The 263,539-nt window shown below is 43.4% G+C and overlaps 2 protein-coding genes and 1 long non-coding RNA gene across 7 annotated transcripts; 2 read left to right on the top strand and 1 right to left on the bottom strand.

The window, feature by feature from the left end:
- The first annotated feature begins 2,882 nt into the window (after positions 1-2,882).
- Positions 2,883-109,187, top strand: dhx35 (DEAH-box helicase 35). Of its 2 annotated transcripts, XM_073062035.1 has the most exons (22): positions 2,883-2,953; positions 11,923-12,056; positions 18,522-18,614; positions 24,387-24,464; positions 29,455-29,559; positions 32,078-32,139; positions 34,326-34,395; positions 42,203-42,262; positions 44,351-44,463; positions 45,949-46,045; positions 60,331-60,489; positions 68,988-69,198; positions 74,432-74,556; positions 80,106-80,160; positions 83,745-83,840; positions 86,794-86,888; positions 91,207-91,284; positions 93,216-93,345; positions 96,814-96,895; positions 106,823-106,894; positions 106,999-107,110; positions 108,356-109,187. In XM_073062035.1, exons 1-22 carry the CDS (start codon positions 2,914-2,916, stop codon positions 108,392-108,394), a joined length of 2,106 nt encoding a protein of 701 aa, XP_072918136.1. In that variant the 5' UTR covers positions 2,883-2,913; the 3' UTR covers positions 108,395-109,187. The 2 variants fall into 2 exon arrangements, with proteins under 2 accessions (XP_072918136.1, XP_072918137.1); XM_073062036.1 differs by lacking the exon at positions 106,999-107,110.
- Positions 109,188-129,408: 20,221 nt separating this feature from the next.
- Positions 129,409-132,587, bottom strand: LOC140736170 (uncharacterized). Its single transcript, XR_012100902.1, has 2 exons — positions 132,025-132,587; positions 129,409-131,336 (listed from the first exon to the last, which is right to left on the bottom strand). It is a non-coding gene; the product is annotated as an uncharacterized lncRNA (long non-coding RNA).
- Positions 132,588-132,966: 379 nt separating this feature from the next.
- zhx3b (zinc fingers and homeoboxes 3b) lies at positions 132,967-260,773 on the top strand. Of its 4 annotated transcripts, XM_073062031.1 has the most exons (5): positions 133,205-133,887; positions 185,725-185,788; positions 205,966-206,054; positions 252,833-255,694; positions 259,636-260,773. In XM_073062031.1, the coding sequence occupies exons 4-5, from the start codon at positions 252,982-252,984 to the stop codon at positions 259,644-259,646; spliced, it is 2,724 nt and encodes a 907-aa protein (XP_072918132.1). In that variant the 5' UTR covers positions 133,205-133,887; positions 185,725-185,788; positions 205,966-206,054; positions 252,833-252,981; the 3' UTR covers positions 259,647-260,773. The 4 variants fall into 4 exon arrangements, with proteins under 4 accessions (XP_072918133.1, XP_072918132.1, XP_072918131.1 ...); XM_073062032.1 differs by lacking the exons at positions 133,205-133,887; positions 205,966-206,054 and adding an exon at positions 132,967-133,054; XM_073062030.1 differs by lacking the exon at positions 205,966-206,054.
- Positions 260,774-263,539: the final 2,766 nt, after the last annotated feature.

Raw genomic sequence — 263,539 nt, 5'->3', positions numbered from 1 at the left:
TTTAATAACCTATTTTATAGTCACAGAAAACTACAGGACTGAAACAACCCTTCGGCCCATCTAGTCTGTGCCAAACCATTTAAACTGCTTAGTCCCATCAACCTGCATAGTCAGCCTTAACCCTCCCATCCATATACCTGTCCGAGCTTCTCTTCAATGTTGAAATCAAAATTTCACCCTCCACTTGCACTGACAGTTCATTCCACACTCTCACCACCTTCTGAGTGAAAAGTTTCCCTTCATGTTCTTTGTAAATATTTCACCTTTCACCCTTAACCTATGACCTCCAGTTGTGGAGTCCCCCAACCTCAGTGGAAAATGTCTGCTTACATTCACCCTATCTGTATTCCTCTATCAAATCTCCCCTCAATTTTCTACATTCCAGGGAATAAAGTTCTAACCTATTCAATCTTCCATTAGATTTGGATTTATTTATTGGATGTACAGTGAAATGTGTCATTCGTGTTAACAAGGAACATACCTAGACATGTATTGGGAGCAGCCTGCAAGAATTGCCACACATTCCAATGCCAACCTAGCATGCCGACAATGTTCAGCAGAACAACACAGCAGCAACAACAATAAACCAAGACAAGACCAACGGTAGTTTCACGCTTGAACCCACATCTTTGGAATTGAGGCAGCAACTCCACATGCTGCTCAGCAATGAGATTTAACTGTCAGCATAAATCCTCTAGGTATTTCAGGTGGCACAGTAGTGTGACACTTAGTGCACCAGCGACCGGCGTTTGTGATGCTACACCAGTGAACAGGGTTCAGTTCCCGCTGCTGTCTCTAAGGGGTTTGTACGTTTTCCCCATGACGGCATCCACATTAGAGCAAAGAGTACAATAGAATCAATGAAAGACTGCACACACAGACTGATAAACAGCCAATGTGCAGATAGATAGATAAATAAATAAATGATACAGAAAACAGGAGTTGTAGAGTCCTTGAAAATGAGGTATAGGTTGTGGAGTCCTGACAAAGGATCTCGGCCCGAAATGTTGACCGTACATCTTCCTATAGATGCTGCCTGGCCTGCTGCGTTCCACCAGCATTTTGCGTGTGCTGCTTGAATTTCCAGCCTCTGCAGATTTCCTCCTGGTTGTGGAATCCATTCACTATTGAGGAAAGTGAAGATATCCACCCTTGTTCATGGTTGAAGGGTAATAACTGTTCCTGAACCTGATGGTATGGGATCTAAGGCTCTTGTATCTCCCTCCTGATGGAAGCAATAAGAGAGCATGGCCTGGATGGTGGGGGTCCTCGATGATGGATGCTGATTTTTCTTTTGTGTGGTAGTGCTCATAGTAGATGTACTCGATGGTGGGGAGGACTTTACCCGTGACGGACTGGGCCGATTCCACCACTTTTAATAGACTTTTCTGTTCTTGGACATATTGGTGTTTCCATAGCAGGCCGTCATGCAGCCAGTGCTGAGTTCCTCCAGCATTTTGTGTGTGTTGCTTGGATTTCCAGCATCCGCAGATTTTCTCTCGTTTCTGATAGGATACTTCTCTGTTTGCTAGCATGAAATTAATACCATCAGGTAACAAAATCCATCAATGGATGTGGAGTAGAAGTGAGTGTGAAGATAGGCCATGGTCAACCATTTTATCATTAAACAGTTGAACATGTTTGAAGGCTAAAAGATCAAGTCCAGTCTCAGTGTTTGATTTCTTCACTTGGGTCTCAATCACAGTCACAAAGAGTTTTTGCCTTTCAAGGATGTTCACATATTATGTAATCTCCTAATTACATCTGGAATGGATTTCACCATTGGACTTGGGGAATTTCCAGCTAGATTAATATTATAAAGGATATTTGAAAAAGAAGTAGGACATACCAGAGATGTAAATTTCTTCAATCACCATTCACATTAAGAAAATTATGTTATTACTTCAATTATTAACAATAATGAATCTCAACTTACTCTAGTTTTTACTCATTTTCTGAATGTCAACTATATCTTCCAGAACCTTCCATCATTCTGTTTAGGCTGATACAATAGAGATGATATCCTTTTGGATGGTAAGCCTACTAAAAGTGGATACGGACCAGACCATCACAGGAACCCCCACCCCCCCCACCACCATTCAGCATGTCTATGAGCACTGCCGTAACAAAAGCAATACCTTTTTAAATGGAGGGTTACGGGATAGGTAGGAAGAAAGGGTTAAATTGATTTTGGACTAGGTTTATGTAATTCAGCATAACATTGTTGGCCAAAGGACCCATATTGCGCTGTAGTGTTCTATGTTAGAACCCCCACATTTAAGTTGTACATATGACTTACTTTTATAAGTCACAATAAATAAAGTAAAATAAAAATGTGTTTGTGGACCATTCTGAAATCAGGTGGCAAAGGGGAAGAAGCTGTTCCTAAAACATGGGCCTTCAGGCTCATGTACTTCCTCCCTAACCATAGTAATGAGAAGAAGGCATATCGTGGGTGACGGGGGTGGGGGTCTTTAATGATGGGTGCTGCCTTCTTGGGGTGCACCAGCCTTTGGAAGATGTCCTCGATGGTGGGGAGGCTAGTGCTGTGATGGAGTTGGTTAATCTTAGGCATGCTGGGACAACTCAGTAGGTTAGGCTGCATCTATAGAGGGAAAAGAAGACATGATATTTTGGACTGACTCCTTCACCAAACGCTCTACCTCACCTGCTTAGTTACCCCTGCATTTTAATGTGCGTTTAACTTAAATAGTGGCTTAGACATTTTGTGCTAAAGTCTCTGGGCAATCATTAATCTTGTTGTTTTTAAAATGTCACGCTGAAAGAAAAATAATTTCCATAATCAGTGCTGCAGAACTGAACTTGCAGGGGACAAGCTGGGAGAGGAGCGTTCCCGCCCACGATGACGCGTCAGTGATTGACAGCGGTTCCTTGTTAACCTTTCACATCAAGATGGCGGCGCCCATGTCAGCTCCGAAGTTTTGGAAACCAGGTAAAATAAAAAGCGGTCCGAGGGATGGGGGGAGTAAAGCGCAAGTGGGAGCTGGGCGGGAGGAGGGAATTCTGGCTGGGTTGCTGGTTCTCTGCACGGAGCGGAGGGTTTGCAAAGCAGGACGTGTTGAAGTGTAATTGCAGCAAGGGCAGAAGGTGCAGGGAGGGCGCAGGGGGCGAGGTCCTGATGGAGGCGTGAGAGGGTGTAGGGGAAGGAGGATGAGAGTGTAAGGAAGAGGGAGCGCGGGAAAGGGCGTAGGGAAGAGAGGTCGAAGGGGGAGAGAGTGCTGAGGTAGAAGGTGTAGGGAAGGGGAGAGAAGATGGACCGGGGGACGGGAGGAGGTGAGGGTGAAAGGGGAGAGGAAGCAGGGACCTAGAGCGGAGGGTTGTGGGGGAGGAGGAGAGAGGGGAGAATGGAGGGAGAGGGAGCTCAATGAGACAGGAGGGGAGAGAGAAAAGTACAGGGGAAGAGGGAAGGGGTGAGGAAGCAGGGAGAAATGGAAGAGTGCAGGGAAGATGGGCAGAGGGAGCAGTGAGAAAGGGGGAGGGGAGAGGGAGCAGGGGAGGGAGAAGTTGCAGGGTGCATTGAGAGAGAGTGCAGGGGGAGTATGAACTGGGGAGTGGATATGGAGGAGAGGGCATGGGGGATGGGCTGGGGAGAAGATGGAAGGGAGGGATAGAGACACTGACTTGGCCTTTACTGGTGGTGTTCCAGCTCCTTCAAACACTCTTTACTGGTGTGAAACACATATGGGCAACTTATGTCTCTGAATTGAGCATCTGACTCTCTTGAATGCAGTGAAAGGCATCTGTAAGGATGCATTGGCACTGAGAGGAAAATTTGTGTGTCAGCCAGCCGGTCAGATGGAAATAACTCCTTGGTTTCCATTTCACATTATCATAGCAACCAAACTGTGCACTAGATGATCCCATAACATGACTCAATAACATACCTCATTATTCCTCCTACACACTATTTACTTATTTTGTGACTTACAGTAATTTTTATGTCTGGCATGGCATTGTTAGCACAAAACAACAAATTTCACACTGTACACTCAGTGCCACTTTATTAGGTACAGGAGTGGAACCTGTGGTGGCCTTGTACTGTAACCCATCCATTTCAAGGCTGGACATGTTCAGAGATGTTCTTCTGCACACCACTGTTGTAATGGGTGGTTATTTGAGTTACCGTCACCTTCCTGTCAGCTTGAACTGGTTTGGACACTCTCCTCAGTCCTCTCTCATTAACAAAGTGTTTTCACCCACAGAACTGCCACTCTCTGGATTTTTTTTGTGTTTTCTCACACCATTCTGTGTAAACGTGAGAGACTTCTATGTGTGAAAATCTCAAGAGATCAGTTCCTGAGATAGTCAAACCACCCCATCTGGCAACAATAATCATTCAATGGTCAAAGTCACTTAGATCACATTCTTTCTCCATTCTGATGTTTGGTCTGAACAGTGAATGAACCTCTTAACCATGGCTGCCTTTAATCATTGAATTGTTGCCATGTGATTGGCTGATTAGATATTTGCATCAATGAGGAGACATAGCTAGTAAAGTGGCCACTGAGTGTATATCAGGAACAATAAGCCTGATCATGATGACTTAATGCAAAATACTGTGGTTGTTGGCAATGCTCAGTGCCTCTGGAAGTTGTTTAACATTTCAGGTAACTGAATTTCTGTCAAAATTGGGAAAAGTAACAGCGGGAGAGGAAATGAGGATACCCAGACTAGGATGTTTATTCCTGTGGTGCAAGTTGAGGAGAAGGGTAGGACAGCATGATAGGAAAACTTCCAGATCCACTTCTTGTGGAACCCTGGGTTTGTTTTAACACCCAAGTGTAAAGAGTGGTCTGCAAGAGTTAAAACTCTGGTGCACTTCTGATGATATCTGTCCTCTTTCAAAATGGACTGCATTTCAGTCTAAACATTTTATTCAGCTCCTTGCACAGGAATTCCTTAAACTTTTTAATGAGAAATAAAATGTTTCCGCTTAGCTACAATAACAGATGAGTTATACCAGAAGTAATTGGGTATTTTGCAGGATTCAGCAGATGAACACACTGGTTTTTTGATTCAAGATGTTTGCTGAGTTAGTGTATATCAAAGCAGCTGTACAAATGGGCTTTCAGCATCCCTAGGTAGGATGATATTCACCATGTGATCAGAATTCTCTGCCTCCGAGAACCAGAATCTGGTTTATTATCACTGACATACATCATAAAATTTGTTCTTTTGCAGCAGTAGTACAGTGCAATATATAAAATATACCATAAATTGCAGTAATAAATGTACAGTATACAAAAAAAGGTAGTGCAAAAAGAGAGCTAAAATTGTAGGGAAGTGTTCATGGGTTCATTGAGATTCCATAACAGAGCGGAAGAAGCTGTCCCTACAATGTTGAGTATGTCTCTTCAGGCTCCTGTACCTCTTCCCTGATGATAGCAAAAGCAGATGGAATATTAGCTGGTGGGAATAAATCATTAAATATGTTAAAGGCTGAGACTGATGGAGTTTTGGATTAAAGTGACAAGGCAGATAAATGAAACAGCCTAATCTGGATCAGCCGAGCTCACTGAAAGGCAAGGCAGGCTTGAGTGGCCACACAGTTTCTGTAGCTCCTGGCTCAAAGTGCTCACGAGATAATGCGGACAGCATCAATTTTAGCAGATGTTATCGTTTGTTTTCAAAAAAGAAAACAAAGCTCCCCGTGTTTTAGTACTGACTACTAATATTGCCTGGGAGAAATTAGACTCAATTTATTTATCACATGTACATTCAGTGGCCATTTTATTGTGTACACCTAAACACCTACTCGCTTCTGCAAATATCTAATCAGCCAATCATGTGGCAGCAACTCAACGCATAAAAGCATGCAGACCTGGTCAAGAAGTTCAGTTGTTGTTCAGACCAAACGTCAGAATGGAGAAGAAATGTGGTCTAAGTGACTTTGACCGTGGAATGATTGCTGGTGCCGGACTGGGTGGTTTAACGATCTCTAAAATAGACAATCCCTTAAGATTTTCATCCACAGCAATCTGTAGAGTTTACAGAGAACAATGCAAAAACAGAAAGTAAAAAATCCATAAGTTGCTGTTCTGCGGGAGAAAACACCTTGTTAATGAGAGAGATCAATGGGGAATGGCCAGACTGGTTCAAGCTGACGAACTCAAATCACCAAATGTGGTGGGCAGAAGTAGCGAACCTTGAGGTAGATGGACTACAACAGCAGGAGACCACAAAGGTATACTCAATGTTCGTGAGTACATATACACTGAGTGTACATCGAAACATATGTATTAACAACCAACACCATCTGAGGATGTGCTGGGGGCAGCCTGCATGTGTTACCACACCTTCCAGCGCCAACATCGCATGCTCACAATATTTAGCAAAGCAGCACACCAAAATGCAAAAGCAATAACAACAAAACAAACCCGTTTCCCAATCCCCTCACTTACACACAGCCAGGCCTCCAACCCCAGGACAGGCTGTCTCAAGGCCTCTGACCGTTGGGCTTCTGACTTCCAGACTCATTGATAGAGGCTTCGACCTCTGAATACACCAACCATGGGATTCGATCTCTGGACTCAGCCTCAGGGCTTTGACCTCCAGACTTGCCTTCCTCTGGGCTCTGACCTAGGACTCGACAATCTGACCTAGGACTGACCAACTTCAGGCCTTCAATCTTGGGAGTCACTGACTGAATCTCCCACCCTAAGACTTGTTCATGCGACCTGCAGACCTCGGACCTCATTGGGCACACAACAGTCCACTTGTTTGGCACCCAAACATGACCCCCAACACTCCCTTTCTTCATCAGTGGTGGATTGCCACTGCAAAATGTGCTGCATCAACTCCCAAATCCACCACACACGAGGACTGGCAGCTGGCACGAGAGAACACCACCCTCTGCAGATTGCCCTCCAAGTCAAACATCACCCTGGTCAGGAAGCAAGTTATCATTCCTTCCTTGTCATTAGTTCTACATTTTGAAACTTCATGCCCAACAACTCTACAAGAATGTCTTCATCACTTGGGCTATAGTGAATCAGGTTTATTATCGCTGGCGTACTATCGGATTCCTCCTCCTTCACCCCTTTATCTCATCCACCTATCACTTCCATTCTTCACTTCATCCCCCTTCCCTTCACCTATCACTTACCAGCTTGTCTTCCTTCCCTTCCTCTCCACCTTCTTATTCTGGCTTCTTCCCCCTTCCTATCCAGGCCTGATGAAGGGTCTTAGCCCGAAACGATGACTGTTTATCCCCCTCCACAGATGCTGCCTGACCTGCTGAGTTTCACCAACATTTTGTGTGTGTTGTTTGTGATCTTATTTTTTTTAATTTATTGAGCCATCACATGGATTAGACCCTTCTGCCCAGCAACCCTGGATTTAAACCCAGCAATCACAGGACAATTTACAATTACCGGGTGACCTACCAACCGGTGTGTCTTTGGACTGTGGGAGGAAACCGGAGGAAAGCCAGCTGGTTACGGGGAGAGCATACAGACTCCTTACAGCAGGAATTGAACCTGGGTTGCTGATACTGTAAAGCATTGTGCTCACCACCATTCTACCATGCTGCTCCACTTTATCACTTTAACCTCGAGAATATACTGAAGCTTGCTTAGAAGGACAGCCTGAGATAATTGCACCACAGTGTTTAGTTAAGCCTGAAGTGTTAAGCATTCTCTTGCTGATTTAGAAGACCAGTGAGTCATATGCAGCAACCAGGACAATATTCACCCTCATTTGCCCTTCCGTTATAATGTAGAACCCACCTTAATGTCAACTTGCTGCCTTATATTGGACAGTCAGGCACTGTTCTGCACTTTATAGGTGGATCATAAGAATAGGAGAAGAATTAAGCAACTCGGCCCATTGAGTTTGCTCTGGTATTCAATTACGGCTGATTTATTTTCCCTTTCAATCCAGTCTCCTGCCTCCTCCCTGTAATCTTTGACACCTTCCTGCTAACACTGGACAACAAAGATTTTGCTTCCTGAATACCTTTATGTATATCTTATGAATTTTGGGCTACTGATCATGAAAATCACCATGAAATTTTCCTATCATGCACCATTTTTTAAAATAAACTTAAGTTTATTATTTCAGTTAATAATTCGAGTCAATTAAAATGTTGCCTACAACGTAAGCTGGAAAGTTTCCTATCTTGTCCAGGCATGCTTAGGCATGTTTAGGCAGCGAGGCTGCTGCATGGCAGGACAGGTTTTAGTAATAATTATTGGGTTCAGGACTGTAAGGATGGAATTTGCTATCACCAGGCACAAAAATTTCTAAGCTTATTACATAAGGAAAATCATCTATACCAGTGCTACACCTGCCTATATACCTTCTCCTCACCTCCGTTCAGAGCCCCAGGCAATTGTTCCAGGTGAGGCAACACTTCACCTGTGAATCTGCTGGAGTTATCTTTTGCTCCCAACGCAGCCTCCTCTGTAGTGGTGAGTCCCGTTGTAAATCGGGGATCTGCTTCGTCGAGCACCTCTGCGCCATCCGCCACAAGCGGAACGTCACATTGGTCAAACAGGTTAATTCCTGTTCCCGTTTCCATTCCTCTTGTGCCAAAATGAGGCCACTCTCACAGTGCAGAAGCAACGCCTTACGTTCTGTATGGGTAGCTTCCAACCTGATGGCATGAATACTGATTTCTCCTTCTGGTAAACAAATTCCAACCCCCCTCCCCACCCCCACCCTCTATTCCTCACTCTGACCTCTTCTCACTTGCCTATTACTTCGCCCTGATCCCACCCCCCCCCCCCCATCCCTTTCTCCTAAGTTCCACTCTCTTGTCCTATCAGATTCCTTTTTCTCCAACCCGTGACCTTTCCCGGACACCTGGCTTCATCTATCACCTTCCAGCTACCCTCCTGCCCCTCTCACCACATTTTTATTCTGGCATTTTACCCTCTTCTCAATCCTGAAGATAAGTCTCAACCCAAAATGTTGAATATTTATTCATTTCCTCCAGCATTTTGTGTGTGTTGCTTTGGATTTCCAGCATCTGCAGACTTTCTTGTATTTATACTTGAAAAATGGAATGACATATATATTTGAAAGTGTCTACCAGCAATTTATTCTCTCTTGTGTCTTCTGCTTCAGAGTTGAGAGAGTGAACTGTGGACAGCTGACTATAAGCTGCTGTTGACAGTTGCAGGAACAACTATAGACTTGCTGCCTATCTCTTCTGTCCTATATAGATATGTGCCTTAACAAGAATAGTTGAAAATTCATTCCTTGTTCTTTTCTGATTCAGCAGCAAGAGATATCCATAAGCAAAGGAGGCAATGTACTTGTGTAAACACAAGAGATTCTGCAGAGGCTGGAAATCCAGCGCAACACACTTCTACCAGCAATCCAGTTCCACCAGCATTCTGTGTGTGTTATTCTGTACGTGTGTTAAAGGTTATAAGAAATTACTTTTTTAGAGTTATATAAAGAATGAACTACAGAAAGAAAGAAAATATGGTTAATAAAGTGCTAAAAGAGACAAAATAATACTTTTTTAACCAATCACTAAGCCATTCCACACAATATACTGCCGGAGGGAACAGCGAGTGTTTGACAGCTTTTCCAGTCTCCCCCTCTCCCCTCTTCTGCTCATAGCGGTAGTTATGACCCAACCTATGAGAAGATTCCCACTTGCCCTAAGAAATAGCTCCTCTTCATACCCTTCAAGATCCCTTCAAAAATCTAACGTAGCTTTTACCCCAGTACTTTTTTATCCCTTAATGGTACCAGCCTGTACCTTCTTATCTTTTGTGACCTTCGGCCTAGAGACAGAGCCAACAGGTCTGGAAGGATGTTTTCTCACCAGTATCTAATTTCAAGGATGTTCCTTCACGCCCGTCTCCAGACTACCACCGCATTCCAACCTCCATTTTGTGTTACACATCTTAGCATATAACAAGGAGGAATCAAATTTAACCCTATCCTTACAAATGCCCAAGGTCTTCTTTTCACTAGCGATTGTGAGGCCGATTCCTTTGTGGAACTTTATGGTGCGGATAACATTCTTTGCCTTTGAGGCTGTGTATCTTCAAGCAGGCAGTAATGAACTCAGTTGCTGAATTTTTGGAGACAATAAAAGAAAACTCTGGCTGAAATTATTATTGTTCCGACCAGCTGTGAAAGTAGTAAGAAAGAGCTCATGGAAGAGCTTGATTAATGTGCATTTTATGATGTTGGGAAGTAATTTAGAGCTTTGTAACTGGAGATAGGGAATTGATTTTGAAATGTTTTAATGAATGAAATAAGCCAGTCTGTTTGAACACAGCAGGTTCTCTACACTAGGAATATTACTAGTTAGATTTTTTCCCCCATGAACTTAATTCAATTAGGGCATTAAGGTGGATTCCTAGTTTTTCTTCATTGGAGTGTAGTGGTTAGTGTGATGCTATTACAGTTTGGCTGGCGGAGTACAGAGTTCAGTTCTGGTATCCTATGTAAGGAAGTTCATACATTCTTCCCGCGAGCGTGTAGGTTTCCTTCGGGTGCTCCAGTTTCCTCCCACATTCCAAAGACGTATTGGTTAGTAGGTTAACTGGTCATTGTAAATTGTCCTGTGATTAAGCTAGGGTTAAATGGGTGGGTTGCTGGGCAGTGTGGCTCATTGGGCCAGAAGGGCCTGATTTGCACTTTATTTCTAAATCAATAAAATAAATTTTACTCATAAATAAATCTTACTTGCAACTGCATCACAGGCATCATATAAGGAGCATTGATAAGAAAAATCTAAATTAAACATAAATTATACACAATTTTTACAATTAAGAACACAATTAAAACAAATAAAATTTGTTTTAGTACCAAGTGGTCATAGTGTTGTCAAACTGAAGAGATTAGGATTTTTCTAGTTAGTTTGAGAACTGAATGGTTGAGGGAAGTAGCTATTCTTAAACATGGTGGGGTAGGACTACAGGCTTCTGTATAGCCAGCGTGATGGTAGCTGTGAGATGACATGGCCTGAATGATGGGGATCTTTAATGATGGTTGGGAGAGATGTGCCCATGTTTTATTGAGCTGAGTCCACTGATTACTGCAGTAGTGATGTAGACAGGATCTTGGATAGATGTTGCATCCAATTCCTTTAGTGCAGGACTGTCAGCACAGATTTTGAGCTCAGCTCTCTGAAGAGGGGATTCAAAGCCTTCTGTCTTAGAGGTCATGAGTTAAAGGTGAAAAGCTTAAGGGGAACATGAGGGGAAATCTTTTTACTCAGAGGTGGAACGAGCTGCCAGCACAAATGATGCATGCAAGCTCGATTTCAACATTTAACAGATGTTTGGATCGGTACATGGACGGTAGGGATATGGAAAGCTCTGGTCCTGGTGCAGGTCGATAGGAGTAGCCAGTTTAAAGGGGTTGGCATGGACTAGATGGGCCAAAGAACCTGCTTCTGTGCTGTGCTTTTCTATGACTCTGTGGCCATCAGTGCTACCAATTATGCCTCAGCTGATATTCTTCACATTCACACAACATCCCCAATTGCCTCAGGGTAAGGAATGGGCGGTTCGAGCAAAAATTCTAGCTTCATTTTCTGTTCTGTATGGAGTATTAAAGTCCAGGCACTTTCTAAGCCATGACCATTGTTAGCCTGTGTTTCTGCAAGATAAGAATAAAATAGCTTTCTATCAATATTTTCTAATTTATAAGCCAGAGACATTGATGTAGATTCGTACATCAAAACAACTCTGATGGTAACCCAAGGGAAAAGGGAATACATTTTTTAACTTTCCTTTTTCTTTCATCAAAGTCACAGGTGCTTCCTCTGATGGGCATAATCAGGGGTTCCCGACCTTTTTCATGCCATGGACCCTATCATGAAATGAGTGGTCTGTGGACCCCGGGTTGGGAACCCCTGGATAGTACTTGCTGAAATGATTTATTTGGATTTTTAAAAATGTAGATTAATGATTTTACTTGACTGCTTAGGCACAGAGGGTCCTGGTCTGGGTATATCTGAAGAACGAATCAGTTCTGCAGAAGCGAGTGGAACCACAGTGATTTACAACCGATATGCTTCCCTCTCCATAGAGCAGCAGAGGCAAAAGCTGCCTATCTTTAAGGTATAAATATATATTTTTGCTGATATTGATGTTTAAAAATCCTGTTACTAATCTCATTCTTTATTTTTTTCTGTTACCTTTTCATTATTTTTTTTCTCAATAAAGATGTTAAATGCATTTATGTATTTCCAGTGAAGCAAAAGTAAATTATATGAAGTAGAATTCATTCACATAATATCTTAAAATGTTCCCGCGTAAATGTGCTTCACATGCAAATGAAGAGCAGGAAGCCTAATCAGTGTTTTGCATGGAGTTTCAAGTGTTTATTTTGTGTACAGCGGTATTTAACAATGAATAGTGAGGTAGTTGTTGTTGGTTTGGACATTGGGATAACCCCTTGTCCCTTGTATTTCAAATACACAGTAGCATAGTGGTTAGCACAATGCTTTACAATGTAGGTGACACGGGTTCAATTCCCACTACTCTGTAAGGAGGTGGTATGTTCTCCCTGTGCTTGGTTTCCTCCCACAGTCCAAAGATGTACCAGTTGGTAGGTTAATTGGTCACTGCAAATTACCCCATGATTAGGCTAGGATTAAATCAGAGGATTGCTGGGCGGTGAGCTGGAAGGGCCAGTTCTGCACTGTATCTCAATGATAAATAATGGATCTACTCTGATAATAAATTTTACTTTGAACTTTGAAATAATGCCCTAGGTCTCTAACATTCAGCAGAATGGAAAGGTGAGATCTTGCCTTAACCTTTGGTCTGGTTTAACTGTTGATTTAGAATCTAGATTATCTGTCTCTTATCTGGTAGCACCCTCACCTCACAAGGTTAAGAGTTCAAGTTCTACAGACCAGGGAAATTGAGGTCTAGCACCAAGAGAGTGCTGTAGGGTCGAGATGCTACTTCTTCATTGAGACATTAAACAACATGCCCATTGAAGTGGATGGCAAAGGACCCATACTCTCACTACTACCATCGGGCAGGGGGTAATGCTCAGTGTAAATCTGAAGATTAATTTCAAGTGGGCCACTGGATTTGACTGCATTATTTTCAGGGATTTTAGATTATAATCTTCTTTGGAGTAGACGGAAGTCATGCAAAACGTATCATCATAAAAGAACTGGTTCTCTGAGGGACTCTAGTAGTAGGATGTCAGTGTTACAGTAGTTCAGGGGTTCCCAGCCTTTTTTATGCCATGGACCAATGCCATTAAGCAAGGGGTCCGTGGGCCCCAGGTTGGGAACCCCTTCTTGGTAGAATGATTCCAGTAACGTTTTTACTACTTGTGCTTGTTCTTGAGATCATTTTGTTAGCAATTTGTTTTTCCACTTTACATGCTGTGAATTTCATTTTAGAATGCATCTCACACCCAATAAGTGTTAATATAACAGATCTCACATTTCTATATTCCCTTATGATGTAGCGAGGATGTTTCCTATGAAGTGGGAGGTCTAAGTCCGGAGGACACAGCCTTAAAATAGAGGGGCGTCCATTTAGAATGGAAATGAGGAGGAATTTCTTCATCCAGAGAGGGGTGAATCTGTGGAATTCAATGCCACGGGCAGCTGTGGAGGCCAAGTCATTGGGTATATTTAAGGCAGAGGTTGACAGAATCTTGATTAATAAGGGCATGAAGGGTTACGGGGAAAAAAGGCGGGATGTTGTGGCTGAGAGGGAAATGAATCGACCATATGAGATGGCTGAGCAGACTTGATGCACTTAAATGGCCTGATTCTCTAATCCTGCTCCTATATCTTATGTGTTATGTCCTTGCGATATGGGAGAAATCCTATGCAGTTACAGAAATGAAGTGCAAAACTCCACACAGGCAAAAGTGAAGGGCAGGATTGAACCAAGGTCACGGAGGCTGTGAGGCAGCAGTTCTTCTTGTCACACCACCCTGACAGAGATCTCTTTTAGCAGATGTGAGATTGCTGAAGAATTTATCCACACGTGTTGTTGAATATCACATTAAATACCCAACTGAAGTGATTTTCCTATTTGTGCTCAGATAATATACTGGTACTAGTGCAATCACTCAACCTGAGTATGATGTTCTCCCTTGGGGTCCTGGGCCCAGCACGTAAGTCAGTTACGGAGAAAGCACGCAGCACATCTAGTACTTCCTCCAGAGTCTGGTGAAACTCAGCATAACATTTAAAACTTCGACAACCTTCTATAGATGTGTAGATTGGCTGCATCACAGCCTGGTATGGGAACACCAATGTCTTTGAATGGAAAATCCTACAAAAGGTAGGGGATTCAGCCCAGTACATCACGGGTAAAGTACTCCCAACCGTTGAGCACATCTACGTGAAACACTGTCGTCAGAAAGCAGCATTCCTCATCAGAGATCCCCAATACCCAGGTCAGGCTCTCTTCTCACTGTTTCCATAAGGTAAAAAGTACAAAAGCCTCAAGATTCTTACCACCAGGTTCAAGAAGTATTACTACCCCACAGTCATCAGGCTCTTGAATAAAAGGAGATAATTTCACTCACTTGCCCATCCGTTGAGATGTTCCCACAACAAATCATCTCACTTTAAGGGCTCTTCATCTTGTTATTGCATGTTCTTGTTATTTATTGCTATTTACTTATATTTGAATGTGCACAGTTTGTTGTCTTTTGCACTCTGATTTTCCATTGATCTTGCTCTAGATTTGCTGAGTATGTCCACAGGACAGTGAATCTCAGGGTTGCATATGGTGACATAGATGTGCTTTGATAATAAATTTATTTTGAAGTCTGTGGCAACTCAGAGAGTAATCACAATCCTTCAATTATTTCCCTGCAAACTATATTCCCTATTCTCCTATTCTTCTTTCACCTGTCTGTGCTCTGGGGGGGGGGGGGGGGGTTTACTGTGACCTATCAACCAGTTGATCTCTGTGGTTGTGAAGAACAGCTGGTCACAGTGCTGAAGTCAGATTTGAACCCCTTCGCTGGAACTGTGAGTCAGCCGCAGTACTACTGTGCTAACGTCAATGCAATTTCTACAACATTCCTGTAAATCATTGAAGTAAATATATTTTGTCAAGGAAATGCAAGCAAAATAACCTGGTAAATCCCCAGAAACACATTTTCTCCTCACTTCTCATATTTATGGTTCTGCATCTTGATGTGTACAGTATGTGCATTTTTAACTTTGGGCCACAAATTCAACTTTGCCTGAAGATGGCGCTCTTTGCCGAGGCTTCAGTGTGAGACTTTGGTCCGTGAGTCTAGTTAATTAGAGAGCCATCTCAACTGAATGTTCTTTTGAGATGAAGTGCGCCTCCCCACACATAAATCTCCACAGATACACATATTCTTCCCCCCCACACACACACACACTCTCTAACAGCTTCTTTCTTCCTCAGCCCATTAATGATTAAATTGTGACTAAAATGTTAAAGGTATTAGGATCTTTTCTATTGATGTACAAAACTAAACATAGGACATATAGAACAGTACAGCACAGGAACAGGTCCTTCAGTTCAAAATGTCTATGCCAAACATGATGCTGAATTAAACTAAATCGCTTCTGCCTGTACATTGTCCATATCCTTCCATTCCCTGTTTTATAGATGTTCAGAAGCTCAAAGAAAATTTAATAGTAAAGTACAGACCAAGGCCCTTCGTTGGTCAGGGTCGAGCGTGGATGTTGCGTCTTAGTTGTCTACATTGTCGCCGTCAGTCGTTGCGCTCGCCAGGGCGGTATGATATGGAGGGCAAACTGTTGCCCTTGCAGCAAACTTCTCTCCATGCAGCTGATGAACCCAAGGAATGGCAGAGAACGATATGGTTTGATGCCAGTGGAGCTGCCAGTCAGCGTTGAACTCAACATGGGCTACTTTAGGGACTCCAGCTCTGGATTTTCCCCTCTGGGTTTACTCCGGAAGCCTTCCCCATGAGGGGTATAGCTGCGAGGCAGCGGAAGTTTGAGAACAGAGTTTTCCTTCTAGGTAAGCTGCCAACCACGGCTAATGAGCCCCATCCAAAGTACGTATCTGTCACCATTTTTCTACCCGGAGATTTGTTTTCCTGCAGACATTCACAGTGGAACAAAGAAATGCGGTAGAATCAATGAAAAACTGCACGCAAGCAAAGACTGACAATCAACCCATGTGGAAAAGAAGACAATTTGTGCAAATACAGAAAGAGAACACGATAGATAGATAGATAGATAAAAGAATATGAGTTGTTGAATCCTTGAAAGTGAATCTATAGTTGTGGAATCAATTCCACAGATTCACAACCCTCTGGCTAAAGAAACTGCTCCTCGTCTCTGTTCTAAAGAGATATCCTTGTATTTTGAGGCTGTGCCCTCTGGTCCTAGACTCCTCCACTATAGGAAACATTCTCTCCACATTCACTCTAGCCATGAAAGGGTTAAGGTATAGGAGCATTTGATGTGTCTGGGCTTGTCTGTGCTGGAGTTCAGCAGAATGAAAGGAGATTTCATTAAAACCGATCAAAGACAAGGCCATCCCAATATAATAGAAAAGGGATTTCTTTAGCCATAGGGTGGTGAATCTGTGGAATTCGTTTCCACAGATGTCTGTGGAGGCCTAGTATTAGGAAAATTTAAAGTGGAGGTTGATAGGTTCTTGAAGAGTAAAAGTTCAAAGGTTACTGGGAGAGGGCAGGAGACTGGGGTGAGAGGTATAATAAATCAGCCATGATGGAATGGCAGAGCAGATCAATGGGCTGAATGGCCTGCTCCTAAGTCTTATATTTTTATATATCGGGCTGCAGAGTGTCGTGTCCACACACTGAATGGATGTATATTGTATTGTTACCCCCTCCTCCCATCCACCACCACCACCATCTGCATTTGATCTCCTGGTGAAGAGGATGTTGTATCAAAATCAGTGAATACATTGATTCAGACTTAGATTTATTTATCACATGTACATTGAAACATATGATGTGTTGCCATATGAAACATATGAATGTGTTGTCTGTGTTAACTCAAGGATGTGTTGGGGACATCTTGCAAATGTTGCCACACATTCCGGTGCCAACACAGCATGTTCACAATATTTATTATGCTAAACTGAAAGAACTACAAAAAAATTGTTGCTTTACCTTTTAAAAGAAAGATTGAATTTGTATTTATATATTTCCTTCCATAAATTAAGGGTGTTCCAAACACTCAGTTTTATTGTAGACATGAGCAACATTATAAATTGGTAAAATTGGCAAATTGGGTTTACGTGTACCGAACTACCATCCATACAGATCATTACATCAGTGCTTTGAGGTAGTACGATGGAAAATATTAATAGAATTAAGAGTTCCAGGGAGCACAATGGCATAGCTGTTAGCATAACAATTTATAATGCCAGCGATAGGAAGATTGGGGTTCAATTCCTGCTGCTCTCTGTAAGGACTTTGTATGTTCTCCCCATGACCGCGTGGGGTTCTTCTGGGTGTTCCCGTTTCCTCCCACATTCCAAAGACGGACGGGTTAGGGTTAGTAAGTTGTGGGCATGTTTTATCGGTGCCGGAAGCGTGGTGTACTTGAAGCTGCCCCCAGTACATCCTTAAACTACATTGGCTGTTGATGCAAATAACACATTTCCCTGTATGTTAAAATGTTCATGTGACAAATAAAACTAAAATAAATTTTAAAAAACTAATCTTCATCTTTCAATTACAGAGAAAGATGATAAAGAGAAAGATTACAGACAATAAGGTGCAAGGCCATAGCAAGGTAGATTGTGAGGCCAAGAATCCATCTTAGAGTACTAGGGAGCTATTCAATAGTCTTATAACAGTGTCTAGATGCTGTATCCGAGCCTGTGATAGGTGCTTTTGGATTATTGTATCTTCTGCCCAGTAGGAGTGGGGAGAGGAGAGAATGGGGTGTGTGAGGTCTTTGATTATACTGGCTGCTTTACCGAGGTGGCAGGAAGCACAGACAGAGTCCATAGAGAATAGGCTTATTTTCCTGATGTGAATATCATGCTGGTTTCTGTGATTATAGCTGGCTCCAGGTAACCCTGATCCTTTGTATCAGGAGCACTGAGTGATCTCAGTGTGAGGTGAGCAGAGAAGACTCCAGCACACATTGATGACACAGAAATGGAGCCTTTTCAGTTCATCCTAAAAGTCCTAAAACTTTGAGGAATAGCTACAGCAGTTAATCCAACCTACTTCCTGATTCCCCACAGTCCTCAAAATTGCATATCACGATGTGACTGCATTCCTGTTCCTGGGCTTCTGGAATATGCCACAGTTGTTCGATAGAATACATTCCCTCACTCAAATTCCAAAATATTCCAGCAATAACTGAAGTTGCAAAGGAGTGTTTTCTTTTATTACACGGGACTTGAATGTGGTGGTAAATCAAATTCTGTGATTCAGACAAGTTATAATCAGTTAGTGGTAATAAGTCTGTTGTTAAGACCTGGAGTCTGATTCTGTTTTCTCCCAGAACGCTGTGGATTTGATACACAATCTCACAGTACAAATGGGGGCAATGAAGAAGGAGAAGTGATTATTTATGGTTTTGTTTTCTCTTGTTTTAGCACAGAAATCATATCCTGTACTTGGTGGAGAACTATCAGACATTGGTGATAGTAGGTGAAACAGGATGTGGAAAGAGCACTCAGATTCCTCAGGTTGGTAAACAGCTCACCATGATATTTTCCTAACCTTTCAGTTTTGAAAAATTGTAAACTTGGCAAACACCAAAGAACATTTCATCCTAAAAAGCACTAATCGGTGTAGTTTCATTCCAGTGGTCTGAGCCAGAGATAAAATTTTATTTTAATTGCAGTTGACTGTTACAGCTGTAATTTTGGAGCAAGTGATTCATTATCAATTAGGTTCACTTGGAAGCTGGCTGTTCTCTGGTTTTCGGAAAGGCCTTGCTAAAGTCTTTATCTATCGGCCTGCCTTCATTGGTCTTGGTCACCTCTTCAATAAACTCAATCAGATTCATAAGGCATGCATAAAGCCATGCTGACTATCCCTAATAGGTTTTTGCCTTTCCAAATGCAAATAAATCCTATCGCTCAAAATCTATTCCTATTCTTTAGGGCTGGCACAGTAGTGTCATTTCCTGCTGCTGCCTGTAAGGAGTTTATACGTTCTCCCCGTGTCTGTGTGGGTTTTCTCCTGGTGCTTGGGTTTCCTCCCACAGTCCCAACGATGTTCCAGTTGGTAGGTTAATTGGTCATTGTAAATTGTCCCATGATCCACTTTTTAAGAAAGGAGGAAGGCAGCAGAAAGGAAATTATAGACCAGTTAGCCTGATTTCAGTGGTTGGGAAGATGTTGGAGTCAACTGTTAAGGACAAGGTAATGGAGTACTTGGTGACACAGGACAAGATAGGACAAAGTCAGTATGGTTTCCTTAAGGGAAAATCCTGCCTGACAAACCCGTTGGAATTCTTTGAGGAGATTACAAGTAGGATAGATAAAGGAGATGCAGTGGATGCTACATATTTGGACTTTCAGAAGGCCTTTGACAAGGTGCCACACATGAGGCTGCTTATTAAGTTAAAAGCCCATGGTATTACAGGAAAGTTACTAATGTGGTTAGAGCATTGGCTGATTGGAAGAATTAGGACTACTTCTTTTTATGCTGTATATAAATGACTCAGATGATGAAATAGCTGGCTTTGCTGCCAAGTGTGCAGATGATACGAAGATTGGTGGAGGGGCAGGTGGTGTTGATGAAAGAGATAGGATGCAGAATGATTTAGACAGATGAGGACAATAAAGTGGCAAATTAAATATAATATTGGAAAATGCATAGTCATGCACTTTGATAGTAGAAACAAATGTGTGAACTATTTTCTAAACGGGGAGAAAATCCAAAAATCTGAAATGCAAAGGAACTTGGGAGTCCTTGTACGGAACACCCTAACGGTTAACTTTCAGGTTGAGTCAGTGGTGAGGAAGGCAAATGAAATGTTAGCATTCATTTCAAGAGGTCTAGAATACAAGAGCAGAGATGTGATGCTGAGGCTCTATGAGTCATTGGTGAGGCCTCACCTTGAGTATTGTGTACAGTTTTGGGCTCTTCATCTTAGAAGAGATGTGCTGGCATTGGAGAGGGCCCAGAGGAAGTTCACAAAGGTGATTCCAGGAATTAAGGGGTTATCATACGGGGAACATTTGATGGCTCTGGGTCTGTACTCACTGGAATTCAGAATGATGAGGGGGATCTCAATGAAACTTTTCGAATGTTGAAAGGCCTAGACAGAGTAGATGTGGAAAGGATGTTTCCCATGATGGAAGAGTCTAGGACAAGAGGGCCCAGCCTCAGGATAGAGGGACGTCCATTCAAAACAGAGATGTGGAGAAATTTCTTTAGTCAGAGAGTGATGAATTTGTGGAATTTGTTGCCACGCGCAGCTGTGGAGGCCAGGTCATTGGGTGTATTTGAGGCAGAGATTGATAGGTTCTTGATTGGACATGGCATCAAAGGTTATGGGGAGAAGACTGGGAACTGGGGTTAAGGAGGAGAAAAAAAAAGAATCAGCCATGATTGAATGGCGGAGCAGACTCGATGGGCCAGATGGCCTAATTCAGCTCCTGTGTCTTATGGTCTTACGATTAGGCTAGGATTAAATCGGGGCTTGCTCGGTGGTGCACCTTAAAGGGCAGGAAAAATTATTCCGCATGGTATCTCAATCAATAAATAAATAGATAAACTTTACAGCCACTGATATAAGGTTCACGTGTCTGTAGCCAGGTATAAACCCACCCGGCTTACACCTGCTACCCTTTATAAATGAAGGTACAATGTTATTTAGTTTATTTAAAGTTACAACATGGTAACAGGCCCAATGAGCCTGTGCCATCCAGTTACACCCATGTGACCAATTAACCGACTAACCCATACGTCTTGGGAATGTAGGGGGAAACTGGAGCATCCAGAGGAAACCTGGGCATACAAATTCCTTACAGACAGTGGCACAGTTGAACCCAGGTTGCTGGCACTGTAACAGTGTTATTTAAGCTACTACACCACCTTCCTGTGAAATAATTCCATGCTTCCTGTACCAAATAAAGTGGCCGCTGAGTGCATATTCATGGTCTTCTGCTGCTGGAGCCCATTTATTTCAAGGCTTGACATACGTACCATTTTTGCATGCCGCTGTTCTGTTGCATCTTTATTTGAGTTACTTTCGCCTTCCTGTTAATTTGAACCAGTTCGGCTGTTCTCCTCTAAACTCTCTCATTATCAAGGCATTTTCACCCACAGAACTGCCTTTCACTGGATATTTTTAATGTTTTTCCCACCAATGTCTGTAAACTCTACAGACTGTGCAAACCCCAGGAGATCATTCTGATGTTTGGTCTGAACAGCAACTGAAGTTCTTGACTACGTCTGCATGCGTTTGTGCACTGGGTTGCTGCCACATGATTGGCTGATTAGATACTTGCATTAACGAGCAAGTATACATGTACACCTAAGCAAGTGGCTACCGAGTGTAGATGGGAGAGGATGTTTCTGCAGTGTAGTGCTGGGAAATCCAGCAAGATGGGGCATCATCACTGGACACCAGCAACAAGGTATAAGAACATAAGAAAATAGGAGCAGGAGTAGGCCATCTGGCCCCTCGAGCCTGCTCCACCATTCAATAAGATCATGGCTGATCTGACCATGGACTCATCTACCTGCCTTTTCCTCATAACCCTTAAGTCCCTTACTGTGCAAAAATTTATCCAACCTTTTCTTAAATGTATTTACTGTGATGACAGACATGATAGCACCTGTCGCTCAGTAAGCCAGAGTTTGTTTGTTAGCCCTACATGTGTAAGAATCTAACCTGTACTGAAATGTACAGTACAGTCGGTCCTCCTTATCCGCGAGTTCCGCATGCGCGAATTCAACCAACCGCGAATCGAGAAAACCCGGAAGTGCTCTTCCAGCACTCGTTGCTCGAGCATTATTCGCCTCGCATCTCATTCGCTCACTACTTTGTTCCTGTGAAAAAATGACTCCTAAAAGGCAATTACGTGGTCAAAACAGTTCCTCAAAGGCTAAGAGGGAGCATAAAGTGCTATCCCTCGCCGAGAAAGTAGAAATATTAGATCTGTTGAAAAGTGACATGTCGCTTTCCGAAGTGGGCCGTAAGGTCGGTAAGAATGAATCGAACATTCACACAATAGTGCAGAAAGAAGCTGAAATTCGTGGAAGTGTTAGTGCTGCCCCTACAACGGCAAAAATGGTCTCTCTGGTTCGTGATAAAGTGCTTGCGAAGACTGAGAAAGCATTAAGTGTGTGGCTAGAGGACATGTCACAGAAGCATATCCCTGTCGATGGCCAAATTATACAAGAAAAAGTCTTAGTCTCTATGAGCACTACTGTGACAGCGTTGATGAGAGCAGGAGAAAAGAGTTTAAGGCTAGTAAAGGATGGCTGGCTGGCTGTGTAAAGTGCTACAGCCTCAAGAACGTAAAGATCATGGGAGAATTGGCGTCACGTTCATTTGCTGTTTGTGTTGTGAGTGAGAGGAACATGTACAGTTTTTTTTCTTGTCAATATTCCCTAAACAAGACAGTGTAGCAACTATTTACATAGCATTTCCATTGTATCAGGTGTTATAAGTTCTGTAATCTAGAGATGATTAAAAGTTTTACTCGTCGTTTGATCATTGTTCGCCTTGAGTCTCGTCCGATTGCTGCTTGTGTTGTGAGTGAGAGGAACATGTACAGTTTTTCTTGTCAATATCCCCTAAATATTACAGTATAACAACTATTTACACAGCATTTACATTGATTTAGGTATTATAAGTAATCTAGAGATGATTTAAAGTATACGGGAAGATGTGTGTAGGTTATATGTAAATACTATGCCATTTTATATAAGAGACTTGAGCATCCACATTTTTTGGTATCCGTGGGAGGTCCTGGAACCAATCCCTTGTGGATAGGAGGGCCAACTGTACTTAGCAAAAGTCTTAGGCATATATACAGAGAGGTAGGGTGCCTAAAATCTTTAGCACAATTCTGTATTTACCAATGTGGAGTGGAGAGCAAGTTTGTAAATCTGGTGGGAGCAAAGGAAGTTGGGAATAGCGAAGGTCAAGCGCCATGGGAGGGGTGTGGAGCAGGAAGCAGAGGAGTGCCATGGGTGGGGGAGTGGTGTGGTTGCAGCATTGGGTTTATTGATCACTACAGAATGTCTTTCTGGTGCTTCCTGTTCTCTCCCCTCTCTCTTCCCCTTCTCACAACCATGATTTCCCCTCTCCCTGCCCCCTTCCCACTCTCAGACCACGGTAGAGACCCACATCTGAATCAGGTTTATCATTGCTCACATATCTCATGAAATATGTTTTTCCTTTGCAGTAGCAGCAATACAATGCAATACATAACATTTCTACTGTAAAAGGCTGAAAGTCAGCAGACTGGATTTACTCCATAGTGGGAGAGCTAAAACTGACAAGACATGGGTGTGGAACAAATTGGATCAGGGTTCGAAAAGCACAGACACAATGGGCCGGATAGCCTCTTCTATATTCCAAATCTGAGTGTAAAACTTTACAGACACGAGAGATTCTGCAGATGCAGGAAATCCAGAGTAACACATACAAAATGCTGGAGGAACTCGGCAGGTCAGACAGCATCGAAGGAAATGAATAAACAGTTTGGACTGCTTATTTTGGAGCAGAAGGTAGAATAAGAAGGTGGGGAAGGGGAAGGATTACAAGCTAGTTATCACCTAGCTTTTACTGGTGTATGTTCTACACGCAGTAGCCATTTTATTAGGCACACCTGATCATGTGGCAGTAACTCAACGCATAAAAACATACAGATATAGTCAAGAGGTTCAGTTGTTGTTCAGACCAAACATCAGAATGGGGAAGAAATGTGATCAAAGTCACTTTGACTGTGGAATGATTGTTGGTGCCAGATGGGGAGCTTGAATATCTCAGAAACTGCCGACCTTCCTGGGATTTTCACGTACAACAGTCTTGGAGTTTACAAAGAATAGTGCGAAAAACAAAAAAAAAAAACATCCATTGAATTGCAATTCTACGGTGAAAAATGCCTTGTCAATGAGAGAGGTCAGAGGAAAATGGCCAGACTGATTCATGCTGACAGGAAGGCAACAGTAACTCAACTACCCACACTATAAAACAGTGGTGTGCAGTAAAGCATCTCCGAATGCACAAGAAGTCAAACCTTGAAGTGGATGGGCTACAGCAGCAGAAGACCATGAACATGCACTCAGTGGCCACTTTATTAGGTGCCTGTTGTATCTAATAAAGTGGCCACTGTGTGTAGTTTAGATATTGATTTTCAACAGGGAAGTATTTCGTTTTTGCTGTGACTTCCACAGAAAACCCTCAAAAAGGTGAACTGGGTAAAGACGCATCTTTCACAAACGTGACACCTTCAGTCTCACTCACCTCTCTTCTCACTTGTACACAGTATCTGTTAGAAGCTGGCTGGACTGCGGAGGGACGAGTGATTGGTGTGACACAGCCTCGCAGGGTTGCTGCAGTTTCGGTAAGTAGCTTTATCTTGAGCAAATAACCACAGGACCTTATCAGAAAATCTGCACTTACTTTGGAAAACCCACAGTTATCTCTTGAACTGAAACCTTACAGATTTGTGCACTGCTGCGTGCGTAATGTGTTGCAGCTTCTGTGCACTTATAAATTTACAATCACGTGTAGTACATGTCAATTTAGTTGGGAAAGTGATTTATGTAAATAAAGCCTTGAGATTCTAAATTGAAGAAGGAACAATTTTGATGTTTCAGAAATGATCTGGCAAGTGTGGATTGGGACAGGCTGTTTTCTGGCAAAGAGGTACTTGGAAAGTTGGAGGCCTTAAAAAAAAAACTAAATTTTGAGAGTACAAAACTTGTATATGCTTATCAGAGTAAAAGATAAAGATAACAACTGTTGGGAACCTTGGTTTTCAAGAGATATTGAGACCCTGGTTAAGAGAGAAAACAAGGTGCTTTGCAGGTATAGGCAAGTAGGGAAAAATGAAGTGCTTATGGAGTATAAGAAATGCAGGAGCCCTAGCAGAGATATTTAAAACATCCTTAGTGACAGGAGAGGTACCAGAGGATTAGAGGATAGCTAAAGTTGTTCTGCAGTTTAAAAAAGATTCTAAGCATAAACCAGGAAATTATAGGCTGGTGAGTCTGACATCAGTTATGGGAAAGTTATTGGAAGGTATTCTTAGGGACCAGATATATAAGTTTGGATTGACATAGACTGACATGGCATGGCTTTGTGCGTTGTAGATCATGTCTAACCAATCTTATAGAGTATTTTGAGGAGGTTACCAGGATCGTGGATGGAGGCAAGCTGTGTATGTTGTCTACATTGACTTTAGTAAGGTATTTGACAAGGTCCTGCATGGAAGGATGATCGAGAAGGTTCAATCACTTGGCATTCAGAGTGAGACAGTAAATTGGATTTATGGGAGAAGCCAGAGAGTGGTAGTAGAGGTTTGCCTCTCTGACTGGAGGCTTGTGACTAGTTAGTGTGTGCTGCAGGGATCGATGTTGGGTCCTTCATTGTTTGTCATCTATTTCAATGATCTGGATAATAATGTGGTTAAATTTGCAGATGACACCCAAGATTTGGGTGTGGTGGACAGTGAGGAAGGCTATCATAGTTTGCAGAGGGATCTGGAAAAATGGCAGATAGAACTTAATACAGACAAGTATGAGGTTTTACACCTCAGTAGGACCAACCAGGGTGAGTCTTACACAGTAAACAGTAGGGCACTGAGGATCATAGTAAAACAAAGGGATCTAGGAATACAGGCCCGTAATTCATTGACAATGTGTCACAGGTAGATAGGATTGTAAAGAAAGCCTTTGGCACATTGGCCTTTATAAACCAAAGTATTGAGTACAGAAGATAGGATGTTATGTTGAAGTTGTATAAGACATTGGTGAGGCCTAAATTGGAGTATAGTATGCAGTTTTGGTCACCTACCTACAGAAAAGATGTAAATAAGGTTGAAAGACTATAGAGGAAATTTACAAGGATGTTTCCGGGTCTGGAGGACCTGAGTTATAAGGAAAGATTGAATAGGTTAGGACTGTATTCTTTAGAACGTCGAAGATTAAGAGGAGATTTGATAGATTATGAGGGGTATAGATAGAGTAAGTGCATGCAGGATTTTTCCACTGAAGTTGGGTGGGACTACATCCAGAGTTCATGGGTTAAGGGTGAAAGGTGAGAAGTTTAAGGGGAACATGAGAGGAAACATCTTCACTCAGAGGGTCGTGAGAGTGTGGAATGAGCTGTCATCATGTGGTTCATGCAAGCTCAATTTCAATGTTCAAGAGAAGTTTGGTTAGGTAGATGGATAGTAGGGATAATGAGGAGATGGTCCCAGTGTTAGTTAATGGGAGTAAGTGGTTTAAATGGTTTTGGCATGGACCAGATGGGCCGATGGGCCTGTTTCTGTGTTGTACTTCTCTATGACTATAAAATTAAAGTATAATATTAAAACTTATGGATGCTTCAAATTTTAGTATTATAATTAATATTGAGGAAGACCATGATGGCAAAGGTGGTGGAATAACTTCCCAAAGGCAATTATATAAATATATAAAAATGGAGGGCTATGTAGGAGGAAAGGGTTAGATAGGTCATAGAGTTGGTTCAAAGTATTTATATGTCATTATATATAGCTCTGAGATTCATTTTCTTGCAGGCATTCTCAATTAATCCATAGAATGATAACAGAATCAATGAAAGAACGCACCACTTGGGCATTCAACCAGTGTGCAAAAGACAACAAACTGCAAATCAAAAAGAAAGAAATAACAGTAATAATAATAAATAAGCAATAAATATCGAGAACATGAGATGAAGAGTCCTTGAAACTGAGTCCATAGGTTGTGGGAACATTTCAATGATGGGGGCAAGTGAAGTTGAGCGAAGTTATCCCCTTTGGTTCAAGAGTCTGATGGTTGAGGGATAATAACTGTTCCTAAACCTGGTGGTGTGAGTCCTGAGGCTCCTGCACCTTCTTCCTGATGACAGCAGGGAGAAGAGAGTACCGTAGATTTCGCACTACAGAGCGCACCTGATTAAAAGCCACTGTCTCTAATTTTAGAAAGAAAATCAATTTTGTACTTGTACAAGCCGCACCGGATTTTAGGCCGCAGGTGTCCCACGTTGTAATATGAGATATTTACACAGAAAGATATTACACGTGAGGATTTTTTAACTTTTAATTAAATCCGTATGGTAACATAAACAAATACATATTGCAAATGCTTTTTTTCGAACCGTGCCTCTAACACGGCTACTTTTAAATATACATACGTATCGGTAACACACAAATTACGTTGCATATACTTTTTTACTGAACAGTGCACGAACAACATTCCAATATCTCCTAACGACGTAAAAAAATATATACTGCAGCCTACCAGGAAAAGTTATTGATCGCCTTTAACTTAAAAGCAGCGTTTTCGCTCGGGTAATGTGCTCGGCTAATGTGCTCCCCCCCACCTTCCCATTTATCGCAAACCGGTATTTCCCACAAGACGCGGCGAAACCGGATGTGATGTCATAGTATCCCGGGATGTACAGAAAACAAATAGATAGATAGATACTTTATTCAACTAGAAAATACTAACAAATGAATTACTAAGCGAAAATATTATAAACTAAATAACTGCCATAAAGGCAGCACAATGCTTTTCTTTGAGTGTTTTCCATGTTGATGAGGGTGAGTACAAATGACTGATTTACAATAATTTAATTGTGAAAGTGCGCTTGATTTATCGTACAATTTCATTGGACCTCTGTGAACTACTCATCAATTTTATTGGTCTACTGTTACGAGGCAAAATGTTTTTGGCGGCATGAAAAAAAATCATGCATTAACCGCATCGTAGTAAAGGCAGCAGTGTTCAAAGCTGTTCAAAGCGTGGGAAAAAAGTAGCGGCTTATAATCCGACATCTACGGTATGTCCTGGGTTTTGGGGGTCCCTGATGATGGATATTGCTTTCCTGTGATAATACTCTGTGTAGTTGTGCACAATGATGGAGAGAGCTTTACCTGTGATGAACTGGGCCATATCCACTACTTCTTGAAGTATTTTTTTGTTCAAGGGCATTAGTGTTTCCATATCAGGCTATGATGCAGCCAGTACTCTCCACTATAGAAGTATTTATAAAAGGTCAGCACAACGTCATTGGACCAAAGGGCCTGTGCTGTACTGTGTACTGTTTTATGTTCTTAAATGCTTGTAGGAGAAAACATTCCAAAGTTATTGGGAAACAGAACAATAGGATTTGTTATAGGCTCTTCTTTGGAAAAAACATGTGCTCAGTGGGCCAAATGGCCTGTGTTTGTGCAACATCATTTATGCTGTCAAGAAAGAGAAGACCTAACACTTTTATTGTAGGAAAATTATCAAGTAATAAGACCCTCTTCACACACTCTTGAGAACCTTCTTAAGGTGTACCTTTCTGATCAAGTTTTTCTTTACTTTTCTCCTTGGTTAGGTGAAAATATGTGTCTGTTGAAATATTATGACTATATTTGATTATTAGCAATACCATATAACTGCTTTTTGTTACTGGCCTAGATAACTTGCAGTGCTGGACAATGTATGTTTACATTGCCTGTAAACTCGTGATATCTTCTGCATACATACACCTTTCTTTTTATTATATCGCATCTCAAAGAATAAGATTTGCAGGCAGCAAACACAAAATGTTGGAGGATCTGTGAGTTCTTCCACCATTTTGTGTATGTTGTTCCGAATTTATCGTAAGTGTGGAATCTCTTGTCCAAAGCTCAATGTTCAAAGTAAATTTATTATCAAAGCATGCATTGTTTGTTTGTTACATGTCATTTCGTATGACGTGGACGACCATGATTGTCTTGGGCAATTTATCTTCAGAAGTGGTTTGCCTTTGCTTTCTTCAGGACAGTGTCTTTACAAGGCAGGTGACCCCAACCATTATCAATACTCTTCAGATTTTGTCTGCCTGGCGTCAGTGGTAACATAACCAGGACTTGTGATCTACACCGGCTGCTCATATGACCATCCACCACCTGCTCCCATGGCTTCACTTGACCCTGATTAGGGGGCTGAGCAAGTGCTACATCTTGCCCAAGGGTGGTCTACAGACTAGCAGAGGGAGGGAGCACCTTACACCTCCTTTAATGGAGACGTACCTCCACCCCACCACCCCCAAAGCACATGTATGTCACCATGTACAACCCTGAGATTTGTTTTCTTGTGGGCATACTCTATAAGTCCAAGAAGCATAATGGAATCAATTAAAGACCACACCCAACAGGATATACAAACAACCAATATGCAAAAGACAAAAAAAAAGCAAGCAATAAATATGGCAAACATAAGATGAAGTGTCCTTGAAAGTGAGTCCATAGGTCATGGGAACAGTTCAGTGATGGGGCCAGTGAAGCTGAGTTAAGTGTGTTTACGATCTGTGAGCACTTTATACCTGTTGATCTTGCTTCCTTTTATTTCTAGGTGGCAGGCCGAGTAGCAGAGGAACGAGGGGCATTGTTGGGTCATGAGGTTGGATATTGCATCCGTTTTGACGATTGCACAGATTCGCAAGCCACCAGAATAAAGGTAAGGTTTACTGTCAATGCTTGCCACTGGCTGAATGTGGCTGAAGTGGGGCGGTAAGGTAGTGTAGAGGTTAGGGCAGTCAGGGTTTATAGCGTTATCAATCACCGGCAGGGGTACAGTTCCTGCGCTGTTTGTAAGGAGTGTACATTCTCTCTATCACTGTGTGCTCCAGTTTCCTCCCACATTCCAAAGACGTACAGTTAGGTCTAGTGGGTTGTGGGCAGGCAGAAAAAGCATGGCGACACTCGCAGGCTTCCCCAGCACATCAGAAATGATGATGCAAACTTCACATTTCACTGTATGTTTCAATGTTCCAATGTACACGTAACAAATGAGACTAATATTTAAAGCAATGCCACACACTACCAGAAAGTTTGCAGATTTGTTCCCAGACTGTACTAAGTCAGAATGTTTTTAAGTTTCAAGATTCAAGTACATTTATATCAAAGAATTTATAACTTATGCAATCTTGAGATTTACTTGCTTACAGGTAGCCAAAAAGCAAGAAACCTGAAATAACCCATTTAAAGAAAAAAAATAAAAGACCAACACTCAATGCGCAAGAGAGAAAAAAGAATTAAAAAACCATGCAAACAATTGAAGCGAACAACAGTATCCTGAACCAAAATTGAGTCCTCAGATCCAAACCCCAGAGCAGCCCGGAGCAGGCCCAAAGCCTCCCTTATTAGTTCATCATATTAGCCGCACGGAGCACAGCAGCTGGGGCAGTTTTCATAGCCTCAGCGCCATGGAGATGACCATCACAGAGAGTGAGTGAAATTGTCTCTTGTCCCGACCGACACCCTGTCTTTTCAGTCTGGTGTTTAAATTGACCAAATAATGAAACGGCAAAAGGCTCCGACGCCCTGGACAGAGGAGTGAAGATTGCAGAGTGCGAACGCAAACGGCTCTCGCCTGTGATCTGGGCCGAGGTTTAAACTTAAATTGTCTAAACAGCGATTCGTACCTCACACTAGGACCCAGGCACCACTGTTGCTAAAGGCTCCCGGCCTAGACCACGACTCCCAGTGACTCGATCTGGGCCCAGATTTCGTCAATCAGCCTGAAGCCACTCTCAAGCTCTTCAAATCTGCCCGGCGCCCAGAGCAATCCAACCTCGTAACCGGGCTGGTTGTATGGGCACCGAATCTCCTCTGCCCATAGCGAGCTTTACTTGGCTTCAGACGCAATAAGGGCTAAGGACATTAAAATGGAGCATGGATCCTTCACATAGTCACTGCTTGGCCATTTCTGCTAGAAGTTTGTAGGGGCAGGTCTTAGATATGGGCCAAACGCAGGAAGTTGGGATGTGGAACTGAAAGCTCTGTATCTATGCTGTGCTCCTGTTGCCCTGTGACTCTATGAGTCAAGGAGAGGATGCGGCTTACCTGCAATGTTTCCTTATGGCTGAATAACTTTCTCAAAAGTTATGGGGGAAAGGCAGGAGTCTGTGGTTGAGAGAAATAATAAATTGGTCATGATTGAATGGTGGAGCAGACTCAATGGGCCAAATGGCCTAATTCTGCTCCTATGTCTTATGGTCTTGCTTGTTATCCAAATAAGTAGTTTACTAGCTCAGGGTACCATGGTAGCATAACAGTTAGAGTTGAAGTTCGGATTTAAATTCTGGGGTCCTCTGTGCGTTCTTTCCACATGTGCGTAGGTTCCCTCCGAGTGCTCTGGTTTCCTCCCGCAGTCCAAAGATGTACTGGTTAGTACGTTAAATTGGTGATTATAAATTTTCCTGTGATTAGACTCGAGTTAAATTGGTGGGGTGCTGTACCACGCTGTATCTCTAAAATAAAATGTTAACAGCATTTAAAAGGCACTTGGAAAGTTCATGGATAGGAAAGGTTTAGAGCAGAGGTTCCCATGTTGGGACCCACAGATCCCTTGCTTAATGGTATTGGTCCATGGGATAGAAAAGGTTTAGAGGTATGTGGACCAAATACAGATAAATGGGAATGGTTTAGATGGGAATCATGGTCTTAAGTTGAGTCTTAAGAGCCAGTTTCCTTGCAGTATAACTCTATGACATCATGACCCTCAGTACAGCTTGGCTAAGGTGTTAGAACGCACAAACCACTGTGAAAATGTCACCCTATCTGGCACGTGGGATATTGGAAAAAGAGAGAACGTTACAATTAAGTCTTTACATTTCATACACATTCCCTTCTTTCTTGGCCATCAGATTGTGATTACACTGATGGATTACATAGAGATTGCAGCTGTCTCATTGGACCAAATTGTGTTTCAAGACATGGAATTAAAGAGATTAACTCTTTAAAACTATGCTTCACAAACACTTTTCATCCCTTTTCACTGAACCTTATTACGACAGGAGACCAATCTTCTTGACAAGACAGCAGGCAAGGTGTAGGAGCTTGTCCTGTGATAATTATTAAGCATAAACTGTTGTTACATGACATATATTGGTACCCTTTCGTGCTCTATGAGGAAGAAGTATTGCATTGTTCTGAATCAAAACATTGAATTATACTGTCCCATTGTGATTTAGTTCCTTACAGATGGGATGCTCGTCAGGGAAATGATGGCTGACCCTTTACTGAAGAAATATAGGTAAATATTGATTATACATGCAATATATTTAGACTGTTACTGTAGTTCTATAATATATAAAGATATATAAAGTTCGAAGTATATTTTATTATCAAAGTACATACATGTCACCATATACAAGTCTGAAATTCATTTTAATGCAGACATAATCAATCCATAATAGAATAATAACCATAATAGAATCAATGAAAGACCACACCAATTGGGTATTCAATCAGTGTGCAAAAGACAACAAACTGCGCAAATATAAAAATAAGTCGTAGTAATAATAATAAGTAAATAAATAATAAATAAATAAGCAAGAAATGTCTAAAACATGATATATAGAGTCCTTAAAAGTGAATCCATTAGTTGTGGGAAAATTTCAATGATGGGACAAGAGAAGTTGAGTGGTTATCCCCTCTGGTTCAAAAGCCAGATGGCAGAGGGGTAACAACCTCACGGTGAGAGTCCTGATGCTGCTATACCTTCTTCCAGATGGCAGCAGTGAGAAGAGAGCATGTCCTGGGTGGTGGTGGTGCCTGATGATGGATGCTGCTTTCCTGCGACAGTGTTTCACGTAGATGTGCTCAATAGTGGGGAGGGCTTTTCCCACAATAGACTGGGCTGCATCCACTACTTTTTATAGGATTTTCCGTTCAAGGGCATTGGTGTTTCCATACCAGGCTGGTATTTTTAAATTTTATTGCAAGTAAAATGAAACAAAACTAAGCTACTTGGTTCCTGCTGCATTTAAGTTTTACTTACTCATAAGGTTGTTAGCAAATACTTGTATTTAGTTCAGTGAACTGAGAATTATATTAAGCTAAGCACAATTTTGATCAAGTCTCCATGCGTCATCAAAATAATGCAAGAAGGAATCCATTCCCAATTTAATTTTCACCTGACACATAAGTAAGCGGTGAATTATAAAGAAGAACAGAATGGGACACTTATTGTAAAATATTTAGGTTCTCTGCTGTTTATTGATGTGGTTGTGGGCTGGGAGTATTAATTGCAAAGCAACATACCTAAAATGCTGGAGGAACTCAGTAGGGTCGGGCAGCATCTATGGAAATGAATAGATAGTTGACATTTCAGGCTGAGACCCTTCATCAGGACTGGAAAGGAAGGGGGAAGTTGCCAGAATAAAAAGGTGGAAGGTGGCTAGCTGGAAGGTGATGGGTGAAGCCAGATGGATGGGAAAGGTCAAGGGCTGGAGAAGAATGAATCAGATAGGAGAAGAGAGTGGATAAAAGGAGGAAGGGACCCAGGGGAAGTAGAAGGCAGGTGTGAAGAAGTGAAAGGTCAGGATGGGGAGTAGAGGAAAGTGAGGGGAAGTAACTTGTTTACCGGAAGAAGAAATCAATATTCGTGCCATGGAGGCTACCCAGATGGAATACAAGGTGTTGCTCCTCTACCTGGAGGGTGCCTCTTCTCAGCACAAGAGGCTGCTAAGGACCGATGTTTTCAGAACGGGAATGGAAATTGGAATGAAAATGGCCACCAGGAAATCCTGTTTGTGTGGAAATATTAATTATTGTTTATTGATAATAAATAATACTTGGCAAAAGTAACAATTATATTCCAACTGTCCAATCTTGTGTTAAGGTTAACTCCTATAGACAGAGGAATACATATCACATTATTGAAGACTATTAAAATATTGACTGGAAACCATGCTCCAGCCGTAACAGTAAGGTGTCTAAGCAATACGATATTAGATGGGAAAGATCAGAGGTCCCTAGTCTAGCAAGGTGACAGCAAACAGACTATATTAGACAGAAAGGTGACAGTGAAAAGACAATATTAGATGGAAAGATCAAAATTTCTTAGACTAGCAAGGTGGTAGCAAAGAGAAAGTTATTTTGAGAGGTGTAAGGTGGAGCGGAATAAAATGGCAAAGAGTCAAGAGCAAATTGCTTACCTTCACCTTCAATATTAATTCTGTAATTTTTTTCATTTAGTATGTTATTAAGTAGACTTTAATTTTGACATTGTTTAATTTTAATTTGCAGCATCTGTTGCAGCACTGGATCACGGATCACTTTATCACAATATATATTTGAAGCTGTGATAGTCACCCTGGACCCTGTGATGAAGGGAATTTGCCAACTTTACAACCAACAGTTGTTGTGATAAAGGAACTTTGTTAGGGATATGGCCTCTGCTGTCTAATGGGATTTGTTCTTTTGCTGCTGTTTCAGTGTTCTCCTCCTGGACGAGGCCCATGAAAGAACTCTGTACACAGATGTTGCTCTTGGCTTACTAAGAAAGGTTAGTATTCTATGCACAAACACTGAGTGGCCGCTTTATTAGGTACACCTGTACACCTACTGATTACTGATACCCTAGCAACCAATCATTTGGCAGCAACTCAATGCATAAAAGCATGCTGACCTGGTCAAGAGGTTCAATTGCTTTTCAGATCAAACATCAGAATGGGGGAGAAGGGTTTCTGGTGACATCATAGTCGAGAATGGCAGCTTAAGTCACTAGCTCCTCCGGAAAAACGCGTATTAAGCCCCATTAACCCGTCAAATATAATATTTTTCGAAAAATATTTGAACTGAAAAGGGGGCAAGAATGGGGAGAAGAAATGGAAATAAAAAAAGCGACACTGCGGAGCCTGCGTCCAAGAGGAGTGCAGCGAGCGGCTCTCTGACCCGACCGCGTGCTAGCGAGGCGGCCGCCGGGCCTCGTTCAGTCGAAGTGGCGAATATGCTCGAAATCCTGAAAGAAATAATGGTCCAGAAAGATATAAAGCAGCAGCTCCGTGATATTAAGGCAGAGCTCGCCAGCGTTAATCAAAAAATAGCGGTGGCAGAGACTCGCATTGAGAAGGTGGAAGATCGCGTTCAAAACATGGAACGGATACTGAGCAAGACAATAAAAATCATACATCACCAAGACGGTAAACTGCTTGATCTGGAGGGAAGATCATGGCAGAAAAATATCAGAAGCTACAACGTTCCCGAAGGAGCGGAGGGCCCGTCTATGACAGAGTTTGTCAGAAAGTTACTGCGGGACGCGCTGGATGTTCCCCTGGCTATGAAGCTGGAAATCGAAAGAGCGCACCGCGCGCTAGTTCCAAAACCTACCCAGGATACAAAGCCACGATCAATTATAATTAAATTCCTTTGGTACAGCACCAAGGTGGAGATTCTACGAAGGGCCTGGGGTAAGAAGAGAGTGTTTTTAGAGGATAAATTAATATATTTCGACCAAGATTACCCCCCCCCCAACAGTCCTCCAGAAACGCAAAGAATACTCCGAAGTAAAGCGAGTACTAAAGCAAAATAAGATTAGATTTCAAACTCCGTACCCTGCTAAACTTCGAGTGTTTTATGACAACAGGAAGCAGTTGTACCAGACAGTGGAAGAGGCGACTACAGACATGAAGGTCAGAGGGTTGCCCGTCAGCATGACCAAAACGAAAGAAAGCTTGGCTGAGGAATTGTCCCGCTCGGCTTGGGAAATAGTGCGAGAATTGAGAAGGCAGGAGACGGGAGCAGGCCGAGAGAAATATATCAGGAAGAGACTGGGAGTTTCCCAAAGACAGTCCTCACCCCTTTCAGAAGAGCCATAAGGTTTGGCTAACTTTAAAAATGCTGAGAAGCTAAACAGAAGCAAAAGTACACAGTGATATACCTATCTCGAGAAATACTTAATATAATGTGGATTTTATATTACTTAGTTGTTATTCTTTATTCGCTCACTTACTCCTTTTTCCCCACCAAAATGAGAATATATATATATGTTCATATATGTGTATGTGTATGTATATATATGTGTGTGTGTGTGGGTGTATGTATGTATATATGTGTATATGTGTATGCATATGTATATGTGTGTATGTATGTATATATAGGAGGGGTACACAGGGAAATCTTTTCTGTGTAATGGATTTGTTCACTGACTTTTATGAATACTGCAATGGGGGCCCTCAACTCACAAGTAGGAGGGGTTATCCCCCACAGCTGGACATTTCCTCTAGCTCTACGCAGGGTCATTTACTAGAGACCTCAGCCTTGGAATCACACGTTCGTTGCCATTTTTGTTATTATTTGAGTTTCTTGGTTCTTATTTGTTCAGGGAGTAGATCGATTAAGTTTTATTCTAATTTCAATGATTCATTGACAGATAAATACAGATGGCTAAGGACAAGGTAAAATTCATTTATTTTAATGTAAATGGGCTATTAAATCCAATCAAACATGAGAATTTTATCCAAAATGAAAAAAGAACAAGCCCATGTAGTATATTTACAGGAAACTCATTTAAGTGATAATGAGCATAAAAAACTGAAGAGAATGGGCTTCACTAATCTGTTTTTCTCCTCGTATAAATCAGGACATAGGAGAGGAGTTACTATTCTTATCTCAAGTAAGTTAAATTTTGAAAAAATATTCGAAATGGGAGATAAAGAAGGTAGATATATTCTGGTAAGGGGGTATATAGACGGCAATTCAGTTACTCTATTGAATATATACGCACCTCCAGGAAGTGATATTGGTTTCTTTCAGAAAATTGCCGATATTATGGTAACGGAAACAGAAGGTCTCCTGATAGGTGGGGGAGACTTAAATTTACAATTACAACCAAACTTAGACTCTTCCAATAGAAAAACCTATGAAACAAAATCTTTACATAAGAAAGTTAATACACTTTTTGAGGATGTTGGTTTAATTGATATATGGAGGGACCTTTTCCCTGACAGAAGGGATTACACTCATTATTCTGCTCCACCTTCTGTATATACAAGAATAGACTATTTCATGACATTTGGAAAAGACAAAGACAAAATAAACACCTGTGGAATTGGGACAATTGATGTAAGTGACCATGCACCTATATATTTATCTGTTGATTTTGACCTACAACCAAAGAATACTATTTGGAAACTAAATTCAAGTCTACTCAATGATCCGTACTTTAAGGAACAAATTAAAAAAGAAATTGGTCTCTACTTAGAATTTAATGATAATGGAGAGGTTTCACCTCCCATTTTATGGGATACTCTGAAGGCTGTCTTAAGAGGGAAAATTATAGCGATATCTTCATATAAGAAAAAAAAGGAATAAAACATTAGAGGAATTACAAAATAGGCTGAAGGAACTAGAGAAAAAACACAAATTGAATTTGGCACAGGATACATTAGGGGAAATTAAAAAAATTAGGAATGAAATAAATAATTTGGCTATGCAAGAAATCAGGAAAAACTTATTGTTTCTAAAACAGAGACATTATGAAAGTGGATCGAAATCTATGAAAATACTGGCGTGGAAACTGGAAAAAAAAGATAGCAGAAAATACAATTCATAGAATTAGGGACCCAAGAACAAAAATGATAAAAAATAGGCTAAGTGAAATTCAAGAAGCTTTTGAAGTGTTTTACAAAACGCTATATTCCAAAGTTCCAGAGGGAAGTATAACCCAAATTGACACCTTCTTGAATTCTCTAGAGTTACCCACTTTAAGCAAAGAACAAAATAGGATGACTGCTGACATAACTGAAGTTGAATTAAAAGCTGCAATTAGTAGGCTTAAATTAAGCAAGTCACCAGGATCAGATGGGTATACGGCAGAGTGGTACAAAGAATTTAAAAATGAGTTAATTCCTGTTTTACTCCCCACACTGAACTGGGCTCTAAAAAAGGCACAAATGCCACCCAGTTGGAAGGAAGCGATAATCTCAGCTATACCGAAAGAAAGCAAGGATAAAATGGAATGCGGGTCATTTAGACCAATATCCGTTCTTAATGTAGATTATAGGTTATTTACCTCCATCATGGCCAAACGATTAGAGGAGTTTCTACCCATACTGATACGTAATGATCAGACAGGTTTTATACGACAACGCCGGGCTCAAGACAATATACGAAGGATACTTCACATTATGGATCATATACAAAAAAACAAAATCGAAGCAATAGTGATAAGAGTGGACGCTGAAAAAGCATTTGATTCGGTTAATTGGAATTTTCTTTACAGAGTTTTACATAGATTTGGTTTCCAAGACACAATTATTAAAACTATACAGACACTATATGACAATCCTACTGCTAGGATTAAAATCAATGGATATTTATCAAGTAGTCTTACCCTAGAAAGGGGCATGAGAAAGGGTTGTTCATGGTCACCACTACTCTTTGTGCTATATCTGGAACCATTAGCTCAATACATCAGACAAAATGAAGATATCAGGGGAATTACTATTAAAGGGACAGAGCATAAATTGGCTTGTTATACGGATGACATTTTGATCTATCTAGGGCAACCAACATACTCTTTACCTAAATTGATGCAATCCTTTGAACAATATGGTCAATTATCAGGATACAAGATCAACATAGGTAAAACCTAATTACTTTCATATAACTATAGCCTACCAAGAGAAATTGAAAGTCGATATCCCTGGGCATGGCAAAAGATTTGGCAAAATTATCAGAATGCAATTATCTGCCTATATATATATATATATATATATATATATATATATATATATAAAAAAAGAAAGATATAATACAATGGAACCTAATTCCTTTTTTTAGTCTCGGTTCAAGGATTGAATCCATTAAAATGAATATACTGCCCAGACTGTTATATCTCTTCAGACCCTACCAATAGAGGTTAATCAAAATCAATTCAATGAATGGAACAAGATGTTATCAAGGTATATTTGGCAGGGTAAAAGGCCTAGAGTTCGTCTCAAAACTTTGCAATTAGCAAATGAAAAGGGGGATGGGGCTTGCTTTCTCTTAGATTATTATTTTGCAGCACAGTTGAGAGCTGTGATATGTTGGTGCAACCCATCATATGACGCTCAATGGAAAAACATTGAGGAGCGGGTACTTCCCATCCCCATACAAGCAATTTTGGCTGATAACAACCTGCAAAGGCACATAAATACTATTGATAACCCATGGGTGAAATTGACTTTTAAAAAATGGAAAAACACTATAAAAGAATATAATCTAGAGGGAGATATTGCAATTCTTAAATGGTGTGCATATGACACTGATTTTACACCAAGTAAATTGGATGCTAGATTTAAGGACTGGACAGCTAAAGGAATAACAGTTCTTTGCAACATAATGAAAGAAGGAACACTGTTCAGTTTTGAAATACTTAAAGAGAAACACTTATTAGAAAAACAAGATTTTTATCGGTATTTACAGATGCGACAATATGTTAATAAGATGCTTAAAAATGTAACCAGGGCAAATACATGCTTGAAAGAGCTCTTTAGAAAAGCATATAATTCAGATAATGGTAGTAGAATCATTTCAAGCATGTATAAGGGTTTGTCAAATCTTAAAACACATTCGACTTCATACATTAAAACAAAATGGGAGAAGGAAGGAGGGATAATTATATCTGAGGAAGAATGGACAACAGTATGGAGATATCAATGGAAGTGTACCAATTCACAGAAATGGAGGGAGTTTGGATGGAAAAACTTGATAAGATATTTTATTACACCCTCTCAGAAATCCCATTATGATGGTAACCTCCCTGTTTGCTGGAGAAATTGTGGAAATCAAAATGCAAATCATTATCATATTTTTTGGGACTGCCCTGTTATCAAAAACTATTGGAGGGGGATACACAATGCCCTACAAGACATCTTTAAATGTGAAATACCCTTGGAGAGTAAGACCATATATTTTGGATATATACCTCAAGAATGGTTGAAAAGAGATAAATATTTATTGAATATACTTTTGGTGGCTGGTAAAAAGATTCTTACTAGGAAATGGTTATCACAGGAAAGCCCAACTTTAAATACATGGATGGAAATTACAATGGACATTTACAAAATGGAGAAGATAACAGCATCTGTTAATCATAAGCTGGAACAATTTGATTCATACTGGGAAAAATGGTTTAACTACATAATGCCTCATCGGCCTGATTTTATTCTCACAAATCAATGAATCTGTTGTTTAAAAAAAAATCACTCCCTACTTGTACATAGTTATTTCCTTTTGCTTGTTTTTTCTTTCCATTCTTTTCTATAAGTGTATACCCCAGATAAATACTTTGTGGAGATTTTGTGATATATATGATTATATGATGTATATGTACAATGTCTGAAATACATCTTATGGAAATGTTTGTTTGATGAACTTCAATTTAAAAAAAGTAAATTACAGAATGGGGGAGAAATGTGATCCAAGTGACTTTGACTGTGGAATGATTGTTGGTGCCAGACAGGGTGGTTTGAGTATCTCAGGAACTGCTGATCTCCTGGGATTTTCACACACAACAGTCTCGAACTTACGGAGAATGGTGTAGAAAACAAAAAACAGCCAGTGAGTGGCAGTTCTGTGGGTGAAAACACCTTGTTAGTGAGAGGTCAGACTGGTTTAAGTGACAGAGAGGCAACACTTACTCAAATAACCAGTCGTTACAACAGTGGTGTGCAGAAGAGCATCTCAGAATGCACAACACGTCAAACTTTGAAGTGGATGGGCTACAGAGGCAGAGAACCCCACCGGGTTCCACTCCTGCACCTAATACAGTGGCCACTGAGTGTACGATGCAAGGTTATAGAAGAAAATCCTAGGAATACTCTACAGTTCCATTAGCATTTGAAAGAGAAACAACAGATGTCTATTTTGACTGTTTGCTCAATATTTACAATTTTTCTTTTATACCTCTGGTGTTTCCTGATACTTCCCTTCCACAATCCATGCTTTTTCTGACACTTTAATGTGGTATCATTTTGTGGCTGAATTTTTTGCATAATATTCAGCTCATAGCACCTCCTGCGCAATGATTTAAAAATGATCTATTGACAATGGTTATCCTGATTCCAGTCTTCTTTCCCAGAATGTTTTGTCCTCTATCAGCTTATCTTGGTCAAGGAGGCTACATCGTGTTCCCTTAACCCCCTAAGATGTTGGCAGGATGGCTGTGGAGAGTATGTTCCCTCCTGAGCGAGAACCTAGAAGTAGTGGTTCACTGTTTAATAATAAGAGCTCTATTGAGGTAAAGCTAAGGTGACATTTAGAGTGAAAGAGAGATAGAGCCCTTCGACCAGAGAGTCTGTGCTGACCATGAACTGCCCACCTGCACTGATCCCATTTTCTTCTTCCCATGCTCCCCTCAACTCTTCCTGGATTCCTCCATTCTCCCACCAGCGGAGTCTTTGACTAGTTGTTAAGAAGAAGTACAAGAATTCTTGATAAGCAGGGGTAAGTGAGAAAGCAGGGATTCAGGAAAGTCAGTTCAGCCACGATCTTATTAAGTAGACCAGAAGGCTGAAGGGACTGTATGTTCTACTTTTGCTCCTATCTTCTCATGTTCATTCCAGATATTTTGCTTTCCTTTCCAACTCACAGGTCACCCAGCCTTCTGCAAGTCTTCCCTTTCCTAAGAAGCTGTGTTAGGCCACACTCCACATGCTCATACACAGTCATCACCTTCCTCTTCAAAGTAGATATGGGATTTTATGGGAAGTTATGATGGTGAATCTATAGAATTCATTGCCACAGATGGCTGTGGAGGCCAAGCCATTTGGTATATTGAAAGCGGAGGTTGATAATTTCTTAATTAGAAAGGGTGCCAAAAGTTATGGGGGAAAGGCAGGAGAATGATATTGAGAAGGAAATTAAATTAGCCATGATGGAATAACAGAACAGATTTGACAGGCCGAATGGCATAATTCTGCTCCTATGCCTTATGGTCTAAACTTCAACCACTGTCCTCTGTTCTTGCAAGCTGCCTGCACATCTGTTTCCTCCCCAAGGCACTTCAATGCCTTGAGACCCAGTACACAATTTTTTTTCAATATAGAAATACAAAGCCAGTGAAAAAATGGAGAACCAAAGCAGAATTTTTGTTTCCAGCAATAATTAAAACAAACTCCTTGAATAACGGTGTGGCCAAATTGCATTTCATAATCAACATTTCAATAACTTTAATCAACATTTTCTACTTTAGAAACACACACAAAATGCTGGAGGAACTCAGCAGGTCAGGCAGCATCAATGGAATTTGTGTTTTGTGTGTGTGTTGCTCTAGATCTCTAGCATCTGAAAAATCTCTTGTCTTTATTATTTTCTACTTGATGCAGATTCAGAAGAAAAGAGGGAATCTGCGACTGATTGTGTCATCTGCAACACTGGATGCTGAGGTTTGTCTTGCAGTTACCATCTTTACAATCACCCAGAGTGGGTATATTATTCTGCTGATAGGCAATCTGTATTATTGCCAGCAATCATAGCTATGCCTTTTATTATCTGTGTGATCTAGTGCTGCATGGCATCCTCCGACTTAATCTCTGCAACGGCCTTCTACCCTGCAACATTCAATGATCTCTGTGCAGCTTACACTCTTTGACAAGGTGCAAAATCAATGTGAGTCACTCTCCCAATGTTATTGATGGAGGGAACAGGATGCTCAGAAGAACTTCCTATCTATCATAACTCCAGAAAAACAGTGGTTCATTCATGCAGAAAGCAAAGAGACTATTAATGGCTGGTTTGAAACACTGGTATATCCATGCACTAATAAGCAAAATCAGAAGAAGAAACGGTTCTTCTATTTATTCCCAATTTTCTTCAACCTGTGCGAAAGATATAAGTTGTTGGATTTGCTGCCAAAATCTCTCTGTCTTCAACCTCTCCCTCCTCCTCTGAGATACTCCTTAAAACCTATCTCTGATCAAGCTCAAGGTCACCTTCTCTAATCTCCTTATTTGGCTCAGTATCAAATTAAGATTCAAGATTGTTTAATGTCATTTCCAAGTCAATTCAAGTCATATTCATTGTCATTTAACTATATATATACCGTCAAAGGAGATGTTTTCGGACTAGGGTGTAAAGCACAGTAGTACACATGACACACAGTAACCTTGGAAAGTAAGAATGAAATCTACAAATGAATTATGCATAGATAAACGAAGTAAAATGCATAAATTAAATATTGTAGCGTACAGAACAAGTTAACCAGTGACACTCAAATGCGATGCAGCGGGGTGTTCAGAAGCACCTAATGGACTGAAGGAAAAAGCTGTTTCCCATCCTGACCGGTGTGTAGAGGAGAACAAAATAATGGCTACTCTGGGTTCGATGCAGCACAAAAAACACAATAAGCTGACGATCTCAATAATAAAAGATCACTATAAATATAAATACATAAGATAGCTTATATACATTGATTGATAGTACGGCCATAAGGTGACGCTAGGAGGCACAGGAGTGTCCGTACATAAGCTTCACATTGCTGTGAAGTGCCCTGGAACAGCTTGCTGAATTAAAGATGTGATGCAATGCCCTGATCTAAAAGCAGAGCCACACATTGAGGAAGAGACTGAAGGGTCACTTTCTTTCTACATGTTCTGAAAGGCAATGAGGTTCTCGGTTGTGTTATGTAAAACAGAACTGTGAACAGTTCATTCAGTTGTGGATTACTCACCAGTAGTCTATGCTAATTAAATATAAACAGTACTGTGCAAAAGTTTTAGGCACATGTTAAAAATTCTATGAAGTGAATTTTCTATCAAAATAATGAAATGAACAGTTTCTAAATATCAGAAAAATTACTGTAAGAAGCAGTAAACAGTAAAAAAAAAGTAAATCAAATCAATCTTTGGTGAGACACCCTTTGCCTTTTAAACTGCATCAATTTTCTTAGGTACACAGTTGTGCAGTTTTATAAGAAAATCGGCTGGTAGGCTGTTCTAAGCATCTTGGAGAACTTGCCACAGTTCTTCTGCAGACTTTGGTTGTCTTGCTTATTCCTGTCTCTCCAGGTAATCCCAGACAGTCTCAATGATGTTGAGATCAGGGCTCTGTGGAGGCCAAACCATCTGAAACTACACTAAACAAAAACATCTAGACTTTTGCACAGAATTGTACTTTGTGGGTTTGAACTTTTGTGGGCGTTCTCTGGATCATACAACCTAATGAGCAGAAACCCCAAAGAAATGTCATTTGGGGTTTGTGTGATTTGGATGGAAGTTGCAGCAGACAAGCTATGTCAAGTGATTTCCAGTCTACACTGAGCTTGTTGATTTCACCTGGTAGATCTCTACGTGTCCCCCAATAATGTCACGTGAGTTTCAGTCATAAAGTTTGCAATATGCTACTGTGAAAAAGAGATTAATGGTGCAAACTACTTCATAATATTTATTTTTGTTGGATTTCTTCATGCTTTTGGTAATCTCCACTTTTATTTAAAATCCATGATGGTCTGTTTTTTGTTACTTATTTACTTTCAGAAATTTCGAAATTTCTTCAATCTGAATGAGACTGCAGACCCCAGTAAGGACACGTGTGCCATCCTCACTGTGGAAGGTCGGATGTTTCCAGTTGATATTTTTTATACCTTAAGGTACATTTAACCTTCTTTCAGTAGTGGTAAGCACAAATCTTAGGTTCATGGTGAAACTGTCCTTTTAGAAAATTATATTAACTTTTGTTACAGCCAATTATTGTCGTTACTGGAGAGGGTCCAGAGGAGGTTCACAAGATCCTGGTTTTGAAAGGATTAATGTGTGAGGTCTGTTTGATAGTTCTGGGCTGTACTTACTGGAGATTCGAAAAATGAGGGGGGAATCTCAATGAAACCTGCTTAATATTGAGAAGTCTGGATAGAGTGGATGTGGAGAGGATGTTTTCTACCATGAGAAAGTCTAGGACTGAAGGGCACAGGCTCAGAATACAAGGTTATCCCTTTAGAACAGAGATGAAGAAGTATTTCTATCACCAGAGGATGGTGAATCTATGTAATCCATTGCCACGGATGGCATTGGAGGCCAAGTCATTGGATATATTAAAGCAAGGTTAATAGGTACTTGATTAGTAAGGGCATCAAAGGTTATGGAGATAAGGCTGGAGAATGACGTTGAAAGGGATTATATGTCAGCCATGATAGAATAGCAGAGCGGGAGAGGAATCAATGTGTCAAATGGCCCAATTCTACTCCTATGTCTTATGGCTCCAAGGAGAGCAATCCCAGTTTCTGCAACTCAAGTCCCTCTTCTCTGGAATAATTCTCATAAATTTCTTCTGTTCACCAAGACATTTCAGGTTAAAATTCAGCTGCACTGCTCTGGTCTCATAATCATATTCTTCAAACACATGAGATTCTGCAGACAAAGGAATATTCAATAGGCAGAGGAGGGCAGGGAAGCTCATTAAGATTTAAATAAAATTTGGATCAGTACATGAATGGGAGGGGTATGGAGGGCTATAGTCCAGATGCTGGTTGATGGGACGATGCATAATAATAGTTTGGCACAGACTAGATGGGCTGAAGGGCCTGTTTTTGTTCTGTAGTGCTCTATGACTGGATCTTTAAAATCTGGCTTTGTCTAGACAGAACAGTTAGAAAAACTGCTCCCATTGTCAGAGAGCTCATTTAACATAGAACAAAGGAAATCAGGAAACAGATTTGAAGGAAATCTTTTTATGTAATCGAGAGATTAGGATCTGGAATGAACACCCTGGACTTGGATTATCAGTAGTGTACATTGTTAATTTTTCCACGCTCACTAAAGTTAATATAAAACTCTTCAAACCCTTAGCTGACTGTTCCAAGCAGCATGCACCAAATGGTGGAGGAACTCAGCAGGCCAGGGAGCATCTATGGAAAAAAGTTCAGTCGACGTTTTGGGCCAAGACCCTTTGGCAGGATGCAAAGATCTAGTCCTGCTGAAGGGTCTCGGCCCGAAACGTCGACTGTACCTTCTCCCACAGATGCTGCTTGACCTGCTGAGTTCCTGCAGCAGTTTATGTGTGTCGCTTGGATTTCCAGCATCTGCAGATATTCTCGTGTTTGCTGATTGTTCCAATTTTGTTTGTCTTTTCTTCTCAGCCCTGTTCCAGATTATCTGAAAGCCACAGTGGATACCATCACAAAGATCCACCAGAATGAGGCTGATGGGGATATCTTAGCATTTCTCACAGGCCAGGTACTTTCCCACTGTCTATTTATATAGCAGACAAAACAAAAAAAGATCAGTTGGTGTAGATAATTGGGACGGCAGAGTGGAGATACATCTCTACCAAAGGAGGTGTCAGGCACTCCATCCCTCTTGTTAGCCTGCAGGTCATCCTTGGGCGAGGTGTAGCACCTGCTTAGCCCCACTCCCCACCAATCAGGGTCACGTGAAATCATGGGACCAGGTGGTGGATGGTCGTATGAGCAGCTGGTGCATATCGCGAGTCCTGGTTATGCAATCAATGACCTTAGGCAGCCTATCTCTGAAGAGTATTGATAATGGCTGGGGTCACTCGTCTTGTAAAGACACTGCCCAGAAGAAGGCAAAGGCAGACTACTTCTGTAGAAACATTTGCCAAGAGTATAATCATGGAAATGGAAATACCATGATCACCCGTGTCATATGACACGGCACATAATGATGATGATGATAGTGTGTGGATAAGGATGAAGATTAATCTCTTTACCTTTGGTTTTGTGATCCCCGAATGAATGGAAGCATTGTAAAGGAAAGTGACTTACATTTCTATGATGCCTTTCGTGATACTTTCAGTGTGTCACAAGGTACTTTGCAATCAATAATGAGCTTGTGAAGTACAGTCATTTTTGCAAACCGTGGCAGGTAACATATGCATAAAGACTTCCACAAATCATAAAGTGATAAATAGCAGAAAATCTGGTTTGGAACGTCTCTAGAGGGATTAATGTTAGTCAGAGGGTAATTCCCCTGTTCTTCAAAACAGTGCTGTGGAATTTTTACATTTGTGTGGTTTAATATCTCATCTGAAAGATGACATCTACAACACTAGCATTCACGCTGTATTATATTAGAATGATAAATTTGATTTTAGAGCAGTGGTTCCCAAACTGGGGTCCACAGATCCCTTTTTTAATGGTATTGGTCCATGACATTAAAAAGGTTGGGAATCTGTTTTAGAATAAAACACACAAAGTGGCGGAGGAGCTCAGCAGGTCAGGTCACATCCACGGAGGAGAAGAAACATTTGACGTTTTGGGCTGAGATCCATTTTGGACTGGAAAGGAAGGGGCAAGCAGCCACAATGAGGGGGGAGGAGGTGATAGGTGAGAACAGGTGAGGGGAAGGTGAATGGGTGGGGGAGGGGAAATTAAGTGAGAAGCTGGGAGGTGATAGGTGGAAAAGGTAAAGGGCTGAAGAAGGGGAAATCTGATAGGAGAGGAAAGTGGACCATGGGAGAATGGGAAGGAGGAGGGTCACCAGATGGAAGTTTTGGGCAGATGAGAAGAGAAAGGGTAACTCGAGCAGGATGGGGAATGAAAAAGCAGAGAAGGGGGAGAAGGTGAGAAATTACTAGAAGTTGGAGAAATCAATGTTCATGCCGTCAAGTTGGACGCTACCCGGACCGACTGTATGTTCCTCATCCAAACTGTTAGTAGCCTCATGGTAGCATTAGAGGAGGCCATGGTCCGACATGTCGGAATAGGAACGAGGAGTGGATTTAAAATAGCTGGAGGCAGCTGTTGCAGTTAACCGACATTTATTTTTGTGCTAAAATCTCTGGTATGGGACCAGTATCCAGGCCAGTACTGAACCTCAAGAGAGAGAATTTCTAAGGGATAGCTTTTTAGAACAGCTTGTTGTTGAGCCCACTAGGGAATTGGCTGTGTTGGAGTGGTTGATGTGCGATGATCCGGAGGTGATGAGAGAGCTTAAGGTTAAGGGACCCTTAGGGAACAGGGATCACAATATAATCGATTTCACTTTGAAATTTGAGAAGGAGAAACTAAATTCCAAAGTGTCGGTATTTCAGTGGAATAAAGGACATTACAGTGGCATGAGAGGGGAACTGGCCAAGGTTGACTGGAAAGGAACACTAGCAGGAAAGACAGCAGAGTAGCAATGGCTGGAGTGTCTGCGAAAAATGAGAGAAGAGCAAGACAGATATATTCCAAATAAGAAGAAATTTTTGAATGGAAGAAGGACACTACTGTGGCAGAGAAGTGAAGTCAGAGCCAAAATAACAGCAAAAGAGAGGGCATACAAGGAAGCCAAAGCTAGTGGGAAGATAGAGGATTGGGAAGCTTTTTAAAAACTTGCAGAAGGTTGACCTACAACCAAAGAATACTATTTGGAAACTAAATTCAAGTCTACTCAATGCTCCCTATTTTAAGGAACAAATTAAAAAAGAAACTGGTCTTTACTTAGAGTTCAATGATAATGGAGAGGTTTCACCTCCCATTCTATGGGATACTCTGAAGGCTGTCTTAAGAGGGAAAATTATAGTGATATCTTCATATAAGAAATAAATAAGGAATAAAACATTAGAGGAATTACAAAATAAGCTGAAGGAACTAGGAAAAAAATCACTAATTGAGTTTGGCACAGGGTACATTAGAGGAAATTTTAAAAATTAGGAATGAAATTAATAGTTTGGCTACACAAGAAATCAGGAAAAGTTTAATGTTTCTGTAACAGAGACACTATGAAAGTGGATTTAAATCAATGAAAATACTGACATGGAAACTAAAAAAAAAGATAGCAGAAAATACAATTCATAGAATTAGGGATCCAAGAACAAAAGTGATAAAAAAAATAAGCTAGGTGAAATTCAAGAAGCTTTTGAAGTGTTTTACAAAACTCTATTTCCAACGTTCCAGGGGAAGCATAACCCAAATTGACACCTTCCTGAATTCTCTAGACTTACCCACTTTAAGCAAAGATCAAAATAGAATGATGACTGCTGACATAACTGAAGCTGAACTAAAAACTGTAATTAGTAGGCTTAAATTAAGCAAGTCACCAGGATCAGATGGATATATGGCAGAGTGGTATAAAGAATTTAAAAATGAGTTAATTCCTGTTTTACTCCCCACACTGAACTGGGCTCTAAAAAAGGCGCAAATGCCACCCAGCTGGAAGGAGGCGATAGTCTCAACTACACCAAAAGAAGGCAAGGATGAAATGGAATGCGGGTCATTTAGACCAATATCTGTTCCTAATGTGGATTATAGATTATTTACCTCCATCATGGCCAAACAATTGGAAGAGTTTCTACCCACACTGATACATAATGATCAGACAGGTTTTATACAACAACGCCAAACACAAGACAATATATGAAGGACACTTCATATTATGGATCATATACAAAAAAATAAAATTGAAGCAATAGTGATAAGCGTGGATGCTGAAAAGGCATTTGATTCGGTTAATTGGAATTTTCTTTACAGAGTTTTACATAGATTTGGTTCACATGACACAATTATTAAAATTATATAGCCACTATTTGACAATACAACTGCTCAGATTAAAATCAGTGGATATCTATCAAATAGTTTTATCCTAGAAAGGGGCACGAGACAGGGTTGTGCATGGTCACTGCTACTCTTCGCATTATATCTGGAACCATTAGCTCAACACATCAGACAAAATGAAGATATCAGGGGAATTACTATTAAAGGGTCAGAGCTTAAATTGGCCTGTTACATTTTGATGACATTTTGATCTATCCTGGGCAACCAACATACTCTTTACCTAAATTGATGCAATCTTTTGAACAATATGGTCAATTATCAGGATACAAGATCAACATAGGTAATTACTTTCATATAACTATAGCCTATCAAGAGAAATTGAAAGTAGATATCCCTGGGTATGGCAAACAGAGTCTTTCAAATATTTGGGCATCATTATGCCAAAAGATTTGGCAAAATTATCAGAATGCAATTATTTGCCTATATATAAAAAAAATAAGAAAGATATAACACAATGGAACCTAATTCCTTTTTTTAGTCTCGGTTCAAGGATTGAATCCATTAAAATGAATATATTGCCCAGACTATTATATCTCTTTCAGACCCTACCAATAGAGATTAATCAAAATCAATTCAATGAATGGAACAAAATGTTATCAAGATATATATGGTAAGGCAAAAGGCCTAGGGTTCATCTCAAAACTTTGCAATTAGCCAAGGAAAAGGGGGGGATGGAACCTATCTTCTCTTAGAGATTATTATTTTGCAGCACAATTGAGAGCTGTGATATGTTGGTGTAACCCATCATATGACACTCAATGGAAAAACATTGAAGAGAGGATACTTTCCATCCCCATACAAGCAATTTTGGCTGATAGTAACCTACAAAGGTACATAAATACTATTGATAACCTTGGGTGAAATGGACTCTTAAAATATGGAAAACTATTATAAAAGAATATAAACTAGAGGGAGATATTGCAATTCTTAAATGGTGTGCATATGACTCGAATTTTACGCCGACTAAACTGGATGCTAGATTTAAGGACTGGACAGCTAAAAGAATAACAGTTCTTTGCAATATAATGAAAGAAGGAATACTGTTCAGTTTTGAAATGCTTAAAGAGAAACACTTATTAGAAAAACAAGACTTATCGGTATTTACAGATGCGACAGTATGTTAATAGGAGGGTTAAAATGTAACCAAGGCAAGTACATGTTTGATAGAGCTATTTAGAAAAGCATATAATTCAGATAACGGTAGTAGAATCATTTCAAGCTTGTATAAGAGTTTGTCAAATCTTAAAACACATTCGACTTCATACATTAAAACAAAATGGGGAAGGAAGGAGAGATAATTATATCTGAGGAAGAATGGACAATAATATGGAGGTATCAATGGAAGTGTAGCCGTTCACAGAAATGAAGGGAGTTTGGATGGAAGAACTTGATAAGATATTTTATTACACCCTCTCAGAAATCCCATTAAGATGGTAACCTCCTTGTTTGCTGGAGAAATTGTGGAAATCAAAATGCAAACCGTTATCATATTTTCTGGGATTGCCCCGTTATCAAAGACTATTGGAGTGGGATACACAATGCCCTACAAGACATCTTTAAATGTGAAATACCCTTAGAAAGTAAGACCATATATTTTGGGTATATACCTCAAAAGTGGTTGAAAAGAGATAAATATTTAATGAATATACTTCTGGTGGCTGGTAAAAAGACTCTCACCAGGAAATGATTATCAAAGGGGAGCCCAACTTTAAACGCATGGATGGAAATTACAGTGGACATTTACATAATGGAGAAGATAACAGCGTCTATTAATCATAAGTTGGAACAATTTGATTCATACTGGGAAAAACGGTTTAACTACATAACACCTCATAGGCCTGATTTTATTCTCACAAATCAATGAATATGTTGTAAAAAAAGATCACTCCCTACTTGTACATAGTTTTCTCCTTTTGCTTGTTCTTTCTTTCCTCTCTTTTCTATAAGTGTATACCTCAGGTAAATATGTGATTTGTGGCAAATATTAATATATGATATATATGTACAGTATCTGAAATACATCTTATGGAAATGTTTGATGATGAACTTCAATAAAAAGTTCAATAAAAAATAAATTGCAAAAGGAAACTAAGAAGGTCATTAGGAAGGAAAAGATGAATTATGAAAAGGAGCTGGTGACTAATATCAACGAAGATACTAAAAGCTTTTTTAAGTATATAAAGGGTAAAAGAGAATTGAGAGTAGATATAGGACGAATAGAAAATTGCACTGGAGATAATGTAATGAGGAACGCAGAGATGGCAGAGGGACTGAATGCTATTTTGCATCAGTCTTCACATTGCTGCAGTATACTGGACATTCAAGAGTGTCAGAGAAGTGAAGTATGTGCAGTGAAAATTACAACTGAGAAGGTGCTTAATGAGAAGAAACTCAGTGGTCTGAGGTTGGATAAATCTCCTGGACCTGATGGAATGTACCTTTGGGTTCTGAAGGAAGTAGCTGGAGAGATTGCGGAGACATTAACAATGATCTTTCAAGAATTGATAGATTCTGACATTGTACCGGATGACTGGAATATATATTACTCTGCTATTTAAGAAGGGTGGAGGCAGCAGAAAGGAAACTATAGACCTGTTAGCCTGACATCAGTGGTTGAGAGGTTATTGGAATCGCTTGTTATGGATAAGATTACAGTGTACCTGGAGGCACATGACGAGAAAGGCCAAAGTCAGTATAATTTCCTGAAAGGAAAATCCTGCTTGACTAACCTGCTGTAATTTTTTGAGGAAATTACAAGCAAGGTAGACAAAGGAGATGCAGTAGATGTGGTGTACTTGGATTTTCGGAAGGCCTTTGACAAGGTGCCGCACATGAGGTTGCTTAGCAAGATAGAATTACAGGGAAGTTACTAACATGGGTGGAGCATTGGCTGATCGGCAGAAAACAGAGAGTGGGAATAAAGGGATCCTAACTTGACCGGCTGCTGGTTACCATTGGAGTTCCACAGTGGTTGGTGTTGGGACTGCTGCTTTTTACGATGTGTGTCAATGATTTGTGGCTAAATTTGCCAATGTTACAAAGTTAGGTGGAGGAGCAGGTAGTGTTGAGGAAACAGAGAGCCTGCAGAGGGACTTAGATAGTTTAGGGGAATGGGCAAAGAAGTGGCAAATGAAATACAGTGTTGGAAAGTGTATGGTCATGCACTTTGGTGGAAGAAGTAAATGGACAGACTGTTATTTAGATGGGGAGAGAATTCAAAATGCAGAGATGCAAAGGGAATCCTTGTGCAGGATACCCTAAACGTTAACCTCCAGGTTGAGTCAGTGGTGAAGAAGATGAATGCAATGTTAGCATTCATTTCTAGAGGTATAGAATATAGGAGCAGGGATCTGATGTTGAGGCTCTATAAGGCACTTGTGAAACCACACTTGAAATATTGGGTACAATATTGCGCTCCTTATTTTAGAAAGGATATACTGACATTGGAGAAGGTTCAGAGAAGATTCATGAGAATGATTACAGGAATGAAAGGGTTACTGTATGGGGAACGTCTGGCAGCTCTTGGGCTCTATTCCCTGGAGTTCAGGAGAATGAGGGAGATCTCTTAGAAACATTCTGAGTGTTAAGAAGCCTGAACAGATTAGATATGGCAAAGTTATTTCCTATGGTAGGGGAGACTAGGACAAGAGGGCACATCTTCAGGATTGAAGGATGTGTCCATTTAGAACAGAGATGCGGAGAATTTACCTTAGAGAGTAGTAATTCTATGGAATTTGTTGCCACAAATCATTGGGTGTATTTAAGGCAGAGATAGATAGGCTCTTGATTAGCCAGGGCATCAAAGGGTATGGGGTGAAAGCAAGGGATGACTAGAAGAATTGGATCAGCCCATGATTGAATGGCGGAGCAGTCTCGATGGGCCGAATGACCTACTTCTGCTCCTATATCTTATGGTCTTATGATCTTATAGAGAGATTTTGATAAGAACTTTGTGCTGTTTACCTATGAATACTAAACTTTGAAAATGAAGTCACAGAATGTCTGAAATACTCTGCAGTTCAAGCAGTGTCAACAGATGGAAGTAGCAATAACATGCCTGTTTAATGATGTTTCATCAGAGCCTGGAAATGTTGGAGATAAACAAATATTACGTAAGTTAAAAAGAAAAGGGGTAGGGAGTAAAGAATACAATGGAAGGTGTTTGAAATGCAGAGGAGATTAGACACAAGAGATTCTGCAGATGCTGGAAGTCCAGAGCAACAAACACAAAATACTGGAGAACTCAGCAGGTCAAGCAGCATCTATGGAGGGGAATAAGCAGTCAATGTTTTGGGCCGAGACTATTTCCCCTCCATTGCTGCTGAATGACCTGCTGAGTTCCTCCAACATTTTGTGTTTGTTGCCAAAGAGATAAAATTATGGTGAAGTACATTTTGAAAGAGAAAGGATTTCAAACAATACAGTCTTCCCCTAAATAAACTATTTTAATTAGCCATTTTTTTCTTTTCTGAAGTTTTACCAAATGCCATTATTCTCCAGCATTTTAGACAATCAAGCATTGTTTAGGTGCAAATATTAGCAAGCGCTTTGGTGCACAGGTGAGCTTGTCCAAATCTGATCTGTTTTTACATATTGTACATATTCTTGTGCTCTAAATAGAACACTGGCCAGTGACAAAGAACAGGAAGCTTGGCTGGGTTTCCTGTCTGTGGTCTGAGTGTCAATTGTCAGAACATGAGTGCCACTGCATGACAGGTATTTATTGCCCATCCTAAGTTGGCCTAGACACAGTGTTGGGTCTTTCTGAGCCTCTGCAGTCAATAAAATGATGATGGTGATTTCCCACCGTGCTTTTAAATAGAGAATAACACACGTAAAATGCTGGAAGTCCTCATGGAGAGTCAAAGTTACGGGCTGAGACCTTTTGTCAGGACTGGAAAAGGAAAGGGGGGAAGAAGCCGTAATGAAAAGATGGGAGAAGAGGGGAAAGGAGTACAAGGTAGAAGAGGATTTCTGAAGCCAGGTGTGCGGGGGAGGGGGGGGGTGGTGAATTGGGAAGCTGGGAAGTGATAGGTGGAAAAATTAAAGGGCTGAAGAAGGAATATGATAGGAGGGAAAAGTGGACTGTGAGAGAAAGGGAAGGAGGAAAGTCACCAATGGGAGGTGATAGGCAGGCAATGAGAAGCGGTAAGAGGAAGGCCAGAGTGGGGAATGGAAGAAGAAGGATGGTGAAAATTACCAGAAGTTGGAGAAATCGGTGTCCATGCCATCAGGTTGGAGGCTATCCAGACAGAACATGAGGTGTTGCTCCTCCAACTTGAGATTTTAAATAGGGAAATTGAGGAATTTGACCCAATATCAGGAAATAGCAGTAATTATTTTGTCCAACTAGTGAAGTTGCTGGTGTTTCCATGCACCTGCCCTTATTTTCCCAATCCAGGTTGGACAATTCTGTGAAAGCATCTTGTTGGAGAATTTAGAACCGATCAAACAAACACAAAGTAGGCAAAGACCTCAAAACTAGTTACTGCCTTTATTTTGTGAGATCACGGGGAGCCGTCCCTCCAGGGAACAACGACTCCACCAATGCAAGGTTACAGTTCAAATGCATACAGCACATCTAATCACGTTAGGTTAGCAGGTCTCGAGACACTGTTTCCGCAATTTACACAAAATTAACACCTACGCAATTGGTTCCTCATTAATCAGAGTACAAAACAAGCCGTTAATCACGTTGCCTCTCAGATGAGGGTTAACGGTTCCTCATTAATAACATGATCTATTGCTAGTTAGTACAAGTAAGATAGACCTATTCTGCTTCATGTCATGCTATCCCGATGATTCTGTTAACCCTTAATCCTCAAGCTTTATTTTTTTTTTCCCCACACATCTTCTCCATTGATGCATTGTATCCCAACAACTGCTATGATGTGTGGGTGACTGGGGGAATGAAGGTTAAGAGAAAGAATGGGCAGATGGTAAAGCAGTGTACTCACTCACAATTATGGTCAAGCCTTTTCTATGTGACTGATCTTCTGATTAACCTCAGAACCAAAGAAGCTACTGAATACTTGATGTAAAGGGTCACAATATTACTTAATCCTTAATTTAATCAAAGTTTAGAATCACGTCTACTTATTTGCTTGTATTAATTTTATAGCTTATAGTCAGTTTTAAGATTAAAAATTTATTGACAATATAAGCCCCAGGAGCAGAATTGAGCCATTCGGGCCCATTGAGTCTGATCTGCCGTTCCATCATGGCTGATATATAATCCCTCTCAACCCCATTCTCCTGCCTTCTCCCCATAACTTTTGACACCCTTACTAATCAGGCAACTATGAGCCTCCACTTTAAATATACCCTATGACTTGGCCTCCAGTGCTGTCTGTGGCAATGAATTGCATGGATGCACCACCATCTGGCTAAAGAAATTCCTCCTCATCTTTGTTCTAAAAGATCGTCCTTCCACTTTGAAATTTGTGCCTTCTGATCCTAGAGTCGCCCACTATAGGAAACATCCTCTGCACCTCCACTCTATCTAGACCTTTCAATATTCAATAAATTTCAATGAGATTGCCCCTCATTCTTTCAAATTCCAGCGAGTACAGGCCCAGAGCCATCAAATGCTCCTCATGTGTTTACTTTTCATTCACAGGATTATTTTCGTGAACCTCTTCTGGACCCTTTCCAATGTCAGCACATCCTAAAGAGGCCAAAACAGCTCACAATGCTGCAAAGGCAGCCTAAGCAATGCTCCATAAAGCCTCAGCATTACATCCTTCTATATTTTATATAAAATATCATCGACCATAAGACATAGCAGCAGAAATACGCCATTCAGCCTGTTGAGTCTGCTCTGACATCCAGTTCTATCCTCTCAAAATGAATGCTAACATTGCATTTTTCTTCCTTACTTCCAACCCAACCTGCAAATTAATCTTTAGAGAATGCTGCACTAGGACTCCCAAGTCTCTTCACACCTTCAATTTATGAATTCACTCTGTTCAGAAAACAGTCCATTCGTTTATTGTCCAAGTATGCAGGTATTTCAAGAGTGTGTCCATTTAATCTTAACTGGAGCTCTCTTCCTTGGTCTTTGGACTGTCCTGTTGCCTTTTATTCAGTGAGAACAAAAACTCTCTATAGATACAAACATGAAAGAATTCATCTGAGCTTCCAACTTGACAAATTCGATCGAACTGCACTACCATTGTCCCACTATGTTTGTTCTCCTGGCTATTCCATCTCCATGCTGTTCTTTTCTGCTTTTGGTGTCCTGTTAGCTCTTCTCTCCGTGTGATATGTTATTTCTCTCTCCACGACATCCTCATCAGGTTTTGCTATCCTGCTGCTATTCACACCTTTTCCTGCTGCAGCCAACTTCCCAGCACATTCCTTGAGCAGCAGCCAATATACTAGTTCTCCCCTGTGATTACAGTCTGCCTTGTTTTAAAACGCGTGCTTCAATTAAAATAAGAGTTCATGCACTAGAACACAATTTTTATATATTACAGATGAAATACATTGTTTGGTGTTTATAATATCTGGCAGTGTTTGATAAATAGCCAACTCGGGGCTAAAGTCGACAGAGTCCAATGATTTTGTTTTCTCTCCTGCAGCCTGGTTGGGGAAAGGTGACTTTGTTGCTAGGCAACCAAGTGGTATTGGCCTCTAGTCTCCCTTAAGGAGAAGAATGGATCCAATGCCAACGTAAATACTATCTCTAGTAACTTTCATATTGATTCACTTGAAATAAAAATAAAGTGATTAATTTATATCACAGATCTAACTAAATGTAAGACATTCTGCAGATGCTGGGAATTCAGAGCAACACGCACAAAATGTTGGAAGAACTCAGCAGGCCCAGCAGCATCTATGGAGAGGGATAAACAGTCGACCCTTTGGGCTGACGCTCTTCAGCAAGAGTAAGAAAGCAAGGAGGAAGAAGCCAGAATAAGAAAGTGGGGGAAGGGATGGAACAGGTGCTAGGTGAAGCCAGGTGTGAGGGAAGGTGGGTGGTTTGTGATGGGGGAAGAGAGATGATAGGTGGAAAAAGAGCTGGGTTGCTATCAAAGTTCAAAGTAAATTTATTATCAAAGTACATATATGTCACCATATGCAGCCCTGAGATTAGTTTTCTTGCAGGCATTCACAGTGGATACAAAGAATTACAATAAAATCAATGAAAAATTATACTTAAGACTGACAAACAACCAATCTGCTAAAGAAGACAAACTGCATATACAAAAAAGCAAATATTAATAATAACAGTAAATAATTAAGTAAATGCATAATACTGAGAACATGAGTTGTAGAGTCCTTGAACGTGAGTCCATATGTGTGCAACCGGTTCTGTGTTGAGGTGAGTGACGTTATCCATGCTGGTTCAGGAGCCTAATTGTTGAAGGATAATAACTGTTTTTGAACCTTTTGTAACTATATAACTATTTCTAGCATTTCTAGTTTGCTATATAACTAATATAGCAAGCTAGAAATGATAGAGTAGTAAATATTTTTTGATGAAAATCATGTTTTTTACAGTTATTATGGATGTTTGAACTTAATCCAGCCAGCTCCTCTTGACTGCAGAGTGCCAGTTGCTGACAATGCAGTATTCTCATCTCCTGCAATATTTACTGCGGAACACTGTGTGAGCAGAGTTTCACAGATGCTGCCCAGCATCTGGTAGCTTGGCCAAGTGATAATTTGTGCATGAGAGGTCAGTGAAGGGTGGTAATTGGTTGGAACAGGGGGGGTCACTAGCTTGAAAAAAAACCTGCTTGTTTTGATGCTGATGTGACTTTAGCTGTCGGAGCCATCTCAAGTCTCTGACATGCTATCTGATTTACCTCAGGATAACAACAAAGCAGGGCGCTTATTATAGGTTAGGCAGACCAAAAAAAATTGAAATGCCAATTCCCTTTTTATTCCCAGTAATTCCTTTGGCAAAACTTCATGCCTTGGATGTTGGATGAGGATGGGAGACCATAAGATGTAGGAGAAGAATTAGGCATTTGGCCTATCGAGTCTGCTCCGCCATTCCATCATGGCTGATTTATTATTCCACTGAACCCCATTCTCTTTCCTTCTTTGATGACCTTTCTAATCAAGATTAGTGGCAGGGAGGAGATGTGTCTCTACCAAAAGATGGTGCTCCTTCCCTCTGCTAGCCTGCAGGTCTCCCTTAGGCAAGGTGTAGCACCTGCTTAGCCCCCAGATAAGGCTCACATGAAGCCATAGGAGCAGGTGGTGGATGGTCGTATGAACAGCTGGTGCATATCACAAGTCCTGGTTATGCAACCACTGACACCAGGCAGACAATCTCTGAAGAGTATTGATAATGGCTGCGGTTACCCGACTTGTAAAGACACTGCCCAGGAGAAGGCAATGACAAACCACTTCTGTCAAGAACAATCAAGAAAAATTTGCCAGGTACAGTCATCGTCATGGAAAGAGCACGATCGCTCACATCATGTGACATGGCACATAACAAACACCCTGATTAATCAAGAACCTATCAACCCCTACTTTGAAAATACCCAGTGACGGCCTCCATAGCCATCAGTGGCGATGAATTCCACAGAATCACCACCCTCTGGCTAAAGAAATTCCTGATTACCTCTGTTCTAGAGGGATGTCCTTCTATTCTGGTGCTGTGAAAGCAGTGGGTCAGAGTCCACTTTGAGGAACACTCATAATCTTGATTTATGACGGAAGATGCTAACTTGTGTGAGGTATTTTGCATGTTGGGTGCCTACTGATTAGCATGTGTGAACAAATGCAGACAAGCTGAAAATAAGGCATTGTGTCTCCTTCCTTTATATGAAAGAAATCTTGCTGATGCTGAACAGTTGGGTTTCAGGGTATAAAGATTAATTTTATTCAGTATTTTATCAAAGCATTTTGCAGTTGCCTACTTCTGATGAAATGTGTATTGTTTGGCAAATCTTAGTACACTTGCTAAGCATATGCATACTTAATTTGAATCTTGTTATATGCCATTTAAACAGTCTCTCTGTGGTAAGGCTGGGAGTAACGGATGTCTGTTCTTAAGATAATATAACTTTAATTCCTTCTGCACTATTTTTAACATATTGGTCTATATAGTTTTGGGGGAGGCGGCACGGTAGCTTAGCGACTAGCATAACGCTATTACAGTACCAGCGACCTGAGTTCAATTCCATCGCTGTCTGTAAGGAGTTTGCAAGTTCTCCCTGTGATCAGTTTTCCTCCGGGTGCTCCAGTCTCCTTCCATGTTCTACAGATGTATGGATTAGTAGGTTAATTGATCACATGGGCATAATTGGGCAACGTGGTCTGGTTGGGATGGAAGGGCCTGTAACTGTGTTGTGTCTCTAAATGAAAAATAAAGACAAAATTATGTTAATGGAATTGTTGACCTACTTATTTGGAAAGAGGACCACAAACTCATCATGCGGCTTGGAGGCTTGTGTGCCCCAGTGACCCAGAGAGCTATGTTGACTTTATGTGTAGGCGCATTCATGCCAAACAGGTCAAAGGGCAGAGGCTTGACTTAAGAGTTGTCCGTGGTCTTCCAGGTTCGGGGGGTTCAGCTCAGGGCTAACTGGTAAAACAAAATTGGTAAGGAAACAGCAATGAAGAACCTTTCTATACAGGCAGAGGTGGAGGACTTTCACTGCTGCCCAAAATGCCAGCGGCGTAACAGGCAATAAGTAAGTAAGTTATTTGGTATGTCTTGGGAGTCCAAACCGAAACTAATGCAGCTGCTTTAACAGGTACATTCAACTATATGCTAAAAATAGATCATAGGGAGAAGTAAAACTGTTGGTATTTTGTAAAAAAGAAGATATATAGAAGTATCAGGCAGAATTGTGAAAGCACAGACTAAATTAGAGAAAGCAAAGTAGCCAAATATTTATCATGGTGTGAATTATTTTTATACGGTGGAGCGAGGGAATACAGAATCACACTGGTCCTTGCACTGAAATTCCTTTACAGCAGTATTTTCATTTGCAGGAGGAAGTGGAGATGGTGGTTTCCATGGTGATAGAGCAGGCCCGAGCTCTTTCTCGCAGCGGGATGAAAAAGCACCTTCGCGTTCTTCCTATGTATGCAGGGCTGCCCTCCAGTGAACAGATGAAAGTCTTTGAACGGATGTCTCCCAACTGCAGGAAGGTGAGATTCAGAAGCAAATCCTCTGTCAGAAATTCCGAGCAGCAATCAGTTCCCTCATTTTCTCTCCATCAGTGCTGAGGGCAATGACTTCTGCCAGGGTGAAAGCCAGTATGTTGCTCTCGATCTCTGAACTGAATACCAAAAAATCAGAATCATAAAATATGTAAGAACAGGTGGAGGCTGTTCTATGATTCAGTTCCTTCTACTTCTTCTGGTCCACATCTACTTTGACACCAAAACGTGCGACAACACCTGCGGGCTGCCCCCAGCACATCCTTTGGTGTGTTGGTTGTTAACACAAACAATGCATTTCACTGCATATTTCAATATATTTATGACAAATGAAGCAGAATCTGAATCCCTAATAACTAATATTAATAAAAATATATCAGTGCCAGATTTAGAATTAACAACCAAATCCAGCAGGAACAATTTGCAATTGAAGGTCATAGTTCCAAATTTTGCTTGTACAAGTTATAAAGTTTAGCCCTCGACTCTGGTCCTATACCTGGAGTGGCAGAATTAGTTTCTCCCTATCTACATTAACAGTTCCTGATATCTTGAAAACTTCAATCCATTACCCAAATCTCTTCAAAACTCCAAAAAAAAAATCAGCCTTGGTTTCTGTATTTTCTCTTTGTAGTTCAAGCTTGCATTCCAACCATCATTTTGGGAAATTTATGATAAACTCTTCTGAAAGTTAATATATCGTTTCTGAGGTGAAGTGACAGCAGTGCCCCAGTATAGAGTGTTCAAACTAACATAACCTCTACCCACTTGCTTTATGGTCATTTAGGTATAAAGGGCAGCATGCCATTAGCCATCTTGAATATTTCTCTGCAATTCCATGACATGTTCATGATAAGTAAATGAAATCTTTGCCCCTTTAGGCCTCAAACATTTTAAATAATGAACTGGTGTTGGGAGTAAAGAGAATATTAAGGGGCCAGAAGTGGAAAGACAGCTGCAAGGCTAAAATTGAAGGATCTTAAAAATATACATCACTGACGGCAGCAGTTCAGTCTACAATGCTAATGCTTCCACAATCAAAAGCTCTTCAGGTAAAGCACAACCTTCTAACCACAGGCATGAAGATATGTAAAGTGCAGAGAGTACATTGTTCTGTCCTTTTTAGGTCCAAAGTGGATGCTCACGTATTTGTTTGCTTATTTAGCAATACAGCGCAGAGTAGGCTTTTCCGGCCCCTCGAGCCACGCCACCCCGACAAACCTAATCAACCTTAATTTAATCATAGATGCTGCTAAGCTCCTCCAGCATTTTGCATGTGTTGCTCAAGATTTCCAGCATCTGCAGAATCTCTTGTGTCTAAACTTTCTCAGTAAAGCAGCCAGCATATTCAAAGACCCCACCCATCCCGGACATTCTCTCTTCATCTGTCTCTCATCAAGCAGAAGATACAAAAGCCTGAAATCACGTACCGCCAGGCTCAAGGACAGCTCCTATCCCACAGTGATCAGAATCCTGAACTGCTTCACTGTTAATAGTGTTTCCACTGTTACCTGACTCTTGAACGAGCTTCATGTATGACGAGATGGACTTTTAAGCTCACAATCTACCTCACTGTGATCTTTTATTTAGAAATTTTATTTACAAAGGCCCTTTTGGCCCTTTAAACCACACTGCCCAGCAACCCCCAACAGAGCCCTAACCTAATCATGGGACAATTTACAATGAACTATTAACCTTCTAACTGGTACATCTTTGGACAGTGGGAAGAAACCAAAGGACTTGGAGAAAACTCATGCATTCCACAGGGAAAACATACAGAGGCTCCTTACAGAATGCCACGGGAATTGAACTTTGAACTCCAGAGCACCCCAAAGTGTAATAGCGTCGCGGTAACCACTATGCTACCTTGGTGCATTGAAATCCATTTGCTGCTGTGTTGCCCATTCAGAGAATCATTTAGCACAGAAACCAGGCCATTCGGTCCATTGAGTCCTTACTAACACAAATCATTCATTTTCACACTGACCTTACCTGAACCCAGTTACAAGCCCTAAATGCCCATCAGCACACCCCCAATCTTTGGAGTTCTCCGCGCCCAAGTGTGGCGCAGAGCGGTAGAACAAACACAGAACAATACAGCACAGGAGTAGGCCCTTCAGCCCACACTGTTGTGTCGAACCAACTGAAAAATAAACCCCCAAACACTAATCCCTCCATATCCCTCTATCTTCCTCATATTCATGTGCCTTCCTAAACATCCCTTAAATTGTATTTGCTTCTGCCACCCACCAGGCATCCACCACTCTCTGAGTAAAAAACTTTCCCTTCACATCCCCTTTGAACTTACCTCCCCTCACCTTCAGAACGTGCCCTCTGGTGTTAGAAGTTTCTACCCTGGGAAACAGGTACACTCCATCTACACTATCCATGTCTCTCATAATTTTATAAACCTCTATCAGATCTCCCCTCAGCCTCTCCGCTCTGGAGAAAACAGCCCAAGTTTGTCCAGCCTGTCATGATATGCAAGATGATGGTAGATGAATATTTGAAAGGTTGAAGAAGTGACAGGTTATGGAGAGCTGGTTTGGAAGAGGAGTTAAAACATGTCATGGAACTGCACAAAAATATTCAAGATGATTAATAGAATGCTGCTCTTTATACCTAGATCAAGGTTCAAAGTAAACTTATTATGAAGCTATGTATACATGTCATCATATAGTACCCTGAGATACATTTTCCTGCAGGTATTTCTTGACCATAAAGCAAGTTGGGTAGAAGTTGTGCTATGACTTTAACGAGTTGGTGTTGGGTCCCGGGTTCAAATCCGCCAGTTCCTTGCACGCGTTCCATCCATGCTGGGTTGACTGTCAGCTAGCAATGCAGCATCATAAAAAACAGACAAATGCCAAGAAATTGGCAAGGTTGCTGCCCAACACGCCACAAGGTGTGGAGAGGAACGACAGAGATATAACTCTACAAGGGCTTAGTTTGATATATTTAGAGAATAATGGGCTACCTCTGTCATTCCACCCAGTAATGGATCAGCTGTGCTCATATTGATTGGCAGGGCAAGCTTGAGGGGCCTACTCTAATTTTCTTGTGTTCCTGTGTAATCAACCAGCTATGAAACCTCAAAAAAACAGTCCTCCCGGACATCTCTTGATCCCATCGTGTTTGTTTTTTTCCTTAATATCCCCTGAAGGTTTCATTTGAAACTTCCTTCTTGGCACTTTTCACTGCCTGTCTTATCACCTGTTTTTTATTTCCTCTGAGATGGGAGGATTTGTGCTAGCTTTTGGATTTTTGTATGCTTTTAGTGTTCAGTTCTTCCTTACCTCACTAATCCTCATAGAGGGATCAGAAGTGGAAAGAGTGAGCAGTTTCAAGTTCCTGGGTGTCAGTATCTCTGAGGATCTATCCTGGGCCTAACATATTGATGCTCTACAAAGAAGGCACGATAGCAGCTATACTTCATCAGGAGTTGGAGAAGATTTGGTATGTTACCAAAGATACTCACAAATTTCTACAGATGTACTGTAGAGAGCATTCTAACTGTCTGCATCACCACTGGGTATGGTGGGGGGCTACTGCACGGGATAAAAATAAATGGCAGAGAGTTGTAAACTTAGTCAGCATGAGCACTAGCATCTGTGGTATCCAGGACATCTTCAGGGAGCAATGCCTCAAAAATGTGGCATCCGTCACTAAGGACCCCCAGCTCCCAGGACATGCCCTATTATTGCTACCATCAGGGAGGAGGTACAGGAGCCTGAAGAATCACACTCAATCATTCAGGAAGAGCTTCTTCCCCTCTGCCATCTGATTTCTGAAAGGACATTGAACCCATGAGCACCACCTCACTACTTTTTTAATTTTCATTTTTGCACTTCTTACTTAATTTAACTATTTAATATACACACACTTACTGTAATTCATGTTTTTCTCTATTATTATGTATTTTATTGTACTACTGCGGCAAAGACAACAAATTTCATGACAACACGTACAAACAGGACTGACGAAGGGTCTCGGCCCGAAACGTTGACTGCTCATTTCAACGGATGCTGCCCGACCTGCTGAGTTCATCCAGCTTGTTTGTACGTGTTGATTTGACCACAGCATCTGCAGTGTACTTTGTGCTTATATTTCATGACATATGCCAGTGATATTAAACGTGATTCTGATTCTGACTTCGCTAATCCTCCGTGCTTTTTTTTTAATGTGAGAGGTAAATAGAGTTCTTGGCTTTTCCTTCCTTCCTTCTAAGACTGAATCTGGTGGCCATGTTCTGTGTTCTGAATGGTCTGCCTTAGCCTGTTGACAGAAGTACAGTATTTTTTTTTTAAAAAGGTGCTAAAGTGGCTGAAGGTTTCCAACCACTGCCACTTCTTGCTGAACTGTTAGGGGTAGGTGACAACAATGCCCACATCCTGTGAGTGAATTTTTAAAAAGGCTAAAAGGCATCAAAGGCCTCTTGAATTTTAAACAATGTCCCTCAGAAGATAAATCGCAGGTCAGCTCGAACTATGCTACTAAACTGTGGAACTCAATACCTAAAACTATAAGCTATGCAGACTGGGTTAACTTGTAAAGCCAGGTCAAAATCTATTTATTTAACCTTGCTTTTAATCAGCATCTTGTTGTATTTTCATGTTTGCACTTTATCCCATTGTAAAGCACTTTGAACTACATAGCTTGTATGAAAATTGCTCTATAAATACATTATTATTAAGTGTCCTGTTCAACATATCTTGCAAATGTCATGGACTCTTTACCACACGATCTATCTTGTTATGATCTTGCACTGTATTGCTTACCTACACTGCGCTTTCTCTGTAGTTGATACACTTTATTCTGCATTCTGTAATTGTTTTACCTTGCACTGTGTAATGAATTGATCTGTATGAACAGTATGCAAGACAAACTTTTTCCACTATCGCAGTACATGTGACAATAATCCAGTTCCTAATTCCATATTATTTGAAAGGAAGAAATATTTAGATTTATATTTATGCACACATTTTTTTTATAATTGTGGTTACACAAGGAAATAGCAGGATTAGGTCACCTGGCCCTTCAAATGTGCCCCACCATTCAATACGATCATAGTTGATCTGTGTCAGGCCTCAGCTCCTCTTCTCTGCCAGTTTCCCAAGGCCCTCAGTTCAAAATTAGAATACGGTTTATTTTCACTGATATGCAGTATGTTGTGAAATTTGTTGTTTTGTGGCAGCAGTACAGTGAAATATATTAAAAAAACTATAAGTTAATAAGAAATACTAAAATTATAACAAGTACTGCAAACAGAGCAAAATAGTGTAGTGTTCATGGACGGTTCAGAAATGTGATGGCAGAGGGGAAGAAACTGTTGCTGAATCATTGAGTGTGTGCCTTCAGGCCCCTGTACCTCCTTCCTGATGGTAGTAATGAGTAGAGGGCATGTCCTGGGTGGTGAGGGCCCTTAATGATAGATGCCGTCTTTTTTTGAGGCATCACCTTTTGAAGGTGGCCTTGATGGTGGGGAGGCTGGTGCCTGACTGAGTTTACAACCCTCTGGAGATTTTTCCAATCCTGTGCATTAGTTCCTCCGTACCAGTCAGTAAAGCATCTAATCAGAATGCTCTTTACAGTACATCTGTAGAAATTTGCGAGTCTGTGGTTACATACTAAATCTTCTCAAACTTCCAACGAAATATAGCTGCCGTCTTTGTAATTTCATCAATATGTGGGGCCCCATTTCTCCAATCGTTCAAAAATGGATCTACTCTTGAAATATTCCCTCAAAAATCTCACAGGTCAGAGAATTCCAAAGGTTCACCCTGCTCTACAAAAAGAAATGAATATGTGTTACTGCCCCTTCTAACTATGTCCCTTCTTTCAAGACTGACCAACTGGCGGAAATAGCTCAAGAACTGCCCCTTAGGATCTCACGTGTTTCACTAGTTTTATTTCCTCATTCTTCTGAGCTCCAAAGAATGCCCATTCAACTTCTTTGTTAGTCATGAGAGGGCAACTCTCTCATCTCAGGAACAAGCGGCACAGTTGTGTGGTGATTAGCACAACACTTTACAGTACAGGCGACCTGGGTTCAATTCCCACCACTGCCTATAAGGAGTTTGTATGTTCTCGTGACCGTGTGGGTTTCCTCTGGGTGCTCCAGTTTCCTCCCATAGTCCAAAGACCTACTGGTTGGTAGGTTAATTGGTAAATTGTAAATTGTCCTGTGATTAGGCTTGGATTACATCGGGATTGCTGGGCCAGAAAGCCCTATTCCACGCTGTATCTCAATAAATAAGTCAGTCTACTGAATCTCTTCCCGACTATCTACAATGCTAGTAAATGTTTATTTTCAATAAGCAGACCAAAGATATGCACAGTAACCATCACCAATTACAATTATAACAATGCTTACTTCCCTATTTCTAAACTTCAATGCCCAAACAATAATAATGTTCCATTTCCATTATTAATTACTTGCTGCACTCGTCTGCTAACTTTTTCTGATTCATGCACAAGAATGCTAATATGTCTCTGTATTCCACTCATTCACAACCTCCTTCCGTTTAGAGGCTAGCCTGCCTCTTGTTAGAGTACAAGTTCCACATTGGTTGCAGGAATGAAAGGGTTAATGTATAAGGGACATTTAATGGCTCTGGTCCTGTACTTTTTGGAGTTTAGAAGAATGATGTGTGGGGAGGGGGATCTCATTGAAACCTACTGAATATTGAAAGGCCTAGATAGAGTTAATGTGGAGAGGATGTTTCCTGTGGTGGGGGATTTTAGGACCAGAGGGCACAGCCTCAGAATTGAAGGGTTCAGCATTAGAACAGAGATGAGGAGAAATACCTTTAGCCAGAGGATGGTGAATCTGGAATTCATTGCCAGAGATGGCAGTGGAGGCCAAGTCATTGGGTATATTTAAAGTGGAAGTTGATAGGTTGTTGATTAGTAAGGGTGTCAAAGGTTATGGGGAGATGGTAGGAAAGTGGGGTTGAGAGGGATAATAAATCAGCCATGATGGGAAGAGACTCAATGGGACAAATCCAGAGCCATCAAACTACTCTTACATTACTGCTTTCATTCTTGTGAACTTCGCCAGACCCTCTCCAATTCCAACACATTCTTTCTTAGATAAGGGGCCCAAAACAGCCCACAATACTCGTGAGCTGTGACAAATGCCTTTTTCTCCAGCTCTGCTGAAGGGTCTCAGCCGGAAACATCGACTGTATTCTTTTCCACAGATGCTGCCTGGTTTGCTGAGTTCCTCCAGCATTTTGTGTGCACGTTGCTCAGATTTCCAGTACCTGCAGAATTTCTTGAGTTTATGTTCCTGTAGTAACTCCATTTCTCTAATTACCTTATTCTGTAGCAAAGTGTACCACTAAGGTAGAAAATAGCTCAGTACCTTTTAATTCTTTAAAATATTAACAGAAGAAAATCACCAGAGAATCATAACAATGTAACGCAGAAGAGATGCGTTTGACCTGATGTGCCACTGCCAGCTTTTGAAAGAGCGATCCAATTAGTCCTATTTCCTTGCTCTTCCCTTACAGCTCTTCAATATGCCTTTCCTTTTCACAATATGTATTCCATTTTGAACGATATTCTTGAGTGTGTTTCCATCTGTCTTCCAGGCAGTGCATTTCAGGTCATAACAACCTGCTGCATAAGAAAGATTCTTTGGCAATGCTTTTGGCATTTTGCATAAATCTGTGCACTCTAATTAACAAACTGCCTGCCAGTGAAAACTGTTTCTTATTTATGCCATTAAATCACTTTTGAACACATCTTCTGCAATCTCTTCTGAACGCTCTTTGCTCTAGGGAAAGCAACGCCAGTTTGTCTAGTTAATTCCCATAGCTGAGGTCACTCTCACTCAGTGGCTACTTTATTAGGTACACCTGCTCGTTAATGCAAATATCTAATCAGCCAATCATGTGGCAGCAACTCAGTGCATAAAAGCACACAGACATGGTCAAAAGGTTCAGTTGTTCAGACCAAATATCTGAATGAGGAGGAATTGTGATCTCAGTGACTTTGACCGTAAAATGATTGTTGGTGCCAGATGGGGTGGTTTGAGTATCTCAGAAGCTGCTGATCTCCTCAGATTTTCATGTACAACAGTCTAGAGTTTACAGAGAATGGTGCAAAAAAAATCCAGTGAGTGGCAAAAATGCCTTGTTAATGAGAGAGGTCAGAGGAGAATGGGCAGACTGGTTCAAGCTGGCAGGAAGGCAACGGTAACTCAAATAACCACACGTTACAAAAGTGGTGGACAGATAAGTATCTCTGAATGCACAACACGTTAAGCCTTGAAATGAGCTATAGCAGCAAAAGATCATGAACATACACTCAGTGGCCACTGTATTAGCTGCAGGAGGTACCTAATTATGTGGCCACTGAGTATATATCTATTACTATTCTAAAAATACCTCTGTACTCCAGTAAATCCAATGAGCCATGAAAGTTCAGCATGACCTTGTGGATTTTCAAAGGTACAATGCATGTTTTTTCACTTCTCTCTCCAGATAGTGGTGGCCACAAATGTAGCAGAAACCTCAATCACTATAAACGGAATAGTTTTCGTCATCGACTGCGGCTTTGTGAAGCTGCGGGCCTACAATCCCAGGACAGGTATCGAGTCTCTTGTGGTAACTCCAGTCTCCCAGGCATCTGCAGCCCAGCGAGCAGGACGTGCTGGTCGAAACCGCTCGGGGAAGTGCTACAGATTGTGCACAGGTGGGAAAGTAGGCGTGAAGAGCTTTCATTTAACCCAAACGCTATAACAGAGCTTGTTGTTGTTGCTCGTTGAGTAACTATATCAGGGCACTAAATTTCAGACTTGTACCACTGTGAGCCAGCCAGTGGTATAGTGGCATCCACACCAAACTTCAAGGTGAGTGGCTCCGCGTTCGAATCTGGCTGGCTCCTTGTACACTTTCCACCTGTGCTCCAGTTTCCTCCCTCATTCCAGAGACATACGGGTTAGTAGGTTAATCAGTCACATGCGTGTAGCAGGACAGTACAGACTTCTTGGCCCGGAGGGGTTTGTTACCATGCCATATCTCTAAACAAATAAATAATTTATTGACTACAGCTTAGCATTCAATACTAATCAACAAGCTTCATGATCTTGGTCTAAATGCCTCCTTGTGAAATTGGATCCTCGATTTCCTCACTTGGAGACCCCAGTCAGTTTGAATTAGCAACAACAACTCCTCCAGAGTCTCCATCAGCACAGGCTCACTATGACAGTGACAATAGTACAGGGACTACTACAGGGACCGTGTTCCCCTTGTCCTCACCTACCATCCCACCAGCCTCCGGATCTAGCATATTATCCTCCCCAACTTCCGCCACCTTCAACAGGACCCCACCACTAAGCACATCTTTCCCTCTCTACCCCTCTCTGCTTTTCGCAGGGATCGTTCCCTCCGTGACTGCCTGGTCCACACGTCCCTCCCCACAGATCTCCCACCTGGCACTTATCCCTGCAAGCGTAAGTGCTACACCTGTCCCTACACCTCCTCTCTTACCACCATTCAGGGCCCCAAACAGTCCTTCCAGGTGAGGCAACACTTCACTTCTGAGTCTGTTGGGGTAATCTATTGCATCTGGTGCTCCCGGTGCGGCCTCTTCTACATCGGCGAGACCCGACGCAGATAGGGGGACCGACCTCCGCTCCATCCGCCACAACAGACAGGATCTCCTGGTTGCCACCCACTTCAACTCTGCTTCACATTCCCATTCGGATATGCCCATACACGGCGTCAACTACCGCCATGATGAGGCCAAACTCAGGTTGGAGGAGCAACACCTCATATACCGTCTGGGTAGCCTCCAGCCTCTTGGTATGAACATCGAATTCTCCAACTTCTGGCAATTCCCTCCCTCTCCCTTCCACCATCCCACTTTCACTCTGCCTCCTCTTCCAGCTGCCTATCACCTCTCTCATGATTCTTCTACTACCCATAGTGCTTTCCCCTTACATTCCTTCTTCACCTCTCCGGCCTATCCCCTCTCTGCTTCCCCTCCCCCACCTCTTGATCATTCCTCTGATTGGTTTTTCACTTGGCACCTTCCACCCTCCCCCCCACCTTCTTTATAGGGCCCCTGCCCCCTCCTTCTGCAGTCCTAACGAAAGGTCTCGGCCCGAAATGTTGACTGCTTATTTCAACAGATGCTGCCCGACCTGCTGAGTTCATCCAGCTTGTTTGTACATCTTGATTTGACCACAGCATCTGCAGTGTATTTTGTGTACACTATAACGCTGTATGCTTAGTCCCCTGCTCTACTCGCTTTCCACTTACGACTGTGCGGTAAAACACAGCTCCAGTGCCACATTCAGATTTGCTGATGACACCACTGAATCAAAGGTGGTGATGAATCAGCATATAGGAGGGGCGTTGAAAATCTGGCTAAGTGGTGCCACAACAGCAACCTCTCACTCCACTGATTATTAACGTCAGGACGTGGAAGCCAGGGTTCCATGAGCCAGTTCTCATCAGAGGTGGCGTGGGTGAGCAACTTTAAATCCCTCGGTGTTAGCAATTCAGAGGACTTGTCCTGAGTCCAGTACATAAGTACAATTATGACAAAAGCACAGCAATGCTTCAAATTCGTTACAGGTTTGCGAAGATTCGACATGACATCTAAAACTCTGATGAACATCTGTAGATGTGTAGTGAAGAGTATACTGACTGGCTGCATCACAGCCTGGTACAGAAACACCAATGCCCTTGAGGTAGTGGGTACGGCTTGGTCCATCACGGGTAAAGCCCTCCCCACCTTTGAGCACATCTACTCAAAGTGTTGTCGCAGGAAAGCAATATCCATCATCAGGGACACCCACCACCCAAGGCATGTTCCCTCCTTACTACTGCCATCAGGAAGAAGGTGCAGGAGTCTTGGGAGTCACACCACCAGGTTCATATACAGTTACTTTTCAACCATCAGGCTCTTGAACCAAAGGGGACTGGTTCACTCAACTTCACTTGCCCCTGTCGTTGAAACGTTCACACAACCTATGAACTTATTTCAAGGAATCTTCATCTCATGTTCTCGATATTTATGGCTTATTTACTTATTTTTATTATTATTTATTTCTTCTGTATTTGCACAAGTTATTGTCTTTTGCTCACTGCTTGAACACCCAAGTTGGTGTGGTCTTTCATTGATTTTCTTAATGGTTATTATATCTATTATGGATTTATTGAGTATGCCCACAAGAAAATGAATCCCAGAGCTATATATAGTGACATATATGTGCTTTGAGAATAAACTTACTTTGAACTTTGAACTTTAATTCTGAAGCTGATTTGAAATTGAGTAATATAAGCCAGGGGGTTAAAAGTAACTTATAGAATGATCCAGTTACTCAAACACAAATTAATAAAATAATTAAAATAAAGTTTCAGGGAAAAATTAACCTTTTACCTTTTTTAATCAGGTTCAACAGTTCCTTTCAAATGAATGAGGACAGAAGAAGAGTTTATAACCCGTTGTGTCCATACCACCCCATATAATTTAATTCAGACTAATCACCACATTCTGTCCACAGACCTTAACTAACGTGTGAGTTTCTGTCTCCACTCTATATTTTGGAAATGAACTTAACCCTCAGCTGTTTGTCATTAAGTGTAATTGATTCTCAATGACCTCAGTTTGACGTGTTGACCTTCTGCTGAGGAAAATAGGTTGTCCATGTTCATCCTATCCACTTTTATACTCTTCAGTTAAGATTCCAATGTGGAATTGAAGCACAGTGTAGCCAAGCTGTCCATCTAGCTAGACTTTTCAAACCGTATCATCTGCTGTGTGTACTTTCCAATGGTGTAAGGTGACCAAAACTAAAAACTGTACTTTAGCTACTACCTAACTGTTGTTTTTATACTGCACGTTCCCAGCGTGATCTCCCTGCTCTTGTACGCCTCAACCTGTGAATAAATGTGTCCTGTGCCCCGTGTCTTCTTAATCAACTTATCCACGTGGAAGAATAGGGATAGGGAGCAACGTTGTCGCAAAGAAATTTAAGTTCTAATTCAAGTCCATTGTCATTCAACCATACACATGTATACAACTAAATGAAACAATGTTCCTCTGGGACCAAGGTGCAAAACACAGCACATATTTCACATGCAGTACATAGAATGATATTAACAGATAATAATAAAAATCATATTCTGTAGTAAAAATGACATATAGTTCAATATACACAAGTGTAAAAATGTTAAATATAATTAAATATACACGGTGTTACTCTTACTGGTGCTGTCATAAATAATGTGTACTGGCTGGTATCAGGGTGTTCAGAAGTCTCACAACCCAGAGGAGGAAGCTGTTGCCCAGCCTGGTGGTCCTTGTTCTTAAACTGCGGTACCTTCTGCCTGATAGTAGGAGGGCAAAGAGGTTGTAGGACGGATGGGAGGGGTCATTGATAACACTGAGAGCTCTGCGAACGCAGTGCTTCTGGTATATGAACTGGATGGTAGAGAGAGAGACCCTGATGATTCATTTAGCAGTCCTCCCAATCTGTTGCTGGGTCATGTGGTCAGATGCTTTGCAATTCCAATACCAGACGGTCAACCAACTGGTTAGGACACTTCTCGATGGTCTCCAGTAGAGTGTGGATAGAATGGCGGGGGGCGGTGGGGGGGGTGGTTGGAGCCTCGGTCTCCTCAGGAAATGGAGTCACTGCTGTGGAATTGAGGGACCAAGTGAGATCATCCGTGATAAGCTGTCCAAAAACCTGGTGCACCTGAGTCTCTCCCGTTGAGGAGCCATTGATGTGCAATAGGGAGTGGTCAGCCTGCATTTTCCTGAAGTTCACAATCATGAACTGTTCTATAAGGATAGGAGTTTTAGCCTTCATATAGACCATAAAATGTAACTGCAGAATTAGGCCATTTGGTCCATTGAGTCTGCTCTGCCATTTCATCATGGTTGATCCATTTTTCCTCTCAGCCCCAATCTCTGCCTTCCCCCTTAACCCTTCATGCCCTGACCAATCAAGAATCTATCAACCTATGCCTTAAATAAACATAAAGACGGTCTCCACAGCTGCCTGTGGCAATGAATTCCACAGATTCACCACTCTCTGGCTAAAGAAATTCCTCTTCATCTCTGTTCTATAAAGACACCCCTCTATTCTGAGGCTTTGTCCTGTGGTCCTAGACTCTCCCACCATAGGAAAGATCCTCTCCACACCCACTCTATCAAGGCCTTTCAACATTCGATAGGTTTCAAAGAGGTCACCCCTCATTCTTCTGAGTTCTAGTGAATACGGGCCTAGAGCCATCAAGCACTCTTTATATGCCAAGCTGTTCAATCTGGAATCATTTTTGTGAACCTCCTTTGAACCTTCTTCAGTGTCAACACATCCTTTCGAAGGTAGGGGCCCAAAACTGCTCACAGTGCTCCAAGTGAGGCTTCACCAGTGTTTTATAATGTCTCAACATTACATCCTTGCTCTTATATTCAAGTCCTCTTGAAATAAATGCTAACGTTGCATTTGCTTTCCTCACCATAGACTCAACCTGCAAATTAATCTTTAGACAATCCTGCACAAGGACTTCCAAGTCCCTTTGTGCTTCAGATTTTTGTATTTATCTTCCATTTAGAAAATAGTCAACCCATTCATTTTTCCTACCAAGGTGCATGATTATACATTTCTCGACACTGTATTTCATCTGCCACTTCTTTGCACATCCTCCTAATCTGTCTAAGTCCTTCTGTAGCTTGTTGGATCTACTCTTGGGAGAGAGAGCGAATCAGACTGCTGAAATGTATAGTTTACAGTTTCCCAATGCAATTTCTGTACATTGTTCCCTGTTCTGAAGCAAGTATTGGGGATTAAATCGAAGAAGTAATTTCCTTGCACCAGCAGCATAGGGGAAAAAAAAGTAAGAATACAGCCTGGCAGAGTTTGAACTGCAGACCTCAGAACATTAACTGATTTTTGCTATGTCTTTAGAGGAAACATTTGAGAAGCTTCCGGAATCCACAGTGCCAGAGATGCAGCGCAGCAACCTTGCCCCAGTCATCCTTCAGCTGAAAGCACTGGGCATTGACAATGTGCTGAGGTTTAATTTTCTGTCTGTAAGTAATTACCATACCTTGACCTAACATCTATTTATTACCAAGTGAACATAATCCTGTGCATGGGGCCTGAAAACTGAAATGTGAAGTTTATGATTTAAGCTCCAAAGAGGAATTTGTTGCAGCTCACACGATTAGCTCAGTGCATTTTGAAGGGCTGACTGTACAAGACAATAAGACAGAATTAAGCCATTTGGCCCATCAAGTCTGTTCCTTCATTCCATCATGGCTTATTCATTACTCTGTCAACTCCATTCTCCTGCCTTTTCTCTTTGATGCCATTACTAATCAAGAACCTATCAATCTCCACTTTAAATGTAGCCAATGATTTGGCCTCCCTGGCAATGAATTCCACAGATTCACCACCCTCTGGTAAAATAAGTTCCTCCTCATCTCTCTTATAAAAGGACATCCTTGTGTTCTGAGCTATGTCCTCTGACCCTAGAGCCCCCCACTATCGAAAATATCCTCCTCACATCCACTCTATCTGGGTCTTTCAATATTCGAAGGGTTTCAATGAGATCCTCCTCATTCTTTTAATCAAGGTAGCTTTGAATCAGGACATGATGCAAGAAGCAAGAGTTCCATTTCCATGGCAACTCGTGTCTTTAGTTTCCAGTCCTGATGAAGGGTCTCGGCCCAAAATGTCAACTGTTTATTCCTTTCCACAGATGGTGCCTGATTTGCTGAATTTCTCCAGCATTTTATATGTATAGCTCAGTATTCAGACTCTGGAAAAGGACATTAAAACTCTAACAGAAGAGTCATAGAGTGATAGAACAGTTAGAAACAGGCCCTTTGGCCCATCTAGTCTGTGCTGAACCATTGATCTGTTTAGTCCCATCATCCTGCACTCAGTCCATAATCCTCCATACTCCTCTCATTCGTGTACCTATCCAAATGTCTCTTCAATGTTGAAATCGACCCCCACATCCACCACTTGCGCTGGCAGCTCGTTCCACACTCTCACCACCGTCTGAGTGAAGAAGTTCCTTCTCATGTTCCCCTTGAACATTTCACCTTTCACCCTTAACCCATGACCTTTAGTTGTAATCTCAATCTTAGTTGAAAAGCAAGCTTACATTTACTATATCTATACCCCTTATAATTTTGTATACTCCTATCAAATCTCCTCTGTGTTCCAAGTAATAAAGTCCTAACCTGTTTAACCTTTCCCTGTAACTCAGGTCCTCCAGACCTGGCAACATGCTTGCAAATTTTCACTGAACTATTTCAATCTTATTTACATTATTCATGTAGGTAGGTGACCAAAACCGCGCACGATACTCCAAAATAGGTATCACCAAGATTTTATATAATCTCAACTTAACACCCCAACTGCTTTATTCAATACTTGGATTTATGAAAGCCAATGTGCCAAAAGCTTTTTATGACCCTATCTACTTGTAATGGCACCTTCAAGGAATTATAGATCTGTGTTCACAGATCCCTCTGTTTTACCACACTTTCAGTGCCCTACCTCTCACTGTGTAAGATCTACCCTGGTTGGTCCTCCCAAAGTGCAACACCTCACGCTTGTCTGCATTGAATTCCATCTGCCATTTTTCAACTCATTTTTCCAGCTGGTCTAGATTCTACTGCAAGCTTTGACAGCCTTCCGCACTGTCAATTACAGCCCCAATTTTGACGTCATCTGCAAATGTGCTGATCCAGCTTACCACATTATCATCCAGATCATTGATATAAATAACAATGGATCCAACACCGATCCCTCCGGCACTCCACTAGTCACAAGCCTCCAGTCAGAGACAGCCACTCTCTGGCTTCTTCGACAAAGCCAATGTCGAAACCAATTTACTACCTCATCGTGAATGCCAAGTGACTGAACCCGTCTTGACCAACCCTTGATCTGGAACCTTGTCATAGGCCTTGCTAAAGTCAATGTAGACAACATCCACTGCCTTGCCTTCATCAACTTTCTTGATAACATTCTCGAAAAGCAATTGAGTTTATGTCAATATAATGAACGGTCTCAGCCCAACACGTCGACGGTTTATTCCTTTCCTTAGAGGCTGCCAGAGTGGCTGAGTTCCGCCAGCATTTGTGTGTGTGTAGCTCTGTCTTTAGACATTAAAAAGTCACCCTCTGACATTAAGATAATTGACTTAGTGTTGACAGTGGAATTTCTGTACTCGTGCATCAATGTGTGCTGATGTGTTGCGGTTCAAAGAATTGAGAAGACTTAATAAAATGGTCTGATTGCAGAGGTATGTATACCGAATGCACAAGCAACTGCAAATTCAAAGAGGCTTAATTGCTATGAATAAGCAACAACAATAAAGGAATAAAATATTGGATAGAACTCAGTATTAGGAGAGAGGGAAAAAAAATTGTACCAGAAAGCGCTCTTTTCAACAGATTGATCCTTCATTGATTTTCTCTCTATAGGTGCTAACTACCCTGCTGAGAGTTTCCCAGCATTTAATGTTTTGTGTTTAGGTTTCCAACATTGACTGCATTTTGCTATGCTACTATCCGCTGTGCCACCAGAGGAACAGGAATTTTTATTGTCTAGTTCGGGGTACAGCAGCATAATGGGTATGTTGCTGAAACAATAGCCGAGTCTGGACCACTGATCTTGACACTCGGGTTCAAGTTACATCATGGAGATACAAGAGACTGCAGATGCTGGGATCCGGAGCGGGAAGAGAGCAGCTACACCTGCCCCCACACCTCCTCCCTCACCAGCATTCAGGGCCCCAAACAGCCTTCCAGGTGAGGTGACACTTCACCTTTGAGTCTGTTGCAGCGATCTACTCATCCTCTACATTGGTGAGACCTGATGCAGTTCAGGGAACCATTTCATCGAGCACTTTTGCTCTGTCCACCTCAAAAGGCGAGAGTACTCATTTCAGTATGGCCTCCCATTCCCATTCCAACATGTTAGTCCATGGCCTTCTCTAATGCCACACTCAGGTTGGAGGAACTAAACCTCATATTCCATTTGGGTAGCCTCTAGCCTAATGGCGTGAGCATCAATTTCTTCAACTTCCAGTAATTTCTCCCCCTTCACCCACTTCCCTCTTTTCCATTCTCCATTCTGGCTCCCCTCTCACCCCTTCTCTTTTCCTCACCTGCCCTTCACTTCCCTTTGATGCCCCTCCATCTTCCCTTTCTCCATGGTCCACTGTCCTATCAGATTCCTTCTTCAGCCCTTTATCTTTTCCACCTATCTTCCTCCAGCATTTTGTGTAGTTGCTATGGATTTCCAGATCTGTAGTATCTCCTGTGTTTAAGGGAACTGCTGGAGAGCTCAACAGGTCAGGCAGCATCTATAGAGGTGAATAAACAGTCAATGTTTCAGGACAAGACCCTTCATCAGAACTGGAAAGGAAGAGGGCAGAAGCCAGAATAAGAAGGTGGGGGAGGGGAAAGAGTACAAACTGGCAGGTGATGAATGAGAACAGGTAGCAACTGAGAGGAGAAATGAACAATGGACATCCGGGGCCAAAGGAAGGTGTCTCAAGCCGAAATATCACCGGTCCTTTCCCCTCCACGTATGTTGCTAAACCTGTGAGTTGCCTCAGCAGCTCGTTTTTAAAACCATCAGAGCTGTTGGAGAATTTAAGTTTTGAAAAAAGAACATCTAGAATGAATGCTAAAATCAGTCATGGGAACTCTGAAGCCGCTAGACTGTCAGAAATCTACATCTCATTCATTAATGTCCTTTAGTGAAGGAAGTCAGCTGTACTTCCCCGCTCTGGCCTTCCAGACCTTCCCGAGTTGTCGTCTCTAACCTGCCTCTTCACTTGCAGAGCAATGAGGGTTGGACAGTAAAGGGGGCATGACAAGTCACACCATGTGAAGGATTGAAATACAGCAACCACTGAGGCATAATTTGTGCAGAAAGTGACCCTTGGAAATTGAAGTGAAAATTGAAGGGAAGCAGAAGTGGAGAAGTTGTTTACAGACTTGCCACCATTCTTGTCCAGAAGGATGTCTGAGTTTCATTAGGGAGGGCATCCCGCAAACAATGGACAGATCTAGACTAAAAAAACCTATGTCCCTATTCCTGACTAAAAATGTCTCAATTTATTTTAGTAAGTTTGATTTTATAGTTGTTGGGTTGATCTTAAAGCTAAAAAGATTTTAAAGTTCAAAATAAATCTATTATCAAAGTACACATCTGTCACCTTGAGATTCATTTTCTTGCAGGTATTCACAGTGGAACAGAGAAATACAATCGATTCAATGAAAAACTACCCACAAAGACTGGCAAACAACCAATCTGCAAAAGAAGACAATCTGTGCAAACAAAATAGAAACAAACAATAATAAATAGATAATACTGAGAACATGAGTTGTGAATAAATGGATAGATAATTAAATGGAGAGCATGAGTTGTAGAGTCCTTGAAAGTGAGTCCATAATTTGTGAAATCAATTCAGTGTTGAAGTAAGTGAAGTTATCCACGTTGGTTCAGGGGCCTGGTGGCTGAAGGGTAATAAGTGTTCCTGAAGCTGGTGGTGTGGGACCTAAGGCTTCTATACCTCTTTCCCAATGGCAGTAGTGAGAAGAAAGCGTGGCCTGGATGGTGGGTTCCTTGATAATGGATGCTGCTTTCTCATTTGTAGATGTGCTCAATGGTTGGGAGGGCTTTGCCTGAGATGGACTGGGCTGGATCCACTACTTTTTGTCGACTTTTCCATTCTTGGGCATTGGTGTTTTCATACCAGGCCATTGATACAACCAGTCAGGAAACTCCATAGAAGCTTATCAAAATTTTAGATGACATGGAGAATCTGTGCAAACTTCTAAGAAAGTAGAGGCGCTGATGTGCCGCCTTTTGTAATGGCACTGCTGTCCAGTTCAGAACGGTTGATTGGTTTATGGATAAGGTATCCAAAGCTAATTGATTTTCATGAGTTGGAGGGAAGGCATTGTATCAAATTGTAGAGAGAAAGATAGAAGAAATGAGAGAGCACCGCTGGATGGTATCAAGAATACTTAAAAGAGTTTTACAGTGAAAAATGTGAGGCTAATACTCGAGTGAAAAGCATTTTCCAACGTTAAGTATTGAGGTCGTGACCCACTTCATAAGCCTAAGTGAAACATGTCAGACTTGCAGAGAGGAAGGCAGAGTGTTAGATGTGGGGGACCAGATCAAAGAATTTTACAGTGAAAATTGAGGGGCATATCACAGAGCGTTGTGGTGTTGAAAGAACAAGAATATCACAGTCAAATATGTGTGCAGTGTTAAAGTGAAGATCTGGTGCACATTAGAGCCTCACACAGAGGTACAGGGGGATATCAGAACACTGCTGTGAAATGTGTGGGGCATACAGTATGTGTTACTATGAGCGGTGTGTAGGGTAGCACAGAAGTGTGCACACTGATACAGATGATATGACACTTCGGTGACATTAAGACACTTCAAAAAAACTGTCACAGCTATCCTCCATTACCTGCAAATGCAAGGCTTCTAGTTTGTATAGCTGACTTTAAGTATAGGTATGCTATAGTATTGGTTAGGTTGTAATAGGCATGGAATAAGGCAAACACCAGTGTTTTCTTTGTTCTGTTCACAGCCTCCTCCAGCCCAGTCAATGGTCCAGGCCCTAGAACTGCTTTATGCACTAGGAGGTAAGGATATACTTGGAATTTCACCTTCTCCTTCGACAATTTTGAAAAGGAAATGCCACAGGAGATATCCAACTAGCTTCAGGACCAAAGCAACTAGATTTGGTATCCTAGAAGTCAGAATATTGCAGATGCTGAAAAGGAGAAAATGCTGGAGAAACTCAACAAAGCAGGCAGAATCTGTTCTGATAAAGGGTCGCAAACCTGAAATGTTGACTGTTTCTCTTTCCATAGGATGCTGCCCTTCTGGATGAGTTTTTCCAGCATATTTTCTATTTTTGCTTTGGCTTGAGTATCTTGCTTCCCCCTTCCCTTTCCTCCTCCCCCATCTCCCCCACCCCTTCCCTCTCTCCCTCCCCCCCCCCCTTTATTTGGTCACACCAGTATAATTGGGTGGCGCGTGTTTGTTGGATGGAAAAGGCCCGTTACCATGCTGTTTCTCTAAATGAGGTGTTCCCAAACTTTTTTATGCCATGGAGCTTTGCCAATTACCAAGGAGTCTGTGGACCCCAGGTTGGGAAACACTGCTTTTTAAAAATCCATAAACATAGTAGAGTAGCAAGGACTCAATTCACTCGTACGTGGGATTGTTACCTTTGCTTAAGTTTCATCTGAAGAAAGGCACATGAGGGATGTGACAACAAAATAATTGCCATCATACCCAACATACATACAAGCGTAAGATCTGTAAATTATGCCCTTCCTAATGGGGGAAATTGATTCAGATCCGACAGCCACAGAGCAGTTTCTAGCATCCTCTGAGTCACCAAATTTCTGGGTTTGTTTGAATTCAGCAAGCAGGTTGATGCACCAGTGCAGCACTGAGGGATAGCAACACTGTTGGACGCATCCTCTTTTTGGATGAGGCAGTAAACTGAGGCATGTTCTCTGCCCTCTCATGTCAAAGAAAAGAGACAGACCAGTAGCTTAGTGGTCAGCATAAGTCTATTACGGTGCCAGCGACATGGGTCCAATTCCATTGCTGTCTGTAAGGAGTTTGCATGTTCTCCCTGTGTCCGTGTGGTTTCCTCCAGGTATTTGGACTTCCTCCCATGTTAATAGGTGAATTGGTCACATGGGTGTAATGGGGTGGCGCTTGCTTGTTGGGCCGGAAGGGCCTGTTAACACACTTTATTTCTAAACAAATGAAGCATCTGGTGAGACTATTTCAAAGAAGGGCAGAGGAGTTACCTTTGGTTTTCTTGCTGTGATTTATCTTTCGTGCAATCAGTATCACTAACAGAGTCCCAGATCATTGCCACCGGCACATCTGGGTGCAGATCAGCTTCCACTGTTCCTTTCTTGCAGTCACTCCATATCCATTTACATCACTAGTTTTAAAGCACTGTCCTGCAGTTGGAGGGCTGTCTGTGTGTGTGGGTAGGAGGGTGGGAAAGGGGTTTGTTCTGTTCTGTTGTCTTGTTCTGTTCTGTTGCTGCTGCTGCTGCTGCTGCTTGTGTTGTTCTGCTGAGCAATGTGGGCACGCAATGTCAGCACCAGAATTTGCGGCAACCCTTGCGGACTGCCCCCAGCATGTACTGGACTGTGTTGGTTGTTAACGCAAGCAACCCATTTCACTGTATGTTTGAATGTCATTCATGTGAGGCGCCACGGTAGGGTAGCAGTTAGCACAATGCTAATACAACTTGAGGCGTCAGAGTTCGGAGTTCATCTGTAAGGAGTTTGTACATTCCTCCCCATTGACGTGTGGGTTTCCTGTGGGTACTCAGGTTTCCTCCCACGGTCCAAAGACATACTGATTAGCAGATTAATTGGTCTTTGTAAATTGTCCTGTGATTAAGCTAGTGTTAGATAGGTGGGTTGCCGGACGGTGTGACCCATTGGGCTGGAAGGACCTGTTCTGCACTGTATCTCCAAATAAGAAGTAAGTAAGTGAATCTGAATATAAGATATTCTGAGCTGATCTGAGTTACTGTACAAGTATTAAATTGCTTTTGAATTTTGATTGAGTGTTCATTATAGTGGAGTTACAGTCGTGAATGCTGTACCAAACTTATTCAAGCCCTTAATGCCAAGACACTTGTCACTATTCTGGAATGAAAGTAAATCTCAAAAGTCTGTTTTATTGTCATGTTAAGTTGTTTGGAGAGAAAGCCCATGATCTAAATCTGTTTACAAAGCTAACTGACAGATTTCTTGACAGTCATTGCTGCTATTTGACTTCACACTGAAGGGAATTGGAAGCTACATTATTCATTTTCAGGGAAAGATGCACAAAATAGAAAAATAGAGGGCTATGCGCTAGGGAAATTCTAGGCAGTCTCAAGAGTAGGTTACATGGTCAGCACAACATTGTGGGCCGAAGGGCCTGTAATGTGCTGTAATTTCTATGTTCTATGTCCTGAGTATACGTTCTGTTCAAGATAGCAGCAGCAAAATACGTGACCAATGGTGACGTCCTGCAGACAGTTCACAAAGCTACTTCCTATACTTCTACTAAGCTATATGCAATTGGAACCTACGATTTACATTCTAATGGTGTGTTTAAGTTGATTTAGCATTCTAGCACTTTGCTGTCTCTGAGGTTGGGAGCAGAGTGTGTAGCTTGGAAGCCGGGAGATGTGGTGCAAGCCCATGATTGACTCCATTGCTTCACTCAGACTGAGGCATCGAACAAGTTTGAAATCGATGAGGACAAGAACTGAGGGTAGTCAGGTGTTTTGTGCCATCTGCCTGCACTTGGCCAGTTTTCCTTGCCCTTTTATTAGCTGCAGTTGGAAGAAAGTGCAGGAATCTTGGGTTTTACATTGCAAGGATTGATCTGCGAGGCCCATGGCTGTGGGTTCATTTTGGTGGAATTTGAAGTTGATGGTGCATGTGTTTCGGGATTCTGGTTTTTGCTGATTTTTGCTGTCTTTGATTGGTTTGGGCCAATCGGTGTGACTGGGGCACCTTGGCGAAAGCTTCGCAGGCTGCGGTTGGTTAGCGGCGCGGAGGTGAACTGACCTGAACTGAATACCCCTGGACCTCTGGTTTGATGCCTGTTATTCTATGTGTTGTTCACTCGCTTTTAGTCATTTGTGCGATTTATTCTCTTTTGCCACGTTGGGCATTCAACATTTTCTTTGAACTGGTTCCGTGGGGTTTCTTTGTTTTGTGGCTGCTAGCAGAAGTACAAATCTCAAAGTTATGTTCTGTTTTCATATTTTGATAAATAAATGTACTTTGAATCTTTGAAAAATGTTGGAGGAACTCAGCAGGTCAGGCAGCATCTATGGAAAGGAATAAACAGTCACAGTTTAGAGCCCAGACCCTTCCTGTACTCTGTCCCTTCCCCCACCTTATTATTCTGAGCTCTTTCCCTTCCAGTCCTGATGAATGGTCTCGACCTGAAATATCAACTCTTTATTCCTTTCCCCTGACCTGCTGAGCTCCTCCAGCATTTTGTGTGTGTTGCTCTGGATTTCCAGCATCTGCAGAATCTACTGTGTTTATTATTTCTCCGGGATTTCATAAGCACAAATACATAACTGATAGTAGCATGTGTTGGCCACACCACCTTGAATATGTTACTGGGTTGCAAGTCACCTCATTAATTACAGGATTTTTCTGTGTGCCGGTCGCAGGTTTGAATGATCAATGCTTCCTTACCGATCCCCTCGGCTTACGCATGGCTGAATTTCCACTGAGTCCAATGTTTGCCAAAATGCTGCTGGAATCAGGTAAGCTTCTGGGTTGGACCAGTAAAATGTGACTCGTATTGTGCTTGAGTACGTTCCAGAACAGCATAAGTGTTGGTGACAACGGTGGAGAGTGGCTAGGGGTGGGGTGAAGAGGAAAACTTCAAATTCAAGTTAAATTAATTGTCATTCAACCATACACACATATGCCACCAACATTCTTCCAGACCAAGGTGCACAACATAGTACATATAACTCACACACACAAAACACATAAAATAATATTACCACAAATAAGTTAACAAATAATAAGGTACATATACCATGCAATTTAAAAAGTAGACAGTATAATGGTACTGGTACTTCGTGTGTGATGAGACCTAGGTTGTGGCAGTGAGCTCAGTAGTCTTATGGCTTGGGGGGGAGGGGTAAAAGCTTTTTACCATCCTAATAGTTCTTGTCCTAGTGCTAGTGTAGCTCCTGCCTGATAGTAAAGAGTCAAAGAGATTGTTGGATGGATGGCATTGACAATGCTAAGAGCCCTACGTACACAGCGCTCCTGATAAATGTCTTTAAGGCATAGAAAAGAGACCTCGTAATCCTTTGTGCGGTCTGATGCCTTGCAAAATCTGACTAAAGGTCAGATTCTGAACCAATAAAATGACATTTTTTAACACAGTTTTCTATTGTTTTATGGCTGAGTTTTACAATATGTTCCACTGCTCCCCAGTGATCACCTGACCCTCCTCCCATCCAGAACCTGCTTCAAGTTCGTCGTGTATAATCTTGAACTGATGCACCTATTCCCTGTTAGAGTCATAGAACACTACCACACAGAAGTGGCCCTTTGGCCCATCTAGTCTGTGCCGAACTTTTATTCTGCCCAGTCCCTTCCGAGATGGCACTGGTGACATTCGGCAAAGTTTTGCAGGCAGCTCCCAAAACTGCGAGTTATTTTACTAGATATACTTCTTCTGAACTACGATCACTGCAATCCACAGCCTGTAATTTCCCTTTAAGAGACGTACTTTCCAACCATCTAAGCAAACTGGCGATTTTATGAACTCCTGAATGATTCAGTGAACTTGACTCTCAGGAATGCAGTTACGGATCCTTGAAGTCAAAGGTCTCCATTACTCTGCGTGATTAAAGCGTCAAGGCCCAATAGTGGAAATTGGGCCAGCATTCAGCACCATCAGCCTACGTTTGGCCCATCTCCCTCTTCTTGCCACGAGCTTCGGGAGTCTTGGGTCCCACAGCACCAGGTTTGGGAGCAGTTATTGTCCTGCAGCCTTCAGGCTCCTGGACCAGCTTCACTCGCCACTGCACTGAACTGACTCCGCAGTGGAGTTACTTTAGGGGACTCTGCAGCTCAGGTCCTATGTATTATTTGTTGACTTTTTGTCATTTACACGACTTGCCCTCTTTTGCACATTGGATGTTTGTCGCTATTTGCTGTGTGTGGTGTTCCAGGGATCCCATTGTATTTCTTTGTTTTGTCAGTGCCTGCAAGAAGATGAATCTCAAGGTTGAATATGGTATGCATTCATTGACAATAAATTACTTTGAACTTTGAAATTTGAACCTGCACCTGGACCATGGACCTCCATACCTTTCCCATCCATGTACTTATCCAAAAATTTCTTAATGGTTGAAATCTAATGTTCACTGTTCATCCCTCCATGCATGCTGATCTACACGGACCTCTGATCTTATAAAGCCCTGAATGGAAAGTCCTCCTCCTTGTAGTGCTTCGCTGTGTCACTTTCCCCAGTCTGAGACAGCTTTGACTTGTGGGCGTTCCCAGTTTACATTGCTCAGTCCTCAGAAGACATAACTTCAACCAGCAGACTCCAAACAGGACAATCCTCCCACAATCTCTTTTTCTCTTGTCCATCTCAACCTCCTTTAAGACTCTCCATAAAACCTAACACTCCAACACACAAAATGCTGGAGGAACTCGGCAGGTCAGGCAGTGTCTATAGAGAGAAATGGGCTGAATCAGAGCCAGGTTTAATATCATTGGCATACGTTGTGAAATTTGTTGCTTTGCTGTTGCAATACATAATAGCAATAACTATATATTACAATGAGTAAATATTTTTTTTTAAAAATTAAAGTATAGCAAAAAGAAAGGAAGAAAGTAGTGAGGTAATGTTCATTGTCCATTCAAAAATCAGATGGCAGAGAGGAAGACGCTGTCCCTGAATTGTTGAGTGTGTGTCTTTAGGCTTCTGCACCTTGTCCCTGATGGTAGCAGTGGGAAGAGGGCATGTCCTGGGAGATGGGGGTCTTTAATAATGGACACCACCTTCTTGAGGCATCGCTCCTTAAAGGTGTCTTGGATACTACAGAGGCTAGTGCCCATGATGGAGCTGACTAAATTTACGACTCTCTGTAGCTTATTTCGATCCTATGCAGTAGCCACTCCACCCCCCCCCCCCCCCATACCCGACGGTGATGCAGACAGAAATCTGATGGCAGAAGGGAAGAGTGTATGTCTTCAGGCTCTTGTATTTCTTCCTTGAGTGTAGTAATGAGAAGAGGGAAGGTACTGGATGGTGAGGGTCCCTGATGACACCATATACTACTTTGAGATTCATTTTCTTGCAGGCATTCACAGAAGATACAAAGAAACACAATAGAACCTGAAAAACTATACACAGACTGACAAACAGCTGATATGCAAAAGAAGACAAACTGCAAATGCAAAAAGTACATAAATAATACTGAGAATATGAGTTGTAGAGTTCTCGAAAGTGAGTCCATAGTTTGTGGAATCAGTTCAGAGTTGATGTGAGTGCAGTTATTTATGCTGAGCAAGCGTAAGAAAAATAACACAATTTTAAACCCTAATCCAACCGTCTCACACAGCAAAATCAGAATTGCTTGAAAAGTTATTTTTAAATGAATGTATATTTATTAATGGTTAACTTGTGACATTGTGATGAAATAGAAAAGGTAATTATTAATGATCTTGTCCTTTTCTTTTAAGGGAATTTTGGATGTTCACAGGAGATCTTGACCATAGCAGCCATGATGCAAATACAAAATGTGTTTCTGGTGCCACCGAACCAGAAAAGTGCTGCGGTAGGTTTAGAAAATTTTGCATTTCGGCCACCACCACATGTATGTACCCTGCTTCTTTCAGAGATGATATTTTGCATCATAACAATCCAGTGATCCGGCCTGGGGCATCAAGGCCCGTATATTCCCAACATATAACTCTCACAAGCAACAGATTGGTAATTTAATCTTACTACCAGCATGGTGATGTCTACTGTTGTCCTACTGTATCTTTCATGCTCCTTATGTGCTGCTGCAGCTTATGCCAGGACATTGTTTCTGTCCTGCGGAGGGTGTGAACCATTATTACAGGAGTAACGCTTCACAGCAAATGTGCCTTAAGGTCAGTTAAAGGGGACCCGCCCAAGGCACCTTACTTCAGTAGGGAGGTCCACTTTAAACTAAAGCCCATCCCTGCTGATAGCTCTCCCTCTAGAATGTCCCCTGCTCCAATCTCGCCCCTATGCTTAACCTGATCACAAGATCAGTTCTCATCCACAATTCAGTTGTGATCTTGATATCTCCCACAAATTCTCATTATTTACAGATTACTTATGTATAGATTACCTTATGTACAGACATTCCTGTACCTAGCATCACTTTATGTACATACAGTTGATCTATTGGCCACACTCAAAACAGCTACTTGTACACTGTTTTGTAGGATTACTTTTATATTTACATTTATTGTGTATTTCTATTGTGTTCTTTTATGCTCCATCGGATCCAGAGTAACAATCATTTTGTTCTTTTTTTACATTCAAATGACAATAAATGATCTTGAATCTTGAATTTATGCCGAGATGCAGAACAGTAACAGGTCCTTCTGGACCGATGAGACCACACCTCTCAATTACCCCCACGTGACCTGTACGTCTTTGGAATGTGGGAGGGAACCAGAGCATCCAGAGGAAACTTGTGCGGTCAAGGAGAGAGCATACAGACAGTGGTGGAATTTAACCCGCGTCACTGACGCTGTTAGTGGAGTTACACTAACTACTGCGCTACCACGCAAGATCTTCCTTCCCCCAAAAATCACATATCCCCTCTTATGGCAACCACTCCCATCCATCATCCATTCTTCTTTCTCTGTCGCTCCCCTGACCTTAGGGTCATAATCCCTTCCAGTAACAGGCTACATGCTGGAATAAGACCATAAGGTAATAAGATCACAAGACGTAGGAGCAGAATTTGGCCATTCATTCTATCGACTTTGCTCTGCTGTTTCATCATGGCTGATCACCTTGGCAATGATCATCAGTGGGTTCTTTGACTTATAGATAGCTCAGTTCTGTGCTTGCCACTCTAGGCAACTTCCCATCTCCTTTAAATAATGAGGCCCTCATTTACATTAGCACACCTATTGCTTTCTCAGCTTGAGATCAGTGGAAACAGCAGTTTTCTTGCTTCAGCTACTCATTTGATTTAGGCGTTCCTGAATCCTTTTCAGTTATTCTACTGTGACATAGGGGCTCAAATCACACTGCAGTCAATGTGCTTTATAAATATTTGAAGCTCACCTCATTACCTAATTACCAATCAGATTTTCTTTTGGCGAAGTATGTTATTCCTCTAGCCACTGCCATGTTTCCAAGTGAGTTTGTTTCCCAGGTCGAGACAGGCAGCTGTAAAACAGGGATTTGAATGACTGCAGAATGTACATGGCTCGTAGCTGGTTTCACACAGTTTCATTTTACTACGTTTCATGATGCATGGCCCCGTTGCTTCACTCCTCAGTACCCACAGAACATAAAAGCAGGACAGAATTATCTTCCTTGAAATGGTAGAAAGAATCGTCTGACCCCACAGATTTCCACACCTCTGTCTTTTGTCTCAATAATTGCAGACTAACAGCAGGTTTGCATATTTACGTTGTTGATTTTTATTATGTTAAGGACCTCTCTCCAATACAAGCTTTTCGCAAACAGTACTGGTGGAAGGGGGCTGCTCAAACTAGTGTAGCAGTAAGTGTAACACTATTACTGCATTCAATTCCCACAGCTGTCTGGAAGGAGTTTGTGCATTCTCCCTGTGATCACGTGGGTTTCCTCTGGGTGCTCTGGTTTCCTCCTACATCCCAAAGACGTATAGGTTAGTAGGTTAATTAGTCACATGGGTGATATTAAGACAGCGAGGCTCATTGGGCTGGAAGGGCTTGTTACTGTGCTGTATTTCTAAATAAAATAAATTCTAATTCCTTTTACACAGAAGAAAGAAACTAAGCTTGTTCCCTTTACCCTTGCTTGCCATGAATTTTTCCGTTTTAATAAAAATATTGAGGCATTATATTTTGAATCAAGTTGATGTGCTAACCTTAGCTTGCTAATATCCCCTTCACTATAAGTGACAGGGATTGTAATCTGAAGAGTTTGGTTGTTCATTCTAAAAGTTTCAAAGCTTACAAATGGAGTTAGATGATTCTGATCCCTACACTCCCGCACACTTAAGTAGATATTCCCATTGGCCAAACATTTTAAATCTGATTCCCATTCCCATTCCCATTCTGACATGTGGGTCTATGGCCTCCTTTTGTGCTAAAGTGAGGCTGCCCTCAGGGTGGAGGAGCAACTCCTTATATCCTGTCTGGTAACCTCCAACATGATAGCATGAATATTGATTTCTCCTTCCAGTTATAAAAATTTTTCCCCCCCCTTCTATTCACCACTCTAGTCTTTTACCTCTCCTTACCTGCCTATCATCTCCCCCTGGATCCCCTCCTCCTACCCTTTCTCCTACTATTCATTCTGCTCTCCTATCAGATTCCTTCCTCTGCAGCCCTTTACCTTTCCCACCCACCTGGCTTCACCTAACACCTTCCAGCTAGCCTCTTACCCCGCTCCCCCCATTACCTTTTTAATCTGGCGTCTGCCCCCTTCCTTCTCAGTCCTGAAGAAGGGTCTCAGCCCAAAATGTCGATAGTTTATTCATTTCCATAGATGCTGCCTGACCTGCTGAGTCTCTCCAGCATTTTGTGTGTGTGTGTGTGTGTTGCATTGGATTTCCAGCATCTGTAGACTTGCTTGTGTTTATTGAGTGTTATTACAACCTTATGCACATGATATTTTAACACATGTTCCTATGAGTAACAATACACAAAATCAAACTTATTTTTCAAGAACTTAATGTCTTTTGGAATATTTGCAGTACATTAATTCCAAATATTTAAGTGCTTATCAACATTTTCAGTTTCATACTTTATTAACTGGATTTTACTAAAAGCAAAACCTTTATACTGTAAAATCTGGTCAAAGTATAATAATGTCATTCTGATGGCAGTAAAGACCCCATTACATTCAGTAAGCAGATTGCTACGAGTAGGGTAACCTAATATTGCAAAGCCTACTGACAGAAATAGGACATAAAAACAGGAGTAGGCCTCCCATTCTGCTCCAGTAATCAATTACCGTAGATCTTCTCTCATCACTGACATTTATATTTTGTCTGCATTAATCAGCTTTAAGTGCCTCTTATGATTACGATTCTTTTATGAGAACAACCATAAAATAATTCAAGGATAAAAAAATATATAAGACCATATGGAGGACAAGTCACTGAGTATATTTGAAGCAGTGGCTGATAGGTTCTTGATTCGTCAAGGTGTCAAAGGTTACAGGGAAAAGCCAGGAGAATGGGGTTGAGAGGGTTAATAAATCAGCCATGATGGGATAGAAGAGCAAACTTAATGGGCCAAATGGCCTAATTCTGCTCCTATGTTCAATGACTTTTACCCCTGAATTTCAAATCGCTGAGAGGCCAAAACAGAGTGGATGTGGAGTGGATGCTTCCTACAGTGAAGAGTCTAAGACTAGAGAACCCCAGAATGAAAGGCCGTCTCATTAGAATGGAGATGAGGAGGAATTTCTTTAGCCAGCAGGTGATGAATCTATGGAATTCATTGCCACTGGCAACAGTGGAGGCTAAGTCACTTTGAACACTTAAAGTGAATAGGTTCTTGATTACTAAGGGTGTCAAAGGTTATGGGGAGAAGACAGGAGAATGGGATTGAGAGGGATAATAAATCAGCCACAATGGGATGGCTGAGCAGACTCAATGGGCCAAATGGCCTAATGATGATCCTATGCCTTATGGTCGTTTAAAACCTGAAATTGTAAGCAGTTGCCATAATCATCAGTCAGGGACAGTGTTTGAAATTAGATTAGGGGTTAAATGCCTGCGCTGATGTGTGTGCGTGGGGTTCTTGACTGGGGGAGGTGGTGTATGTAATGGGAGAGAGATATGTGTTTTGTTTGGTTACGCTTCAAGTTGTCTTTTTCCTGTGGTTGAACATGCCTCGGTGGTTCGCTCTATAACTCATTGTGTTGTTTTAACCTTCCCTCTCAAGGCAAGAGAACACAGGAAGTTTGCTGTAGCAGAGGGAGATCATCTCACAATGCTCAATGTCTACGAGGCCTTCATTAAGGTTTGAATCCAGTGCTTTTATTGAGATTAAAGAGTTGCAGAATCTCTTTTATTGTCTATAAAGCTATGTGAATTGTTTGTTGACCTGTAATCTATTAAACAGAACTGCAAAATTTATACCTAAATACCACTCGTAATGTAATTTAATTCATTATGAACCGTGTCATATGACTTGGCGATCATGGTCTTTTGACCATGATTGTTCTTGGCAAATTTATCTACAGAAGTGGTTTGCCACTGCCTTCTTCTGGGCGGTGTCTTTACAAGATGTGTGACGCCAGCCATTATAAATACTCTTCAGAGATTATCTGCCTTGTGTCAGTGGTCGCATAGCCAGGACTTGTGATGTGCACCAGTTGCTCATACGACCGTCCACCTCCTGCTCCCGTGGCTTCACATGACCCTGATCCGGGGTGGGGGTTGGGGCTAAGCAGGTGCTACGCCTTGCCCAAGGGTGACCTGCAGGCTAGCAGAAGGAAGGAGCACCTTACACCTCCTTTGATAGAGACACATCTCCACCCTGCCATCCAATATTAATATAACTATATGTCCCAAATCACTTTCTTGGAATATTATTGACAGATGCACACAGTGGGCACTTTACTACACCTGTACTTAATAAAGTGGTTATGAAGTGAGTGTATGTTCGTAGTTTTCTGCCACGATCATACACTCCAATCAAGGTTTGACATGTTGTGCCTTCAGAGATACTTTTCTGTACACCACTGTTGAAAGGCATGGTTATTTAAGTCACTGTTGCCTTCCTGTCAACTTGAACCAGTCTGGCCATTCTCCTCTGGCCTCTCTCATTAACAAGGCGTTTTCTCCCACAGAGCTGCCACTTACTGGATTTTTTGTTTTTTGCACCATTCTCTTTAATCATTAGAGACTGTTGTGTGTAGAAACTCTAGGAGATCAGCAGTTCCTGAGGTACTCAAACCACCCCATCTGGCACCAACAATCATTCCACGGTCAAAGTCACTTAGATCACATTTCTTACCCATTCTGGTGTGTGGTCTGAACAACTGAACCTCTTGACCACGTCTGCATACTTTTATGCATTGAGTTTCTGTCACATGATTGGCAGGTTAGGTATTTTCATTAACAAGTAGGTGTACAGGTGTACCTAATAAAGTGGCCACTGCATGTAAATACTACTGAGAATTTCAGACAGGTGAGCAAAAACTTGATTCACAATGGATGGGCCACAGCAGCAGAAGACTCCTTCGCCTAATAACGTAGCCACTGAGTGTAGTTTCCAGAACAGAGAAGAATTCAATGGATAGATTGAGAGACTTGTAATCCAATGGACAGTGTAGGGGCTACAAGTTTACAAGTGCAGGTGAAATAATGTTAAAATATGGAATGAGTTACATGATATACAAATTGCTATATGGATGTATCTTGTTATCACAGTGTTTATCATTTTTTAGATTTGAGCAGATGGAGCTTGTCGGCTGTGGTTGGCAGCTCATCTACGAAAAGGAGAACTCTGATCTCAAACTTCCGCTGTCTTGTGCCTATGCCCACTCATGGGGAAGGCTTTGAGAGTAAACCCCGAGGAAAAATGCAGAGCTGGGGTCCCTATGGTAGTGCTATGTTGAGTTAAATGCTGATTGTCAACTCCTGAGACGCTGTTGGTGCCCATCTGTATCGGTCTGTGCCATTTCCTTTGGATTCATCAGCTGCACGGAGAGGGGAGCCTGTTATATGGGCAACAGCTTGCTCTCCATATTGTACTGCCCTGGCTTGTGTGTCATGCAGACAGCTGGGACACAACATCCCTGGTCAATCACGACCAACGGAGGGCCTTAATGATTTTAGACAATATGTCTTCACCCATTCCAATGTTCTTAAATTCTGTATTTTGAAGTATCTCTGATGAGTTAAAATGTTAACAATGTCAGTATTTCTCTCTCTCTCCTGCTGCAGCATAATAAAAACTCCCAGTGGTGCCAGAAGCACTTCTTAAATTATAGAGGACTTGTGAGAGCCACGGTAGTCCGAGAGCAACTGAAAAAGTTACTGTCCAAATTCCGAGTGCCGAAGAAATCAAGCGAAGGTGCGGAAGGCCAGAGTGAATTTCAGTGTTATAAGTCACCATTTGTTGTTTTTTGGACTCTGTGGATCAACCACTATTTATTTTATATCTCTGATTGCCCTTCCATAGCAGTTGTGCAATCTTTCGAGTCGAGTATGATGTTCTCCTAAGGGGTTGTCGGCCATGATTGAATGCTGGAGCAGGCATGATGGGCCAAATGGCCTAGTTCTGCTCATGCCTTGAGGTCCTATGTGCAACTCTGAAAGACTCTGGTGAACCAGATGTTTCATTTAATGTCAAACCAATATTTCATGGTGATTGCTACTGTGATAATTTAATATTAATTGAGTTTAAGTTCCCCAGCTGCTTTGGCTAGGATTCAGTCTTTGCGTTCAGATCAGTAAACCACTCTGGAATTTTATTCCAACCATTTTGCCAGTTTGCCCAGTACACTTCTCGCTGATTTGCAAATTAGCTGACTGTAGCAACACGTTTGAGAGTCAAGACAAACATTGTGGCTTCTTTCAGAAAGCTTTCCTTTTCCCTAGTGCTTGCTACAAGGGTCCTTAGAGTAATAGAGCACAGAAACAGGCCCTTCAGCCCATCCAGTATATGCTTCATCCCATCGACCTGCATCTGGACCGTAGTTCTCTCGAACCTCTCACATCGAAGGTTCATGTATTATCAAAGAATACGACTCTGAGATTCTTCTTCTCCAGAGACCACAAAACCAAGAAAAAACGATCATCAGCCCCCAAACCCCTCCCTGCATGAAATGCAACAAGATCGTGTGCCCCGAAGTACCCCTCTCCCCATACAAAAGAAAACAAAAACACAAAAAGAGCATTGACACCCAAACCCTCAAATTCTTAAATGCTGTAATGAAACCACGTTGACCCCTTTTACTGGCAACTCACACCACCTTCTGCATGAAGAAGTCCCCCTTCATGGTCACCTTTCACCCTTAACCTATGACCTCTAGCTCTAGTCTCACCCAACCGCAGTGGGAAAAGCCTGCTTGCATTTGCCCCATCCATAATGCATTTATTCAATTTTGGAATTGTGCAGCCCACAGCCCTTGGCACAGATTTAGTGAAAAGTCTTTTTTTTTGCTCTTATCAGCAGTATTGAATGACCAGTTGAAGGGAATGTTGTAAGAAAACTCCGGCTTAGAATATTTTCACTCTCAAGGGACTCAGCTGGCATTTGCTTCCTTTCCCTCCCTCAGCCCCAACAGCCGACTTATGTCAGGAACTCACTCACAGAGCGCCATGAATTATTGGTGCAGTCAGTCCATTGCTACGCCAGCCTCTGAAAGCACTCATAATCCCCGACTTATCTTTCCAGGTGCAGAGAGCGAATGCACATTACAGAATCCAACCGAGGGGCACATCAGAGATTAATATAATTCAGCCTTGGATTTATTACATTTTTCACTATTGCTTTAATTGGAATCTTGAGATAATATGATTGTGATAATCTTTGGTCACATGCTGGCAGTATTACAGCAGCACACACAAAATGCTGGAGGAACTCAGCGGGTCAGGCAGCATCTATGGAGAGAAATAGGAGTTGACGTTCTGGGCCTGAAACGTAGACTATTCCTCTCCAGAGTTGGTGCCTGACCTGCTGAGTTTCTCCGGTATGTTGTGTGTGATACTCTGAATTTCCAGCATCTGCAGAATCTTTACAGCAAGTAGTTATTTCCCTTATGTAGTTTAATAGATCAGGTACAAGAACTACAATCTGAATCAGGTTTATTATCACAGGCATACGTTGCGAGATTTGTTGTTCTACGGCTGCAGTACAGTGCAATACATAAAAAATTGCTGTCAGTTATAATAAGAACTATAAAAGTAATAGTGCAAAAAGAGAGCAAAATAGTGAGGTGGAGTCATGGAGCATTGAAAAATCTGATGGCAGAGGGAATAGAGCTGGTCCTAAAATGTTCCTAAAACTTTGAGTGTGGGTCTTCAGACTCCTGTACCTCCTTCCTTATGGAGGTAATGAGAAGAGGGCACATCCAAGATGGTAAGGGTCATTAATGGTGGCTGCCGCCATTTTAAGGCACCGCCTTTTGAAAATGTTCTCGATGGTGGGGAGGCTAGTGCTCACGATGGAGCTGACTGAATCTACAACCCTCTGAAGCCTCTTCTGATCCTGTGCATTGGATCCTCTGTACCAGAGAGTGATACGGACAATCAGAATGCTTACTTATTTGCAACAGTACAATAAATACAGTGCCCAGCATAAAACAACAAAATTGGAGTGCAATCTAAATTAGTGAACTAAGAAGTGCTGAGTCTTTGCTTTAGTCCCACCTGTAACCCAGGTCAGACTACTGTATTCAGTTTTGGTCTCCAAATTTGAGGAAGGACATTCCTGCTATTGAGGGAGTGCAGCGTAGATTCACGAGGTTAATTCCCGGGATGGCAGGACTGTCATATGTTGAAAGATTGGAGTGACTGGGCTTGTATACACTGGAATTTAGAAGGATGAGAGGGGATCTGATTGAAACATATAAGATTATTAAGGGATTGGACACACTAGAGGCAGGAGACATGTTCCCTGTGTTGGGGGAGTCCAGAACCAGAGGCTACAGTTTAAGAATAAGGGGTAGGCCATTTAGAACAGAGTTGAGGAAAAAACTTTTTCAGCCAGAGAGTTGTGGATCTGTGGAATGCTCTGCCTCAGAAGGCAGTGGAGGCCAATTCTCTGGATGCTTTCAAGAAAGAGTTAGATAGAGCTCTTAAAGATAGTGGGGTCAAGGGATATGGGGAGAAGGCAGGAACGGGGTACTGATTGTGGATGGTCAGCCATGATCACAGTGAATGGCAGTGCTGGCTCGAAGGGTCGAATGGCCTACTCCTGCACCTATTGTCTACTTTTCTCAGCCCCACGACACACAAGTCGTAATGGACTGAATGGCCTAATTCTGCTCCTATGTCTTATAGTCTTATTATGTTTCAATTGCCCACTTTACATAAGGCCATAAGACATAAGAGCAGCATTAGGCTATTCGACCATTGGTGTGCTCTGCCATTCTATCATTGCTGATTTATTATTCCTGTCAACCCTATTCTCCCCGTAATCTTTGACAGCCTTGCAAATCAAGAACCTATCAACTTCACTTTAAATATACCCAACATCTTGACCTCCACAGTCATTTGTATCATTGAATTCCACAAATTCTGGCTGAAGAAATTCCCCCTCATTTCTGTTCTAAAGGGAGGTCCTTCTATGCTGAGGCTGTGCCCTCTGATCCTAGTCTCCCCCCACTATAAGAAACATCTTCTCCACGTACAAACCCAACCAGACCAATATACACACCAGCAGAATGCCATGCCAGTCACCAAAACCCCAGCTCCAGAACCCACCCTGATCCCTGTCTACTGCATTAGCTTGTAGGTGATACTTTAAATGAGTTGATCTGCATGATTAAAGTAGGACATCAGAATGAGAAAATGATCTGCAATGGTTTTTCCCCAGGTGATCCAGATCCCATCCTCCGATGTATTGTTTCAGGATTCTTTGCAAATGCGGCTAGGTTTCATTACAGTGGATTCTACAGGTAATGACAACTTCTGATTCTTTTCTGTCTGTGTCTGGTAATATTCCTTCATGCATTTACCAATCAATAAGCTTGATTCCTTAAGGTTTGTCATAGCCAGGATTGGTAGTGGGGATAAGCTCCCACTACCCATTAAACGTTCTCAATGGCGTGCATCTCAAATAACCTCTGACAACTAAGTCCAGCTCCTTGTCTTCATGTGTGGCTTAGCTACTAAGCCCAGTGGAACTGTTTTTCTGACAGGAGAAAGGGAACAGGCGGGTTACTGGCATCTAAAAACCAGTCACTTCAGACAGATGGAGTTCATCAGCAGTGGTTGGCAGCTCATCTAGGAAAAGGAGAATTCTGATTTCAAACCTCTGCTGCCTTGCAGCTATACCCACTCATGAGGAAAGCTACAGAAGTAAGCCCCGAGGGAAAAATCTGGAGCTGGAGTCCCTAAGGCAGTGAGCTAAATGCTGACTGGCAACTCCTGCAACACCGCTGGTGCCAAACTGTATTGATCTCTGCCATTCCTTTGGATTCAGCAGTTGTGTAGAGAGAGGGAGCCTGCTGCACGGGCTACAGCTTGCTCTCCATATCGTATTATTTGCATATCACATAGACAACTAAGACGCAACATCCATGGTCAACCCCGACCAAAGGAGAGCCTCAATAAATAAATCATCATAAATCATTCAAGTCAAGTCAAGTTGCTTTTATTGTCATTTCAACCGTAACTGCTGGTACAGAGCACAGTAAAAACGAAACAAAGGACACAGCCTTATACAGCGGGCAGCATCATTTGCGGGCAGCAGGGTGAAGGCTTAAGGGCTTGGGCTCAACGGGCTTAGGTGGAAGCGAGCAAGGCAAGGTAGGTTTAGGTTTCAGTTTTTCCTGTTATTTGAGGAAAGGGGAAGTATGAGTGTGAGGGCAGCTTGTTGTTCTCGGTGTTGGATGTGGGAGGTCCTGGAGTCTCTTAGCCTCCCGGACGTCCACATCTGCGCTAGGTGAGCCGAGCTGCAGCTCCTAAGGGACCGTGTTAGGGAACTGAAGCTGCAGCTCGATGACCTTCGTCTGGTCAGGGAGAGTGAGGAGTTGGTAGAGAGGAGTTACAGGCAGGTGGTCACTCCGGTACTAGAGAGTACCCCAGTGGCTGTACCCCTTGACAATAAGTACTCCTGTTTGAGTACTGTTGGGGGGGGGTGACAGCCTACCTGGGGGAAGCAACAGTGGCCGTGCCTCCGGCACAGAGTCCGGCCCTGTAGCTCAGAAGGGTAGGGAAAGGAAGAGGAAGGCTGTAGTAATAGGGGACTCGATAGTTAGGGGGTCAGATAGGCGATTCTGTGGACGCAGTCAGGAGACCCGGATGGTAGTTTGCCTCACTGGTGCCAGGGTTCGGGATGTTTCTGATCGTGTCCAAGATATCCTGAAGTGGGAGGGTGAGGTGCCAGAGGTCGTGGTACATATAGGTACCAATGACATAGGTAGGAAAAGGGAAGAGTTCCTGAAAGTAGAATATAGGAAGTTAGGAAGGCAGTTGAGAAGAAGGACCACAAAGGTAGTGATCTCGGGATTACTGCCTGTGCCACGCGACAGTGAGAGTAGGAATGGAATGAGGTGGAGGATAAATGCGTGGCTGAGGGATTGGAGCAGAGAGGAGGGATTCAAGTTTCTGGATCATTGGGACCTCTTTTGAGGCAGGTGTGACCTGTACAAAAAGGACGGGTTACACTTGAATCCTAGGGGGACCAATATCCTGGCGGGGAGATTTGCTAAGGCTACTGGGGAGACTTTAAACTAGAATGGTTGGGGGTGGGAATCAATTTGAATAGACTAGGGGAGAGGAGGTTAGTTCACAAGTAGAGTAAGCTAGTGGACAGTGTGTGAGGAAGGGTAGACAGGTGTTAGAGAAGGGGAGCGCTCAGACCGAAGATGTAGGGGAGAAGGAAGAAAAAGATAATAAAGTTGATCGCATCGTTAGGAATAAACAAAGAGGAAGAGGTGGAAAGTTTCTTAAATGCATCTATTTTAATGCTAGGAGCATTGTAAGAAAGGTGGATGAGCTTAGAGCATGGATTGATACCTGGGAATATGATGTTGTAGCTATTAGTGAAACATGGTTGCAGGAGGGGTGTAATTGGCAACTAATTATTCCTGGATTTCGTTGCTTTATAGACCATCTAATGGGGAGCGAGAATTGGAGGAGCAAATTTGTAAGGAGATAGCAGATATTTGTAGTAAGCACAAGGTTGTGATTGTGGGAGATTTTAATTTTCCACACATAGACTGGGAAGCCCATTCTGTAAAAGGGCTGGATGGTTTGGAGTTTGTAAAATGTGTGCAGGATTGTTTTTTGCAGCAGTACATAGAGGTACCGACTAGAGAAGTGGCAGTGTTGAATCTCCTGTTAGGGAATGAGATAGGTCAGGTGACGGGCATATGTGTTGGGGAGCACTTCGGGTCCAGTGATCACAATACCATTAGTTTCAATATAATTATGGAGAAGGATAGGACTGGACCCAGGATTGAGATTTTTGATTGGAGAAAGGCTAACTTTGAGGAGATGTGAAAGGATTTAGAAGGAATAGATTGGGACAATTTGTTTTATGGGAAGGATGTAATAGAGAAATGGCGGTCATTTAAAGGTGAAATTTTGAGGGTACAGAATCTTTATGTTCCTGTTAGGTTGAAAGGAAAGGTTAAAAGTTTGAGAGAGCCATGGTTTTCAAGGGATATTGGAAACTTGGTTCGGAAAAAGAGGGAGATCTATAATAAATATAGGCAGCATGGAGTAAATGAGGTGCTCGAGGAATTTAAAGAATGTAAAAAGAATCTTAAGAAAGAAATTAGAAAAGCTAAAAGAAGATACGAGGTTGCTTTGGCAACTAAGGTGAAAATAAATCCGAAGGGTTTCTACAGTTATTAATAGCAAAAGGATAGTGAGGGATAAAATTGGTCCCTTAGAGAATCAGAGTGGACAGCTACGTGTGGAGCCGAAAGAGATGGGGGAGATTTTGAACAATTTCTTTTCTTCGGTATTCACTGAGGAGAAGGATATTGAATTGTGTAAGGTAAGGGAAACAAGTAGGGTAGTTATGGAAACTATGATGATTAAAGAGGAGGAAGTACTGGCACTTTTAAGGAATATAAAAGTGGATAAATCTCCGGGTCCTGACAGAATATTCCCTAGGACCTTGAGGGAAGTTGGTGTAGAAATAGCAGGGGCTCTGACAGAAATATTTCAAATGTCATTAGAAACGGGGATGGTGCCGGAGGATTGGCGTATTGCTCATGTGGTTCAATTGTTTAAAAAGGGTTCTAAGAGTAAACCTAGCAATTATAGGCCTGTCAGTTTGACGTCAGTGGTGGGTAAATTAATGGAAAGTATTCTTAGAGATGGTATATATAATTATCTGGATAGACAGGGTCTGATTTGGAATAGTCAGCATGGATTTGTGCGTGGATTGAGTTTTTTTGAAGAGGTTACGAGGAAAGTTGACGAGGGTAAAGCAGTGGATGTTGTCTATATGGACTTCAGTAAGGCCTTTGATAAGGTTCCGCACGGAAGGTTAGTTAGGAAGGTTCAATTGTTAGGTATTAATATTGAAATAGTAAAATGAATTCAACAGTGGCTAGATGGGAGATGCCAGAGAGTAGTGGTGGATAACTTTTTGTCAGGTTGGAGGCCAGTGACTAGTGGTGTGCCTCAGGGATCTGTATTGGGTCCAATGTTGTTTGTCATATATATTAATGATCTGGATGATGGGGTGGTAAATTGGATTATTAAGTATGCAGATGATACTAAGGTAGGTGGTGTAGTGGGTAATGAAGTAGGTTTTCAAAGCTTGCTGAGAGATTTAGACCAGTTAGAAGAGTGGGCTGAACGATGGCAGATGGAGTTTAATGCTGATAAGTGTGAGGTGCTACATTTTGGTAGGAATAATCCAAATAGGACATACATCGTAAATAGTAGGGCATCGAAGAATGCAGTAGAACAGAATGATCTAGGAATAATGGTTCCCTGAAGGTGGAATCTCATGTGGAGAGGGTGGTGAAGAAAGCTTTTGGTATGCTGGCCTTTATAAATCAGAGCATTGAGTATAGGAGTTGGGATGTAATGTTAAAATTGTACAAGGCATTGTTAAGGCCGAATTTGGAGTATTGTGTACAGTTCTGGTCATCGAATTGTAGGAAAGATATTGACAAAATAGAGAGAGTACAGAGAAGATTTACTAGAATGTTACCTGGGTTTCAGCACCTAAGTTACAGGGAAAGGCTGAACAAGTTAGGTCTTTATTCTTTGGAGCGTAGAAGGTTGAGGGGGGACTTGATAGAGGTATTTAAAATTATGAGGGGGATAGATCAAGTTGACATGGATAGGCTTTTTCCATTGAGAGTAGGGGAGATTCAAACAAGAGGACATGATTTGAGAGCTAGGAGGCAAAAATTTAAGGGTAACACAAGGGGGAATTTCTTTACTCAGAGAGTGGTAGCTATGTGGAATGAGCTTCCAGTAGAAGTGGTACAGGTAGGTTCAGTATTGTCATTTAAAGTAAAATTGGATAGGTATATGAACAGGAAAGGAATGGAGGGTTATGGGCTGAGTGCGGGCCAGTGGGACTAGGTGAGTGTAAGCGTCGGCACGGACTAGAAGGGCCGAGATGGCCTGTTTCCGTGCTGTAATTGTTATATGGTTATAGACAATAGACAAAAGGTGCAGGATATGTTATAGGTCAGTTGTGGAGAGCGCCCTCTTCTTTGTGGTGGCGTGTTGGGGAGGAAGCATTAAGAAGAGGGACGCCTCACGTCTTAATAAGCTGGTAAGGAAGGCGGGCTCTGTCGTGGGCAAAGTACTGGAGAGTTTAACATCGGTAGCTGAGCGAAGGGCGCTGAGTAGGCTACGGTCAATTATGGATAACTCTGAACATCCTCTACATAGCACCATCCAGAGACAGAGAAGCAGTTTCAGCGACAGGTTACTATCGATGCAATGCTCCTCAGACAGGATGAAGAGGTCAATACTCCCCAATGCCATTAGGCTTTACAATTCTACCGCCAGGACTTAAGAACTTTTTAAAAGCTATTATTAATGCTTTTTGAGATAGTGATTTAGATGCATATCATATTTTTTACTGAGTTAAGTATTGTATGTAATTAGTTTTGCTACAACAAGTGTATGGGACATTTGGAAAAAAGTTGAATTTCCCCATGGGGATGAATAAAGTATCTATCTATCTATCTATCTATCTATCTATCTATCTATCTATCTATCTATCTATCTATCTAAAGTTCCTCCAGGACCATGGTGCTACATGAAACAACACAAAACTACACTAGACTATGTGAGACAACACAAAACTACACTAGACTACCTGAAACAACACAACACTACATTAGACTTCAGACCTACAGGGGACTACATAAAGTGCACAGAACGGTGCAAGACAGTACAATAATTAATAAACAAGATAATAGGCACAGTAAAGGGCAAATTAGAGTACAGGATGATAAATGATGTAAATGTAAACAATGTTTTAGCAGGAATTGAGAAGGAAATGAGCAAAAATTGCAAAGGGAGTGGAGTGGTGTTCAGTTGAGTGTGTGTGTGTGTCTGTACGTACGTGTAGGTTGGTGTCAGACTAGACTCTGGGAATTGAGTCTAATGGGTTGGGGGAAGAAATTCTGGTCGCTTTGCGGATGCAGTGTTATGTGTAAATGTCTGTAATGTCAGGAAGAGAGACATAATCATTCCAACATAATGTACATTCCCTTCCAATATTCCTTGTACCTGTACTTATGACGGCTCTTCAGGAGACCCCATTCTACATCTTTTGGTTAAAATGCTGCTTATTTCTCTGTCTTTAATGATAAAATATGAGTACAAAGTAAATTTATTTTCAAAGTACATATATGTTACCATATACTGCCTTCAGATTCATTTTCTTATGGCAAATTACAGGGAAAAAGAGAAATACCGTAGTATTAATACCATAGTCCTTCTTCAAATTTGGAGACCAAAACTGAACATAATAGTTTGACCTGGATTACAGGTGGGACTAAAGCAAAGACTCAGCACCATAGTATTTACAAAAATTATACATAAACAGATAAATCAGAATCAGGTTTATTATCACCGGCATTTGTTAACTTAGCAGCAGCAGTTCAATGCAATACATAATCTAGTAGAGAGAGAAAAACATAATAATAAATAAAATAAAACATAATAAATAAACAAGTAAATCAATTACAGTATGCATGTATCGAATAGATTTTTTTTAAACGTGCAAAAAACAAAAATACTGTATATTAAAAAAGTGAGATAGTGTCCGAGGATTCAATGTCCATTTAGGAATCAGATGGCGGAGGGGAAGAAGCTGTTCCTGAATCGCTAAGTGTGTGCCTTCAGGCTTCTGTACCTCCTACCCAATGGTAACACTGAGAAGAGGGCATGCCCTGGGTGCTGGAGGTCCTTAATAATAGACGCTGCATTTCTGAGACACCGCTTCTCGAAGATGTCCTGGATACTTTGTAAGCTAGTACCCAAGATGGAGCTGACTAAATTTACAACTGTCTGCAGCTTCTTTCGGTCCTGTGCAGTAGCCCCTCCATACCAGACAGTGATGCAGCCTGTCAGAATGCTCTTCGCGGTACAACTATAGAAGTTTTTGAGTGTATTTGTTGACATGCCAAATCTCTTCAAACTCCTAATGAAGTATAACCGCTGTCTTGCCTTCTTTATAACTACATCGATATTTTGGGACCAGGTTCAATCCTTAGAGATCTTGACACCCAGTAACTTAAAACTGCTCACTCTCTCCACTTCTGATCCCTCTATGAGGATTGATATGTGTTCCTTCATCCTGTCAGCCTCAGTTGCATCATTCTGCATCTAGAATACTACTTCTTCTTTGGGATGTATCTAACCTGCTCCTTCCGAATTGCTCCCAGAAACTCCAGCCATTGCTGTTCTGCCATTATCCCTGCTAGTGTTCCCTTCCAGTCAATTCTGGCCAGCTCCTCTCTCATGCCTCTGTAATTCCCTTTACTCTATTGTAATACTGATACATCTGACTTTAGTTTCTTATCAAATTCTATCATATTATGATCACTGGCCCCTTCTGCTTCCTTTACCATAAGGTCTCTTAATCAATTCCGGTTCAATGCACAACACCCAATCCGGAATAGCTGATCCCTGAGCAGGCTTAACCATGAGCTCCTGTAAGAAGCCATCTCATAGGCACTCTAGAAATTCCCCTTCTTGGGATCCAGCACCAATCTGATTTTCCCAATCTACCTGCTTATTGAAATCCCCCATGACTATAGTAACATTGCCGTTTTTGCATGCTTTTTCTATCTGGAAATTGTAATTTATAGACCACATCTTTGCTACTGTTTGTAGGCCTGTATATAACTCCCATCAGGGTCTTTTTACACCTGCAGTTTCTTAGCTCTACCCATGACGATTCTTATGACTTGATTTCATTTTTTACCAACAGAGCCTCCCCACCTCCTCTGCTTTACTTGCCTCTTCTTTCAATGCAATGTGTATCCTTGGACATTAAGCTCCCAGCTATAATTTTCTTTCAGCCATGATTCAGTGATGCCCACAAAGTCATATATGCTAATCTGTAACTGTACTACAGGTTCATTTACCTTATTCCGTATACTGAGTGCATTCAGATATAATATCTTCAGCCCTGTATCATTGCCCTTTTCGATTCTGTCCTTTTACATTGCAACTCATCCCATTGACTGCAATTTTGCCCTATCATCAGCCTTTCCTTGCTAGCAGTCTCATTACACACTACCTCTTTTTGTAAACCAACTATTCCATCCTCAGCCCTATCACTCCAGTTCCCGTCCCCCTGCCAAATTAGTTTAAACCCTCGCGAACAGCGCTTGCAAACCTGCCTGCAAGGATATTGGTCTCCCTTGGGTTCAGATATAATCCGTTTCTTTTGAACAGGTCGTACCTTCCCCTGAAGTGATCCCAAGGATCCAGAAATCTGAACCCCTGCCCCCTGCACTAGATCCTCAGCCATGCATTCTCTCGCCAAGTCATCCTATTCTTACCCTCACTCGCACGTGGCACAAGCGGCAATCCAAAGAATACTACCCTGTTTTCCAGCTTTGTACCTAGCTCCCTAGAATCTCTCTTCAGGAACCACTCACCTTTCCTACCTATATCATTGGTGCCAATAAGTACCAGGATCCTGGCTGCTCACCCTCCCACTTCAGAATGCCATAGGTCCCATCCAAGTCATCCCCGGCCCTGGCACCTGGGAGGCAACATACTATCACACCCACAGAATCTTGTTTCCAATCCTCTGACTATGGAATCTCCTATCACTACTGCAGTCCTCTTCACCTCTCTTCTTCTGAGCCAAAGCACCAGACTCAGTGACAGAGACCTGGTCACTGTGGCTTCCCCTGGTAGGTCATTCCCCCTCAACAGTATCCAAAGTGGTATACTTATTATTGAGGGGAACAGCCCCAGGGGTACTCTGCGCTTGACTGCCCATTTCCTTTCCTTCTCCTGACAGTCTCCAGGTTACCTGCCTCCTGCAAGCTAGGGGTGTCTACCTGCCTGTCATTTACCCAGTCTCCCAATGAGCCAAAGGTCATCGAGCTTACAGCTCCAGTTCCTGAACACATTGTCTGAGGAGTTTCAGCTCAGTGCACCTGGTGGAGGTGTCGTCATCCGGGAGGTTGGAGGTCTCCCAGCATTCCCACATCCCACACATAGAACAAAAAACAGCCCCTGGAGCCATCCTCACTGCACTAACTATGGCCAATAGACAAGAATAAAGAAGAAGGAAATAACTTACCAGATACTTACATCACCTGATCCTGATTTTGCTGAAGCCTGATGAGCCAAACCACTGGCTCACTCCAGTGGCTGCTCTGCTTGCCCCCGCCCTTTCTAATGAATCCTGTTCATTGATTGGGTGCAGTCTAACTCCGAAAACTACCGCAAACTGTTGCTTTTTAAAATCTTCAACCTAAGTGAAATTGACGCTACACTGTGCTTAGAGTGATTAGTTTTCAGTTGTGCATGTTTTTGTTTAAAAAACAGCGATTTTTGCCATTGTTAGTTAGAAATAAGCAGTAAGACAATTCAGAACTGTTTTGGTCACTGCAGTCCCAAGTATTCATACTTCGAGTTGCCATAAACAGCCAGGAGTGAAAATAAAGTGATTTTGCTACTGCAGCAAGTTAGGAACTACAAAGGATTTGAAGGTATTGACAATCATCTTGAATCTTACAATGAAAATGAAGATTTGGAGGATGAAATTGACAAAAACATTATATGAAAGCAGTCTATTATCTGCACCAGGTGTCTGCACTGATTTTGTTCATTTGCAGTCAATCAAAAGAACATGGCAACCTACAATGAATTAATACCTCTGTTGATAACTATTAGGAACTAATACACAGTTTTTTAGTATTGTAGTCATGCCCTAAATTGTTCTGTATTTAATTTAAATACATAGTTTGCTACTCGGTTAAATGGTAGTTTGTTTTTTATATACCTTTTAAACTATTTACATGAACGTTTGGTTAATTGGGGCAGCTACTTAATTGAGCCAAAATACACTAGTTATGATGTGTCCTGGTTAACCAAAATTTGTATTTAAGGAGGTAGACCTTTAGGCACTAAAGCAGGGGTTCCCAACCTGGGGTTTAGATCTCTCAGTTAATGGTGGGGGTCCATGGCATAAAAAGGGTTGGGAACCCCTGCACTAAAGGCATCAAGGAGAATGCATGAACATGGCATTAAAATAAAGATTGAACTGTGTTCATGTTCAATGGTAGGAGGGCCTTGAAGGGCCAAATGGCCTATTCCGCTCTTATTTTATATTTCTACATGTCTTCATCTTGTACTGTCTGTAAGGGCTTCTTGAATAAAAATAAGATTAACTGAAACTCTTACTTTTTTAATAGGACAATTCGAGATGATTATGAGCTCCACATTCATCCAACATCTGTACTGTATGGCGAGAAGGAGCCACAGTGGTGAGTTTGACTCCCATGAATAAAAGTACATCAGTTTTTCAGTTTCTTATGAAGTAAAAATTGTTAATTATTCAACCCTTATTGTACCGTCTCCCTGACATCAGGGTTGTGTATAATGAGGTCATCCAGACTTCCAAGTACTTTATGAGGGATGTGACTGCAGTCGAATCTTCATGGCTAATAGAGTTAGCCCCGCACTTCTACCAGCAGAAAACTGTAAGTTTTGCCTATTACCTATTCTGTTTAAGAGTGTATCTTTTCACTGGAAGATGTGTTGTTAAGAAAATAATGGTTAACTTGGATAACAGATTCAATTTAACTACAATCAAAGTAGCAGGGTGATTAAGTTACCTGATTGCGTAAATAATACCTTTGTTACTCACCTGTGGCTCCAAATAGCTGTTTGCATGGAACAGCGGCCACCCTCCCTGGGTACTGAACCACAGAGGGGATAGCCAGCAGCCTCATACCCCGGTGAGTTAGGGACAGGCCTGTCCCAGCATGTGAAGTCAGCTGCAGAGGACTAGGAGGATGAGACTACAGTGTAATCCAACGACTAAGAAGGTGGTACTGCAACACTCCACAGGGAGTGAAGGGCATTCAAGGCACAGAGGACATCATGCTCATCCACTGCAACCAAGGAAGACCCCAGTTTGTGACGCTTGTTCGTACCACTGGACCCGGATTCCAAAGTCGAGAACGTGCCCCAGTGCAAAGGCTTTTCCACTTTTAAAAACTCTCCTGCATGGGTTCTGTCATTGTGGGACACAATGGACAGCCAACAACCTACCAAATACTGAAAGGCCTTAAAGCTCTCCATTTTTCCTTCATCCATGTACCTATCTAAGAGTCTCTTAAATGTCCCTAATGTATCTGCTTGTACAGCCAGCCCTGGCAGTGAGTTCCATGCACCCACCACTCTTGTGTAAAAAATCTATCTCTGACAATCCCCCCATGTGTTCCTTCCTATATCTTAAAGTTAGGTTCCTTTGCATCAGCCATATAATTAAAGCCCATATTTCAATCAAGCCAAATCATATACAAAGTGCTTCACAGGCAATCAATTAGTTTGGATGTGTCTTTGCAGTCGCTGTGCAGGAAGGTACAGCATCCATTTCACACCCAATCGTTCACCTATGGGAAATGAGGAGCCAATTAACTCTTTTATTTGGTGTTTGTGAAGGAACATTGGTCTTTTTTGTTGCTAGTTGGAGGTACTGGGCAGATCAGGCAGCATCCGAGGAAAGGAATAAATTAGCAGTGATGTCCTGATGAAGGATCTCGGCCAGAAACGTCAACTTATTATTTCCCTCCATAGATACTAACTGATCTTTGCGTTCCTTCAGCATTTTGTATGTGTTGTTCTGGATTTCCAGCACCCGCAAAATCTCTTGTGTTTATTCTTCATAAAGTAAATCTTCATGCAGCTAAAATTGTTTCTTTTGTTTTATCTCAATCCAGTCCATTTCCCAGATGGCAAAGAAATCTCGAGTTACCTGATGGTTTATTCTGCAATTCCACACTCGCGCCTGCAAGTGTCAAGCCAATCAGCTACATTCAAAAAGCCAGATTGTATTCTTTTCCCACCATCTTTGAATGAACTTTGATGCAGCTCATGTCATCAGTTTATTTATTGGGTATATTTAGAAAGACAGGTTCACAGTGGAATGTCTTAACTGCAGGGTCAGAGCACTGGCAGTCCAGCCATTGAAGGCAAGGCTCTCCGTTCTACTTAAGCTTTATTTGCTGGTTAGTCCAGTTTGATTTTAATAGGCCTGAAAATTTGGAGAGGGCTGTGTTAGCACTGCTTCTTTGAGTATTATTTCTAACTCTGAACTCTGCTAATATCAGCCAAGCAAGATGTGTATAAATTAACTGAGGGCATGGATTTAAACACAGTCAGTTATGCCTCCATGATGCAAACTTGTCTCATTAACAGTATAAATAGCTTTAGACAAACCTATCTATATAAAATGTACATAGTTAAGTAGCCCACTTATTCTATATCCAGGCTGTAGGTGTGGAAACATTGTAGATTAAAGCACCTTTCACAAAAGTTTCTCTTCAGAAGTAAGTAAGCCAAGCACTGAAGCTAAGGCTTCCATAGTGGTCCGTGCGTATTTACAGTTCATTGTGTAACCTTCATCTTCTTCTGTGAAGAATATTGCTTTCGACAACAGTGCTGAGTGGACGTGCTTCTACCTTGGCCTTTGTGTATTATTAGCATTATTGGCTGTACATCTTCCTTGTCATGTTTTTTTTAAGAGAGCAAATAAAACCATCGTGTTCAGTTCTGGTGTAGATTTTGCATTTCCTTCCGGTTGTTTGTAGATGTCACCGACACGGCACCAGAGTGTAAGACTGTCTCCATCCTATGAAAGTTTTCATTTTCAGCTAAGTAGAAGATGGAAGCCAGAGACTACCATTCAGGAGCTCAAACTTGTTTCACCACTCAAGCAGGTTGTGACTGACCTGTGACCAAACTCTAACAGTACACCAGGCAACCTTTTCACCGTATCTCGGTACATTTGACAATAAAAACCAATTTCTCGTCCAATTATTTTAATATCTTATGTTAACAAAAACCTCTGCTTTAAAATTTGAACTAGTGTTTATCAACGAGAATCCTAAATTTGTACCATTGTCTACGCAAAGACGATGTTCCTGACAAACTTGTCACTACATTTGGACCTAATATGGAATATTGTTTTCAGTTTTGGTCACCTACCTACAGGAAAGGTGTAAATGAGGTTAAAAGAGTACAGAGAAAATTTACAAGGATGTTACCAGGTTGGAGGACCTGAATTATAAGGAAAGATTGATTAGGTTAGTCCACTATTCCTTGGAATGCAGTAGATTGAGAGGAGCTATACAAAATTATGAGGGTTATAGATTGGGTAAATGCAAGAAGGGTTTTTCCACTGAGGTTGGGTGGGACTTCAACCAGAGGTCATGGGTTAAGGGCAAAAGGTGAAAAGTTTCAAGGGAACATGAAGGGAAATTTCTTCACTCATAGGGATGCGAGAGTCTGAAACGAGCTGCCTGCACAAGTGGTGCGTGCAAGCTCAGTTTCAATGTTTAAGACTGTAAGACCATTATGAGAGGAGAATTAAGATATTTGGCCCATCAAGTCTGCTCTGCCATTTCATCATGCCTGATCCATTTTCCTTCTCGGTCCCAATCTCCGGCCTTCCCCCCCCCCCCCCCCCCCCATATCCCTTAATGCCCTGACCAATCAAGATTCTATGAACCTCTACCTTAAATATACAAAAACCAGCTGCCTGTGGCAAAGAATTCCTCAGATTCACCACTCTCTAGCTAAAGAAATTCCTCCTCATCTCCATTCTAAAATGATGCCCCTCTATTCTGAGGATGTGTCTGCTGGTCTTAGACTCTTCCACCATAGGAACCATCCTCTCCACATCCACTCTATCAAGGCCTTTCACCATTTGATAGGTTTCAATGAGATCTTCCCTTATTCTTCTGAATTCCAGTGAATACAACCCCAGAGCCATCAAGCAGTCTTCATATGACAAACCATTTAATCCTGGAATAATTTTTGTCAACCTCCTTTGAATCCTCTCCATTTTCACACATCCTTTCTAAGATAAGGGGCACAAAACTGCTCACAATACTCTTAAGTTGGACCTCATTACATCCTTGCTTTTATGTTCCAGTCCTCTTGAAATGAATGCTAACATTGCATTCCCCTTCCTCACCACAGCCTCAACCTCCAAATTAACCTTTAAGGAATCCTGTACAAGGACTCCCAAGTCCCTTTGCACCTCAGATTTTTTGTATTTTCTCTTCACTTTGAAAATTATCATCCCTTTCATTTCTTCTACCAAAGTGCATGACCATGCACTTCACAACAGAGTATTCCATCTGTCATTTCTTTGCCCAATCTCCTAGTCTGTCTAAGTCCTTCTGTAGGATCTCTATTTTCTCAAAATTACTTGCCCCTCCAGCAGTCTTCATATCATCTGCAAACATTGCAACAAAGCCATCAATTCCATCATCCAAATCATTGACATATAATGAAAAAAGAATTGGTCCCGACACAGACCACTTGGAACACCACTAGTCGCCAATAGCCAACCAGAAAAAGGCTCCCTTTATTCCCACTCTTTGCCTCCTGTCAAACAGACACTGCTTTATCCATGCTGGTATCTTTCCCATAATTCCATGGGCTCGTAGCATTTGAGCAGCCTCATGTCTGGCACCTTGTCAAAGGCCTTCTGAAAATCCAAGTACACGACATCAAACGCAACTCCTTTGTCTATCCTGCTTGTTATTTCTTCATAGAATTTCAACAAGTTTGTCAGACAAGATTTTCCCTTGAGGAAACCATGCTGACTTTGGCCTATTTCATCATGTGCCTCCAAGTACCCTGAGACATCATCCTTAATAATTGACTCCAACACCTTCCCAACCGCTGAGGTCAGACTAACTGGCCTATAATTTCCTTTCTTCTGCCTGTCTTTCTTGTTGAAGAGTGGAGTGACATTTGCAATTTTCCATTCTTCCGGAACCGTTGCAGAATCTAGTGCTACACCTTGCCCAAGGGTGACCTAGTGGAGGGAAGGAGCACCTTACACCTCCTTTGGTAGAGACGCATCTCCACCCCACCACCCTATATATACCGATAAATACTTATAAATTAACTATTATTTGTTATCAGTATCAGAGTCACTCAATAATGGAACTTGGAGTCTGACTGCTGAGCACAGAAGGGCTCAGGATAGCTCGTTGATCACCCAGTGGAACTTCCTATTGGCTTCTGCCATGAATGACCCTATTTTCTGTTTGTTTACTTTTCTGACCACCTCTTATATTGAGGAAGAAAACTTATAAATAGCTATTCTAGTGTCAAACTGAAATTAACATCTAAAGCAGATGGTGTGCACTGTGGCTAACTTCACATCTCCTGCGGAGAGAGAAATGGAGCTCTGGAAGAGGGCGCCTTGGGAAACCACTAAAGGAACCAGCAGTCCTCCAGAAAGGAAGTAATTAATTCTGGAATTATTTATGGCTGGCTAGAAGGGTAGCAGTAGAGGTTCGTAGCAGTCAGCATTCGAGGTAAAGGAATGTCATCTTCATCACAACAGGAAGTAAAGAATTTAGGATTATAATTTTTAAAATTTGGCATGAAAAGAGACGCACGTTGTCAAACTGGCAGACAAGTGAAAGTGACGTCCTCTCTGTTCAAATTGTCAGTTGATACCATCAGCTGCAGTGTAGCTTTCCCAGAATCACGACAAGGATAAACAGTTTAACTGGACCCCGTAATCAGCTGCTAACACTTAGGTGTCAAAAAAGTAACCCCTTAATCATTTAAACAAGATATTTCAGGAGATTTTGAAAGTTTTCAGGTAAAGGACAGAAATAAATTAGTGCAAGGATATAAAATAAGGGGTTGCTGACAGGTTATTGAGCTGAAACGTCAACATAATTCTGTTATTACAGTTGCTCTCTGAGTAAATCCAACAATTTCTGTCTTTAGTTCCCATATCTGCATCTTTCCCCTTTTCAAATTAAACTAAAACTATATTTTTTTGGAGTTGATGTGGGAAGCATTTGTTCGTACAGAAGTTCATGGAAATAAGGAAAAGCTTCCTTCTGATTTGGCTAGGACAGCAAATAACAATTTCAAAACTGAAATTGACTGCATTTGTTAAGCAGGGTCCTGGAACCAAGGTAGATAGAGAGAGTTAAACCACAATATTATTGAGTGGCCAAACAGGCTTGAGGAGTCAAAATGCCATCTTCTGTTTTTATTTTTTCTGTTTGAAGACAGCAGTTCCGTTTAATTTCCTATAGGTGAATCCAAAAATTTAGGACAGACTTGCTGGCCAAACAAACCTCCACACCCTCAGCCACAAGCAGGACTTGCTGGTAGCCAAACATTTTAATTCCCATTCCCATTCTGACCTGTCGGTCCATGGCATCCTCTTGAGCAAAGATGAGGCCACCCTCAGGGTGGAGGAGGCAACACGTTATATTTCCTCTGGGTACCCTCCAACTGATAGCATGAATATCGATTTCTCTTTTTGGTAAAAAAAAAATTCTGCCCCCCCCCCTCCCCCTCTCCCTCTATTCCCCACTCTGACCTTTTACTTCTTCTCACCTGCCTATCACTTCCCCTGGGTCCCCTCCTCCTTTCCTTTCTCCTATAGTCCACTCGCCCCTCCTATCAGATCTCATCTCCAGCCCTTGACCTTTCCCACCCGCCTGACTTTGCCTACCAGTGAGCCTCCTTCCCCTTGCCCCGCATTTTTATTCTTGCATCTTCCAGTCTGAGGAAGGGTCTCGGCCCAAAACGCCGACTGTTTATTCCCCTGCATAGATGTTACCAGACTTGCTGAGTTCGTCCAGGATTTTTTGTGTTTTTTTGCTTTAGGACATAGATATAAAGTATGGATTTATGCTAGTATGATGCAATGCGAGCTGATACTCAGGGTTCACCTTACGTTAGTTCCCTAACTGGGGGACTGAAGCTCTTCTGACAAGAATTCAAATCCTACCGAAGCAGTAGGGCGATTTAAAAGATTCAAGGTTCAAGATTGTTTATTGTCATTCGTCAGTACACGAGTGTAAAGAGGAACAAAATTATTATTACTCCAGATTCAATGCAGCATAAAAAGACTCAGTAAGCATAAAGAGCACAATAAAAAATATTAAAGCAATCCTAAAATACTCATTGTACAGGTAACTGTTGCATACATGGACCGAGTGTATGTACATAACGCGATGCTGGGTAATGGTGTGGAGGGTTAATGCATGGTGTTGATCAGTCTGCCAGCTTGGAGAAGGATCTGTTTTTAGGTCTGGAGTCCTGGCATGGATAATGTGTAGCTTCCTCCCTAATGACAGTGACAGGAGATAATTTAAAATTTTAAATTAATTTTAAAAATTGTAGAATAAAAAGCTCAGATCAGTCAGCCTTGTTTAAATTTTAAGTTAAAGTTTATTGCCAAGCGATAAATACTGTGAAAAACAGCTTTGAGCAGCAGCAACACAGAGCATTACGAACATCACGAACATAAATTTTGGGTGGGCACGGTAGTGTAGCGGTTAGCACAACGCTTTGCAGTACCAGCGACCAGGGTTCAATTCCCACCACTGCCTGTAAGGAGATGGTACATTCTCCTTGTGACCTCCGGGTGCTCCGGTTTCCTCCCACAGTCCAAAGAAACACCAGTTGGTACCAATTGGTAGATTAATTGATCGTTGTGAATTGTTCTGTGATTAGGCTTAAATCAGAGGTTTGCTGGGTAGCGAGGTTTGAAAGCCCAGAAGGTTTAACTTTAACTTGAATTAACATAAATTATACATAACTTACAAGACAAAATACACAAAAATAAACATAAGTGCAAATTGAAGGAAAAAAATAGTCTGAAGTGGGGCTAGGGCTTCACAGGTTTGTTCAAGAGCTCGATGACAGTGGGAAAGTATTGAACCTTAGTGAGTCTTGTCAAAACTCAACCAGTCACTAAAATAGGAATCTGCTGCCCTTACCCCGTGGGACTCAGATGTAACTTAAGACCCACAAAAATGTGAATGGTCCATAACTGTCTCTGAAATGGCCCACTAAGGCATTCAGGACAGTTGATGCTCCTATCCCAAGAAGGAATTGAGGAACAAGATTAAAATCAAACCTTACGTTTACTACCGAGATTGAAACCTTTTCACTGTGAGCTTTCAATTTAACCATTTCCATTGTGGGAAATAATGAACTCAGAGCAATATTCACTACCTTGAGATCACCTGCCGATTATGATATAACTGCAGGAACTAAACTTTGCAGTGTAACTGGTAAGGATACAAGTTAAATCTGATATTAATAATTACAGGAAATCATCCTTTTATTGGATGTTAGTCAAGAACACTCAGTGGCCACTTTATTAGGTACACCTGTACACTTGCTCTTTAACACAAATATCTAATCAGCCAATCGAGTGCCAGCAACTCAATGCATAAAAGCATGCAGACATGGTCAAGAGGTTCAATTGTTGAGATCAAACATCAGACGAGGGAAGAAATGTTTGCATTTCTTTGGCTGTGGAATGACTGTTGGTGCCAGGCGGGGATGATTTAAGTATCTCAAAAACGGGATTTCCACACACAAAAGTCTCTAGAGTTTACAGAGATCGGTGCAAAAAAAAAAAAAAAAAAATCCAGAGAACAGCAGTTCTGTAGGAGAAAACACCTTTTTAATGAGAGAGGTCAGAGCAGAACGGCCAGACTGGTTCAAACTGACAGGAAGGTGACAGTAACTCAAATAATCACACATTACAACAGTGGTGAACACACAACACATCAGACCTCGACGTGGACGTGCATTCAGTGGCCACTTTATTAGGTACAGGAGGTAGCCGCTGAGTGTACATAAACAGATCTAATCTGCAGCGCTATCAGAAAGTGCCATAGTGGCAATCAGTATATTAGATTTCTGAGTTTTTGGATCAAGTCCGTAGGTCTCATTTTCAGTCTAAAATATATAGAAAATGCTTCCCTTCGATGGTTAATCAATTGAAGGAGAGATTTTAACTGATAAAATATATGGAAAATCGGTCTCTAACTAATAATGAGATTCTGAGCCAGACAGAAGAGTGGAACGTATAGTTACCATGTCAACTCTATAATTAAAGTTAAACAAATTTAAAATTCCTAAAATGATTATTACCCACTTGTGTAGTTTGACTTTCATCTCTTAGTTGTTTACAGGATGTAAATATCAGATCAGATTACATTTCAGATCTGAAATTGTAGTTGTCAGCAAAGTAATTATTGATACACATGTTTATAGTTCTAATTCTGATAATCAATTTTGATAGGGAGTGTTCTGTCAATATAGCAGATATTAATTCAAAGAAGAACCAGGCTTCATTTCTTATTGTAAGTAGCAAGAAGTAAATTGAAGTTAAAAGCATAGGCTGCTGGCCCATGGGCTATGAGATATCGTTTGCAAAATGGTGACCGTGAGACATTTGCATATGCCTCAGTCAAACATTAAGACAATAGGGTTGTTTTAATCGACTTGCATCAATCCAGGTAACTAAGGGTTTAAGTAATTTGCAGTATTGTGTCTTCCAAAGGAAGCTTGCAGACCAGACTGATAAAATCATATCAATTAGTTTATTGAAGGAAAGGTTTTTGAACATTCGGAGGTGTCTCTCACTGTTGATATGCAATTCAAGGGAAGCATTGTCAACCCAAAGTATTGAAGTGAACAATATCATTATAACTACTGAAATTTTATTGAATCACCTACTGTTACTATTGAACTTAAGGGTATAAAAATACGATGTACTTTTGAGTTTGTGAGACTTGACTGAGAGGTCTTCCAGAATGATGCCTGCTTGTTGTGATGAATAAAGACTTTATATCACCAACTTCAGTGTCTCTCCGATGACTTTGATCACAGTCATAACAAAGTTCTTGTGTAGTTCGATATTTCTTTCGTTTAGTTGTTTGTAGGATTTGGATAAAATTGATGATGCTGTCATTAATGTTCTCTTCCTACTATCTCTGAACTGGATTTGTTGTCGGGCCGTTTTAGAGGGCAGTAGATGTACTGGACCCTGTAAGAAATGACAACAGAATCCCTTCCCTGAAGGAGACTGGTTAACTAGGCTGGAGTCATTGTAAATCCCTGTATGGCATGGATATGCTGCGCAGTAGCACTGCAGTTAACGCTGCTCCAGTGACCCAGCTTCGAGCCTGATCAGCAGTGCTGTCTGTGTGGGGGAATTTGCACATTCTCCTTGTGACCAACTGTGTTTCCCAAAGCGTTCTAGTTTTTGCTCTTACCCGGAAGACATGTTGGTTGCTAGGTTACTTGGTTACTGTAAATGACCTTCAGATTTGTGACAAAAATAATTAAGTGTTTGATGGGGTAGTACGATAGAGAATTAATTGCTGGGGTGAAGGAAGTGAGGGACAGAACAGGGCTAACAGGCAGCACACACACAAAATGCTGGAGGAACTTAGAAGGTCAGGCAGCATCTAAGGAGGTGTATGGATAGTCAACATTTTGGGCTGACACCCTTTGCCGGGACTCCTGATAGAGTCAGAGAAAGGTACAGCACAGAAACAGGCCCTTCAGCCCATCAAGTCCATGCCAAACTGCCTAATCCCATTGTTCTATATCAGCACCATAGCCTTCCATACCCCTACCATCCATATACCCATTCAAACTTCTCTTAAACATTGAAATTGAGCTTGCATGAACAACTTGCTGTGGCAGCTCATTCCACACTGTCATACTCTCTGTGTGATGAGGTTTCCCCTCGTGCTCCCATAAACTTCCCACATTTTACCCCCAACCCATGACCCTGCTGCCCCCTCACTGGACCCCCTGCAGTTTGCATACCATCCCAACCGCTCAACAGACGATGCCATTGCCATCACTCTCCACCTGGCCCTAACCCACCTGGACAAAAAAGACACATACATTCGGATGCTGTTCATAGACTTCAGTTCAGCATTCAACACAATCATTCCTTAGAAACTGATTGGAAAGCTGAGCCTACTGGGCCTGAACACCTCCCTCTGCAACTGGATCCTAGACTTCCTGACTGGGAGACCTCAGTCAGTCCGGATTGGATGCAGCATCTCCGACACCATCACCCTGAGCACGGGGGCCCCCAGGGCTGTGTGCTCAGCCCACTGCTGTTCACTCTGCTGACCCACGACTGTGTTGCAACACACAACTCGAACCACATCATCAAGTTCACCAATGACACGACCGTGATGGGTCTCATCAGCAAGAACGACGAGTCAGCTTACAGAGAGGAGATGCAGCGGCTAACGGACTGGTGCAGAACCAATGACCTGTCTCTGAATGTGAACAAAACAAAAGAAATGGTTGATGACTTCAGGATGGCACGGAGCGACCACTCCCCACTGAACATCCACGGCTCCTCGGTAGAGGTCATCAAGAGCACCAAATTTCTTGGTGTTCACCTGGTGGAGAATCTCACCTGGTCCCTCAACACCAGCTCCATAGCAAAGAAAGCCCAGCAGCATCTCTACTTTCTGCGAAGGCTGAGGAAAGTCCATCTCCCACCCCCCCATCCTCATCACATTCTACAGGGGTTGTATTGAGAGCATCACTGCCTGGTTCGGAAATTGCACCATCTCGGATCGCAAGACCCTGCAGCAGATAGTGAGGTCAGCTGAGAAGATCATCGGGGTCTCTCTTCCCGCTATTATAGACATTTACACCACATATTACACCCGCAAGACTAACAGTATTGTGAAGGACCCCTCACACAAACTCTTCTCCCTCCTGCCATCTGGGAAAAGGCACCAAAGCATTCGGGCTCTCACGATCAGACTATGTAACAGTTTCTTCCCCCAAGCTTCAGACTCCTCAATACCTGGAGCCTGGACTGACACCAACTTACTGCCCTTTACTGTGCCTATTGTCTTGTTTATTATTTATTGTAATGCCTGCACTGTTTTGTGCACTTTATGCAGTCCTGGGTAGGTCTGTAGTCTAGTCTAGTTTTTTTCTGCGTTGTTTTTACGTAGTTCAGTGTAGTTTTTGTACTGTTTCATGTAGCACCATGGTCCTGAAAAATGTCTCGTTTTTACTGTGTACTGTACCAGCAGGTATGGTCGAAATGACAATAAAAAGTGACTTGACTTGACTTGATTCTAGTTGAAGGTCTTGGTCCAAAATGTGAACCATCCATACCCCTCCTTAGATGCTGCCTGATCTACATTTGTGTGAGTTGCTCAAGATTTCCAGCATCTGCAGAATCTCTTGTATCTCCTCATGGGACTGATAGGATTGTTCTCTAGGAGCTGACCTGAATTCAAGGGGCCAAAATGCCACCTCCTGTATCATTATCTCTAAGATAGTGATAGAGGAGGTGTTTAAGCTATACAGTTTATATGAAATATTTGGACCTATTTGGCTTGCTTTATGCTTTAGTCTAATCACATTCCCGTGAGGTGCCCTGGGACCTTTTATTGTGTTCAGTACAAATCATTGTTATAGCTCCAGAGAAAACAACACCCATTTTATAGTAATTATTTTGCTTTACTGTCATTTTCAGTGGTATTATCTTAGTATCATATGTACTATTGAATCAACACTGATCAATGCGAAAAAATTCGATTGCAACTCAGCATATAATAAAGAGAGTGTCTTGGCAGCTCATTCACTCTGTGAAGAGAGGAAAAAATTATATTTACACTCAGTGACCACTTTATTAGGTACACATAAGCCTGTTTATTAATGCAAATAATTCATCAGCCAATTATGTGGCAGCAACTCAATACAGAAAAGCATGCAGACCTGGTCAAGAGGTTCAGTTGTTGTTCAAACCAAACATCAGAATGGGGAATGAATGTGATCAAAGTGACTTTGACTGTGGAATAGTTGTTGGGGCCAGACAGTTTGAGTATCAGAGAAACTGCTGATCTCCTGGGATTTGCACACATGACAGTCTCTGGAGTTTACAGATAGAGAATCGAGCGAAAAACAAAAGAAAAGACATCCAATGAGAATCAGTTCTGTGGGTGAAAATGCCTTGTTAATGAGAGAAGTCAGAGGAGAATGGCCAGACTGGTTCAAGCTGACAGGAAGGCAACAATAACTCAAATAACCACAGATTACAACAGTGGTGTGCGGAAGAGCATCTCTGAACGCACAACACATCGAACCTTGAAGTGGATGGGCTACAGCAGCAGAAGACCATGAACATGCACTTAGTGGCCACTTTATCAAGTACAGGATATACCTAATAAGTAGCCACTGAGAGTAAATAGTACCCCTTTTGGCCTGCAAGCATCCCAATATATTCTAAGGTGAATGAAATCCTTTTGCTATTGGGTCACTGTGGTTACACAGGAATTCAGCAGCCATTTTGTATCTAGTCAGCACTTGCTTAAAAACCCAAGTAAATTAAGGGTAATTTTCTTGCTGCTCACTTTCTCAGCAGTGAGAAAGTAACTGTTTAACTTTTTTTTTGTTTTTGAAGTTGTTTGGCGCATTAATACTGACTAAAACACTGGGGATAACTCCGATGATCTGCCTTGGAATAATCTACTGGCGTCTTTTCCTGCCTGTCTGAGCGTTGCAGAATAGAGAGCCATGGATTGGCAGGCAAACAGTTCCTTGAGTGTAGTGACACAGGCAGACAGTACGGCAAAGAAGGCCATCACTGGTCAAAGTCCAGAGTAGAAAGGTTGGCGTGTCATGTAAGAGCTGTACGAGGTATAAACACAAGAGAATATGCAGATACTGTAAATACAGAGCAGTGCACACAGAATCACCCAACACACCGACTTTAATACTTCTCCATAAATGCTGTCTGATCTGATGAGTTCCTCCAGAATTTTTTGCATGTGACAGCTGTACAAGATCTCAGTAAGGCCACATTTGGAGTTTTGGTTATCAGGTTTGGTTGATGGGTTGTAAGAGGCTGGATGAGTCAAGAGTATGTTCCCTGGAGTGCAGGAGGCTGATAGGTTTATAAAATCATGAGGGGCATAGATCAGGTGAATAGCCAAGGTCTTTCCCCCAGGATAGGGGAATCCAAAACTAGAGGGCATAGGTATAAAGTGAGAGGCAAGATTTTAAAATGGGTCTGAAGGGCAATTTTTTCACAAAGTGGGAGATGGGTATATGGAACCAGCTGCCAGAGGAAGACCCTAAGATATAGGACCAGAATAAGGCCATTTGGCCCATCATGGCTGATCCATTTCCTTCATAGCCTCAGTCACCCTGTAACCCTTCATGCCCCGCCTAATCAAGAATCCATTAACCTCTGCCTTAAGTATACCCAATGATTTGGCCCCCACAGCTACCTGTGGCAATGAATTCCACAGATTCACCACTCTCTGGTTAAATAAATTCCTCCACATCTCTGTTCTAAACAAATGTCCCTCTATTCTGAGTCTATGTCCTCTGGTTGAATCCCCACCATGGGAAATATGGTCTCCACAACCATTCGATCGAGGCCTTTCAACATCGGATAGATTTCAATGAAATTCCCCCCAGCCCCCACCACCACCTCATTCTTCTGAATTCCAGTGAGTAGAGGCCCAGAGCCATCAAATGCTCCTCATATGGTAAGCCTTTCAATTCTGGAATCATCCTGGTGAACCTTCTTTAAACCCTCTCCAAAGTCAGCACGTCCTTTCTTAGGTAAGCGTGCAAAACTGCTCACAATACTCCAAGTGAGGCCTCGCTAGTGCATTATAAAATCTCAATATTACATCCTTCTTTTTCTGTGGAGGTGGTAAGGCGGGTAAAATTATGACATTTAAAAGGCATTTGGACATGAACATGGATAAGAAGTTTGAGAGGAGTGCAGGCCATGTGCAGGCAACTAGGACTAACTCAAGCAGGCAAGTTATTCAGCCTCGATGTGTTGGCTGAAGGGGCTGTTTGCACACAGAATAACACTGTGACTCTAAGGTACGGTCTGAAAGGGAGCACGTCTAAATGCACTAAAATCTCAGCCTTGATCTTATTTTTTCCTAGATCTTAAACCTAGGGCCTTTTGACTCAGAAATAAAAGAGGTACAAAATCAGACTTGTACATCATCAGTATCTTAGCTACTTTGGAGTAAAGAAAATACAAACAGGAAATACAGATCACCTTCCTTTAACCATGGTGATGCACCATCAAAAACTCTCGGAGACGGGAGGGAAAAGATAGGCTTTTATTAGCTGCAAACGTGACCACAACATCTTGGAGACTGAGGGAGGAGCAGTACCTCCAACCACCTTTATACAGGGGTCTGTGGGAGGAGCCACAGGAGCAGTCAGCAGAGGGGCGTGTCCAGACAGGTATACAACGTTTACCACACATGGTAATATGCAGACTACACAAGTTCCACTCAGTAGGCAAGGAATGGACATCAAATGTTCTCTTTATAACAATGAAGGAATGCCGAGTACCATCATAGGGTTGGAGTGCAGGTTAGAACATTGCCAGGAACAATATGTCAAAGTTCACAAGGCCATGGACCTAGAATCAAGTAACTATGACAAAAGATTGCAGTGACATCTCACGTTTTGTTTTGTTAATGTTCTGATTTAGATCAGGGAATAAGATGGTTGGCACTTCATGTTGACTGTAAATACTGTTTCCACACTGACGGTTAGTAAGCAAACAGCAGGAGGGGGAAAACCTGAAATTCTGGAGCTAAGGAGAGGACTTCCAGCATTGTTAGAAATTGAGACAAGCATTTAAAAGACATTGAGAAATGGGAACAATATTTGTGTGGAAACTCACACATAATGACAGAGGAACTCAGCAAGTTGGGTCGCATCTATGGAGGAGAATAAACAGTTGATGTTTCAGGCTGAGACCCTAGGTCTCGGCCTGAAAGATTGACTGTTTGTTCCACTTCCAAAGATGCTGCCTGACCTGCTGAGATCCTCCAGCAATTTGTGTGAGTTACTCTGGATTTCCAGTATCTGCAGAATCTCTTGTGTTCAACACTTACGTAGCAGCAGAAATGTTTTTAAGCAGATAATGAGATGTGAGGGCAGATTACCAGATGCTTAATCAGAAAGGTGGATTTTAAAGAGGTTTAAAGGAAGAAAGGGGGTTTTTGGAGTGAGTCCCCAAATTTAGTGTTTTCACAGCTACAAGCAGTGATGAAGTAGAGGATGATCCAAAGTCTTGAAATTGGCAGGAGGTACCATAGCATTAGGATGAGAAACACCTTTTCCCCGGCCATGAGACAACTGGACACTCTGCTACCACCTAAATCTCTTCACGTATGAAGCACCAGTAGCATTATACCTTTTACTTCTTAACTTACGCCGGTGACCTTATGCTAAGTGTCAATCTTCTGGAATATATTTTACTATTTGTTAATTTATTAGAGGAAATATTACTTTATGTGTTGTTTGTGAGTTATATGTACTGCGTTGTGCACCTTAGTCTGACTGAACATTGTTTCGATTGGCAGTATACACGTGTACATATGAATGACAATAAACTTGAACACAAACTTGGATTTGATGCTTGGGCAGGAGGAGATTGGAGAGTTCAGGTGGAACAAGGCTGGAATTGAATTTGAAATCATGAATGGTAATTTTAAAATTAAAAAGCTTCTTAACCAGTGTAAGCTGCTAAGAACTGGAGCAAGCATAGGTGAACAGGATGCATGAGGATTCTTACGGGAAGTCCCAGTTGAATGTACCGCATTCTAGTCAGGAAACAATAGCCAAGGCTTCTACTCATATCTCCATCCAGTGAATCCTGCTGGAAAATGCATGAATGAGCATTTGGTGAAGGCAATGATGGACACATCTGTGTTGCCCTAATTCTTTACAGTTGTATACTCTGCCATCACTCATTCCCTACTCTCCCATGTTGCCTTTTGGATGAGGTCACCGAGTTATCAACGCCATCAGCAGACTTAATGAACATATTTCAAGCAATTAAACATGTTATCAAGCAGAGCAGAGAAAACAGTCATGCACTTGCGCAATTAACTTTGTTCAACGCCATTTCATAATTTTCAGCAATTTAGACCATAAGAAATAATGTGAAATTACTGAAAGTTATGAAATAGGAAATAACTATAAGAACTAGGAGCTAAATTAGGCCATTTGGCCCATCGAGTCTGCTCCACCACTCCATCATGGCTGATTTATTATCCCTCTCAACCCCATTCTTCTGCCTTCTCCCCATAACCATTGATCCCCTGATCCCCTGACTCAAGAACCAATCAACCTCTGGTTTAAGTATACCCAAGTACATTTAGCATATATGAGTTGAGTTGAAAATTGTCAATTTGCATTAATATCTGGTGACCATCTCCACTGAAGTTGTTCTTTACAAATGTTGACATCACAATGTAAATCAAACTGTTATGCCAACTGCATAAAGTATTATAAAGTAATCTAAAGTCTTATAAGCTTGTAACAAAGAATTATCTTTAAACACATTTTCAGTTATGGGTCAGAAATGAACTGTATTTTTAACAACTATGACAAGGAAATATTCACTATAAAGAGGCATGATGTATGATCCTTACCTCTTATTCTAAAATCTACGTAGCCTCAAGCCTCTCGTCATCATCATCATTATGTGCCGTGTTGTACGCCACGGGCAATTATGGTCTTTCCATGACAATGATTGTTCTTGGCAAAATTTTCTACATAAGTGGTTTGCCATTGCCTTCTTCTGGGCAGTGTCTTTACAAGATGGGTGACCCCAGCCATGATCAATACTCTCAGAGCTTGTCAGCCTGGCATCAGTGGTCACATAACTAGGGCTTGTGATGTGCACCAGCTGCTCATACGATCATCCGCCACTTGCACACATGGCTTCACATGACCCTGGTTGGGGCGGGGGGGGGGGGTGAAGCAGGTGCTACACCTCGCCCAAGGGTGACCCGCAGGCTAGCAGAGGGAAGGAGTGCCTTACTCCTCCTTTGGAAGATGTATATCTCCACCCAGACCCCTATTCAAGCCTCTAGCTCTGGAAATTCTGGAGACTCATACAAGAGACTGCAAGTGATGGAATCTGGAACAATACACCAAAACAAAACTGGAGGAACTCAGCAGGTCAGGCAGCATCTGTGGAGGGAAATGAACAATTGAGGATTTAGGTCTCTTCGACTGTCCACTTCCCTCCAGTGTCACTGCCTGACCCGTAGTGTTCTTCCAGCTTCTTATCTGGTGATGGAAGCTCCAGCACTATTTTTAAATTTATTGCTTCTTTTTCCCCAAAAGATTATGTCCTAAAACCTCGAACATTACAGCACAGTACAGGCCCTTTGGCCTACCATGTTGTGCTGAACAACATCTTGCAGACAAAATGTACGTGGATGTTGCCAGGACTTGAGAACCAGATTTATAGGGGAAGGTTGAATAGGTTAGGACTTTATTCCCTAGAATGTAAGAGAATAAGGGGAGATTTGATAGACGTGAATACAATTATGAGGGGTTTCGAGAGGGTATATGAAAGTACCCTTCTCTCTCTGAGGTTGTGTGAGACTAGAACTAGAGGTTATGGGTTAAAGGTGATAGGTGATATGTTTAATGGGAAATATGAGGGGGGTGACTGTGAACTTTAGGGAAATGCAGACTAACCATTCCTCACTGCACATAAATGGCTCCTCTACGGAGAGAGTTAGGGGCAGCAATTTTCTGGCAGTGCACATAACGGACGATCTCACCTGGTTCCTCAACACAACATCTTTAGTCAAGAAAGCACAGCAGCATCCCCATATCCTGAGGAAATTGAGGCGAGCGCCTCCCCCACCCCCCCCCCCACCCTATTCTGGCCATTTTTCACAGGGGCTCTATTGAGAGTGTCCTGACCAGCTACACTGCCAACTCGTACAGGAACTGTAAGGCATCCGACCAGAAGACCCTGCAAAGGATTACAAAGACCGCTGATAGGATCATCAGGGACTCTTCCACTCATAAGAGAAATTTTTCAGGAGCACTGTGTACTCAGGGCCTTTAGCATTGTCAAGGATCCCTCCAAGCCAACCCACAATCTCTTTGATCACCTACCATCATCAAGTATGAAGTGCCAGTAGCGTTATTCTGTTTGTTATTTGTGGTAATATTACTTTATGTGCTGTGTGTGGATTGTTTATACTGTGTTGTACACCTTGGCCCACAAAAACATAGAAAACCTACAGCACAATACAGGCCTTTCGGCCCACATAGTTGTGCTGAACATGTCCCTACCTTAGAAATTACTGGGGTTACCCATAACCCTCTATTTTTCTGCGCTCCATGTACCTATCCAAAAGTCTCTGAAAAGACCCTATTGTATCCGCCGCTACCACCGTTGCTGGCAGCCCATTCCATGCACTCACCACTCTCTGTGTAAAAAACTTACCCCTGACATCTCCTCTGTACCTACTCCCCAGCACCTTAAACCTGTGTCCTCTTGTGGCAACCATTTCAGCCCTGGGAAAAAGCCACTGATTATCCACACGATCAATGCCTCTCATCATCTTGTACACCTCTAACAAGTCACCTCTCATCCTCCGTCGTTCCAAGGAGAAAAGACTGCGTTCACTCAACCTATTCTCATAAGGCATGCTCCCCAATCCAGGCAACATCCTTGTAAATCTCCTCTGCACCCTTTCTATGGCTTCCACATCCTTCCTGCAGTGAGGTGACCAGACTGAGCACGGTACTCCAAGTGGGGTCTGACCAGGGTCCTATATAGCTGCAACATTACCTCTCGGCTCCTAAATTCAGTTCCACGATTTATGAAGGCCAATACACCATATGACTTCTTAGTGTCCAGAGGAACATTATTTCGTTTTGAATTGAATTTAATTGACTTTATTTCTTACATCCTTCACATACACGAAGAGCAAAAATCTTTACATTACGTCTCTATCTAAATGTGCAATTTGCAAATTATAGTAATTTATAATGAATAGTATGTACAGTAAGATATACAACAGGACAGTCAACAGAGCTTAGAAATACAACTGTATCAGCGTGAATTAATCAGTCTGATGGCCTGGTGGAAGAAGCTGTCCCGGAGCCTGTTGGTCCTGGCTTTTATGCTGCGGTACCGTTTCCCGGATGGTAGCAGCTGGAACAGTTTGTGGTTGGGGTGACTCGGGTCCCCAGTGATCCTTCAGGCCCTTTTTACACACCTGTTGCTGTAAATGTCCTGAATAGTGGGATGGTATACAGAATAGTTTGAGAGTATACGCATGTATGATTGAATGACAATAAACATGAACTTGAACTTGAACTGCACTCAGAGGGTGGGGAGAGTGCAGAACAACCTGGGGGTGGGAGTGGTAGATGTGGGTTTAATTTCAGCATTTAAGAGAAAGTTGGATAAATACATGGACGGGAGGGGTACGGAGGGTTATGGTCTGGGTGTAGGTCGATGGGTATGTAGATCAGAATGATAGTTGGCATGGACTAGATGGGCTGAAGGGCCTGTTTCTGTGCTTTAGTGTTCTACGTCTCTATGACCTTTTAACCTACTCTAAGATCAATTCAATCCTTCCCTCCTACTTAGCAACTCCCCATTTTACTAGCATCTTTGTGCCTCTCTAAGAGTTTCTAAAGTAGGGGTTCCAAACTTGGGGTCTATGGACCCTTTGCTTAGTGGTATTGTATTGGTCCATGGTATAAAAAAGATCGGGAACCCCTGCCCTGAAGTATCTGCCTGGGAAACCCCATTCTAAAACACAATATAATCTGTGCTGACAAAACTGTTTCAACATTGTAAACATTCATTTAAGAGCAGTGATACTGGACAATATAAAACCACACAAAAAGATACCAATCAACCAATAGTCTTTTATTGTTTTAAGATTTGACTTAAGATTGAAGACGGCGGGGACTTCAGAGTTGTATCAGCAGCACTGACATGAGATGTGTGTATAGAACTGGAATTTTAACATCACAATTAAAAAAGTGTTGGAAAAAGTCAGCGGGTCAGATGGAGGGAGATGCCAGGGTAATGTTTCAGGGCATGGGCAGCACAGTGGAGCAGATGATAGAGCCACTAAATCAGTGCTCCTGTGACTGGGTTCAATCCTGCCCTCCCATGCCCGTTCACCTGGCAATCCCATGTTCTTCCTGTCACCCAGCTGGCTTCCTCCAATTGCTCCGGTTTCCTCCCGCGTCCCAAAGAAGTGCAGGTTGGTAGGTTAACTGGTAGCTGTAAATCGCTCCGATTGTGTGGTGGCTCTAATGAGTGAGGTTTCATTTTGAGAGGGTGCATGGAAATTGCTAGAAAAGCAGACAGAAGAGATTAAGCGGAATATTAGTGTAACAATGAGATTGCACTGTGAATGTGTGCAGGGTAACCACAAGAGGTCTACAGCAGTTGCAATCTCATTGGCACTCTACTTGGCCTTGGATCAGCCGGTCAATAGTATTAACTATGTCAGGCTGCTGTTTATTGACTATGGCCCAGCATTCAACACAATCAAACCCTCAGTACTAATCAACAAGCCCCAAAACTTGGCCTCTGTACCTCCCTCTGAAACTGGATCCTTGACGTCCTCACCGGGAGACCACCCCCAGGTTGTTCTGCACTCTCCCCACCCTCTGAGTGCAGTTCAAGTTCAAGTCGATAATGCAAATCGATAATAATATCTCTTCCTCTCTGACAATCATCACTAGCGCACTGCTAGGATGCGTGCTTCGCCCACTGTTCTACTCTCTCTGCACCCATGACATTGTGACTAGGCTCAGCTCAAAGGTCATCTATAAATTTGCTGATGACACCGAATATCAGATGGTGATGAGGAGGTGTACAGGAGGGAGATAGATCAGCTAGATGAGTGCTGTTGCACCAGAAACCTTGCACTCAACATCAATAAGACTAAGGAATTGATTGTGGACTTCAAGTAGGGGAAGTCAAAGGAACACACACCAGTCCTCATCAGGGGATCAGGAATAGAAAGAGTGAACAGTTTCAAGTTCCTGGGTGTCAACATCCATGAAGATCTATCCTATGCCTGACATATTGGTGCGATTGCAAAGAAGGCACGACAGTGGCTGTATTACATTTGGAACTCAAGGAGAATTGGTATGTCACCAAAGACTGGCAAATTTCTACAGATGTACTGCTGAGAACATTGTAACCGGTTGCATTACCAGCTGGTATGGAAGGGCCACTGTACAGGATTGGAAAAAGCTGCTGAAAGTTGCAACTCAGCCAGCTCCAACATGAGCACTAGCCTCCCCAGCATCAAGAACATTTTCAAAAGGTGATACCACAAAAACATGATGTCGGTTGTTAAGGTCTCAGGGTATTTGGAGGTACATGATTAAATAGGCCATAGTCAGCATGGTTTCCTCAAGGGAAAATCTTACCTGACAAGTCTATTGGAATTCTTTGAAGAAATAACAAGCAGGATAGACAAAAGAGAATCAGTTTATGTTGTATACTTGGATTTTCAGAAGGCCTTTGACAAGGTGCCACACATGAGGCAGCTTAACAAGCCATGAGCCCATGGTAATACAGGAAAGATTCTAGCATGGATAAAGCAGTGGCTGATTGGCAGGCAGATAAGAGTGGGAATAAAGGGAGCCTTTTCTGGCTGGCTGTCGGTGACTAGTGGTGTTCCACAGGGGTCTGTGTTGGGACCAATCCTTCTAATGTTATAAGTCAATGATCTGGATGATAGAATTGATGGCTTTGTTGCAAAGTTTGCAGATATGAAGATAGGTAGAAGGGCAGGGAGTTTTGAGGAAGTAGAGAGGCTACAGAAGGACTTAGACAGATTTGAAGAATGGGCAAAGAAGTGGCAGATGGAATACAGTGTCAGGAAGTGTATGGTCATGCACTTCGGTAGAAGAAATGAAAGAGTAGACTATTTTCTAAATGTAGAAAAAATACAAAAAAAAAACAAGGCACAAATGGACTTGGGAGTCCTTGGGCAGGATTGCCTAAAGGTTAATTTGCAGGTTGAGTCTGTGGTGAGGAAGACAAATGCAATGTTAGACAAATTCATTTCAAGAGACAAATGCAATGAAGACAAATTCATTTCAAGAGGGCCAGGATATAAAAGTAACAATGTTTCAAAGGTTTCAAAGGTACATTTAATGTCAGAGAAATGTATACAATATACATCCTGAAATGCTTTTTCTTCGCAACCATCCACGAAAACAGAGAGGTGCCCCCAAAGAATGAACGACAGTTAAACATTAGAAGCCCAAAGTGCCCCCCCCCAGCTCCTCTCCCTCCAGCACATAAGCTTCAGCAAGTAACAATCCCCTTCCCCCCACCGGCAAAAAAGATTTGGCACCCACCACCGAGCACTCAAGCTTGAGCAAAGCAACAGCAAAGACACAGACTTGCAGTAACTTAAAGACTACACAGTTCACCCAGCATTCGACATACCACAGGCTCTCTCTCCCCATAATAAGGGAGAAAGTGGTGTCTTCATTTCACAGCGAGGGGGGAGACATAACAAACAACTCACTGGTTTACAATGTTAAAAGTCCGTTCCATCGCTTTTTCCAAGCTGTGCCCAAAGATCTCGGCTCTCTGGGCACAAAGCCAGAGATCTTCCGTCTCCAATGACACACTGATCTCCTGCAGAGGCCCCGGCCTCCGACCCCCCCCCCCATCTCCAGAGCCACGAGATCCTGGGCGTCCGAAGGCCGGCGGAGCTCTTAGGCTGGGCCCTTGGCACACCGAATAACAGCCAGTTGTGAAACCCCGAGAGCAGATCCCATTCCTGCAAAGAACTGTAAAGTTGAGTATTTATAAAGCACTAGTGAGGCCTCACAGAGTATTGTGGGCAGTTTAGGACCCGTCATCTTAGAAAGGACGTGCTGAAACTGGAGAGGGTTCAAAGGAGGTTAACAAAAATGATTCCAGGATTGAACGTCTTGTTATATGAAGAGCTTTTGATGGCTCTGGGCCTGTATTCACTAGAATTCAGAAGAATGTGGGGTGACCTCATTGAAACCGATCGAATGTTGAAAGGCCTTGACAGAGTGGATGTGGAGAGGATGTTTCCTATAGTGGGAGAGTCTAAGACTAGAGGACACAGCCTCAGAATAGAGGGGCCTCCTTTTAGAATGGAGATGAGGATGAATTTCTTTAGTTAGACAGTGGCAAATCTGTGGAATTCTTGGCCACGGGCAGCTGTGGAGGCCAAGTCTTTATGTATAGTTAAGGCAGAGTTTGATAGATTATTTACTGGAGATTGGGTCTGAGAGGAAAATCGGATCAGCTATGATGAAATGGCAGAGCAGACTCGATGAGCCAAGTGGTCTAATTCTGCTCCTATAGCTTAAGGACCTCATCCCACAGTACATACCCTCTGCTCATTGCTACCAGCAAGGAGGAGATACAGGAGCCTGAAGCCACATTCAGGAACAGCTTCTTCCTCACTGCCATCAGATTTCTGAATAGACAATGAACTCTACCTCACTGTTTCCTATTGTAATTTACTTTTTAATTATTATGTATTGCACTGTAATGCTGCCGCGAAGCAAAAAGAAAATCACGGTTAATTATTTACTTATTGAGGTACAGCACGGAACCGGTCCCTCCCGCCCTTCGAGACCCGCCTAGCAACTCCCGCACCCCATTTAATCCCAGCCTACTCACGGGACAATTTATTACGACCGAATAATCTACCAATCGGTAGTTTTTTTGGACTGTGGGAGGAAACCGGAGCACCCGGAGAAAACCCACGCGATCACCGGGAGAACGTAGGAACTCCTCCCAGGCGGCGGGAATCGTACCGGGGTCGCTGTGCTGTAAGAGTTAACCACGACGCCGCCCTGCCGCCCGGGGATACTCCGATTCTGAGTATCTGTAGGAAGGGGAACAGCATAAACGTAAAATCATCGACCTGAAACGTTAACTGTGTGTATCTCTCCTCTCACCGACGCTGCTCGACCTGCCGAACCGTTTACAGCATATTCTTTGTCGCAGTTTAATCGTAACACTTGGCGCTGGGAACTTCTGTGAACTGCCTTTCCGTGCACCTGAAATTTCATACATGAAGAAAACTAAACAATAGATAATGAAATAGCCGTAAAACTCGGCGCGATTGAGGAATGTCGATATGAATGTGGATTAAGATTGCGCTCCGCCAGTATCGAACAGCATAAGCAGGCTTCTGATTCTGCGGGAAAAAAAAAATCCCTGCGGGGACTTCTCAGCGAGTCTGGCAGTTTCGAGTCGAGTCCCGTCATCTGGACTGAAAGGGGTGGGTGGGGAGATAGCCAGTATGAAGTGCAGAGGCGAGGGGATGAAAGGAGAAGAGATGAGCACCCAGCTGAGGACGGGTGATAGGTAGGAGGAGACCGGAGGAGTGGAAGAAGCGAAAGCGTCTGGGAGGTGATCTTGCTTGTAACTCCGGATTCCAGCCTGCTGAAGGTTCCGGAACCGTTTGTTCATTTCCACAGATGCTGCCTGACCCGCGGAGTCCCTCCAGCATTTTGTGAGTGTGACTCTGGATTTCCAGCATCTGCAAATTCCCTCGTGTTTACGATCTGCATTCCCATGTGCTTCCGGTTTGATACCATGACTGTTTTATAAATCTTTGATTAAAAGCCTTTTATTTACCAATCCCGGTGAGAGCGGGCAGCTTTTTACTTCCAGTTGTCCAATGGATCGCTTTACCCTCATCGGTACAACCAATAGGTACAAAGAAACCCTCTGACTACTCACCTTGGGAATCGCAGCTCTTAGCGTGCACCAATAACCGAGAGACCAAAATATTATCTCGGTACTTTAAAATGTGCGCATTTCTTTCTGCACGTTGACACATACTGCGCTTGTCACAGCGGTTTCCTTGATAATGATCCGCGACCCTTTCCGCAAACAGATGCAAACCGTAAAATTAGAATGAGGGCGAAGGGGACCGGACGGGAAAGTGGGGACACCTGAAGCAGATAATACTCGCGATTCTGCGTCAAAGCGGGTGCAAAAGGACTCAAAAGCATTTTATTCGGTACAGAAACTGCACCGTGACAGTCAGGAAAGGCTCTAGAACAGTCAAAACTGCGCAGCGCATCGCCGGTACCATCAAGGACATCTGTACTGAAAGGTGCTGGAAAAGAGCCAGGAACATCACGAAGAATCCCTCCTATCCTGCTCATGGACCGTTTGTCCGCCTCCCATCAGGGAGGAGACTGTGTAGCATTCTCACCAGAACCACCCGACTCAAAAGCAGTTACTTCCCCAAGCAGTGAGGCTGATCAACACCCCCATCCATTAACCCACCCCACCACCAGGACCACGACTCTTGTCATTTCCTGACAGAAGCACCTTATGTACAGACGTTCCTGTGCCTAGCGTCACCTAATTGACGTGCAATCAAACTACGTATATAAAATATTATATGTATCGTGTTTTTTAAAAAAACTATTATTGTGCTCCTTATCTTATTGTGTTTCTTTTTGTGCTGCGTTGGATCCGAAGTAACAACTAGTTCGACCTCCTTTTACACATGTGCACTGGAAATGACATTGAACAATCTTGAATTCCCGCAGTTAGTGATGGTAGTTTAAAGTCAGTTGGAGAGGAAGAGGGGGAATCAATGGTATCTTAGCAACGAGCGAGAGAGAGAGAGAGGAGAGACAGAAACAAGAGGGAGGGGTGGTGGTGGTGGTGGGGGAGAGATTACCGTCAGCCACTTGGAGAGAAAGCGTTCATCAGCCACTCAGCTGAAAGGGACCAGCGGCAACAGGAATCACAGGTACGAGGCGCTCATTTCAAACTCGCCGCACACTCCCCGGCCGCGCAGTCAAACCCTCCGGCAAACACCACCTTCACTCACAGGCGGCAGTTCAACAGGACCGAAGGCACGGCTCCTTTGTAAAATGACTGGCGTGTTTTTGTTTTACAAAGACGCGCCGTTTCATGACACTTGACTGCCAGAGTGAAGTGTATTGGAATGCCGCAGAGGCAGCAACAGTTGTGGCATTTTAGAAATATCAGGAGGGCATCCTGTATGAGGATTTTTACATCATCCTGAAAGGCGATTAGATGGAAGTTTAAGCGTTTTTTTTTTGGCGTGTTTCTGCTGGGTCGGAAAACGCGGAATTTGAATGTAGCTAGACATGCAGAGACAGATTTTGTACGTAGGACTCTGCCTTCAACCCGGTGCTGACGTCCCGGGAGCCGTCCCGAATTCCCCTTCTACTTAAAACCCCCAGAGTGAGGAACTTCCAAAGTATTTTGCATCGTTCGCAAGAGTTGGTGACGTTGCCATCACGTGTGTCAGCGTTCTAGCGTCCGATGGGGTTGATTTGGTTGTATGTGTGAATCGTATCGTTTTCGTTTCGTCCTTCGCCCTCTGAGTAAGAGACAGAGGGAGTGTGTGTACGTCTTTAAAAAAGACGAGTAAAATTAACATTATTACTGATTTTATGCGACGAGGCAGGGGGGAAACACGGGGAAGGAGAAAATACAGCGGCGATCGGATGAAAAGAGGGTCTCTCTCCAATTGAAGAGAAGGGTGCTGTTGAAAATAAATATAAGACAGAAACCCCAGGAAAGAGGAGGAGGCAGTGGCTGGATCGCCGAGCGGTGAGTTGCGTTGGGGAAGCGGCCGCTGATTTGCTACTTTCAATTGCTACATTGTGTTCCTAGGCGCCCGATTGTTGCCACGTTCTAGAACGCCCTACAATGTTGCCAGTTCGCCTTCCTTACCCCTCTCCTCCTGTTGTCTCCCCTCGTCCTGGCTTTAATCTGCTTGTTTTATTTTTTTTAAAAGAGACAGTAAGACCCAGGGAGAAAAGTAACCCAAATAAAATGGCGGCACGTCCGCAACCAGGGGAGACACACACGCACACACACGGTAACGAACCGAAGGGGTGAAATGTAATGTTCCGTTCCATTACCGTCTCCCATTGCTTCAACAACTTGAGAGAGAGAGAGAGTGTATGTTGCAGCACCGCACTAGGCCTGCCCTACTGCAATCTCTTTATTTCCTTTTCACTCACCCCTCCCCTTGGACCTTTTGGGAGAGGAAAAAAAAAGCAGATTAAATTGCATTTATTAAGAATGTCCCCAGGACTGCCGAAGTAGGATTTGACACTCTTCTCTCCCAGCCGGTTCCCTTTTTATTTACAAACTGTGATGATATGAATGGAGTTGAGAAGGGAAATAGAAAAAAATGCAGCGATGTTGATTGGGGCTGAAACTGGCCAGTGCTGAGATGAATGTTCATTCAGCCTATTTGAGGGGACAGTCTGCGGTTTGCCAGAATGCTCCATTCCACACACGCACATTTTTTTCTCTCTCTTGCTCCACGCACAGTTGTGTTGAACAGAAATCTTAATGCCACAGTTGCTTTTTAGCATTAATTTTAGGCTGGTAATGTATAAATCGTGGCACCATCAAATAAATTCTACCTTTAAAAATCATATTAGACTTTTTTTAAAAAACAAAACAATGACTTTTACTTTCCAAAATGGACATAATTTGTTTTGAATGGCCTAATTTTCAATAAGCCGGTTCACGGATTTCTGGAATTAGGCAACATCCAATTTGATACTTTTTTTTAAAGGGACAGGGTCCGTTTCTTTGTTTTCTTTCTTTTTCGCGTTGGCCTACTGTAAATCAAGACTGAAAAGGATTTCCTTAACTGCACATGCGTCTTAAAACACCAGTGACTCATAAGGCTGTTGGGCAGACCCTAGTCACCCAGCTTCAGGAGTGTCGCGGAGAAACGGATGTTTGCAGCAACTTTAAAGGCTTTCATTATAAGTAGCGCAAGTTGAAACTTATTGACAGACGGGCAAAGATGCTGAAATAGTTACATCTTCATCCTGTTTTTAAACAGGATCTGTAAACACATTTATTTGTTGATAAACAAAGTCTTCCCTCTTCCCACTAAGTCAAATTGCCACACTCCATTAAATCAAAATAATTGAGCTGAGTACTTCCTTTCAGAGATTCAAGATTGTTTAATGCCATTTCCAGGACACAGGTGTACAGGAGAAGGCAATAATTTGACTGGGCTCAGGCAGATGGAAAATGTACCTTTTCAGAACATGCCAGCTCAAAATCTTACATGCATGTTGTAGGTTGTACATAACGCCCCCAATCCTATTCACCGGTCATACAAAGAGAAGGAGGGAGGTGGGCGGGCTGTACCCTGCAATACCCTTGGTTGGTAGACGGGGCAGTCCGCGGGTTGAGTACTCCGCTCTGGTCAGGTCCCCACTCCCCTGCAGGTAGTCTTCAGCCAGCAGCCGGGTAACAAGTCATTCCATCTGTGGGAGGCAGGGCGGGCGGGATGTTGATCTCGTGACTGACACCAGCCCCGTTTCCCATGGAAAATTTCAATGTGATGAGGGTTTAGCCCAGATCCCATACATGACTGCCTTTGGGTTTGGCCTGCAGTGCAGTTATTTCAGTTTGGGGGGCAGGTGGTTTAGATTGGATTTTTAAAAAAATATGGTAAAGCAAATGGGTGGTTTCATGTGGCCACAAACAGAATCCAGGAGGAACTCAGCAGGCCAGGCAGCATCTGTGGAGAAAACGGACAGTCAAATTCTGGGACCGGACCTTCACCCAAACTGGTAGATTCACCTCGGTGAATATAATGGCTCTTCTCTCCTTCAGTGTGTGTGTGTGTGTGTCTGTATATATATATAGACACACACACACACACACACACACACACACACACACACACACACACACACACACACACACACACACACACACACAAAGTCAATACTGCCCCTCGTGTATTTTAATCCACTGTTGCATCTCTCTCCTGTTCTGCCTCACCCCCTCACTCTGCCTCTGCCCCCTCTCTGCCTCTCCCACCCCTGCCTCTTCCCCTCTCTCTGCACCACTCCCCCTCTCTTGACTCCCCACTAAGGAAACCCTCCCATCTCCCACTCTGGAACACCACCCCTCTCTCAACCCCTCCAATCCCCCCCCACTCCCAAACCCCCCACTCTAGAACCCCACCCCCAATACCAACCCCCCCCCCACTCCCAACCCCTCCTCTTCTCCCCCATTGCCCTGACTCCGCTCTCCCCCACCACCTCCACCCTCTCACCCCCTGGCCTCTACTCCCCATCAACCCCCAAACCCCCTCAACCCTCTCCACCCTTCATCCACTCCCCCCTTCACCCTCTCACCCTCAGCCCCCTCCCACTCTCTCCCTGACCCCCTCCCCCACCCCACCCTTTTGGGATAAAGACACAAGACTTGCCTTGTGACAATCTCAGTCTGTCCGTTAGTAGGATCCATGCCTTTGAATAGTGTCTTTAAGGTGAAGTAAAAGATAGGAGATATGATAGATGCTGATCTTATTTTGACCCATCACAAGATGGCCAGACCTCTGAGCTTATCATTTTAGAACATAGGATGTAACGGCATTGAACAGGCCCTCTGGCCCACGATATTGTGCCAACCATTTAATCTACTCAGAGATCAGTCTAAGCCTCCCCTCGTGCATGAGTATCTTAAATGTCCCCAGTGTACCTGCCTCTGCTACCACCCCTGTAGTTCATTCCACGCGTGCACCCCTCTCTGTGTAAAGAACTTACCTCTGACGTCCACCAACCTTAAAGTTATGCCCCTCATATTAGCCATTTCTGCCCTGGGAAAAAGTCTCTGGCTGTCTCCTCGATCTGTGCCTCTTATCGTATTGTTTAATTGGATTGTAGTCACCTTGTATTTTACCTGCCCCTTACCTACTGTGGTTGAATAACTCTTAAGAGCCTTGTGTATTCATAAAATGCTGGAGGAACGCCTCAGGTCAGGCAGCATCTATGGAAAAAAGTAAACAGTCGACATTTCAGTCCTGAAGAAGGGTCTCGGCACAAAACATTGACTGTTCACTCTTTTCCATAGATGCTGCCTGACCCGCTGAGGTCCTCCAGCATCTTGTATGTGGTACTTTGGATTTCCAGCATACCTGCAGGTTTTCTCTTGTTTGTGTATTCATATCTTAGCTTGTTGCGCTCTGAAACTCTGGAAAAGCTGTTGTGGCTAGGGAGGAGGAGAAGGAAAGTATATAACTGGAAAACGTTAAACACGTTCATTTGTTATGTGCCGTGTTGTATGACATGGGCGTTCATGGTCTTTCTATGACCATTATATTTCTTGGTAAACATTTCTACAGAAGTGGTTTGCCATTGCCTTCATCTGAGCAGTGTCTTTACAAGATGGGTGACCCCAGCCATTATCAATACTCTTCAGAGATTGTCTGCCTGGCGTCAGCGGTCACATAACCAGGACTTGTGATATGCACCGGCTGCTCATATGACTGTCCACCACCTGCTTCCATGACTTCACACGACCCTGATCGGGGGACTAAGCAGGTGCTACACCTTGCCCAAAGGTGACCTGCAGGCTAGCAGAGGGAAAGAGTGCCTTAAACCTCCTCTCGTAGAGATGCATCTCCATCCCACCACCCACTGAAACATGAGATCCTTAAAATATTTAATAATGTCAGGCAGAATATTTGGAGAGTGACAACAGAAACAGGCATATCCCGCCAACTGTTTCACAAGCTTCGTTAGGATGTTACAGAGGAGGTTCACGAGTGGTCCTGGGAATGAAAGGGTTAACCTATGGTGAAAGGTGGGGAGTGTTTGATGGTTCTGGGCCTGGACTCGCTGGAGTTTAGAAGAATCAGAGGGGATCTCACTGAGCTGGGTTCATTCAGCTAGTCAGCCAGTACAAAGAGAACCAGAATTCATTTTAGATCATTTCTAATACGTTAAGATGGACTCAGGCCTCACAATCTATCTCATTACAATCTTGTACCTCATTGTCTACCTGCTTCGTAGCTGTTACACTTTATTCTGCATTCTGTTACTATTTTACCTTGTGCCTCAGTGTACTGTGTACTAATTTGATCTGTATAAAGAGAAGTTTATAACTGTATCTTGGTACATGTGACAATAATATTCCAATTCCACTTCCAATCAAAGGTCCTTCAGTCCTGATGTGAACTGCCTGACCTGCTGGGTGTTTTCAGCATCTTCTGTTTTAATTCTAGATTCCCAAAACCTGCCTTTTTCGAAAAAAAAAAATTCAGTCTTGGATAATCTTGCACACTTTGTTTGGGTTGCAAGGGAAGAGATACGAGGCTGTAGATACTGGAATCTGCAGCAACTGACGGTGTGCTGGAGGAACACAGTGGGACATGCAGCGTCTCTGGGAGCAGGGTGGGGGAAGGACTGTTAGGATTTCAGCCTGGAGAACCTCATCTGGAATTGTCGGCCCAAAGTGTCGACTGTTCCTCCCAGCAGACGCTGTCCGACCTGCTGAGTTTGTCAACTGACTTGTTTGTTGCTCGCATGCAAGGACAGGCCTGAGGGGCAGGCTTTCCGGATCGGCACTAATCATCAGAATTGCACAAGGCTGCTGTTTCTGGTCCTTTTTTAAAAAAAACACAAAATAAACAGTTGTGCACGACATATTGTTTTAGCTTGTAATACTGGTCTGCAGGGACAGGGAACTCAATTAATATGGTTTCCCCAGAACTCTACGTAAGATGGAGGTGTACCGCCATGCTCGGTTGTGTGTTCGTGCGTGTGTGATCGTGCGAGTGTGTGATCGTGCGAGTGTGTGCGTGTGTGAGGCACCGTGATTCTGTCAGTTTCTGACTCTTTGTGGTTTGTAGCGACTGTGTAGGACTTGGGGAGTGAGGGGGGTGTAGTGGTTTGTTGCTGGATCTGGATTTTTTTTTTGTGGTGACCCGTCCCCTCCTGCTGTCACTTCACAGAGCGTTGCTTGTGTGAGCTGCACCATCCCTTTCCCCCCCCTCCCCCCCCCCCCCACACCTACCCCCAGAGAGTTATTACTGGAACAGAACTTCATGATGTCATCTTCGAGCTAATTCGAGGCAAAATGTCTGTTCACAGCCTGCATTTGAACAGCAAATTTGTGTGTGTGTGTGTGTGTGTTTTTTTTTGTGTGAACAACCGAAGTATATCTGTAAACCACAAGAAACTTGTGTATGAATTGGATGCCCATGTGGAGTGAGATGAAGTCACTTTGATGAATTAAAGGGCTGGGATTTTTTTTCTCTCTTTGGTGACTTGGCTCATGTTCCTTGGGGAATAGGCTGTGGAAATAGGCATGCTTACCAACAAATCTTGCTTGAGAATCAGCTGAGGCTTTCTGCTTGAGCAGGCTTTCCAGTGGACTGCTGGGCACAGCACCTCGAGCCTCTTCTTGTGCTGTGACCATTCAGAATCAGGATTAGGTTTAATGTTCACTGGTATGTGTCAAAAATTGTTGTTTGCAGCAGTGTTATAGTTAGTATGGTGCAATACATCAAAAACCATAAATCACAATAAATAGCTGAAATATACTTTGTATGTGCGTGTGTACACACACACACACACACACACACACACACACACACACACACACACACACACACACACACACACACACACACACACACACACACACACACACACACACACACACACACACACACACACACACACACACACACACACACACACACACACACACACCCTATAAAAAGTATTCACTCCCTGTTGGAAGTTTTCATGTTTTATTGTTCTGCAACATTGAATCAAAGTGGATTTATTTTGACTTTTTTTTGACACAGGTTGATAGAAAAAGACTCGTGTCAAAGTTAAAACAGATCTCTACAAAGTGATCTAAATTAATTACGAATATTAACACAAAAGAATTGATTGCATAAATATTCACCCCCTTCAAGTCGATATTTGGTAGATGTACCTTTGGCAGCAATTACGGCTTTGAGTCGGTGTGGATAGGTCTCTATCAGCTTTGCACATCTGGACACTGCAATTTTTACAAAACTGCTCAAGCTCTTTCAGATTGCATGGGGATCATGAATGAACAGCCCTTTTCAAGTTCAGCCACAAACTCTCAATTGGACTGAGGTCTGGACTCTGACTTGGCCAGTCCAGGATATTAACTTCACTGTTTTTAAGCAATTCCTGTGTAGCTTTATGCTTGGGGTCATTGTCTTGCTGGAAAGCAAATCTTCTCCCAAGTTGCATTTCTCTTGCAGACTGCATCAGGTTTTCCTCCAGGATTTCCCTGTATTTTGCTGCATTCATTTTATCCTCTACCTTCACAAGCCTTCCAGGGCCTGCTGCAGTGAAGCATCCCCACAGCATGATGCAGCCACCACCATGTTTCACAGTAGGGACAGTGTGTTCTTGATGATGTGTGGTGTTTGACATAGTGTTTAGCCAGATGGCCAAAAAGCTCAATTTTGGTTTCATCAGACCATAGAACCTTCTTCCAGCTGACTTCAGTCTCCCACATGCCTTCTGGCAAACTCTAGCCGAGATTTCATGTGTTTTTTTTTCAACAGTGGCTTTCTCTTTGCCACTCTCCCATAAAGCTGCGACTGGTGAAGCACCCGGGCAACAGTTGTTGTATGCGCAGTCTCGCCCAACTCAGCCACTAAAGCTTGTAACTCCTCCAGATTTGTCATAGCTCTCTTGGTGCCCTCCCTCACAAGTCCCCTTCTTGCACGGTCACTAGTTTTTGAGAACGGCCTGCTCTGGACAGTTTTACAGCACACAAGTCTTCAAAAACCTATCTCCATTTAACTAATTTTTATGACTTCTAAAACCAACTGGCTGCACGAATGATTATTTGCAGTGTCATATTAAAGGGCAGGGGAGGTGAATACCTGTGCAATCAGTTATTTTGTGTTTTCTATTTGTAATTAACTTAGATAACTTTGTTGAGATCTGATTTCACTTTGACACGAAAGGGTCTTTTACTGTTGATCAGTATCAAAAAGGTCAAATTACATACACATGATTCAATGTTGTAAAATAATGAAACATGGAAACTTCCGAGGGAGGGTGAATACTTTTTATAGGCACTGTGTATATTAGTGTATGTGTGCATATGTGTATTGAGATACAATGTAGAATAGACCCTGCTGGCCCTTCGAGCCAGAGCGCCCAGCAATCCTCCAATTTAATCCTAGCGTAATCATGGGACAATTTACATTAACCTACCAACCGGTACGTCTCCGACATATCTTTGGACTGTGGGAGGAAATCCACTCAACCGAGGGGAAAGCATACTGACTCCTTACAGGCAGTGCAGGAAATGAACCTGTGTCACCTATACTGTAAAGCGTGCTAATCACTATGCTACCGTGCATATATGTGTGTGTGCAAAAATAGTGAGTTAGTGTTCATGGGTTGGTTCCTTGTCCATTCAGAAATCTATTTGCAATATCCTGGCTGTTTACAAGCTTGATGCTTACTTTTACCAGCTGATTTGGCATTTGTCTTTTAAAGAAAAGTTGTTTAAAAAATCTCAGCTGCCTGGTGAATTGGTGCAATTTTTATTGATGCGTTGCAGTAACGTAATTAACGCACTTCCAGCTGTTTTTTATTTCATGCAATGTTTTAAATCACTACAGAAATGACGTCAGATTCAAATTACTTTTGCTCGCCAGTTTAAGATTTCGGGCTGTAGTGGAGGAGGGCCAAAACTTTGATTTTTTTTTAATGTGTTGGGGGGGGTGGTGCAGATAAAAAAAAAATTTATTGCCATATACAGTGAGATGTATTATGAATTTGCTGTTCGCATTGGCAAGGTGTGACCTGCAACATTAAACGACAACATTCAACAATTATAAAGAATTATATACAAATAATGTTAGATGTACAGATATGGAATAAAATATGCATAAATGTCAGCATGTATTTACAATGTAAACAGTATTATCAAGAGTGGTTTAAAGTGTTTACTGTACAATGACTGAGGTAATAGATGGGGAGGGTGGGAGTGGGGGGGGGGGTCAAACTTGCATGGTTGATCAGATTAACTGCCTGGGGCAAGAAACTTTTAGGATGGCGTGAAGTTTTTGTTACAGTAGCCCTATAGAGCTTTCCAGAAGGGAGCTATTGGAAGAGGCAGTTTGCTGAGAGGGTTGTGGGTAATTTGGTTTGTGGAAAAGTTTTTCACTTCTCTCGACTGTCTCCGGCTGTAGAACATGCTCAGCTCAGAATCGATTCCTTCAGCTCACTGTGTTCACAGCACTAATCTGACTGTTGCCTTATGTCCGTCATCAATTCCAGTGCACGCCTCCTTGCTACCCACCTAAGCTAGGGGGCATTTACAGTAACCAATTACCTAGCTGTTGTTTTTACTACAGTCACAAGTACCGAGGTACATGGAAAAACTTGTTTTGCCTGCCGTCCGTACGGTCCGTATCTTCAGAGGTTAGGTTTTTTTCTGCTGCTGTACACCCCCCGTGTCTGGCGCTCCCGATGCGGCCTGCGCTACATCGGTGAGACCTGTGGTAAATTGTGGCGTGGTTTCTTGAGCACCTCTGCCCCGCCCAGCACAAGTGGGATCTCTCGGCGGTTCCATTGCGAGGTGTCAGTCCCTGGCCTTCTCTTACGCCAAGAGGAGGCCACCCTCAGGGCGGAGGAGCAACACCTTATATTCTGTCTGGGTAGCCTCCAACCTGATGGTATGAATATTGGTTTCTCCTTCTGGTAAACAAATTTCCCTTTCTTCCCGCCCTCCCCCTCCTCAGTTCCCCATTCTGAACTTTTACCTCTTCTCACCAGCATATCACTTATCCCTTTCTCTATGGTCCAGTCTTCTCTCCTGTCAGTTTCCTTCTTCTCCAGCCCTTGACCTTTCCCACCCACCTGGCTTCACCTATCACCTTCTAACTAGCCTCCTTCCCCTCTCTCCACCTTTTTGTTCAGGCGTCTTCCCCCTTCCTTCTCAGTCCTGAAGAAGGGTCTTGGCCCTTTATCGTTGACACTTCCACAGATGCTGCCTAACCTGCTGGTTTCCTCCAGCATTTTGTTTGTGTTGCAGTGAAATGCGTTGTTTGCGCCAAATCAAATCAAGGGAAAACGACAACAGAATTAAGTTACTGAGTTGGGTCCAATGGTGATATAGGGCGGGAAATGGGACCGTGGAGTGGGGAGGGGAAGAAATGACAGAATGCTTATTCAGAATGAAGTGTTACAGTTACTGGGAAGGTGCAGTACAAACAGACAATACGGTGCAAAGCCATAATTAAATCAGATTGTTAGGTTGAGAGTCCATTTTGTCGTACTAGGGACTGCTTAGTAATTTTGTAACAGTGGGATAGAAGCTGCCCTTGAGCTTGGTGGTACTGCTTTCTTTTGTATCTTCTGATCTACGGAGGTGAATCCTGGTTTCTGTGATGTCCACAACTTTCTGCAGTTTCTTGTGGTCACAGGCAGAGCAGGTGCATAGCCTAGCCATAATCTATCAAACTATGATGTGTTCGATGAAGTATTGATAAAAGTCAGTAAAGGTCAAAGGGGCATGCCAAATTTCTTCAGCCCCCTAAGGAAGTAGAGGCACAGGTGGGCTCTCTTGGCCGAGGTGTCTCAGTAAAGGACGACTATTGGCGATGTTTATTCCCGGTTTGATGCCCTCAACCCTCTCAACCTAGGGACCGTTGGTGTAAGCAAAAGCGTGTGCGCTGCACATCCCGCCTCCTAAAATTAGTAACCAATTACGGTACAATGACTGTATCACCGTGGAGCATGGTGGCTTGCGCAGTACTTTACAGCGCCAGCTCTAAGATTAGGGTTCAGTTCCCATCACTGTAAGGACTTTGTACCTCCTTTCCGGAACTGTGTCGAGTATCCTTTGGGTGCTCCAGTTTCCTCCCACATTCCGAAGGTACGGATTAGGGTTACTGAGTTGTGGGCATGCTATGGAGGTGCCGTTGGCATGGCGACACCTGTGGGCTGCCCCCAGCATAATACTTGCTGACTCGATTTGACTCAAGTGCTGCATTTCACTGTATGTTTCAACGTTTGGGTGCATATGTAAGAAATAAAGCTGATCTGTAATATTTAGCTCAGTTTTGCCTTTGCGTGTGCGGAAAGAAGCTTAGCGGCACATTGCATTGATGATAATAGCTCGTATTACCCATCCTGGACTGAGACTGTGGGTAAGTTACAGTCCCCTTGTCACACCTGCTCCCAACATTTCAGGAGTTGTAGCCCATTCACTTCAAGGTTCGACGTCTTGTGCATTTTGAGATGTCCTTCTACACACCACTGTTGTAATGCTAGGCTATTTGAGTTACTGTTGCCTTCCTGTCAGCTTGAACCAGTCTGGTCATTCCCCTCTCTCATTAACAAGGCGTTACAGCTATCTGAGACCTTGGTCAGACTCCACTGTGTTCAGTTCTGGTCACCTCACTACAGGAAGGATGTGGATACTATAGAGAGAGTGCAGAGGAGATTTACAAGGATGTTGCCTGGATTGGAGGGCGCACCTTCTGAGGATAGGTTGAGTGAACTTGGCCTTTTCTCCTTGGAGCAACGGAGGATGAGAGGTGACCTGATAGAGGTGTGTGAGATGATGAGAAGCATTGATTGTGTGGATAGCCAGAGGGTTTTTCACAGGGCTGAAATGGCTAACACGAGGGGGCATAGTTTTAAGGTGTTTGGAAATAGGTGCTGAGGGGACGTCAGGGGTAAGTTTTTCACACAGAGTGGTGGATGCGTGGAATGCATTGCTGGTGGTGGTGGAAGCGGATATAATAGGGTCTTTTAAAACCCTCTTAGAGAGGTAAGTGGAGCTTAGAAAAATAGCGGGCTATGTGCTAGGGAGATTCTAGGCAGTCCCTGGAGTAGGTTACATGGTCAGCACAACATTGTGGGCCGAAGGGCCTGTAATGTGCTGTAAATCTCTATGTTCTATGTTTTCACCCACAGAATTGACACTCCCTGATTTTTTTTCATTTCCTCACCATTCTCTGTGAACTCGAGAGACCGTATGTGAAAATCCCCAGGAGGTCAGCAGTTCATCGGATACTCCAACCACCTCGTCTGTCACCAACAATTAATCCATGGTTAGAGTGATTTAGATCACACTCTCCCCCGTTCTGATATTTGGTCTGAACAACAAGTGAACCTCTTGACCACGTCTGCATGCTTTTCCTGTGTTGAGTTGCTGCCACATGATTGGCTGATTTGATATTTGCATTAATGTACAGGTGAACCTAATCAAGTGGCCACATTACAGTATTGTGTACTACCTGCAAAATGCACTGTCTTTACACAGCAGAACCTTGTTAATACTTCTCCAAATTGCTGGTGTCTTTCAGTTAGCAGTGTTCCGGTGTCCCCTTGCATTTCTAAATCCGGTTCGAGGTTTAAAACTTCTTGCCTTAGAATAACGTAAGAGAAACAGAGAATTTACAAGGAGGTTGCTGGGACTTGAGGACCTGAGTTATAGAGAAAGGATGAATAGGTTAGGACTTTATTCCTTGGAGCGTAGAAGTATAAGGTGAGATTTGATAGAGGTATACGTATTTATGAAGGGTGTATCATTAATGGAGAATGTGTGGAGCAGGTTAAGACCTATAAGTATCTGGGAGTACAGTTAGACGAGAAGCTAGACTCTTCTTTGTGGTGGCATGTTGGGGAGGAAGCATTAAGAAGAGGGACGCCTCACGTCTTAATAAGCTGGTAAGGAAGGCGGGCTCTGTCGTGGGCAAAGTACTGGAGAGTTTAACATCGGTAGCTGAGCGAAGGGCGCTGAGTAGGCTAAGGTCAATTATGGAAAACTCTGAACATCCTCTACATAGCACCATCCAGAGACAGAGAAGCAGTTTCAGCGACAGGTTGCTATCGATGCAATGCTCCTCAGACAGGATGAAGAGGTCAATACTCCCCAATGCCATTAGGCTTTACAATTCAACCGCCAGGACTTAAGAACTTTTTAAAAGCTATTATTAATGCTTTTTGAGATAGTGATTTAGATGCATATCAGATTTTTTACTGAGTTAAGTATTGTATGTAATTAGTTTTGCTACAACAAGTGTATGGGACATTGGAAAAAAGTTGAATTTCCCCATGGGGATGAATAAAGTATCTATCTATCTATATAGGGTAAATACAAACAACCTTACTCCACTGAGATTGGTAGAAACTAGAACTAGAAGTCATAGGTTAAGGGTGAAAGGTGGTATGTTTAAGGGGAGCCTGAGGGGGAAATTCACTCAGTGGATGGTGTGACTGTGCAACGAACTGCCAGCAAAAGTGGTGGATGAATGTTTGATTGCAGCATATGAGGGGTGTTGATGAGCATGGATAGTAGGGGTATGGAGGGCTTTGATCCAGGAGGCAGTATAACAGTTTGGCACAGACTAGGTGGTCTGAAGGGCCTTTTTTTGCGCTGTAGTGCACTATCACTCTTAAGAATATCACTCATTCCTCACTGTGGTTGGATGAAAACCTTAAATGAAATTGTGGGTATCTCTTCACTACACATACTACAGTGGTTTCAATAGGTAACTTATCATCATTTTGTCAAGGGCACTTCGGTGCGGCCCCTAACATCTGATCATTTTAGTGAATGCCTACATGCCAAGACTGACTCATGAAACAGGAAGTTCTAGAGGCAGGTACAATTAGAACAGATTAAAGATGGTTGTGGATAGGAAAGGTTTTGAGGGCTAAATGAAGGGAAATAGGACTATCTCCAAACAGCCACTTGGTTGGGCTGAGGGGCTGATTTTGTGCTGTACAATTCTATGACTGAAAGACCAGCAGGATCTCATTGCGTTCAGGAACAAAGGCCAATGAAGCACTAGAGGTTTGGTTCAACCTTCAAAATGAAAATAAATTTTTCAAAAGTACATGCATGTCGTACTGCTACATACTGCCTTGAGGTTCATTTTTCTTGCCAGCATTTGCAATAACATAAAGAAATATGTTAGAATATAAAGTGTTCACTTCCGATCATTTATCTCCTAAAGCCTTCTCAACTTTTTAACTTAAACTCAGTGGCCACTTCATTAGGTACACCTGTATAGTTGCTCGTTAATGCAAATACTGAATCAGCCAATCATGTGGCAGCAACTCAATGCATAAAAGCACTCTGACGTGGTCAAGAGGCTCGGTTGTTGTTCAGGCCAGACAACGGAATGGGGACGAAAAGTGACTTTGACCCTGGAATGATTACTGGTGCCAAATGGGGTGGTTTGAATACCTCAGAGGCTGATCTCCTGGGATTTTCATGCATGACAATCTCTATAGTTCACAGAGATTAGTGCAAAAACAAAAAAAAATAACATTTAGTGAGTGGTAGTTCTGTGGGCGAAAACACCTTGTTAATGAGAGAGATCAGAGGAGAACGGCCAGACTGGTTCAAACTGACAGGAAGGCAACAGTAACTCAAATAACAACTCATTATGACAGTGGGGTGCTGAAGAGCATCTCTGAATGCTCAACACATCGAACCTTGAAGTGGATGGGCTACAGCAGCACAAGACCTTGAACATACAGTCAGTGGCCATTTTATTAATTACCTTCTATATCTAATAAAGTGGCCACTGAGTGTATGATGTTCTGTCTGCTGATTATGTTTTAGGCTGAGCTTTTGTTTTAACCTACTCTCAGTAAATATATCTTTGTTATTAAGGGAAAAAAACATTACATCAAAAATCTTCCTGCTGGGGACATGTTCTGGTCAGGCCTCTGTAAATTTTTAACTCTGTACAAATCATATGGTACCACATCTTTAGGTACAAAGGGTCAATCATAATGTTAATAGGATTTTGGTACAAAGGGTCAATCGTAGTGTTAATGAGATTTAGGCCAAATACCTTTTAACCATTCTGTTGGGTTAACCAATTGTAAATATATTTAACCTTTCCTCTCTATCAGCACTGTACTAAAATGAGGAGCACTTTAGACTTGTTGCTGAAGAGGTATGGATATCTGGTTTGGAGTTGGGGCCCACGGTGATATAGGCCGGGAAATGGGAGCATGGAGTGAAGAGGGGAAAAAATGGCAAAATGCTTATTCAGAATAAAATGTCACAGTTTCTGGGAAAGTGCAGTACAAACAGACAATACGGTGCAAAGCCATAATTAAATCAGATTGTTAGGTCGAGAGTCCATCTTGTTGTGCTAGGGTCTGCTCAATAATTTTATCAATGGGATAGAAGCTGTCCTTGAGTCTGGTGGTACGTGCTTTCTTTTGTGTCTTCTGCTCAATGGACAATGCCTGGACTCGTCTGGGTGCTTGATTACATTAGTTGCTGTGACAATGACAAAATATTTACTTTCTGCTATCTCTTTTGGATTTTGCTATCTCATTGTCACCCAATGTGTCAGTTTAGAGCAAAGATCTACAGCGCAACAACGTGTTCTTCAATCCACAATGTTGTGTCGAACCCATTAAGTGCCTAACTAAACTAATCTTTGCTGCCAACACAATGTCTGTGTCCCTCCATTAACGGCATTCATGTGCAAATCTATTATCGCTCTTGTCGTATTTGCTGCCACCACCTCCCCCCACCTGGCAGTGCATTCCAGGCAGCCACCACTCTCTGTGTATTTGACCCACACATTCCCTTTGAAAGTAACTCCCTCACCTTGAACGTATGCCTGAGTATTAAGCATTCCTACCCTGGGGAGGAAAGATACTGGCTATCTGCGCTTTGCATAGTCTTATGAACTTCCATTAGGTTGCTCCAAAGAAAACAAGCCATTTTGCCAACCACTCCTCATAATGCATTCCCTCTAATCCAGGCAGCATCCTGGTAAACCTCTTCTGCATCCTTTCTGTAATGGGTCTAAATCGGGGCACTTCACTTGATTCGCCTTTCTAGTTACCACTACTCTATAGTGTTCCCTGGTACATCTTCCTCTTACCAGGATGGCACTTGTGACTGAAAATCCCAAGTATGTGTTTTAGAACTTCATCTGTAATCCTTACGTGCCCTCTAATCCAGGCAGCATCTTGGTAAACCTATTCTGCACCCTTTCCAAAGCCTCTTTGTCCTTCCTATAATGGAGCAACCAGAATTGAATGCACCAGTGCTCTAGATACGGCCTAACTCAACATCAGTGTTGATACTTCATCCATCTACATTGGCTACATCTCTTTTAGATTTTGACAAACTTCTATAGATGTGTAGTGGAGAGTATATTGACTGGCTGCAACACAGCCTGGTATGGAAACACCAATGGCTTTGAATGGAAAAATCCTACAAAAGGAAGTGGATTCGGCCCAGTATGTCACGGGTAAAGCCCTCACGACTGTTGAGTACATCTGCATGAAACACTGTCGTAGGAAAGCAGCATCCATCATCAGGGACACCCATCACCCAGGTCATGCTCTCTTCTCGCTGTTGCCATCAGGTAGAAGGTACAGGAGCCTCAGGCCTCGCGCTGCCTGGTTCAATAACGGTTACTGCCCATCAACCAGTAGGCCCTTGAACAAAAGGGGATAACTACACTCACTTGCTGCATCTTTGAAATGTTCCAACAACCAATGATTTCAGCTTTATTTCATAATGTCATAGTCTCGTTATTTATTGCTATTTATTTATATTTGCATTTGCACAGTTTGTTGTCTTCTACACTCTAATTGATCTTTCAATGATCCTGTTATAGTTATTTTTCTATGGATTTGCTGAGCATGCCTGCAGGACAGTGAATCTCAGGGTTGTTTATGGTGACATAGATATATTTTGATGATAAACTTTACTTTGAGCTTTGATTAATATTGCTTGTTGATTGGTCTTAGCTAATTACCATTAGTAAATTAGTTTATTTCTGTTGTTTACTGCACCATTTGTTGGGGCACTTCAGGGTTGCCACCTCCGAGCACGTTGCACTCCATGGAATCGCCCACAAGGGATACTGTGCCTTCCTTTCTTGTCTTCTGGAAGCAATAATAGGCATGTCAATATTCTGGAATTCTTTTAGTTAGCCCGTCGGAGAAATGCAGCGCGGTAAATTTGACAAAATAGTAAGTTAAGATGGGGAGTCTGTAGATAAAAGCTGTAGCTGGGATATTTGCATTGGATGCTGAGTCCAAAACTAGTCACTTGTTAGCTCCATTGGTGATCACGCGACACTGCTTTACCAAGGGAATGTATGTAATAATACAGTAGTGTAGCGGTTTTCATGACGCTTACCCAGCTCGAGGTTTTTCAGGGTTCAGTTCCAAAGCTGTCTGTAAAGGGTGCGATCTCCCCACGACCGCATGGGTTTCCTCCAGCTGCTCCAGTTTCCTCCCACATTCCAAAGGCATATCGTGCAAGTTAATCGGTCATTGTAAATTGTCCTGTGATTGGGCTCGTGTTGCTGGGTGGACTGGAAGGGCCTGTTTCACGCGGTATCTATAATTAGGTAAATAAATGTGGAATTCGCTGTCCGTTATCGCAGTGAAGCAGCGAGTGTAGTTGCCTTTAAGGAGAAGCTGGATATGAAAAGGAGAGAGAAAGGAGTCTGCCAGTTGGCAGAGATGTGATAGACTGAGAGGCCACTTATAAACTCCAGCACGGACCCAGTTGGCCAAACCCGGCCTGTGTTTTTTATACTCCGTAGCTCCATGTAAACGCCTCAGGGAAAATCAACCCAGGCTGGTATTTTACAAGGAACTGTGGAAGTGCAATAAGGGAGAAAGGGCACTAACTGAGGCCAATTTATGATGGATTTGGAAGGATTACGACCTGGAATATGATTGTTAGAGCGAACTGCTTTCCATGAAGTCTAGCGGAGCAGAAACATTAGAACAATCTATTTCCAACGGGATGAATCATTCACATCAATCTTGTTCACACACATTCCCAAGCAACACATTTGTTAATGCTCATATAGTAATGACTTTTATTTAAATAAGTAAGTACTTAAACTAAAATCAATGTGGTGCAGACTTATATTTTCACACTAAAATATTGTACAGTGTAGCAAAGCTGTATTCTCTCCCCACAAACCTTTCACCATTTGGAACACCACTGCTAGACTTTTACAAGCAAAGATGCAATGTTGAGGCTTTATAAAGCTCTGGTGAGTCCTCACTTTGGAGAATTGTGAGCAGTTTTGGGCCCCTTATCTAAGAAAGGTTGTGCTAATATTGGAGAGAGTTCAGAGGAGGTTCACAAGAACGATTCTGGGAATGAAAGGGTTACTGTATGAGGAGCATTTGATGACTGAGCTGCTCCTCACTGGAACACAGAAGAATGAGGTAGGACCTCATGGAACCCTATCGAATGTTGAAGGGCCTCAAAAGAGTGGATGTGGAGAGGATGATTTCTATGGTCTTAAGACCAGAGGACAGCCTTAGAATAGAGGGATGTCCATTTAGAACAGAGGTGAGGAGGAATTTCTTTAGCCAGAGAGTGGTGAATCTGTGGAATTCATTGGCACAGGCCACTGTGGAGGCCAGGACTTTGACAGATTATTGATTGGCCAGGGCATGAAGGGATATGGGGAGAAACCAGGAGATTGGGGCTGAGACTGAAAATGGATCAGCTGTGATGAAATAGTGGAGCAGATTCGATGGGCTAAATGGCCTAATTCTGCCCCTGTATCTTATAGCGTTATTGCCTTATGGTCGTAACCAAAACCAGGATGAGGAAGCACGTCCCTTCTCTCCTAGCTGCTCTGCATAGGCAACTTGTATCTTTTAGAAATGATTTTATAGTTCTCTTGTATTTAAAGCTCTTAATAGTCCAGGACTGAAGTACATCATAGAATTACTTTTGTTTTATAATCCTGCTTGAGCTCTCAGGTCTTCTTCCGCCAGTCTCTTAAATTTAAACTATGTCCCTGAAAAGATAATTTTTTGAACTATGGTCCTAAACTGTGGAATTCAATACCTAAAACTACATATAAGCGATGCAGACTCAGTTAGCACTTTTATATGCCAGCACAAAACCTATTTGTTTAATCTCGCTTTTAACTAACGTTTTTATCTTTAATGTTTGCTCTTTATCCCATTGTAAAACACTTTGAACTATACCATTTGTATGTAACATGCTTTATAAATGAGTTATTATTATGCTTCCCAGGCTGCAAAGCAAATGGCTGCTCACGTGAGGCTGACAAATGGAGCTTGGCGTGCTGTGGCCTGCTATGGACCATGTCAGTCCTGCACCTGATGTTGGCTGTGGGAGCTGGCAAATGGCTTGGCTCTCGGGGAGCACGTACAAGCTCCTTATAGGCAGCAGCGGGAATTGAACCCGCGTCGCCTGTACCGTAAAGCGTTATGCTAACCGCTTTGCCACCGTGCCATCCAGTTTGGATCACTGTTGACACTCTCAGTGTCCGGCTCTTGTGGCGTTTGAGATCTGCTGCTCCGGGGACTGAGGCGAATGGGTGCAACTCTGGTGCAAGGTCATCTGAAGCAAAGAGCACACTCTTAGCCCTAATTCCCATCTGTAGGAGCTTAAGGAGCCTCATGAGTGTCTTGGTTAAAAGTCAAAATAAGTTTATTATCGAGGCATTTAAATGTCTCCACATACTACCTGGAGATTCACTGTAACACACACAAAATGCTGGAGGAAGTTAGCAGCTCAGGCAGGATCTTTGGAAAGCAAAAGAGTCAAGGTTTCAAACTGAGACCCTTTATCGGGGTTTGAGATCCATTTTGTTGCAGGCATTCTCAGGGAAATAAAGAACCCAATTAAGTTTATGAAAAACTGTTCATAAGAGACTGAGCAATGTGCAAAAGACAAATTGTGCAAATAATTTTTTCAAAAAAGTGAATAAGTAAAACTGAAGAGCCGCAGAGTTCTTGAAAGTGAGTTGTGGAGTCAGTTCAGTGTTGAGGTCAGTGAAGTTATCCATTCTGGTTCAGGAGACTGATCATTGTAGGGCAATAGCTGTTCCTAAACCTGGGACTCGCTGATTGAGGCTCTAAATTTCTAAGGCAGAATCTGTTACTGAACAAAGTACTATCTAGACTACAAACACTGTAATATCCGGGTAATCAGATCGATTCAGTGACGTCTGGCAAACAAAACAAGATGGTTTTGCGAGAGACCCAGCTGAGTGTGAGTCAACTGTAATATTTGTTAGAAGTCTGAGTCATATTGAGTGTTTACTGCAGTGGGCCCCAAGAAGCTTCCTCTCGTAAAGGCTAAAAGTTGTTGTAATTTTTTGTGGCATCCCATGTATTTATTCAGCTTACAGTGTCTCATTTTCCAGGGGTGTACTTGGGAGCCCACTTCCTAATTTCCTGTTGTGGAGGGGGGAGGAGAGCGAGAATGTTGGCACATACTTGGGTAGGTTGGTTGTTGATGTCTTTGGCACTTGTCTCTGTAAATTTTGACGTGCGTGTGATAAATAAATCTGAATCTGTTGTGAGGGATCTTCTCAAATGTTCGTTGTGACCTGACCGTGCCTGACAAAATTAATCTTATATATTTAGAGATACAGACCCCCTCTGGCCCAGCAGCCCGTTGAATCCCAGGCCAATCGCAGGACAGTTTGTAATGACCAATTAACCTACTAATTGGTAAATCTTTGGACAGTGGGAGGAAACTGGAGCACCTGGAGGAAACTCGCATGGTCACGGGGAGAATGTACAAACTCCTTGCAAACTATGTTGGAATTGAACTCTGAAGTCCAATGCTCCGAGCTGTAATAGCGTTGTGCTGCTACTCTACCATACGGCACAGAAGATGCAGGAAAATGCAGAAAAGACACTTCTGTGTTTTAGAATGGAATAGTGTTGGAACCAGTGTTGCTCTGAGTGTTTATAAGAATGAAATAAAAACTGAAAATACTGTAGCTGCTTAGCAGGCCGGGCAGCATCTGTGAAGAGAGGAATAAAAACAGCAGATAATGTTTCAGTTCCAAGAAAAGACCATCAACGTGAAGCAAGGATTAGAGGCCCGGAGGTTAACTGTCTTGGGGTTGGAGGCCTGTGTGCGCGAGTGTGAGGCTATGGGTGGGAAAGGGGTTTGTTTTGCTGCTGTTGTTTTGTTTCATTCCGTTGTGTGTCTGTTGAATGAGTGGAAAAACCAGCTTGGGAACTTCCTGTATTTATAGTCATAGAGCTCTACACAGAAACACGCACTTTGGTTCTTCTAATCCTGCTGGGCTGTTATTCTGCCCAATCCAATCAACCCATTCTTGGACCACAGCCCTCTACTCCCTTCCCATCCATACACTTACCCAGACTCATCTTAAATGTTACCATCAAACCTGCATCCACCACTTCGTGACAGCTTGTTCCACACTTGCACCACCCTCTGAGTGAAGAGGTTTCCTCCTCATCTTCCCCTTCACCTTTTACCCCTAACCCATGAGCTTATGTTCTAGTCTCACCCAACCTTAGTGCTAAAAGCCTGCTTGCATTTACCCTATCTATACCCTTCATAATTTTGTATACCTCTATCCAATCTCCTCTCAATCTGCTGTGGGCAAGCAGTGTTGGTGCTGGAATGTGTGGAGGCACTTTGCAGCCTGCCCCCAGCGAATCCTCAGGAGCGTTGGTTGTTGATGCAAATGGCTCATTTCACTGTTATGTTTCAGCGTATGTGATACTGTCGGCCCTCTGGATCCACGGATTCAACCAACCACGGATCGGGATCGGAAAAAAACTGGAAGTTCTCTGTCCAGCACTCATTGTTTGAGCATTGTTCGCCTCGCATCTCATTCGGTCGCTATTTGTGTTGTGTGTACCCTTTGTTTCTGAAAGAAAAAAAGGCTACTAAAAAGCAATTAAATGGTCAAAGCAATTCCTCAAAGGCTAAGAAGCAGCCTAAAGTACTGTAATCTAGAGATGATAAAAAGTATTACTCGCTGTTTGAGCATTGTTCGCCTCGCATCTCGTTCGGTCGCTACTTGTGTTGTGCGCGAGAGGACGGAGTTTAAGGCTAGTAAGGGATGGCTGGCTAGCTATGTAAAGTGCTACAGCCTCAAGAACTTAAAGATCCCGGGAGAGTCGGCATCGGCTGATGTCGAGGCGGCATCAGCGTTCCCAGAAGAGCTGCGATGGTTGCGTCTGTACTGAACATGTACAGACTTTTTTTTCTTGTCCTTATTCCCTAAACAATACAGTATAACAACTATTTACATAGCATTTACATTGTATTAGGTATTATAAGTAATGCAGAGATGATTTAAAGTATACGGGAGGATGTGCGTAGGTTATATGCAAATACTACGCCATTTTATATATGGGACTTGAGCATCCGTGGAACTGGGTATCTGCAGGGGGTCCCAGAACCAAACCCCTGCGGATATGGAGGGCCGACTGTATATAAATCTGAATCTGATTCTCTCTCTACAGATGTTGTCTGTGTTTTAAGTTTTTATTTCATGTTTCCAGCAACATAATTTGCTTTGATGTGCGTGACGTGAGTTCTGGCGTCCATTAGGAGCTTTACTCCTGAGCTTGCCCTCCTTTGGCATCTATGGAGCAGTTTGAAACTCCTCCTGCAAATAGCTAACGCTAGCAGGTTCCTCTTCCACCAATCACATCCCAGCTTCTCACTTCCCACACCTTCCCCCTCACCTGGTCTCACCTATCACCTGCCAGTTTGTACACACATCTCCTCCCTCCACCTTTTTCTGGCTTCTGCCCCCTTCCCTTCAGGTCCTGATGAACATTGACTGTTTATTCCCCTCCATAAGATGGGAGTTGGGGGGCGGTGTGTGTGTGTGTGTGTGTGTGTGTGTGTGTAGAGAATTTCTTGTGTTTATTATTATTTCCAGCATTAGTCTGCCTTTACTTTGGATTTCTAGTCTGTACGGAATTGCTTTTTGATCTTTGTCTAGCAACCAGCTGTACCATTCGAAAGGGCTTCAGGTTGGCTGTATGCTGCTCGGTCCTAACTGATCCCTTGCAGTGAAAGCGGGAGCACTAGAGTGCATTCCTGTGGCCTGTTCTGTGGATGTGTTGAACACTTGTACAATGGAGTTGTTGAAGTGGGTGATACTCTATTCTTCAATGTTATGTGAGAACATAACAATTCAGAGAAAGTATACAAAGATGTTGCCAGGACTTGAGGACCTGAGTTATAGGGAAGGGTTGAATAGGTCAGGACTTTATTCCTCACAATGTAAGAGATTGAGAGGAAATTTGGTAGAAGTGTATAAAATTACGAGGGGTATCGATAAGGTTAATGCAAACAGGCTTTTTCCACTGAGGTTGGGTGGGACTACAACCAGAGGTCATGGGTTAAGGGTGAAAGTTGAAAAGTTTAAGGTGAAGATGACGGGAAACTTCTTCACTCAATAGGTACATTTAATGTCAGAGAAATGTATACAATATACATCTTAAAATTCTTTTTCTTCGCAAACAGCCACAAAAACAGAGTAGTTCCCCAAAGAATGAATGACAGTTAAATGTTAGAACCCCCAACTCCCCCCCCCCCATGCATAAGCAGCAGCAAATGAATGACCCCCCTCCCCCACTGGCAAAAAAAGCATTGGCACCCACCACCAAGTACTCAAGCATGCAGCAAAGCATCAGCGAAGACACAGACTTGCAGAACCCCAAAGAGTACTCGTTCACCCGGTATTCGATATACCACAGGCTCTCTCTCTCCCTAAAAAGGGAAAAAGGTGTCCCTGTTTCTCAGTTCAGAGGGTCGTGAGAGTGTGGAAGGAGCTGCCAGTGCAAGTGGTGCGTGCGAGTCGATCTCAACGCTGAAGAGTTTGGTGTGGACTAGATGGGCCAAAGGGCCTGTTTCTGTGCTGTACTTTTATTTGACTCTGTGGTCTCTTAGCTGAGTGTCTCTTCACTCAGAAGGTGGTGCAAGGATGGAACTAGCTGCCAGCCTAAGTGGTGGGATGTAGGTTCATTTGCATCACTGAGGAGGAGTTTGGATAGGTATATGGATGAGTAAAGAATTAGAGGGCTATGCTCGGGGTGCGAGTCGATGGGATGGTTCAGATGAACCATGGTGCGTGTTTCTGTGTTGAAGAGCTCTATGACTATAAATACAGTTCAGTTCAGATTCAGTTTATTGTCATTTAGAAACCACAAATGCAATGCAGTTTAAAAAATGAGACAACATTCCTCCAGAATGATATCATAAATGCACACAACAAAACAGACTACACCAGAAAATCCACATAACGTTTGGTAATCCCCAGATCCAGAGTCCAGAGAGGCTGCTGCGTATTAATATCGCGCTACCATCTTAGCGCGTTTCCCGGAAAGGAGCTCCAAACCCACCAGACAAAACAAGACTACCCAGACACACAAGGTCAGGAGACCAACTCCACCACCCAACAAAAAAAAACTAAAGCTACAAGACCTACACAAACACGAGGAAAACTGCAGATGCTGGAAATTTGAACAACACACAAAAAATGCTGGTGGAACCCAGCAGGCCAGGCAGCATCTATAAGGAGAAGTACTGTTGACGATTCAGGCCGAGACCCTTCGTCAGGACTAACTGAAGGGAAAGATACTATGAGATTTGAAAGTAGGAGGGAGAGGGGGAAATGCGAAATGATAGGAGAAGACCGGAGGGGGTGGGATGAAGCTAAGAGCTGGAAAGGTGATTGGCGAAAGTGATACAGAGCTGGAGAGGGGAAAGGATCATGGGACGGGAGGCCTAGGGAGAAAGAAAGTGGGAGGGGAGCACCAGAGGGAAATGGAGAACAGGCAAAAAGTGAAGGGCAAAGAGAGAGAAAAAAACAAACAATTAAATATGTCAGGGATGGGGTAAGAAGGGGAGGAGGGGCATTAATGGAAGTTAGAGAAGTCAATGTTCATGCCATCAGGTTGGAGGCTACCCAGCCAGTATATAAGGTGTTGTTCCTCCAACCTGAGTGTGGCTTCATCTTGACAATAGAGGAGGCCATGGATAGACATACCAGAATGGGAATGGGACGTGGAATTAAAATGTGTGGCCACTGGGAGATCCTGCTTTCTCTGGCAGACAGAGCGTAGGTGTTCAGTGAAATGGTCTCCCAGTCTGCGTCGGGTCTCACCAATATATAAAAGACCACACCGGGAGCACCGGACGCAGTATTCCACACCAGCCGACTCACAGGTGAAGTGTTGCCTCACCTGGAAGGACTGTCTGGGGCCCTGAATGGTGGTGAGGGAGGAAGTGTAAGGGCAGGTGTACCACCTGTTCCATTTACAAGGATAGGTGCCAGGAGGGAGATCGGTGGGAAGGGATGGGGGGGGACTACACAAAACCACACAGTTACATATAGTTATAATTAACATATAGTTACAACAATGCAGACAATACCATAATTCATAAAAAAACAGACCATGGGCACAGTAAAAATAGTCCAAAGATGTTAAAAGACTATAAGTTCGAAAGAAACCACCACACAGTTTCCACAAGTGGTCAGGGTCTGGATAGACTCATTATCCCACGCAGGCAGCAGAAGGGAATACCCCCGCTATGGACTTCCATGGTGCAGGACTCAGCCTCGCAGACGCAGTACACAATGAAAGTGCCCCGACCGCAGCGGACTCCGAGTCCGTCGAACCTCCCCTCTGGCACAGCCTCTCCGAGCACCGTCCTCTGCCGAGCGCACTAAGAGGCCCCCGCCAACGGCCACCAGCAACGCGACCCCGAGGACTGGGGGCCTGTTCTCAGCAGAGACCCGGACCTCACAGCAGTAGCAGCATCGAAGAAGGCAGTTCCCACGTTAGATTTTGCATTCATTCAGGGGATGTGTGTATCGTGTGCTAAGCCAGCATTTAATTATCCTTCCCTAGTTCCTTTCGAAGATAGTGGTGAGCTGACTTCTTGAACCCCTGCAGTCCTCGTGGTGTGGATATGGCCACAATACCGTTAAGGAGAGATTTCCAGGCTTTTGGCCCGGGAATAATGAAATGTTTCCAAGGCAGAATGGTGTTTTCCTCGAGTGGCAACTTCCAACCACACCTCAGAGTCAGAATCTGCTTTGTTATTACTGACATATGTCATGAAATTTGTTTTTCAGCAGCAGTAGGAGCAATATTTTTTAAAGAAGTTACAATAAGAAATAATAAGTAAAATATAAATAAGTAGTGTGCATGGGCTTTATGAAATCTGATGGCAGAGGGGAAAAAGCTGCTCCCTAAAATGTTGGGTGGGTACCTTCAGATTCCTTGACCTCCTCTCTGATGGCAGTAATGAGAAGCCATCACTGGACGGTGTGGGTCCTTCATGATGGATGCCGCCTTTATAGGACATTGCCTGCTCAAAATGCCCTCGATGGTGTGGTGGTTAGTGCCAATGTTGGAGCTACCTGCAGTCCATGTTAGATTTAAGGTTGGAATGCCAACAACAGCCAGTCACCAGACCAACTCTCTCAGTACAGGCACTGAATTCAAGAGATGCCCCAGGAAGTGACTAGAACCTGCAGCCATAGTGAGCATTGTAGGCATACTATACTTGAGGAGAAGTTAGCTGAGTAGACCCAAGCGACAAAGAAATAAAAGTTGTTGCTTGTTGCTGAAATAGAGTGGGAAGGAATGCAACATATCCCAAGTAATTTGGAAGGAGCTGGTGGCAGGGATGACAGCAGAGCAGCAATGGTGTGTGTTTCTGGGAAAAATCAGAAAAGTGCAGGGTAGATGTCTTCCAAAAATGAAGAAATACTCAAATGGCAAAATAGTGCAACCGTGCCTGACAAGGGAAGTCAAAGCTAATGTAAAAGAGCAACAAAGCAAAAATTAGTGGGAAGAGAGAGGGTTCAGAAGGTTTTAGAAAGCTAGAGACAGCAACTAAAAGAATCGTTAAGAGGAAAAAGATGAAATATGAAAGCAAGCTAGCAAACAATATCAAAGTGCACTATAAAAGCTTTTTCAAGTATTTAGAGAATAGAAGAGAGCTGAGAGTGGATATAGGACCGCTAGAAAATGAGACTGGAGAAATAATAACAGGGGACAAGGAGATGGTAGATGAAGTAAATGAGTAGTTTGCATCAGTCTTCACTGTGGAAGACACTGGTAGTGTGCCAGATGTTTAAGGGTGTGAGGGAAGAGAAGTGAGTGCAGTTACTATTACAAGGGAGAAGGTGCTGAAAAAGCTGAAAAACCTGAAGTTACGTAAGTTACCCGGACCAGATGAACTGCACCTTAAGGTTCTGAAAGAGGTAGTGGTTGAGATTGTGAATGCATTAGTAATGATCTTAAGAATCATTGGACTCTGGCATAGTTCCGGAGGACTGGAAAATTGCAAAAGTCACTCCACTCTTTAAGAAAGGAGGGAGGCAGCAAAAAGCAGATTGTAGACCGGTTAGCCTGACCTCAGTGGTTGGGAAGATGTTGAAGTCAATTGTTAAGGATGAGGTTATGGAGTACTTAGTGACACAGGACAAGATAGGACAAAGTCTGCATGGTTTCCTTGAGAGAAAATCTTTCCTGATGAACGTGTTGGAATTCTTTGAGGAGATTACAAGCATCTTGATAAGGAAGATGTAGTAGATGTTGTATATTTGGACTTTCAGAAGGCCTTTGACAAGGTGCCACACATGAGGCTGCTTACCAAGATAAGAGCCCATGGTGTTACAGAAAAGCTACTGGCATGGTTAGAGCATTGGCTGATTGGTAGGAGGTAGCGAGTGGCAATAAAAGGATCTTTCTCTGATTAGCTGGCAGTGACTAGTCGTGTTCCACAGGGGTCATTGTTGGGACTACTTCTTTTTATGCAGCATATCAATGATTTAGATAATGGAGTAGAAGGCTTTTTTGCCAAGTGTGCAGATGATACGAAGATTGGTGGGGTGGGTCAGGTAGTGTTGAAGAACCAGGTAAGCTAGAGAAGGACTTACAGATTAGGAGAATGGGCAAGAAAGTGGCATATGAAATAGTGTTGGTAAATGCATGATCATGCACCTTGATAGAAGAAATAAATGTGCGGACTATTTTCTAAATGGGGAGAAAATCCAAAAATCTGAGATGCAGAGAGACTTGGGAGTCCTTGTGCAGAACACCCTAAAGATTAACTTGCAGGTTGAGTCGGTGATGAGGAAGGGGAATGCAGCGTTAGCATTCATTTCAAGAGGTCTAGAATACAAGAGAGGGATGTGATGCTGAGCCTTTACAAGGCACTGATGAGGCCTCACCTTGAGTATTGTGAACAGTTTTGGGTTCCTTATCTAAGAAAAGATGTGCTGGCATTGGAGAGGATTCAGTGGCGGATCACAAGGATGATTCCAGAAATGAAAGTGTTATACGAGGAATGTTTGATGGCTCTGTGTCTGTACTCACTGGAATTTAGAAAGATGAGGAGGGATTTCATTGAAACCTTTCAAATGTTGAAAGGCCTAGACAGAGTAGATGTGGAAAGCATGTTTCCCATGGTGGGAGTGAGTCTTGGACAAGAGAGCACTGCCTCAGGATAGAGGAGCGTACATTTAAAACAGAGATGTAGGGAAATTTCTTTAGCCAGAGGGTGGTGAATTTGTGGAATTGTTACCACAGGCAGCTGTGGAGCCCACGTCGTTGGGTGCATTTAAGGCAAAGATTGATAGGTTCTTGATTGGACATGGCATCAAAGGTTACGGGGAGAAGGCCGGGAAGTGGGGCTGAGGAGAGTAAAGAAAACGGATCAGCAATGATTCAGTAGCGGAGCAGACTTAATTGGCCTGATTGCCTAATTCTGCTCCCTTGTCTTAGGGTCTTAAGCACTTTCACACTTGCCAGCACCCTTTTTAGGCAGAGTATACCTTCCAGCACCCCCACCGTGTAAAAACATGAGAAAAATGATTTTGTTTTAAATTCTTATTTGTCTTGGGAGACAGATAAGTGGGTAATAATCCGGAGAGGGAAGGGCAAGAGTCAGATATGAGAGAGTACCCCTGTGGCTGTCCCCCTTAACAATAAGTACTCCTGTTTGAGTACTGTTGGTGGGGGTGGTGGGGGGATGACCTTCCTGGGGGAAGCAACAGTGGCCATGCCTCTGGCACAGACTCTGGCCCTGTGGCTCAGAAGGGTAGGGAAAGGAAGAGGATGGCAGCAGTGATAGGGGAGTCTATAGTTAGGGGGTCAGACAGGTGATTCTGTGGACGCAGGAAAGAAACACGGATAGTAGTTTGCTTTCCAGGTGCCAGAGTCCGGGATGTTTCTGATCACGTCCACGATATCCTGAAGTGGGAAGGAGAGCAGCCAGAGGTTGTGGTACATATTGGTACTAATGACATAGGTAGGAAAAGGGAGGAGGTCCTGAAAACAGACTACAGGGAGTTAGGAAGGAAGTTGAGAAGCAGGACCTCAAAGGTAGTAATCTCAGGATTACTGCCTGTGCCATGTGACAGTGAGAATAGGAATAGAGTGAGGTGGAGGATAAATGCGTGGCTGAGGGATTGGAGCAGGGGGCAGGGATTCAAATTTCTGGATCATTGGGACCTATTTTGGGGCAGGTGTGACCTGTACAGAAAGGACGGGTTGCACTTGAATCCCAGAGGGACCAATATCCTGGTGGGGAGGTTTGCTAAGGCTATTGGGGAGAGTTTAAACTAGAATTGATAGAGGGTCGGAACTGAACTGAAGAGACGGTGGAAGGGGCTGTTGGCTCACAAATCGAGAAAGCTTGTAGACAGTGTGAGAGGGAGGTTAGGCAGGTGATAGAGAAGGGAAACCTTCAGACTGATGGTTTGAGATGTGCCTATTTTAATGCAAGGAGTATCATGGACAAAGTGGAGTAGCTTAGAGCATGGATCAGTACTTGGAGCTATCATGTTGTGGCCATTACAGAGACGTGGATGGCTCTGGGGTGGAAATGGCTACTTAGAGTGCCAGGCTTTAGATGTTTCAGGAAGGACAGGGAGGGAGGCAAAAGAGGTGGGGGCATGTCACTGCTGATCAGAGATAGTGTCACAGCTGCAGAAAAGGAGGAAGTCATGGAGGGGTTGTCTACTGAGTCTCTGTGGGTGGACGTTAGAAACAGGAAGGGGTTAATAACTCTACTGGGTGTTTTTTATAGACCACCTAATAATAACAAGAACATCGAGGAGCAGATAGGGAGACAGATTCTGGAACTGTGCAATAATAACAGGGTTGTCGTGATGGGGGATTTTAATTTCCCCAATATTGATTGGCATCTCCTTAGAGCAAGGGGTTTAGATAGGGTGGGGTTTGTTAGGTATGTTCAGAAAGGTTTCCTGACACAATATGTAGATAAGCCTACAAGAGGAGAGGCTGTACTTGATCTGGTATTGGGAAATGAACCTGGTCAGGTGTCAGGTCTCTCAATGGGAGAGCATTTTGGAGATAGTGATCACAGTTCTACCTCTTTTACCATAACATTGGAGAGGGATAGGAACAGACAAGTTAGGAACATGTTTAATTGGAGTAAGGGGAAATATGAAGCTATCAGGCAGGACTTGGAAGTATAAATTGGGAACAGATGTTCTCAGGGAAACGTACAGAAGAAATGCGGCAAATGTTCAGGGGATATCTGCGTGGCGTTCTGCATAGGTATGTTCCAATGAGACATAGAAAGGTTGGTAGGGTACAGGAACCGTGGTGTACAAAGGCTGTTGAAAATCTCGTCACAAAAATAAAGAAGAGTTTACGAAAGGTTCAAAAAACTAGGTAATGATAGAGATCTAGAAGATTATAAGGCTAGCAGGAAGGTGCTTAAGAATGAAATTAGGAGAGCCAGAAGGGGCCATGAGAAGGTCTTGGCAAGCAGGATTAAGGAAAACCCCAAGGCATTCTACAAGTACATAAAGAGCAAGAGGAGAAGACCTGAGAGAATAGGACCAATCAAGTGTGTATGGAACCGAAGGAGATGGCAGAGGTACTTAATGAATACTTTGCTTCAGTATTCACTACGGAAAAGGACCTTGGCGATTGTAGGGATGACTTACAGTGGACTGAAAAGCTTGAGCATATAGACATTAAGAAAAAAGGATGCGGTGGATCTTTTGGAAAGCATCTAGTTGGATAAGTCACAGGGATGGATGAGATATACCCCAGGCTACTGTGGGAGGTGAGGGAGGAGATTGCTGAGCCTCTGGTGATGATCTTTGCATCATCAATGAGGATGGGAGAGGTTATGGAGGGTTGTAGATGTTGTACCCTTATTCAAGAAAGGGAGTAGAGATAGCCCAGGAAATTATAGACCAGTGAGTCTTACTTCAGTGGTTGGTAAGTTGATTCTTTTCGTGATTTTTGTAAACGACCTGGATGAGGAAGTGGAGGGCCAGATTAGTAAATTTACTGATGACACAAAGGTTAGGGGTGTTGTGAATAGTGTGGAGAGCTGTCAGAGGTTACAGCAGGACATCGATAGGATGGCAAAACTGGGCTGAGAAGTGGCAGATGGAGTTCAACCCAGATAAGTGTGAGGTGGTTCATTTTGGTAGGTCAAATATGATGACAGAATATAGTGTTAATGGTAAGCCTCTTGGCAGTGTGGAGGATCAGAGGGATCTTGGGTCCGAGTCCATAGGACGCTCAAAGCTGCTGCACAGTTTGACTCTGTGGTTAAGAAAGTATACGGTGCATTGGCCTTCATCTTGAATTTAGGAGCTGAGAGGTAATGTTACAGCTACATAGGACCCTGGTTAGACCCCATTTGGAGTACTGTGCTCATTTCTGGTTACCTCACTACAGGAAGGATGTGGAAACCATAGAAAGGGTGCAGAGGAGATTTACAAGGATGTTGCCTGAATTGGGGAGCATGCCTTATGAAAACAGGTTGAGTGAACATGGCCTTTTTCCTTGAAGTGACAGAGGACGAGAGGTGACCTGATAGAGGTGTATAAGATGATGAGAGGCATTGATCGTGTGGATAGTCAGATGCTTTTTCCCAGGGCTGAAATGGCTAGCACGAGAGGGCACAGTTTTAAGGTGCTTGGAAGTAGGTACAGAGGAATTGAATTGAATTGACTTTATTTCGTACATCCTTTACATACATGAGGAGTAAAAATCTTCATGTTATGTCTCCATCTAAATATGCAATGTGCAATCATAGTCATTTATAATAATTTATAATAAATAGAACAGTTGATGTAATATAGGGTACACTCAAATCAGCGTGAGTTCATCAGTATAACGTCCTAGTAGAAGAAGCTGTCCCGGAGCGTGTTGGTCCTGGCCTTTATGCTGCGGTACCGCTTTCCGGATGGTAGCAGCTGGAATAGATTGTGGTTGGGATGGCTTGAGTCCCCAAGGATCCTACGGGCCCTTTTTACACACCTGTCCTTGTAAATGTCCTGAATCATGGGAAGTTCACAACTACAGATGCGCTGGGCTGTCCGCACCACTCTCTGCAGAGTCCTGTGATTGAGGGAAGTACAGTTCCCATACCAGGCAGTGATGCAGCCAGTCAGGATGCTCTCAATTGTGCCCCTGTAGAAAGTCCTCAAGATTTGGGGGCCCATACCAAACTTCAACTGTCTGAGGTGAAAGAGGCACTGTTATGCCTTTTTCACCACACAGCTGGTGTGTACAGACCACATGAAGTCCTCAGTGATGTGGATGCCGAGGAAATTGAAGCTATTTACCCTCTCAACCCCAGATCCATTTCCTCCTGTAATCCACAACCAGCTCCTTTGTTTTTTTGACATTGAGGGAGAGGGTGTTTTCTTGACACCGCTCTGTCAGGGTGATGATTTCTTCCCTCTAGGCCACCTCGTTATTGTTTGAGATAAGGCCAGTCAATGTAGTTTTGTCGGCAAATTTAATTAGCAGATTGGAGCTGTGCTGATACAGTCATCGGTATGTTTTTTGACACGGAGTGGTGAGTTTGTGGAATGGGCTGCCGGTGACGGTGGTGGAGGTGGATACGACAGGGTCTTTTAAGGGACTCCTGGATAGGTATATGGGCTTAGAAAAATAGAGAGCTATGGCTAAACATAGGTAACTTCTAAACTAAGTACCTGTTTGGCACAGCTTTGTGGGCCGAAGGACCTGTATTGTGCTGTAGATTTTCCATGTTTCTATGTTTTAAACCTAACTTCCAAGTACCAATGCACAGTACAGCAGCTTTGATATCAATGTGATCGTTGAGCTTGATGGTTTTTAGCAAGAGTTGAAATATGTGGTTCAAGTTGTGACTGCAAATGCCTTAAGTCCCCATGCATAACGATGTCCAAGCAGTTTCTGTTTTTTGTGGGTGTGTGGCTCACTGTACTGAAGCCTCTTTCAACAAGGTAGGAGGATGGAAATGCAACGAAGAGCAGTTGGTCTCTTCCCCAAAGACCAGGAAATTTTTTGTGACAGTGTAGCCACTTACCACAAAACCTGACATTTTTTAAAAGCATTTTTGCTTCTTCATTCTAACTTTTGATAATTTCATCTTGCAAGCTGTCTTCGTGTTCTTCCACCTTGCAAAGAAAAGGTGTTAAATACTCAGTCTGGAATTTCCAGATCGTTTAAATCCTTGAATTGTTCTTCAGTGACTTTAGGTGTAAGCAGTACTCTTGCAAATCATCATCTGTGAAAGAGAGTGCCATATTTTCCAGAGAAACTGATGAAAAACCAATGTTTTGTTTAAATATTTCCAACATTCCGATAAAAAGTGGACACTGCACTTCTTAAGTTGAAGTTCTCACCCTACAGTTTCATATTAAAATGTTGATTTTGCCATACAGATCAGCTAGGTATGCCACACCTCCATGTAGAAGTTCAATCTTGTTTCCCCAAGCCCTTGTCAACTTAGAGCAAAGATTCAACCATAGTGTCAAAAAGATCAAAGAAATGTTTTAAGCAGCAGACATTTGACAGCCATCACACTTCAGTGTGAAGAAGCAAGTGTTCAAACTTTCCATCGTTATTGTGGCATAACAGGTGAACTATTCTGCTATTTAAACAATGAGCTTCAACTTTGTTCAGAGCAGATACTGCAGGAGTCACGCTTGAAAAAAGTTGCTGGCTGACGTATTCGGCTGTGAGATGTTGACAATGAATTACACAATAGACTGCAAACAGACTTGGAATTTTTTTTCATAAATGCCACTAAACCAGCATGGCGACCTGTTGTGTATGGTGCTCCATCTTTTGCACAAGAAATCATGTTCCTAATCAGAATACTTTTATCCTCAATATATATTTTGAAGCCGTCATAGATTGATTCTCCGTTGACACCTGTTTTTAACTTTTTACAAAGGAGGATTTCTTCATAAACCTTTCCATTTTTGATAAACCCTACATATACCATTGGCAATACCTTGTCTCACACAGTTAACTCGTCCTGTTGTATCCCAAATTCTGTTTTTTGTAGCTCTGCATAGTTAATACTCAATGTCTTCACTCATTTCATCAATACAATGAGTCAAAGGGAACTGTTGGGCACCCTGGTTGCTAATTTATGCATCCCCAATAATGTCTCAAACACGAGGAAATCTGCAGATGCTGGAAATTCAAGCAACACACACAAAATGCTGGTGGAACACAGCAGGCCAGGCAGCATCTATAGGGAGAAGCACTGTCGACGTTTCAGGCCGAGACCCTTCGTCAAGACTAACTGAAGAGAAAGATAGCAAGAGATTTGAAAGTAGGAGGGGGAGGGGAAAATGTGAAATGATAGGAGAAGACCGGAGGGGGTGGGGTGAAGCTGAGAGCCAGAAAGGTGCTTGGCAAAAGTGATACAGAGCTGGAGAAGGGAAAGGATCATGGGACGGGAGGCCTAGGGAGAAAGAAAGGGGGAGAGGAGCACCAGAGGAAGATGGAGAACATGCAGAGTGATGGGCAAAAAGAGAGAAAAAAAAGGAGGGGGGAAAAAAATAAATGTATCAGGGATGGGGTAAGAAGGGGAGGAGGGGCATTAACGGAAGTTAGAGAAGTCAATGTTCGTGCCATCAGGCATGAACATTAATGTCTGTTCGGTTGTTAAGCTCGGTTGAGGTAGCCGAGTTTCAGACATGCTATGATGACGAGTGCTTACTGCCTGCAGAGCCATGGTTCTCCCTGTGTTCCAGTGCCTCATCCTTTTTTTTTGGAACTACCTGCTCTACTAATGGTCAGTCAGGTCTCATGCCTCAAGTTAAGGTGCCACCTACTGCCCCTAACCCCCCCCCCCAAGAATCTTGGATGCCCCCGACAACTTCTATTTCCGCTAACGCCCCTGTTGGGATTCACTGGGTTAGGCTAGACGCTAGAATTCCACAATTAATTGGATCTCCGATAAGCAACCCCTTCGATCTGCAGAACTGCATTCATACACCTGTAACCCTTGCTCTGTTGAGAAATCATCAAACCCTGTTCCTGGTTATATATAAACAGCTGGTGCCAGTCAGCAGATTCAATCCGAGATGCATCGCAATCTGCTGTAGTGCAGCTTATTGGAGGTCTATATGGTTTGGTTCATTTCTCTTACCCTGTTACTGATGGCATACAATACAATTTAATTTTTTTCTGTTCTATTTTATCTGACCAAGGCAGCTCAATATTGTGTGTTAATATAGGTGCATACACTAGATGGCCACTTTAATAGGTACCGCTTACAAGTAAACTGGCCACTGAGTGTTAGCTCATGATCTTCTGCTGTAGCCATCCACTTCAAGGTTCAACATGTTGTGCGTTTAGAGATGTTCTTCTCCACTACTGTAATGTGGTTACTTGAGTTACTGACGCCTTCCTGTCAGCTTGAACCAGACTCACCATTCTTTTTTGGCCTCTCTCATTAACAAGGTGCGTTCGCCCACAGAACTGCTACTCATTGGGTGTTTTGTTGTTTTTACCCCATTTTCTGTAAACTCTGGACTGTTGTGTACGAAAATCGCAGGAAATCAGTAGTTTCTGAAGTACTCAAACCACCCAGTGTTCCATAGTTAAAGTCACTTAGATCACATTTCTCCCCCATTCTGATGTTTGGTCTGAACAACAACTAAACCTCTTGACCAGGTCTGCATGCTTTTGTGCATTGAGTTGCTGCCACATGATTGACTGATCAGATATTTGCATTAACGAGCAGGTGTACGTAATAAATTAGCCACTGAGAGTAGAGGGGCCGCTGAGCACTTATTGTCTGCCTCAGATTGAGGGCAAGTTTTGCAAGCATGGTAAAAAAAAAATGCAGCAGGGTTGGAACTGGGGGAAGAGACGAGTTCAGGGGACCGTAATGGTGGAGAAAGGTAGAGTGTCAATCATCTCCATTACTTGCCTGGAAATCTCACTAGGGCTTTATCGGTTCAATCTCAGTAGACTTCAACTGTTGCTATTTCGTGCATCAACTTAATCTCATCATATAAATCTCAGTAAATGTATTATCAAAGTACGTTTATGTTGCTATGTGTACTACCTTGAGATTAATTTTCTTGCAGACATTCACAGCAGAACAGAGAAATGCAATGGAACCAACGAAAAACTACACACAAAGACTGACAAACAATTAATGTGCAAAAGAAGACAAACTGTGCAAATATATAAAAAATAAATCAGTAAATAATATGATACCTTGAGTTGTAAAGTCCTTGAAAATAAGTCTTTAAGTTTACATAGGTGTTTATCTCTTAATACTTTAGGAACTTGCTGTGGTGTGTTGGTCAGGGTGCAACATACATCAAAAACACCAACATTTATTAATTATAAAGAATTATACTGTTTAAAAATAGGTTAGAGGTTAAAGTGCAGATATGGAATAAAGTGTGCATGAATACACAAATACTAGCGTGTATTTACAATGTAAATAGCATTAAAAAGTGGTTTAAAGTGTTTACATTGCTGGGATGGTGGGTGGTTATAGATAGACGGAGGTGGGGGAGAGTGAAGAGGTAGCTGAAGAGATTGTGGAGGCATTAGGAATGATCTTTCAAGAATTACTGGATTCTGGAATGGTTCCGGAGAAATGGAAGATCGCAAATGTCACTCCACTCTTCAAAGAGGGAAGGAGGCAGAAGAAAGGAAATTATCGGCAGGAGAATGGAGTTGAAAGAGAATACAAATTGGCTATGATGAAATGGCAAAGTGAGCTTAATAGGCTGAATGGCCTAATTCTGTACCTATGTCTTATGGTCTGTGGTCTTCTTAACTGCCTGGAGGTAGAAACGTTTAAGATGGGGTGAAGTTTTTGCTTTCCAGAAGAGAGCCGTTGGAACAGGCGGTTTGCGGGGTAGGTAGTGCCCGCAACAGTTTCCCTGCCCAGTTCTTCGTCCTGGACACATACAAGAGATGGTAGACTGCAGCCAGTGACCATTTCTACTGACCTGCTGATAACAAGTGGCTGAAAGTGCTTAGCAGTGTAATGCAGTGACGGGGTTAATCGATGGAACATCACATAAATGTGTTATGGATTAGCCCGGCATTCGGTATTAAGTTTGGACTCGGGGGTCTGAATTTTAGTTTCAACAATCAGCATTTTTGGCCTCATCTCCCAATTTTGTGTCTCACTCACTTATACAACTGGGGGATAGCCAACAGTTCTAACAAACAGCAGTACTCCATTGATAAAGGAAGCTGCACTGTGCTGCAGTACCTTCCTCTGCAAGTTCAGCATTAAACGAATATGGTGACAACATGGAGGGGTTTGTCATGGGCTACAGTGGAGCTCTATCCATCTCGTGCTTAATTCTGGATCAACTCAGTGTAGCGGCTAGCACGACGCTGTTAAAGCACCAGCCGTGCGGTTTCAATTCTGCCGCTGACTGTAAGGAATTGTACATTTTCCCTGTGAGCTCGTGTGTTTCACCTGGTGTCCCCCCACACTCTAAAGACGTGTAGGGTAATTGGTCACATGGGTGCAATTGGGTGGTGCAGGCTCGTTGGGCTGGAAGGTTCAGGGTCAGAATAAGGTTTAATATCACTGGCATATGTCGTGAAATTAGTTGTAATGCGGCAGCAGTACAATGCAATGCATGATAACTGAAAAATGTGAATTACAGTAAGTATATTAAATAGTTAAATAAGTCCTGCAAAAATGCAAATAAAACAGTAGTGAGGTAGTGTTCATGGGTTTAATGTCCATTCAGAAATGGGATGGCAGAGGGGAAGAGGCTATTCCTGAATTGCTGAGTGTGTGCCTTCAGGCTTCTGTACCTCCTACCTGTTGGTAGCAATGAGAAGAGAGCATGGCCTGGGTGATGGGAGTCCTTAATGATGGATGCTGCCTTTTTGAGGCATCGTTCCTTGAAGATGTCTTGGATACTGTGGCAGCAAGTGTCCATGTGGAGCTGATTAAGTTCACAGCTCTCCGCAGCCTATTTTGATCCTGTGCCACTTCCCTCCATACCAGACAGTGATGCAACCAATTAGAATGCTCTCCATGGTACATCTATAGAAATTTGTGAGTGTCTTTGGTGACAAACCAAATCTCCTCAAACTTCCAAATGAAATATAGCCACTGTCGTGCCTTCTTTGTAGCTGCATCAATATGTTGGGCCTTGGAGAGATCCTAAGAGATATTGAGGAACTTGAAATTGCTCACTCTTTCCACTTCTGATATCTCTATGAGGACTGGCACGTGTTCCCTCATCTTACCCTTTCTGAAGTCCACAGCCTCTAAATTTAAAAAAGTGCCGGAAAAACCCGGCAGGTCAGGCAGCATATGTGGATAGAGAATAATTTAATGTACTGGTCTGTGATTCTTCAGTATGACTTCTTTAATGTGATGAGTGTGCTCAGCCACACCAATCCCCTATTTATCTCCAAATAAATAATAAAACAAGGAGCTGATTTCAGAATATGATTGACTGCCTGTGTCTTCAACCTCAGGAGCCATTGTTATTTGAATTGGACCCAGCAAGTAAGTACAATTGCAAAGAAAACAAGGCAGTGCCTCTTAGGCGTCTGCGGAGATTCAGCATGACATCTGAAACTTTAACAAACTTCTTTAGATGTGTAGTGGAGAGTATATTGACTGGCTGCACCATGGCCTGGTATGGAAACACCAATGCCTTTTAAATATAAAATCCTACAAAAGGTAGTGTATTCGGCCCTGTAATATCACAGATAAAACCCTCCCAACCATTGAGCGCATATAAATGAAACACTGTCATAGGAAAACAGCATCCATTATTAGAAATCCTCACCACCCAGGCCATGCTCTTTTCTTGCTACTGCCATTAGATAGGTGGTACAAGAGCCTCAGGACTCACACCACCAGATTCAAGAACAGTAACTACCCCTCAATCATCAGGCTCTTGAACAAAAGGAGATAACTACACTCACTTGCCCCATCACTGAGATGTTCCCACAACCAATGATCTCTCTTTACTGACTCCTTACCTTGTTATCACATGTTCTTGTTATTTATTGCTATTTATTTATATTTGCATTTGCAGTTTGTTGTCTTCTGCTCTCTGGTTGATCTTTCCATAACCCTGTTATAGTTACTCTCCTGATGAAGGGTTTCGGCCCGAAACGTCGTCACTACCTCCTCCCATAGATGCTGTCTGGCCTGCTGAGTTCTGCCAGCATTTTGTGTTTTTATAGTTTCTCTGCTGTTGATTTACTGAGTATGAGATTTACCTCAGGGTTGTGTATGGTGACATAGACGTACTTAGGTAATAATAACATTCACTTTGAACTTTAAATGCTACCAGAGTTCCAACTCTTGCATGGTGAACTGGTTTAATTTGCTGTCAGTGTGGGTTAGGTGGAGAGCTCCTCACTAGTCTAGAGTACCCTGACAAAGTTCTTAACAGAGGAATAAACTTTGGCGCAGTGCTGTGTTCAGCAGATAAGTGCCATCAAATATTCATATGGATATTTCTCAGCTTGTAAAAACACGCGTTCAGTTCTATTATTTCCAATAAATGTCCATTCGGTTTTGTTGGCACGTTGGCCTTCGTAAATCAAAGTATTGAGTACGGGAGCTGGGATGTTATGTTGAAGTTGTACAAGATGTTGGCGAGGACTAATGTGAGTACCATGTCAGTTCTGGTCACCTGCCTACAGGAAAGATATCAGGAAAGTTGGAAGAAAACAGAAGAAGATGTTCAAGGATGTCACCTGGACTTGAGGACCAGGGTTGAATAGGTTGAATCGGGTAGGACTTTATTGCCTGGATGGTAGAATGAAAAGAGATCTTACAGAGGTATACAACATTATGAGGGGTATAGATAGGCTAAATACAAGCACTGAGGTTGAGATGAGAATTGGAGACCATAGGTTAAGAGTGAAAGGTGAAATATTTAAGGGGCACCTGAGGGGGATCTTCACTCAGAGGCAGTTTTGAGTGTGGAGCCAACTGTCAGTGGAAATGGTAGACGCGTGCTCGATCGCAACATTTAAGAGGAATTTGGATGGGAGGGATATGGAGGGCTACGGTCCAGGTGTGGATCGATGGCACGAGACAAGATAACAGTTTGCCATGGACTAGGTGGGCCAAAAGGCCTATTCTGTGGCATAGTGCTTTATGACTCTATTTTGCATACTAGCAAGCTGGCTGATTGTGGACATTTCAATTATTTCTTTAGTTCTCTATCCAAGTCCGTTGTATTTTTCATTGAGCTGTAACATTGCACAGTAGGAGCCTTTGTTCTTCCTGTCCCCCTCTTCCCAAATCAGGCTGAGGGTCCAGCGACAATTGCGGCAAGCCTGGCAGGAATGGGCCGCATCAGCTATAGTTCATAACGTCGTGGCCAGCAGCAACTCTGCCAGGCTCGACGCGGCTGCTCACTGGCGCGATCACTTTCTATTTTTAAAACCGGGTTGTCTTCCAAATCGGCCTCAGCAAAGCTGGCTATTTTGGGGTGAGTGCATGAGACCCGTATGCCGAGCATGTGTCGCTGGGCCCGGGGCCTGGTGCACCGTAAAAGTAGCTTTAACACACTGAGCGCTTGAATCTGAGACCTTCACCACCCCCCCCCCCCCCCCACCTCCCTGTGTGACTATCATACCAAGGCATTTAAAACTTATCACTTGGCTTGTTTCCCAATTTGCACCTACTGAGATCAGCTTGTTTTGTGCCAACCAGTGCACCCCTAACCCCACTACCTCCACCACACTCTTAATAATTTCTATCAGTGCGCCATAGAAAGCATTCTGTCCGGATGCCTAGCAGCTTGGCGTGGCAACTCACTGCAAGAAACCGCTGAGTGTTGTGGCCACGACTCGGCACATCACAGGAATCAACCCTCCCCCTCCACGCCTATACTTTACCCAGCCAGCATAAACAAAGACCCTACCCACCCTGGGCATTCTCTCCTCTCCCCTCTCCCATCGGGCTATCGACATAGCAGCCTGAAAGCATGTAACTCCAGGCTTAGGGACAGCTTCTATCCCACCGGTTATCAGACTCTTGAAAGGACTTCTGTACAATGAGGTGGACTCTAGGTCTCGCTGTTATCATCTTGAGCTTTTAAATGTACTTCCAGGATTCTGGGACCTCCAACTATTTTTCTTACTGGTTGGCAGGGGTGTTGGTCTAAAGCAGGGTTCCCCAACCTCTTTAATGCCATGGGCCCCTACCATTAACTGAGGGGTCTGTGGATCCCAGCTTGGGAACTCCTGTTCTAAAGGTAAGCTCCCACGCAATAACAAGTCACATTTGTCTATCAACTGCAACCTGACTTTTTTTTTTGAAAAAGGTTAGGAGAGGGAGAGAGCTGAGGAACAATGCCTCTTTCAAGCCAAGACTGCCTCAGTCGTTGCCCTGAGTAATGGATTTTCTTACAAGGCTACCATGTTCAGCTCTTCAATTGCTCAAACACTTGGAAGGTAATCGTTTGTCTGTGGGAAAATGAACTCCTGTGTCCTATGGTCTTTTGGTCTTATGGGGGGAGTAAAGTGAGGGGAGCTACCTGTAGTTACCAGGCCTGTTCGCAGATGGTGATGCGAGGTCATTGGCCTGAAATGTTAACTCGTCTCCTCTCTTCATAGTTGGTGACTGCTAGGCTAAATATTTTTAGAGTCATAGAATCACAGAAAAGTACACCACAGAAACAGGCCCTTTGGCCCATCTAGTCCATGCTGAACCCTTTAAACTGCCTACTCCCATTGACCTGCACTGGGACTATAGCCCTCCATATCCCTGCCTTCCATATACCCATCCATACTTCTCGTAAGCATTGAAATTGAGCTTGCATGCACTGCTTATGTTGGCAGCTCGTTCCACATTCTCCTGTATTTTCTCTTTTAATTATTTTGTGTCTGCAGTCCCTGTGATTTCACTCTGTTCAACCTCTGTTTTCGTTACTGTGTAGTGCACAGTAAGCATTCCTGACGGGCTTCAGCGCTGTATCCCTGTTGGATATTCTGGGAAGCGAAGAGAAGGCATGCTGGCCTCCTTCAGCCAGAGCACAGAGTATAAAAGTTGAAAGGTTGTGCTACGGTTGTACAAGACATTAGTGAGGCCACAGTTGGAATATCGTGTTCAGTTTTGGTCAGCCTGTCTTGGTAAGTACATGGTTAAACTGGAAAGAGTGTAGTGAAGATTTAGAATAAGGGATTGTGTCACTAGTACTCCGTGAGTAATGCTGACATCTGCACTGTTATGTTGTATTGCTCTGTGGATTGGCACTTGTTTTTGGGTTGCAAAGCATGATGGGATAGATTTCTGGAGGTTTCGCCAACTGATCCACCTGCATCCAGTTGACCCGCCCCACGTTTTGTGACCAATCAGAACACAGTAAGCTGTGGCACCTAACTGGCCGAAACCGGCTGCCCAAAGGTTTTAACACCCGGCTCTCCAGCCGGATATTTCCATTAGTAGGAGAGTCGAGGATCTCAGGGTAAAGGGAGGAGGAATTTTTTAGGCAGATGGTGGGAATCTACCTTCATTGCCAGCGAGGGCAGTGGAGGTCACGTCACGGTGTGTATTTAAGGCAGTGGTCCGTGATTGGTAAGGGAGAGTCAAAGGTTACAGGAAGAATGGGGTTGTAAAATAAATCAACCGTGATTGGGTGGTGGTGCTGACTTGATAGACCAGTTGGGTTAATTTGCTCCGATTTCTTCTGTCTTACTGAGTTACAGAGAGAGGTTGGACAGGCTGGGATGTTATTCCTTGGAGCACAGACAGGTGATCTCATAGAGATGTATAAGATCGTGAAGGGCATAGATAAGGTGAATGCACTCAATCTTTTTCCCAGGGTTGGGGAAACAACACCAGAGGACTCAGGGATAAGGCGAGAGGGGAAGATTTAAGAGGAACTTGAGGGGAAACAATTTTTACATAAATGATGGAATAAGCTGCAAGAGGAAGAGCTTGAGGCAAGTATAGTAAGAGCTTATAAAAGAAAGTTGGACAGGTACCTGGATAGGAAAGGTTAAGAAGGTCATGGGCCAAGCACTGAAAAATGGGTCTAGCTTGGATGATGCACCTTGGTCAGCATGGGCTTTTGGGCCTGTGTGACTCCCTGAATCCTTCCTGACTTTAAGCTTGTGTTGTTCGACCACCTCACTTGCGATGAAGCAGCTATTGCTGCCTTCCCGTTCTGTCAGACCCAATGGACACTGTGAATGTGGGTGGGGTCTTTCCTGTAAAAGAGCAGCTGATTGGCTTCCTGCCTCGACTACTGGGAGCCTGTCTCTTGGCTTACTACAGCCAACACACTGGGAAGGAAGCCACAGGCTTTTCTTGTGCCTGGAATTAATACCCAATTTCACATGTTTTCCCAGTATAATCTACCCCCGGGGTTTTTATTTAAACAGCTGATTGGTTATAGATCCTGGATTAACCCAAAGTCATTAAGTTGAGAACTAGTTGACTGACGTTTACCTCTGTACGGGGTGCCTTTTACCCTTTTGTGTGACTTGTACCTTCAAGAATCTGGGATGTATTCTGTTGAAATCTGTTTTTCTTTCCTGTCAAACACCGTTCCATCTGCTGATTTCACATGATGCGATCCTGGCTGACTACAAACTGCATTTAGGCCAGATTGTGAGAAGCTCTTTGGGGTTGCTATTAATATCATTTTGGTCAGCTTGTGCTGAGGATTTTAATTGCCTTCTGGAATGATTTATACCGCCTCCCTCTGCCAATGCCTGACTTGCCTCCTTAGTGGGGCTGATAACAGGATAGGGGCAGAGGAAATGCAAGAAGAATTCTGGGTTAAAACAACTTTAAAACAAGAGAAAATCTGCAGATGCTGGAAATCCAATTAACGCACACAAAACGCTGGAGGAACTCAGCAGGCCAGGCAGCATCTATGGAAAAAAGTACAGTTGACGTTTTGGGCCGAAACCCTTCGGCAGAATAAAAATGAGGAGCAAATTTAAAAGTAGATTTATTTAACCTTGAGTGCTCTTGTTGCTTCACAGCTCTAGAACACCAGGTTCAATCCTGACCCCTGCCACTATCCGTGTGGAGTTTTCATATTCTCTCTGAGATAGCATGGGTTTCTTCAAGGTGCTTCAGTTAATCCCAAAGGTAGGTAGGCTCGTAGGTTAATTGGTCACCGTAAATTGCTCCTGCTGTATAGAAATCTGTTACGTATGTGCAGAGCAAGAACGACAGCAGAGATGTAGTTTTCACTGAGTCATGTTAGTCTCGGTGCCTGCTGGACAATCTACAGTGTGGGAGCGACGAATTAGGCCCACCGCGACAAAAACATGCACACTCCAAAGCCTGCTCAGAAAGAGGGTGGGTCGATTCATCACGTGATCAATTGACCGCGTACAATTTGCCACGTTCTCACAATACGGTTCAGAATCGAGGATGATTTTAAACACAAGATTCTGCAGATGCTGGCAATCTCAAGGACAGGTGAAGGGTCTCGGTCTGAAACGTTGGCTGTTTATTCCCCTCCACTGATGCTTCCTAACTTGCTGAGACCACCCCCCCCCCCAAGCTTTTTGTGTGTGTTGCACAAGGTTAATTTGATGAGCATCTGGGGAGTAAAAAATGAGATGAGTGTAAATGGGGGCTTGATGGCCAGTGTACACCAGCAAAGGGCCTGCTTCCATACAAGATTCCACCGACAGACTACTTCAATCCATATCGCCCTGGCGATTATTTTCTTCCAGCTCCTTGGAGTCCCAGCAGAAAATGAGCCCCTGAAGGAGCTCAGTGGGTCAAGCAGTATCTGTGGAGGGAAATTTTGGCCCATTGATCGTCCCATTTCCTCTCTACAGGGCTACGTTGGGAAACTTTGTCACATGGTGTGAGCTGAATCATCTGCAGCTTAATGTGAAAAAGACTAAGGAGCTGGTGGTGGACCTGAGGAGGGCTAAGTCACCGGTGACCCCTGTTTCCATCTAAGGGGTCAGTGTGGACATGGTGGAGGATTACAAATACCTGGGGATACGAATTGACAATAAACTGGACTGGTCAAAGAACACTGAGGCTGTCTACAAGAAGGGTCAGAGCCGTCTCTATTTCCTGAGGAGACTGAGGTCCTTTAACATCTGCTGGACGGTGCTGAGGATGTTCTATGAGGCTGTACGAACACAACGCTGAAAGAACTCAGCAGGTCAGGCAGCTGAGTTCTTCCAGCGTTGTGTTCGAGTTCTTCCAGCGTTGTGTTCGTGTTCTTTGATCCACAGCATCTGCAGTTGTATTTTTGTGTTCTACGAGTCTGTGGTGGCCAGTGCTATCATGTTTGCTGTTGTGTGCTGGGGCAGCAGGCTGAGGGTAGCAGACACCAACAGAATCAACAAACTCATTCGAGAGGCCAGTGATGTTGTGGGGGTGGAACTGGACTCTCTGACGGTGGTGTCTGAAAAGAGGATGCTGTCCAAGTTGCATGCCATCTTGGACAATGTCTCCCATCCACTCCATAATGTACTGGTTAGGCACAGGAGTACGTTCAGCCAGAGACTCATTCCACCGAGATGCAACACTGAGCGTCATAGGAAGTCATTCCTGCCTGTGGCCATCAAACTTTACAAATCCTCCCTAAGAGTGTCAGACACCCTGAGCCAATAGGCTGGTCCTGGACTAATTTCCACTTGGCATAATTTACTTATTATTATTTAATTATTTATGGTTTTATTTTGCTATATTTCTGCACTATTCTTGGTTGGTGTGACTGTAACAAAACCCAATTTCCCTCAGGATCAATAAAGTATGTCTGTCTGTCAGATGCTGCTTATCCTGCTGAGTTTCTTCAGCAGCTTGTTCTTTTGCTTCAGATTCCAGCCTCTGTGGAGTTTCGTGACTACCCTCACTCCAATCAACTTCCCCAATGACAAATGAATACCTTCCAACGTTTGAGCAGTTGATGTGCTAAATTTAATTTTATTTATTTAGAGATATACTGCAGGACAGGCTCTTCCGGCCCATCAAGTCATACTGCCCAGCAATCTGTCAATTTAACCCTAGCCTAATCACAGGACAATAGACAATAGGTGCAGAAGTAGATCATTCGGCCCTTCGAGCCTGCACCGCCATTCTGAGATCATGGCTGATCATCTACTATCAATACCCGGTTCCTGCCTTGTCCCCATATCCCTTGATTCCCCTATCCATAAGATACCTATCTAGCTCTTTCTTGAAAGCATCCAGAGAATTGGCCTCCACTGCCTTCTGAGACAGTGCATTCCAGACCCCCACAACTCTCTGGGAGAAGAAGTTTTTCCTTAACTCTGTCCTAAATGACCTACCCTTATTCTCAAACCATGCCCTCTGGTACTGGACTCTCTCAGCATCTGGAACATATTTCCTGCCTCTATCTTGTCCAATCCCTTAATAATCTTATATGTTGCAATCAGATCTCCTCTCAATCTCCTTAATTCCAGCGTGTACAAGCCCTGTTTCTCTAACCTCTCTGCGTAAAACAGTCCGGACATCCCAGGAATTAACCTTGTGAATCTACGCTGCACTTCCTCTACAGCCAGGATGTCCTTCCTTAACCCTGGAGACCAAAACTGTACACAATACTCCAGGTGTGGTCTCACCAGGGCCCTGTACAAATGCAAAAGGATTTCCTTGCTCTTGTACTCAATTCCGTTTGTAATAAAGGCCAACATTCCATTAGCCTTCTTCACTGCCTGCTGCACTTGCTCATTCACCTTCAGTGACTGATGAATAAGGACTCCTAGATCTCTTTGTATTTCTCCCTTACCTAACTCTACACCGTTCAGATAATAATCTGCCTTCCTGTTCTTACTCCCAAAGTGGATAACCTCACACTTATTCACATTAAACGTCATCTGCCAAGTATCTGCCCACTCACCCAGCCTATCCAAGTCACCCTGAATTCTCCTAACATCCTCATCACATGTCACACTGCCACCCAGCTTAGTATCATCAGCAAACTTGCTGATGTTATTCTCAATGCCTTCATCTAAATTGTTGATGTAAATCGTAAACAGCTGTGGTCCCAATACTGAGCCCTGTGGCACCCCACTAGTCACCACCTGCCATTCCGAGAAACACCCATTCACCGCTACCCTTTGCTTTCTATCTGCCAACCAGTTTTCTATCCATGTCAATATCTTCCCCCCAGTGCCATGAACTCTGATTTTACCCACCAATGTCCTATGTGGGACCTTATCAAATGCCTTCTGAAAATCGAGGTACACTACATCCACTGAATCTCCCTTGTCTAACTTCCTGGTTACATCCTCGAAAAACTCCAATAGATTAGTCAAGCATGATTTGCCCTTGGTAAATCCATGCTGGCTTGGCCCAGTCCTATCACTGCTATCAAGATATGCCACTATTTTATCTTTAATAATGGACTCTAGAATTTAGAATTTACAATTTAGAATGACCAATTAACCTGCTGTCTTTTGACTATGGGAAGAATCAGAGCACACAAGGGAACGAGGTACAAACTGTTGTTATGTGAATGAAGTCACTGGACAGAAGTACTGATAGATAGATAGAGGGGTGAGGGGAGAGAGGGAGACCCTCCTTCAGAGCAAGAGGTCTGTTTGACATTTTATATGCTAAAGAAAAAAAAATTAGGACAATTTAAACTTATCCATATGTACAATGTTTCCTTTGAGTTGCATGTAACAGTTTCAAATGCCTGGAACTTCCCACCTTCACGTCTCCCTGTTTGCTCATGTTATTTTACAGACACTCAAATACACAAAAGTAATGAATTTAAATCGGCATTATCTGTTCCAATTAACTTGATTCACATTTCTTAGGAGCCCATTGTTCAGAGCTGCATTTTAGATTTAATCCACAGTTCACATTCAAATCTGAAGGCGAGAGGCTGAAGTCAGCTACATGTGTTAACCCCAAAAATCGCTCTAACAGATACTTTCTTCAAAGTTCAAAGTACATTTATTATCAAAGTATGTATACTTTATACAACCTTGAGACTCATCTCCTTACAGGTAGCCATGAAACAATGAAACCTAATAGAACCTTATTAAACCAATAGGATTCTTAAGGATAGGATCTACGAGCATTTGGATTCTTAAGGATAGGATCTACGAGCATTTGGAGAAGTCCTGTCAACTCAGGAATAGTCAACGTGGCTTTGTGAAGGGAAGGTTGTGCCTAACGAGCCTGATTGAGTTTTTTGAAGAGGTAACAAAAGAAATTGATCAGGGTAGGGCAGTGGATGTGGTCTACATGGACTTTAGCAAGGCATTTGACAAGGTCCCTCATGAGAGACTCATCCAGAAAGTCATGAGGCATGGGATAAGTGGAACCTGGCTGTTTGGATAAAAAATTGGCTTAAAGGAAGAAAGCAGAGGGTAGTTGTGGAAGGAAAGTATTCTGCCTGGAGGTCGGTGACTAGTGGAGTGCTGCACGGATCTGTCCTGGGACCCCTGCTATTTGTGATTTTTATAAATGACCTGGATGTAGAGGCGGAAAGATGGGTGAGTAAGATTGCGGATGGCACGAAGATTGGAGGAGATGTGGATGGAGGTGCAGGTTGTCGAAGGTTACAAGAGAATATAGACAGGCTGCAGAGTTGGGTAGTAAAATGGTAGATGGAGTTCAATCCGGATAAGTGTGAGGTGATGCATTTTGGAAGGACAAACTAGAAGACTGAGTACAGGATTAATGGTCAGTTACTTAAGAGTGTGGATGAACAAAGGGACCTTGGACTTCAAATCCATACATCCCTCAAGGTCGCTGCGCAGGTTGATAGGGTAGTCAAGAAGGCCTATGGGATGCTAGGCTTCATTAAAAGGGGGATTGAGTTCAAGAGTAGAGAGGTCATGTTGCAACTCTACAAATCTCTGGTGTGACCGCACTTAGAGTATTGTGTTCAATTCTGGTCACCTCATTACAGGAAGGATGTGGAAGCTATGGAGAGGGTGCAGAGGAGCTTTACCAGGATGTTACCTGGATTGGAGAACAAGTCATATGAAACAAGGTTAGCAGAGCTGGGACTTTTCTCTTTGGAGCGTAGAAGAATGAGAGGGGACTTGATAGAGGTCTACAAGATTATGAGAGGCATAGATATAGTGGATAGTCAGTACCTGTTTCCCAAGGCACCAATAGCAAACACCAGAGGGCATATGTACAAAATTAAGGGAGGGAAGTTTAAGGGAGACATCAGGGGTAAGTTTTTTACACAGAGGGTTGTGAGTGCCTGGAATGACTTGCCAGGGATGGTGGTGGAGGCTAAAACATTAGGAGTATTTAAGAACCTCTTGGACAGGCACATGGATGAAAGAAAAATAGAGGGTTATGGGGTAGTGTGGGTTTAGTATTTTTTTAAGGATTAAATAGGTCGGCATAACATGGAGGGCTGAAGAGCCTGTACTGTGCTGTAGTGTTCTATGGTTCTAACCCATTAAAACAAAGGAAGATGTCAAGCACCCAATATGCGGTGGGGTGGGGGGGTGGACAGATCATCGTGCAAGCAATAAAATGAAGCAAATGGCATTCAGAACTGAAGTTCATGAAAGTGAGGACGCCGGAACTGAATTCCAAACTCTGATGTCCCAAGTTGTAATAGCGTTGAGCTGACTGCTACACTACCGTGGCACCCTGAAACTTGCTTTGCTTGTAAAAGAATCTATGGTTATGGCAATGACTGAGGCAGTTTTCTAATGAATATGCATTATTCTGCGGGTAATAGGCTGATCTCTTCCCCTTTCACCTTTCTAAAAGATTCCAGGTTACGTTGACAGAAAAAATGTAAGCTGTTGATGTAGGGGGGCTTCCTGTTTGACTCGTGCTTCTCAACCGAGAGCTCAGTTTTTTTCTAAAATGCTGGAACTACTTGGTCAGGCATTGTGTGGTAAGAGAAAGACAGGGTTAATTATTCAGGTCAGTGGATTTTCATCAGAATACGTGATATTCATCAGTAATAATGAGGAACATTTCTGGCATGTTATACCTTCTATGCTTGCCTGCATATCTATAATTGCTGAGTTGCAAAAAAAAAAAATTCCTTGTGTGGTTTGCTTCTGGAGAGCAGTGAGAAGCAATCACTTTCAGATCACTGCAATGCCAGTAAGAATATTCTCCCTTGTGTATAAATACGGTGGTCATTTTTGCCTCCATCTTAAGTTAAGACATGTGGGACTGCCTTTCAATACTCAGCAGGAATATTCGCGTAATCAAGCGTTACAGCATAGAAAGAGAATCTTCGGCTCATCTGGTCCATGCCAAACTGTTATTCTGCCCAGTCCCATCAACCTAGCTCCTGGACCATACACCTCCCATCCACGTACCTATTCAAGCTTCGCTTAAATTTTTAAATGGAACTTATATCCACCAATTCCGCTGGCAGCTTTCAGCTTGCAACCAGGTGAGCACTCTCACCTCCCTATGAGTGAAGAAGTCCCACTCAAGTTCCCCTTAAATATTTCACCTTTGGAGTTAAGAGTTTAGGGTGTGATCTTGATGCAGTGCCAAGGGTGTGTTGCCAGTGTCTTTTAGATGGAAGATCCTATCTTCTCTGGACAGAAAATAAAACCTATCAGTCTCTTCTTTGAAAACTAATATGAATCCTTTCTCTGTTAATTTTTCACTCCTTTCTGATGTAGATTTGTTCGTTAGTTCGCTATATGGTGTGTCATGTGATGTAGGCAATCATGGTTTTTCTGTGATCATGATCGTTCTTGGCAAATTTTTCTACGGAAGTTGTTTGCCGTTGCCTTCTGGGCAGTGTCTTTACAAGATGGGTGATCCCAGCCATTATCAATACTCCTCAGAGATTGTCAGTGGTCACATAACCAGAACCAGCTGCTCAAACGACCATCCACCGCCTGCTCCCATGGCTTCATCTGACCCTGAACTGGGGGGGGGGGGGCGGGGCGGGGGCTAAGCAGGTGCTACACCTTGCCCGAGGGTGACCCGCACACTAGCGGGGGAAAGGAGCACTTTACACCTCCTTAAGTAGAGATGTATCTCCACCCCTGTTGTAAGACCATAAGACATAGGAGCAGAATTAGGCCATTCAGCCCATCAAATCTGCTCTAGCATTCTACCATGGCTGATCTCAGATCCCACTCAACCCCATACACTTGCCTTCTTGCCATATCCTTTGATGCCCTGACCAATCAGGAAACTATCAACTTCCCGCCTTAAATATACCCTCGGACTTGGCCTCCACCACAGTCTGTGGCAGAGCATTCCACAGATTCACCACTCTCTGGCTAAAAATTCCCTCCTTATCTCTGTTCTAAAAGGTCGCCCCTCAATTTTGAGGCTGTGCCCTGTAGTTCTGGAAACCCCCAGCATAGGAAGCATCCTCTCCACATCCACCCTATCTGGTCCTTTCACCAGTCAGTAGGTTTCAGTGAACCCGCCCACCCAGAATGTAACTCTCGGTATTGATGGCAGGAGTTTGTTTCTGTGTAGTTTAGCTGCCATGTAGAGTGTAACAATGACAGGACAGGCAATAAAAGGACTGTGGAGCACTTTAGGGAAGTCTCAAGATTAAAAAAGGTGCCCCCCAGAAATCCTTTCTTTGACACAGATTCTGGTTAAAGTTGAGTTTACTGTCATACGCACAAATACGTGTATGTATATATTTGGGTGGCCGGCTGGAGATATGTCTCTACCAAAGGAGGTGTAAGGCACTCTGCTAGCCTGCAGGTTACCCCTCCCTTCCTCTATTCTCCACTCTTGCCTCTTCTCACCTGCCTATCAGCTGCTTCTGGGTCCCCTCCTCCTTCCCTTTCTCCTATGGTCCACTGTCCTCTCCTATTAGATTCTTTCTACTCCAGCCCTTCACCTTTTCCACCCACCTGGCTTCACCTATCACCTTCCAGCTAGCCTCCTCCCCTCCCCCCCACCTTTATATTCTGGCACCTTTCCCCCTTCTCAGTCCTGAAGAAGGGTCTCGGCTCGAAACGTTGACTGTTTATTCCTTTCCATCGACGCTGCCTGACCTGCTGAGTTCCTCCAGCACTGAGTGTGTGGATTTCCAGCACCTGCAGATTTTCTTGTGTTTATAGGTACATTAACTGTTCACATGGGTATAATTTGACAGCGGGGTTTTTTTTTACTGTGCTGTAACAACCGCTGCTGCCCCGTAAAACCTGTTGCTACTGTAGTGTACTGTGAAGGGCCTGCTAGTGTGCTGTATCTCTAAAAGAGAAAATAATAATAAAACTACTGGACTGGAAAGGCTGAAAATAAAACAACCACAGAGGGTGAGTTTGAAATAATTATTTTCTCAGCCAAAGAGAGACGACGGAGTCAACTGCCTGAGAGGTTGGCGGAGATGGAAACCATTGTTGCCTTTTAAAAGCAGCATGAAGAAGATGTCCCATTAGCTACAAGGCACTTTGGATGTGCTCTCGTCTCCGATAATAAAAAATAAGATAATTTGGCCCAGAGCAGGCGCCCTCTTACAGATAGTTACTCTACTTGTGCACAAGGAGAACAGCATGGGCCCTGTCACCCACACTGCACTGAAGTCTCAACAGAAAACTGCTATCTTTAAGCAGAATAAATTTATACACTATAATCTGTGTATCGATACGGATATTGACCACTTGGTAAAATGTATATGTTTAAATTCGTTCCTTGCAGAATCAATCGCCATTGACAATAGAGATGGTAACAGTCAACAGGAACAACAACTTGACACTTTAAGGTTAGTAAAGCAATTGTCCCTTAGTTATATAAGAACATAAGAAATAGGAGCAGGAGTAGGCTTTCTGGCCTGTCGAGCCTGATCCGCCATTGAATAAGATCATGGCTGATCTGACCATGGACTCCTCTCCACCTACCTGCCTTTTCCCCATAACCCTTAATTCCCCTATTATGCAAAAATCTATCCAACCTTGTCTTAAATATATTTACTGAGGTGGTCTCCATCCTTCCATTAATGTTATCTTGTCTGTCTCCAGCACCTTTTATTGTGTAAAGGGATGCTATGTTTTAAGAAACACGAGAAAGTCTGCAGATGTTGGAAATCTCAAATGTCCTGGAAGTCCTGATGAAGGGTCTCGGCCCAAAACGTTGACTGTCCGTCGATGCTACCTGACCTGCTGAGTTCCTCCAGCATTTGTGTCTTGCTATGTTTTAAGAAGACCTTTCCAGAAAGGTCTAACTACCAAGCCTCACTTGTCTGGCTTGGGTCCACACTGCCAGTCACTCCCGCCTGTCTCATCTGTAGGCTGCAGAGGTGTTCCCAGCCGCCTCACTTCAAATCACAAACGAGAAAGTCTGCAGGTGCTGCAAATCCAAGCAACACTCACAAAATGCTGGAGGAACTCAGCAGGCCAGGCAACGTCTATGGAGAAGAGTGCAGTCGACATTTCACACTTCAAATGTCTCATTTGGCTATAACTGCCCTGGGCTATTCTTGCCTGGATGTTGTCTTTAACCCTTGCCTTACTGCATCTCCTACAGTGCTATAGGATACTAAAACAAAAATTTCATACTGTCTTAATTATTTTTTCCCCACGGGTAGTTAACCTGATCAACCATTCTAGTTACATCCCCATTCCCTCTATCACTGCAATTCACTGTAAACACATTAAACCACTTTTTACACTGTTTACATTGTAAATATATACTGATATTTATGTTTATTTTATTATATATCTATTCTTTAACCTCTAACTTTTAGTAAATTCTTTATTCTTTATCATCGTGAACTTTGCCCCAACACACCATAGCAAATTCCTAAAACATGTAAATGTATATAGCAAATAAAGTTGATAGTTGATCTCTTCTCAAAAAGGACGAATGTTGCAGTACTTATAACCACAGAGCATCCACTGTTAATGAAAAAATGCTCCCAGGCATGAAGACGGTTGATGGGGTTTAGCTTCAGTTTGGTGGTAAGATATTGGTCAGTGTGAAGAAGCTGGTTAGAGTAGATCTTCTTTCAGTTAGTACGCTTAGTTAGTTAGATCGTGCCACTGAGGCAAACCTGTTTGTTTGCAGACTTCCCAAAACACTGCAAAATCATAGTCAGTCTGGCTGATACAGTTTGAATGCCCCTTATCCAAATTGCTTGGGTCTGGAAGTGTTTAGAATTTTGGATATTTTCAGATTTAAAAATTTTATTTATTGACATCCACCACGGAGTAGGCCCTTCCAGCCATGCAGCTCAGCAACACCCACCCCCGCCTGATTACAGGACAAATTACAATTAACCTACCAACTGGTACGTCTTTGGACTTTGGGAGGAAACCAGAGCATCCGGAGGAAACCGGCACAGTCATGGGGAGAACGTGCAAACTCCTTACAGGCAGCGGTGGGAATTGAACCTGTGTCACTGGCATTGTAAAGCATTGTGCTAACCACTACACTACCACACCTCCCCATTACATATTTTGAGATATATAATGAGATGGCTTGGGATCGCCGTCATTTCTGACTCTGAATTTATGTCCTAACAGTTAATAGTCTTTCTCTTAAACTTGTTCATCACATATGAGTACTTAACAGTAAAAATGATTACATACCATTAATGTAATGAAAATATAATGTGTGCAGGGTAAAAAGAGCGGCCCAGCAGCATCGGGAGAAAAACCTGAATCAGCTGTTGAACACCAACAAACAACTGCAGGCTTTCGGTCTCCACCTATGATGCTGTGCTTTGATTAAAAGATTACAGTATACGCTATTTGGATTTTACTTTTTTTTAGGATACGTGTAATGTATAAGAACAATCAACATTGTAGACATGTTTTGGTATTAGATTTTCATCAGCAAGACTTTAAAATTTAATGCTGTTACTTAAGGTACAAAAACAATCAGCATCATAGAGTTGTTCAGGTGCTAGATTTTTGTAATCAGCAGACACGTTAAGAATTTAAGGCCATGCCTTTTCTTAAATTTCTGCAACCAGCCTGCTGAATATTCACAATTGCCTTCAATTTTCAGTTCATCGTGATAGACCTTTGCTCGTTTCATTTTCAGCATATCGTTAAGTGGTATATGTTTACTCTGATGCTGACGATACACAATCGAGATCTTCATTTTTCACTTTATTCACTGTTTTCTACTTTTCATTAACCTGCTCATTTTTCATGTGAGGTCACTTCTCAGAACTGTCTGGGGTGCGCAGAGACCTGTTCATCGCCTGGGAACCTTCCCAGTGTATTGTGGAATTTTCCGTTTGTGACAAAATCGAACCAAACTCAGATTTGGATTTCGGATAAGGGGTGCACAACCCGTATTGACTCTTGAGCTGAAAAAGAGACGCCGATTAGAATAACACACACAAAGTGCTTGAGGAACTCAGCAGGCCAGGCAGCATCTATGGAAAAGAGTAAACAGTCAATGTTTCCAGCCGAGACCCTTCACCAGGATTCTAAACTCCTCTGTCTTTTTCTGCGTTAAGATGATCTGCAAAAACTAGTTCTTTGACCTAATGCTGCCTTTGGTTCCAGTATCAAGTACAGTTTGATAGCACCTTGATAGCATGACACCTAACCACCTTGAACACCCTAAATAAACAGAAGTTATTGCTCAGTTTTAGAAATAAATAATAAGTGGTTATATTTTGGCCATTCCACTACTTGCCAAACTGTAATTATTATCTGCAATACACACAAAAGGAGGAACTCAGCAGGTCAGGCAGCATCTATGGAAATGAGTAAACAGTCGATGTTTCGGGCCAAGACCCTTCATCAGGACTGAGAAGGAAGGGAGAAGACGCCAGAATAAAAAGGTGGGGGGAGGGGAGGGAGAACAGCTAGAAGGTGATAGGTGAAGCCAGGTGGGTAGGAAAAGTCAAGGGCTGGAGAAAGTCAAGAGGAGTCTGTGGGAGAAAGGGAAGGAGGAAGGGACGCAGGGGGAAGTAATAGTCAGATGAGAAGAAGTAAAAGGGCAGAAGAGGGGGTGGAATTGTTTACCGGAAGGAGAAATCAATATTCATGACATCAGTTTGGAGGCTATCCAGATGGAATTTAACAAGTCGCTTTTACATCATGATGGTGGACCACCATGTCGGAATGGGAATCAAAATTAAGATGTTTAGCCACCGGGAAATCCCTTTTGTGATGGAGGTGCTTGACATAGTGGTCTCCCAATTTGCATCTAGTGTTAGCAATGTAGAGGAGGAGCACTGGACACAATAGACGACCCCAGCGGATTTGCAGCTGAAATGTTGCCTCACCTGGAAGGACTGTTTAGGGCCTTGAATGGAGGTGAGGGAGGAGGTGTTCGGGCAGGTGTAGTAAATAGGCTGCTTGCAGAGATAAGTGCCGGGAGGGATGTTAGTTGGGGGGGGGGGAGGGGGGAGCGAATGGACAAGGGAATCACAGAGGGAGTGATCCCCATGGAAAGTGGGAGTTTTGTGGTAGGAACCTTTTGGAGATGGCAGAAGCTGCACAGTCTGATGGGTTGGTAGGTGAGGACAAGAGGTACTCCATCACTGTTAATGTGGTGGGAAGATGGGGTGAGCAGAGATGTTTGGGGCATGGAGGAGGTGTGGCTGAGGACAGCATAAATGGTAGAGAAGGGAGACCCTTTCTTTAAAGATGAAGGACATCCTGGAACAGAAAGCCACTTTCTGGGAACAGATGTGGCAGAGGCGAAGAAATTGAGTAAAGGGCATGGCATTTTTACAGGAGATAAGGTGGGAAGAGATATAGTCCAGATAACCGTGGGAATCAGTGGATTTATAAAAGATGGTGGTTGACATTTTGTCTCCAAAGATGGAGACAGAGAGATCGAGAAGCGTGAGGGAGGTATCAGAGATGGACCAAGTGGATTTAAGGGGAAGGTGGAAGTTACTGTAAATTATTAACAATGTATGCTGAGTAAGCTGTTTTTGACTATGATGGGGGTGACACTTGTGGGCTGCCCCCAGCACATCCTTGGACGTTCTGGTTATTTACGCAAACACGTTTCACTGTGTGTTTCGATGTACGCGTGATAAATTAATCTGAATCTGAGCGGGTCTGAGGATAAACAGGTTGGCATCGATGTGGGCAGATTGACTAATTCTTTCTAGCTAGATCTGATACCTTTCCTGGCCCGTGAGACTGATGCCATACCGCGATAGCATCATGCACGAAATGCTGCAGGAACTCAGCAGGTCAGACAGCATCAATGAAGGGGAATGAACAGTTAATGTTTTGACTGTTTAGTAACAGTTAATAAAAATAATAATAAACAAATCATGAGTGATACAGTCATAGAAAAGTACAGCACAAAAACTGGCCCTTTGGTCCATGCAGAAATATATAAACTGCCTACTCGTATCAACCTGCTCTGGGACCATAGCCCTCCATACCCCTACCATCCGTGTACCTATCCACAGTTCTCTGAAACATTGAAATTGAGCTTGTATGCACCACTTGGGCTGGCAGCTCATTCCACGCTCTCACGATCCTCTGAGTGAAGAAGTTTCCCCTCATGTTTCCCTTAGACTTTTCACCTTTCACTCTTATTCCCTGACCTCTAGTTGTAGTTCGACCAAGCCTCAGTGGGGAAAAAGAGGTGGTTGCATTTACCCTGTTTATATCCCTCGTAATTTTGTAAAACTCTATCAAATCTCCCCTCAATCTTCTATGTTCTAGCTAATTTAAGATTAGCTTTCTTTATGATGTGTACGTTGAAACACACAGTGGAATGAGGACAGAGTTAGAAGGTGGGGGAGGGGGAGGAGTACAAGCTGGCAGGTTCTGATGAAGGGTCTCGGCTTGAAACGTCAGCTGTTTATCCCTCTCTATAGATGCTGCCTGACTTGCTGAGCTCCTCCAGCATTTTGTAAGCAGAGCATCTGCAGTCTCTTGTGTCTGACGTTAATCAGGATCCCAGCAGTCAACTCTGGCCAAATCTGGTTAGATAAAGAGCTTGGAGAAGGATTTTTGAGATTATAGAGTTTCCATCTTTTTCTAGCAGATTACACTGAATGGAAAGTGTGTGTATTGTGTTGCAAGCTGAAAGTTCAAATGGGTTTTCTCCCATCTGCTGTTGCTGTTACAATGGGATGGGGAAGATTATCGAATTTCACTGGACCAAATGCCTGGAAATGCAGTATATCGCTCACTCTGTCCTGCTCTTTTCTATGCCAGTTGTTAACTTTGGCATGGACGCAGCACCACTGAAAAATCCTGACTCCATCTGCGACTGTTTAGAAGCATATTCCAGTGAGGGAACTCATTCATTTCAGACAAAGAGTGATTTGGACACCATCCTACTTAGCTGACTCATAAGACAGTAAACCGACCAGAAACTGTTCTCTACAATAGTTTTGAGCAGAGTTTTAACAAAGCAAAAAGCACTAGAAATCAGATATGAGAGCAGACACTGAGATGCTAAAAAATATATATTTTGGGTGAATCCCATTATCATATGTATGCATCTTCCTTTTGGTTTCTATATGAATTGTGTAAACCCAAGAGTGTATTGTTCAGGTAAGGGAATGCAGGCATGTTAGGGAAATTCTGCAAGACTTGTAAATGCATTACTGTGGTTTCATTCTAAACTTGCAGCTGAATCAACTTAAAATTCTCGGTATTTCCTTTCTGTTTGTTCCGTGATTTTTAATTTCATTTGCTCTGACGATGGGGCAAGACACAATATTTTCATAAAGATGCTATTGGTGGAAATGGCTACTGTAACCTTTGTTCACATTCCGAAAAAATCATCCTGAAATATTTTCACTGTTGGTCTCCAAAGGCCAGATTGATCTAGTCTGTTTCTCAGCTGTCACATTAATTTTGCTGTTCAGTGTCTGCCCCTTTCCTGGTGTTGTGGTCTTGGTTGAATCCTCTGCTGTAGTCCCAGTCGATGGTTGACTATCCATGACCTGTTGCTCACTCAGAATATCGGTTGGCCTCATTGGAATTTGAATTGGGATTGGCTTATTATTGTCACATGTACTGATGGACGTTCAGTGGCAACTTCATTAGGTACACCTCATTAGTGCAAATATCTAATCAGCCAATCATGTGCCAGCAACTCAGTGCATAAAAGCATGCAGACGTGGTCAAGAGGTTCAGTTGTTCAGACCAAACAGTTTCTAAATTTTTCTAGAACAGGGGTTCCCACCCTGGGGTCTGCAGACCCTTCAATTAATGGTAGGGGTTCATGGCATAAAACCATGTTCTAGAACCATGTTCTAGAAGCTTCTTAGTAGCAGGTGTCACATGACTTCAATCTGACATTGTCCATATGTTATTTATTACATCTGGAATTCGTGTTATCTCTAGTCTGATTGTGGGACAATGTGACTGCCTTTTCCTTTGTTCTTCTTGGCTCCTCTTTCCTGTTTGTTTTTTGCTCTTGTAGCATTTAATAAAATGATTGCAAACAAAAGGGTTTTGTGCTTCTTTCTTGATTTCCGAAGAACCTTCTAATCATAAAACTATCAGGATCCAACAGTAGATTGTGAGGTCAAGAGTACAACTTAATGTACTAAGGAACTGTTTAATAGAGTTATAATAGCAAGGCAGAAGCTGTCCTTGAGCCCGGTGGTCTGTGCTATCAGGTTTTTGTATCTCCACCACGCTCTACCATTTACCATATATACCTTACACATATCTGACATGCTAAGATGTATTGCCTCCCACTTACCAGGCTTAAATTACATCTGCTAATCATAAACACAAAGTCTGCAGATGCTGGGAATCCAAAGCAAAACACTCACAAAATACTGGAGGAATTCAGCAAGTCAGGCAGTATCTATGGAAATAAATAAACAGTTGACATTTCCGGCCGACCCCCTTCATCAGGAAGGGGGAAGATGCCACAATACAAATATGAGGGGGAGGGAAAGTGGGATAGCTAAAAGGTGATAGGTGAAGCCAGGTGGGTGGGAAAGATAAAGGGCTGGAGAAGAAGGAATCTGATAGAGGAGAGTGGACCATAGGAGACACTGAAGGAGGAGAGGACCCAGGGGGAGGTGACAAGCAGATGAGAAGAGGTAAGAGGCCAGAGTGGGGAACAGAAGAAGGGGAGAGGGGCAGGAAAATAATTTTTACTGGGTGGAGAAATTGGTATTCATGCCATCAGGTTGAAGGCTACATAGATGGAATATAAGGTGTTGCTCCTCCACCCCGAGGTTGGTTTCATATTGGCAAAAGAGGAACCTCTCCTTTCCAGTCCTGAAACGTCGACTGTTTATTCATTTACATAGATGCTGCCCAATTTGCTGAGTTCCTGCAGTGTTCTTTGTGCATCTGCTAATACTCCATCCAGCTTTCTGCTCGATGTCCCGCTGTAGCTTCAGACAACCTTCCTTGCGATCCACAACACCACCAATTTTTCTCTTAATCACAAACAAACTTTTCATACCTCCTGCATTTACTGCTAAGTGATTTATCCATCATAAGTAGCCGAAATATACTTGGAGCACTCCCACAAGAAAGCAGCATCCATAGTCAAGGACCACCACCATCCAGGCCATGCTGCCTTCTCACTATTGCCATCAGGAGTGAGGTACAGAAGCTTCAGGTCCCATACCACCAGGTCCAGGAATGGTTATTACCCTTCAACCATCAGTGTGGATAACTTCACTAACCTCAGCACTGAATTGACTCCTCAACCTATGGACTCACTTTCAAAGACTGTACAGCCCATGTTCTCAGAATTATTTATTTATTATTATGTGTGGGTTTTTTTTTGTATTTGTACTGTTTATCTTTTTCCATATTGGTTGTTTGTCAGTCTTTATTTTTGTGTATTTTTTCATTGATTCTGTTTGTTCTACTGTGAATGCCCAGAAGAAAATGAATTGTGATATATCTCTCCACTGTGTGTATGTGTACAGTTTTAGGGACGTCTACATAGATAGGATGCCTAAGTCTTTTGTACAGTACTGTATTTGTCTTTGCAGAGTGGAGAGTGAGTTTGTAAGTCTGTCAGGAGCAAAGGATGTTGGGAATTGTGAGGGTGGAGCGCCGTAGCAGGGGTGTCTGACAGGTGATAGAGGAGTGCAGACACACCCAGCCCTGAGACAACAGGGCTGATTGGTCACTTGATTCCAAACAATTGGTTTATTGATCATTACAGAATGTCGCTCTGGTGCTTCCCACTCCTTCCCCTCTCCCTTCCCCTTTTCCCAACCGTGATTCCCTTCTCCCAAACACGACTCTCTTCTCACTGCCTGCTTCCCACTCTCAGTCCACAATAGAGAACCTTATCACAGTCAGGTTTATTATCACTCGCATAGGTCATGAAATTTGTTGCATTTTGCAACAGCAGTACAGTGCAATACATAAAGTTACTTAAATAAATTGAAAAATTCTTAGCCCCCCCCCCCCCCCCCCGCTATGTCAAATGTGCAGAGTAGGCCTTTCCAGTCCTTCGAGTCATGCCACCCAGCAGTTCCCCCGATTTAATGTTAGCTTAATCGGGGCACAATGTACAATGACCTATTAACCTACCAACCGGTACGTCTTTGGACGGTGGGGGTGGGAAGGGAACCAGCGCACCCGGAGGAAACCCACCCGGTTGCAGGGAGAATGTACATACTCCTTACAGGCAGCGAAGGGAATTGAACCCTTGTGAAGTGTTAATGCTAAACACCACGATACAGGGGTCTGCACATACGAGATCCATATATGTACCTATGACTTTCACACAGTACTGTACTTTGATATTAAATTCACTTTGAACTTTTCTGAACTTTTGAAATGCTGGCACTGTTCCCTCCACAGCGCACAATCAGAGAAATATCCTGCTACTAATGCCCTCTGTCTCCTATCACCAAGTCAATCTTGGATCAAAATAGCCTTGGATCTCTTGTGTCCAGACCTTCTGGACCAGCCTGCTATGCAGGACATGGAAAAATGTCACACTTGATGCTGCATTTTTTTTGCTATCATCTCTGGAGTTTGGCTACTGAGTTCATATTTTTGACTTGGCGACCACATTCCAGTCAATGTTCCCAGCAAAACCCAAACTGGGTACTGGCCATTATGTTACTGGTGAGCAAGTGCCACTTGGTAACAGAGTTAACGCCACCTTCTGTCGGTCTCTTGCTGATTATTAATAAACTATGCTTTAACCAGGTGAAGAAACCTGAAATGTTAACTGAAGTTCAAGTTTATCGGACCACGGTGCATCCACAAAACATACCTCACACACAGCCTATGAAACAAAATGTTACCACAAATAAGTGAATAAAATATAATTCAAAGCCCAGCACAGGTGAACAGTACAGTAAACCAGCTTGCTGTCCTGGTAACGATGCCTCCATTTATTAGACTCACAGACTGAAGGTGGAAGCTATCACCCAGTCTGACAGTCCGAGTCCTGATGCGTCTGCATCTCCTTCCTGACGATAGTGGGATGGATGGTAGTGGCGTCACAGTAGTGTAGAAGTTAGCATGATGCTATTACAGCTCAAGGTTTCAGAGTTCAATCCCGTTGTCCTCTTTTTTTAAAACAAAATTCTTGTATTACAAATATCGGTGCTATACAATATATACAAAACAGTGACTAACACAATTACTTCACTGCAAATAGACAATACACATTAAACCAAAATGTTCCCATCTCTATCAATGATGGCATTTATACCCCACTGAGCCCAACGGTCCTGGAACACCTCTAAGGTTGCTATGGATTGCACATGTTATTTACTCAAGCACCAACATCCCCTCTAAACATTGCCAGGCAGTCTGCCTGGGCAGATCCTCCCGCCACCCGTTTCCAAGACCCTCGGATGGCCGTTTTTGCCAGCCCCAGGAGCAAGTTAACAAGGACATCCTCATCCCTCCACGCCCCCCCTCCTTACTGGATGACTATATATCAATAGGGTGGGGCTAAAGTGCAACCAAAAGGTGAGAAGCAGCCCACGCAAATACGCAAAAAGGGGCTGCGTCTTCGTACACTCCAGGTACACTGGTACACGGCCTCCTCTAGCCCACAGAAATGATACGTGGGTGGGAGATCCATGACAAACTAAAGAACTTATTGCAGGGCACCCCTCTGTCCTCTATGGAGTCTATGTTCTTGTGGAATGCATGGGTTTTCCCCACGTGCTCTAGTTGCCTCCCACCATCCAGAGCTGTACCGGGTAGGCTAATTAGTGCTTGTGGACTTGTCCCATGATTAGGTTTGGGTTAACCAGGTTGTGGGATTGCAGGCATGACGTGGTTCGATGGCCCACTCCACGGTGTATCCCTAAAAACAAAAGATAAACAACAATGCTTTGGGCCCCTCATCTACAACACTCCCTCGAAATGCCACAGGTAGAATTCCTGGAGTGGCTGGAGGTTAGAGGCTGTACGGTTCGAGAGTTCGGGACCAAAGACCGGCAGACTGGTGTTGGCGTTGGAGGCCTGTCAGCGTGTGAACATGGGAGGATGGCAGAGGAGCTTCTTGTTGTTGCTTGTGTTGTTCTGTTGAACATCGTGGACATACTATGTTGGCACCAGAATATGTTGCGGTACTTGTGGGCTGCCCCCAGCACACCCGAGGGTGCGTTGGGTGCCAATGGAAACAATGCATTTCACTGTATGTTTTTCGATGTACATTTGATAAGTAAATCTGAATCTGGAATCTTCTGCTGCCACAAGAGCTGTCCTCCCTCCTGAGTACGTCCCCCTCCTATTTTTTGCAACAGCTGAAGTTTTGTTTTTGGGGTTTTCAGTAAATATCTGTACTTTCTCTAATTAGCTAGATCAGATTTGACCTGAGTTTTGTGAGCAGGACGTGCCTGAGAGCTTTCCTCATTGTCTCATAGATGCCAGTTTTGGAATTGTACTGAGAAAGCTTGGCTAGAGGGACTACTATCTGTGGAACACAGGTCTCTGGTATCATCAGTGGGAGAAGGCCCAGAATTCACCTTGCTGCATGCAGACATTTCAGCCACTCACAAGGCATAGAAGGACACAGTCCTAAGATTCAAGATTTAACATACTGAGTACAGGAGCTGGGATGTTCTGTTGAAGTTGTATAAAACATTGGTGAAGCCTAATCTGGAGTATTGTGTGCAGTTTTTGTCACCGACCTACAGGAAAAGTGGTTGAAAGTGTACAGAGAAAATTTACAAAGATGTTGCTAGGATAGGAGGACCCGAGTTATAAGGGAAGATTGAACAGGCTAGGAGTTTATTCCGTAAAACATAGAACATTGAGAGGAGATTTGATAGAGGTATACAAAATTATGAGGGGTAGAGTTAGGGTAAATGCAGCCAGGCTTTTCCCACTGAGGTTGGGTTGGATTACAACTAGAGGTCATAGATTAAGGTTTAAGGGTGAAAGGTGAAAAGTTTAAGGGGAACATAAGGGGGAACTTCACTCAGAGGGTGGTGAGAGTGTGGAACGAGCTGCCAGCACAAGTAGTCTATGCAAGCTTGATTTCCAAGATTAAGAAAAGTTTGAATATGTACATGGATGGCAGGGGTATGGTGAACTATTGTCTGGTTGCATGTCGACGGGCCTTCAGGGGTTCCCAACCTGTGATCCACAGATCCTTTGTTAATGCTATTGGTCCATGGCATAAAAAAGATTGGGAGGTCCTGCACTAGACAGTTTAAGTGGTTCAGTATGGACTAGATGGGCCAAAGGGCCTACTTCTGTGCTGTACCTTTCTATAACTATGACTGTTCAAAAAGTAGAGAGGAAAAAGGAGAATGAAATGATTGTTATTCTGGATTTGATGCAGCACACAAAAAAACACTCAGCATAAAGAACACAATGGAAAAAAAACAATAGGTGCAAGAGTATCTGTACATAAGGTGACTGACAGGCAATGATAAAGTGACAAAGTGACTCGTCTCGGTAGCAGCAGGGCACATGAAAACACAGTAGGACAGTGACTGGTGAAGTGTGAGGGTAAAGTGGCAGTTAAATGGGGGGATGAAGGGTGCAGAGGAGGGAACTAGCTGTCTTGGATGTAGTGGTGGTGGGGTGGGTTAATGGTTGGGGGTGTTGATCATCCTGATGACCTGGGGAAAGTAACTGTTTTGTTTTATTTTCTTTAGAGATAGAGCGCGCAATAGGCCCTTCCGGACCACCGAGCCGCACCGCCCAGCAACCCACTGATTTAACCCTTGCCTAATCACAGGACAGTTTACAATGATCAATTAACCTCCTAACACCGGTATGTCTTTGGACTGTGGGTGGAAACCGGAGCACCCGGAGGAAAGACACATGCCCATGGGAAGAACTTACAGAGGACACCAGAATTGAACTCTGAACTCTGACTTCCCTGGCTATAATTGCGTTGCGGTAACTGTTCTGCAACTGGAGTGCCCTAAGTTTTGAGCCCAAGGCGTGCAAATGGGATTGGTGGAGATGAGCAAAAAAGGTTTGTGTGGATGTAATGTGCCGTAGGCCCGCTCCTGCGCTGTGATTCTCTGTGACATGGGGACTGAATCAAATTGGCTAAAGACTGGCTGCTCTGGCTAGTCTCTCAGGAGGAAGCCATGATGGATCATCCACTTGGACTTTCATAATTGTGAAAGTAATTATGCTGAATAGGTGAAGGGTTAAGGGTTACAGGCAGAAGGTGGGAGATTGGGGTTGGGGGAAGATAATCAACCTTGGTTGAATGGTGGAGCAGACATGATGGGCCAAATGGCCTAATTCTGCTCCTTTATGTCATGATATGGAAACACCAATGCCTTTAAAGGGAAAATCCTACAAAAGGTAGTGGACTTGGCCCAGTGCATCATGAGTAAAGCCCTCCCAACCATTGAGCACATCTACATGAAACGCTATCACAGGAAAGCAGTGTCCATCAACAGGGACCCCTGCCACCCAGGCCAGGCTCTTTTCTCACTGTTGCCCTCAGTGAGTTGTCTCAGGACTCATGTACCTAAGAACAGTTGCTACCTCTCAACCATCAAGCTCTTGAACAAAAGTGGATAAACACTCACTTGCTCATTCATTGAGATGCTCCCACAACCAATACTCTCACGTTAAGGATTCTTTATCTTGCTGTTTCATGTTCTCATTATTTATTGCTATTTATTTATATTTGCATCTGTACAGTTTTTTGCCTTCTGCACTGTAGTTGATCTTTCATCGACCCTGTTACCGTTATTATTCCACAGATTAGCTGAGTATGACCACAGGAAAATGAATATCAGGGTTGTATGCAGTGACATACATGCACTCTGATAATAAAAATTGACCTTGGCCTTGAAAGTTTTCAACGTGATCCCTCTAGCTCCATTTCTCTCTCCATAAATGCTGCCTGTCTTGCCGTGTGTTTGGAGGATGGGGACCTTCTCTGAGCTGTCCTCCCCTCCCATTATCTGCTTGATGGTCCTCCAGCGAGAAGTGGCTAGAAGTTGCTAAGCTGCCATTGCTGCCGAGCACAGGAGATCCTGTGCAGCAGTTTGGCCTTCATTTCCATTTTCAGCCAGACTTTGCAGATCCCAACATGCAGCTCCGTCTACTTATTAATCTATTTATTCTTCCCCCCTTCCATATAGTTTGCTTTTCTATCCTTTCAGTATTTTGGGTTATAAATGTGAATATCAGATGTTAAAGGAGGAGGAAAGAGAGATGGGGTGGTTTTCTGATTTTCTTGCTTTTGCATTTATTTCAAAGCGTTCTCACCTCTTTGAGTCAGCAGTTTGTAAAACTCGGGGCCCCACTTGCTTTTAAGTGTGAAAATTTGGACTGCGCTGAGGGTGTGCTGCAGATTAGAGGTGTTGCTTTCTTGCGGCGACACCATCTGCTTTCTCGAGTGCACCTAAAACCTCCTGTGTCACCGCTGTGAAGAGGTGCAGAGGATCAATCACCAGTGTGCTTGGCTGATATTCACCCTTCTGGTGGGAAAACACGTTGAGAAATCTGCAACGTGCTGAAAATCTTCAACAAAAGCAGAAAGTACTAAAAATACCCAACGGGGCAGGCAGCACTGTGGAGAGAGAAACTGAGTTAAAATGTTCAAGTTGAAGACTGTTTAGGACTGCGAGGAGCAGAATTAGGCCATTTGGCCCATTGTACTTCACTTTTCAACCTTGGCTGTTTTTTTAAAAAACCCCATTCTCCCCTAATCCCCTTAACCTATAAATAAACCATCAATTCCTGCTTCAAATGCACACAATGACTTGGCATTCACTACCCTCTCTGGCAACAGATTCCACAGATTTGCCACCCACTGGCTGAAGAAATTCTTCCTCATCTCAGATATAAAGGAGCATCCCTTTAAGTCTGAATTGAATCAAATTGACTTTATTGCTTACATCCTTCATATACATGAGGAGTAAAAATCTTTACGTTATGTCTCCGTCTAAATGTGCAATTTATAGTAATTTATAATAAATAGTATTTATAACAGGACAGTCAATATAACATAGAAATACAGTTGTATCAGCATGAATTAATCAGTCTGATGGCCTGGTGGAAGAAGCTGTCCCGGATCCTGTTGGTCCCGGATGACAGCAGCTGGAACAGTTAGTAGTTGAGGTGACTCGGGTCCCAGTGCCATCAGATCCTAGACTCTCCTACGAATGAAACCATCATCTCCATGTGCACTCTTTCTAGGCCTTTCAGTATTCAGTAGGCTTCAATGAAAAGCCCCTCCACCTCCATCTGAACTTGATTGAGTACTGGCTTAGACTCTGCTCATATGATAAGTACTTTTCATATGATATGACAGAAAGTTGTCAGAAGTATAAAGTACATTATATTAGAGGGAAAGGGGTGGAATTGTGGAGGGAACAAAAGAGAGATCTGAGATGGGAGGGGCCAAAAGCAGTAGTTGTTAGAAAGGGTGGGCCAGCTTAAGGACAGCGAAGTAGATTCTGTGGTCATTTTCACATCTATGTTGTGGGAAATTGCTGCCTAGCTTATTGGCTGCTGTGTTTCCCGGAGGGTCAGAGAGTGTGGAATGCGCTGCCAGCGCAGTGTTTAAGCGAAGTTTGGATGGTAGGGGGCTGTGGTCATAGTGTAGATCGATGGATATAAGCAGTTTAAATGGTTTGGCATGGACTAGATGGGCAGAAGGGCCTGTTCCTGTGCTGTACTTTTCTATGACTCTGACTCTACATCTTGTATTGTCTTTAGGATGGATTTATTGTACAACTAATGAAAATGGGTTATTTGCAAAGCAAAGTACTAACTACATATTGAGTCTATAGGTTGTTGCTACATTGTCTGTGCAAACTTTCCATCGCTAAGTAGCAGGCACACCAAGCAACTCTGTTGTCCGATAGAGTGTAATAAAAACACGCATACAGTTACAGAGAAAACAATATATTTATATTTAAAGATGCACTCAGTGGCTGCTTTATTAGGTACCTCCTGTTGTAACAATTGGTTGTTTGAGTTACTTTCACCCTCCTATAAGCTTGAACCAGTCTAGTCATTGTACTCTGACCTCCCGCTGTAACAAGGTGTTTTACCCACAGAGCTACCACTCACTGCATGTCTTCCATTTTCCGCACCATTCTCTGTAAACTCTAGGCACTGTTGTGCATGAAAATCCAAGGAGATCAGCATTTTCTAAGATACTCAAACCACCCCATCTGGCACCAACAATCATCCCCAGTCAAAGTCACTTAGGTCACATTTCTTTCCCATTCTGATGTTTGGCCAGAACTACAACTGAACCTCTTGACCACGTCAGAATCCGAATGAGGTTTAATATCACCGGCATATGTCGTGAAATTTGTTGACTTTGTGGCAGCAGTATAATGCAATACATGATAATAGAAAAATTTGAATTACAGTAAGTAAGTGTGCGTGTGTGTGTGTGTGTATATATATATATATATATTCATAAAATAGTTAATGAGGTCAGGTCACTCGTCTGAGTGCTACTGGTACCATCTAACCCAGTACTACCTGGTGCATGGTCAGGTGGTCAGCGACTAAACCAGCTCCCCCCCCCCCCCCCCCCCAGGCTTGCCTGGTGAGGAGGGGGGCTAGACACCCTGCAGGATGAAAAACAAGACCTGTCAAAGGGCGGATGAACCCTCTCGTAGGGTCAACGGCCATCTAGCAAACACGTGCCGTGAAGCGCGGAAAGGTCATCCTTTGCATCGAAGCTTGGTCTGGCCATTCACTGCAACAGAACTTCCCCCAGACATCTTGGACCCCACCATGCCGCTGGATCCGGGAGGGGATGTCGAGAGGGTGGGTCTGGACCTGCTCACCTGCAATCCATTCACGCACACGCTGTTCCTTTCTGAGGAACCATCATCATCCTATGGGATGGATAGCCAGAGAGAGAGAGAGAGAGAGAGAGTTAAATAAGTAGTGCAAAACAGAAATAAGAAAGTAGTGAGGTAGTGTTCATGGGTTCAATGTCCATTGACTGGTTCACTAGGCTGTATCAGGAATGAGTCTGTGAAGCTGCTGTACTTCCTCATTGAGGACACCACCCTACTTATTTTTAACTTTGATTTTTCAAAAGGCAGGCTCAACAACGAGTAGTCAAAACTGCCCTATGCACCACAGGCACCAGCCTATCGGCATCAAGGATGTATGTGCAAAGAAGTGCCGGAAAAGGCCAGCGATAACGTGAAGGATTCCGCCCGCCCTGCTCATCGATCATTTGTCCCACTCTCGTCGGGGAGGAGGCTACGTAGCGTGCACACCAGGAACACCAGACTCAAAAACAGTAACTTCCCCCACGCTGTCAGGCTGATCGGCATCTCCACCCATTAACCAACACCCACCACCACCCCACTACATCCACATCGACCACTCCTGGTCCCCCATCACTTTATGTACATATAATTAGTCTGTGTACGTAAGCAAACCTTATGTATATATGGCCACATTCAAACAGTTCAAAATTCAGAGCAGATTTATTATAGAAGTACGTATATGTCACCATTTACTACCCTGAGATTCATTTTCTTTCAGACATTCACAGTAGAACAAAGAAATACAATAGAATCAATGCAAAACTCCACACAAAGACAAACAATCATTGTGCAAAAGAAGACAAACTGTGCAAATACAAAAAAAAAGTAGTAATTTTAATAAATAAATAAATAAATAAATACTGAGAACATGAGGTGCAGATTTTTTGAAAGTGGGTCTGTAGGTTGTGGAATCAGTTCAGAGTTGAGGTGAGTGAAGTTACCCACCCGGGTTCAGGTGCATGATGGTTGAAGGGTAATAACTGTTTCTGAATCTGGTGATGTGGGACCTAAGGCTTTTGTACATTGTGTTTTATAGGATTGCTTTTATATTTACAGTAATTTATTATGTGTTCCTTTATTGTGATTTTTTTTTAATGCTGCATCAGATCCGCAATAACAATCCTCTTTACGCCCACGTACTGAAGAGTGACAATAAGCGATCTTGATATTTGAATCTTAAGTTTCCACAGGATATTTATTGTAGAGTTTAAAATAATCCACTGTGCTGTGTGTGAAATGTGTGTCTTTTGCACCCCCCCCCCCACATCAACTGTGACCATGAGTCAGTGCAGCTGTGAAGTACACAAATCAGAGGCTTTGAGGTTCACTTCCGATCTGAGGTAGATGATAACAGCTGGAATACCAGCCACTAGTCACAGAACGCCTGAACGTGGCAGAAATAATTGGCCGGTGTGTCCTAACTGATCACTATCTGGGAGTTTGCCATGCAATTGTCGTCTGTCAGAAAGGGCGCTGTGGAAAAAAAAAAAATCTGCTTGTGGTAAACACGAGAGATTCTGCAGATGCTGGAAATCCAGAGCAACCCACACAGAGTGCTGGAGGAGCTCAGCAGGTCGGGCAGCGTCCATTGAGAGAATGAGGAGTTGTGCTAAGACCCTTCATTAGACCAAGAAAGGAGGGCAAAGAAGAATGTGGAGGTGGGGAAGGAGTACAAGGTCGCAAGCTGGCAGGTGATAGGGGAAGGGGAAGGTAGGTGGCTGGATGGAGGAGGGGGGGATTGAAGTGAGAACTGGGAGGTGATAGGATGTAAAGGTAAAGAGCTGGAGAAGAAAGGATCTGATAGGAGAGGAGAGTGGACCATGGGAGAAAAGGAAGCAGGAAGGGCACTAGAAGGAGATGATAGGCAAGGAGGAGGGTACCCTCTTCTTTGTAGTCTATGTTCCACTCTGTATGTGTGTGTGTGTGTGTTACTGAGGCTTCACAAAGAAAGCACAGCGGCACCTGTCATTAGAAGTTTGCGAAGATTCAGCAAGACATGGGATACTTTGACAAACTTCTGTGGGTGTGTGGTGGAGAGAATATTGCCTGACTGCATCACAGCCTGGTATGGAAACACTAATACCCTTGAATGGAAAATCCTACAAGAAGTAGTGGATACGGACCAGTCCATCCTGGGTAAAGCTCTCCCCACCATTGTGCACAGGAAAGCAGCATACATTATCAGACCACCCCCCACCCAACACTCTCCTCTCACTGTTGTCATCAGGAAGAAGGTACAGGACCCTCAGCACTCACACGACCAGGTTCAGGAACAGATATTTGCCTCTCAACCATCAGGGTCCTAAACCAGAGGGGATAACTTCACTCAACTTTACTTGTCCCATCACTGAACTACTCCCACTACTGATGGACTCACTTTCTTCATCTCATTCTCTCAATATTTATTGGTTAGTTATTTATTCTCACAGTTTTGTCTTTTTCACATTGGTTGTTTGTCCTTTCTGTTGAATTTGGTCTTTCATTGATTCTAGCACGTTTCTTGGATCTTCTGAGTATGCCCGCAAGAAAATGGATCCTTTGGTTATATGTGGTGACATATATGTACTTTTGATAATGAACTTACTTTGAACATGCACAAACATGAACTGATGAAGGGTCTCAGCCCAAAATGTCAACTGTTTATTCAGCTCTAAAGATACTGCCTGACCTGCTGAGTTCCTCCAGCAGTTTGTCTGAGTTATTCTGGATTTCCAGCATCTGCAGAATCTCTTGCGTTCAAACGTGAACCCCTGTGTGTTTAAACCATCTGCAAATGCAGAAATAATTCCCACCTTTATCCAAAAAGCAGAAGAACCAAACTTGCAGAAGAGCAACATCATGATGAAGGGTCTCGGCCCAAAACTTATAGACTGTTTATTCCCTTCCATCGATGCTGTCTGACCTGCTGAGTCCCTCCAGTGTTTTGAACATGTTGCGGAAGATTTCTAGCATTTTCTCTCGTGTAGATGAAATGCAAACATTTTCTATTTCCTTTAGGCGTTTTGCCGCTTGTGCTTCTACAAACCCTGCCCCTAACCCTCACCTCTCTCGCTAACTCCTGTTGTGTTTATTGTTTTGGGAAAGTCAGATAAAATTCCAATTATTTCTGGGCAATGGTAACGTTTGCAACACCAGCAAAAACATGAGGGGGCTCTTCGGGGTGGGGATAGTGATGTTCGCAGTTATGTGGGGATCTGCCTCCCCATTGTTTCTAACTGCAGCCAAAGATTGAGAAGGGTCTTTGTGTTTTGGCGGGGGAGGGAGAGCTCAATACATCTTGGAGTTAAAAGAGCAGTAGGGCAGTTCCACTGGAGAGTGACTGAGACTTCGACTCTTTAGGCCATAGGTTATTGCTGTTTCCTGGGGGCTTTTTTTTGGGGGGGGAGGGTGAACATTTCTTGCAGAATTGTTTGCACAGCGGGCCACTCGGTTGTAAGTTGCGTGACCACAAATTTGGTTTTCTGTTTAACACCAACAGCCAGGCCGATGCAGGTGGGGGTAGGGTCTCTTGTCATGTTGCCCAAGTGCTGTAGCTTGTGAGCTGCCTCTGTTGACACCGTGACTGTACTGAGCTGAAAGCAGCAGTTCGATTTCATTCTTTCACGAGACATAGCCATCGCTGGGAGGGCGGGTGTGTAATGTTGAAAAGCAAAAAAGCTGGGAGGCCCCTGAATTAAGGTAGCTGTTGAATTGCCTGCAGGCCAGCAAAGGTAAGTATGGCAGATTTTCTTCGCTGAATTGTGCTTTTGTGACTGTCTCGTGACTGTTGTTACTGAAATTAGCTCTTTCCTTTACAGACTTAGCTAACAATATCTAATTCCAAGATGGGATACAGACATATGTCCTTGGTTCAATGTACCAGGCCTCTAGGTGATGTGATGATCTGGTAACTATGGTAACATACCTGCATGCTGACATTTTCAATTAAAACTAAGGGCATTAGATATAGAAATGGAAGCTAGAGTGGGGGGAGGTGGGGGGAATCTCTGTGAAACCTCTCAAATATTGAAAGGTGTAGATAGAGTGGACATGGAGAGGATGTTCCCAATAGTGGGAGAGTCTAGGACCAGAAGACACAATCTCAGAATAGAAAGACATCCCTATAGGACACAGATGAGGAGGGATTTCTTTAGCCAGAGGGTAGTGAATCTGTGGAGTTTAGATGACAATTAAGTCATGGGATATTCTTAAAGTGAAGGTTGATAGGTTTGTAAAAACACAAAATGCTGGCAGAACTCAGCAGGCCAGACAGCATCTATGGGAGGAGGTAGTGACGACGTTTCGGGCCGAAACCCTTCATCAGGAGGGTTGATAGGTTCGTGATTAGTATGGGTGCCAAAGATTACGGGAGAGAAGGTAAGGAAATGGGTTAAGAAGGATAAATCAGCCATGGTGGAAGGGAGGAACAGATTCTGTGGGCTGAATGGTCTAATTCTGCTTCTATATCTATGGTCCTATGGATATTCAACTCTTTGTGCTTACTCTATCATTCATGGCTGAACTTCATGACCAAACATTCATGCACGAACCTCCTATCCCTTGATATCCTTAATATTGAAATGTCTATAATTCTACTTGGAGCATTGTGTGCAATTCTGGTCTCCACTTTACAGGAAGGATGTGGAATGTTTGGAGAGTGTGCCGAAGTCCACTAGGATGCTGCCTAGATTAGAGGGTACTAGATCTAAGGAGAGGTTGGACCAAGGTTATTTTGTTTCTGGGGAGTTGGAGGCTAAGGGAAGACCTGACAGGAGTTTGTAAAGTTATCAGAGGCTTAGATAGACACATGAAAATGGAGGGATTCATATCACGAATAGACAGAAGAGATTGTACTTCAGCATTGTGTTTGGTGTAGATGTTGTAGGCCAAATGGCCTTTTCCTGTGCTGTATTGATCTGTGATCTGTTTAGCCCTATCTTGAGTAAACTCAGTGGCTGGAATTCCACATCCATCTTGGGTAGAATACCAAAGACTTGCCACCTTGAGTGAAGAAATTTCTTTTCATCTCAGTCACAAGTGGCAGACTCCTTATTTTGAGATTTATTAGCACCTGTTTTCTACGCAGCTCATCCAACCAAGGTGTTAGGTGTGCCTCTGACTCTGTAAAAACCCTCAGGAATTTTGTTCAGGGTCATAGTCACACAATATAGAAACAGACCCTTCAGACCATCAAGTCGTGCCCACCATTACCCATCCATTTGGTTCAATCTTTACACTTAATCCCTTTTTTTAATGTTATCAACTCCCGAATCAGATTCACACCAGGGGAAATATATAGTGGGCATTTGTGGGCTACTCTGCACACAAGTGGGACGTGGGAGGAAGCCAGAGGTGCTTGAGGAAACCCATGTAGTCACAGGGAGAACATGAAAGCTCCATACAGACATCTCCCGTGGCTGGGACCGAACGTAGAACTTTGCCCCAGTGAGCCAGTGGTTTGACGAATGACGATTTAAATGCTGGGCTGAATCGGAAAGGTCAGGTACAGGTCGAATCAAGGCGGTGGGGTCCAGGCCCCAGAGCATATCAAAGATCTAAATCCGATGTTTGGATGATGATTTAGGTGCCGGGCCAGATTGAAAAGGTCAGGGTGTCGGGGCCTGAGGCAAGAGACAGACCAGTTCAGATCACGGCTCGGTTCTGCACTGCACTAAAGACTCTCTTTGTAGATTCCATTTCAGAATGCAGTTTGCTTGCGTTTATTGTTTGCAGATTTGTTTTATTTTCCCCTGCACATTGGGTGTTTGACGGTCTTTTTTAATATATTCTTTTTGGTTTCTTTGTTCCATGGCTGCCCGTTAGGAGATGAATCTCAAGGTTGTAAAATGTATACATACGTGGATAATAAATGTACTTTGAACTTTGAACTTTGCCCCACTGAGGCAGAGGGTCCACATATTGCCAGTTCAATGGAGTCAGCTTCCTTGTGTGAACTCTGAAGTACAGGCCCTGTCAGCGTAGTCTCATCAATAAATCCACCATCCCAGGAGTCAGTCTCAGGAACCAGAAACAGATGATGTCTGTGCATCCTCTGCTGACCAGAAAGATCATCAAGGATTAAGTAAAAAACATCAAACCTTGTGACCTAAGACTCTCATATTGTACAGCTATGCAAAATACAGCAATTTCACAGAGTGTGGTGAATCTAGTGGAATTCTCTGCCCAATGAAGCAGTGGAGGCTACCTCAGTAAATATTTTTAAGACAAAGTTGGATGGATTTCTGTATAGTAGGGGAATTAAGGGTTATGGGGGAAAGGCAGGTAGGTGGAGATGAGTCCATGGCCAGATCAGCCTTATTGAATGGCGGAGCAGGCTCAATGGGCCAGATGGCTGACTCCTGCTCATATTTCTGATGTTCTCATGCTCTAATTGAGCCACAGAAGCAAAAGCAATGCCTCTTCCAACAATCCATGTGCTGAGAAAAGGAGACCATAGCTGTACATGCTTGTGTTCATCTCCTTATCAGGGATGCCACAGTAACGCAGCGGTTAGCGCGGCACAGTTACAGCTCGGGGCGTTGGAGATTGGTGTTCAGTTCCAGCGTGCTCTCTAAGAGAGTTTGCATGTTCTTTCAGTGTGTGCGCGTGTTTTCTCCCGCAGTCCAAAAACGTACCAGTTAGTCGGTTAATTGGTCATTATAAATTGTCCTGTGTGATTAGGGTAGTGGTGACTGGGCAGTGCGGTTCATTGGGCCAAAAGGGCCTGTTTTGTGCTGTATCTCTAAAGAAAAACAAATAACATATATAAATATAGGACGAGGCTATTCGGTCCCTATGCTGTCTCTCAGGTTAGATTAAATTAAGTTTAATTGTCATTCAACCATACACGTGTATACAGATAAACAGAACGGTGTCCCTCTGGAACCAAGGTGGGAAGCACAGTGCACACAGCACAATGTAGTTACCATAGCACATACAGTCACAAAATAATATTAGCACAAGTCCCTGAGTGGCGTGGCCTGAAGATTGATGGTACCTGGGATGTCGCCCTGGAGTGTAAGAACAAGCACGCTGCAGTTCCTCATCTCGCGCTGGGTCAGCCGCTGATGAAGTCAAATTGGCCTGTCTCAGAGAAATCTCAACATTTTCTGTCCCCCAAACAGTCCCAAAATCATACCCATTCATTAATTTCCCCTGATTTTTTGGGGGAATTGATCTTTCAGAGCCATTGAGCTTACTTGAGGATGTGGGAGAAAGCTGGAAAACCCACATAGTCCAAGGGAGAAGGTGTATGTTTCACACTGAGCTGGTGCTCAGGATTGAACCTGGGACTTTGGAACTGTGAGACAGGGGAGTTCCACTTGCTTCCACTCTGAAGTTACTAGCTTCATGTATCACCCTCTATCTGGTCCTCCTTCCCCTCCTCCACCTCTTTACGCTGGTGTCTGTAATAGTGTTAAACCTATGCCACTCAGTTAGCCACTCCCACACAGGAGGAGCTCCTGTACATTAAAAGCAGGGTTATCAGTAAAGTTCAGTTGAATACCCTGCATGCTGGTGTCCTGGTGTGTTCTGCACTGTCCCTCAATAACAAACAGTGCCTTCCCCTTCCTTTCCAGTCCTGAAGAAGGGTCTCTGTCCATAGATAGATAGATAGATAGATACTTTATTCATCCCCATTGGGAAATTCAACATTTTTCCAATGTCCCATACACTTGTTGTAGCAAAAACTCATTACATACAATACTTAACTCAGTAATAATATGATATGCATCTAAATCACTAACTCAAAAGCATTAATAATAGCTTTAAAAAAGTTCTTAAGTCCTGGCAGTTGAATTGTAAAGCCTAATGGCATTGGGGAGTATTGACCTCTTCATCCTGTCTGAGGAGCATTGCATCGACAGTAACCTGTCGCTGAAACTGCTTCTCTGTCTCTGGATGGTGCTATGTAGAGGATGTTCAGGGTTTTCCATAATTGACCGTAGCCTACTCAGCGCCCTTCGCTCAGCTACCGATGTTAAACTCTCCAGTACTTTGCCCACGACAGAGCCCGCCTTCCTTATCAGCTTATTAAGACGTGAGGCGTCCTTCTTCTTAATGCTTCCTCCCCAACACGCCACCACAAAGAAGAGGGCGCTCTCAACAACTGACCTATAGAACATCTTCAGCATCTCACTGCAGACATTGAATGACGCCAACCTTCTAAGGAAGTACAGTCGACTCTGTGCCTTCCTGCACAAGGCATCTGTGTTGGCAGTCCAGTCTAACTTCTCGTCCAACTGTACTCCCAGATACTTGTAGGTCTTAACCTGCTCCACACATTCTCCATTAATGATCACTGGCTCCATATGAGGCCTAGATCCATAAGACTGATGCTTCATTTCCATGGATGCTGCCTGACCTGCTGCGATCCTCCAGCATTTTGTGTGTGTATGTGTGTGTGTGTACTTCCACCAACCTCACAGTAAGGAAACAGGTTCAGAGTGTCGCTCTAACTAACCTGGAAACTGCCATGTTACCAGGTTGGCGAGGTTCTAGGTTTGGGTGCTTATCTCTGCAGGTGACCCTAAGCAGGCTTGGTCATTGTGACATTGTACCTAGGAGTCCTGCGGGTGGTGGAGGGGAGGGCTGGGTTAGAGAAAAGGGTACAAAACTGGGAACAATAATTAATCGTGGCTCCTGCATTTGGTTGTCAAAGCCCATCTGAGTTGCTCTCGTGGATCAGCTTGTTTAGTTGCCACCTGCTGTGTTCAAATTGCCCGTCAAAGTGAAGAATTTCTCCTTGGATGAGGAAGCCTCTGCTCTACGACAGCTGTGGCCTGATCTGTAGTGCTTCTTGCTTCACAATTGGAAGGTTGAGGGCTCAAGTCCCCGCTCCAGAGATTTGAGTGCCAAAATCGAAGCTGGCGTTCGAGAAGAACTAAAGGTGAACTGAACTGATTGGAGCACTGCCTCTGAGCAACGACGTGGCCTCAAGATAGCTGCTATCTTAGGTGGTTGAAAAATATTTCATGGTGCTATTTTTGTAGAAGGGGTGTAAATTAACCACAACATTCTGGCCAATATTTTGTCCCCAATTGCATTAGTGCAGATTATTTGTTAGTGCGTTGCTCTTTTGTAGGAGCTGGCTGAGTACAAATTAGCTGCTGTTCCCTACAGTGCAACAATGAACTAGTCTTCCAAATTAATTCACTGTAAGGTGCTTGTGATTCAGCCAGAGGCTTATATAAGTGCCCAACTTCACCAGAGATCAGAGCCAAAGAGCCCCGTTCAATAGTGCAGTTTTAAAATTATACTAAATAAAAGTTTGTTTTGACCAAGTGACTCCTTTAACGCAGAAATAAACGGCCAGGGAATGAAATTTAAAAAGCCTGCAATGTTGGCGGGTTAGTGAGGTGGCTCTCTGTGTAGTTTGTGTAAGCTGGACCGCCATTTTAAACTCCCTTTGCTTCTCTCCCTAACTGAGATAAAGACACAGTTGAAAGGCGACCTCGGCCCATGGCACTGGAACCGGGAAGCCAATCTAAGCAACTGAAATCAAGACCAGAAGAATAATGTGTGGTTTTCTGAAACGGGAAGCTAGTTTCCTTTTTCCTGTCAGATCCTAAAAGACAAAAACCCTGATTTGAGCTGAAGAGCTCTCTGAGGGTGATTGAGCTTCCCCTTATATTTTGGTTTTGTTTCCTGAATCCCCCTCCCGCCCCTTTTATACGGCCTAGAAATAACTTCCCCCTCTTTTCCTGAAGGTGCTACTGCCTGCTGGGCCCTGTTTCCATGGCAACTGATCAGACATGGTAGAATGCCTAGAAACTGCTGGCCAGTGGGCTAATCAACTGGAGGAAAGGAACTCATGAGTGGGGGGGGGGGGAGGTGCCAGGTAGCCCTCAGTGCTTGGGCATAGTCCAAGCTTCAGATAGTTTCACAGAACTGCTCACCCAAATAACACATGAACCGTTCCTTTCCCGGGACTTTATTCCTTTGAACGTGGGTGGTTGAGGGGGAATCCTGGCAGACGTGTAAAAAACCATATACAGAGTGTAGGCACGCAGTCTTTTTCCAAGTGAAGGGGAACTGAAAATTAGAGGGCATCGTTTTAAAGTGCGAAGGGAAAGATTTAAAAGGAAGGCGAGGGGCAACTTCTCTGTATAAAGGGCTGTCTGGATATGGAAAGAGATGCTCAAAGAAGTGGTTGAGGCAGGTACAATAATGTTTGGATAAGGACACGGGATAGGATGGGTACAGAGGGATAATGAACAAATGTGGGCAAATGAGACTAGCTTGGTGGGCGCACCTAATGTTGGTGCCAGAGTCTTTACTTTATTACTTTATTGTCACCAAACAATTGATATTAGAGCGTACAATCATCACAGCGATATTTGATTCTGCGCTTCGCGCTCCCTGAAGTACAAATCAAAATAAATATAAAAAAAATTTAAATTATAAATCATAATTAGAAAATAGAAAAGGGAAAGTAAGGTAGTACAAGTCAGGTCCGGATATTTGGAAGGTACGGCCCAGATCTGGGTCAGGATCCGTTCAGCAGTCTTATCACAGTTGGAAAGAAGCTGTTCCCAAATCTGGCCGTACGAATCTTCATGCTCCTGAACCTTCTCCCGGAGGGAAGAGGGACAAAAAGTGTCTTGGATCTTGGGCAAGGTTGAATTTTTGTGGTTTGTTGACTGGACTCTGGAGTTCACGTTATGATGTGTTCCTGCTTTCTGGTTGCTCTTTTCTTGTTGCTATTTTGTGCGATTTTGATCGGGGTGGACTGACTCTGCGGCCTGTTGTCAACAAACGACACAGCACTAGACTGAACTGAACTGAGCTGAAACTGAACATTCCTGGACTGTCTCGTTGACTTTCTGGTTTGATGTTTTATACTTTGTTTTTCACTCGTTTCCTTTAGCCATTTGCGAGATTTGTTCTTTTTTTTGTGTGTTCGGGGTTTGTTGTGTTTCTTTGAACGGGTTCCACATTTTCTCTTTGTTTCATGGCTGTCTGTGGGGAGACAAATCTCAGGGTTGTAACCTGCATACATCCTTTGATAATAAATGTACTTTGAATCTTTCGAACAACTTCTTTCCCTCCGCCATCAGATTTCTAAACGGCTCATGAACACTACCTCACCATTCCTCTTTCACACCATTTGTCTATTGTGCCTGTAATGAGGCTGGCTGGCTGGACTTACAAACCTCTTTAGCCTTTTGCTATCCCATGCATTGGAGTCTCCGTATCTGCCTGTGACATAACCTCGAGTGTGACACAACGTAGATTGGTGCTGGGACCTTTATCACTGATCTTAGTCGTGAAATTTGCTGTTTCGTGGCTGTCATACAGTGTAGATATAACAAGCTACTATAAGTTCCATAAAAATAGAGGAATATTTATGGGTTCATGGACCATTCATAAATTTGCTGGCACTGAGTGTGTGTCTTTGGGCTCCTGTACCTCCTCCTTGATGGTAGACATGAGAAGAGGGCACGTCTCAGATGGTGAGAGTCCTTAGTAATGGCTGCCACCTCCTTGAGGCAGTGCCTCTTGTAGATGTCCTTGACGTTGGGACCACTTGTGCCTGTGATGGGTGGGGTGGGATGTGTGGGGGAGAAGCAGGATTGGCCATGTCAGTTGGATGGGCAGGGGTAATTGTGTCAGACACTTGGCAAGAGGAATGGTCTTTGAAGGGGCGAGGGTCAGTCAGGTTTGGTCAGAAGGTAAGTTAATTTTGATGGGGTGCAGTTGCTTCCCCATAAACAGTTACCACCCCACAATCATCAGGGTCTTGAACAAACTTGCCTATCCATTGAGATGTTCCCACAGCAAATGATTTCATTCTAAAGACTCTGATTATCTCATGTTCTCCTTATTTATTGCGATTTATTTATATTTGCATTTGCACAGTGTGTTGTCTTCTGCAATCTGGTTGATCTTTCATTGATCCTGTTATCAAGTCAAGTCAAGTCACTTTTATTGTCATTTCGACCATAACTGCTGGTACAGTACATAGTAAAAATGAGACAACGTTTTTCAGGACCATGGGCATGACACAGTACAAAAACTAGACTGAACTACACAAAAAAAAACAACACAGAGAAAGCTACACTAGACTACAGATCTACACAGGACTGCATAAAGTGCACAAAAACAGTTACTATTCTATAGATTTGCTATGAATGCCAGCAAGAAAATGAATCTCAGGGTTGTATACGGTGACATAGATGTACTTTGATAATAAAAAATTACTTTGCACTTTGTGTTTAAGGGTTAGAGATTGCTCAGTTTGGTATGAGGAGAAATGCTTTTTTTTCTAGAGAATGGTGAATGTGAGGAATTCTCTGCCCAGAGAATCAGTAGAGGCTACCTCATTAAATATATTTAAGACATAGGTAGATAGATTTTTGAACAGCAGGTGAAATAAGGGTTCTGGGGGAAAGGTAGGTAGGTGGAGGCGAGTCCACAGCCTGATCGGCCATGATTTTATTGAATGACAGAGCAGATTTGACAGACCAGATGGCCGACAACTGCGCCTATTTCTTCTGTTCTTATGTTCTTATGATAGGGGCCTCTTTTGACGGAGGGGGGAGGTGGGGGAGACAGGAACAGCTCTCTGCGAGAGGTAGGGTTACTGGCCCTACAGTAAATGGAGAGGGGCCATTTTGTATCAGAGTGTTTGGATTTGCCCCAGGAGGGGGTGGGGGGGGTGGCTGGTTGCTGTTGTCTGAAATTTCCTGTCTGAAACTTGGGGCCTCAGCAGAGGTCTCACTTGAAGCTGCCTGCTCGGAAGTGACCTGTCAGCTCTGGGAGAGTGAAGTCATGCATGTATGCCCTCAGCTGCAGTTTGAAGGCACAGGCACTCTGCTCTGTTGAGGCAGTGTGTAAGGCCTGGACCCTGACACGTCCACCATGGGTGAACTGATGGACCACAAGTGTTTCTCAACAATGGGTTAAAGTTGCAAACACATTTCTCTCCTCCTTCCTGCTTGTCCTCTTGGCGCTGAGCAGATGCTGTGGCAGAATCATCATCTATTTTTGTAGAAATTCAGCTTAAAGTTTTTAATTAAACCCAGGCAGAAAGGTGGAAATTGCAGAATGTTTTTTTTAAAAATCTCCAGCCTTTTGTGAATTCGGCATTGAATATGTTGTCCAAAATCGCTGTATTGAGATTGTAGCATCTCAGCACAACTCGGTCCAGCAGGAATTTGACGTTTGGGAATGTAAATGTAAACGATTTAGAATAAAAAGCCAGCATCAGTTGTAGTCGGAAACTCCGAGGCTGATTGAAATGTCCATTGATGGTTTGTTGCCCTTGTGTGGTGGCTGTTTCCTCTGTATATGATTTAACAATAACATATGCCTTAGATATATTTGTGCTCTGTCTCCGTCTCCGTCTCTCTCTCTGTCAGTCTCTGTCACTGTTTCTGTCTATCTCTCTGTCTCTGTCCCTCTCCCTCTGGCTCTCTGTCTCTCTCATGCTGGTTGTCTCTCCATTTGGCTGTCTGTTTCTGTCTCTCTCTTTCGCTCTCTCTCTGTCTGTTTCTCTTTCTGTCTCTATGTGTCTGTCTCTGTGCGTCTCTCTCTCTCTCTATCTGTCTATCTCTGTCTCTGTCTGTTTCTCTCTCTCTCACTCTCTGGCAGTCTCTTGCTTGCCCGCCCAGTCCCTCTCACATAACCACTCACTTGTCCTGTCACTCAGTCACCTCCCCCCCCCCCCCCCCCTCACTTTCTGCTCGCAGTCTTGTGTTGGGGTGTGGGTAGGTGATGAATCAGTAGAGGGAGATATTCTCGTTGTTTTCCGTAGTAAACGTTTGTTAATGACCTCTGCGGATTGCTGGGTCACTCCGCCAGTAGTGCATCCACTCTTGGCTCGCCCCTGATAAATTCTTATCGCTTCATTTCCACTGTGTACAAAACCAGTTTCAAACCCAGTGAAGCAGCTATGAAGGGCCTCAGGGAGATTGTTGTTCACCTTTGTTACTACATTGTGACGTCATACCACGTGCAGTCAGCTCCAGTTAGTGTGGAGTGTAGGCAGATTTTCAGCTGCCATCTACAATCTCACCACGCTGCCATACAGACCCAGCTCAGCACATCAAAGGATTCTGTGGAATCTGTCTAAACTTCTCACTGCCTCTATAATAGTCAATAGACAATAGGTGCAGGAGTAGGCCATTCGGCCCTTCTAGCCAGCACCGCCATTCACTGTGATCATGGCTGATCATACACAATCAGTACCCTGTTCCTGCCCTCTCCCTATATCCCTTGACCCTGCTATCTATAAGAGCTCTATCTAACTCTCTTGAATGCATCCAGACACTTGGCCTCCACTGCCTTCTGGGGCAGAGCATTCCACATATCCACCACTCTCTGGGTGAAAAAGTTTTTCCGCATCTCTGTTCTAAATGGCCTACCCCTTATTCTTAAACTGTGGCCTCTAGATCTGGACTCACCCATCAGCAGGAACATGCTTCCTGCCTCCATTGTGTCCAATCCCTTAATAATCATATATGTTTCAATCAGATCCCCTCTCATCCTTCTAAATTCCAGTGTATACAAGTCCAGTCGGTCCAATCTTTCAACATATGACAGTCCCGCCATTCCGGGAATTAACCTTGTGAACCTACGCTGCACTCCCTCAATAGCAAGAATGTCCTTCCTCAAATTTGGAGACCAAAACTGCACACAATACTCCAGGTGGGGTCTCACCAGGGTCCTGTACAGCTGCAGAAGGACCTCTTTACTCCTATACTCAATTCCTCTTGTTATAAAGGCCAGCATGCCATTAGCTTTCTTCACTGCCTGCTGTACCTGCATGCTTGCTTTCATTGACTGATGTACAAGAACACCTAGATCTCATTGTACTTCCCCTTTTCCTAACGACTCCATTTAGATAGTAATCTGCCTTCCTGTTCTTGCCACCAAAGTGGATAACCTCACATTTATCCACATTAAACTGCATCTGCCATACATTTGCCCACTCACCCAACCTGTCCAAGTCACCCTGCATTCTCATAACATCCTCCTGACATTTCACACTGCCACCCAGCTTTGTGTCATAAGCAAATGTGCTAATGTTACTTTTAATCCCTTCATCTAAATCATTAATGTATATTCTAAACAGCTGCGGTCCCAGCACCGAACCTTGCAGTACCCCACTGGTCACAGCCTGCCATTCCGAAAGGGACCCATTAATCACTACTCTTTGTTTCCTGTCAGCCAGTCAATTTTCAATCCATGTCAGTACTCTGCCCCCAATACCATGTGCCCTAATTTTGCCCACTAATCTCCTATGTGGGACTTTATCAAAAGCTTTCTGGAAGTCCAGGTACACTACATCCACTGGCTCTCCCTTGTCCATTTTCATAGTTACATCCTCAAAAAACTCCAGAAGATTAGTCAAGCATGATTTTCCCTTCATAAATCCATGCTGACTCGGACTGATCCTTCTACTGCTATCCAAATGTGTTGTAATTTCCTCTTTTATAATTGACTCCAGCATCTTTCCTACCACTGACGTCAGGCTAACCGGTCTATAATTCCCTGTTTTCTCTCCCCCTCCTTTCTTGAAAATCAAGGACCCCACCCACCTCGGACCTTCTCTCTTTTCCACCCCCCAATTGGACAGAAGATACAAAAGCCTGAAAAGGAACTCCTGGTCTCACTGTCTATCTTGTCATGATCTTGCACTTTATCGTTTACATGGGTTTTCGATGATCAGCAGGATCTCAGTGGGCTGAAAGGCCTCTTTCTGTGCCATACAAATCTAAGCTCCAAGACTCCAGTTTAGTTATCATAGTTACTTCGAAACACGCAGTGAAATGCGTCCTTAGCGTTCATAACCAAGGGTGTGTTGGAGGTAGCCCGCATTTCTGGTGACAACATAACTTGGCAGAACAGTACAAAACACAACCAAACAGAACTCGACGAGCTACAAAGCAAGAACAGGCAAACAAGCCACGTCCCTCCCTCCCACCCACGCACATACACAGTCCTCTAAGCCGGGCTGTCTCTGGCCTTCACCCTCCAGCGGACGCGCGTTCACAGGCGCTGCAGTTTGATTTCACTGGATGACTTGCAGAGATTCGCTCACTCAGGCCTCGACTTCCGGACTTCTCATTTGACCCTTAGACCTTGATACTCAGCAAAGACACACCAGTCCATGAAGAAACTCTGAATTATGACTATGATATAGAAGATATAGATGAGGGTATTTAAAAATGATGTCACTGCACCTAAAATACCAGGCTCATTCCTTCAACTCTTAAACTCCCAAGAAACAAACATTTTTGATGGATTTTTGCATTTCCTGTCACTCCCTGTACAACAATATAGCAGCAATGCATGATTTAACTGAGAGCTATTAACCACAAGAAAGCCCAACTTGTGGTACAAGTGTTGTTACAAAGTTCAAGCACCAAATGATTGAAGCAGCCTACGTAGAGATAGATCATACAGAAAGTCTAATGAGAACTCACAAGGGCTTCAGGAAAGTTCATTTCTTTGAGTGTGTGTTCTGAAAACAATCCAAGAGGTACTTTTGTGCAGAGAAGTGGCAGTCCAATACCATCGCCAAGGAAATGGACAGTAATAATGACTCGATTCTTTGTAGATCTCAACCAAACTCAAGGTCTACAAACATCTTAACCTTGGTTAAGATCTATAAAGAGGCCCGTGTTCAGGTGAGAACATGCAATTACGCAATTTATACAAATGTTGTGAATAATCTATGTGGGGAATGGGGTTACAAGCAAAAGTTATTCATTAACTTCAGAAACATTTGTCCTTATGTGTGGAAATGGCTAGAATGGGGTAGCTAGTGAGTTCCTACAAGGAACTTCTGCAAGGCGGCACAATGGTCAGCAAAACACTTTACAGTACAGGTTACCCAGGTTCAATTGCTGGCTCTGCATGTAAGGAGTTTTAACATTCTTTCCGTGACCACGTGGGTTTCTTCCGGGTGCTTACGGTTTCATCCCACAGTCCAAAGGCGTAAACACGAGAAAGGCTGCAGATGCTGGAAATTCAGGCAGCATCTATGTGATGGAGTAAACAGTCGAGACCCTTCATCAGGACTGATGGTAGATTAGCCTGGCATTGTAAGTTGCCCCATGATTAGGCTTGGAGTTGCTAGGCTTGGAAGGCTAGGCTAGGCTTCCAACACTTGCAGGGTTGGAAGGGTCTACTTGGCACTGTATCTCAATAAAATAAAAAATAAGTAAAACAGCACATTAACAGAGACAATATTACGGCAGCTGAAGAAGTGTTTATGACATGAGGGAATGGGTGATACATGGGCAAATGGAAATAGCTTAGATGTACATCATGGTTGGCATGGATGAATTAGGCTGAAGAGCCTGTTTCAATGCTGTACTACCCAATAACTGGATCACACCTTGTTTCAGACCATTTTTGCCTTTAGAGGGCATTGGTGGTGGGCAGTTAACTGCGTAAAGAATCTTGTATAACTCAACAGTGAGAAGAGCATAGATGAAATAAGGGCTTTTGGTTTTGTTAAGAGAGGGTTGTATTTTTTAGAAGATGGTAATTTTTGAGGAGGGAATGTAATGTTCACAAGATACTGTTTCACAGTGTGGAAATACAAAGGACGTAACTTTAAGGTATAGAGGGCATGTCAGAGTTAAGTTTTTTTTAGAGTGGTAGGTGCATGGAGTGTAGTGACATTAGGGACGTTTAAGAGATTCTTAGGCACATGGATGAAAGAAATGTGGAGGAGTATGTGGGAGGGAAGGGTTAGATTGGCCTTGGTGTAGGTTAAAGGGTCAGTACAACTTTTTGGGCCAAAGGGCCTGTACTGTGGAACAAGGGCAGGTTGTGGGTATTGTACTTTATGGCATCTGAATGGATTTTAAGAGGTTTCTGACGTAAGTCCACGTGGCAGGCTGATCAGGAAAGTTAAACCCCATTGCATGAGGGCAAAATGACAAGCTGAATTCAGTGGGTGAGACCAAATATAATGGTTAACCTGAACGTTGACTTCATTGGTGGTTGATACTGTGCACACAAAGTACACTGCAGATGCTGTGGTCAGATCAACACATACAAACAAGCTGGATGAACGGATGCTGCCTGACCTGCTGAGTTCATCCAGCTTGTTTGTATGTGTTGGTACTGTGCACAGTTCTGTCCAGTACACTATGATGTGACAATCAGTGGAAAGGTTGCCGTGCTGATTTACAAGGATGTTGCAAGCACTGGAGGACTTTTCAGGAGCATCAAGTCTGCTCCACCATTCCATCATGGCTGATTTATTATCCACCTCAACCCCGTGCTCCTGCCTTCTCCCCGTAACCTTTGACGCCCTTAACTAATGGAGAACCTATCACCCTCCGCTTTAAATATACCTATGACTTGGCTTCCACAGCCATCTGTGGCAATAAATTCCAGAGTGACTAGCCTCTGGCTAAAGAAATTCCTCCTCATCTTCATTCTAAAGGGCTGTGCCTCTTTTCTGAGGCTGTGCCCTGTGGTCCTCGACTCCCCACTATGGGAAACATTCTCTTCACGTCCACTCTCTAGGCCTTTCAATATTCAATAGATCTCGATGAGATCCTCCTCATTCTTCTGAACTCTGGCAAGTACAGGCCCAGTGCCATAAAACTCTCTCCTATGTAGACCCTTTCATTCCCGGGATCATTCTCGTGAACTTCCTCTGGACCCTCTCTAATGCCAGCATGTCCTTTCTTAAATAAGGGGCCCAAAACTGGCTCAATTAGGGCTCTTTTTAATCGAGAGGCCTAAAATTATGAGAAGCCTGGACAAAATGAACAGACAAGGCTGTATTTTCCTGTCAGAATGATCAGTAACTCGGAAGAAAACTTATGGAACTGAAAGAAGAGGTTGTGAGTATTTATTTTCACCTTTAGGGAAATGGGAGTCTCAAACATACTTCCAGAAGGGTGCAGGGGGCAGAACCTATCATTACGTTGCCAAAGTACCCGGAGAGGCACTTGAACAGGCTCATGGATTGCGAGTTGAGAGTCAGGAGGATCTTAAGTGTATCTTCTTTGGCCTCTGTGCATAAGATGGGCAGGATAGTTCATTTTCTGCTCCCATTCATATTTCTGAAGAGCTGAAATAGAGGGTACTCCCTTCAACTCATCACATCAAATTAAAGGGGAGGGGGCTTGTAAAAGTTTGAAGGTCAGCGACTTGTAAAAGTTTGTTTAACCACATAACATGTTCACCAAATTGGACTGCATTCTCTCATTGTGCCAGAATCCAGTAGTTGTATACAAATAGATAATGTATGTAATATGACCAATGTTAGGTCTGCTCATGCATTCAATTGCCTATTCATAGATCTCCGTGAGATCAGAACCTGTGCTGAAGGGCTTGCAGGAGATGGGCAGATAACCAGAGTAATCATGTGTTCTTCCAGAGTTACCTCAGGGCACAGATCTTAACAGGATTCGCTTTCTCTGAAATCTATATATGCAGCATTGGCAAGCATTACTGTATTCCAGCGTATTTTTAAAACTGAATTCAGATTGTCATGGAAGCAATTTTACTGGATTACTTGTGATTTTGGTTGCCCGTTGAGCCCAGCGATGACAGTTTTTAAACCTCTGTGGGAGAGTCTTTAGAGGGGAAAAGTCATTGCACTGGGACGGTTCCACTTTCTCGGCCTAGCAATTTCAATTCCAGTGGTGAAAGTAGTTCTCAGAACTGAGGTCTTCCTTGGTTGTGGCGGATGGCCATGTCTTGCCGTGCCCTTTGCTCTCCACGAAGAGCTGCAGAGGCACCTTCGCGCTGTTGGATCCCACTGGGGTATGAGGCCTGCCAGCCGCCATCACATGCAAAAAGTTACTTGGAGCCACTGAGAGCTGAGTGTCTGGTAGGGACCAAAGCTGAATGAGCTACCCTGGACTGGATACCTGTATGCCTCTTTGGACCCCCCCCATACACTCCAGATTACTTGTGCACCAAATATAGTCACCACGTTGGTGTACCCTTGGCTTAGACCCTTCTGCAGCCACGATTCCCTCAGCTGTGCGGTGCACAACCGCGCAGTAACTCAAATACTCCCGCGCGCATAGCCTTTGATGCGACACTGCTGGACATCGGACGCAGCTGGAAAAAGTTTACAAAATGTGGAAGATTTTCTTTTGTTGTACCACATTTCATAATACCTTTCAATTAATAAATAAAATCAATAGTATGTGACTTTTCAGTTTTCATTCTAGATATTCATAGTATGCATATTACAAAAAAAGCCTTTAAAGTGCTATCCAATTTTCAGTCCATGTAAGAATTTCCTGCTCCGAGTATCTGGGCATCTGTAAAAGAATTAGAGAGAATGTTGCCTTCCTCTTCAACAACCATTTCTGACGCCGATACGGTCACAATTTCCATCTCTCCTCCACGTTCAAGAATTGCCTTCAACATCTGAGCACTGCTTTAGGCAGGAAGAGCTTACGTTTTAAGAGAGTGTGCTGCTGTATTCCTGGATACAGGCAGTAGAAGCAGAATCAGGCCATTCAGCCCATCAAGTCAACTCTGCCATTCCATCATGGCTGATCTACTACCCCCCTCAGCTCCATTCTCCAGCCTTCTCCCTGTAACTTTTGATGCCCTGACTAATCACGAACCTATCAACCTCCGCTTTAAATATACCCAATGACTGCTGTTGTAGCTGGATGATGCTTCTACACTGTCGTGTGTCTGATCCTGAGCACGAGAGGAGAAATTATGCAAAGTTGCCCGGCTCCTGAGGAGACAACTGCCCATTCACTTCTCTGTTTCACAGTTCACAGCTGTATAAAGATGGCTGGATTGCTCCTGTGGGATGTCCATTTGTGTCCATGAAATTTCTGCAGGTGGCTTCTTACAGTTTACATCTTGGTGTAATCTCACTGCTTCCGATTTGTCCGCAGAGCTGTTGGTAGCTGCTTATGTGCGCCCAGTGATAACCCTGCACTGCGTGTCAGCAATCCTTGGATAGGTTTGTATTTGACTTAGTGGTAGGGGAGGAAGGAATGGGGAGGGTTACCACTGAAGGTAGATGACATATCTGGATGTGATTGTAATAGAACCCAAGCTGTTAATTTCTTAAGAGGACATACACATCGACTTCTGTGATCTCCCTCACGTGTAGGACAGTGTGTCTTACTGAGGAGCAGAAGACACAGTCCCTGTTGGTGCCGTCAGGCGGCATCACCATCTTGTACGGAGGGGCCACTGTGCAGGATCGGAAAAAGCTGCAGAGGGTTGCAAACTCGGCCAGCTCCATCATTAGGGACCACCCCCCCCCCCCCCCCACCATCACTCAGCACATGTCCTCTTCTCATTGCTACCATCAGGGGGGAGGACACACACTCAATGTTTTAAGAACAGCTTCTTCCCCTCCTCCACCATCAGATTTCTGAAATTACAATGAACCAACCCATGAACACTACCTCATTATTTTTGCTCCCTTTATGCACCACTTAATATATAAAAGCTAATCCAGTTAATTGAGACACAACAGGACCAGTACATTTTGGCCCAATTAAGTAGCTGTCCTAATTAACCAAAGTTTCATGGAAATAGTTAAAAGCTGTAAAAAAAAGATGAACTACCATTTAACTGAGTAACAAACTATGTATTAAAATGAAATGCAGAACAAATTAGAACACTACCAATACCTCTACAGAACTAGAAAGCTGTGTATTTGTTCCTAATAGTTATCAATGGATGTATTAATCCAGTGTACGCTGCCATGTTTCAATTGTCTGTAAATTAACAAAACCAGTGGAAAAGTAAATAATAGACTACCTTCGTACAATGCTTTTGATGATTGCATCCTCCAAATCTTCATTTTCATTGTAACATTCAAGATGATTGTTGATACCTTCATAATTCCTAACTTGTTGAAGTATTGAAATTACACTCCCACCCATTTCTGGCATCTCCAAGCCTGAATGCTTGAAACCACAGTGAACAAAACAGTTCTGAATTTCTCACAGCTTATTTCTCGCCAACTGTCAGTGACAAATATCACTGCTTCTTGAACACAACACATGCAACTGATGCTATTTAAAAACTAATTGCTCTAAGCATGGTTTAAACAGCCACATAAGTGTGCTCGATTGATGCTAGTTAGAAACTGTTTGGCAACAGTCTTCGGCCCCAGTTAAGCGGCATATTATCCCAAATAGACAAAGGGAATCCTGGCTATTTTCTTGATTTAGTCTTTTGTTCTTTTAAGAGTTGCCCCACATAAATGGCTGCCCCAATTAGCTGGAATCCACTGTATATAGTACTTTGGGTATTGCATTGTAGGGCTGTCACAAAGCAACAAGACAATGTGAAGCACACTTTTTCTGAAGGATCCAATGATCTTCCTCATGAAAATTCCTCATGAAGGTTATAAACTAGGCCCAGAAGGACTGGAAACCCTGCCTAAATAGACATATTGAAACAGCACAGCTTGTAAAGGGGAGAAAGGCTTCTCCTAAGGTGCAACCAAAACCAGAGCCTGCTCAGCACCAGCATGGGATGAGGCAATACCACATACAAGCAGCAGCACTGAATCTGCAATGGTGGCCTGTATAAAATGGCAGAGATTTCAAAATGGCTGCTCCAAGAACAAAGTGCCTGGTCTCAAGGCAGCATGCCAAACCACTCTCTGGGAAAATAATGTTGTTCTGTCGAAGTCAAAAGGAAACTCTGAGGCCATGCACCATTAACTATGTTTCCACAAACTAATTAGATCCCTATCGTTCCAGTCTGCTGATCTTCACTGGTGTGTTAGACTAGCATTATCTGGTGTTGAGGGGGAACTGTCAGTTAGAATATAGTCTCAGAATCAGAGGAATTTATGTGAGACAAGTGGGTCAATATGCCTATTGTGTCCGTTCTCACTCATTTCTTCCCATGGCCCAGCTCTTCATCCATTATCCTGTTTGCTCTGCTATATCTATGCTTCCGTTTTTACTTCTTTCTTCCAGAGTACAGCGTGGTAACAGGCCCTTCTGGCCAAACAAGCCTGTACTACCCAATTACACCCATGTAGCTTATTAACCCACCAACCCGTGTGTCTTTGGAATATGGGAGGAAGCCCAGGCAGTCATGGGGAGAACATTAAAAGCCCTTGCAGACAGGGATGGAATCAAACCTGTGTTGCTGGTGCTGTAACAGCAATATGTTAGCCACTACACGACCATGTTGCACTAATTATTTTTAAATCAAAAATTGAAGTTGTTGGAAAATAAAACGGAAAGGCAGCGCCTGTGGGTGGTTAAACAATTTTAATGTGTCCGTGACACTTCATTAAAAAAATTTTCCTGGAGTGTGAGTGTGTTCGTCCCACAGCTCTCCTGCGTAGCAAGTTCTGGACCCCCATCCCAGTCAGGACCTTTCACATGTGGAACTTGTGTTTAAACCTGGCCCACTCCAACCTAGACCTGTGCAGGCGAATCTGTAAATGATTGGCAGGGAGACAAGTGGGGCAGGTTTAGCTCAACATTTTGTTGAGCGTACTCAGGATTTCAACGAGTTTTCAAGATTGCCTGGGGTGCATGGTTCTGGAGTTTGAGATTAGTGTGTAGGCCGTAATGTTGGATGAAAGCATAGAGAAAGATTTACCCAGTTTCTGGCCTGTTCACACTCGACTGGGAGTGGTTAATGATAACTGAGTGGAAAACATTCTGTTCAACACTGCCAGCATCTCCCACCTTGCCAAGGGGAAGATTTAAAGGTCCTCAGTAAGCCACATACAAGCAAATAGAGATAAAACCAAACAAAATCGACAAGAAAGCAAAAACACTGCAGCTAAGAATGATTGAGTCTTGTAAAAATTTAGTCAAAGATTCAAGAATCAAAGTACATTTATTATCAAAGTACGTATGAGATTTGTCTTCCTCACAGACAGCCATGAAACAAAGAAAACCATGGAACCCATTCAAAACATCAACCCCTCCCCCTCCAAAATGAGCAAAAACACAGAATAGGAAACACAAAATTGAAAGAATCCATGCATATTCATTTCAGCTCAGTGTTCGTTATCTGTAGGCCGCCCCGGTTAAAATCACCAAAAATAGCAACAAGGGAGCGACCAGAAACACATCATAACATGAACTAGAGCCCAATCCACAAACTGTGTCGATTAAGCCTTGCCCAAAACCCATTACTCTGGTATCGTCCTCCGACAGCATCGATGAAAGAGAGAGAGAGAGACCATTCGAATGCAGGGACCTTCCTTGAACATTGTGCTGATTCTGACAACTGGTTTTACGCTTTAGAGCAAATCAGAGTTTGGAACTCACTGCAGTACCTATGGGCCCCTCATGGATCAGTGGGACAGGGCCAATGCAGGGTCAGATTGGCAGAAATAGTCAGCACTGCTGAGTTCCAGTAGATAAAGGCTGTGGACCTCGTGGTGCAACTGGGCTTGAAATGAGGCAACTGGAGGGTTACCAAGCACTCAGGATCAGAATGAGGTTTAATATCGCTGACATACAGTACGCTGTGAAATTTGTTTTTTTGCGGCAGCCGTACAGCACAGTACATAATAAAAATCAGAGATCCAGCTGGAAAGATCAGTAGGAGATATAATAAGCTGCAGGTCGAAGTCAAATTTATCATCAAAGTATGTATATGTTACCTTGAAATTCATTTTCTTACAGGCATTTACAGGAAGAATACAGAAATGCAATAGAATTTATGGAAAACTATACACAAACAAAGAGTGACAAACAAGCAATCTGCAAAAGAAGACACAAATTGTACAAATAAAAAATAATCCTGAGTTGTAAAGAATCCTTGAAAGTGAGTCTAGGTTGCAGAACCAGTTCAGCGTGGTAGAGTCGGTTCAAGAGAGCTTGATTGAAGTTGTCCACGCTGGTTCAGGAGCCTGATGGCTGAAGGGTAATAACTGTTCAGGAACCTGGTGGTGTGGGACCTAAGGCTCCTGTAGTTCCTACCCATGCCTGGGTGGTGGCCGTCCTCGATGATGGATTCCGCTTTCTTGGGCAGCTTCCCATGGTAGGGAGGGCTTTGCCTGTGATGGGCTGGGCTTACCCCCCACTTTCTGTAGATTGTTGTTCTGGGAATGGGAATGTTTGAATTTTGCCATGAACACTTACTTCACTATTGGTGCTGTCTTTTCACATTTTTAAATTTAATTATTTAAAGGTATTTATTTATTTATCTGTCTTTCTATCTATCTATTCATTGTGATTCAGGATGGAAATAGCCTTTCCAGCCCTTCGAGCAGCGTGCCCAGCAACCCCCGATTTACCCCTAGCTTAATCAAGAAACAATTAATCTGCCAACTGGTACACCTTTGGGATGTGGGAGGAAACCAGAGCACCCGGAGGAAACCCATGTGATCACGGGGTGAACGTACAAACTGCTCACAAACAGCAGAGGGACTAACTTATCATCTTTATGTATTGCACGGTACTGCTGCTGCAAAACAACAAATTTCACAACGTATGCCAGAGATTTTAAATCTAATTCTGATTCGGAGATTGAGAAGAGAGGACCAAGGGACACAGTCTTTGATAATGGAGCAGCCATTTATTTATGTATGCATTAAAGTAAAGTTGCTTTATGCAGAAGGGTGGAATCTTAGAATCATAGAATTTTAAGAAATGAGTAACCATTATATCCACAATAATGGAGCTATTTAAGTTATTTTCTCCCCCAGCTCCTCCTCCTGATTTTTAAAAAATTTGTTGAGTTTCTTTCTCCACCCCCTTACTCGCCAACACACACCTGCCCTCCGCTCCCATGACACTTTGGATGAAAAACCGTTACCCTCCCACCAATTAACTTAAATCTATATTCTCTAGTTAGCCAACACTCTGCAAAGGGAAACGAGTCTTTCCTGTTCACCCTCTCTTGGCCCCTCATAATCTTGCACATATCAATTAGAACAGCCTCAGTCCAACACTTTCTCCTCTCTCACAACTCAAGCTGGCCTGTCTTGCAGCCTCCTTGTAAAATTTCCTCTCTACCCTGTCTTGTTGCTGCCACATCCTTCCTGTAGAGTGGTGAACACAAGATGACATAGTACAGTAGATCGGGTCTAGCACGTGTTCTGTCCAGTTTCAGCACTATCTGCGTACATAGGATATAAGTACCTCGTGTGGCCTGTAAGCTGAGGTGAATTCAGTGCACTGGAGATGATTGAATTTTTGGACACTGCACTGTAGTGGTTACTCCAACAAGCCAACACCACTTAGAGATTGAGCATGGGGTGCAGGGGGGGGGGGGGGGTTAATCCAGTATGACGTGCCTTCCATCCAATCTAAAACAAGGTTCCAAAGCCAAAGAATATATTCGATCCTTTATTAAGAAACTATCAAAACAATCTTGAAGCGATAAAACTAATGAAACTAAAAACTAGCGATATAACAAAATAAATAGTCTTAGAGTAATAAACGTACTTAGGCCTTCGTCAAAGTAGTTAATCTATTTTAAATGTTATTAGGTGATTTTAAGCGGTCAGCAAAGAAGATATCATTCCCGTCTGTCTCTAACTTTAACCACACTAGTCTGACCTCAAGACAAAAGCATGAATATGTCACTACCATAATAAATGCACAACACAAAATACAATGCAGATGGAAAGTAGATACATGGCTGCTACAGACGCTAAGGGAATATTATAGGATATTAAGGCACAGTTTTCCCTGTGACTGTGAACGTTGGAGCAGAATCAAGAAAACCTGCCTTCTCTTTCTAATGTCCTTTATGGAATGCTGAAAGACATTGATATCGTTGATTACATCTGGAATGACATACCATCTCAAGTGGCCCTCACAACGTTCCAGGATTCTTCAATTACAGCTCCTAGCGCATCCCACATCAGGACTCCTGATGAAGGGTCTCAGCCCAAAATACCAACTGTTTATTCCTCTCTATGGAGGCTGCCTGACTTGTTGCATTCCTCCAGCAGTTTGTGTGTGTTGCCGTGGATTTCCAGCATCTGCAGAATTTCTTGTGCTTATTATTTTCTTTTTAATCTATTTGTTCTCATTCTCCTGGTCTTTCCCTGCAAATTCTTCTCTCTCAACTGCATTTCCATTTCCCTTCACCATCCACATGAGTAGCAATAATAAATATACTTTTTAAAGATGCTCTCACATCCCCCTTAATTCTTTTCCTTAAAAATATTAATCAGTATCCTACTATCCTCTACATTCAGATTTGAATTACATTTATTTATGCAGGGTACAACCCTGAGATTCGTCTTCCCACACACAGCCATGAAACAAAGAAAAACTATGGAACCCATTGAAAGAAAAGCCGAGAAACCAAGTTGAAAGACCAAGATAGAGTGGATGTGGAGATGTTTCCTATAGTGGGAGAGTGTAGGACCAGAGGGCAAAGCCTCAGAGTTGGGGAATGTCCACTCAGAACAGAGATTGAAGGAATTTCTTTAGCTAGAGGGTAATACATCTGGAATTCATTGACTCAGGTGGCTATGGAGGCTAAGTCATTGGGTGTATTTAAGGCAGAGGTTGAAAGGTTCTTGATTAGTCGGGGCATGAAAGGTTATGGGGAGAAGGCAGGAGACTGGGGTTGAGAGGGAAAATGGATCAGCCATGGGCAGATTTGATGGGCTGAATGGCCTAATTCTGCTCTTATGTTTTATAGTGCAGTAATTTTGGAGCCCAATTTTGTTTTAACAGTTCTTTTACAGAGTGTCTAGGTAAATTTTATATTCAAAGGTTGTTTCAACACAGCATATGCGTGGCATTATTGGATGGATTTGCCCCATTAAGAGTTTTGCTTGGTTTGGTGATACAGCAGTATGGTAAAGGACCCCTTCCGCCCCAGTGAGCCCATGGCAATCAATTACACCCAAGTGATCAATTAACCTACTATCTCATCTATCGTTGGAACGTTGGAGGAAACTGGAGGCCCCATTGGAATCCCACGAGGAGAACGTAAAACTCCTGACAGACAGCGGCGGATTTGTACCTGGATCGCAGGCGCTGTAATAGCGTTGCACTAACAGTGACACCACTGTGCCGCTCCAAGATATCTGAGACCTTAAGCTAAACTGCATCTATTTGATGCCCCATTCAAAGACTGGATGCAGAAGCAGAAAATTGCTCCAAGTCTCAAGGGCCTCCTTTTTTTTATTTTAATGAGAGCCCTGATTGAATCAATTATAGAATAAATAAATAGGTTGTTTGTGACGGATTTGAGCAGTACATTGCCAAGTTCCTGGTCCTGTGTCCCTAGGCTCTCTGCAGCTCTAAATCGCTCTCCTTCAACAGGTGTGCAGACCACAGACGGGACTGTCACACCCACCTATTAGCAGGAAGATTGAAAACAATATCTTCATTATATCTTCTTAATCCTTGCACATCTTTCTTTCATTCTTTGTTGGAACTAAATCAACACTTTAAATCTACCTTGTTAGAAGTTGACTGTGTATATGCTATGACAGTATACATACTCAATAGCCATGACTTCTGTTTCCTAATGTGAACGCACCCCAAGGCTTCCATACGGCACCTACAAAGACAAATGTGTATTACCTTCCAGGTTCAGAGAAACCACCTTTGTTATTGTTGTTCCTCTCCGTGCCTTATGGCCCATTAGATGGCAACCTTGTCGCTTCTTCAGCTTTTTGTTTATGAGGCTGAGTTGCTAGCTTGACCCAGATGGACAGCGTGTAAGGAGCTGGCCTGATCTGAACCTGCGACCACTCGCCTTGAAGAGGTCTGGCACTGATGCCACCACACCATCAGCTGGCAAAGCAGCTTTGAAGAACGATGAAAGCCTATGTGCAGACCCTTCATCCGTGACTCAGTTGTTACAAGTATAGGGCGGCATGACAGCATAGTGATTAGCGCAATGCTTTCCAATACAGGCAGTCCCCGGGTTTACGTACGAGTCCCATTCCTGAGTCCGTCTTTAAGTCGGATTTGTAGGTAAGTTGGAACAAGTACGTCCGGTATTATTTAGCATCAGTTAGTCAAACGTTTGTCTTAGGATATACAGGTCCACAATCCCTTATCCGAAATTCTGAAATCCAGAAAGCTCCGAAAACCAAAGTTTTTTTCGCCAATAGCTGACGTCACTCAGGTGTGACGTGACAGCACTAGCAGAGGCCGCCAGACGTCAGTTGTGGCTCAGCGTTCGTACTGGTTACACATGCATTTGCTGTTCGCTGATATTTTGAGTTCACTGTTGACTTTGTGTCTAATTTCTCTGTGAAAATGTCAGAAGAGCTGCAGATACCCCTATGGGTAACAATGAGAAAAAGAGAAGGAAGCATCCTATCATTATCAATAGAGTTATTGCAGAAGCTTGATTGTGGTGTGTCTGTGCGGCATCTTACTGAAGAATATGATGTTGGAACTACCACTGTATATGATTTAAAGAAACAGAAAGACAAGTTACTGAAGTTTTATAGTAACAGTGACGTTCCACATTTATTCCAATGTCATTTACCATGCGTTTGATTCAGTCCGTTTGAAGCTGTATATTTTTATGTTTTATTGAATGTTTTTTTGTAAATAATATGTTTTTCTTGTCATTATTCCCTAAACAATACAGTATAACAACTATTTACATAGCATTTACATTGTATTAGGTATTATAAGTAATCTAGAGATGATTTAAGGTATACGGGAGGATGTGAGTAGGTCTGGAGCTCTGCCGGGTCCTAAAGTCCACCCACACTGAGACAGGTTAAATAAGGGACTTGAGCATACGTGTTTTTTCGTATCCGTGGGGGGTCCCGGAACCAATAAAGAAGGATTCTGAAATCCGAAAAATTCTAAATTCCAAAATATAACTGGCTCCAAGGATTTTGGATAAGGGATTGCGGACCTGTAGTATATATTTTACCTTTCTATGCATATAAATCACTTAAGAAATGTATGTGTTCCAATAATTAAACCGCTGCGTTGCTTAGTAATAATTGTAGCTTTCATCGGGGCAGGGCGTTTCACATGCTCCATTATTCTCACTTTATCCGTTATCCTTTAAAATTGTTCCGATCGTTGATAGCCTAACGCTTTTCCAATGACCAATGGCTTTCCTATCGCTTTATTTTCAATCGCAATCGCTTCCCGTCAATGGAACAGAAACACTGCGGGCAGCGGGTCCCAACCTCCGCCGGTTCCCGAGGTCCGCTGGGTCCTAAGGACCACCACACTGAGACAGGCTAATTGGGACAAGTGGGGGCTGTGCTGGGTTTGGGTATTTGATCCTACACAATATTCCACGTGGGTATTTAAACTGGAGATGGCAGTGTTTTTTTTTTACGAGGTCACGTTGTGAGCTCGACATCAACCCGGCACGGATGGTACAGGAGTCACTGGATTGACATCAACCCGGCACAGGAGCGGTCTGTTACTGGATCGAACGCACTGATCTCACTGCACCAGCAGCCGACCGGAACGGGGTCAGGGTGAATCTTACTAAGAAAAATTTAAGAAAAATACAAAGTTAAACTCTCAACACAGTGTCAATGGCAACGACTTAAAATGGCGGACGGTGTCGCGATCCGACTTAAAATGGCGGATAGCATTCTCCTTCCTTGGTTCGTAAATACGAGTTGTCTGTAAGTTGGACATTCGTAACTCGGGGACTACCTGTACAGGCATCCTGGGTTCAATTCCTGCTGCAGCCAGTAAGGAGTTTGTTCGTTCTCCTCATGACCGCATGGGTTTTCTCTGGGTGCTCCAGCTTCCTCCGACAGTCCAAAGACCGGTTGGTACGTTAATTAGTTATTGTAAATTAACCTGTGATTAGACTCAGATTAAATCGGGGGATTGCTGGACAGCTTGGCTCAAGGGGCCGGAAGGGCCTATGCCATACTTTATCTCAATAAATTAAAGTAAGTAAATATATTAGAAAATCTGATTGGCAGTCAGCGAATTGAAAGCATTTGGATTAAACCTAGCAATGGATTGGGCAGATCTCCATCTTCCTACTTTGTTCCCGGTGGAAAAAGAGAGTGTTCATAATGCTGCCTTTGTGTCCAATGCTCTTTGACTCTCTGTGAAGATGATGTCTTGGCCGTGTGTGGCTGGTGCCCATATCAGTGCCACCAAGTTACACCACCCACTGCCCTCACTCCCAAGTGTTGACTTGCATTTTACCTTGTTCATCTGATGAAGGGTCTTAGCCCAAAACATCAACCATTGATTTCCCTCCCATAGATGCTACCTGCCTTAATGAGTTATTCTATCATTTTGTGCATATTGATCAAAATTTCCAACATCTGCAGAATCGCATTTTACATTTTTTAGAATCTTTTTATTGGTACATAATCTTCTACAGCTATAAAATGATACAAAACATCAACAAATTAATATATGTACAATTAATAAAGCTGAAGAAAATAAAAGCTGGTCATAATATATAAAAATGAAAAAAGAATGTATATATAAGAAAAAGAAGGAAAAAAAGAACCCCATCTAACTAAGAAAAAAAACCCACTGACTACAAAAAAAAGGGGGAAAACCCCATTAGGAATCAACCCCCGGAGCAATACGTCTTACCATCTTCAGGTTAGACATTTTTTACTACAATATTTATCCAAGTTTCCATATTTGCTGATTTGTTGGATAACATTTTGAAGTTGAATCCTTCAGTGAGAGGTTCCATTAGCAGAATTTATAATTTATTTTTGTTACAAATAGAGAACCTCTCACTAAAGATTAAACAAGATTGGGAGAGAGAACTTACTATGACCTCTGTTAATGACGATTGGTTGCGAGTTCTGAAAAACGTAAATTCTTCTTCTATATGTGCCAATCGCTGTTTAATTCAGTTTAAAATTGTTCACCGTTATTATTTAGCAAAAGAGAGACTATCTAAAATATTTTCTAGTATAGACAACTACTGCGATAGGTGTAAAACTGAAGTAGCTACTTTGTCACATACGTTCTGGTCATCTTCATTAAAACCATTTTGGAAACCTTTATTTTCTATAATTTCTAAAGCTCTGAAAATTAATTTACAACCTAATAGACTAACTGTTCTATTTGGGATAGTTCTGCATCATATTCAGGGTATTTCATCTTCAGATCAACATGTAATTGCATTTGTTACATTATTGGCAAGAAAGGCTATTTTATTAAAATAGAAAGATACCTCTGACCCTACATTAATTGAATGGTTTTCTCAAGTAAAGTTATGTCTCAGTTTGGAAAAAATTAGAAGTAGAACTTTTGATCCCCGATTCAATTTTGAGAGAAGATGGGGCTGTATAACCAAATATTATCATTTAATTTGAATTATTTTATATGGTTTCCTTCCAATCTTATTCTATGTAAATATGAATTGGTTGATGATTCTTTTTCTTTATATATATATATGAGAGAGAGAGAAAGAGAGAGAGAGAGAGGGGGGGGGGGGGGAAGAATCTCTTGTGTTTACCATCATCTGGTTAGTAATGAATTTACTAATTAAGAGAAAATTGAGCCAGCCAGCCTTTCAGCTCCTCCAGCATTCAATGATATCTGGTTCTACCCAAAAAAGTGTGAAGTGTAAACACAAGACATTCTGCAGATGCTGGAAAACTAGAGCAAACGCACAAAATGCTGGGGGAACTCAGCTCGTCAGACAGCGTCTATGGAAAAAAACAGTTGACATTTTGGGCCGAGACCCTTCATCAGGACTCAAAGTGATTCACTTTGGAAGGTCAAATTTGAAGGCAGAGTACTAGGTTAATGGCAGGATACTTAGCAGTGTGGAGGAACTGAGGAATCTTGGGCTCCATGTCCATAGACCCCTCAAAGTTCCTTGCAAGTTGATAGGGCGGTTAAAAAGGTATATGGTGTGTTGGCCTTCATTAATCAGGGGACTAAGTTCACGAGCCGTAAGGTAATGTTACGGCTCTATGAAAATGCAGTTAGACCAAACCTCAGAATCAGAATCAAGTTTATTATCACCGGCAAATGTTGTGAAATTTGTTGTTTTGTGGCAGCAGTACATTGCAAACATAATAGTAAAAGCTGCGAATTACAGTAAGAAGTGTGTGTGTGTGTGTGTGTGGTTAAAGGTTAAATTAAATAAGTAGTGCAAAAATGTAGTGAGGTAGTGTTCATGGGTTCATTGTCCATTCAGAAATCTGATGGCAGAGGGGAAGAAGCTGTTCCTGAATTGTTGAGCGTGTGTCTTCAGGCTCCTGTACTTCCTCCCTGATGGTAGAAATGAGAAGAGGGTGTGTCCTGGGTGATGGGGGTAGGTGGGGTCAAGGTCCTTAATGATGGATGCTGTCTTTTTGAGGTACTGCTCCGTGAAGAAGTCCTGGATTTTGGGAAGGCTAGTGCCTATGATGGAGCTGACTCAGTTCACAGCTTCCTGCGGCTTACTTTGATCCTATGCAGTGCCCCCCCCCCACCCCACCAGACCAGTTAGAGTGCTCGCCACAGTACACCTGTCGAAATCTTGTGAGTGTCTTGCAGTACTGTGCTCGGCTCTGGCTGCCTCATTATAGGAGGGGTGTGGAAGCTTTCGCGAGGATGCAGAGGAGATTTACCAGGATACTGCCTGGAGTGGAGAGCATGCCTTATGAGGAAAGGTTGTGTGAGCTAGGGCTTTTCTCTTAGGGATGAAGGAAGATGAGATGAGACTTGGTGGCGGTGTATAGGCTGATGAGAGCCATTTCTTGATATCACACACAGTGAATTGAATTGGTTGGAGATTAGTTAGTGGGGATCTCAAGGGGAAACTGAGTTGGATCGTCTAATTGGCACATCCATCTGAACATACAGTATCCTTCTATCCTTCAGCCTTTTCTGGGCTCTGCAATTACTTACTTACCTGGGGCCTTAGGTCCCAAGTGGAGCATAGGCCATTGAGGATCTCCCATCTCCATTGTCCAAAGTCAATGGGATGGTTGGAGTTTATCAATGTTTCTGCAATCCGTTGTATCCACTGATAGGGGATTGGCCTCTACAGCTTCACCAGAGGCCTGTTGGCCAGCCTTCCTCGATGGGGGCGTAGGGTTGGATTTTGAGAGGCCCTGCCATTACAGAGGGTGGAAATAGTCTTTCTGATCCGCGTTTAATTGTCCGCCACCATTCACATCTAGATGTGAGGTGTGATTGCACTGGAGAGGGTGCAGAGGAGATGCACTGGAATGCTGATGGACTGTGGGACGTTAGTTATGGGGAGAGAATGGATTGGATTGGCTTTATGCCACTGGAATGAAGGGGGCTAAGGGGTGACCTGATAGAAGCAAAATAAGATCAGGAGAGGCATAGGGCGTCCCAACCTTTCCCTGTGGTAAGGATTTCCAAAAAAAAACACAAGCAGGCATAGGTTAAAGGTGAGAAGAAGAAGTTTTAAAGGGGATCTGAGGGGAAAGGGAGGTTGATATCTAGAGCTTGCTGCCAAAGATTGTGATGGAATCAGATGCAATCACTGTGATAAAGAGGCGTGTAGAAAGGCGAGGCATAGATCCTACTGGGGAGAGTGGTTTCTGACAGTGGAGCTGATCCTGAGGCCTGTTGCACACTGTGTGTGAAGGCAAAGCCATGCTGGAACAGGAAAGGTGGGGGGGTGGGGGGGAGGTGTTGGAAATGGTGGGGCTTTTCCTGCCACCTGTCACTGCTGTTCACTACCCCCAGTCCCAGGGACATCAGTCAGTTCCAATGAGAGAATGATAGCACGGTGCTCTAGGTAGTAGAAATCACTGAGCACCTACGCTCAGTCCACTAGAAAAAGCAGGATCTCCCGGTGGTCACCCATTTCAATCCTACTTCCTGTTCCCATTCCGACAGGTCAATCCATGGCCTCCTCTACTGCTGCAATGAGGCCACACTCGGGATGGAGGAACAGCAGCTTATATTCTGTCTGGGCAGCCTCCGACCTGATGGCATGAACTTCTGGAAGTTGCTACCCCTCCTCCCCTTTCACCATTCCCCTTTCCTGTTTCCCCTCTTACAACTTATCTCCTTACCTGCCCATCATCTCCCTCTGGTGCTCCTCCTCCTCCCTTTCCCCTTTCTTCCATGGTCTTCTGTCCTCTCCTATCAGATTCCCCCTTCTCCAGCCCTGTACCTCGTCCACCAATCAACTTCCCAGCTCTTTACTTCACCCCTCCCCCCTCTCCCAGTTTCACCAATCTGGGAGTACAGTTAGACGAGAAGCTAGACTGGACTGCCAACACAGATGCCTTGTGCAGGAAGGCACAGAGTCGACTGTACTTCCTTAGAAGGTTGGCGTCATTCAATGTCTGTAGTGAGATGCTGAAGATGTTCTATAGGTCAGTTGTGGAGAGCGCCCTCTTCTTTGTGGTGGCATGTTGGGGAGGAAGCATTAAGAAGAGGGACGCCTCACGTCTTAATAAGCTGGTAAGGAAGGCGGGCTCTGTCGTGGGCAAAGTACTGGAGAGTTTAACATCGGTAGCTGAGCGAAGGGCGCTGAGTAGGCTACGGTCAATTATGGAAAACTCTGAACATCCTCTACATAGCACCATCCAGAGACAGAGAAGCAGTTTCAGCGACAGGTTACTATCGATGCAATGCTCCTCAGACAGGATGAAGAGGTCAATACTCCCCAATGCCATTAGGCTTTACAATTCAACCGCCAGGACTTAAGAACTTTTTAAAAGCTATTATTAATGCTTTTTGAGATAGTGATTTAGATGCATATCATATTTTTTACTGAGTTAAGTATTGTATGTAACTAGTTTTGCTACAACAAGTGTATGGGACATTGGAAAAAAAAAGTTGAATTTCCCCATGGGGATGAATAAAGTATCTATCTATCTATCAATCACCTAACATCTTATACTACTTCCTCCCCACCCCCACCTTCTTACTCTGACCTCTCCTCTTTCTTCCCAGTCCTGATGAAGGGTCTCGGCCTGAAACGTTCACTGTGTGCTCTTTTCCATAGATGCTGCCCGGCCTGCTGAGTTCCTCCAGCATTTTGTGTGTGTTGCTTTAGAGCTCCAGTTACTTGACAGTCAGTCTGGAACCCTGTGTAGCGGATATTCTAACAATCCAGTGTCGCTGCTGGCGGCCTAGCACAGGTTGTTGTCCTTGTATGACGTGCCCTCCAATCGATCCAATCATAATGTTCCAGAAGTCGAGGAGATGTATTTGATCCTTTATTAGCAATTAGCAATGCCATTAATGGTATCCAAGCAGTCAACAAAAGATATGACATCCGTCGGTCCCCAGCTCCAAACTAAACAAAGCCTGAATACGTAATTTACTCCCTTCGCTTCTACCGCGTTCTCACTCACGTGACTCGTTCCTATAATACAGATAATAAATGCACGACACAGAGTACAATGCAGATAGTAAACAGATTCAGATAGTTTGAATCCCAACCTGACAGCTGAAGAATCTAAATTCAAGTAGTTAAATGAACTTGGAATTATCAGAGATACAGTAGCTAGTCCCAAACACTTAGCTGGCCTGCTAATATGCTTCAGGGAGTGAAATCTGCCGTCTTTACCTTGCCTGGTCTCTCCATGGACAGAAATCAAAATACCACAGATACTGGAGATCTGAAATAAAAGTAGTAAATGGAACCACTGCATTGAGAGGGAAAATAACTCAGCCACGGTTGAATGTTGGAGCAGGCTTGATGGGCTGAATGGCCTAATTTTGCTCCTATGGCTTATGATCACTCAGCATCTGTGGATAAAGAAGCAAAGAGAAGGTTCTTCAATCTTCTCCCCCCTCCCTCTCCCCCTCCATGTCTCCTTCTCCCCCTCCCTCTCCCTCTCTCTCCCCCTCTCCCCCTCTCCTTCCTGACCTGCCAAGTGTTGCCAACATTTTCTGTTTTTAGTTTGGTCTCAATGTTAACCAGAGAATCTTCCCAACTCCCACCCATCCCTAATGCCACTAACTGCCCCCTGAATTGGCAAATTGGCCAAGCAGCCCTGGCACTGCCAGTGATGTCACATCCTGCATGGGGATAACGCGAAATGCTGGAAGTGTCGTCATCATTTCCAGATGTTGATGGACTGATGTGGAGAGGGACTTAGGAGTCCTCATGCAAGTCTCCCAGGGTTAATATAAAGGTTGAGTCAGTGGTAAAGAAGGCAAATGCAGTGTTGGCATTTATTTCAAGGGGAATAGAATATAAAAGCAAGGAGATAATGCTGAGCCTTTATAAGACACCAGTCAGGCCAGATTTGGAGTATTGTCAACAGTTTTGGGCCCCGTATCTCAGAAAGGATGTGTTGTCATTGGAGTCCAGAGGAGGTTCACAAGGATGATTCCAGGAATGAAGGGGTTAACATATGAGGAGTGTTTGGCAGCTTTGGGCCTGTACTCACTGGAGTTTAGAAGAATGCAGGAGGGATCTCATTGAAACCGACTGAATGTTGAAAGGACTAGATAGGGCGGATATGGAGAAGATGTTTCCTTTTCTAGGGGTATCCAGAGCTGGAGGGCACAATCGCAAAATTGAGGGGCAACCTTTTAGAGGGGAGGTGAGGAGGAATTTTTTCGCCAGAGAGTAGTAAATCTGTGGAATGCTCTGCTGTACGCTGCGATGGAGGCCAAGTCCATGGGTATTCTGAAACCAGAAATTGATAGCTTCCTGATTGGTCAGGGCACCGAAGAATATGGCGAGACGGCAGGTGTACAGGGTTGAGTGGAATCCGGGATCAGTTACGATGGAATGACAGAGCAGAGTCGATGGGCTGAATGGCCTAATTCTGTTCCAGTGTCTTATGGTCTTAAGGACTGCAGGATGTTAGTTACAGGGAGAGAATGGATTGGATTGGCTTTTAACCCCTGGAATGAAGGAAGCTAATGGGCGAACTGTTAGAAGCTAAATTAGGATTAGGAAAGGCATAGACAGACCGAATATTTTCCCTGTGGTAAAGATATCAAAAACAAGTAGAGACAGAGCACACTCTACCAGGCCTACCCTACTCTCTCTGATGGATGGGGCACAAGAGATCGAGGGGGAACATTGCTTTGTAAGTTCCCTTTTGAGTGATCTGAATGCAGGGGTTAACGTTTCAAGTACTTGTGTCTGTGGTTTTAAGGAGAGTTTGAGGGGGATACGTGGGAAGTTTTCTCTTACACACAGAGAGGGGAGCATTGCTTCCATATGTCGGGACGTGGTACTGGCTGACGGAGTTTGCACCAGTGAAGGTGGCGGGGTGGGGGGGGGGGAGTGTGACGAGTCGGCTGGAAGGGGAGATGGTCTGTGCAGAGCTCCCTGTACTGAGCGATGCTGACGTGCCCTGGGGAGGAGATGGAGGCAGGGTGGACGGGAGGCCCAGACTGATTTCAAATCCAAGCAGATTGTACTGAGGGGTGGGGGATGGGAGAAGTATATGAGCATAAACTTCCATCTCCCCACCCTTCAGAAAGGGGCCACTCTTTAATATTAAAGTGACTTTTTTAAAAAGATGGCCCCTTTTTACAAAGCCATGAGTAGAAGAAATGACATCTTTAAATTTAACAGGTCAGATAGCATCCATGGAAAGGAATAAAGAGTCAACATTTTGGGGGGGGGGGGGGGTGGGGGGTAGGGTGTGTGTGTGTGTGTGTGTGTGTGTGTGTGTGTGTGTGTGTGTGTGTGTGTGTGTGTGTGTGTGTGTGTGTGTGTGTGTGTGTGTGTGTGTGTGTGTGTGTGTGTGTAATCTTTTGTATTTATTACATCTTTAATTTGTGTTTCGTTCACTGGCATTGGCTGACATTTGATAAAGGTTTGGGCCCAGAGCAGTTATGAAACTGAGCCATTGCTGGTCATTTTCCTGCTGTCCCTTTCGGTTCAGCTGCTTCGTGGAGGGGGTAGCCTGCTGAAAGGGCAACATCTCGCTCTCCATATCATACTGCCCCGGCTCCGTTTCGACTTCAGCAGCTAGGACACAAAATCCATGGTCGACCTTGACTAACGGAGGCCGTCAACCTACATGTTACCATATATTACCTTGAGATTCATCCTTCGCAGGCATTTACAGGAAGAAGAAAAACAATCAAATTTTACAAAAAGCTACACATAAACAGACAAAGACTGACAAATAACCGATGGGCAAAAGAAGACAAACTTTGCAAATACAAATAGTACTGGATACACAAGTTGTGAACAGTGTGTAGGTTGTAGAATCAGTTCTGAGTTGTGAATGAATTTATCCACAGCAGTTCAGAAACCTGAAGCTTGTATGGTAATAACTGTTCCTGAACCTGGTAGTGTAGGAACAAAGGCCTCCTGCCCGATCGTAGTAGTGAGAAGAGGGTATTGCTTCGATGGTAGGGGTTCTTTGCACTCTAGTGGCAGAGCTCCATGTAAACGTACTCAGTGGTAGGAAGGGCTTTGCCTACAATGGACAGAGCTGTGTTCACTTTCTTCTGCCTGTTTCATTCTTGGACATTGGTATTTTCATACCAGGTCGTGTTTCAGTTAGTTTGGTTCACCGTGTCCCTCAGCACACTGTCCCACGCCTTGGTATGCGTGAATTGGCAGTATCTACTTGTGGACATCTCTTTAATCTGGTAGACCAATATATTTTGGGTAAATGATAGTGTGTATTTACTTGAATTGATGATGCTCCGGCAGCAGTTGATGTTTGCCTCGGTTAATGTCCCTGCGAACAGCCCATAGAGCACAGGGTCCTGTAGCTTATCTGGGTGAACCTTGATAAGGTCCAACACATCCTACTCCAGACATTCTCAGCCAAACAGAGTCCACGCCCGTCATGGGTAATCATCTCATCTGTGCTAAACACAAGCAGATGCTAGAAATCCAGAGCAACACAACAAGACATGCTGGAGGAACTCCGCAGATCAGGCAACGTCTATGGAAAGGGATAAACATTTCAAGTTTTGGGCTGAGACCCTTCATCAGGGCTCATGTTGAAGGGGCTTGGCCTGAAACATTGCCTGATTATTCCTCTCCAAAGATGCTGCCTGACATGCAGAGTTCCTGCAGTATTTTATGTTCCTTGTTAAAACTTTTTTTTTTAGTATTACAAGGATATGTAATTTATTTAATTATGAGATGTTGATATTATACCCTAAGACCAATAAGATGAAGGAGCAGAATTAGGCCATTTGGACCATTAAGTCTGCTCCACCATTTCATCATGGCTGATCAACTTTCTCTCTCAGCCCGTCTCCTGCCTTCTCCCCGAATCCCTTAATGCCCTGACTAATCAACAATTTATCAACTTCTGCCTTAAGTAACTTGGCGTTCACAGCTGCCTGTGGCAATGAATTCCACAGATTCACCAGTCTCTGGCTAAAGAAATTCATGCTCATCTTTGTTTTAAAAGGACACCCCTCGGCAGGTAATAGTTGTTAAGTATTGTGTCATATGTATTTACCTATAGCTATATAAGACCTTAGTTGGACCCCACTTGCAATACTGTGTTCAGTTCTGGTCACCTCACTACAGAAAGGATGTAGATACTATAGAGAGAGTGCAGAGGAGGTTTACAAGGACATGACCTGGATTGGGGAGCATGTCTTATGAAAATAGGTTGGGCGAACTTGGCCTTTTCTCCTTGGAGCGACGGAGGATGAGAGGTGACCTGATAGAGGTGTATAAGATGATGAGAGGCATTGATCGTGTGAATAGCCAGAGGATTTTTCCCAGGGCTGAAATGGCTAACATGAGGGGACATAGTTTTAAGGTGCTTGGAAGTAGGTACAGGGGGGATGTCAGGGGTACGTTTTTCACACAGAGAGTGGCGGGTGTGTGGAATGCCAGCAACGGTGGTAAAGGCAGATACAATAGGGTCTTTTAAGAGACTCTTAGATCAGTACATGGATCTTAGAAAAATAGAGAGCTATGCGCTAGGGAAATTCTAGAGTAGGTTACATGGTCGGCACAACATTGTGGGCTGAAAGGCCTGTAATGTACATTCGAATGCTGTTCATAGACTTCAGCTCAGCATTCAACACAATCATCCCTCAGAAACTGATTGGAAAGCTGAGCCTACTGGGCCTGAACACCTCCCTCTGCAACTGGATCCTAGACTTCCTGACTGGGGGACCTCAGTCAGTCCGGATCGGGAGCAGCATCTCCAACACCATCACACTGAGCACGGGGGCTCCCCGGGGCTGTGTGCTCAGTCCACTGCTGTTCACTCTGCTGACCCACGACTGTGCTGCAACACACAGCTCGAACCACATCATCAAGTTCGCCGATGACATGACCGTGGTGGGTCTCATCAGCAAGAACGATGAGTCAGCTTACAGAGAGGAGGTGCAGCGGCTAACGGACTGGTGCAGAGCCAACAACCTGTCTCTGAATGTGAACAAAACAAAAGAGATGGTTGTTGACTTCAGGACGGCACAGAGCGACCCCTCCCCACTGAACATTGACAGCTCCTCGGTAGGGATCATTAAGAGCACCAAATCTCTTGGTGTTTACCTGACAGAGAATCTCACCTGGTCCCTCAACACCAGCTCCATAGCAAAGAAAGCCCAGCAGCATCTCTACTTTCTGCAAAGGCTGAGGAAAGTCCATCTCCCACCCCCCATCCTCATCACATTCTACAGGGGTTGTATTGAGACCATCCTGAGCAGCTGCATCACTGCCTGGTACAGAAATTGCACCATCTCCGATTGCAAGGCCCTGCAGTAGATAGGTCAATTGAAAAGATGATCAGGGTCTCTCTTCCCACCATTACAGACATTTACACTACAGGTAGTCCCCGAGTTATGAATATCTGACTTATGGACAACTCGTACTTACGAACCGAGGAAGGAGAACACCATCCGCCATTTTTAAGTCGTATCGCGACGCTGTCTGCCATTTTAAATTCTTGCTGTTGACACTGTGTTGAGTGTGTAACTTTGTATTTGGCTTAAATTTTTCTTAGCAAGATTCACCCTGACCCCCCCCCCCCCCCCCGTTCCGGTCGGCTGGTGGCGCAGTGAGATCAGCGCCGGGCTGTAGGACGGAGGTTGCCGAGTTCGATCCAGTGACAGACCGCTCCCGTGCAGGGTTGATGTCGAGCTCGCAACTCGACATTGTAAAAAAAAACACACTGCCACCTCCAGTTTAAATTCCCACGCGGAATATTGTGGATGATCAAACACCCAAACCCAGCACAGCCCCCACTTGTCCCATTTAACCTGTCTCAGTGCGGTGGTCCTTAGGACCCAGTGGACCTCGGGAGCTGGCGCAGCTCGGGACCCACCATCCGTGGTGTTTCTGTTCCATTGACGGGAAGCGATCGCGATTGAAAATAATGTGGAAATAATAAAGCGATCGGAAAGAGGTGAAACGCCATCGCTCATTAGAAAAGCGTTAGGCTACTGTCGGTCAACAATCGGAACAATTTTGAAGGATAAAGTGAGAATAATGGAGCATGTGAAAGGCCTTGCCCCAATGAAAGCTACAATTATTACTAAGCAACACAGTGGTTTGATTATTGGAATACATACGTTCCTTAAGTGTTTTATATGCATAGGAAGGTAAAATATATACTATATATTAAGACAAACATTTGACTAACTGACGCTAAATAATACCGGATGTACTTGTTCTGACTTAAAGACGGACTCAGGAACGGAACTCGTTCGTAGCCCGGGGACTGCCTGTGCACGCTGCATCCGCAAGGAAACAGCATTATGAAGGACCCCATGCACCCCTCATACAAACTCTTCTCCCTCCTGCCGTTTGGGAAAAGACACCGGAGCATTCGGGCTCTCACAACCAGACTGTGTAACAGTTTCTTCCCCCAAGCTATCAGACTCCTCAATACCCAAAGTCTGGACTGACAACAACTTACTGCCCTCTACTGTGCCTGTTGTCTTGTTTATTATTTATTGTAATGCCTGCACTGTTCTGTGCACTTTATGCAGCCCTGGGTAGGTCTGTAGTCTAGCGTAGTTTCTTTTTTCTGTGTTGTTTTCACGTAGTTCAGTGTAGTTTTTGTACTGTTTCATGTAGCACCATGGTCCTGAAAAACTTTGTCTCGTTTTTACCGTGTACTGTACCAGCAGTTATGGTCGAAATGACAATAAAAGTGACGTCTTGACTTTGTAACGTACTGTGGATTTCTATGTTTCTATATATGATGGACTAGGTATGGATAGCAGATTTCCTTCCCTCAAGGGCATTAATCTCTACAGGACACCAAGGAAGTCGAACGTTATGGCGATAGGGCTGGAACCTGTTCCTGGGGTAGATCATTCATGATCTTGATAAATGACAGAGCTATTTTGCAGGGCCAGCTCTTATTTCTGGCAAGCCTTGGTTAGAACTGCTCACAACAATGTGGAGGAGAGACGCCAAGCAGTTCTAATCACTGCCCGACAAAGAAGAAAAAGCAATAGCAGCGGCTCCACTTCCAGACCCAGCTCAGTTTTCATGCCCTTATTATAGACGTCTACGCCACTCACAGCTTGGACTCTGCAGCCACGGAGCAGAACCGCACAGATCAGTCATCCTCAGATATAATCAAACTATTATTGTTATGAGGATTAACTTTTAAAATCCTAGATATTTTAGTGAACACCGTAAGAATATAATAAAATATGTGAGTACATTTAGGAAATTTGAGCAAGGAGTCTCTCTCCGCCATTCAATCGTAGTTGTTTTCTCTTTCTCAACCCCAATCTCCTGCCTTCCCCCTGCGACATGGAACACTGAACATTGTAGCACGGTACAGGCCCTTCGGCCCACCATGTTGTGCCAACCTGTCAACATACTCCAAGACCAATCTGAAGCTCTCCTCCTGCATAGACCTCCATTTTTATTTCATCTACGTACCTATCCAAGAGTCTCTTAAATATCCCTAACGTACAGTATCTGCCTTTAGCACCACCCCAGGCATTGGAATCCCCACACTGACACTTAACCCTTGACTCCCTTAATAATGAAGAACCTGTCAACCTCTGCCTTAAATGCATCCAATGACTTGGCCTCCACAGCCCATTGTGGCAACAAATTCTACACATTGACCATCCTCCTCATCTCACTTCTAAAGGAACGTCGCTTTTCGGATCCTAGACTCTCCTCCCAATGTAAACATCTCCCCCCCCCCCCCCCATGTCTACTGTATTCACACCTCTCAGTATTTCAGTATTTGGTAATATAAGTACTTAACCATGAATACCTCAGTTAACACAGTGGAATTTGACCTTGTATCTCCAGATCAGTGATCCCAAACCTTGGCCAAAAGGAAGGAAGTTAACGTTCTCATGTGCTTTTGATTTTTAATAGGACTCCTAATTATAAAACACTTAAGGAAGGGACAGCTGATAGACTTGCAAGTTGGCTGGGCGGAAATGGCAGAAATAGCTGGTAAACCCGTTGGCCACAGAGATCAGGATCGGTGGCTTCGGCCTGGTTCCTGGAACGAGAGCCCACCAGGAGAGCTGTGTGATATTGATGGTAGGATTGGTTTATGTGGTCTTTCTGACCTCTCTGTGCGGGGTCTCCACTGCACCAGGTCCTGCTGTCAGTCAAACCCAGTGATGCAGCGGGTTTTAGTAATGCAGTCAGAACGAGAGAGGTCATCAAGAGTTCCTGTGTGTGCTACAACAGCACAAAGGCATTTAGAAAACCATAGGACATAGGAGCAGATTTAGGCCATCCGGCCTATCGAGTTCTTCCGCCATCCAGTCATGGCCGATTTATTTTTCCGCTCAACCCCAATCTCCAGCCTTCTCCCTGTAAACTTTGACGCCCTTACTAATCAGCTTCTGCATCTTATTTAGCAAAACCAAATTCAGCAAAACCTCCCCACCTGTCCAGCATCCTTTCCCCATCCATCCAGCATCCCCTCCCCACCAGCTCAACATCCCCTCCCCACCCATCCAGTACCCTCTCCCCATTCATCCACCATCTTCTTCTCCCCAACCATCCACCAACCAGCATACCCTCCCCACCCACCTAGCATCTCCTCCCCACCAATCTAGCATCACCTCCCTACCCATCCACCATCCCCTGCCCCCCACCCAGTATCCTCTCCCCACCCACCTAGCATCTCCTCCCCACCCATCCAGTACCCTCTCCCCATTCATCCACCATCTTCTTCTCCCCACCCATCCACCAACCAGCATACCCTCCCCACCCACCTAGCATCTCCTCCCCACCCATCCAGTACCCTCTCCCCATTCATCCACCATCTTCTTCTCCCCACCCATCCACCAACCAGCATACCCTCCCCACCCACCTAGCTTCTCCTCCCCACCCATCCAGTACCCTTTCCCCATTCATCCACCATCTTCTTCTCCCCACCCATCCACCAACCAGCATACCCTCCCCACCAGCTCAACATCCCCTCCCCACCCATCCAGTACCCTTTCCCCATTCATCCACCATCTTCTTCTCCCTACCCATCCACCAACCAGCATACCCTCCCCACCCACCTAGCATCTCCTCCCCACCGATCTTGCATCACCTCCCTACCCATCCACCATCCCCTGCCCCCCAGCCAGTATCCTCTCCCCACCCACCTACCATCTCCTCCTGACCCACCCACCATCCTCTCCCCACCTGTCCACCATCCCCTCCCCACCGGTCCACTATCCCCTCCTCACCGACCCACCATCCTCTCCTGACCCACTGGTCCGCTATCCCTTCCCCACCCACTCAGTATCCTCTCCCGACCCGTCCACCATCCTCTCCCCACCCACCCACCATCCCCTCCCGACCCACCCACCATCCTCTCTGACCCACTGGTCCGCTATCCCTTCCCCACCCACTCAGTATCCTCTCCCGACCCGTCCACCATCCTCTCCCCACCCACCCACCATCCCCTCCCGACCCACCCACCCACCATCCCTTCCTGACCCACCCACCCACCATCCTCTCCTCACCAGTCCACCATCTTCTCCCCGTCCATCCGGCATCCTCTTTGACTTCCTACCATCAGGCAGGAGACTCTGATGCATGAAGACAGGAAAGGTCAGGAACAGCTTCTTCCCTCAGCCCATTGGGCTTCTGAACTCCATACTTGAAGTCTAACTGGTTAACCTTACAATATTTAAGTATGCACTTTACTTTGTTTGTCTATGAGTAATTTATTTGTAGATTTAATTCTTACTTTCCTCAGTCATTGTGTGTTATATGTGTGTAATGTGTTCTACTGTGTTTTACACCCTGGTCTGGAGAAACGTTTGTCTCGTTTGACAAGTGTATGTGTATGCAGATAAATGGCAATAAACTTTGCTTGACAGGATGTGGACATCACTGGTAAGTTTGGCATTTATTGTCCATTCATATTAGGGCAGCAAAATGGTGCAGCTGCCTCACAAGCACCAGTGATCCCGGTTTTAATCCTGACCACTGGTATTGTGCAGGTCGGTCAGTTAATTGGCCACAGTAAGTTGCACCTAGTCTGTAGCTAAGGAGTAGTCATTGAGTGGAGTTGATAAGAATGTGGTATCAATGTGAACTCAGTCAGCTCCATCATGGGCATCTTCAAAAGGCGATGCCTGAAAGAGCAGCGTTCATCCTGAATGATGCCTGCCATCAGGACGTGCCCACTTCTCATTGCTACCATCTGTGAGGAGGGACAGGGTCCTGAAGGCACACGCAACGATTTAGCAACAGCTGCTTGCCCTCTGCCATCACCTTTCTGATTGGTCCACAAACCTGGGGACAACACCTCACTACTTTTGCTCTCTTTTTGCGTCACTTATTCGGGCTTTATTGTAATTTATAGTATGTTTTATGTACTGCACTGTACTGTTACCACAAAGCAATAAATTTCACAACGTGTCAGTGATAATAGACCTGATTCTGAGGAAAAGTACAAATGGGTGCTTTGAAGTTTAGCTTTATTTGTCCTGTGTTCATCGAAACACAGTGAAATGCGTCGCTTGTGTCAACGACCAACGCAGTCCAAGGACGTACTAAGGGTAACCCGCAAGTGTCACCCACTTTCCCAGCACAAACATAGTATGCCCACAACTTACTAACCCTAAACTATACGTCTTTGAGGAAACTGGAGCACCAGGAGGAAACCCAAGCGGTCGTGGGGAGAATATACAAATTCCTTGCGGGCAGTGGCGGGAATTGATCGTTGCGCTGTAAAGCTTTGTGCTAACCCTGCCACTTGATGTTCAGTACGGACTTGAAGGGCTGAAGATCCTGTGTCCATGTATGACCCTGAATTGTTCTTGAACAGAGTGGCTGACTAGGCCAGGGGAGAGCCCTGACACTGGTGGGTCTGGAATCCCTTACAGACCAGGCCAGGCAACGAAGCGAAATGTCAGCTGAGTCTTTCCGACAATCTGGCGGCTTTTGAGATGGTTCTGTGCTCCAGGCAGCAGCCTTGTAAATCCTGACCTCTCTGTTGGATGGATGATAGTTATTGACTAATTATAGTTGATAAGATGTGTCAAAAAGCCAGGCTTGGCCCAGGGAATTCTCCTCTGCTGGGATTACAGGTCATTGTGGACTGCTTAACTGGCCTTTCTACGTAAATCCGTACATATGTGACACCATTATATTTCTTCACATCCTGTGTTTGTCTAGAAGACATCCCCTTAGATCAGGGGTTCCCAACCTGGGGTATACGGACTCCGCACTTAATGGTATTGACCATAAGACCATAGCATATAGGAGCAGTAATAGGTCATTTGGCCCGTTGGGTCTGCTCTACCATTTCATCATGGCTCTAAGCCCCAATCTCCTGCCTTCTTCCCGTATCCCTTCATACCCTGACCAATCAGCAATGTATCAACCTCTGCCTCAAATATACATAAAGACTTGGCCTCCACAGCTTCCTGTGGCAATGAATTCCACAGATTCACCTCTCTCTGGCTAAAGAAATTCCTCTTCATCTCTGTTCTAAAAGGATGCCCCTCTATTCTGAGGCCGTGTCCTCTGGTCTCAGATTTGCTCACCATAGGAAACATCCTCTCGGCATCCACTCCGTCGAGGCCTTTCAACAGTTAATAGGTCTCAGTTAGGTCACTCTTCGTTCTTCCGAATTCCAGCAAATACAGCCATCAAGCGCTCTTCATATGACAGGCCATTCAATCCTGGAATTATTTTTGTGAACCTCCTTTGAAGCCTCTCCATTGTCAGCACATCCTCCCGAACTGTGCCCAGTGCTCCAAGTGAGGCCTCGCCAGGGCTTTGTAAAGACTCAGCGTTATGTCCTTGCTTTTATGTTCCGGTCCTCTTGAAATGAATGCAAACAACACATTTGCCTTCCCCCACCACAGACTCAACCAAAGATTACCGGTCCATGGCATAGGAAAGATTGGGAACCCCTGCTTTAGATGGCAGCACGGACTCTGGACTCGGTATGCCTGAGGGACTGCCTCATCCATTTATCATTAGCACACAGGCATTGTTCCTCCCACGGGGGCACTTCAGTAACGTGCAACAATTCCTCGGACAAACTCTCTCTCCGTGTTCATTATTCCAGTCATTAATTCTCAGGCATGTTGATGCAGTCTGAACACAAAACATCAATAATTCCCTTCTCTCCAAAGATGCTGCTCGACCCACTGATCTACTCTCACAGCTTTTTGTTGGCTTCAGATTCCAGCACCTGCAGTCTCAGATTCTATTCCCTGTAATGTTACTTTAGAGAATGTTTACGAGCTTTGTAATATGAGAACATATATTTTCTGCTGCTGCTATGTTAACAAATTTCACAACACGTGCCAGTGATAATAAACCTGATTCTGATTATGAAATACAGAACCGTGCTAAAGTCGTAGGCAAAAAATATATATAGTTAGAGTGCCTACGACTTTTCCACAGTACTATAGTAATTTTATGTATTGCACTGCCACACAAAAGATTTTCATGACATATGTGAGTGATGATAAACCTGATTCTGATATGGGTCTCTGTTGTGGAGTGAGAATGGGAAGGGGGCATGGAGAGGGGAATCATGGTGGGGAGAGGGGAGGGAGTGGGAAGCACCAGAGAGACATTCTGTGATGATCGATAAATCAATTGTTTGGAATCAAATGACTTTGCCTGGTGTCTCAGGAGTGGTTGTGTGCACCTGCACCACTCCTTGCCCATGGCAGTCCTTCTCTGCCACCTGCCCCATACCCCTTCCGCAACGCTCCATCTTTGCCAAACTCAACATCCTTTGCTCCTACCAAAATTGCAAACTCACTCTCCACTCCACGTTGACAAATACAATACTGTGCCAAACTCTTAGTGTCCTAGCTATATACATACATATATATATATATCTGCCCAAGACTTTTGCACAGTTCTGTATATTTCTCTAATGCTCCTGGGCATCACAGTGAGCTCCACAGACATATAGTTTAATAAATTATGGTAATGTGGAGATACAAGATCAACGGAGGCTACATCTGAGTTATGGAAGTCAAGGGGAAAGGCTGTGTGTGTCAGGTTTGATTCCCTGCCACTTTCTGTGGGGAGTTGGTATGTTCTCCCTGTTAGTACACAGGTTTCCTCAGGGTGCTCTGGTTTCCTCCCACATTACAGAGACTAACAGGTTAGGGTTGTTAAGCTTTGGGCATGCTTCGCTGGCACTGGAAGCATGGTGACACCTGCGGGCTGCCCCCAGCACATCCTCGGGTTGTGTCAGTCGTTGCCACCTTTCACTGTATATTTTGATGTTTCACTGTACATGTGACAAATAAACTAATCTTTTAAAAGAACCCAGTTCTGATGAAAGGTTTCGGCCCAAAACATTTACTGTTTTTTACCCTGCAAAGATGCTACCTAACTTGCTGAGTTCCTCCTGCATTTTGTGTGCGTTACCCTTTAAAAAATCTTTAATCTCTTTAATACACTAGTGCAAAGTATATTAACAATCTGGTTTACCTGAATATTTTTCCCCAGTAGTTCATTGTCAATATTCCTAATTGTTAATTAAGTTATTATTGCCACATGTACCCAGAAACAGTCAAAAATGTTAGGTTTGGAGTGATCTGGCATGCAAAACAAAGTTACAAACTAAATTTATTATCAAAGTACATTTATGACACCATCTACAACCCTGAGATTCTTCTCAGCTTGCTCAGTAAATCCAATGACTAATAGAATCAATGGGAGAATGTATCCAACAGGATGGACAAGCATCCAATGTGCAAACAAGAAGCTGCAAATACAAAGGAAAATAAAAATAAATAAGCAATAAATATTGAGAAACACACACAAAATGCTGGAGGAACTCAGCAGGCCAGGCAGCATCTATCGAAAAAAGTGCAGTTGACATTCCAGACCAAAACATTGACTGTGCTTTTTTCCATAGCTTCTGCCTGGCCTGCTGCGTTTCTCCAGCATTTTGTGTGTGGTTGTTTGGATTTCCAGCATCTGCAGATTTTCTCTTGTTTGTGGTTTGATAAATATCGAGAACATGAGATGAAGAGTCCTTGAAAGTGAGTCGATAGGTTGTGGGAACAGTTCAGTGATGGGGCAAGTGAAGTTGAGTGAAGTGCACCAAGATATTGCGAAGGGAAAAACAATAACAGTTACAGGAGGATCAGGGAGAATGGGCACTGAGAGGCAAGGAGTTCATCTTTATGGAACAAGAAGTCCATTGTGTAATCTTCAACAGTGGTTAGAAACTGTCCTTGAGCTTGGTGATGGTGTGCTTTCAGCCTGATGGAAGGCCGAGGGGCGGTGATGAGAGAGTGATTTGGTGACTGAGGTACTAGGTCATATTGGCTACTTTCCTGAAGCAGCTGGGAAGTGTTACCAGAGCCACTGGAGGGGAGGCTGTTTTTTGATGGTCCGAGCTGTGTTCTAACAGTAACTGGGAAAATCCTACATTATATTTATTCCACTCTGGCTCTCCTTTCTCTCGAGGTCAAATGAAGTACATAAAAAGCCTACAGCATTCTGTCGGTCAAATTGGAGACTTTCGAACTGCGGCTGCCTCTAATACCTCTCACTTTGGTTTTACAGGTGGGACCATCCGTTCAGAGGAGCTGCCTGAGAGACAAGTGGAGGGGAAGGTGTTAATGGAGAGAAGAGGACGCTGAGGAGAAATCTGCCGCTCGTGGAGTTGAGGACTCGGGTTGTGCGCTGGTTCTCCGACGCCATTGCCGTTCGTGATGGCGAGCAAGAGGAAGTCTACTACCCCGTGCATGATCCCAGCCAAAGCCCTAGCCTTGCAGGACCCAGCCATCAATATTAGCCCAGCACGCAATGATGCCGAAGAACCCTCACCGCAAGCACTTCCGGCTGATGACCAGCCGGCCGGTGAGGATGTCTACGCACAGAACAATGTCACAGAGCGCGGTGGCTTTGAATGCAAGTACTGCGATTATACCAGTCAGAACTACTACGCGTTCACCATGCACGTGGAGTCGGCGCACTCCGACGCCAGCGCAGACCAGCTGTACGTCTGTGTCGAGTGCAACTACAGCACCCGGAGCCAGGAGTCGCTGACGGTGCACAACGTCCTGTGCCACGTCGGCGAAGGCAACCTCAAGGTCAGCGTCATCAAGAAGGGCGGCCCGTCGGCGCCCGAGCACGACGCCTCTGAGGCCCAAAGCCACAGCGCCCAGGAGAACGGGGACGAGGTGGACCCCCAGTCCGAGATCTCCATCAGCAAGACACCCATCATGAAGATGCTGAAAGCCAGGCCAGACCCCAAGAGGATCAGTGTCACCCACCCGGCGAGGGAAGACCCCAGCGAGGAAGTAGGGGTGGCTGATGAGGCCATTAAGAAGGTCGAGGGTCTAGAGGTGCTCACGACCAATGGGCCCACCAACCCCAGCCAGGCCGTCAACGGCACAGCGGTGGTCCCGGTGCCCATCCTGCAGGCCGGAGTAGCCCAGATTGTCCCCGTGGTTCAGCAGCCGGCCTCGGGCAACAACTGCGGCTCCCTGCCCAAGGTGATGATCCCTCTGAGCAGCATCCCCACCTACAACGCCGCCATGGACACCAACAGCTTCCTCAACAACTCCTTCAGCAAGTTCCCCTACCCCACCAAGGCCGAGCTCTGCTGGCTGACAGTGGTGACCAAGTACCCGGAGGAGCAGCTCAAGATCTGGTTCACCGCCCAGCGGCTCAAGCACGGCATCAGCTGGACGCCCGAGGAGATCGAGGACGCCCGCAAGAAGATGTTCAGCACGGTGATCCAGGGCGTCCCGCAGCCGACCATCACCGTGCTGCCCGGCCAGGTGACCGCGGCCAACGGGGGCCAGCCCCTCTTCCAGGCCAACTTCCCCTGCCAGCTGATGACTCAAGCGGGCAACATAGTGGTCACCCAGTCCGGGGGTGGGGTGGTGAAGGGGGTCACCGTGACAGCGCCCCCCGTGGCAGTCAGTCTGGCCACTGTCCCCAAGCAGCCGGAGCCGCCCAAGTTCCAGCTGCAGAAGCTGGGGGGCTCCGCGGACGGACTGGGGGTGAAAGTCCTGACATCGGCCTCAGGTAGCCAGCCGGTGATCACCTCAGGCCACGGCCTGGTGTCGGAGTTCGGCACCTACAAGTACAAGAAAACCAAGGAGCAGCTGGCTGCCCTGAAGCAGAGCTTTCTGCGAGCCCAGTTCCCCGAGCACGAGGAGGTGGATAGGCTGGTGAGAGTGACAGGCTTGCAGGGCAAGGAGATCCGCAAGTGGTTTAGTGACCGCCGCTACAACTACAAGAACCTCAAGTGCAACCAGAACTTTGAGGCAGGCGGCCCCCACGTCCCTTCGCCCAGCACGGGCCTGGGGGAGGAGCACCCGTCTCCCCTGGCCACCACCCCGGGCCTGCAGCCCCACCGGCGCCAGTGGCAGACGGGCTGTGACTTCACCCTGCCCAAGTTCAAGGGCAAGTCAGCCGAGCAGCTCCGGGTGCTGGAGCACAGCTACGGCCTCAGCCCCTTCCCCTCCGAGGAGGAGGTGGACCGGCTGAGGGCCGAGACCAAGATGACCCGGCGGGAGATCGACCTGTGGTTCTCCGAGAGGCGCAAGGCCAAGCCGGACGAGCGGGGCCGCCGGGAGGAGGTGGGCGTGGCCGACTCCGCCGGCGACGAGGAGGAAGAGGAGGAGCCGGAGTCGGACGGGGAGGGGACGCCGAGCGACAGCAGCTCGGTGGACCTGAAGAGGGTGCTGGGCCCTCAGGAGCGCCAGAAGGCCGGCCCTATGAGGATGGGCAGCGGCCAGCCCAGGGCACCCCACCCCAGCCCCGTTCCCTGCCCCAGCACCACCAAGTACAAGGGCCAGAACAAGAAGACGGTCCACCAGCTGCACCTAATGAAGCTGCAGTTCATGCGGACACAGTGGCCGACGGTGGAGCAGTACGACGAGTTGGCCATCAGTGCCCGTCTCCCCCGGAGTGAGGTGGTGCGCTGGTTTGGCGATGCCCGCTATGCCCTGAAGAACGGGCAGCTCAAGTGGTACGAGGACTACAAGCGGGGCATTTACGCCATCCGGTCGGGCAGCAACAGCCTGGTCACCGACGTGCCGATGGAAAACCCCCGGGTTCGTCGGGCGCCGTCCAGGAAGAGCGGGAAGGCGGCCCTGTTCGAGTACTACACCCAGCACCGGATGCTGCACGAGGAGGACTTGGACCGACTGTGTGAGAAGTCTTGCATGAGCTACGAGCAGGTCAGGGACTGGTTCGCCGAGAAGCAGACCGAGGATGCCATGTACATGTCTGACTTGAGCAGCGAGGACCAGCACTCGGCCAATGGCGAGAGCGACAGGGCCAAGGGCGTCCTGCGGCACGCCGTGGAGGAGGCCTACTCCGACGTGACTGACAACAGCGATAACTGGGACGTCCAATCACGGGAGGGCCCTGCAGAGCTGAATGAGTTTGATGCGGAGAACATCTCTGGTGAGGGTCTGGGCTCGGGGGTGTGTGGGTGGGAGGCCGATGCAATCAGTGGGAGCACTAACCCGCAGTTTGATGAGGTGTAAAAACCAATCTTGTTCATGCCAATGCAGAAAGAACGCAGGTCTTTTAAATCTGACAAAAAACAATATGCTGGAAGCACTCAGCAGGTCAGGCAGCGTCTGTGCAGAATGGAATAGTTAGTGTTTCAGAGTTTACCTTCCTTAGATGCAGTTATCGGTTTCAAACTCATGAATTCCAGATCAGTAGTCTAATCCTACATTGATGTTGGTTTTGTTCCATTTCCTGATTCTTAAACTTTTAAAAGAAGATACTGACGTTGAATAGCATCTGACAAAGGATCTTGGACTTGAAATGTTAACACATTCCTCTGTCCACATAGATGCTGCCTAACTTACTGATTATTTCCAGCAAATTTTACCTCGAAGTTGTTCTCTCAGTTGGAGGTGGGGGAAGCGTCTCAATCTTTTCCCGTAAGATTGGCCTGATATGTGTGACCCTCATGTTCGGCTAGTGGCTTAATCTAGGGGAAGACAGCCTGTGGCCCAGCCAAACTTGAGAAATCTTGTTTGGGTGGATCCTTCGTGATGTGGTCCCCTGTTAGAATTCAGCATCATGAAATAACAAACAGTACACAATATGCGATTAAATGATTGAGATTTATAATTCTTTATTTGACTATAGGGTTAGTAAAGAAACAAAAAGAAAAAAGGGCCCATTCTCATGAAACAGTCTATGCACAATGTTGGAGCTGACGTTTTCCTGTCTGTTCGTTCTCTATCGATTTGCCTCCTGGTCGTCGACTCCTGGCCTCGTTCCAAGTCCACTCCATCCTGCAGACTACGACTTCCCCGTTCTGGCATCTTCTCTCTTCATCTTCCGCCGGTCCTCCGAACAAAAGACCGAGAAACCTTCGCTCGGGCACACAAGAAAGAAAAACATCTCCCCTCGTTGGCCAGCGCACATCCCAAAGTCCCCGTTATCTCTAGTCATAACCCAAACACCGCTGCTACAGAGAAACCATACATTAGCATGAAACGTTACAGTGCTTTACATGTGCAATTCATATCCTGTTCCAGTGTGGATGACTGCCGGTTGTTGACCAAGGCACTTGGGTTAGGGATGGGCAATAAATGCTGGCCTTGTTAGCTGCACTTTCATCCTGAAAATAAATAATAGTTTTTTCTAAGCCATCAGTTGACACTGGTAATCCATTTGGGATTAGTATGGCAGTACTGAAAGCTTCACTCTCCCGTCTTCATTTTTAGTAATTTTTGGAGTATGGTGAAGCTGACATTTATTGTCAAAAGTATATGTTCAAAGTAAATTTATTAGCAAAGTATGTAGACTCAGTGGCAACTTTATTAGAAACATAGAGAACCTACAGCACAATACAGGCCCTTCGGCCCACAAAGTTTATGCCGAACATGACCCTACCTTAGAAATTACTAGGCTTACCTATAGCCCTATATTTTTTTAAGCTCCATGTACCTATCCAAAAGTCTCTTAAAAGACCCTATCATATCCGCCACCACCACCATTGCCGGCATCTCATTCCACACACTCACCACTCTCTGAGTAAAAACCTTACCCCTGACATCTTCTCTGTACCTACTCCCCAGCACCTTCAACCTGTGTCCTCTTGTGGCAACCATTTCAGCCCTGGGAAAAAGCCTCTGACTATCCACACGATCAATGTCTCTCATCATCTTATACACCTCCATCAGGTCACCTCTCATCCTCCATCGCTCCAAGGAGAAAAGTTTCAGGAGTGGAAGTCATTGTGGTCTTCTGCTGCTGTAATCCATCCACTTCAAGATTCAATATGTTGTGCAATCAGGGACGCTTTTCTGCTCACCACTGTTATAACGTGTGTTTTTGTTTGAGTTAGTGTCACCTTCCTGTCAGCTTGACACAGTCTGAGCATTCTCCTCTGACCTCTCTCATTAACAAGGCAATTTAGCCACTGGACTGCCGCTCACTAGATGCTTCAATCGTGGCTGCTTCTCAACTCCATTCTCCTGCCTTCCTGCTGTAACCTTTGATGCCCTGGCTAATCAAGAATTTGTCAACCTCCATTTTAAATATACCCAATGATTTGCCTGCACAGCTGTTTGTGGCAATGAATTCCACAGATTAATCACCCTCTGGCTGAAGAAATTCCTCCTCATCTCTGTTCTAAAGGGATGTCCTTCTGTTTCTGAGACTGTGCCCTCTGGTCCTAGACTAACCCACTCTCTCCACATCCTCTCCACACCATCTCTAGGTATTTCAATTTTTCTAGCTTTTAATGAGATTCCACCCTCATTCTTCTAAACTCCAATGACTACAGGCTCAAAGCCATCAAACACTCCTCAATTGTTAACCTTTTATCAATGGGATCATTCTTGTAAAGGTCCATTTATGACCAATTCCCACTTACAGAGTTGGCCATCGAATATTATAGCACAGAAGCTGGTCTTCTGCCTAGACCCATTACCTGTACCTGGACCATAGTCCTCCATACCCCTCCTATCCACATACCTATCCAAACTTCTCTTAAATGTTACAACTGGTATCCTTATCCACACTGAGCGGAGAAGATCCCCTTAAATATTTCACCTTTCACCTTAAACCTATGACCTCTTGTCCCACTCACCCACCCTGAGGTGTTAAAGCCCGCATGCATTCGCCCTATCTATACCCCTCATAATTTTGTATACCTCTAAAAGATCTCCCTTCATTTTCCTGTACTCCGGGGAATAAAGTCCTAACCTATTCAACCTTTCCCTATGATTCCAGTCCTCAAGTCTTGGCAACACCCTTGTGAATTTTCTCTGTACTCTTTCATGCTTATTGACGTCTTTCCTGTCAGTAGATGACCAGAAGTTCACACTCTCTGTCCCTGCACTGCGAATGAATTGCCAACGAGTTTTCCACCAAACCAGTCACCTTGCTTTAGAAGTAGGGCTGACAGGCCCAGTTCTGTGTGCAATCTTGGAGGTTGTTGTCTCTGAAAACGTCACCTGCACACTGCTGTCATTGGTAACATCCTCGTTCAGTCCCACACCACCTGGACTGGCCTTCAATGGGATCAATAGTTGTGCATACGTACATTTATAATTCCATTTTCAATGTTTTTATAATTTATCTGAGGAAGTGAATAAAATGCACACATTTAAAGCCATACTAGCATTTTTCTGTAGGGTTTTGCAATTGGTAGTGTTGGGGCACACTTAGAGGCCGTGCATCGTATTGAGTCTATCCTGGCTCCTTGTAGAAAGATCCCTCATCTCATTCCCTGCTCTGCCTTGCAAACCAGTCTTTCTCAATAACACAAGGAATTCTGCAAATGCCAGAAGCCCTGAACGACACACAAAATGCTGGAGAAACTCAGCAAGTCAGGGATATTCTGGGCTGAGGCCTTTCATCAGGACTTCATGATGCTGCCTGACTTGCTGAGCTCCTCCACCATTTTGTGTGTGAGTCTCTCTGAATGCCCGTCCAATTCCCTTTGGGAAACCATGAATGACTCTGTTTCCATCACCCCAACAGGTAGTGAATTCATGATTATAATTATTCTTTCTGCAAAAATAAAAGTAATTCCTCATACCCCTTTTCATATCTTTTTCAACAGTTAGCAACCTGGTCCATTGAAGCTATCACTGGCTAAAGCCCCTTTAGTAGGCTTTTAATTACTAGCGTAATAGGTTCAGCACAACATAGTGGCGGAAGGGCTTTTCCCTATGCTGTTCTGTTCACCGTTGTATGGAATGCATGTGATCCACTTGTCTTTTGGATCTTGAGTGTCATAGATAGATGTTGAAATGTCCAGTTAGATGGAGAGAAAAAAAACCTTTGTATTCCATCACCAATCAAATTCTCTGCAAGACCCTCGGACATATTGTCTCAAGATGTTTTCTCTTTCCCCTTTGTTATTTCAGAAGCAGAGTGACGGAAGATGGGCACCCTCAAAAGTAAGGGAAACGAGTACTGCAGTTCATTCTTGAACGAAGAAGGCCGTGGACTATTCTGGGCCTGCTGCCGGCTTTGGCTGCTGTCCGGACTGACCAGATGCTGTGTTCGGAGGCTGCGGCTGTGGTTCAGACTGTCTCTCTAGTGTTTTGTGAGTGTGTGTGAGTGCGATGGCATCGTTACTGTAAATAGACATTGATATAACTGACTTGGGACACTTGAGGTGCTCACCTGAGATTTTATTGACATCCCTCAGGCACCACAGTCGAGGAATTGACTTCACTGCACAAATGAAGTTTTGTTTGTATATAACAGGACTGGGAAAAAAAGCATGCTTTCACCATGCTTACCAAATGGAGACTTTTAACTGGTGAATCCAAACCGAGATGATCGTAGAAAGGGTGTTTGATGCTTGGAGATACCCCAGTTTATATTCTGGGTTGTCAGTCCAGAATTACACCAGTAAAAATGTATTATCTATTCCTGTTGGAAAGCGAGCCAGATTTGGAAATACGCAACATTGTGACACGTCCCTTCCTTTATCGAATTCATCTGCATTTCAGGTGGAACATTGTTTACACGGGATTGAGATTTGCAAAGGTTCCAGTCCCCATGAACGACAGCAGAGATAACTAATGTTGAGTGTGGAGAACTGGAGGATGTGCCGAGGAAGCATGCGGTGATTTCAAGAGCACATAAAAGGAAGATCTCGTGGGGCATGTGGGGAGGGCAGTTAGGTGGTCAGGTCCACCGTGGTTTGAATGTGCTATGCTAGAACCCACGACTATAATTGGATTTTAAAATGTTGTGAGCAATTTTTCTTTGAAGAGCTTTGTGCTACTCACTGGTTAAATGGGACAGCTTAAACCAAAATGACCTTTCGAAAAAGATTTTTTTTTAAAGTAATTTTTATTGAGGGAACTGCGTGTAACTGGGGTCACTCGGGAGTCCGGTTATGTTTGGTACTTAAACAGCAAGGGTAGGCCTACGCTTCATTCGTTGTGACGGATGAATGAGTGGCTACGTATGTGCTTGTCACAATAGGAATTGTCAAGGAAGATATATGCAGGTCAGTTGTTCTAATTTAATAAAGTATATATATATTTATGTGTGTGCGTGCATGTTAAACAAATGGTCAACGTTGCTTTGAGAAACCAAAAAAAAAAAGTTTTTTTTGCCTGAGCCGGAATGCTTGAAAGACCTACGAGGGAGCTACGGTGTGGACGTACCAGGGAGAACTGAGTCCCACCTGTGGGCTATGAGGAATATGTCATCTGCTATGAACAATTACACACCATAGCGGGAATATGAAGGAAAGTCCTTATGCTGTGAATCCTTAATTTTCTGGCCTGAATTTCCAAATGATAGAATACATAGCAATGACTGGTAGAATGTGGTCCCCAGTTGGCAAAGGAAAACTATTTTCTTTTTAACATGTTTAAACCCATTCTCTCAAACCTTTCTTCTCTGCAAACAATCAAATTAAATTAGTAACACACACAAAATGCTGGAGGAAGCCAAGAGGTCAGGCAGTATCTGTGGAGAGGAATAAAGACATGATGTTTCAGCCCGAGACGTTTCATCACTCCCGGTGAAGGGTCTCGGCCCATAATGCTGACTGTTTAATCCTTTCCATAGATGCTGATGTCCTCCAGCATTTTGCATGTGTTACTTAAGAAAGTTTGCAGATGCTGGAAATCTAAAGCAGCACAAACAAAATGCTGGAGGAACTCAGCACACCAGGCAGCATCAATGAGTAAATAGTACATAGTCAGTGTTTCAGCTCAAGACCCTTCATCAGGACTGGAAACAATCTCTTGTTGTTTATGAATGAAATTGGTAATTGTAGATCAGTTGCTTCCTTTAAGTGTTTTATCAGAGCTTGAAGGATTCTGCGCAAAGGTGCCTTTCATTACTGTGTGTAATTCATTGGGACAATAACAATTCTTTCCTACCTCAGTGAAGTTCAGTGATGGAATTTGATTAAAATCTTAAGTCATTCTTTTAATGCTTCTGTTAGCACTTGGTAAGGTGTATCGTTAAAAGAATTGCGAGTGACTCCCATCTGAAGACCAGTATTTAGCAAGTTCCTGCTACTACTGCCCGTTGCACTGCTGGAGTTTAGGGCAGCCGTGAAGGTCCTCCATCTCCGGTGGTGGTCAGGGCTTCCCTCATTGTGTCAATATCTCAGGTTTCACTACTATCAGACATGCAAGTTCCAGGTCGAGACTCAGGAATACCGTCACACTTAGATGTAAAAGGATTCTTAATTGCTGCTTCCATAACAATTTTGCTTTACCAGTCGGGTGTTAGCCTTGAGCTGAACCCCCAAACCTGGAAGATGGTTGACCACTCTTAGTCTGCCCTCTGCCCTTTGACCTGTTTGACATGGGTGACCCTGTCAAGAGCCAAAGCACAAGGCCCTGACTCCAGCCAGCAGAGCTCCCTGGGTCACTGAGGCACGCAAGCCTCCAAGCCACGACAAGGTTGTGGTCCTCGAGGAGGACTTAGCAGGTTAACCACAGACACATCAGAGGAACTCAAAGATTTAAAAATTTGCCTTACTTCTTGTGTGTACACCGAAACATGCAGTAGAATGCATCGTTTGTGTCAATGACCAACACAGTCCGACGGTGTGCTGGAGGCAGCCCGCAATTATTGCTATGTTTCCGGCGCCAACGTAGCATGTCCAGAACTTACTAGCCTTAACCCATATGTCTTTGGAAAGCAGAGCACCCGGGGAAAGCCCAGTTCAGTCGTGGGGAGTATGAACCTACTCCTTACAGACAGCAGTGGAGAATTGAACCTGGGTCACTGGCGCAGTAAAGCATTACGCTAACCGCCATACTGCCGTGCAGCTGAGTAACAGACCCATAGCCTTTCTCCTTGACTTACAGTCCACTTGAACCCATTTAAAAAATATTATCTCTTAGTTACTGCCTGTAATGCTGCTGGCGTTTAGGGTAGCAGTGAAGGCCCTTCATTTCTGGTGGGGTTCAGGGCTTCCTTCATCGTGTCAGTAGCTTGCTCTCGGTTTTCACTCCTGTCAGTCGTGCAAATCCCAGGTGGAGACTCAGGAATACTGTCACACTCAGAAGTAGAAAGATTCTTCATTGCTGTTTCTGTAATAGATTTTTTTTTGACCAGTCAGGACTGTTAGCCTTGAGCTGAACCCCCAAACTCTTAGTCTGACCTCTACCCTTTGACCTGTTTGGCATGGGTGACCCTACCAATAGTCAAAGCATAAAGCCCTGACTCTAGCCAACTCTCTGGGTCATTGAGCCACACAAGCCTCCAAACCCTATGATAAGGTTGTGGTCCTCTTGGAGGAATATTACCTCTTGTTGGCAGTGTACTTGTTAGAATCACAATGACAATGATTTCCTCATTGATGACTTCAAATGGCGCACGATACTGCATGTTTTAAAAAACCCAGATTTCAATTGTGCACAATTTAAGCCTTGAAGTTAATCTAATTTTTCTAATTTTATTTAGAGATACAGCACGGTAACAGGCCTTGCCAGCCCAGCGAGCCCACACCACCCAATTTACACCCATGTGACCAATTAACCTACGGACCTGTACGTTTTTGGAATATGGGAAGAAATTGGAGCAGCCAGAGGAAAACTACACGGTCATGGGGAGAACGTACAAACTCCTTACAGACAGTGATGGAATTGAACCTGGATCGCGGGTGCTGTCGTAGTGCGATCTCTCGAGTCAAGTATGATGCTCTCCTAAGGGGTTGTCTATTGGTGGGTCTCAGGTGGCTGTAGAAGCCAATCTGGGATCTACTGTGGGCATGGGTAAGTGGTAGCTGAGGTTCGTGGTTGAGTCTTAACTGCGTTAGGCTGCCATGCCACCTTAATTGTT

Source organism: Hemitrygon akajei, chromosome 11, assembly GCF_048418815.1.
Source record: "Hemitrygon akajei chromosome 11, sHemAka1.3, whole genome shotgun sequence".
NCBI lineage: Eukaryota > Metazoa > Chordata > Chondrichthyes > Myliobatiformes > Dasyatidae > Hemitrygon > Hemitrygon akajei.
The sequence above is the reverse complement of the archived record's forward strand: the minus strand, read 5'-3'. Positions and strand labels throughout refer to the sequence as shown.

Coding starts and splice junctions, on each gene's coding strand:
- dhx35 (XM_073062035.1), top strand. CDS start 2,914: ATGGCGGCGCCCATGTCAGCTCCGAAGTTTTGGAAACCAG. Junction 46,046..60,330: donor TAGCATTTCTCACAGGCCAG/GTACTTTCCCAC, acceptor TTTCATTTGCAG/GAGGAAGTGGAGATGGTGGT. Junction 106,895..106,998: donor GGCGAGAAGGAGCCACAGTG/GTGAGTTTGACT, acceptor CCCTGACATCAG/GGTTGTGTATAATGAGGTCA.
- zhx3b (XM_073062032.1), top strand. CDS start 252,982: ATGGCGAGCAAGAGGAAGTCTACTACCCCGTGCATGATCCCAGCCAAA.